Consider the following 288,358-nt stretch of genomic DNA (forward strand, 5'->3'; position numbering starts at 1 on the left):
GATTTTCTGTTGCAATCACCTGAACTGCCTGGAGCCACTGAAGCATTTACCCCTATGAGGGTGACACCTGACCGTGCCTTACTGGTGAGTATTAACCCCTCAGCCTCCATGGAGCTCGCTGCAAGCCCAGCTGACAGTGCTCCACAAACCCTGCTAGCAGCTCATTGTGATGGCACAATGGCCAAGCAGCCCCTAAATAAAAGAAAACAAGTGATTCCCACTCCGGAGGGTGCCAGTGAAAAACTAAGAAGAAAGAAGTTCCGTGTGACTTAATCTGAGGGACGAATAAATCACTGGACAAACTGTTCTGAAGAATCAGCCTGGTGGACATTTCTTTTGCAGAGGGTACCTGAACTGAACAAGCTTTAAACAAGCTGGCTCGAGCCTGATACCAAAGCAGCTGCACTGTCACTGTAAACTCTGAGATCCACCTCAAAAATGGAATCAAACAAGCTGTGAGGCAATTCTAGTGAAAACCAGCACAGGTCTCTCCACAGAGTGACAGCCATGCTGGGGCCTCTTGGGGCACCAGCCCCCAGTCCTGTATGCAGCACCCGGAGGCACTGGCTCAGTTTCACTGTAATTTCACCAAACATGACAAAGATTTGTTAAGGAGGGAAGGAAGAACGTCCCCTTGGTTGGAATTGGCTTTCAACAGCTATAGCTCCTCTCACTCCTCCTTTATGTCAGTGTTTGGCTCTTGGTGTGTCTGACCTGTACAGAGGAGAGCAGCAGCTGCTGCTGAACTGTCTTTCAGGTTTGACTACAAACAAGTGAATTGCACCATGATGAACTGACTGCAGCTGATGGCAATCTGTCACTTATTTTCTCCTTCAAGTGGGGAGAAACTGTCTTGTTGCTATTTAAATACCTGTTCCTCCCTGACTTGAACAATGTTTTAGGTAGACAGTCTTCATACACCTGCCAGGTCAGCATTTGCAATGTGAAGCAGCTGAACTAGCTGAGAGCTTCTTCCTTAGTGAGAATAATCACCCAGGAGCTGAGAAGTGGTGCCCACAGCTGGGAGGCTAGTTAGGCAGCAAAAACTGTCTCTGACCTCCCTCTCTTGCATTGTAATTTCTTTTATCACCTTTAGAGTCTGGGTAGTCCATTTATGTGGAAGGGAAACTAACAGCTGTCAAAGTGTAATGATATATGTTAGTACCAACAACTTGTGAAAGCATTTGTTCTGTGCAACTGGCAGAGATTTTTTATTTGCAGTTTCTTTCATAACATGGAAAGCCACTCAAAATATTATTTCAGTTCTAGCCTTGCACCCTTCCAGTAACAGCTGCATATTTGCTGCATATTTATTTTATTAAAGCAACTTTTCTTTCATGCTTATCCCCCAGCTAGAAATGGTTTTTAATCAGTTTGGAAATAAAGTGGTTAAACAGTAAGATTCAGAGGCTTTTGCCCCAAGATGAGCTACTGTGGTTCCCCCCTTGACTTGTCCCAGAGGCAAAGACTGCTGCAGTGAAAACCATGAAGTTAACTGAACAAAACCCAAAACCAAACAACCCCTTGCACTATAGATTTGTATGTACTGCAACAAGGCCACAGCTCTCTCTGGAATAAGGACTTTTGAAAAGCTTGAAAAATATGACACTGTGATATACACCCTTCAGCCTTGTGTCTGGGTTGTTGCACCATTTTAAGTCAAGTCCCAGCTATTGTCCTGCCCCCAGCTGCCAGCCCCTTCCTCTGGGGCTAAATAAAACTGAACTGACTTTCCAACTGCAGGCAAGAACCCTGAACTCATCTAGAGAGGATTTCACTTAAACCAGTTGTTTCACACAGTATGCTGAAATAAACAATTCACTAGGAGAAAATAATACAGGATCAGGAGGGAAGTAATTTGAAGGATAAGCCACAGGGGACAGCATATCTGTAATCTGCTTAGTCAGAATGAGAATCCAACTGTGGATTAACTTCTGGACTGAAATTGCACCTTTTGTTAATTCAGGCCTAATGCAAAAGGTAACATAAAAGAGCTGAAGAGTTTGGGAAGCTCCAGCTACTTCAAGCATGTCTGAGACACTCTTGATCTCCTCATAAGATCTCCTCCTAATATGTGGGAAGTTTTATAGTAGCTGTAAGCTGGTACCACAGCCCAGGTGCTGAGCTACTCACAAAAAGCAGGTGCTGAAAGGAGGAGGCACGTTCGGCTGAGCTGCCAAAAGCCAGATCTTATAAAGGTTAAAGCTAACGCTTCATCCAGCAACAGGTGTCCAGAGCACGCTGCCAGCAGGAGATCTGCTTCCTTTCTGTACAGTGTGTTTGCAGTGATCATGGAGGCAGTGATACCAATTCCAGACACTAATATTCTGCTGCTGTAAAGGAAAGCATCTCATAGAGGTTAACAAAACAAGGACATTATGGTTAAAACTCGTGTTGGATGATGATGGATGTAAGTTCCCATCATCTCTGTTCATCACAACTATAGGCACAGACAAAGATTACATGGTGCACTGGTTTGGGATTCATTCTTTATAAGGTAACAAAACCAGTCAGGACAGTTCAAGTTATGGTGATTAGCTATGCAAAACAGTGGGGAGCAGGCAGACAGACTAAAAAGCTGTGCACCTGCATTCTTCATATGCACACCTGATATTAGTCACTGACAGTGGGGACAGTTGTTCTGAGAAGACGGTCAGAAGGGTAGAAATGCTTAGCCAGCTAATTTAGGATCAGAAAAAGCAAGTGAATGCCCAAACCATTGCATCAACCCAAGCAATTTGCAGGAATTCTCAGCTCCCCTAATTTAGTAACAGTTTGGTCACATGTGAGAGTCTGAAATAATATTGTAACTCCTTGTGTAAGTATTTAATATCATCCTCCTGGGCTTAATGAGACATGAATCTGGGGGCTTATTTGACCATTAAAGCAGCTTTAGAGAGAGGAAGCTCTGTGGTCAACAGGACAAGAAAGTTTTGTTTAGGATGCTCCAGCTTCTTCATGCATCTTGGTAAGTTATTTCAAGCAAGAGCCAGTTCACTGCAAGTAACTGATGCAATGGCATGAATTACCACAGCAATAATGTCATATTTTGTATCTTACTGCACTAAAGACTTACATTCCAAGGGTTCTGTTACTGGAGGTTAACTTGAACAGGATTTTGTTATTCTCTGAAAAAACAATAGGTACAGATTTTCCTGACCAAAAACATCACTGTAAGAATTATAGTTCCAGAAACAGGGAGTCAGACAGTTTTGCTATATATTTTATTTAGTATAACATAATCCATCAAATATCACATATACCAATAACCATCTAAAAATCTCACCCCATTTGCCTTCAAAGAAATCCCTCTAGCCTATCTGCTTTCCAATGCATCGCCCCCTTTCTTTCTAGCCAACTTGATACAAATCCATCTGACAACCTACCCAGGTTACAAAAGTACAGGTGAACACTATATAGAAGACTGACAATTACTACAGAATTAACCAGTCAAAAGAAATTTGTTCACTCAGTGCAGAGAACTGCAACACCACGCTCATAGAAGCTGCGAGGATCTTCCTTGGTGGCTATTTCAAAGTCAACAGTGAAAATCAGATCAGCACGAGTAAAGTTCAGATAAACTGGTAAAGTAACCTGGGAAAAAACATGAACATAGAAGAGTTGTGTAAGACAGCTGAAGTGTGCAAGATGTTTCTGTAACACTATAACAAGATGGGAATTGCTGGTGGTAACTCAGTGCTCTGGTAACTCAGTGCTCAAAATACAAGGGAAAAACCCAAGACCTGATAAACTCACGATGCCTTTATAGGTATCAATTCACATTTTGATGTGAATAGCATCTGTGGTGTTGGATGCCTCTCCTCCTTATCAATAGATACAAAGGAAAGACCCAGTCAACACTAGGTCTGTTTGCTGCTAGCCTGGAACTTAGATGCCAGCTGACACTGAGAGTAATTAGAAAAGAACAGTTTGATTTGTGGTGCCCAGTACAAGTATCCATAAAGCTTCAGGAAAAAAAAATTGCTAGGTATAGCTAAACATTTTTAACAATACTTACAACATTTGCCTTTTTATCAGCATTTGTCTGCTTGATCCAGCGAAGCTGTGTAATGGGCAGAACAGTTGAAATAGCATTTGAAAGTGACAGCTTGTTGTTGCTGCACGTGGCTCCCTGAAGCTTCAGGCCTGTAAATTGAAATACAGTTTAGAGTTCTAAGAGTTTTTACACATCCAAAGACCACCTCCTTGTGTATCATTTAAGGGCTAAGTCCACTACATAAGAAGTATTTTGTCCTGCAAAATGAAGAGGTTGTAGGTGATATACTTATGCAATACCACTTAAATATATACTGACAAGACCTGAGCCTTGAGATTTATTAGCACTGTAAGTACTTCCCTAATAACTAATATCAAACTAATCTTTAAACAACTTCAGAAAGTGCGTATTAACATATCCTATTAACACAGGATCTTTTTCATTTGACATAGGCCATTTAATACCAGAAGCTTCTGAAAACACTTTAGGTCAAGGTCCCCTTCTTTCCGATGAGTTTACCTGTGACTCCAAAGCTGCAGGCATCCAGGACTGCGTTCTGGGTAGTTGTAACGTTGACCTCAAGACAGAGTTCTTCAAGGGACCAGCTGTTTGCTTGGGCAACATATTGTCTTGTAGCAGTAATATATGCCTCTGGTACAAACAGGCCACCGAGGCACACGTGGATGTTCTATTTGGGGGAGGGAGGGAATTGGAAACAAAAATATTTCAGCTGCAGTATTAATTAATGACTAATAAATACCACTTCAGCAATCTATTTACATTAAAATGTTCCTGCTGCTACTGGAACTGTGTAACTGCTGAGATGCCTTTTGCTCTAAGGCTTTGTTTTCTACAACACTAAGGCTCAGTTAGTGCATTTAGTCTGCTGAGCCTCACCATGCTGAGAGCAGGAGAGGCTCAACAGTATTTACAGGCCCATTTCAGAGATCATTGACTCAAGTTCACTGTCTGAGGAGCTATTTAAAAGTCCTGACGTGAGGACTCCTTGAAGGTGTTATACAGCTCCACCACCAACCCCCAGAAGTCAGCACAAGGTACCTTCAGTTCTTTTGCTCCACCAGATGCAGCTGCCTGGGAAATGTTCTGCAGCTGTTTAATGCGCTCACTGAAGTCGGACACCCACTGGATAACAGTCATGCCAGCTGGCACTGTGTAATGAGACCAGCTACGAGGCAAAATACCTACAAAAATGTGATTAGAATTAAGTTTTGTTCCTATGCAGGTTGAAATTACATGTTATATTGACACTTCATGTTTTCTCCCAATAACCATTTAAGACCTGGATGGGGATATCAATCTCTACCTTAAAAGGCCCCTCAGTAAGTGAAAGCACTTTCAAAGACTACAAGGCAAATGGCATGCAGGTGTACTCTGTATTTAAAATGCCATCCAACTTCAGACACCCTTCATGAACAGCAAGTGCAGTTACACACAGCTGTGTACTGCAGGGCCTGATCTCCAAGTCTGCATAAAGATTTGGGTTCTTTAGAAAAAACTGAACAGGTCAAGTATCTGTATTTTAGGAAACGCTTTTGTACAAAGCAGACGGCAAATCTTCATGCATTATTACAAGTAGGATGTCTGTTAAAATTCCTCATTTATATAAAATCCTGATACAGAAATTCAGAGAACTTGAATAATTTCTAGGAGCACTATTACTCGCTATATGGTATAAGTAACTTTGTTCTGTCACAGTTCAGACATTGAGAGAATTTATGAAGATTTCAGCTTAGAAATTAAGCTGCTAATATAAACCATACAAAAAAAGGACTAATATTAGATACCTCAACTTGAGATCTCAAACCAAAACAACTGGAATGTTACGCTTGACACAAAAGTATTGTTTGTGTCAAACTGTAAAGCCTATCCAAATTTTTCTGCCATTTTTTGGGTTTTTAAAAGCTGCTGACCACAAAAGCAAGAGGCAGAGAGAGCTGTGGGAGGTGGTGATTTGAAGGACCATACCTTTCACCAGTTCATTTATAAGTGTGCGCAAGTAGTTGGTTTGTTTCTTCTTTCCTTCACACACTTGAACCACATCTGCAAGGTCCTGACGAACATCCTGGAGCAGCTTAGCTCCCATTTTCACCTCTCTCTCAAAGAATCGGAACAAAGGATCCTGATGGTCAAAACGTTGAAAGTTAAGTTGCAGATCAAAGTTCTTGCTGGAAAACTGCCACAAAAACCAACCCCCAAATCCTGGGTGGGCTGAGCAGTGACACAGTGACTACAAGCATTAAACGTGGAAGATGCAGCATGTGGTGCACAAAGTGAGTGTAGAAACTGCTTTACAACCAACAATCTCCTCTCCCTTAGAGAAGAAAGCAAGCAGAATTAATAGCTGAACAATTAATGCAGACTGCCTGCTGCAGCTCCTTCCAATCACCTCTGGATTCTTTTTAATCAGCAACAAAAGGCTCTTGCCTACTATCCCACAGTAAGTCCGTGGAAACAGACAATCATGGGCACATTAACTAGGGAGCTTATTTTCAAGCTAGAGTTTAGGATACCACTATACAGATCTCAAACGTTTCCAGCCCATACAGTGTCTGTTCTGAGTTAGCAGAAGCTGCTGTCCCATCTCCCCTCACTGACCATCACTACATTTCAGCAGCAGTTCATGTGCACTGGCTGTAAAGACACTGTCACAAGCATCAGTCAGTGTGCCACAAGCACTTGTTTCTTGCTACCTGATCAGAGAAGCTTCAGAAGTAGTACCCTTACAGTTTGCCATTGCATTTGTTCAAATAATACTCAAAAGACATAAACCAGGTTTTAGGAGCATATCAAGGAACCCAGGGGAGCATTACACAGGTATAGCATTGGAATCAGCACCAATAGAGGTTCCATTGACCCCTGAACAGTTGAACTGGTACTTGCACTTCACCATGTCCCTGAATCTGTCTTTACCTATGCCCACATCAGATAAAATTTAGTTCTTACTTTAATGTTTTCCACAGTCCTCTTCAGATGGTTTAGAGTCTGTGGGATAAGGTGGAGCCAGTTAGAGGCTGTGGTGTGTAGTGTTCTCATCCAGGCTGGGCGCCCATCTGATGTAGAATCAGTTCTTGTCTTCTTCTCTGTTTCTGCATAGGCTAGATCATCCTCATCCTCTAGCATCTGCATTTTCAGCATTTTACTGATCATATCTATGCCTAAAATAGGAAATATGCTGTTAGTCAGAGAAGCAGTGGCATCAACATGAAAACATCCTACTACCTGCAAGAACAAGGACTTTTCTTTATCCCTAGTCTAGACCTAAGATTCAGAACTGCCCAGCTGTAGGTGGCTCCAGAGCTGACAATAAAGCCTCCCAGAATTAAGATGGAAGCCTGCCATCTGGAAGGCTAAATGTAACTGTTTTTTTGATGCAAAAGCTTCTGGTCAGTTTTTGGACTACTCAAGTGTCTTACCCTGCAGAAGTTAAACCAACCATGTTGAGGGAAGAGGGGAAAGCTATCGACTCTTCAGCAAAATTTGTGTTTGTCTTCTACTTTTTAGTTACAATGGTTGCCTGGCAATCCATGAAAGACATCATTAAAGTTCTGGTTTTTACCTTGTGTGGTGAGAAGAACTTTCTCTGCGTTATTTGGCAGGCCCAGCCATGATGGTGTTTGTGTATCTGGCAGCATCTCAACCCACTGGACAAACTCCTCACGCCTGCAAATGAAGAGTATTTAGTATTCATTAGAATGTTTCCTCGATTACAATGCCAAGGTAATTCTTTGCCTGAGACAGAGGTTTACACAGCATTGAAATACAGGTAAGGTGTTTCGTTTTTTGCTTTTCTTTGTGTGCAAGTTTTTAATTAAAAAAAAAAATAAGAAAAGTTGTACAGAGAGATCAGGACAAGGAAAAATTGATACCTGATCCCATCTGGCATCTGAATATCTTTGTGTCCATCAACTTTGCAAGCCAGTTTGAATTCACTATCAAAACTCAGAGTAGTGAACAGACGCTCCAAGAATGTGTTCAACAAACGCTGATCAAATTCATTATCGATGCGGCCTCCATAGATAGACTGTGCCATCAGTGTCTTCAATGCAGACCAGGGGATTTTGTCAGGTGAAATGTTTTGACGACCCTGTAATTAGCAGGAAACAATAGTTTTCACATCTTCTCTGACTGAGGAATCGAATTCAAGACCTAAATTACACTGCCATCTGGTTATTTGTGCCTACTCATTGAACTTCCTAAATGTTTCCGGAACAGACTGTTTAACTGAAAATCTACTCTGTTACCCATACCCAAGGACACAACATTACTTGCCTTCGCTGTATCATCCAACCATGTATCCACTGTGTCACAGGCAGATCTCAGGTCAGACTCTCCAAACTCGTACTTCTTGGACCAACCCAAGGGAGCGTAGCGCAGGCGCTCTTGGATAATGGCATGGAACCAGGCCAGGAGGAAATACAAACGAGCACGCTCATTTGGAGACTAGGAAGTGAAGAGAAAAAAACCCCAAAAACTGTTACTCAAGTGAACTGATAAAAATCAAAATCTGCTAAAAGGCTAGAAAGTATCAGATTTAATGCTGGATTGCTACCAAAACCTTATACATTCTACCAACAGAAGAACCAACTACTAGTTTGCTTCTGTGAGGAGAGAACAACATCCAAGGTACATCTTAGAAGCTGAGGTTTTATCATCCAAGGTCATAGTTCTACGAACACATTCTTCCACTTAGTTTCATCGACACAAACCGCAACCTTACCTTGCACATCCTAGAAACTGGAATGCTGCTGAAGGTCCTCAGCATGTTTGCCTTCACACCAGGAGGAGGTTCAAACACAAAGATTCGCCCAGCACGTAACAAATTCACTGGTACCTAGAAAAGATCAATAAGCTCAAACCCACCTGTTTTAGCCTTCACTAAATTAAATCTTTCTAACAGCACTATTTGCATTAACTTCAAAACCTTGTTGTGAGCACACAAACTCTTGCCTTTCTTTTGGGGGGGTAGAGGAAGCAGCAAAAGGGAGGGTATGATGTTTTCAGCTACAATTAAGTTATCAAAAACCAAAGCTAGTAACTCCCCTGACAGGCATGTATTTTTCTTTACCTTACTGCAGAAAGGTAGTAATGAGAAATCTTTCCCTGGGTAGCACTCTTGGCTCTGAAAGCTAGTTACTCCCTCAGAGGATCAAATTTTAAATCAATGTTACCTTTGGATTAATCTCCATGGTAAGGAAGAGTCTGAAGCAAGCATGGGGTTGTAGAGAATGTAGCTTCTTTTCTAGCTGCATGAGCCAGCCAGGAGCCAGGTGAACATTCTTCAGCATTACCCATCTGTGAATTTTTGAAACAGGAAAAGTGCTTTTTAGTGTACAGCTTACAGATCCTTGCTGTAATCACCACAAGTTACAGAACAAGATATCAATGCTACAGATTTTCCTACCTCTTTTAAACCTGTTTTCTACATAGAATCAGTTATTATGTACTGTAAATAGGTTAACTTTCTTGTTTTCCAGATACAACTTACTTCTCTTGAGAATATTTAAATAGAAGTTGTGAAAAGTTGTGCTTGTTGCTACAAATTTCAATTCAAAAGATGGTCTCATTATTTTTACTCAGGGTTTTATCTATTTAGCCAGTATATTACTTTCCCCTGTTTACCTTTCTACTAGGCAGCTTCCTAGCTGAAAATGAAACAGAACTTACCTTCCAGATTTCACTGCAGTGTTTATTGCTTTATCTGCTTGGTTAAACCCTTCAGCAGAACCTAAAAGACAGAAGGGTTGCTAAAGCTCTTACTGCTAACAATTTCATTTATACTCAGATGATGAAATCAGGTATGTTCTTACCAATAGCAATAGAAGTTATCTGCGTGTTCTGCTCAGCTGCAAGGTCTTCAACGTGACCACTGGCATCATAACCAGGCACTGAACACATCAGCACAGGGGTATTTGGTTTCACCTGTGGTCCAAGAAGTTTAAAAGGATAAGGATCAGTCACTAGATAAATATGGGAATGCAGTAAGCTCAGTGTTTCTTCCCTCTGCCCAGCTAAAGACATTATATTACTCTTACTTTTACATTAACAAATAAAAAACCAATCCACTCCTCATACCATAGGGAAAAGGGTAAGTAAAGAAATGTTTTGTTGGACAGATTTAGTCACTATGGAACTCATGCAAGGTGGCACTAAGCCCTGCCTCAGGATTTTAGCCTTTCAAAAACAAGCAGGTTACCTCTGTATCTACGATTTGTGTCAGATCTAAAGGCTGCTCCATAATGGACATGAAAGACTCTCCAAGATTTGTTGAAACAAAGGTATGTGCCATGGCCAGCAAACGATCTGGACGGAAGGCCTGGATCAGAAGCAAGCGATGAATGGCCTGTCCAATAGGAGCTGGAACAAGGAGACAGGATTAGATGGACAGGTAAGAAAACCATTCTCAACACTCTCTTCTCTTCAATTCTCCATTCAATTTTTCTCCATTTTGTTTTGAAGACTATATATTTAGAAAGTTAATTATCCCCCTGAAAGATCTGTTGCAACTTTTTAACAGAATGCTTACATTCCATCTTCAACTTCAGTCAGAAGAAACTCACCAGCTTCAGCTGGCTTGTCTTCTGCAACAAACACTTTAACTGCCTGCTCGATTGCTCACGTTCTGAGCCCTCCACAAGTCCCCCTGGACAAGATGCATTTGGATTCTACTGAGATGCTACTTGTTTACAAAATCTACAGGCTAGAATTATTGCCATGAGTGATTTAAATTTCTAGGGACAAGAGATCCCTTCACTCATACAATCATCTGCTGTTAAGGTAGACTTATATAGTACTATACACTTGTGTAGCATGCATAGGGTAGATAACCTAGAGTTCCTTCAGTTAATGGTCAAGCAGCTTCACAGTAGCTAGTTAGTACAAGCTTAGAATCCTAATTTAAAAAGCTGCCTACAGGAATTAGCCCACAATGATAGACAGCAAACACTTCCTAAAGTTACCTTTCAGTCTGGGGAGGAACCAAAGGGTAACAGTTATCCTGAAGTTCTACCTCTTAATAAATTAGTGCTAACAACTAATGTAGCAAGAGCTAAGACTTCACTTTAATATATAACTGCAGGAGGTCCTAGTAGACCAGCCCTGTCCTCAGAAAAACTTTGTCCTGGAGGTTTTTAGAGTCCTGAGCTGCCTCCAGCTTTGCAATGACTAAGGTTAATCCAAACTATTATGTAATCTAATGAGATTGTAGAATTATGTTTCCTCAGTGGAAGACCACACAAATAAACCTCCCAAAAAACCCCAAACCTCGGAACAACCCACCCCCACCAGACTTCAAGTTCTTACACAATCCCAACTTTATGATTTTCTTAACCATTAAGATCCAAAATTAAATTCTACTTTAGAACTGCTTTTAAAACCATAGTAACTCTGCTCAGATCAGTACAGTACGACTGGTGTGGACAACAGTGCAACTTCACTTACTTGCAGGTTTTTCCTCAGTCCAAAGGTATGGCACAGTCTGCTCGGGGGAACTGCTATCCAGCCAGATACAGAATTGCTGTATTGAAAAAAATGCAAAAAACCTGAAGTGAAGTTTCGAGGCATCAGAAGCCTGCTGCAAGGTGCAGGTCCTGTTCATGGTGCAACACAGATGTTCAGTGTCAGCCTTGGTATCTAGAATTTAATGTACTGCAAAAGTGTTCAGCTACATATGAACTTTTAGTAGGAAACAAAGATTGCCAGGGTAGGGTTCAACTTGTGCAAACTCCACTGTCTTTTGATTTGCAAAAAGATCTTTAAAATTCCCCATTTAACGGTCCTATCTTATGATCCATCTAAAATTTAGATCATAATAAAAATTTTTATTGAGTACCAGAAGCATTTGAGTTTCCATTAATGAAATTGAGTCAATCATAAAACTTAGCCCCAAATATTGGGGTTTCCTTGAGCAAGACTGCAATAAGTTCTTGACTCAATTCAACGAATTTCTCCAAGTTCTGTTGGTTTTTAAAACAAAAATCCACATGTAGAACTCAAATTACACTTTATTATGCTTTCTTTAGATGTGCCAAATCATTTCCCTGACATACCCTATTGCTGCACTGCCTCCAGCCCCACAATTCTACAGACCTCTAATAAGCCTAAGCCCAAGCTGTCCGTTATTTTACTCCAGCCTGAAGAGTTTGAGAAAACTACACATAGTAAAGAGAATTCGACTGCAAATATAAAAACTAGGCAGGGCAAACCAAGTAGGTACCCTTTAAGATATGGACATAATTTGGAACATGACAGTTTCACAGTCAGAACAAAGATGTATTCTTTAGAACACTTCAGTCATGAGAATAAGCACAGTGTTCAGCAGCTGAGCACTATCCAAATTCATGTCCAAAAGCCCACCATAATGCAGTTATGTATGGCTGGGGCTGCTCCCCTCTCTTGCACAATTATCACAGATTAGTGATGCAGGAAAAGACATACATCATCACACTTCCTGCTACCATGGGAACCAAAGCTGGTCAACCATAAAGCCAGATGAATGGTGAAGCCATTTCCAAGTCCATGTGAACAGTGGTGTTTACAGCAAGTTTCAGAGCTGGATTACTAAGGAAATAAGAATATTCATTTTCACTACAACTACAACTAGTTATTGGTAAAGCTGCCCCATTCCCATCCTAGGAGAGCTTACTTGTGAGCACGAAGCTTCTCAAGCAGAGACCTAAAAAGCTTCACAAGGTAGTTCAGTGCAGAAACAAGCCCTAGCCAACACTTACCTCATCAGCTTGAACTTTGGAAACAAGGTCCTTAAATGCAGGAAGGCAGCTCAACCTCATCATTGCTTCTGTTTGCTCTACAGTCAAACCATTGATTTTGGGGAGAGATGCAGTGTTTAGTACAATCTCCTTCCCTCTCAGGAAGTGCTGGAATTCTGCATCATATGTAGGCTCCCTAATGTTAAGGGAAAAGAAGACTTCAGCCAGATGCCTTCAAGACAGCCCTCCCTTTGTCAACTAAAGTGAAATGAGAATATAAATGTTTACCCAATAGTGCCTTTCAGTTTGATCCGGGCCAACAACATGGCAAATGTTATGTGATCCTGATGCAGCATGCCACGTGCCACTCTGTTGAATGCCACCTACCAACAAAACAGGGAAGTTAGTACAGAGGCCACGACCTCTTGACCCTTCAAATATGATTAAAGAATTACATTTATTAGTTAAAAAACTGAACCTGGAAGAGATCCTTTGTGATGATTGAGAGACGATGAGTATGGTCTGTAATTCCCTTCAGATTTGGGTTCTCATACAAGACATTGTGATAGATGTCCAAGAAAAACTGGAGGGAGTATTGGTACAGGAAATGTATCTGAAAGACAAAAGAGTTCAGTTTTTCTCTCTTGAGTCCTGCTGTTTGACTGTCATTGGCATATGCCAAACAAACTGCAATATGGCAGCTGGGCTGGAATCAGGCAGCGCCTATTTAGCTTTAAACAGTAAATACATGAAGCTTCTGGCAGGAAGAACAACTCATCCTACCTGTTTCAGCGACTCCATAGTAAAGTAGATACTGCTGCATGCTGTAGAAAGAGGCAGGTACTGCTGAGAAACTGTCTCCACTTCTTGCATGACAATATCAGTCTCTTCCACTTTTCTGGTGACCTCTGCTGCTTCCTTCTTCAGGTTCTCAAGAGTAGTGATGATGGTGTCATCATCCAGGATCCGTCCCTTCACTTCATTAAGTGCTTGCAGTAGGGATTTTTCCAACTGACGCAAGCGCAGCTGAAACTCACCTTAATTAGAAGAAAAACCAGGTCACATTGCATAGATATGTTAGTTTTTAACAATGTGAATTGTGTGTACTTTGCCTTTGGACATCCTGAGAAGCCAGAGGATGCAGACATTTTACTGTGTACTTCTACAGCTACAGTAAAACCACTGTATTCTTTTAGAACAGGAGGAGTTCACAGTAAACATACCCTGAAGCTTGAGGAGGTCAGAGCGTTTTTCATCAACATCTGGTCTTTCAGCTTTCAGGACTTCATTCAGACACTGGCTCTGTAAGCTGCTGCGAGTTACTGTGAAGTTCACAAATGTAACACGAGAGCAGAGGTCTGGTGGGAATTCAACCTGTCACAGGAAACATGAAAAACTTTCTCAGCTTTCTGAGACACCTTTTCTACAAACAGGACAGCTTTTATTTTACTTACTGTTGGATCTCTGGTGGAGAGGAAGATGACGAAGGATGGTGACAAATCAATATCTTGGTCTCCCAGAGTAATGAGAACTCTGCCTCCAGTTCTTCGGACTTCCCGATTCAGAACAGGATTCAGAACTGGATCGTAGCTCTCCACGTCCTAAAAGCAGAAATGTGTTAAGAGATTCCGTTGCTTGGAAGTGTCTCAAGCAAAAACTCCCAATCCAACTGGGGCTTAAAGGTCTGGTAACCAATCAATTGGCAGTTGGTTAGGAATACAGACGACATTCAGAAGGTATTTCCACTTTAGATTTGTAGTTGAGCTACACAAGCACAAAGTTTGGGCTGGTTACCATGCATAGCCTCAGAAGGATAGTATTACTGATGGCTGTAATTGTGTTAGCCCTAATGTATTACAAGCCCTATCCTAAGCAACACAAGCAACAGTTACTGATCTGTGAACTAGCCCCATTTTCCCATTTCCATACAAAGAAGCAAAAAACAACCCTATCTCAAGTGAAAGTCAACTATACCTGCAGTTACCTATTTTCTGTATTACTGAAACTGAAACCCTGATACTCAGAGTAATTTAATTCTAGATATCTAGCCATATTATTTGCTATTATCTATTACTAGAGATAGCATATGGAAACAAAGGCTGCAAGTCATTTTACAGAGTGGAAGTAAAGAAAGATAATTTCAAAATAAAAGCATTTGATCTTGAAATGGTGGAAAAGGAAATACCTTCCTTTGATTTTGTAGCTCACCAATGTTCTTCTCAGGACTAACACCTCACATACTACTATTTTACTTGGTAAATTATAGTTGAAAATAAAGTTGCTCACATGTCACTAAAAGAAGAAATGCAAACTTTTCCAGAAAACAGGGCAGAATTCAAGAATTTATAGTTTCTACATGACCACGTAACTAACCTGAACTAGAAGTGGGTTACCAAATCTCAAGGCACTTTCCAAGTTCTTCCTGAAAGCGTCATCCAAGAAACTAGTACGAGTTATCTTACGGTCTTTATATTCATTCATGATAAACTCTGTAGCTTGCCCAGAGGGATCGATGATCAATGGATACCTTAAGTTAGTAATAAAACACTTTCATTATTCAGGCTTTAACTGCAGACAATGTCTAAGCAGCTTTATGAATTCATGCTGCATTTTAAGTCTCAACTTTAAAACCTTGTTTACTAAAGGAATAATTTGGGACAGGTTCAATGACTTCAGAGTTTTGAAAGTTAAGTCTGTTATTTGGGCAACAAAAAAGCTTCAGTTGAAGCCCATTTACTTCAACAGCTAAGCATAAGAAAAAAAGGCGAGCAAAGGTGAATGAAAGTTTTTATGTTTACACATGATTGAGAAGCTTTTAAAAACATTAGAGGTTCCCACAACAGTGAAAACAGTGCTGTGAAAGAGTTACTGTGATGGAGAAGGTGCAAACTCTGCCTGTTGCGAGAATATTGTTGAAGAACTCTACATCTTAGCACGAAATACCTATTAAACCGCTTGAGCATGATGGCATTCTCCGTGCACAGGTCATCTGCAGGCAGAGAACTTGCTTGCCAGCGAAGCCGCTCATCGGCGTTGGAAAGGTACTCTGTCCTTGCAATGTCCGTACGGAACTGCAAGAAGGAAACACGGTTAATATTTAACTAGAGATTCTCCAACTAGCTGGTGAAGACATTTTAAGTAAATGCAGCTCTATGAGGTGTTCTTTTCCAGCAGCTCCATTCTTTACCCAGCAATGATAAAGCTCCTTTAGCTGCTGCAGTAAATCGATTTATGGTTAACTTATCATGACTGCATCTTTACCTGGATATTTGCTTGCTGCAAATGGTGAGACCACGTAGTGAACAGATTCTGACGCATCTGCTGATCAAAGTAGCCAGCATAGGCAATAAAAGCTCCTGAAAGTAAACAGTCCCCTGCAATAGTGGACATCTGGTTCTTGAAGGTTTCACTCGTCTTCTCCCATCTTTCACGTTCAGCAGAAAGACTCTTCAGAAGAGCTGTGCTACGGTTCACCTAGAAGTAAGTGGTGAAGTAGACTCTTTAGATGATGAACTGCCATAAGTCTCTTAGAACACTTAAATATTGGCTCAAGACCCAAGTCAAATTTAAAAGCTCAGAGTGAGATTAAATTTGTGCAGAATCACTTCAGTTAATTTATTATGTTGATTTTAACTGTTGCCTTGATTAACTTAGAAGTGCTAAGTACTAGCATAGTAGTGACATACTAATGACTAGATCAAGTAGATAGAAAAATTCACTCCCCTAGAAGTCCAGTTAAGACAGTGTAATCACACTATATCCATGCCTATTTCCAAAGGCTTTCTATGTATTTTAAACCTTATTTGAACTGTCTTGTTAATCAAGTAGTAACATGTGTTGATTATTTCTAATTCCAGCCAAGTTTCAGTAGCTTAAGAAGCCTCATGACATCCAGAGATAAAACAGTTCAAATACACTGCACAGGAGAAGCAACTGAAGTCCACTAAAAAGGGCTGTCAGAGATTAAAAAATAAAAAATTACTGATATATAAATGTCTTACTTTAGCTTCTACAGCAGCCAAGTCTGCCTTAATGGCTTGAGCCTCCGAAATCAGTACTGCATATTCCTCTTTGTAACGGGCAATACTGGCCTCAAGATCACGAATCATCTGCTCCACTTCATTTGCTTTCTGTTGGTTATCTTTGGCATCATCCTCCAGCTTCTGCAGTTCATTGCGTAGAGGTTCCACTCTTTTCAACATATCAGCATAGTTCAGCTGCAAACAATAAATAAACCACACTCTGTAAAATGACATGTGCTAACAAGAACCACAGAATTCAGATATATACTATCAACTGAGTCTTTTCAAGTTTATGTACTGATCTCTGTAAGAATTAACTACTTAAAAGAAACTTAATATCACTTATCAATCCCTAGGACTTCAGTTTAAACCCCACACAGACATATAAGCACCTGCTTTTTTCAAGATCCTTCTCCTGCTCTGTAGATTTACACAAAGCCATCCAAAAGGTTCAGACCACATTAAGAAGTGCACAGCACTGTTCTACATAAATACTCAACTGGGTGTCCATGCCAGTACTGTGCTAATCTGCCTTTCTAAGCAATGAAATGAGTATAGCTAAGCCACAGAACAAGTTGGTTAGAGCATGGTGTTAATAACACCAGGGTTGTGGGTTCAATCTCCACACTGGCCGTTCACATAAGAGTTGGATTCGATGATCCTTGAGGGTCCCTTCCAACCCAGAACATTCACTATGTCTGGGAAGTGTATCATACAATGTCTGTGTGATCTTGTAGGAAAATTAGGACAGGGCCTATTGGCAAGATTCAAGCTAAATACATCCTCTCCACATCATGCCATTCCAAGCAGGCACAGTTTTAATGAGCCAAGCGTTTTGCTGTATGGAACACCAACAGGCAAGTAAAACCATTCTTGGATATCTCAGTAGAGAGGCATCTTTGCCAAAACCTATTCCTTTAGGAAACTAGTCAAATATTTGGAAGTCTGCCTAAAAGATCCTGGCAGAGCTGCCTGTGAGCAGGCTCCACTTTGAGGCAAGACAAATGCAGTCGCTATTAAGAGGATTGCATTGCATTTTCCAGCGGGGAGCTGTATTGTCCTGTAGAATGATAACAGAAAGCATCTACTACTGTTCACTGTAACCTAAAGTTTTTCAGTGCAGAAGCTGTATCACAACTGGCCAGATCTCTGGCACAGCACTATAGATCCTATCAGCATTCATCTGAAGCATCTACCCATTTCTTTGAAGCAAAACAGCTTGCAAGACTTCACTGAATAAAGACAAATCCAGCACCTTTAGACATTGCTATATGCCTTCAGGCTCACTCTTTTCACCTTGCCTTTGCTTTCTCAAACCAACTTTACCTGTGCAATTGCCCATTTCACCATAGGTCCACAAGCCAGTGATGCTCTGTTTACAATTTCATAATTGTAACTTGGATTTGACAGGTAGTTTTTCTTCATCCTCTCCCGGATGGCATCACTGCAAGGGAAAAGTTTTTACAGATAGCATGAATACACTGTATGTCAGCACACAGGCATTCAGCATCCCTTTATCTGGCCTGCCCTCCACAGCTGACAATGAATACTTCCTGGGAGCTTTGCTGTCTGGTAGCTGAAATGTTTTAATTAGTTCAACATGTTGTTTCAGAAATGACAGCTTATGGGTGATATAAGGCATTTAGCAATATTTTTAAGATTAGTCACTCACAGATTGCTTAACTCCACTTCCAAAAAACTTGGGAGTTGGAAGGGAATTCAGATATCTAGTTTGATATTCCGCTCATGTTCAGAGCCAGCTAGGAAACGGACCTCCTTAGCAACCCGGTCTGCTATTGCTGCAAAACCACTTTCAACTGACTATGTGGCTTTGGAGACCAACACATTGCTTTGCAACCGTGCCTTGAAGTTACTCGACAGCAGCTCTTTTGTTCCAGTCTGCCCATTGCCCCTTGGCTTCAGAAGTCTGTCTCCTGTACCACCTGCACGTTCACCACATGCAGGAATATGCTGGTGCCAAAAGAATTCAAGTGCTACCAAAGCAATTACACAGAGGCAAGTCCAGTTAAGACCCTCTGTTCTTTGTAAATAATTTCTTCACACAACTAACTCACACTTGCACTTTACCTGATTTCCTCAGCAGAGAAGTTAACAATGGTTGGAATGAAGTTCTCCCTCATGATGATGGAACGTATTTGTTTCCAGTCAGTGGTACTTTCACCTAACAGTAGGCAGATGGATTCCAGTGCTAACTTAACTGCTGCAGGTGGATTAGCCATGGAACGGACCTCAACCAGGTGCTGCTTCTTGATTGACTTCACAGCTACCCAGTGCCAGAAAGATGAAGAATGTTGATTGGGAAGAAAACAAACAGTTAATAAAATCCATTAAGGTATCCTGGATTTGTAAAAATGCTTCAAGATTCTCAAAAAGAATATGAGGTTATTAGAGAAAAAGATACTACTGGATAACATTCAAACTACTATCACAAGATACACTTCCATAAATCTCAACTTGCCAAATGGCCACAGGCAACTTATTCTGCTGCCCAAAAACCATTCACTCAAACCAGTGATTTGTCTACCCAGTTTAATGAACATTGTCTGTGCAGCAGCAAGGCATCAGTGGTCTTTCTAGAACTGATCTGCCAGAAACTAAGCCACAAGACATAAAGGAGCATCAAGTATCAGATCAGAAATATACACAGCACAAAAAAAGCACAGCTCAAAGACTGTGAATTTAAAGGAAGGGATTTATTCAACACTGTTCAGCCCCTTGATAAGAGCCTACACTTTTGTTAGACAAGACCAACCCAGATTACAAAAAAACACATTCCCTAGACCAGTTATACCCAAGCCCACAGTGTGATTTCTCAAGGTGCTAACATACCATTCTGAGCTTCAATGACAGCAGGCTCCACCTTGTCAAGATCTTCTTTCACGCTCATCTGCTTGTCTGCAATGACTTCCTGCTGCTTGTGCAGCTGTTCCTGAATCTCTTGGCTCATAACCTAGAAGGAAATTTTACAGACAAAATACTGCTTTTTAGAAGTTGAACTTCTTCCAGTACTTGCTCTGCAAGCTCTGTTTTGCAAATAAAGTAGTTGCTATGCACAGAGACTTAATAAATTTTTACCTTCTTCTTCTCAGCTTCCTGTTGATCTTTCACCATCTTTTTCAACTTGTCATTGGCTGCTGCATTTTTCACTTCCAGTTCCTGACTCTTTATTCTTAGGTCACGCCGCAATTCTTCCACCTGAGATGGATTGCAAGATGGAAGAGAGAATTTGTATCAAGCATTGAGATCTGTTTTATCACTCCAGTCTTACAGAGGGCAAAGTTTTAAAGATATGTACCTGATCAACTGTTTCCTTGATTTTTCTAAGACCAACATTCAAATGCATTTGCTGTTCCTCCAGTTCACTTCGCTTCTCATTGAACAAGTTGGCATAATGGTTGATGAAGTCTAAATAGTGGCGTGGTGTGATTGCCATGGTTCTGCCTCCTCGTTTTGCCAGCCGAGCATTAGCCTTCAGGGAACAAAAAGTTGTGGAGTATGCATTGGGCACTGGTTTTAAATTTATCTGGATGCCAAAGATCACACTTTCTAGGACACTGGTGCATGATGCTGTGATCTAGAGAGAAGTTAGGCAGTGTAATAATAACATACCTGATGAAGAGTCTGATGAACAAACACACAACTGTTAACAATGGCCTCCCTGTGTGATGGTGGCTGTGGCAGCTTATCATACACAACTGGCATGTAATCGGGCACAACGTAATTTGGTTTCTCAAGATCCATTTTGCTTGTGAACTCTTTGCCAACTTGGTACAGTGCCTCAGTTGACCAGTCTCCAAACCAGTTCAAGACACATCTGAAATGAAATACAAAGCGTATGTGGAGACTTCCCCAAAAGTACTGTTTCAGCAGTACTTGTACAACATGTTGGAATATGCAGCAATTACCTGTTGAAGAGAGCAGGAGAGGTAGCTGCCCTGTCCTTCAGGCCCTCAGAAGATGGGTTCATAGTGAACACAACATGGAGATTGCGAATAACTTGGCTGGTGAACCATTTGTAGAGTTCCTCATGTGAATCTAACATTAAACCTTCTTTCTGTGCTCCTTCTTTACACTGAGTCATGAGGGTGGCATATTCATCTCCTTCGAAGAGACCAGGAACCTAATTCAAAAGATAGTTTTGTTATAGCCTGTGGTTGTAGAAAGGTACTTAAAATATTTACTTAAAATCTTCTTACCTCTCCATTGGCTAGGAGAGTGTTCATTCTTTCCAGGAATCCAGAATCCAATACATTTGACTCATCCATGATAAAAGCTATTTTTTCATTTTTACAGCCAGAACGTCTCAATACTGTCCTAAGGTCTTCATCAAAATCTTCGCCTGTGTATTTTCTGTGAACCTGGTAAGATTTAACATTGGTCATTAACATTTTGGTTTAGCTTTTAATGGGCTTTTTGGAGGTCAATATTTAAGGGTGAGTTTTGACTAACAGGTTTTCAGAAGTTAAACTAGAACACCAACCTTAATTTGGTAGACACTCAAACCGTTCATCCAGGCAACAAATCTTGAGAGGGTTGTTTTCCCTGCTCCACTGACTCCAATAAGCAGCAAGTGGCCCTGTGGCTGACGGAAAATTCTGAAAAACAACATAACCAAGTGTGATTGCTGTTAAAAACTTATCAAAGCTTTGCCTAGAACACCTAAACTTAGTACCAAAACTGACACACCTTTCCAAATAGGATCCTGCTATCTGGAGGCTGGCAGTTTATTTTCTATAGACAACGTTGAGATCATGCTCCATTCTTACTCCGTACTCAGGTTACTCTGTTTTAGAGTATCTCTAAACACTGCTTACATAAGCAGCAATGCAAGTCTGAACTTACCGGTCAATTCTTAACACATGATCCAAGACTTCATTGAACAGAACAAGCGGCACATCAAGTTCTTCTTCATAAAAGACTTTAAGCCTAGCTTTCACGTAGTCTCTTAATTCTTCTTGATCCACTGGAATATAATCCTAGAAGAACCAGTCAATACAGTATGGAAATGAAGATTAAGGGACTTTGCTTAGGGATAAATTTATGAGTACAAAAAAGTAGAACTGCTAGAATACTTAAAGCAGCATTCCTCTACAAAAACTTAAGAACACCATACTCCTTTAACTCAAACAAACATAGTCCACAGCCTAGAGTGCCACAGGTAGCTGCATGGGGTGTAAACACTGTATCTACTGAACCTACCATCGGCTGAACCTGTGCTGCCAGTTACCAAAGAGATTGGGAAGTACCACTACAGACTTACTCCCTTCCCCAGTTTATATTAAACAGCCTTTCCTAGTCCCTTCCTATTGGTCAGAGATGGGTAGCAAGCTAGGTGGATTTTTGCCTTGACCCAGCAGGATTTGTATAGCTTGCCCAGCTGGAACACTTCAGATTGCAAGAAACGGTTCACCATAAAATTTGTAATATCAGTATTGCTTAAGGGTCACCTTCTTATCCAAGAGGTTCCATAAGCAATAATTGTCAGTAACTAACTGCTAGTGTTACACTGTTCTTGAGAAATATTATTTAATACTGCCTTCACATACTGTGGTAGCTCTTAGCATCTCAGGCATCCCTGGCATAATACCTATTAAATTTGTAGTAGAGTTCACTTCAGATAATCACAGCAAAATTTTCTTGAAGATCAATTTAACAAAATTATGGTCACCAATTCTAATTTAATTATAGTCATAAGAGCTGCATCACTCACTTACATCCAACTCTTTTAATTTTGGGTTTTAATTCTTAAAAATTTTCACTTGCCTTTGACAGCCAGTTGCTGTACAAGATAGGTCTGCTCATAGCCTTTTCTTTGTCAATGTTGGGGAAGTGTTTCAGGGCAACCATATCAATGTTCTCATCAGTCCAGCGCCTCTCCTCATCTTCAACAAGTCTGGACAAAGAAGTAAGTCAGTGAGTACAAATCCTCTATAATGGAAGGATATAATCACATCACATGTCAGCACTATCATTAAAGTATACTTCTACTTTGCAGATACTCTTCCCAAGAGAGTCAAGCAAGAGTGAAGGGTAATATTCTCATTTTCTAATGAAAGTTGGCAAGGAGTGGGGAAAATTAATTTTCAACTTGTTTTTGGTTTTGCCTCCCCATCTCCTGTTTATTTTACCTGTCTTGGAAGAGTCGTAAGGCTTCATGGGCCCAAATCCTGATAAGGCCTTCGACTGGTAAGGTCTCCAGTGGTCTTAATGCTTCGAATATACCTCTCACCCATCGAGTCATTTCACGAGGTGAGTAGATGTAGTGTGGCTGTGTGTCTTGAGTGAATCTCTCCTAAAAATTTAAATTTAATTAGTTACTTTACCTCAAAGTTGCACTGTATTTTTTACAGGCCCTGGCATTGCAAGATATTACTTTGCTAGCGTAATTCAGCTGTTTTTGCCAGAACTCAAGTAATTACTTGGGCTCATTTACACATACTGTCCATATGAAAGGTGAACAAGGCATGTTAAAAGGTGAACATTCAGCATAAAAGGAAAACTTCTAATGGGAGCTTGGGGTTGTATTTAACAAGTTACCTGAGACATTGTGTAGAATTCTACCATAGCAGCAGTGAGAGGTTCTGCATACGTGCGAAGTGATGGGATCAGCCTTAGCATTGCACGATTGAACGTTCCATAAATCTGAGTAAGCGAAGCTGGTCCAGGATAGTCCACATAAACCACAGGAACATGTCGTAGAAATCTGAAAAATTAGCATAATACACAGTACAGAAAATTACATTCTGTACTCTCTTCATTATCTTTTGCCAAAATTAAATTAACCGCTTGATTCAAGATCATCAGCAGTAACTGCAGTTGGTTTGATTGCTCCTTAATGACTTCAACCAGAACACATTCTGAAGTATCCAGAGTGTTCAGACAGGTGATTCAACAGCCTAACAGTGAGTCCACTGTCTGGCTGTCATGGTAACAACCAACTAGCAGCTAGTGCGAAAGCAAGGAACACCATTTCAGCACAGTTGCTGTTAAACAAGTGTATTAAGAACAGATTACACAGTCAAAGCTTCAGTTCTGACTATTCTGTTGCTATATAGGGTTTACTAGACACATTACCTGTGTGAGAGAGGCTTTCTTCCAGGATCAGTAGGTGGATTACATGCACCAACAAACTGAATTCTCTCCAGTTTCACCCATGTCTGGTCAGATGTACGATAGAATCCTCCATGTTCCACCATCTGGAAAAAGACCAAAAAATCAAATCAAATCAGTGGAATATTGTCGTTCCCTAAGTGTCACTGCTGTGATACAGTTGATTACAAAGAAAAACAAACCTGTCTAATGAAGGATATGACTCTCTGTGTGCCATATTTATCCATATCTGGCAAATTGATTTCATCACAGAACAGCACCAGCCACTTTCCTAACTGCACAGGAGCCAGCACCACTCCATTAGGGGTACGTCTGTACTCACAGTAGTGATCAAAAGTTTTCAAGAGCAGTTCTGGAGTGGTAGCACTAGAAAAGTTGAGTCCAACCACCTTAGAAAGAGAACAGTGAAAAAAAAAGTAGTTAAAATACACTAATACCTGAAAGAGAGCATATTAAAAATCCTGAAAACAGGTATATTTGGGTTTCCATGATGAAAGTACATATACCATCCATATTACAGGTTATTGCCTGTACACTGCAGGTTTTCCATTTATTATGCAGTAATGCTTCCTGTGCAATCCTGTGCTTTGAACATCACAGCCTCATGTAACTGCTACTCCACCTAAACACACTGAAGGATGAGAGTTATTCTTAAACACTACCACAGATTTTTAAGTACCTGATTGTAGGAATGCTCCTGTATTACTGAAGAGGCAAAGGAAGAAAGCAGTTCTTAGATTAAGAGAAATGAATTGATATTCCCAACATAACTTTTATTTTTTGCTATTTCATACACACAACTGACTGAGGTGGAGCTATCACTGAATTCTGGCTAGCAAACAACTTCCATGCTGAACCAAGACTGCTTTAATCTTTAAGAAGATTAGAGACTTGTTACTACCCTGTAATTCACACACACACACGAACACACACACAGTCCCTTGTGTACCTCCATGTCAGGCAGAGCTCTGAGAGCACTGAAGAGGGTCATGGTCTTTCCAGAACCTGGTGGGCCACAGAGCACCAAAGGTTTGTGTTCTGCCAGCCAAGTGTACAGCAACGCTTCATGGCGAACTGTATCTAGGGTTGGTACCACAACATCAGGAGCTGCAACCTTGTGAGTTTCAACTTCAATCTGAGGAACCTTGGATTGCCATGGCACCCATTCACCTGTAATGGACACCTAGGAGCACAAAAATGTGATTAGACAATTTACAGTAGGAATCTAGCTCAACCTCAGTCAAAACATTTTTTTCTAAATGACAGGATGGTCTGTGGCATCCAATTTTACGTGTTTATTTAAACAAGCAGCTTGTTTGCTGAACTGTGAAACTGTGAAGTTTAAGATAGCCCAGCAGACTATTTTCCAGTTTCATCTCCAAAATCTAAAGGAAGCTTTTAGGAATATGAGAGAGCAACACTTCTACCACAAGAAAGGCTTACCTCATAGTCAATTATGGGTATGTTGGGTGCAGTTGGCAGTGGCACAGTGGTGATTCTCCTAATGTATTCTCCCAGCTCTGCTCTCATTTTCAAACGGCTGTCTCCAGAAAGGGACCAGAGTATCGCATAGACCAGGTACCTCTGTAAGAAGCAGCAAGAGCAACTATTGGCTTTAGAGCAACGGAACAAAACTTAATGAATAACTCAAATCTGGCCAAACACAGCAGCCACTAAACAGCAGACTGCATTTACCTGGATGTAGCGTTCCAGCTGATCTATCTGCATGGGGAAGTCTGGGTGGTTGGCATTGTACTGGGCGACGTTGCGGCACGCTTGGTGCAACATGGAGAACAGAGACCCCAGACAGCGCAGGCGGGTGAGATCCATGATGTGCTCCAACTTGAACGCATGTTCCAGTGCTTTGGTTACCAGGCCATTGGATGTGAAATAGGGCTGCATTATTGTTGCAGCATCTCTCTGAATCTGTTGGGGGAGACAAACACTGTTCAAGGAATTTGCTTCTCATTTGATTACCAGGCAGCAGGAAATGATTTTGTTTAAGGTTTGAAATGCTTCATATTTTAATATTCTTTTTAAAAAAAGGAAAAAAAAATGTAAAGAGGAAGTCAGTTTTTCTATGACAGGTTGTCCTAAATTCTCAGCACACTGTACTACCTGTAATACGAGTGTTTTTACTACTGTATCCCATAATGTAATCGAAGTTATACCTGTAACATTGGGGATGCTGCTTCTTCTCCTTCATCTTCTTTGCCCTTTCGCCTTCGCTGGGCTTCCTCCTCACCTTCATCCAGAGGAATGCTTCTTAGTCTGGCCAGGAAGTTGTTGAATATCATGTCTGTACTGAGAACATCCTCACTGAACCAGACCATACCACACCTTGACACGGTAGCCAAAGTGGCATATTTCAGATCCTGTACCTCAAACATGATACGCACCTGAAAAACACAAATTTAAAACAAGAGTTTGAAGTAAACCCAACCAACCAACAGCAAAATAAAACAAAACCCCTTTCCCTCAAAAAACAGAGACCTTTCAAAATGAGCTAATTTGCATTTAGACTGAGTCATCAACAGCAGCATTCTATTATGCTGTGCTAAGTTCATCGTTATTGAGTGTTACCAGGGACTTATATAATGCACAAAGTTTATCTTACAACCCAAAGGGTCAGAGTAAGCATAATGTGAAATGCTTGTTCCCAAAAAAACCTCCTAACTCCAGCAAACCACAACCCGAGCTCCGTATTATTCTGCTTGTGATGAGAAAGAGGGACAGCACTAGTACATATTAAACTAAAGCAACAAACTTATGGCCAGCACATAAACATGGTGTAAACAAAGTTACATTACATTTGGTGGGAGGCTGAGACGTTCACCATTTGGCAGAGTCAGAAGTTTGTTGTCATCCAAAACAGAGTTCAAGTTCTCAACCCACTCGGGGTCTACATCACCATCGAAGATAATCCACTGACGCTTTTGTAGTTCACCTCTCACGTTGTCTATGATCCTGTATTAAAGGAAATATTTATTGCAGTAGAGAATTAAGACTCAGTAAGGCCAAATCATTCTTGGCACAAATGCACTGGCCAGTTTCCATTTATGCTATTACAGACTCACTTTCTCAGGACATGTGTAAACAAGCCATCTGTCCATTCTCTGGTGTTTGGATCCAAAGTACCATAGAGGTGATCTTTGCTGATTGCTTTTGGATCTATAATGTGAGCAACACCTTCCACACCCTCCAGACGTTCAAGGGCCTTCAGAAGTACTCTCCAAGCCATGCTCTTTCCACTTCCAGAGGGACCGACCATCATCAACCCATGATTTATCTGTGTAATCTGATACAGCTGAAGAACCTGTGGCAGAAAAAATGAGGTATCAATGAAGTCTTAACTTCAGTAGCCAATATAAGCTTCTGGGTATTGCTCACTTAAGACAAGTAGAATGTTTCCCACTTTTCATAATTAAAAAAAAAAAGCTTAGTCTTATACATAAATTTCAATTCCATATTTTGAGTTTTAGATTTTACCTTTTCAACCCACATGCCACCGACTTCTTCTCCATCACCATAGGTAAGGTACATTTCCTGACACACTTTCTTAAGCTCCTCTCGCAAGGCTGTCATCTCTCCACGATGATACTGTACTCCAGGGAATACATCAGAAAGGAGACTGAACAGCAATGGAATGTCTTCTGCAACCAGTTTTGGTACCATAGTTTCACATACACTTTGGATCAGGATCTGCAGAGAGAGTCACATTTCATTTAAGATTTTTTATTAAGTTCACTTTACCAAACGTGTTTGACAAGAATACTTCATAAATACTTTACTGATAAAGCAACAGTCCAGGGCAGTCTTAGTAAAAACAACCATTTGATGGGGTTCCAGCTTTGGAACTACACAATGACTTCCTATTGATTTTCAGTTTATACAACTCTGGTCTCTAATGTCTCTTTACTATGCTTTTGTTATTAACTGCTGAGGAACTGAGCACCAATAAGTGTTATTATGGATGCACCACCTCATGAACAAGTTTTTCACTCTGATTCAGTTAAACATATCCTAAGATATGTTTAATTTGGTGCTTCCAAGCTATCAAATCACCACCTTTAGTAACTAACAATGCTCTGCTTGCACAGTTTAACACTAAATGGTAAACACTGTAGGGTTACTTTTGTTTAGTGTGCATCCTCTATCACACTAAGAAGTAAAGATTTTGCACACACATTACCTCTTGCTCTGGTAAGTTCTCAGCGATTTCTCCCTCATCCACAACTTCACCACGCTCTTCTTTCTCCCGCTTTATCTTCTGAATCCTCTCCCTCTTCACATTACCTGCACTAACCAGCACACTCTTCAGTGCTCTCAAGCCAAAGTCATAGTGACTCTGGGAGGACAGCTGTTCATCACAAAGCCTAAGAAGTAAGAGAGACAAAATACAATTTGATTGTCAATAGGAACCAACATAACACTCAGTAAATGTCATTGTTTATTTGAAACGATTACTTGAAATGATTGCTGCACAATGTGCTTAGTGAGTTGCAAAGAATATTACAACTTTGAACAAATAAGCTCTATTGTTATTGACTGGAGCCAAACTTGTTACTCACTTGAAGAACGGTACTATCTTATTGGCAAGCACTTCAGCTGTACGGAAACCTTGGGAGTACAACATGACCTGGGCAATCAACTGACGGTCTGGCTTTGTCATTGCCAAGCTACGGAACAACTTCTTCAAATTGTCAGGCAGATTAGATCTGCCTGCATAGCCAGGATTCATGGTGATGAAGATAGCCATGTCAGGGCTCACTTTGACTTGTTTGTTCAGCAGCTCACAGGTAATTGGTGTTGCAGCTGAAAAGAGAGTGCATTTAGTTACACCTGAGTCAGTGATCAATCACCTTCAGAACAGAAGTCATACTTGATTCTCTTTTAGTTTCCTACAGTAATGGACAGCAGGTTCTCTAGTACTGCAACTCAAATAATATAAATTTCTACCAGCTGAAAGTTACTTCAGGTATTTAAGTTTCTACAGAAAGTGGCTTCATCATTTTTTGCATTAGTTGCAAAAAGTGTAACTGAGCAATGAAATAGCATGAAGGATGTTAGAGACTATTAGGAATAAAGAATTACATACTCTTGTCGTAGTTGGGGTTGGAATGCTCTCGCAAGGCTTCCTGGATGCACTGAACTTGCTGTGAGACCGCGGAGAGCATTCGCTCCTCCAGCCTGTTGAACTCATCAAAGCAGCCCCAGGCGCCCACTTGGCAAAGTCCCACAAAGATACGTCCCATTGCCTGCACAGAGAGGGGAAAATCCACTCCAACTGCATGATCCTTCTTGTGTGTGCACAGGTAAAGGGGAGCAGAGAAGAGCACTTTATACAATGGAGGAAGGTGATTTCTGCCCTTATACAAAGGCAGGAAGGAGTTGCATTTATACGTAGGTTTCTACGTCTGTAGTATTGTAAGAGTTATGAAAGGGTTTTAACTGACTTTCAGGTATTCACTACTTCATGGAACCATAGAAGGTGACCAGTGTCCTATTTCTGAACACACTGTACTGCAGTGTGTTTAGGAACAGGCAAGATAATTCCACTGCATAATGTTTTCTTTGCTGATTATTATCACTATTATCAGGTGCAGTTCTAGTCCTTTATCACAAGGATACTAGAATTACAAAACATTTATTGAATGGCCAGAGTATGATAATTCCACATAAAGAACAACCTTTAAGGCAGGATTCTGTAATAGGCAACATGATAGAGTATGATGGAGGTCTAGAAGCTACTGGTTTACGATGAATAGGAATCAATTATTCACCGTCTTCTCCACTACAAGAACTAAGGAATCATTAAAAATAGACAAAAAGAAGGAGCTCTTTCATAAAATGCATGGTGATGCAGTGGAACAATTTGGTAGAGTATCTTACAGAAGTAAGTGTGCAACTGGAATTAAGAGGATAAACAGTACGTGGAGAAATTCAGTGAACATTTCTACTGGGACCTCATGATCCTCATAACTCTCAAGAGGGAGGAAGAGGACTGGGGGCAAGGAAGGAGTATCACCCATTACCTGTGATGCCAAATGCTGACTAAATGGAACCCTGGTCTGGTCAAAATACAGCTTTACACAAAAACACCACACATGGCAAGCTGGCAAAGTTCATAAATTACAGTGATTCCTTGTCTACGGTTTATATTCGTTTTTATATATATGCCTAACCAAGATTTTTATTTTGAGACATTTGTAGTTTACAAAGGCATTCCATCTCAATTTGAAGATGTCATTAATATTCAAATATCTGGATTAATTGTCTTTGTTTTGAAGAACTCTTCACATGCTGAGGTAAGCACCACAGCTGTGTTGCAAAGGGTAACTTAGCAATAGTACAGCTACTTCAGCAGTTTCACACTCTCATCTGTTCCCCACTAAACCAGTACTATTAATACAAACTAAACAGCTGAAGCTACTTTCCTAAAGCCAGTCTTAAGTCCCTGCCCTGTACTTCCCTCTTCCTTTCCCTCCACGTGCTGTTAAAGAACTACCTGTTCAAAAAAACCGGAACCTCTCCCCTAGCAATAGTCTGTCCCACTTTGGTTTTAGGCATTTTTTGTTATAGAAGTTCTGTATGAGCCACAGATACCAGCTCAGTTAACTCTTACAGACATCCATCTTGAAAATAAACACTGCTGGTTGCTTCAGAGTTCTGAAGAGACTCCTACTGCTTGTTAGCAAAGACTACACTTATTTATCCAACAGCTTACCTGGAAGTCAAATGTTTCATCGCAGTTGAAAACCAACACGAAGCGGCCCAGCTGATGTCCAAGAGCCTTCACAGATTCTGTTTTGCCAGTACCAGCAGGTCCTATTTTTGAAATGGGATAGACATGTTTTAATGTGTATCACCTGAGGTACCACTGCCAACGTGCGCAATCTGTGTGAGGGTTCTGATGGTGCCTGTCAAGAGGGTTCAAACGAAACCCTTGAGCTTACCAGAAAAACCCTTTCTGCTCCCACAACTTCTCTTGTCTAATGAGCTCCTGTTTTCCCAACAAAGAGCCTTGAGACTTTATTTTTCTGTCTGAACAACAGACCAAGTAGAATAAACTTTTCGTTATTGGACTTTTAAACCAAAATACCAGTAACTACCAACTGAGATCGTGGCCCTTACCCCTTTGCATCCCTTATTGTTATCCCTACTTATCCTTCTGTGTCCCTGGTCTATGCATAATTGCTTTTAATCCAATTTTTCTTTATGAGCTCTATCTATGCAGTAGGTAATAGAGTGAACCTTGCCATTGAATTTGTTGTGCTTTCACAAATTTATATTAAACTCGCCTTTGCTGAAACCCTGCTGATGATTCTTTAAATGACCTAAACCACTCATTCACATACATATCAGAGAAGATAATCAGGTATTAAAGAAGATAAGAATTCATATACTTGTCTCACTAACTTACCAAATGGTGATCCTCCAAGTCTTGCCTCCAGGGCTTGTGTCATTGTCAGGTAGCAGCGGTCAGTAAGAGGAGTCTGTACCAGCTTATCCTGAACACCAAGGTACTCAAAGCCATAGTTGAATTTGGCATTTGCCATCTGAATGGAGAGCTGTTGCAACACATCTGTCTGCTTTGGGTCAAAGTAGAACCGCATTTGGCTGAGCCACTCAAAGGATTTGGAGTTGTCGATCTTGCTTTTGATCAGTGATCTTGTAACATCTCTCTGGTGCACCAACTCAGTGATCTACGGAATGAAGAAATCAACTTAGACCACAGCAATACAAGCCATTGCTAATAAAGCCAGGAATCCTAAAGCTTCTCAGATTAGCACAGTTAATTGCCATCACTTAGAAATCATGACATAAAACCAGTTTCTGATTTAAAATCTGTTGCCACAAAGACAAAACTAACAATGCTTCCTGCTGTCATTAAGGATTTTCAGCAAAGCTTTCTGGTTCTGTGAGTCTGTTAATCCATTACACTACTGAACTTGGTATTTCACTTGCCAGAAACTATGAAGACAGGTACTCCTAAAACAGACCAGGTATGTCCCTGTAAAAATCTACAGAAATAACCCAGAATGATTTTAACTTCCCCCTCTCCTCCAGTCCTTATCCACACAAAAAAGCATTTCATAATTACAATAATAAGTAGCTTAATGACATATTTCACATTTGAATGAAGAAATCAGTAGCTTGCATATCTGGAAGAGCTGGTTTTAAGATCAATTCAGTGAGCTAGTCTATAATACGCTATCATGCATTAAATTGAAAGAGTGAAAAACCACCACCACCTACAGGATCACAACCTGATGTAATTGCTTAAAAAGTAAGGAACTTTTTCTAGAGCAATAAAGAAGTCTTAGACTGATCAATATTTTCATTAAACTTTTAAAAATCCTCATGTGCAAACCCAGAAGAGGAAAGGAGGTTTTTATTTACCAGGTGCTCCAGTTTCCTTCTGCGAAGAGGTGGCTGTTCCATCAGCACAGAGTCTGCCAGGACATTGAGTGTGACCTCAACATTGGCCAGCACAGACTGGAGAGGACTGTTGTCTCCACCTCCACCATTGAGGGCTGACTCCACGTTCTCAGACCATGCAATCTGGGCTGACAGGACAACAAGCTGAGCCTGTGGAACAAAAATCCTCATCAGATTGTTTTCCTCACTGAAGTAACCAAGCTGCAGTGTATGTAGGCGTTCCACGTTAATACCTGGTATTTGTCAATCCAAGAGATGTAGACTGCTGGATCAATTGAAGTTGCTTTTCCAAAGATTTCTACTTCAGTTACAGATTCTGCAAGCAATTTAGCAAGGGTCACTCTCATTTCTTTTTCAACAAGAGTAAGCCACTCATTGATCTTGGGATGTTCTGTGATGGAGACTGGTGTTTTGAACAACACCTGCAAGAATTAAAGATTTAAGTCAGCCCACATTCACTTATTTTCAGAAGTTTATTTCAAAAGAAACACTGCAGCTATACCTCCTCTCCTTCACGTGAGGATATCCCAAGAACCACAGAATTATCTTCATTGAGGATAATGCTAGCGACTCCTGCAAACATTTTCTTGAAGTGTTTCTGCAGCTTAGCAACATTTTTGCTGTTTCCAATGATTTCAAGCAAGTCTTCATCACCAACAAAATAAAACCTAATAATCACAGAAAATGAGATCTATATTAGAACTCCAACTATCGCTTTTAATTTATGATTTATGCTTCATAGATGGCCACTATACAGGAGTAACTGGCAACCATTTCCCTAACACTGCAAGAGTGCATGAATCATAAATTTGTTAAAAGTTATAACTCAGTGCTACCATTAAGTCTCAGTTCATGTGGTCTGTACCATACACAAGTGTATACGTGCTCCATACTGTGGATCATTTTCTTTACCCTGAAATACCCAAAGTAGAGCTTGGAATTGAATTAAGTCTGTTAGGCAGGGGGAACTCCCACTCAGTACCTCCCTAACCCTTACTCTCTCATGTTAAGTGACAAACTACTTGAGGACTATAGCAAAGTCAAAACCTGTCCTTCAATCAAATGGCAGAAGAACCTTTAAGTTTACAGAAATCAGTGGTTCCTTAGGCAGCATGTGAATTCTGCAAGTAAGGGAAGTTTCAGTCCCACTTCCTTAGAAGTGGCTATAACTGAAATGTGTTGTTTCTACACAGAATTAAATGGTCGTAACACCACAGATATGCAATACACAAAAATTGGCAGAAGCTTTACAGAGCACTACACCAATTCCTACACACAAACGCCATATTACTTCAGAAGACAACTAGAGTCAGCTTCTTACCGAGGGAAAGAGGACCTCTCCCTTTCCAGGTATTCTCCCAGTGCCTTCTGTATCTTGCCAAGCAAGTCTGCCAGTCTCTCTAATGATCTCTGAACACCTTGAATGTTAAGAACATCCATCACAAGTGGAGATTTGGACACCTTTTTCATGAGTGCCAAAAATTCGGTGCTGATGCTGCAAGTAAAATACCATAGTATGTTAGTGCAAACTCAGTAAACACAGGCCTGTGGAACACTGAAGTTACTTGTCTCTAAATGACCACTCTGTCTCTAACTGTTGCAGTTGCTCTAGGTAACACACCAGGCTAAATTCCCAAAATAGCTCTTTATCTACCTCAAGTCGACAACAACAAAATCTATCCTCTTTCAACATTCAATCTACTAATTCCACTGCAGAAAATCTTCTCCATTTCCTGAAGAGATGCATAAATCTGATTCTTTGATCAGACTGGAAGTGTGTGGAATGAATAAGTATAATCAGAGCAAGGTTAAACAGAGGAAGTAAATAATGTTTCAAGGGTGAGACTAAAGGCTGCAGCAACAGAAATAAGCCTTCTCGCAGCCACAATGCCAGAAAAATCCTTGAAATAGCTGGCAGGAACTAGCAAGGAAAACCACCTGAATCCCAATCATCTAAACCCCCATCTTCTAGAAACTGTACATCAGCCTGTTTACTATAAACATTTTTCTGTCATAGTTGCACTTCTTTGCTTGATGAACTCACATCTACAGCAGGGATGTAATCCAGCTGGACCAGGTAAGAATACAGTCAGTATTCTAACTTAGAAGGTGTTACACTGAGTCATGAAGTTTCAGGCCTGGCCACATGGTGCTCCAAGGGAGGCAAGAAAAGAACAAAGCAATTAAAAAGTTACCTCTGGAACCGCTGGGTCTCCACAGGCAGCAAGTGCTTGATGTCTGCACTGCCAGTAAAGATACCCTCCAGGTACACCCATCGCCTCTGGACATCTATCCAGACATCAAAGAGAGCCATGATGCGGTTCAGCTTATCTTCCCAGCTAAGGGCATCTTCCTCAAACACCTGAAGTTTAAACACTGTATTAATATTCATTTTAATATTATCATGCCTCTGACTGCTAATAATTATTAGTGGAAACAGTTGTTTGAGAGTTCCAAAGTATGCAAATGAAATTAACTGTCAGCTTACATGGTGAATATAGTCCCTGCTGACAAATATATGAACTAAACAAGAGGGTAAGGTAGAATTAAATTAAGATTCTTTAGCTTTTTTCTCCATTTTACCTTGTAGTACGGTGACAGCTTCATAGCAGACACGCTGTTAATGTGCTCCTTTACTTTGTTAAAAAGGTCATCCCATCCACGAATCAAACGACATTTGTTCTGGTAATTGACCAAGTCCAGTTCGTAAGTGTTCCACACTTCTCTTATCTGAAGAAAAGGATGTTTAAGATATGACATCAATCATTTCTGCTTCAACATAGTTACAAAGTAGAAATGCATCACAATAACCAGATTTTACTTTTTTTACCCAAAGATTCTGGGTTTATGCTCAAGCTTTGAGAGCACTGAGAATATGATGCAGTTAGGTAAAACTTGAACAAGGTCACTATCAAGAGCTGCTTTCTCCAAATAATGTGAGTTCCATCAGAGGAAACTTACACAGCTTTAAACTGTTCCCCAGTTCCATGGAGTCTTGGCACTTGTATCAACAGCTTAGAGTAACGTTTACCACACAAGTGTCAGCCACCCAACAGCAACCCTTTGTTTTGCTATTGCAGGAATGCATGCAAGAGTTGATACTAGCCTGTTTCAAGAACTCTTCCAAAGCCATCTCTCCCTGAGCCACAAGCAGAACATCTTTGACAATTGCTTCATTTCTCTGTAAATCCACATCCCAGATCTGACCCAGGGTCAATTCCGAGACAACCCAGTTAACGTGAAGCCTTTTCATCAGCTGTTTCCAGTGACGGTCCTTAAGTGCCTCGGATTTCAGTTCGATAACTAACATGTTTATCTACAGGAGACAAGAAAGCGAATTACATCTTTGAACTTGAGTACAGAACACATGCATTTTAGAAATGAGTACAAACTCACCTTCATGTAGCCCTTCAGAAGTCTCTGAACATACTCATAGGAGGCATACTGTCGCAAGCGGGCGGGGAAGTTTTTCAGTTGGTTCAGCAGACCATCTAAGTTTTGTCGGAGCTGTCAACAACATAAAAGCAATGAAATCTTCTCTACAAGTGCTGTGCACAAAACTGTACACGTTGTCTATGTACTACTTTTTACAGACAACTCTTGCCAATGAGATATTGTCAACAGTATGGCTCTTTTAAGTGTTGTACATATTTGCCTAAGGTGTGGTTTCTTGATATCCGGGAATGTAATTTTTTTGGTCTGATTAAGATTTATGACAGTCTTGTCATGGGCAGCTTATGGTTTAGTGATCTTTACCTCCTGAGCACTGAACTAAAACCAATGCTGTTCACCCAACCATATAATGGAGTTTCCCTAACGAGGTCCAACAGCATAGTTTTTTCTCTGTACATGCAGTCCAATCTCAATCTCAAAACTACTGGAACTGCATAAATCCTCTGCTATATCAGATGTGACAAATCCTGTGAGTATTTTTCAGCTTAGCATAAAGAAGAAACATGCTCACAAGATACTGAAAAAGGTACCCGAACGCTGAAAATGTGACAATTAAGCATGTCTATCTCAAGAGGTCTAATTCCTAATTTGCATACACTTGTTGCAGTTATACTGTCTACGTATATAGAAGTGAAGTACCTTGCGAGGCTGTACTGAAACCCAGGGCTGTTCTTTCATTTGATCAATCTGCTCCCAAACCTTTGAGAGTTCAGACCAGACACCTTTGAGATCCTGCAACTCTTCAAGGGCTACCTGTAGTAAAGAATGTATAAAAAATCAGCAGTTATTCCTAATTTCTTTAACACCATTACCATGAGGGAGTTAAACAGAATTCTTTTAACATGTCTTAAACCTTCAGACAGCTTGCCAGCTCAACAGAACTGCAATAGCAATTGACCAAGATGAGATTTTTGCATCTCAGGTCACATAATTGTTTCAAAAGAATAAGACAGACATAGAAGAGATCGCAATCTCTTAAGGCTAGAATTGAACCAGTGTGGAGATGGTGTCCTGATACCTGTACAGCACAGGTTACAAGTCCCTCTTTTAAGGGAGAGAATGACGGAACTGAAAGATTTTCACCCACAACTGATAAGAAGTTGTATGAGCAGGTTGTACCTGGACACGCTCTTCACTGCCACTGAGCAGTCCTGTATCTGTTAGTTCCAGAGCTTCCTTGGCCTTCGCACACTTCTCACGATCATCCTTCAGCCTGCCGAACTTTCCTTCGTAAATGGTAAGAGCCTGAAGAGCCTCTTCTGGACGCAGATTTCCCTAAAGTTTGCATGGGATACATTAATCCAATAATTCTACAATCAAGTTGCATGCAAGTTAAAAGTAAGGACTAAATACTAAATGTTGTTTTGTCTCATTATTTCTCCATGTCCGATTTTCTGACAATAAGGCAACATACTAGTCCAGAATGAGTCCCATTCCAATTTTACGTGCAGTTTTTGGTTTTACTAAAAAAGCACTTTAGGGAAAAAAAAAAGAAAGCAAAAAGCAGCTTGCTTCTGAATCCTTCTACATGCAGAGCTCTAACATATCCCTTGTTTCAGATAAAGCTCTGATAGTTATTAAGTCATCTTCCTTTCTCACTTAACAGAGGCCTATGCTTTAAGGGTAAATTTCCCTCTGCAGCCAAACCCAGAAATCAGCACATTCACAAGTTATTACAGACCCCTCAAAAAGACTTCTACCATCATCTAAAATGAAAAACTGCAAAAAAAGAGCATAAAAATAAACTCCGTACTTCTGAATGCAGAAAATCTACCGCATATACTGAATATTATCCAGCAGTACTTACTGTTACAGGCTTTGTTTTCTCCCAGTCTGTCAGCAAGTCAGTTGTTCGGCTCTCCACTGCACGATCCTCCTGCACTATTTTCATCTGCAGATTTGCTACTTGTTGTTGAATGGCAGAATCCTTTCTGCGCATAATGTCATTAAAGGCACCCCATTCTCCTTCGATGTTGTCGATGTACAGCCAAGAGGAAGGAAACTGGAACCTTTGTTTCTCAAGCAAGCGCTGGCCATTGCGATAAAGCTGCAAGAGACAGTGGTTGTAAGTTAAAATGACAAAACTAACTTTAAACACAAGGCTAAATACAACACATTTTAATAAATGCTCACTACAGAGCTCACAGGGTTTTTCAGAATATCAAGCTCAAGTCTGTTTTTAAGAGAACTTGAATATCATGAAGCTGCCTCTTAAGAGCTAAGCCTGACACTTCCACAAGTAAGAATCATAAGCAAAACAGCATACCTCAACTTGCTTTTCAAACTGCTTGATTTTACGTTTCAAGGACTGCACGTATGTGATGAATGTCACTGCATCTGAAGTGCTAGCAGTGTCCACAGAATGCTGCTCCAGCTCTTGACGGGACTGTAAAGGGCACAAATCAGTGTTTTAGCATTCTAGAACAGTTGATCTAAAAGTGGAAAACTAGAATAAGGACTTATCTTACCTTAGAAATTTGTGAATGGAACTCAGTCATATTCTGACCAAGCATCTGGCCAAATTTGCTGAGCACTTCCTTGTGCCAGGAGTCATACTTCAAGTTCACCTTTGATTGTACCTATAAGTAAATAATGTTATAAAATTGTAACTTGTTAGCCTTGCTATTTTTTGTTATATGCCCATTCTGAAATTGAATGCATTTATCATAAACAATAATTACAATTTCTTACCTTGCCATAGTCAATGACAACAGGTCCAAATTCCTTTCTGGTTTCTGCATTGTCAAATGTTCCTCTTGCCTTTCTTATCTGAACTAGAAGGGCTTGCCACTTATTCAGGTCTTCTCCAAGACGGTTGTATATGTTTTCAGCCTGCATATCCCACAGACACTGGTACTGCAGCCAAACCTAATTGAGGTATTTCACAATGTTCAGAATCTTTACAGTACATTCCAAAAGATATGTTTCCCCCCAATCCCCAGGGAAAATTGAAAGTCCATGCTCATTTTAGGTGTAGCATTACATGGTGTCAGCCTCCTACCTTGACATACTGCTCCACTTCAGTCACAATTCCCATGACAGCTGAGTATGACTCCTCCAGAGCTGCAGGGCCATCAGGCATCCTTGTCAATGCATTACGATAGAATTTCTCTTCCTCAGACAGCTCATAATGCACTCCAACCTAAAAACCACAATTACACTTGTGATACACATCCCTTCCCTTGATTAACAAATCAAGGACAATTAACTGCAAAGTGAAGGTAATTGCTCAGACTTAGATATAGCTCCATTACACTTACCTGATACCTCTGACTTTGAATTCTTGGTAGCGACAGGATTACCATCTTCCAAGAAAACATTTCTTGGTAAAGTTTGTATCTACACTCTTCAATCGGTGGATTCAAGTATATCACCTGGTTGGTTATTCTTAGTTCATGTACAATGTTCTGCAGAAACAGTAAAAGCAATCAGTTTTACTGGCAGATACTACTACATGCAGATAACAATTCTGGACTTCAAGCAGCACTTCTGAGAAATCAACGTGCAAGTATTCCTCCAAAAACAGATGCAGAATACATACCTCCCACACAAACCTCAGAAATAATTCCTGCAATTAACTGACAATAAGAAAAAAATCCAAACAAACAAACAAAAACTAACAAAAAACTCCAGAAAAACCCAAAACAACACAAAAAAGCTTACTTTGATCTTGGGTTCACCACCAGGCTTATGGCTCACTTGAGGAGCGTCTGTATCCATGTCAACTTCTGCTTTGTCATCTGCTTGTCCAAGAAGAACTTGGGTCCAGGCTCTCAGTCCAGCTTGCAAACGAACACCCAGAATTCTTTCAATCTAAAGAAAATAAGACACATTGTAGGAAAAATCTGCATATTCACTGCAGGAATATACCCATTATCAATATATTCTGACACCTATGGCACCTCAAAGAACCAAGTGCTCCTTGACTAAGTCATTCCAATACCTGAGGGGGCCACAGACAGCCTGCAGAGGGACTTGTAGTAATAAGATGGGGGTAATGGCTTTAAATTGGAAGAGAATAGGTTTAGATTAGATATTAGGAAGAATCTCTCCTCTAAAGATATACTACTCCTTGATCTCAAACCTACCTCCATATCCAGCTTATTGACCCAAATTGGCAAATTTGAGTATGAATGAAGATTTAAGTCATCAACAGCTTTCTGAACTCTGTTCAAGATTTCGGAGAAAGTCTTGTGATCATACATGCATGTTTCCAATGATCTCACTTCCAGGTCTATCTTCTCCTCAATAATGAGCAGATCATCCACCTAAAATGGTTTAGGAAAAACAGGATGTTTAGTTTGACAGGTTAGATTGAGACAACAATAATTACGCAGTAATGGTTTATCACTTATCTTTATTTTGATCAATCACATACTTAACCCAAGAGCTACAGAAGTGGTCCTCAGCTATCCAATTTGACTTTTGGATAACCACACATTTATCCTTGAAGCATATGTATAAATGTAAAAATTGTGCAGAATTTGAAAGATAAAACAAACCTTTTCCTGGAAACTGAAGACAGTCTCTGCTAACCGCTGTACATAAGGATCAAGTTTGTATGATTCCCACACGAGTGCAATTCCTTCTGCAATCAAAGCCTGCACCTCTTTCTTCAAGCCAGCAACCAGCAGAGAGATGGTATTACGCTCTTCTACCTTCTCACACGTTCGCTCATACGTGCGGACACTTTCAATGAGAGAAATAGCAAAGGGATAGAGCTGGTTTGCTTGGTGAGCTTTGTTGACAATTGCCAGTGGGACACGGAAACCAAGCCACTTCAGGTTTCGGACTTCTTTTGAAAGTGTAATTATTTCTGGGAGGAAGTTGACTTTCAGTTTCAGGACGTTTCCAGTTCGACCTCGAACGCGAGTGCTTTCAATGGTGAAAATGCGACCAGACACACCAAGATTGCGCTGCTGAACTTTTCTTGCCCAGTCATCAAAGATCTCCTGAGTGTTGAGCTTCATGCGAAAGCTATCTCCGTCCTGCTTTAGCTTCTGACCTTCTACATGGTTCTCCCAGCCTTTACCAAGGACATCCTCGACACGCTTCATGTAAGCAGTGAGCTGCCTGTCAATCTGTTTCGCCCAAATTATAGACCCAGACACAGGAGGTAAGTCACGGACGTGACTCATTTTACAGGCTTGGCTCTGGGGGTATTGTACTTTAAATTTGTCGTGAAGAGACTCGATATCATCTTTGACACGCTGGATCAGTTGTGTTTGATATTCACGGATGGCACCGCGGATGTGAGGTCTGACAAACAGGGCGTTGAACCGAGAGAAGATCCTGAACATTTCGTTGGCATTCTTTGCTGTACCAAGCTGATCTCTCAAACGGGCAGTTATTCTTGTTTCAACTCTGTCAATCCTTTCATCATAGCGCTTCATTGCTGCCTCCCAGGCTTCTGTACCTTCTTTGGAAACATCTAATCCATCCACTTCCTTAACATTCTCATAAGCAAGATTGACTTCTTCAATCGCATTAGCATCTGCAGCATCAAAAAGGACTTCTGCTACTTTCATGTCCTGTGGTTCAGGTACCTCTCCTTGATTTTGCTGGGCAACAGCAGTTACCTGCATTAGAATCACAGTTTAATGAGTTGCATGCTTCAAAATTTGCCTAAAAATGGCTAAACACAGCCTGTTCTAAAAACCCTTGCAAGCCCCCCTACAAATTAGTAAGAAATCCTTAACAAACTTTCAGTCATGTTTCAGATTTACGTGCCAGTAGGAATGGGGCAACACAGTTACTTCACAAACTTCCACTACTATGCAGCATAATCTCATTTTCCACTGTGGTTTAGCCAAGCTCAAGGATTTATATGTCTAGACTTGCTGTGTTTATTAACATGAGGATGGTCATGTATTATGCAATGTAAGTCAGAATTAAAGCTAAGCCAATTAGCAGGGGTTTGAAACTAAAGTGGTTTTGGAAGCAGACATTAAAACTGAAGGTTACATTAGTTTTGTGTTGGTAACTTCTCTAAGTAACAGTAACAGTCTTGAAAGAGCCACACAGATTTCTGGTCAATAACAACTAATAAATTACCTGAGGTCGCAGGACCCTCACAATAACTGCCCTCAGCTGCTCGTGCTGACGCCTGAATTTCCTCATTTGATCAAGACGACTCTGGAGTTTCCTATGAGCAGGATTGATCCGCCACACCATCTTCAGGTTCTCTTCCCTTTTTCTTTTCACAATGTCTCTGAGCAGAACTTGCAGCTTCTCATATTCATCATCCCAGGTTTGGAATACTTCAAAGCATGCAACCATTACCTGAAAAAAGTTTTAGAATAGGAACTTCAACTCCCAAATGAAATGCTTCCAGAAAGTCACTGATCAATGCAAAAATACAGTGACCAGTATCACAAAACCATGAACATACCTTTTCAAATTCTTCATAGGCAACATGCATGAGTTTTCTGGTTCCCAACACTTTAAGTAGCTGTGAACTCAGATCTCTTGAAATGGCCTCCACCAAACGCAATGCTCTCTGGATTGGATATTTTGTGTTTCTGATTTTTCTCAAATGAGTAAATATTGCAACAAGGGCCTGTCTTATTTTGTCCAGCTCAGTAGCAGACAGCAAATCATTCAGTGGGAAGTCTTTCATCAGTGGATTATAGTCATTCACGGTTTCCAGTGCCTGTTTTAGACCTAAATGGAAGAGATTTTGAATATAACTTTTCATTTCTTTAACCAAATTTGTATCTCTAAGCAGACCAAGGTTCCTCTACCAGCATTGTTCTTTGTACCACAATGCTCAAATTTTGTAACAGCTTAAGCTCCCTAGGACATTTGTGAAAAACGTTACTGAGCAGGTATTTTACCTGTGTCTGTATCGAAGCTGACAGTTGCATGAAAACGTTTGCCATGTTTTAGAATATCTAGAGTCAGAAGAACTTCTGGGCTTTCACGTTTTTCCTGAATGCGGTACAGAGCCCGTTCCAAATTTAACCAGAAGCTTATCTCCTGTAACGCAGTGCCTGATGCAGGATCTCGATCTAATTTGGTCACCTTCAAAGTAAAAGAGAGAAAGAGAAGGGAGGGAGAAAAGCATTCAATTTATATGCTTCAACTGTAAAAACTTACTAAATATAATTGAAACACGTAACATCTGCTAGGTTTTAATAACCCAACCTCAGACAGTTCTGGCACTCATTCAGTGAAAAGTGTAGGAACTGCACGCAACACATGAGAAAGTTTAATTCCAGAGGTCCCAAAGGTCAGTTTTAGGACCCTCATGTAATATCTTCAGCATGGCCTAAAAACGTCACCTGCCTGCTCTCCTGATCAGTGTCTGTATTCTGGTTAATGACAAGTGAGACAGGCAAATGTTTTAAGCTCTCATGTAAAAAACCCAACACTGTTCTAAGACCAACATGTGTTTACAGAGGTAAAAAATCCAGAGTAGGACATTAGATGCTGTTTTTGAGTAACAGCAGTTCTTTTGAAGAGTAACAGGCAGGAGTATGAGATTACAAGATAGGGCTGGAGCAACTATTGAGAAGTCGCTGTGGATGCACCACAGGAAATAACAAAACAAGTCAACAAGACTTGTTTCTCTCAATCTGCTGTAAAGGTTTTAAGAATAGTTACAAAACTCACAAGATTACTGCCAGTTACTTAAGTCTACTACAATACATATAAAACAGTCATGCTCTCAGCTACTCATAGAACAATTTAGACTACACTCCAAATTTAAACTAAGTTTAGCCTAATTCTAGACTAGACTTAGCCTAATTTAGAATAATGTCTCTGGTGACTCAGAAAACTGCTCTCAGATCTTCAGAGTATCCTGCATGAAGCAGCACTTTACAAGTTAAACTGTGAAGAAGATACATGGTACTACACAGATTAGCACTTAGTTGTTTTTCTAGGTTCTTTTGGTTTGTTTTGGTTTTTTACCTTTTGTATTTCTCTAATCCAGCGGTTGACTCCAGACTGTAACTGATTGAGGAACAACGGATCCTCAGCCTTCTCACCAAAGTCTGTAACCTTGGGTTTTTCTCCACGTTCATAACACTGCTTGGCAACATTAGTAATGGTTGCATGAATTGGCAGACTGATCTCTGGAATCTCAATATTCTGCTGCAAATGCAAGAGGCCCATTTCAAGCTCTGCAATCTTTTTCTCAACTGAAGGAGCCATCTTATCTCCGTCCCTGAAAAAGCATAGATGTCTCTGTGTCAGAAGCTGAAACAAAAACCTTCCACGACACATTCAGGCCATCTGAACTGCTCTCCAAGAGTCAGCAACAGCATCATGTGCAACTGTGTGCTTAAACAATTTAACATGACTCACCTTGAGGAGTTACAACTGTTTCGGTTTGTTTTTTTTTTTTGCATTAAACACTTACTTAAAACCATTAGCACAGAAATGCAGTATTTATACTGAATTACCTGTCTGCTTTTCCAGATTCTCGGATATAGGACTTGAAAAAGGGAGCAACAGCATTGCTAATAAAAGAGTGTAGTGTTTCATACGGAGAGTCTTCACTGAGAGTGAGCACTCTGAGCTGGGAAGACACTGGTTTGTCAGCATCGATCACTGGTGTACGTTTAATGAACGCCAGGCTGCAGAGCAGAGAAGAGAGTTACCAACTAATCGTTTGGAGCTTAAATGACAGTTAGAATAGCTTTGATCTGACTGCAAGTTTAGGAGTCAAATGCTAATCTGTATTATCACACCTCATAATCTTTCTTCTAAGAGTCGAATACAAGTCTTCCAAATAAATACATCTTTGTACTTCGGCAATCAGCCAAACTGAGCTGTCAATAAGGACTCTGAAGTAAGGGCACACCAAAGAGGCACACATTTTACAGAGCTTCAGAGCCCAACATATATCAAGACAAGTGACAAATATTTAAGAGTCAGACGTAACTGAAGATTATTGAACCCAAGTTGTATCTGTTACATTTGTATGTATGCCAAATAAATAAAACTTTGTTCTTTAACTGCAGAGTTAGAAGTCCTAAGTCCATTCCTTTCAGCCTCATGACACATCCTTATTTTATCAGAGCCTCCACTCTGAAAAGCTATTGCCCCACTTGAATAAAAACACTGCCTGAAAGCACTAGATAATCTGCTTGTGCAGGTTTTGCATTAATAGGGTAGAAATCTTAAATCTATTTTACTAATTCACCTGTTTGACTTTATTCCATAATGAATGTCAGTGCTGATACTGTAGGAAATGAACTCTTTTTCTTCTTCTCCTTCATCTCCCACATCCTCTGCAAAAAAATATACTGTGTAAGAAATACTTCATTTCTAATGCATCTGCCACTCCCTCTCAAACATCTTCTGCTATTAGCAGACAATTTTCTGATCTTTAATTTCCACACCAACTTAATTAACTAAATTAGGTCAAACGTAGCTTTGCAATATCTCTCAGAGTTAGAATGGGTTCATTGTTTTTCAACAAACTCCATTAACTTTTTTAGATTGCTATAAAAAACCAAAAAACCATTACAACAAGTGAATTATAACTTGCATTCTGAGAGAGAAATCTGCAATACAGAATGTGCATTTACTTGCAGAGATACGCTGCCAGGATAACTACATTTCAGTGAGAACATTAAACAGCTGCTTTCTTCTTTCAAAGGTGGCTTTGTATTTTCAGACTTTTCCTTTGAAAATGATTTGGAAATTAAATCTCTGAACAAAAAAAACCACCTCCTGACAGAACAAAGGGCCAAGCCATGGGAAGTACTCAGGCATTACCACAGCCAATGCATCACAGATGATGTAATTGCTGGGGATGCAGGCAGTCGTGCTGCAATGCAGTGATTTCGGTGCAGAAGGTTACTCCCTGTTGGGGGACACTCTGGACACATGGCAGTACACTCTCATCCTGATTTCTTTCATCCCCTCTTAGGAGATACAGCCTCAGGGTGTCACAGTTGTGATCCCAAGGACCAGAAGCCTGGTCAGAGAACAACACTGCACTAGACACCACGGGAACCCCTATGAAAGCTATTGGCAGGCTGGGTAGCTGGTGATAGGAGAGAGCTTTTTTCATTACTCAGAAACATGGCTTCTGTTTCATCGTCATCAATAATTTACTTCTTGCTATGTAATCCACGGACAAGCTTCAATAATAACATTGCTTTTAATAGTGCCAGAAAAAAGATCTCCATATGCTGGTGGAGGTTGCAGATCTGTTAAGTATGAAGACTGGCTGCCAATCAGAAAATCCACTCTGCCCAAATAACTGCTATTAAACCAGAAGACATGGATAAAATGCCTTCTGCATATTGTAAATTAGTATTTAGCTTCTGAAATATGCAATGAATGTCTCAATTTCTTTTTAACTATACATGTGTATATATATATATATATATATATATATATATAAAACAATATGTATGCCACAAGCCTGGAGCTAACTGATCACCACTGTCTTTTATTTATCCTTCCAATCTGAACTAAGCATAACTGACTTCATGAGCCAGGCATAGGACAAATGCAGAAATCATCTGCATAGCCTATTAATATTCAATGGGTTTTCTTTAAATCTTATTGAACACTGTATCATGAATTCATAAAGACAGGTGTTCTTTTGTTCCCTTCTAGAAAATTAACCCTGCTGAAAAAGAAGTCTCAAACTTTGGCAGGGGAAGCAGAAGGATAATCAGTGGAAACAGACATAAGATAAACAAAGACAGGATATTTTTAAGCAACATCTTACGTTTATAGTGAATAGACAGCAAAGAGAAGAACCTTATTCGTGCTTCCCTCAGTGAGCAGCAACTGCAGAGCATACATCCATTATGTTAAACTGTGGTTGTTGATATGTTAAATAATGCAGTATGAAGTATGACTATATTAAGATTTGATATATATCTGCAAGAATGGAACCACCAGCACACTAGGATAGAGATCCAGAAGCCTAATATTAAAATTTTGCAAGCTCACGCTGGCAGGCAGGTATACATTTACAGGCTGCAGGGGCATGTTTAATAGTAAGAGTCTGCATTATTGACGAAGCCTAGTGTGTTCTGTCATTGTTCATTAGGTTGAGTTCTGTGACAGTAAGAGCCTATTTAGCAACAGATTTGTTGACAATAAAGTGGTTTCCTAAATAAACGGTAACAGCAGCATGTAAATAACAAAGATACTCGAGTCAGAGCCTCAGTTTAGCTGCAGAATTTAATGCAGCACTTGATGCGGTTCTGAGCACAAGCAGCACGGCTACCAGGCTGTGGTGACTAAACAAAGGCACTGCAAGGTCCACATCTTCGTTCGTCAGTTTCCGGGGTCTCGCTAGTTAACCACGACACCACGCTTTTTACAAGCCTATTCAGCTTTGGGGTATTTATCTTCCTTTTATCCGAGGTTTTGGCGCTTTTGCTCGTCTCAGCGCGGCTACCTGCCTCGCCCAGATGGAGGCCGCTTCCACGGCAGCTTACAGCACCCACAGCTGACTGACAAAGCATTTTCGGTGCCTCTCCAAGCAGGGGCGGCCGCAGCCGCAGCACGCCGGGATCTGCGCCCACAGCCCCGTCGAGCACCCGCCGGGCCCCGGGAACAAAGGCGGCAGGGGAGGCCGGGCTGGGCGGCGGCGGTGGCAGCGGGGACCCGCCCGCCGCTTGGGCTCTGCTGCCGCCGCCCTCTCCGGACCCCGATCCCGCGCCGTGCCCACCCTCTCCCAATCCCGACCCCGATCCCGCGCCGTGCCCGCCTTTTCCCTTTCCCTGTCCCGCGGTGCCCGGCCGGGCCGCGCTGAGGCGGAGCGGCACCGAAGCGGCGGGCGCGCCCCTCCCACCCGCGGCAGGGCGGCGGCTCCGGGCGGCCGCGGCCATTTTGCCACGGCGGCGACCGCGCTGCCGCCTCACCTTTGAGCGTGGAGCGCTCCACCAGCACCGTGTGGACCTGCGGGTCGGAGAGGAACTTGCGCATATGCTCCAGGGCGCCCTTCTCCTCCAGCGCCGCCTCCAGCGCCGCCGGCGCCTCGCCGCCATCCTCCAGCAGCAGCGGCACCAGCTTGCGCAGGTGCTTCTGCAGCACCGACACGTCGGCCACGTTCTGCACCGCCGAGCCCGACACCTCCATGCCGCCTTCCTCGCCGCCGGGGCCGCCGCCCCCGCCGCCGCCAGAGTCGGACATGCCGAAGCAGAGGATACGGGCCGGCGCCGCGCTCCGCCCGCCCCGCCGCGCCCCGGCTGAGCCCGCCCGCCGCTGCGAGCCCCGCCCGGCCGCGCCGCGGGGGAGCCTGGGACGGGCGGCCCGCCCCGCCCCGCCCGCCTCCCTCCCTCAGGCTCCGAGCGGCTCCCCCGCCTCCCCGCTGCTTTCCGCCAGCTCCTCCCGCCTTCCCGCGGCCTCCCTATTCTATTTATAGAATGACAGAATGGTTTGGAGTGGAAGGAATTTTAAAGATCGTCCAGTTCCATCCCCCCTGCCGTGGGCAGGGACACCTTCTGCTAGACCAGGTTGCTCCAAGCCCGACCTGGCCTTGAACACTGCTAGGGCTGGGGCATCCGCAGCTTCTCTGGGCAACCTGTTCCAGTGCTTCACCACCCTCATAGCAAAAAGCTTCCTCCTGATATGTCATCAAAACCTACTCTCTTTTGGTTTGAGCATCCCCCCCTTGTCCTGTCATTACATGTGCTTGTGAAAAGTCCCTCTCCACCTTTCTTGTAGGCTCCCTTCAGGTACTGGAGGGTTCCCTTCGGGAAACCCTTCTTCAAGGGTTTTATCTGAGTGATTTATTCTGGAAGGAGCGTGCGGGATCTGAGCGGGAAGGGGAAAATTCTTCCCCCACACACATCCAGGCCTTAGTGCCCTGGCAGCACCGCCCGGGCGAGGCATGTTCTGCTGCCGCCGCCCCAGGACCTGGAAGGCAAAGCAGTCCCGGGGCTCATTTGGCCAAATGAAAAATGTTTATTTCACGTGAAAATTAACCCAGAAGCCTTAAGGACAGATGGCACAAGTGACATTTTCCCATGAAGAAAGCAGCAGGCCAACTGTAAGGCTTCTTTAGTGAAGAGCCGCCCCCCTCTTGTACCACGGCAGGTGGTGGTGGGTGAGGGGGGGGGTCGGCTTTATATAACCCAGCCCAGCCAGCCCTGCAATTACCCTTTAATGAATCCAGAACCCAAACGATTAATCCCAGTCTTTTGGGAGACTGTTTCACAAACGCAAAGGACACACAGGGACCAAAAGCACATCACTGAGAAAGGGGATTTTAATTAAAAATTAAAGAGTATAATTTTAAAAAATTCTTAAAGGTCTTATACAGCTGACACATCCCAGTGTCTTTGACTGATTGACGTATTAGATTAGTTTAGCTCACTGCCACCGAGAGGGACGATCCCGTTTCTCTGCGCTTCAACCAGTCCCCTTCTCCCCCAGTCCTGGCTGGCATTTGAATGCAAACTGGGAGAGGGGGCCATGAAGTTCTGAAGCAATTCCACTGACTTCCCAAAAGTACACTAGGGATGGTGGGTGACCTACAGACTGAAACTCCAGTTTTTGCTCATATGGATGTCGAAAAGGTAATGTTGCCCCCAAAAGAGAAAAACCATCCACAAAAAAGTGCCTCTGAACCCTACATGCATCTCCTTGGAGAGATAAATAGGGAAATGCGGACACCCTCAGGCCCAGGATCTGTTCAGATGTACTGCACAAGAAGGAAGCTGGGGTGAAATATCATGCCTGGCAAAGAAAGTCCTGATTTGTAAGCCACTACACAATTGTAACTCAGCAAAAGTGTCTAGGTCCGGCTACAATACTAGGAATCCTGAAAGCTCAGCCACATACCCTGGCTCCTCCATTTCTACTACGGGAAAAAGCATGCCATGCTCAAATAGGCTCCTACAGGGTTTATGAGTCCAGTTGAACTTTGACAAAGCACTGATTTAACTAATGGAAACACCAAACCTTCTTGGTTGGGAAAAAAAAAAAAAAAAAGGCATCTGTTCAGCAAGTAAGTAAGTTTCAACCACAAGCACCAAAAGAGGTGATTGGTTTTTGATGAATCAAAACCATTTAAACACCTTCCCCTCCACTAGAAAGGTAGAATTTATTTTTGATGAAGACAAATAGCTGTAGGTACTAATCTGAATATTCTATTTACAGAATAGTTACTGAGACAGTGTTTAATAAAACACTTGTCTATTGCTATTCTCTAAAGTCTAGCTTGTTCACACCTGATCATCCTTCTATATGAAGGTTAGGTTTTAGGATTGCTTTTCACATGAAAAAAAGAGCCAACTTTTCTAGGCTGTCTGAATTCCAAAGCTATCCCATCTCTGGTCATGCCTGACTACTTTCCCATGGGGGAGAATAAGCTGCTTCTTATATCCACATAGTAAGTGCCAGCACAGGCCAAGCACCCAAAAACACAGGCTAAATTAACATTGTGGCCTTCAGGACGTTCATTAAAATGGTGTTGATAATATTCTTGAGCAACTTTGATGCATCTGAAGAGTAACTTGGCATCTCCTTGGAGGTGAGCTCAAGTGACGGTTCCAAGTATTGGCATCCTTGTCCTTTTAGAGAAATCATCACCTGCTACACCAAAACCTCACAAGCTTTGTAGCTTACAAAGGAAGATACAATATTTCATTGATGTTGCCAGGGAAAAATACAAATAAGGAAAGGTAGAAAGTAAGGAGAAGAAAGTATGATAGGGATAGGAAATCACAATTCAGGTAAATATTTATATACATTGCTGCCAAACTGCAGAGAAAGTAGGGTCAAAAAAAAATCTCCCAACAAATCCTATCTTATAGTAGGTTTGAAAAATAGAAATGTGTCGTGTGACAAGACTTTATGGCATAAAGAACAAGTCTTGAATTCTGATATCTAAATGTTAGGCTACTTGCAACTAAAAGCTAGTGTAGGTATTGTATTCCTTTAATCACTTCACCCTTATCTACTGTGCCAAAGGGAATGGGAGGAAGATATCAACTAAGGAAAGGGAAATTGAAGCAGAGACAAGACAAACTAGATTTTTGCACAAGTTCTCTTGTGCAGTTAAAGCCTATGGAGAGAAAAGGCTTCAGCTTGCTCAATCAGGGTGAAAAATCAGGTGCCTTGATCTTCCTCTAGTTAATTACAGATGTCCTTTCCTTGGATACACAAAGGACCTGGCCCTTCTCACAGGTATGAGAAGCCACTGAAATCAGTCATCCAAAGGGCAAGACCGACAGTATGACACATAGCCCCATAATTTAACTAAAGAGAAGTATTTCAGAGAATCAGAATGAGAACTATGACTTCTCAAGGCAGACAAGATTTGCTCCTGGCAAATGCCACATGACATATGTAGAAAGAAAAACTTTTTTCACACTTCATAAAAAAAAACCAACAAAACTTCAGGGGAAAAAAAAAGGTTTTTTCCCTATACTTAATAATAACTTAGTAGCATTTGAGACCAAAAACAAAGGAAAAAACCCAAACAAGTAAACATTGGAGCAAATCATTTGCTTTCCCATCTCTAATCCTCTTGCATCTTTAATTCTACAGCAAGGGTAACAGAAAAATTACTACGGCAAACTCTTCATGCAAGCATGAACCCTGTCAGTGCACTTTTCACAAAAATACCTAAAATAGCTTGAGGCAATTATGTGAGGCAATGCCCTTCTCCCCTTTGTAGTTAACCAGTGGAAGCCTTCTCCCCTCACCACCACAGCTCATGAACCCTCACATTGTGTGTGTACAGCCCTCACTGGTGTGGCAGTGAGTGCAGTTCCCTCGTGCCTGGGCCCAGGGAAAGCCAGCTACAGTCGTGCTGCTCCTCAATTGCAAGGGGAGGGACAATGCATTACCTTCTTTAGCTCCATGGTAAATCCTCCCTTGGGAATTTCGTCATACAAAATGTTTAACTACATCAAAGCTTTATTTCATAAGGTAAAGACAGCTCGAGCCAAGTCTCCTCATAGAAAAGAAACTAATCCAGGGAGACAGTGATATGGTAATTAGAATGGTATTTCTTAATTAGCTATACACAGTCAGTCTCCACATTCACTGCACACAGCAAGGACAAGATTAGAGGGCCAGAAATGCTCCACTTTCAGGTGGATGGCCCATAATGGGATCCAGAACATTGGGATAAACTGGAATCACAGCCATCTCCTGTAAGTACATTTGGGAGGTGCATAAAGCAAACCTGACAAACCTCTAAACACAAGCAATGTGTGCTACACCAGCACCTTCCTTTCCAATTCTACAAAGCCAACCCATGAAAGCAATGCCAAAAAAGGCTGTTGGTCAAAACCCCCAAGCTTAATTCCCTTAGAGAGAATGGATTAAAGGTCACTTCCTGAACATGCTTGCAACTCAGTAAGGTAATTTATACGGGAAAAATGTCATCACTGTCAGTAGTTTAAAAACATTGCATTTTGAGAGATATTTGACCCTAATTTCCTAAAGTGAATGACTGGATCCTCAGTTGTTTCAATATCTAGTTTTTCGTTCATGATGTGATGAGCTCAAGCACAAAGCTGTTTCTTTCAGTACGCAAAGATCTAATTTGTAACTCAAATCTTACATTTATAATTCAAGTCAGCAGTCAGCTGCTGACCCCAGGTTCACCCATCCTCCCAACTTCTCCTCCAACCCTCCCCTTATTGAATGTCAGCTTTACAAGAGTTACTTTCTCAGTTCTTTTGAAGACTTTTATGGATTGCAGAGGGAAGACAACTCCTACTGCGGACTTAAGTTTTTCCCTACATCTTTGCCACCTGACCACCCATCACCTACCAGAATATAATCCCTGTTTTTTGGGCTACTTTGCTTGAAGCCTTTCAACATAGAAGTGCTGCAGGGGAAAATACTGTGGTATGAACAGTGCATTTTCCATAATTGTAAACTGGAGTTCTAGCAAATTCCTTTCAGTACTGATTGGTGCTCTACAAGTGAAGTCTGAATATCCACTATTCCTGAGTTGTTTTTTTTTGTTTGTTTGGTTTTTTTTTTGTAATGGCCTTTCCATATTTCTTTTGCTTTTTTGACATTCATGAAATTATTTTCATCTGTACAGCTGATTGTGCAAACAATGATAATCTGAACCCACCCCCAAACGCCTTGTGTTAAATTTAGTTCCATGATGAGCAAGTAAAATTCACATGTTCTTTATTTGTCCATATAATACACCTTTTTTTTTTTTTTTAAGTTTTAAAATTGGATAAAAGCATATTAAATGGCAGGTGTATGAAGTTCTTCAGAAACAATGCCAGAACAAAAAATTGAATTACAAAATGTTAAAAAATATGTAGGTACATTTGAACTTAACATTCCACTAATGCATAATGTTACAGATATTGTCTAATGAAAAATAATTGTGCCACTTACCTATTTTTGCTGTTTCTAGGAACTTTTTATTCTGTACATAGGACGATTCTGTACAAAATATGAAGTCTACATTTTTATTACTTATTACCATAAAACAAGGTACAATGTATGTACAATATTAAAATGAAGCCATACTAAAGCCACACTAAAAAGACACTTGTAATATTACTTTTGACATTCCTGATGTACAGGTGTAATTTTGGAAAATGGGGGAAGGTGTCAGACAGAACTTTATGAAGAACAACAGTCACCAAAATTCTACTTCAATTTTTCTTTTTATTTTGGATGTATTAGTTTTAGAATTGTTTAGTAAAGGATTATAAGAAGTATATAAATATTGATAATAAACATGCTAAACCATTAGTGGTGATAGATTTTGGAATATTGCCTAAGCAAATGTTCAGTGGCCCAAAACTTCAAAATATGTCTTTATAGAGATCTTCAAGCCTTAAAAAATACCACAATATTTCCCTTTTTGGTGAGTGTTTATCTTCAATAAAGAACAAAAATAAAATCTAGACAGTGAAAGATGTTCCTATACGTTGAGCATCACACAATCAATCAAACATTGATATACAGCTTTTTTTTTATCCCCCCCTTGGGTAACATAGGAATAATTCCTTTCAGCGACCTCTTGCACAAACATACTGGACACCCAAAATCAAAGGTAACTGATAATCTACCAGCTAAAGATGGAAGTTCAAACAATGGTATATCAAAATACGTAGACGTTGCTTTACACAATTAAAAAAGCACCCTTTTTCCCTCAAAAGGAGAAGGCATCTTTAAACTGCTTTCATATAGTTTATCCTAATGGTAAAGCATATTCTTTTCAAGTTTTACAGGAAATGTTTTCAGACACAGTGGACATTCCACTTAAAAGATTGGGTTGGTCTTGAAATTTAGTTGTTGTAAGCCAATATTTACCACTCACAATTTTCTTCCAATAGACAACGTAACAAATATTGGAAATTGAATGTTAAATGCAACCAACAAACAGCAGGCACTACATCTGCACAAGGTTACTATGAATGTCTGCTTTGCGCAATTCTTTTTTATGGATGCAGGAGATGTTATACTTCCTTAAAAAGTAGAACAAAACTGTTTTTAAAGAAGCCACGTTTTTTATCTCTTTATGCATCAAGACATTAAACATTAAGTTATATCATGTTACTGCCAGAGACAAAAGAAACTAATCACCCATTCAGAATAGCAGAACACATTTCAAACAGCTTTTAAGCAGGATAAGTAAGTCAAAATACTGGCCACCCTGAGAGAAATCAAATATTGAAGACAAAGCACTATATTTTTAAAGAGATTTTCCTCCCGTGCTTTTCCATCTACAACAAAAAGCTCATTACATGCAAGTAATCTTGTGGAATATATAGCAGCATTTGAAGATCATCAGCAACTCAGATGCATTTTCAGTTCACTTGTGAGGTGTATTTGCAGCACATGTGCTCTTTACAACAACAACAAAAAATATTTTCACGGTAAAATATTATGGTCACTATCTCCTCAGCTCTTAGACTCATCTAGAAAGAAGTACAATGGAATTCAAGAGTCTGTTCTCCTTTTTTTTTAAATAATAAGCTTATGATCTTGTGTTACCTGAAAGGTTATGTTCACCTTTCAGATAAAAACTGATGCAACTGAAATCACACATAATATCTGCCACAGAATATTGAACTCCTAGAGCCCAAGAAAAATGCTGAGTATTAAAAGCTCAGATAAGGGAGAAAACAGCGAAAGAGTTATTTTATTGACTTGAAAAAACTTAAAATGAAATTTCATATTCAGTCTATTCCCAGTCATAGTAAACAAATTTTCATTTTAGGAAAAAAATCTTCTACCAGTTCATACTTGGAATACTGGTGCCATATTATACACTAAAGACTGGAAGATATGGCTTTAAATCTACATAAAGTATTAGGATGTGGTATATATAGATATATATATATCTTTATCCTAAGTAAAAGAGAAGTGAATTTACAGAATTCTTAGAAAGGAATGATGACTGAGGATTGTCAAGAATGTTACCACTTTGTAAGCCATGTTTTAGAATATGAAAGAATAATTAGGTATTTTCAAAACTGCTGGTATATTACAGGACAGCAATAATGTGGAAACAACTGTAAAGCTGAGAAATCCTAGAAAAAGTTTAATACTTATATTTGAAATAAGTTTATTTTTGAAAAACACATTTATCATTAGTACCAACCATTGGTCATTCACTTATTTAGACGGAAAGAGTTTATAGAATGCTTTTCTCAAATACGACTACAAAACTGCAAGTTATCAGCCAGTTGGTACTATGACAACACCTCCAGGAAATTGTGTCCACTTGATTATAGTCAACCCAATATTCTGCAAATGGAACTGGGTAATTTACCATTGTTTGAACTACTAATCTTGAGCTGCATACTCTATTAAGTTATTGCCTACAGAACTGGGTTGAAGAAAGCTTTGACTTTGTGTAACTGATTGGTATGGCACAAAAAAGTAAGTTCTACTGTAGAACTGAGTCCAGAAAAAAAACTTTTCCTCCAAAATAATATTTCACTGTAATAGTTTAATGCCCATCATGTGATATTAATTCATCAGCTCTGCAATGTGATTCCAAGGCTTTCATGGTATAGATATCCTGAGGCAGTTCTGACTTGCGTCGCACAAGAGGACGATCTTTTTTCTGATCTTTCTGTGCCTGAAATGAAAATAGAACAAAGTTGGCCAAACATATGAATTACTAAACAATTACTTAAGAATATTTCTTGCATGTAAGTATGTTGACTTAAGGGAAAAGAAATAGAAAACATATGGGAAGAAGTTTTTACTTTCTCCTCTTTACCCTACCAGCTATGCAGTTTCAAGTATTAAAATAATTTTTTTGCTCAGAGGAAAAATTAGAAACAACTAAGACATTCTAAATTATTAACAATCACAACATTACTACCACTTTATCAATTTTACCAATGCTCTTCAAAACCACAGTATTCCTATCAAAGTATCTTTAAACTATGTAATGGTGCCTTTATGTAGTTCCCATGTCTCTATCACCTCCCCTAATTTGCCTGTTTATTCACGTTCTTCTACAAAAGAAGTCCTTACAAAAAACCTGACTGGCTTTTACTTAGCCATTGATTTACTAGCATGCTCAAAAATGGTCAAATTTCATTGTGGCAAACATTATTCACTAAAAATGCTCACACAGTCTGGTACAGAAAAAAACTCCTGATCTACTTTCCCAGTCTCCATCACCTCTTCAGTACAGACATTCTGCTACATCGCTGACCTCTGGCATAAACCAATTCTATAGATTTTAACAATTTCTCCTTTTTGAAGTTTAATTTAAGAAACAAACGAAGCTGTCCTTTTGACTTGCCTTTTTACCCTGACAGCTGTAGTAGCTCCTTTTAACATTAACTTCTGATGGCAAGTGATATCCAATGGTCCATCAAATGTCCTCTCAAAGACTGATGCAGGAATGCTACCTAGCTTGCTTTCAGAGATACTCTAATCCTTATATCAATTCTTCTCCTACCTGGTGACCCGAACTCATCCATCCTCTTGCAAGCTTGTACTTCTTACAGCTTTCTAGAAGTTTTTCTAATAGTAAGGATTACTGTTTGAAAACATTCTGTTATCTTCACTAGGACAGGATTTTCGCCTTTGAAAAACTCGCTTATAACCCTTTAATCATCTCACTCCTTGCACACTTTCTGAGCAAGGAAAGGCAAAATAATTTTGCTTGTACCTTTCTCCTCGTACCTAGCACTGGTTCTGGGCTCTGGAGCGAGTGAAAAGAGGCCCCTCTCCCCATCACATGGGCCTGGCTAAGCTATCCAAGGTCTGAAGCAAGGCAGAGGTTTAGAAACTTTAATAAGCCCAGTGCTCCTCACTGACTAGCTCTAATGAGCATTCCCATTCAGAAGAATGCTACCTCATCCTTTGCCTTGGATAGAGACGTAATTCAGCCACCAAGATTAACATGTAATGCGCTGGAATCCACAGCACAAAGAAATGTTTGAAAAACAACAATCATTGAGCATGTCTTCGAGGCATTTCAGCATTTCTTTTAATTTAGACCTTCATCCAAAATGCCATAGTACAAGTAATAAATAAAATATAATCTTGCAGGATGACACCAGAATTTTAAGAAAGTAACGCAAGAGGTAAGGCTGACAACAGATCTTTATAAAATGTCTTATTGGATACATTGGTTCAAATTAACAGACTTTATCTCCAATCTCAACTCTTCTTTCCAGCTCCATTTCTCTGGTCTTAAACTTTGTTGGACTTATATATATTCATAGTACTATACAGTACATATTTCTACCAGAAATCTTAGTGATACTGCAACACTTCCTGTCACCTCTCCATTTTCCATGAGCTCCAAGTTGAAATATCATCTAGTTTGAATGTTGGTATTTGAGTTCCACTTAACTTAATAAATTAAAAATATCTGAAGATTAGTGAGTATTAGCTAAAGACAAATAGGATGGAAATGACCTTGAGAGTCCTTGCTCTGTAGTTGGTAACAGAACCTGACAGATGGTGGACTGAGGAAGAAGACCCATGAGTGGGCAAGACAAATGCACACTTCACATATCTTTTCAAAACACGGGAGCTTTAGCCACTAAGAAGGCTCTGAGCAACAAACAAAAAAATGTACAAAATACAGTGAGATTCTAATGACAAGCTTTTCTTATGAAAAAACAAAGCTGTTTTACAGAGAGGAGACTAGAACACAATATGGTAGATTTTAGTTATAGTTCTAGCTATCCTCAAGGCATAATTATTGTTCCCATCATGACACAAAAAGCTATTCCTAAGAGAAAAAAACCCCAAAGTTTCTGCAGAAGAAATGTCAAAAGAAACTATTATGTAGATCCACTAGATTAGAAACATAACATTGTATTCCTGGCTGCTACAGTATCACTTGAAAGCTGCAGCTCTGATAAAGTGTATTTCTCCAGGATAAATGGTTACAAGGCTGAAAATACAACAGAAGTCTGTCTGTGATTAACAGTCACTTAAAAAAATCAATTAATAAATTAAAGCACTTTGCTATCTTCACAAGGCTTTACCTGACAAGCCTCTTCTTTCACTGTCTTTTTCAGCGTCTGCAAATCTTCAATTAAAGGCCCATCTGTTTCCATTGCAACAGGACTGTTCAGCAAACTCGTGTCACTATATGTCGGGTACTAATAAAATGCAAAGTGTTAAAATAATCATTCTTAGTAGTAATACCTAAAATACTCAGAATGCATTTGAGCATTTGAATGATATGATGAGTTATTTGAGATCAGCTTCGATATCTTACGCTTCCAGGCACAAGTAATACATTTTAGAATGGAACTCCAATACTTTCATTTGGCAGAAACAGCCTGCTGAAAAACACAGTGAGCATAAAACCCCCACGTTTTGATTATCTGAGATTGAATTTTAAAATACTCAGATTTTGCCAGTAACGTCTACTTTGGCAATTAGTTATGTGAAACCTTATTTATACACTGTCTAGGGATTTGTGAACAGTGTAGCAACCCAAACACAGTAATTTTACTTTAGGGTGCAATTTTGTGTTGGAAGAGATAATACACTGTCAGAAAATCAAATATAGTTAATATACATTTATATAATTTCAAAACAAAATATTAAACTTTTCTGTTTTCAGAAAGGTAAAAGTCATAAAAGTATTTTGAGAATTAAAAAGAAATCTTGTAAAAACTCCTACAGTCCAGCAATCTCAATATTTTATATTTTAATTCCGACGAGGTGTATATGATCTTGAATTCAAAACTCATTTATGCATGCAGACCTTTTCATCAATTTTTCCTCATAAACATTTTAGTATCTGTGTATACTAATAATTTAATGCATGGATTTAATGATTATAGTTATTCTAAAATCTTAAAATGTATTCTTGTGTCATGCAGAGTCAGGAGTAGCTCTGAAGAACAAGAATTATCATTAGACAAACTAAAAAGTTAAAAAAAATTCCAGGAAGAAAAGAAACCCTTAAAATCCATTATCTAGAGTGCTAAAAGCGTTTATATCCTTACGTCAATTCGGTGGAGCACTCAGTATTAAAATTAATTAATTGCTTCTAATTATTAGCTCTCATCAAGTATACTATGCAGAACATACTGTATTATGGTTGTGTTAAGCCGTTTCAGAAAATACACATTTACATAAAGTTACTTGCTAAGAAAAGTAAATATGCACGTAGAATTTTTTTTTTATTACAACTCAATCCCCCTTATTTAGCCAAATATGCAACAGTTCATTGTTTGTGATAGTAAATGACCATGTATATCAAGTACTCTTCAAGCAAGGTTTTTGTATGGCTTATCTCATTAGATAAATGCTTTGTAAAAGTCAATTATTGCTTTTATATGAATAGCCCTTTTTGATTAATTGACCTGTTGTCAACTTTTTAAAAAATTTTAACAGATTTTATTTAAGCAGTTTAGTAACTGTTCCCTGAGAAATGCCACAAGAAGAAAAAATCATGCATGAATTTCCTCCTCCTTAGACAAAAAGATTACCTCATGTTTTCTGTTTTAAAATAGCACTGAGACCAGACAATGTCCCACTTCTGTTTACAGAGTACAGTTTCTCCCTCTTTCACCACTTTAAACTCAGCTAGATGCTGTTGGAAATACACAGTACACTAAGGTTCTTGCTGCAGTATAGTAAAATTCTGGCTGTAAAGTAATTTAAATGTTTGGAGTTTTTTTATTCACAGCAGCAAACCCTATGATTGAGATAAAGGAAAACTGGCAGCCTTCTCCAAGCAAATTAAGGGGGTGGGGAACCCAGGCCAAACATTCCCTTCTCCCATAATCTCAAAACATAATGAATAGTCTAAAGGACCTTTGTTTATCAGAATTTGATTCACATCAAGTAATGCCTGACAGGATGTTTTCCTTTAGGAAGAACCTGAGGTGCAGGTTCCCCAGCAGACCGGCCCAGTGCAGGTATGAGAACAAATGCAGCACACAAGGACGTACAATATTGCTTTAATCCATTTGACACAAAGGAAAACTGACCAGTCATAACTCACAGTTTGCAGAAAGATCACTTTTGTAATATATGGTTTGCAAAACAGCTTTTCAAGAGAGACCAATTATGGCATCTCTATATTTTTCCATAATTTTGCACAATAACTTTTCAAACCGCAATACAGTATATGTCCTATTATAAGAAAGGGAAAAAGTACTTCGTATCATACTTTTAAGAAAACTTTTTTTTTTTAAATAATTACTTGCACAAGAGAAAGGTTACAAATTTTAAAAGTACTTTTATTGTATATCTTTCATAATACAATTAGTGAAATTGCTTTATTTCCATGATCAGTCAGACCTGTTTCCCCCACTAATATTTAACAAAACTAAAGTATTTAAACATGAACATGTTAATCTTTTCTAAATACCTGGGGATTTGATTTGGCTAGATTTTCTATTTTAACCCATGCTTCTTCCCGTTCCTTCAATTTTAGCTTCTCTCTGGAAAAAAAAAAAATCACATAGGAGAAAAAGAATTCAACAGAATATTATTCAGCTATGCCCATTTCAGTCTACTGCCCAAAACATCACTGTTGACACACATTGATGTAATTTGCATCATATCAATTAAATCAACATTAAAAAGGAAAAAAATCTCATAGTTTCTCCAGAAAGCAACAAACTGGCTGATAGTAGTTTATTTTTAATAAGTGTGTATCACTAAAAGAGTTAAAATTAAAACAGAAAGAAGTCTTGATCTATGTCAAAAGCATCTTTGTGTTTTAACTTTATAATACTTGAATTCTATATTGAAACATAAGAAGTCAATAACTTTCCACAAAAAGAGGGAGGCTTCAGATGATAGTTTAAAGGAAAAGGCCCAGGGACATTTTGAATTGAACTCTAACAGTGAAGTACCCAAAAACCATGCTCATTCTAGGGAGTTGCAAGCCAAGAGGGATGAGCCAGAATGCCTTTTTTTTTAAATCAAAGTAGGAAAGGTTTGTTTCCTTGTGCCTAACGTAATTTGAAATTTTAAAATCTAGGGTTTTTTTGACTGCCTTTCTTACAAATAAATACCTTATTGCAGAGACCAGAATGATCACCTGCCTTTGAAAGCTAGTAGAATTTAAAAAAACTTTGAACTTAGAGGGCTTCGAATCATAGAGCTCTCAGGCTTCAATTCATAGAGCAGATGATCCAAATGTTAAGAGAAAAAAAAACGGAAGAGCAGCTGCATCCAAGCATATACACAATTTGTCTCCAGCTCTCAAGTTAATTCAAGCTGGGAGGGAAGAACTCTTTAACCATCCCTTTTTAAGTTCTTGTGTGGTAGGAGATTTTTTTTTTTTCATTTGTTTTGTTTTGCTACCATGTCACTCAGTACTCTCCTTGCTTTAGTTCATACTCAAAATACCACCCAAAAAACTCCTAAAAAACAAAGAGGAAAAGAGTGATTTCTCATTTAAAAGGGATTCCACTTACTTGCTATGTGGGAGAAGGTAATTACAGACTTTTTAAAAGAGTCAATGTTCACAGTTTTGTCATCTATAAACACACACACTTTAAAAATTTGCTACGCTACAAGCTCATTTCTACTTGAAATGTAATAAGGAACTTCAAAACTTGAACAAATCAATCTACATTAAGAATCTGTACCACTTCCAGTATATCAGTTTAAAATAGGTGTACAATTTGAACCACTACTTGAAAGAGTCCCTGTTTACTTTTAAATTAAAAATAAAATTTAAATCCAGATATTTTCAGGACCCACTTTCTAACTTATGCTCCCAGTTCCTGAAATGAGACCCAAACCACTAACACTTTTGACTTCTCAGTCTCACTTGAGCAGGATTCTTCTGCCAGATAAAGTCTGAACCCTGTACTACAACACAGTAACAACTTGATTCCAGGTAATAATTATAAGAACATGAAGATATGCTCACACACAATACAATGCTGAAAAATACTGGAAAAGTATTTTGGGACCGAGTGACAACATGAAAGAAAATAACACCAGGTAAATAAAGCATGCTAAAATAAACACAGGATAAGAACTGAACTGTTTAACAGATTTTCTACACTGGGCTCCACGATTACCAGTGTCCCTCTCAAACATTTCATTTTTAGGAAGATGGTGACGCCAGCAGTATTAGGTCTAAGCCCACATGAGGTACCCTATTGTTAAAAAGATTTACAGTTCACATACAATGAGAAGTTTCATCAAACCAACTTTGAGACTGCTGTACTGGAATTATTTGGGCAACTTCCCAGTAATGACACCGTTGTTTTTCAGAGCTAAAGCACTCTAAACAAATTACTCAAGAACAGACAGACACACTGACATGAAAACTTACTTCAGTTTTTCTGCTTTAAATTGCTGTGTGCAGTCATCGAACAGTTTTTGGTTCATCTCCATGAAGAGTTTCAGAGCATTGTATATCAAGCCATGTATTGTCCTATAAGTAAAACTTCTGGTTGAAACTCAGAGTACTTTAAACTTTGAAATCTACTTTTTCTGGTCAACAGTAGCCAATACCCTACATAACTGGAAAATTACATCATTTCAGAAAAAGTGGAAACAAAGTTAATTAGTGGAAGTTTCAGTTAACCCACAAAAGGCCTAACACAAGTACTAAAATTATCAACTTCGAATGCAGCTTTCTTACACTACAGTACTACTCATCACTTACACTTTGATGTTTGAACTTAACTTTTAATACTAAGTGCATCAATACAGGACTAGTTTTGAAATTTAGTAGCTAATCAAGATAGATTTATTATAGACAATGCAAGATGACATTAAAGGTCTTGATTTACTGGCAACCAACAAATTCAAGAAAAAAGAGTTAGTGATTAAAAGGAGTGTAGAAAAGACACCATTTTTTTCATTTTGAAAACTGCCACACAGCAACAGCATCCACTTCAACACAATTATCAGGACTCTTTAGAAAATGTTAGAAAAGTAAAGTGGAAAACACAAAAAAAAGTGCACAAAACCAATCTGCCTTATGCAGCATTTTTACAGAGCAATTTACAGTTCTGGTCTGTAGTGCATTGCTGCTCAAAAGTAATCAGTTAAACGATTACTTTGTATCATGCAAGAAGAAAGAGCGCAGCTGTACTGGGTGGCATGACTTCTGCTCAGACTAAATGAATGCATGACCTTGAAGGCCAGAAGAAACAACCAATAGCAACTCACATCTACTATGCATAATTGCATCACTGAATTGGAATTTTATTAATGAGTACTTTATTTGTCAGTGCTTACACCCAGCAACAGTAAGCAATCACTTTAACATCGCTTTAGCTTCCATTTCTTTCCCAGTGTTTAGTGGCAGATTGATTACTCATTCTTGGCCAGCCCACCAGCAGTCCTCAAATCACGGCCAGAGTCAGCCTGGGATACTGTCACCATCCCAGCAGTTGCACAATAGCTCAAACAAAGAGGCACTTCACAATGGAACAGCTGCAGAAGGGAGCTGACCAGGACTGTTTTCATGTGCAAGTACTACGTTATTGTGGGGAAAAAAAGCGAAACTAGTCAATGGAGAAAGAAGGAAAAAAATTCCAACAATAAACAGAAAAGAAAAGGAAAGGAAAAAATGATCTGATCTACAAGATATTTCACCAGAATGCAGAAAAATGCAAATCAGAAATCAAAGTTAGCCTTTAGAAGTATCTGAGCTACAGATGAATGCCAAATATGTTTCACATTTATAGAAAAACATCATGAATTAGATGCACTAAAACACTGTTTCTTGTTCAACGAAAAAAGGAAAAACTTCTTCCTCAATTCTTAATATTTTCTAAAGATTGACAACAGTAGTCTCTTTATCCAGCAACTTCAATGTCATAGAACAAACAGCTCAACACATTGTTAAACTGGCAACCCACAGACCTGAACTCTTAAGCCTAGGACTAAACATAAGTGAAGTAGCAGAAATTTGTACAAGTGTTTCTTACTTATTCCAATGCGTCTTTGAATTCCGGTACAGGGATGGAAACATGATGGGTAAAATCTTTGCTGCATTATCACTAATTAAACTCATAATATATTCATTATTCCAGTAGTATAATGCTCGCTCTGCCACCTAAGATGACACGAAAAAAGAAACACTTCTTTAATCTCTTGTAGAGAAATAACTAAAACATTTGGCAAATATAAGGAAAGTTGCAACTCAGACTTGGATTTTTTTAGTGCAAATGGGAGTCATGGAGCTGATGGAAAGAGATGGAGAAATTGCTTTTTCCTTGATAGGGAAGCAATTGAAACTATAACCCGTGAATTCTGAAATTCAAGCAAAGAAGTACTTTCCAAAAGAACGAGTATTTGTAGAACTCCACTACAAGCTATGAAATGCAAACATTATGTACTGAAAGGGTTCAGATACTTTTGAAAACATTGAGATTTTAAGGTTTTTTATATTAAGCGCAACACTGAAGTAAATCACCCAACACAAATGCACATACTGCACTCTTGAAAGGTAAACCTAACATCTGGATCCCTAAAACTTGACACAGAATTGAAGACTTCTTTGCAACAAATAAAACTCATTTTGGTGAACAACACCACATTCCAACTCTGCTTTACAAAAATCCTCATATTACTGTCCATTCAGTAAGTACAGACCTGAAAGTGTGGACTGGACACACATTTGGCTAGCTGTCTGAAGAGAGGCTCCATAACTTTTACAAATTCAGATGGTTCAATAACATCTAAAATTTCTTCTAGTTCATTTAAAAACATGACTTCTTTTGGACTGTGAGTCTTTGGCCAGTATTTCAGCAGTGCCATTACAACCTGTACAGACAAAGAGAACATAATTTCATGATAATTTGACTTTACCTCACATTGAATTGGATCTCATTAATAACTCTGATATTTTAAGCAGAACACTCAGAATTTCTTGTCCCACATAACATCAAAACATTTGCTACTATACTATGGGGAAAATTATCTGCCATTTAAGTGGTAGCAGCTTTAAATCTCTATCTGTACCTTCTTAGAGGTGCACTCCAAAGCTCACAAAATTAACTTCTATCATTATAAGAAAATATTTAATAAAAATACCTAAGTTGACGGGTGAGCAAATACTCTAGGCATGTTGCTCTTAAACACTGACTTTTATTTGACTATTTCAGTATAATTAAAGTCTAAACTTCCTTCATGATTAATAAATTTACCCAGCTTGCTTCCCTAGCTTACCATGAACACTCAAAATATATAATATCCTATGATTTTTAAATATACGACCTACAAGCAATATTTAATATCATCATTGACAAAACAACTCTGAGAAATCAGTGCACCTTTCACGTATATATTATTTCATCACAAAAGCAGACACTATGTCCTCAATGAAGCCTTGGGCAAGGGGAAGCAAAGCATTTAAATTTGAAATGACCAGAATCTTTGAAGGGGAACTTAGTACTCCACTTTCGTACTTCAGTGATACATGTGTTAAGTTTTTAAAGAACGTTGTAATCATGTACTAATTTGAGATCAAAAAAAGGAAACAGAGTTGGATGCCTATGAGTTCAGATTTCTGCTAGGAAATACGTAACATCCCAGCTGATGTCTGGAAGAAAGCTAAGAATTCAAGATCTCATATAGTACAAATGACAGAATGTCTGGGATTTGATATCTTAATAAATATTAAAAGCTTCAACTAGAAGAGAACTCTTGCTCAGCTGCATACCTCATTTATTTCAAGAAATTCAGTTTCCATTTTACAACGGAAATGGTCATAATCTAGTAACGTGCACTTTTGTCAGTAGTCATTTTTTTACTGATTTACTGATTAAACAGATTACCTTTTACCTACTTGATATTGGGTGTAAGGAGGCAAACCACTATATACTATCAAGGGCAGTTAAAATTATTCACCCACACAATTACTTGCAGCCAGCTCAAAGTTCAGTTTTGTCTACAGTCCAAAGCTGTAGCCACGAACACGATCTGACTCAAAAGCCTTGCATCAGCAGGTAGCTCTGTGTGCCAGAAACCTGTGCTCCATTGTAACATCTGTCTCTCAGCAGAGCACAGTTCAGGCAAGCTAATTTCTGACTAAACTGCTTCTGGATCCATCATCTCATATCTGGTCAGCCAGAACAAAATAAGCAGAGCTCTGGTCTGTTTGTAGGAGATATCCTATTAATGTTTTGATTCATTTCGGACATTCTGTTGGGAAAACTGAATTTGACAGATCAAAATGATTAAATATTTGACTCTAATATAAAAAATTACATATCAATATTTTGTTCCCCAAACCTCCTTAAACAGTCTAGAAATGGAAGGGATATTAATAGTTCAAAATGTATTAAAATAGCAAGATGAACTTACTGGTTCTGTAAGTGTGCTGTCCTTTTCTAAAAATTGAACTACACAGTATGCCAGCTACAGTAAAAGAAAAAGAGTTTATTAATACACATTTTGAAATCATTAGCATAAGTCAAGAATACTTCTGAATGCTTCAAATAAAAACACGAGTTTCTTCTGTAATTTAAAAAAAAAATTTATTTGGCAGACAACTTAAACAGAAGGCGAAATATACTTTTTCTATCTTCCCCAACCTTCCCAATTCTGCCCTCCTCTTTTTCTGTGTTATAATATAGACACACATGACTTCATGTTTTCTTTTTAGACCTAGCACTCGGCATTTCATCACACTCCATCTTTTCAAACACAGGATTTAAAAACCACAATCTTGTCCTCTAGAGTGCCTTCCACCTGCTAACATTTTGGTGTCCCATGTTGATTTAGTATTTTGTATTTCATCATCTAAGATAGATAACAGTGCCTTGAACATCAGGTCAGCAGAAAAGCTGGCAATCACAGATATCTGCACTAGTTGAGATTGTAAGAAAGGTCTCACTGTACACACCTCAACAGGGTATGTCCATGGCATTAGAAAAAAAGAGAAAAAAATTAAAAATATCTTTTAAAATGGGAGCCTCTCTAGCCTACTGTTTCAACAGGAACTTGCCCAGCAGGCAAGATCCAAAGCAAATGCTTATAAGCATCTCTAATTGCTAGAGAATTGTAATTATAAAAATTGCATACCCATTTGAAGAAAGGGTATTTAAAACTTGGGAGTACTCAAACTACATAGAAAATACTGAACTTTCAAATTAAAAAAACAGAAATTGTGTAACAATCAGGGTGAAAATTTCAGCATACCACAATAATACTGCATTTTCTCTCACACTGTATGGATTTCCCACTCCACTAGAAATACTGAATGGAACTAAACTCATCATAGAAAAGATACAGCTGTTTTAAAAGCACAATACTACTCAGATGCCCCCTTTTTTCTGTGTACTTCTAAAAAGATCTATTTAATTAAATAATGATGTCCTAGTAAATTCCCAATTCCTTTCAAAACATCAACAGTTGTAACAAATTGAATTCAGCTAAATTGCTTCATGTCATTTAGAACAGAACATTTATAGATGACATTCATTAAAACTGTACTTTTCTGCAATTTTTCATGTGTAAACATTACAGACAATATCAAGAACTCTCACATTAACCAACTACTACATGTGCTTCATCTATAAACACTACAGTGCTTTTAAAAATGTATTTATTATATACACACAAGTATTCTTTTATAGGTTAAATAAATTTCCAAGACCAGTTAACAGGGAAGTGCTGGAGCTCAGAACAGAACCCACACCAGAGTGACTCGAGTCCCCCAGATTCTCCAGACAAGTTGAACAAAACACTAGCACGGAAAGCACCAAACAAAACTTACCTGTGGATGGTAGACACTGAGTGATTTCACTTTGTGCAATGGTAACAAAACCTTCAATAGGAAAATTTTGTGCTCTTCTTTTAATGGTAAGGCAAATCCATTAATTATGCTGCCAGGGAAAGAAGTTTAAAAATAAAGATCAGTAATTACACTAAGTCTGCACTACTGTGCAGGATATACCAAAATTCTTGGGTTTAGCACTTGTTTTCCAAAGTTTACAAATGAATAGAATAGTCAAAGCAATCTCTATCCATCCCTTAACCAAGTCTTTCACAGCTCTCCAAGTCTTCCAAGCAGCTGTACCTACACTTCAGACTCCACCCCTCACTGTGAACTACTCACTATTCTCAAAGCTTTGAATACAAGTTCCTCCCATCTTCTTCATGGTATTGCTCAAAACCGGGTCAATGGCACCTTCACCTAAAACCACAGTACTAGAACAGTGTTTTGTGTCCACTCCCTTTGCTAACATTAACATCAGTTAAACATCTAGAATACTATTGCTCATTTACTATTTTAAATCCTATTTTACTCATTCCAAGGCTTTTCTCTTCACTAATAAGGAGAGAATGCACTTAGGCTGAAGAAACCAGCCAACCTTTTCTTAAAAACAACATATTAAGAAATTCAAAGTTATGTATATTTCAATCTCAGAAATCAGACGGTACCCCAGAATTAAAGCTTACTAAACAACACTTGCTCACCCTTGCTGTGCTTGCTTAAAGTAACTTTCACTAGTAATGACTGCACAGCTATTTAGACGACATAAGGTTACTTCTTCTGAAGTCTCTCAGTGCAAAATATCAAAAACCCATTTTAACGCCAACATTTCTATGGTGTTCTTGGTACAACTTTCACATAGTTGAGAAATAAAAATTAATTAAAAAAAAAGTTTCTCCAAGATATTTTAAGGATAGTTAACTACAGAGAGGAGCAGAATTTAGGGTAAATTTGGCCTCGAGTATGAAAGAATTCTGCATTCATCTTGAAAGATGATTATCAGAAAAAACATAACCACATTAGTAGTTCCCACTGGAAGCATTAATTTGTTCAGTATTATACAGCACTCAGTAAAGGAAGAGAATGTACTTCAGCATAAAATTCAATTCCTCTCTGCTTCTGCCAAGTCAAACCCCAGAAATCCAACTAAAAACTGTTACTCCTAAGAAGCTCTATGTCAACAACACGTTGTGTGAAACTCCTTTATGGATTGGAAGAATAACCAACACACAACAGTTGCGGCTCAGAAGCCTTATTTAGTTACTAGAAATTTAGATTTGGAAGAATGAGGGAAAAAACCCCAAACCAATAACTTAACTTTCAAAATCATAACACTTAAAGCTAGCCTAATAAAACGAAGAACGAAAAAGCTGGTGACTTAAAAGTAAGAGTTTTGAAGATTTAGCTCCATATTTGAGTAGCTTTCCAGAGTCTTCAGTATGTCTTGATGAGTATGACTTGATTATAAGTAATGATGGATATGTAAGCCCTTTAATCATTCAACATTTCATTTAAAATTAAAGAACTATTCTGGGGAGACATAGAGACCTAGAAAATTTTAAAACAGTTTTCCAATTTCAACAGCATTCCAGGCTGCATTAGGAACAGCATTGCCAGTAAGTTGAGGGAGGTGATCCTTTATCTCTGCTCAGCCCTGGTGAGACATCTGCAGTGCTGGGTCCAGCTCTGGGCTACCCAGGAGAGTAGAAATGGACATACTGGAGGGAGTCCAGTAAAGGGCAGTGAAGGGACTGGAGCATCTGACACGCACAGAAAGGCTGAAAAAGCTGTTTAGCCCCAAGAGAAGGCAGAGGAGGATCTCACCCATGTGTACAAATACATGAAGAGATGGTGTAAAGAGTCAGACTCTTCTCAGGGGTACTCAGCAAAAGAGGCAAAGGGTACAAATTGAAACACAGAATATTTCATTCAAACAAAAGAAAAAAACCTTTTTATTATGAGTGGGGTCAAACAAGGGAAACCATTGCCTAGAAAAGCTGTGGGGTCTCTGTCCCTGGAGATACACAAAGCCTGACCAGACACAACACCAAGCACCCTGCTCTTGACAACCTGTTACCTTTATGTGCAAAGATATGGAAATACCATAAAGTAAATCTAACTAAGCTTTTAAAGGGTATTAATGTATAAAAAAATGCCAAAAGCCTGCACATGGATTACAGAAACCAGTTAACAGAAAACCCATTAGTTTCAGTGAGGCTATCACCTTTAAGTTGAAAAATATTTAGGTTAACAACAAGAGGTTCCTTAAGTTTCATAACCTTTGCTTCCTTTTTTTACCCACTGCGTATTCAGTGATGTTGAAGAATTTTTAATAAATTTCAACTCACTACATTTTTATCTGTAGTCGCTTTACAACTAATAGTAATTACAAGGAACCTAAGCAGAAAATAAGATCTAAAAAACAACACTTAAAAAATTGTCACGTCCCAAAATATTGCCACAAGGTTCAAGTTTTTTCTGTGTTTCTATCTTACTCAAAAATGACTCTCTTTGTTACAGCTTTTACACATGAAACAAAGCCATTTTAAACCTTTTCTCAAATCAATATCTAATCCTCAACTTGATTTTTGAAGTCTGGTCTTAAAACCAAATGAGTTTAATTAAACAAAATCCACAACTTACCTTCCCAGTATTTCCAGTAATTCTGCTATGCCATTGTGATGTTCTGTTTCATAAATAAACCTAAATAAATGAAAAGGTTTACTGGGTTACTGCTGAAGTGAGATACAAAAACACCAAGATCCCCATCTAACATTACAAGTAGCCTTGACCTCCCATGTTCTAATCACTCAACAAAAAGAAAAAAGATACACACACAGAGCAGAAAAGAAACTTTTTGGAAACAGAAATCACGAGCACACAAAGCTGCTTTCAACCTTCACACTTGCTTGCTCTTTTCCCCCACATTTAACAAAGCAGCACATACTTGAGTTTTTCCCAAAACTTGTATTTTATGCCATTTTGATAATGCAAAACTAAACACAACAAATGACGTTTTAAATATTAAAATAACACAAGAGCATCTGGCACAATTAAATGCCAAGACTCAACCTTCTACAGCCAATGCATGCACAGCGTGAGGTGTTCAGTTACTACTTCTGGATCTGAAAAGCTCTTTGGCATTACAGATCTCTGTGGATACAAAAGGCTCTGTAATAAACAGAAGAAGTCAAATTTTCCTGAATTTTGACAGAGCACTATTCACTAGGCAATCACCTTCCCACTCTTCTTCCCAATCACCTGAGTGTAAATTTGGTGAGAAAGTTCTATGCATGTCTTCAGGTAGTTTGCAAAGAGTTATAAAAATTTACACTTGGGAGAAAATAATTCCACTAATTTGAAAGTAATTTTTCATTTACAAATTTTGTCATAGGCTGACATATGAACAGCTACTTTTAATCCAGAATTTCTAAAGTGACTATTTTTAATCTTTAAAGATCCTTCCCATACAATTCAGGACAACAATTCCAAGCAAAACGAAAGACAATGATACATAAAGCTTTGAACTGAATAAATAGGAACATAAAGGTTTAATAATTTAAAAAAAAATGTATTTTACTTTCGGAAAAAAAAATGATTAAAGCACTATTGGGACAGAATTCACGCAATTCCAGTCAGGAACTAAAAGACAAATGAAGACCACACATATCTTAGGTAAGTATAGTAATAAACTGACGACTTGCAGGTAAAAGTATAAGAAAAGGAAATATTTTGAAAAATTCTACACAAGCAGGGGAGATCAGCTCCCTCTACAGCTGGCACTGCTGGGTGCCATTCGGGAGATGGCACCAAGGAAGAGGCAGCATTTTGCTATTTTCTTAAAGGGGTACCACCATAAATTCATTTTGGGATGAAGTTGTAGAGAATAAGGGAAGCATGATGGAAGGAGTGTAAGACTGATATACAGCATAGTTATTTGCAGCAAAGAGAAGCAAGTGAAAACCAAATGAACCAAAATGAAAAAAATTAAAACAGGTACCATAATCTTGCATTCACCCTGGACATAACAGCAGTAAGAATGCACTTCTAAAGATCTTTGATAATACAGTGGATTAATTTTTTATCTTCATATTTTTTTTGTCTCTGGGATAATTCTACAGCTCATTCTACAGCAATTAAACCAATATTTCATGACAATGAAACAGTATATCTCAATTCCGAGGAAAGAAAAGGCAATAAATATGTTCCTTCAAGCAAATTACACATCTCTTAGTAATTTGATTTCAGCTCAATTTCTGCATTATGAAGAACTACACCTTATTAAGGCACTACTGTAATACAAATGCTACAAGCCAATATGAAAAAAAAAAAGCCTCACACAAAGATACCAAGCCACCCAGTAAATAAATAATAAACTAACTCAAATTTCAGCTGCCAAATTAATACCATGTGAAAGACTACCCGAATTTAAACCTCCCAGACTGGTATTAATTATTGTTAGATGTAGCAATACTGTGTATAAACTTACTAAGAAGTTTTAAAATTGCTAGCAGTGTCTTAGAGTGTTTTAACTGCCTACCTGATCCCATGCACTGTAATACAGAGATGCTGACATACCTATAAAATATATTATTAATTTGTTTCCGGATGTAAGCTCTTAGGCCTAGAAATTTCCCATATATTCTGTGAAGAGTTGTTTTAAGAAAATCTCTTTCACGAGGATCTTCACTGTCGAAGAGCTCTAAAAGCTGCAAAGAGGGAAAAAGAGATGCACTTTAACTGAATCTAATGCATTGTAAAAATAATTTAGAGCTTGAAGTTAAAAATTCTTTTTTTTACCTCACCTGTAATACAAACTTCTGATCAATATATTTCTTAGCTATATTAGGTTGAAAATCTGGAGATTCTAAAAACCTTAAGAAAAATTCATAAACAAGCTGGAAAAAATAAACAACAAAAAGACAGTATTAGTCTTTTAAAAAAGAAACCATTTTATAAGCATCACATTGCTAAAATTACTAACTAGTTGCTCAGAACTGCACAATGTTTTTAATTATGTTTATCTATGCATCACACAGTAAAATCTTTGCTCTTGCTCTCCTGACAAATTACAAGAACTTGAGGCCCTTAAACTGCCTGATCTCCATCACTAGATTTTACTCAAATGACATACAGTAATCTAATATTTATCATGCCCAGAAGTACATGTTTTAAAAATTCTCTGTTCTTCTCTGTTTGTCACGGTACCTCTGAAAGCTCAAGCTGTGCTGGAGCCAGATCAAAGCAGTCATGGTGACAAATGGAAGCTCATTTAAAATCTCAGCACTTACATCTCTACCACAAGAAACAATGAGCCTTTAACCTATCATATGAGTGTATTTTTTAAAAAAGATTATCAGTTTAAATTCAATAAACATATTTTGCAAATTGCACAATAAAGTATTTCAGATAAACACATGACCTAAAGAATTTTGAATAAATAAACAATGACTTTAATCTCAGAGTTCTCTTAGACTATGATGTCTTAGTCTCCAAGAAATACCTGTAGATGAGGCCATGCAGCTTCTAAGGTTGGTTCATCTTCCTCTGGATCAAATTCTGCTCCCGTTGGATTGGAAGATGGTGGTAATGTTCGAAACATATTAACTGCAAACTGAAATTACATGTGTCTTTAAGAACTTTGAAACAAGTGAACGATTAAAAAAAATACTTCACAGGGGGTTTTGACTAAGAATTCTTTACGTGAACTATTTTAATTAACATTTGCAAAAATACAAGCTATATAACACAGCATTCTAAACAGTGAGGAGTATTCATTCTCCTTTTAAACACTTCTAACTTAAAGAACACTTTTCCATGCCTTTAAAGCACAAAGTTACTGTCAGGATGTGTTTTGAGGATATTGCTCTGATGTCTCTACACAAGACATGGTTTAAAAGCCCAAGTAAATGGGTTTATATAAAATGTTTATACAAACATTTCGACACATACACACCTTATAAGGCCTTGCAGCAACTAGCAAAAGTAGAAGTCAGAAGCAGAGGTGGAAACCAAAGATTACTGACAACTATTCTTCTCTCTAAAATATTACTGGTTTTATTTTACACAGTGGCTGTACACACATTGAAATACTACAAAAACAAATTCCTCCCCCCCCCCCCAGTGGTATTTCTCTTAAACCATGTCCATATACCTGACATCACAGGAGCACTGAAGGGGGAGAAATACACATCCTAATCCTTACACCTTTCACTTTTTTCTGAATCCTCAACACCCTGAAAAACATTTAGCATCCTCATGGAAGTGGAGCAGTCTATAAAGATGAATTGCTTTTCAAGTTGTTGATATACACACATATTTTTGTGTTTCCCAGTGCTTGTCTAGATGTACATTTGTACTATGGATGAACCAAAGCAGTATCCTTCACAAACCGCTTAGACATGAGGAGAGTTTCCAAGTCCATAACAAAGAAAAAAAGAAACCCATTCCCTGTCACATGGAATGAAAACTTTTTTAAGAGGTCCTGTTTTTGACAGGACCAATCACCCCATCACTAAATGCACTTTTTTTTGTTTGTGTTTTTTTTGTTTGTTTGTTTTAGATAAAAATATATAATCACAAATAATCCCCCCAAAAATCTTACATCACTTTTAGGAATAAATTTAATGCACATTCTCAAGAGTAACCTTACCTAGAGTGGTGGAATGGTTTTAAAAGGTCTATTTTCACCTGGAAGGACAGCCAACAAAACCAGCTGGCTTCATTGTGGATAAGAATGGAACAACTTGCTAGTGTTGCAAACAGTTGTTCTCACACCCTGAGGGGTTAATTAAAACTTTCCTGTGTGTGCAAGTTGGGGGTTAGTGTGCAAGTTGTGTGGTTTCTGCGCACTGCAGTAAGAAAACCTGAGAAAGCCTTTATCTGTACAGGCTGGCAGTACCGAGAAGAAATGAATTCCTCAATCCCACTTGCAATCCAGAGTGTTCAGTAAAGGCACAGTCATTGGTACGACACAACCAAATTGCTGAGTGAGTAGAAAAACGTCATCTATTTAGCAACACAAGTGTGCCCAACAGAGACTTCCTTGTTCTGTGTTGTTGCTTACTCATCACCCATGCAGGCCCAAGTAGTCTAAACTTGGTTTTGTAGGGAATAGAAAAAAAATAAAGATCAATTCAAATTAGTATATGGTCTCAAACAGCCTCTGCTTCAAAGTGATTCTTTAATGCCTCAGTCTCTCAGCAGCTTGAGCACATTGCACCAGACGGAGAAGGCTGCCAAAATAAATCCACAGGGGTGGGCTGTCCTGACTCTTTGCAGCAACTGAGCATATTAGGCCCAATAAAGAAATTCTCTTCCAAGTCTCTTTCTTCTTACAGCACTGAAGTAAATTCTGTTTTCAAATACACAGATCATTTTGTGTTTATGAAAATACTAAGATATTTTAAAATAAATTTTGGTAAACACTTGCTCACAGTGAGAATGGTGACTACACCAAATAGAGAGCTATATCCTGCACAGAACTGATCTATTAAATCAGCTGCAGCTGGCTGCACTGAGCTTCAGCATAAGGTATATATATAGGCTCCATCCTAAATATACATCACAAGTACTGGGAAGAGTTAACCTACACATTATTATTGATATGCTATTGCTGTGACAGACTGGAGGTGTCTTTTTGCAAGCATTTAGAGAGGAAATATAAGATTTTCAAGTCTGGCAAACTAAGAGACAACAGGGCAGAGAAGCTGATTTGTCAAGAAAATGAAAATTCTTTGTAGAAGGCTACATCACCAAGAGCAGCAGAAACATTTACAGAGCCTTTGCAAGAAAATCAGTTCTTGGCTCAGCAAACATGCCAGTAAAGGGCATCTCCAGGACCAGCTAGAAAGATCCCTCCATTGGCACTTGCACAGAACTGAATGCCTCATTCAAGGATGAAGTAAATAAATGTTATTTTGCATCAGTTGAAAGGTTCTTATGCCTTCAACAAGTACAGCTCAATTTAAGGAAAAAAACCTAAACCCCACAAGTTTGAGTTTACTTATGATGTAGCTATTCAGGATGCAAGGTCTATTCCAACATCACATTTAAAACCTATTATTTATTCTACAGTTTCAGTCTTTATGAATGTTCAAATTCTCTCACAGATAATAACCACATGTGTGATATGTTTTTATTGAGGCTTTGGTGGTGTTTTTCTTTTTCTTGGTTGGTTGTTGTTTTTTTTTAAAAATAGCATCAAAGCTTTCGTGCTGATCATTTGAAGATTATTAGTAAGCTCCGAAGGATTAAGCTGTCTCAGTTTAAAGATGCTTCTTTGCAGAAGAATGCATTCCACCCATCTTTGGTGGGATTCTGGGAAAAGCAACAGAATGCCATATTTCCCTCTTCACATTCTAACTTATTAACACCTCCATTCCCAGTTTAAAATAAAGCTGTAAACTACCTATTAACTGGTAGGGCCAAGGATCATAAGCATGCGTTATCCTGTCAATCTCACATCTGACAGATGGCAGAGCAGACAGTGGGAGGCAGTATCAAACTGCATCAGCTAAATCTGCAAGGTGTACATTATACTCCCATGAAGGGAAAGTCATCCTGATGTTCTGTTTTTCTTCATAATATTCCTTCATTCCAACAGCTGAGATGTAGGCTTGATACACACAAAGACTGGTATATCAGAGTAATTACTATTTCAGAGAATTAAAAGTAAAGCTGACGTATCTTCATGTTCCCCTTTTAAAAAGCATGGACGTGAAGCAACTAACCACAAACACAGTGAAGATCTACAATCATCAGTGGTCTTCCAGGAAAACAAACCCAGGAAGTCTAGACTCAATATATAAAACTTGAATGTGTTGAAAGTAAATGGTAGAATAATCAGAATTTTTTAGATAAGGAAGTCCCAGGTTCTCACTACAAAGCAGAAAATCTGGGACATGTAAGGTGTTAGCAACAAAGTTTTGCACATTTTAGTTTCGAGAATAGCAAATAGAAATACTTAAAACCCACAGAGTATTTTTTTCCATGAACAGTGGAACCAATGAAGTCTGATTCGATCTGTTTTGCATTTTATATCCTTGACCAGCAGAATACAAAACTGCTCAAATCAAGCTGCAGCATCTCTCAGTAAAGGCACAAACCCAAAACTCTCTTGTCTACTAAGCCACTGAAATTTAGCAACATTTACAATAAATTAGTATCAGTGACTCCTTTACCTTTCTGTCAAATGGCTAATCTTTTTTTAACTTCTCAGTCTTTTGATCAAACAGACAAGACACAAGCTGCAAAGCCCAATTTCCTCTAAGGCCAATTTCCCACAGAAGTATAAATAAACATAGTGTAACTTAAAAACATGCCCCTCCCCAGTTCCCCTCCTATCCACAAAATCCCACAAGCCACCCCAAATTTATGAAGCTTGAGTCTTTATGAAAACTGGGCTAGTGAGCTAAAATTCTCTCTGTGCTGTTAGCACTGACAACATTTGACTTCAAAGGACATAACTTAGGAGGATGGGAGAACACAGAAAAAGGAAAAGCAAACAACCTGCATTTTTACCACTTTAGAGGTATTTGCTGTAATGGTAGTCAAGCACCCTATTTTTCTGGTGGCCCATTTCATAAAATATTAGAGAACATTTTCAAGCAAGCAAGCATCAGACATATCATTATACATTTTCTCCTGCTTTCTGCTGAGCAGCCTGATGTGAACAGCTCAGAACAAATGAACTGAAAGTCTGTGCCTTCTGTACTCATGTGACTGAAGCCAACCCAACAGCTAAACAGAGCAACAAGTAGCACACCTCTATTCACAGCAACATCTGTTATTCTAGACCAAAGATAACAGTAAGAGACACAAAACACCACGCCTGCAACCCCTCTCAAAAAAGAAATAAATCAAGTTCCCATGGGTATAACTGAGCAGGTAGTTTTAATAATGCATGAAAAGCTGCAGTGAAAACCACTTCAGTTGCTGAATAAAATTAGATCTGTTCCTACATGTAGTATCAAATTAAAAATGCAGCATTAGTCTATGTGCTTCATAAAAATCATCCACAGGTATCTCATCTTCATCATTACTAAGGAAATTATTATGGGAGCTTAGAAATAAGCTCATATTTAGAAATAAGTCATATTTATACTCTGTTGATCTACTTCTTTCTCAGAACACTAAAACCCTGAACATCTCCACATCCAGTGCTGCCCCAGCCTCCTCTCAGCTCCTCAATACCCTCTGGCTGGCTAGCTAGGGAAGTGAATATTAGTATTAATGTTCACTTTCACAGTTCCTCTTAAAACGATCCAGGTACTGCCCATCCTGCCCTGAGGTGGAACCAGCATTAATTTGAGTCTGTATTCTACACAGAAAGTAGAACTGTCACCAAGTCCTACAAATCTAATATCCTAATATTCTGACAAACTAGTGCACAACAGAATACTCTCATAAAGCCCTGTTTTCTTCAAAAGTCAACTTAAAAAGTATATATTCCTTTCCAAAAAAGGATTTTTAAGGGATGCTTTTCATTAAAAAAAATCAGACATTTGTCTACATGTCTTAGTTTTGAGAGGAGGTATCTACTTATACCTGAGAAATGGAACTTGTTATATAAGCAGTTAATGAAAACATTTCCTTTCTCATCACATCTTTGCTTAGAAATATAAAAAGAACTTGAAGGACATGTCAGCTGGCTCTTTGAGGGAGAAAGGAAAAACACTCTTGAATCCACTCTGCAGAGTAACACTAAATCCATCTTAGAAATTAATTTCCTGTAACTTTTGAAAAGGAGGCTTAGGCTTAACATTAAATTATTAACTAAGCCAGTAAATGAATATATAACTTAAAGACAAGACTTTACTGGTGGGTGGAAGGACATGACATAAGCACAAGGAATTACAAAGAATAAAAGAGAATCAGATTATAAAGACAAGATCTCTTGTCAGAGCGAAAGAACATTTGAAGCTTTGGGAAAGGAAACATATTATTAAACAGGTAACTGGTGAAATTCATTGCCCTAAGTGACTGGCCTACATAATATGTTAACAAAACCAAACAGAACTTAGACACACACGTATATATATAATGTACATATACATACAGACACAAACAAGTAACCTCCAAATTGTGAAGACTGGCAGAATGGTACAGCAAAGTTCCAATTTCCACGCCAACTACCAACTCCACAAGCTTCCCAAACTTATGAGAACCATTCTCAATTCTGAGTATTTCTTAATCACTCATGATTTTACTAAAAACGATATTCCTTCTTAATTCAGTAGTAGTAGCAGCAGCACATAACTTTTCAATGTCTCTTGGGAAAGTTTTCAAGCACACAAGGAAATTAGATTTATTTTTCCTTAAAATCCACACAGTCAACACAAATGTATGGCCAGAACTTAGCAAACATACACCTCGATCTACACATACATGCCTGAAAGAAAGGTAATGATAATATTACTTCAGGAAGAATACAGTTGCTTCATTAGATGATCAAACAAAAACAATACTTGAATTTAACCTCAAAATACCAGTCCAGATGCCTTCACTGACAGCATCTCTCACAGTATTGTTTAAGTCCCATGCAAGCAGAACCCCATACCCTTTAGAGCCTTGCACATAGAAAGCATTTTAAATTCACTGAAAGAACAGATGCTGTGCTACCAGCCAAACCCTGGCAGTTATGGGAGCAGCCAAATTCTGCTGCAAGATTTCTTAAACCGACCAAAGTGCAGACTTATTACCATTAGTTGCATCTGAAAGCAAAGAAAGTATATATTGTCCTCAGCCAAATATACTCTGGCCATAACTGTTTGATGGAAGATAACTGCCTGCATTTCATCACTTGTGCCTGCATTAAGACTTCCTGCTCAGAGCAAACACTGATGTCTGACATCGGTATTCAAGAACTCATCATGAACTCCATTTAACCCAAATGAAGTCTCAGCAAGCTTAATTCTCTTTCATATCTCTCCTTTCATCAGTGTCAAGTATTCCAAAACAAGCAATCAATTAGAAAAAACCCAGAGACATAAATAAGCTATCAAAACATGGGAAAAGCCATGATCCCACATCTCCTCATTAACCATCTTCAATGCTTTGGGTGCTGGCATCCAGAGTTATGCATATGCCTCATATACTCAGAAGTTCTCATGAAAATAACTTCTGTATCAGCAAACACTTATGGTTGATTTAGATAACAATCTTCAGAATAAGCAACATCTTTCATGCTATAAATCCTTGGAATCTTTGAAGAAGCTTCAAAGTCTCCAATCTGCAGGAGGACCTCTAAATTTGTTGAAGTTCATATTTATGTTACAGGAGCATTGTTTTCTCAACCCCTGAAAATTCACCCTAAGCTATAAAGTCTCAGGAAAACCCATCATGTTACACAGGACAAAGAGTTTCTTGTAGGCTTATTAGTCAGAAATTTCAAAAGATACTTTCTGTTCTCAGGGTACTGCAGACAACAGCTACACACCTCAATCCAGCTGCTGCTGCAGGCAACTGGTGTCTCATCAGCACAACAAGAGCTGAAAGACTCTGCTGTAGTTTTGTGGCCTCCTCTGGGGTGAACTTACACACGATAGAAAAATAAACTAGGTCTGGCTGGCTAGGATTTGGACAGTGAGAAGGGAGAAACAACGCAGGTCTGAATGGTTCACGCAGCTCGTTCCAGCAGGTTCCTCATCTGCTGTACTGTGTATTTAATAAAGTCTGACTCATTTTCATCTCTGAACACAGAATAAAATCAATCTCTGAATAGGATTACATAAGAGTAAGTGTCAAGCTTGCACAGGTGATCTTATTCCAAATCTTATAATTTTTTTCAAATTTTCAGTTTTACAATCCACATTTTCTTTTAACAACTAGATATATTTAACTTCCCTCCCCATTTTTATTAACATCTATTTCAAAACAGATTTGTGGGGAAGAAAAGCAACATATATTTTTTTTAAATATAAGATTTAATTTTTACAAACCTAAACCATAAGCTAATTCTGCTTCATACATGTGTCTAATTTCTATCTTACAAAGAGAGGAATCAACACTGGTGATGGGATGTCAAAGCCCTGTTATTATTTTGCAGATGTGCAAACACAGTCGATCTTTTTTTAAGATTTCAGTAAAATTAATTGAGATAAATTGATACAGCTGAAGAAACAACCTTGCATTATAAAATAAGTTCTCATTGTTAAATCACTTACCATATGTACTACTTCAGGGTAAATAGGTTCTGTAATCACATTGCGATTGTGTGTGATATATTCTACCATTTCACTTAAAGCTGCTCGTTTTACTTCCTTCCACTTTAGGTCACTTAGTGGATCAGAAACAAAGTCAAAAAGTACACAACATTGTCGTAACTTCTGGATAAAGAGCTTTTCTTGATCTGCAGGAGGAACATCTGAAAAGTAAAAATAATTGGTTATAAATTATACTGTAGTGGATTTCACTCTACTCCCCATTTTTACTTCCTGAAACACAGGTATAGCACTGTTTAAGAATACAAGCAAACCTTCTAAATGTTTGCACAACTTTCAGGAATATAATGGTCTAGACCACGAACCCCAGTGAAACACACTGTACATGACACGCTGATTTAACAAAATTGCAGCAGTGATGCATAGTTGCCCTTGCCAGAAATAGATACTGCATGGAAAAAATACACACTTGAAAAAAATGCCAGCATGTGCTTTGTTTTTCACTTAAGTAATCCCATGAGCTGATGGTGACTGATGTATGTGAAATTACAGATTATACACAGCAAATACTTTTAGGATCAGAACCTAAATTTTCAATATTCAGGAAAAACTGTTATAACTGGTCTGTGGTAAAGAAAGCAGTACCATATTTTGATAGCAGCAAAAATTCATGCCCAGTTACCATGGCCACTTGACTACAGCACTGAGACATGAAATGTGAACACAACACAGAAAATCTGCCTAAATTTACACCACAAAACATTTTATGTTTCTGCATAATGACTTTTTCATTGTTAGATATGAACCACCAAGACAGTAATAGCATGTTATGAAAGAGTAGGACTGGATTGACTTCGTAAATAGTTCTGCAGTTTACTCCCACTTCTTCCAGTTGATGACTCTTCTTTTTCCTTAGAGTATCATAAAATGCTAAAATTTTCTTACAGAAGCAGTAAGAGCTACCATCAAGTATTTCAAGTGGTATTACTGAATACAAGCACACACAATCTCACATATGTATGTACAATCTAATAAACTCAATGTGCAACATATCTACAGTCCAATTGCTTAGTTAAATATGAGTTGCTCTCCTTCTAAGTGCCTGACAAACTTCTCCTTATGATAACAAAACCTGGAATAGCTCCTCTCTCTCCAAGAGGAGTTGCTTCCAAAAGTATTTTTGTTATAATAAACCTGGAGGACGTACTTGGTTTAAAACAGCTGGCTATTTTTTTTAAAGTTACACACACTGAATTGCTCTGAAGAATAATTCCACTAAAAAAACCCCATACAGTAATAGCCCTGGAGAATGTACAGAATAAAAATGTAACATACATGAAAGAAACCACAACCAGTTACAGACTTCAGTGTCAGTAAGACACCTGGACAGTGCAGACGTCAAGAAGTAGAAAGCAGGTGCTAAATGACAGATGTCCCTAAACAGAGGGAAAATTTTCTGACAAATAACCCAAAATTCCTGTCTAGTGTTGTGAACAGAGCCACACGAATTTTGTATCTGAGTGCACATGCTTTTGTTTATTTGGATTAAAAATACAGTAATGAATAATTTCTCCTGAGAAAACAACAACAAAAAGTATTTAATCAAGCAGTTTGCATACTGAAAGCCAGTCAAATTTATGATCTGAATGTAAAAAGTCTCAGACATACAAAGTGGTTGGAGTGGTAAACTTTTCCCAACTAACTGTAAAATGGAAAGTGGTTCAACCTGAAGCATAACAACAGTTACACAAAGGGATACCTGTGCTATGAATGTACACTCCACAAAATCCAAAGCCTAAATACAGACTATAATTATACAAGTAATGGACATACAATTAGAGTGATTTACAGTACACTAACCTTAAAGGAGAGGAAGCGTTAAAGACGTAATTACCGCTAATCAGGAAAGTTAGACTGACAACCACGAGGATCAAGAAACACCCTCAACAAGGCAAGAGACCTCCCTTGCCATTTATTCTGAAGTCATTGCATCTCAGTCATCCTCATTATTCCATTTGAGAGATCTTTATACAGACTGAGAACCTTACATATTTCTAAGGAACTGTGTTTTGTTTACTTGGATGAGATACATCCTCCTCCTCTGGGAGTGTTAATACACAGTTTCCAAGTGTCCAGACCTCACATCTCTGCGGCTGCTTGTCTGGAGTACTTGCCATGAAACCAGGATCATCCTCCCTTGTAAGGTTTGAAATGCTGATTGCATTTCAGCATGACAGGAGATGGGAGGTGGTTAAGAAGTTGAATTGAGTAGACCATAATTTTTGTGCAGAGCATGTATGCACAACTGCAGAGCAACTCTGGGACACCCTGACAGGCCATTTATCCTCAGTCATGTGCCAGGGACTATCTGGTTATGTTCTTTCAGCTAATTGCATTGTGATTTCCAAATCACCTTCCATTTCAATTAAGCAAAAAAAGCCTCACTTCCAATTGCTTAAGTTAACATATTTGAAGAGAATGCCATCAGGTAAAAAATTTCCATACTTGTACAACTCTGGTGCCCCATTCCCCAGTGACTATGGGAAGGTCACAGTTATGCAGAAGCGACTCCTTAAAATTACACCAGAACTGACATTTGGAGCTATTCACTGAGCAATGTTTAAAAAAACCCAAACCCTACCAAATCAAACACCCCCAACCAAATCAAAACCCCATATATTCCACTCCCTCCCCACAATTGCTAGCCACTATTTACATAATGTTCACAGAACTTGTTTCTAAACAGTAGCATGAGAATAAGACTTTTTATTCACTCCAAACACTTATCCCTTATCACTACTCACACTTCAAATGAGGACCATTTCTGGTCTACTGGAACAGAAGCACAGTTCTTCAGAATCACAAGAGAGCTCAGTCTCACATTTGGACTGAATGTCCAGCAATTCCTGACACAGATCTACACAAATATTATTATGGCATATTTTGTGCCTAAACTTGCATCATTTATCCCACTGTCCTTTTTCTAGGATAGAAACACATACTGGAAAAAGTACCAAAGGAAGGAAGGTGTTACAACAGCAAGGTAAGTCTCTGGACTGAGGGATCAGCCTTTTGTCTTGTTTGGGTTTTTCAGAGACTTTTTCCTTGCAATCCCAGTATAATTGTTAGATCAAGTTGCACAGTGTACAGAGATGCAAGCTCTACCCCTTCTGTTTTAACACAGTATTGATACAGAAATAGCTATTCAGTTTACAATTTTCAACATCATCTTAGACTGTGGTCTTGCCATGAACTTGTCTGTATACTGATGAGTATAAAACAAGTTACTTTCCAACATATCATTGACACCAGCTGTACTTTTATATCAGACTAACTAGACCAGTGTCTCTGAAAGGCAGCACTTTCAGTCCATACTGCTGCTTGAAACAGTCAGGCAAAGATCAGGTACTCAGCTACCAACTGCCTTAGCAGAACACAAATGATTGGCTGGAAAAGCTTTTAATTAAACACTTAACTTTGTATGGAAACAGATTCCTTGGAAGCTTCATGTATGCCTTCAGCCATTCTTACTATGAGTTAAAGGTAAATGAGCTCACTGCAAACAGAATTCACCCACGTAACTGTCCCCATCCTCACTTGCTTCTCAGCCAGGATGTGCCATCATTTTGCACCATAATTTTGTTTCCATCATTTTGTTGGAGTTACCAGCAAACCACAGCTCCCTGAGAAGGCACCACCTTTTTGCAAATCATGATTTTCCATCTTCATATTAAAACAAATTATGCCTGGTTTAAGAAAACTAGAAAAAGTAAAAATCAACCAGAAGAGACTGAAGTTCAGGCTTTAAGTGCCTGAACCCATGTTCAGTATTCCACAACACATGAACATTTGTGCACTGTGGGACTGCAGAGAACTTACTGTTCTCTGGATAACATTTTTGATGTTCCTTCAAATCTAAAAATTAGATTTTTAGTTTTGTGTTGTAATTGTGACATCACTGGGCACTGGTGATTGGTCTCTCCGCCTTTTTCATTGAAGTCCATTTTTCTCTGACAACAGCGTAACTTCACAGTTGCTGAATGGAGGTCAAAAGGCAAAGCAGAACAAGTAGGTGAACCAGAGATGTCACACAAGACAGCTGCTTTCTGGTACAGATTGGAACTGAAATAAAGCTAGAAATTTCAAGTTTTAGGTCATGTCCTCACACAAAGAACAGCTAATATAATTTCTACCAAATCCCACAAGTTTTGGTCAGTAAACCTCACTATGTTACACCACTTTGAAGGCAGAAAACAAAGAGACTTGGTTGATAATTTGCAGAAAATACACATAGAAGAGAAAATTCATCTCAGCTGAGTGAACACTTTTTTGCTCACACATAAAGGCTTGGCAGAGGCATCAGTTTTTCTTGGCTGACAGGTCCCCATTTCCTTGAAAGAAAATGGGCTCTTTTTTTTCTTTAAAACTATCAGATGCCCACAGCTACCAATGAGATTATGGGCACACACAGTAAATAAAGCTCCTCTCATTCTGAATGGGCAGCTAGATTTTTTAACACAGAAACACACACAGAAGTTTAAGTCAAGGAATACACAAGCAGCCACAAAAAGGAGAAGGAGTGTGTGCAAAAACAAGGTCATAGAAGAAGAGACTAAAAATCACATGCTAAAAGTAACTGCCTTAAGACTCTGGTGTAGAGCAAGAGTCCAAGCACGTCAGCAGATGACTCTTGCTTGCAAGTAGACAATATATATTGTGAAAAAAACCTAATGAAGGACTAAAATTTTTAATGATACAGAAAAACAACTTTTAACTGTCTACTATGGTGCTACCCAGAATGTATCTCTAAATATATTGGTAACAGGTCCCTTCTGCTGGTCAAAAGTATTAGTGCATTTCAAATTTCATGTTCATTGGCAAAAAAATTGGCACTACACAGTTGTACTTCAACAAGGGGAATCCAATATCCTGCAATGATTTCTTAAGACATTCCAGTTGACAGTACCATGGCAGCATTTTTTCAAACAACAGAGCTCAGTATCTTGAGTAAGAGAAATTGAAATTGCCAGACATGAAGGCAGAGGAACTGTGAAGTACAGAAAAAAGAATATTATCTGTCAAAACACAGATTTACCAGAATTAGCATTTTTTTCCAGAACCAGTGCTCAAGTCCTTAAAAATGAAAAGAAATCAGAAAAAAACTAGAAAAATACTACAAAAGCTGTTCTAACATTTGATAAAATTCCATTTAAAATATTCTAATTCCACGCATGAAATACTATTCTGGAATAATTTTCACTGCATTTCTATTACTTGACAAAGTCTTTACAGTTTTCACTGATTTTGCTGAAACCTCGATGACAATAATTAATACTAATTAGAGATGACATTCTCCCAGTTAACAGTATTCTATTCTAACATGTGATATTGGAAATAAGTGGGTGGCACGTGAAAGAAAACTTCTAATTCATGCGTGGAAAAGTTTAATTAAAGCTATTATTTCTAGCAGCACATAAAAATAAACTCAAGGAATACAAGAAAGTACTATAATTATATACAATACATTTTATACTATAACTAGCAACCCTAGCAGTGGGAGTCTGGCTGCAGATAAATCAATGCAGGCAAGATGTTGTAGGGATACATTGGGCTAGTGAATACACAGAACATACTGCTGTTTATATTGTTTTATTTGGAACATTCTTGACCCTGAAGAAGCATTCCTTTGCCAAAAGAAATGCTTGAAACAAGAGAAATGACCACAGCAACCAAAGCCACAGGAACACTCATGGAAAAAGAGTCCCTGTGTTAGTCTCAAGAGAGCATCATATATAAACATTTTAGTGGTAGAGAGGAGGAACAGACTTCCACTCTTTAGCTCACTACTGAAGATAAAGGGAGGCACATGTCAGTGAAGTATCATAAAAGAATGCAGGCTTACTCTAAAAGAATTGAGCTGTAAGTTTAAGTCCTTCTCCAATTGCCATGTACGATACCTGTACACATTCCTACAGAGTAGTTATCAATGTCTTTTTTTTTTAAACACTTAGCACATTTCACATCAGAAACAGGCACTGAAGATTAGATAGACTTTCCTTCTGATCTACAACAAGCTCACGATTCCCAAACAACTCCTAATCAGTAATTAAAAATATCTTACAAGCACTTAGAGCTTCCATAAGGATTACAAGAAAACACTCACTATTCCAACCAGCTATTATCATAGTAAAGCTCTTTTGTTCAAGGCCATAAGAAGGGTAGGTGGATGCAGGAGGGAAGTTCACAGCCTCAAGCAGTACTTGGTCATCCAACTGAAACTTCCAAAGTGTGACCCTCGCCTGCATCAGCTACTTTTGTGCAGCCCATGATGATCCAGGCACTCAGGAGAGCGGGGATGAGAACCAGCTGTAATCACAGGCTAATGTCCAGGCCTTTGCATTCAGGGAACTGAGCTGCTGCTGCTGCCAGAAATACCCTTTGGGTGTTCTTCAGATAACAGAAATTTCTAATTGAAAAAACCCCTCTGCTTTTCATTTTTCCACATCTGGAAAAAATTGCACTGTTCCCAACTGCTGCTGCTTCATACTTGGTAACACACCTGAAAGACTGACACCCAAAATATGATAACTACTTCCCTAAATACTGATAGAAATTAAGGTTTTAAAACTAATCCTTATGATGTGTCCAAATCTGGGGTCTCCAACACAGGAAGGACATGAACCTGCTGAAGTGAGCCCAGAGGAGAGTGATGAAGATGCTTAGAGAGCTGGAACATCTCATTTATCAAGACAGGATGAGAGAGCAGGGGTTGTTCTGGATAAAACAAGAACCTGGGGAGACCTTACAGCACCTTTTAGCACCCAAAGGTGTTCCAAGAGAGCTGGAGAAGAACTTCTTACAAAAGCCTGTAGGGATAAGACAAGGGGTAAGGGCCTTAAACTGAGAGAGGTCAGATTTAGATTAGATATTAGGAAGAAATTCTTTACTGTGAGGGTGGTGAGGCACCGGTACAGGTTGCCAGAAAAGTTATGAATGCCCATCCCTGGAAGTGTTCAAGGCCAGGTTGGATGGGGCTTTGAGGAACCTGATCTGGTGGAAGATGTCCCTGCCCATGGCAGGAGGTTTGGAACTGGATGATATTTAAGGTTCCTTCCAACCCAACCCATTCCATGATACGACTGTATGATACAGAAGTGGGGAGGAGGGAGGCAAGAGCAACATGTTCGAATTCATCAAGGTACACAGCATTTAACATTGCTGGTTTCCACATAAAGAAATCTCTTGGCTAAATTTTCATTCAAAAGAGCGGCTTTTCATTGGATTATGTGAATTTTAAAGTAACATTTTTTCCATGTAAGGGCTGTTAGAATCAAATGAGTCACTGTCAGACTAATTAAACAGCAACTAAAAAAAAAAGAAAAGAAAAAAAAAAAGACATCCCTGCAAGAAACCCACTTGGTTCAGAGAGCTTGAAAGGAATGAAAAGCATGTGTTTTGTCAGTCCTGGAGTGGAGCTCAAAACAGGTGCTTTACAACACTAATCCCCTCTGAAAGCTCCAGTCCTTGGGGAATCCAGTGCTGGTGGCAGCTATCTCCTAACTACAAGATTACACTGTGGTTTTGAGGATAGAGGAACTAAGTAATGACATTTAACTGTCAAAGATTTAAGATGGGGGATTTTAAGGACTGACTGATAATGAAATAGGAAAAAAGCCTGCTGTCATTTTAAACTATTTGGCATAATTTTAACATATTAAATGACCTGAGGCACTTAAATTACTGCCAGTAACTTTTTTCCAGGTGTATATCATAAGTCTAATGATGATAAAAGCAGATCAGCAGAGAACAATATGCACATCAAATTACCTAATGATTTTTCAAAAGTGGACCAACACCATGCTGCACCCAGCTCTTGCTTTACAAAGAACTTTATCGGAAGTCAACTGTTTTCTTAGAAGCCATAAGAAATTAAAGAAGACCCTTAAGAATATATTTGTAATCATATTTAGGACAAATAAGGATTTTTAGACTATATCAAAACGCTTAAAAATAGAAAGTGAAGAGGAAAAGTGATAACTGTATAAATACTTCAATGCATAAAGAGGAAAACAGAAATGCTTATACAGGAAATGACATGTGAAACAAGCCGAAATGGGCTCGAGCTAATGAAATGGAAGTTCCACCTGAAAATTAGGGAGAAAAATGACAGGGAGGATAATCAAATAGACAGTGGAAGAAAAAAAAGTGTCTTAACAAGGGAAAGAGAAATCAAACCCATAAGGAATTCTCAGTAGAACTTTTTAGCACATATACAGTTAATATGACAGCACAACTAGTTTTTAAACACAAAACGCTAAGAGAAAAATCCTCAACTTCCTAGCCATTAGAGTGTACTTCAATCCATTCTCACAGCATAAAAACACAGTTATGCAACATCTTCAACTGGATTTGAAAACTTTAAAATTGTTTTTAAATATATACAACAGTCTCTCTGAAAAAATGAAGCACTACAGTGGTGAGGCAAGACTTGAATTTTGTTCTGTAGCATAACTGAAGGGCATGGTGTAACTCAGAAGATTTGCATTAAGTAAACTGAAGAAAAACATGCACTGTTGAACAAATTCTGCCACTTTGGGCACATGGATGAAACAAGTATCAGCTAATCGAGCCTAAACATCTGCTATAAACACACCCAAACTCCACACACCACCCCCGAGTCAGATACTGCTCTCAAGTCTGAGTAACTTATCAATGGTACCTGTCACACATCCATGATGAATATAACTCAAAGAACAATCAACTGCCAAAACATAAAATAACTCAGTTCCCTCTCCAGAGTCTACCAGACTGCTTCCTCCTCTCCTCACTCCCTGGACATGTGTTAAACCAGGGGATTGCTTTCTGCATGATAAACTAGGTGAATTCAATGATGACACTTAGAATAATCACTAACAGATATCACAAGTTGGGTCATGTGTTGGCTTAGAAATAGATGACACAATAAATTACAAAGCATGAAGAAAAGCCACTCTGCTGGTTCTCTACAGTCAAACTCAAGTGTTTCATACCTCAATGCAACCTAAAGCAAATGCCCAGTCCCCAGGTAGTTATGAGCCTGGGTTAGGAGCACTTTCCTGCTTCTCTGAAGCTAACACTGTTTTTGAGATTAAAAAAAACTTCCCTAGCCCTTCCTTGATGACAACCCCGAATCTGCTTTCTAAGTTCTCCACTCTTTTCAATATTGGAAACAGGACAGGGAACAGTTCTTTTGAAATGTCTATTCATAGGAAGAGCTCAAACAGGTCACACTGAGCTGAGATGCAAACTAAGGTCCTGAATGGCTGATGAACATTTAAAATCACCCCAACTCACAAAACAACATTAAAAATTCCAGCAGTCATTACAAGATATGCAAAAGTATCACTGGAAACTGCCAGGACTTTTGTGGTTTTCTGAAGAACAATTTGTTAATGGACTTAATAGATTCCAAGTTACATCTCCTGTGTGGGGATTTCTTTGTGTGTATTTTGGATTTTTTGGGGGGGATGGGGTAGGTTTGCTGGGGAGGCTTGGTGGGTTTTTTTCTTGGTTGCTTGGTTTTCCTTTGTTTGGTTTTTTTTGTATTCCCTGAAAAAAACCCTATCTTCCAATTCAGTGCATCATTTTCCTCATTCTTTTGGCATAAGCAACCCGTCCTTAGTCCCGTATGCCTGTGAAATTTAAGTACCTTGTGTCAGGTGATACAGGTAAAAGAAAAGGTCAAGCACAATAGTGACAATGTTTTGGAAAGAAGAAAAAGAAATATATTTAGAACTAGGTCAGTAACTTGCTTAGCAGCCAATGCTGGCCATGTCAAATGCAACCGCAATTACCAGCAGTTCCCTGTTAAGAAGTAAAGTTACTTTTCAGCAAGGAAAGTTTTGATTCAAATACAGTGGAAAGCCAATCATGCCCATTTTAAAATGTACTAAATGTACTGATGATTTTAAGAAGATTAAAGATACAATATACCTGTTCTCTTCGTCAGGAATTAAGTGCATAATAATTTCTCATTCAATCCAAAAAAACATTCCTGCATAATCCAACGTTATTTTCCTAATATCATATTTGTCTGAAAACACACACATTTCCTTCAAACAAATGTCTCCAGTCTCTGGTCAAACTAATCTCCAGTCTCACAACAGAATTCTAGTAAGAACAGAAAATGCACCTATTACCAACAGTGTCCCTAACAGAGTATATTCCTTAACGGCCAGAAAAACTGACATTCTGCTGACAATTTTCACCAAATTTCCACCCCCCTCACACAGCAGAAAGAGAAACTTGCAGTATGTAACACATTTAAATTGGACCTTCCAATAAATCTGTAAATTTACAGGGCACAAACAAGTTGCTTGGCTGTATTAACTATGAATCCAAGACTGATCCACCACTGCATGTCCAGAAGTCCTGGACATGTTTAGACATCTCACTCCCAGTACAATTTCCCAAAACATTCATTATTTTATTTACATTGTTCCTTTTTAAATGAAGATTTAGATGTGCAATGAAAGCAATTTATTTTAATTTCTTCTATTAAAAAAAAAAAAAAAAAGCTTTAGGGTGCTTTATTCCTTAAGCTACATTAATGATTACTGAGTTTCCAAATACGGAGTGAGAAAAGTTACGCAGTGAAGTATATAGTCAAAATTTTATTTCTGAGATGATGTATTTATTTAAATTCAAAGGTCAAAAAAATCTTAATTTCCTACTGGGACAAGAACAACTCAAAAGTTTTTATAGTATGCAAATAACTTTAACAGACAGTCCTCAAAAAATCCCTGTGCATCAATTTTTGGGTTTTAAGACACTTTATATAGAAGATTAGACGTAACAGCAGCAAGAGGTATAAAAATATTTGGGGAATAAGTTAGAAGAAAGAAAGAGAGAAAGTGTTATAACAGTTACAGTTTGTTTGGAAAAAAATTTTTAAGAAAATTTATACCCAAAGGACAGAAAACTTTTCTTCCCCCCAGCTTTGATAATTTTGTTCAAGTCATCTTTCTGAGACGACTTGAATGAAGGCAGGATATTTTTGGAACACCACTGACATAGTTATGTGTTCACTTTAAATATAAAAGCAATAGCAGAATTTGGTTCTAGAGGCTGTGTGAAGCCACACAGCTTGCAGCTTTAATCCAAAATGCAAATTGAAAACCTTCCATAAAAATTCTCAAAATGAAAAAAAAACTAGTAGACCACTACTAGAAAACAACTAGAAAAGTCCCATGTGAACAGTTTTTTAATTCAGCTTTACACTTAAAATTTCACGTATAATTTTTATTTTGTGTACCTTACAAAGAAAATATTTACTTCATAAAGTTCAGATTGTTATCAGTGGCAATTATGAAACTTGACACAAAGCTGTCACTTCCACGACTGATAAGAACCCAGAGTCAGGCCCCACCTCTAAGTTTAACTGCATATGAAAAACAAAACTTAATTGCAAGCTACAGCAGAAATGGTACCACGTGATTTGTATGTGAATTAGGTGGAATTGATTGAAATATATGTGGATGTGGCTTTAAAACACCCCACACTCAATGTGCCATTTATGTCAGTTTTATCACAGACACAGTGGTGCAGGGAGAGGATGAGCACCAGCTCCCTTAATTATTAAAAGCTTTGAGCAAAAATGGAAAAAAAAATTTTCCTTGGAAACAGATGATACTGAAGTTTAACCTTAAAATGTATTTCATAGCAAAAATCACAAACCATTATGAGTAAAAATTGGAGGACACGTGCATTTATGCCAGTACAATTCTGCTTGCTTGAAAGGGTATGCAAGTTACCCCATGAGTCAGTAAATGCAATGTAAAAATTCCAACTGACTACCTTCCTATAATTTCATGGAATTTTCAGCTCAACAAAAAGTCCCCTCTGGAGACATTTTACAGGCAAACCCTTAGATATTTTACATGCAGTATGAACACTTAACATCCTCATTGTTTCCAGCAGCAGAACCTCTACCTACACTATATATAGAGGCAAGGAGTCTATACAAAGGTAAAAGCAATCCAACAAAGTCAAGAGTGCCAGAGAACAAAGAGTAAAGGCAGTAACAAGGTAAAAGACATCCCCTGACACAAAGTGATGCACGGTAAGTGGAGAGTTAATAAGCACGTCACCATATTAAACACAGCAGGAGAGAGAGATAACTAAGCAACCTCCTTTAAATCTGCTCTTGGTCAAGTACTAAAAACACTCTCCATGAGCTTCTTGGGTAGATACATTAAAAACCCATCAGTCAACGTCTGAATGTCCTTCAAAAAAATCTAGCAAAACTGTGTAAGAAGTAATACAATAACTGAGTCATTCGTACCAGTAACAGTCCTTTGACAGCTCAGGTGATGAGCTAATACTAACTGATGAAACATTTCACAATTTTACACGTATGAGGGGCCTGGGCTCATTAAGAATAGAACTGCTGCTTGTCCTCGAGGAAGATGGTCTTGATTCTCCTTTTTGAGGCAATGTTTATCTAAAGGAACAGCGGATGGGTTTCAAAGCTGACAATTCAGTGTACAAGTCATTAAGGAGCATCAAAGAGCAGCAGTGGCTGAGAACTTTCCACGAGATATCAGAAACTTTCAGCAAGACGGGTGACTGTGAGCTCCAGGAGTGAGGCTGAGTGCCAATGAAGTCCAGGTGGCTTGGTAGGAAGGTAACATTCCAAACACAGGGTTGACACCCGTTCTCACCTCTTCAAGTTACCAAATTATAATTGGCTCATAGGGGAGAAAAGGGAAGAACAAGCATTTTAATCTCCTTTAAATCTCAGCTGCAGTTTATCCATTAGATCCAGAACCAACAACAACTAGGACCCAGTAGCAGTACAAAGGTTGCATGCTGGCAATGGGAAATCCCATTTATTGGATTGGCAGGGGTGAAAAATGTTTTAAAAGTCTTCTGCACGGGCATATTTCCATAAAGGCATAAAGAAGCCTTAAATTTTAAAATTTAAATTCACTCAAACAGAATTAACACGATTTATCACTGCAATGGAAGCACCTCTGAAGAAAATTAAGATGACTATTCTATGTATCTTTCTTCCCAGGAAGACTTTGCTCACTTCTCACAACAAAGAGAGACTGTTTACTAAATTTAAATGCGCTAAAAAAATAAAGGAAATTAATATTTAAATGAACATATACACTCAGACCAGTTAAGTTTATTATCCTTAAAATAACCTACTTACGCAGAAAGTGCAAGACACATGTGAAGGTGAAGATTACAGTTATGTAGAAAACACAGAAGGAATAAACCAGATTCATTTTCCACTGCAGAACACAGTAACAGCAAAAAAACAGTAGCGTGAAAAGTCACTTTGAGATTTTTAGGTATGCTTTTATAATCAGCATAGGCCAGTTTCAGACTATAATAAAATATTAATACACCAAAAAAGGCAAACTGAGCATGTAAAAAGGAAATTATGCTTGAAAGGTATCAAGTTCTTGGAAAGTATTAGAAAGTTGGTGACAGTTATCCTGGGATTTTTATACTTTTAACATTGTGTTTTCAGAATGCAGGAAGACTACTAGAAACATGTTGTAAGGATCTGTGTTAGAAATTACGCTGTTCAACATTTTCATAAACACCACAGAAGATGAATAGCAAGGTCACACCGTTTGTTGAAAGCTGTATTCATTGTCAGCTTAAAGCTTGTTAAAAAGAGCTGCAGAAATATCCCACAGAACTGAACCGAAGTAATTCAATTTATTAGAAAGAACTTTCCAAAAGCTGATAAATGTAGAGAAATGTGGGTGAAACAGTGGTGTACTTTTATGAATTCTAGCTTATTCAGAATAGTTATGGTTGTTCTGAAAAACACATACCTGCTACATTTTTTTACTGCTGAGCTCCTAACAAAAGATTCAGAAATGAACAAAACATCCTTTTAGTGTGCCAATATTTTTAATGCTGCATGTGGTTCAAGTCACCCACCTTTATCAGTTTGCTGAAACATGGTAAAAATAATTTAAAATCATTTAAAATCATTTAAAACACCGTTAACACCAAAAATTGAGAGTTAACAGAGGTAAAAGTAGTAGGCACACTGACACCAAACATATTAAAAAGTCTGCCTTAGTAAGTGAAGAGAAAAGAAGGGGAAGAAACCTGTTTACAATAATAATATTGCTGTTTGATTTTTTTTTTTAAATACACTAAAATCGACACTGTAATATTTTTAAGTGACAGCAAGCTGAGTCATTTTTTTGGACTCATATGCACCAAAGAGTGACAGATTTATAGAATCATTTTCACCAGAAGGGACTGTCATTTCTGCTACTCTAAAACCCCCCTCAAAGCAGGGTGAGCTACATAAACCTGGCTGCTCATAGCATTGTCCAGTCAAAGTATTTCCAACCACAGAGATTTCACAGCCCCTTTTGGAATCGTGTTCCAGTGTTGAAACACTTCTATAGTGAAAATTTTTCCTCCTTGTGTACAACTGCAATCTCTGGTGCTGCCACTCAGAGTGGTTCCCTCTCATTCAATCCCTGTGGATCTCTGAGGAGAGCCTGGCTCTGTGCTGTATCCTCTCCAAACAGTTAGTGGAAATGAGATCTCCCACTAACCTTCCCTTCTTCAGCCAAACAAACCCAGTGCCACACACTGGGTTCTTTCTAAAATGAAAGTGCTGAGCTTTTCTCCTTTAAGAAATAAATTGCCCAATAAAACAACGATTTTACACAACCTTCGAGGAGGACGCAAATTTCTATCTAAATACGCAGATACTCGCATCACAATAACATTACTACAGATCTTTTTAGCCCTGAAGAAGAGAACTATGTAAAGATGGAACCTGAACTACCTTCCACGATCTTTTACTCAAGATGAATATGTACAAGGAGTACACAGAAAGAATGGACTAAGTTCATATCATCTTTGAAAAAAAAAAGTCAAGGCATCTTCCACAAAATCTAAAGTAACTTCAATAACAACAAATTGAATCTGTCAAAAAACATTTGCTGCCCTAGAAGATAGAGGAGAAGGATGGACAATGAGAGATTTGAAACAGGTTACAGCCTACAGGAAGCATCAGTCTGAGTTAATATAATATCAGGGTGTTCTCATCCTTCTTCCCACACAACTTTCAGTATGTCTTGCAAAACAACTTGAAAATAATTTTTGAAAAGCATGAACAGACATTACCAGTCCCAGACTGTCAGCAACTAATCCATTAAAGTAACTTTTATATGCTGCTAACTCTGCCAGGTCACAGCAGAGTTTTGTTCAAATGTGTGTCTTGAGTTCATGAAAATACTGGCATCTGGGCTACTTCTATGCACTGACAAAACAACATTAAGAGATTTTTCTTATCAACATTGAACTGTATTCCTAATGAAAAATGTCAGCCCCTACATGAATATTCATATTCTGCCTAACAGAACGAAATACAGAATAACAATACGAAATTATTTTCTACTTGTAACTGCATTCTGTACAAACAGTTAAGGCTTTGAGCAGGCCAGCTCTGAACTGGTAAGTAAATATGAACTGGTAACTCCTAAGTCTAGTTTAGTCTTTGTCCTAATCCATGCCGCTTTTATGACTGCTTTCTTTGCTTGAAGTGCTGAGATGGAAATCAAAAGGTCTTGATTCCTTCCCCCAAGCTTCATCTCATTTATGCGGATCATCCTGTCAGGACCTTGAGTGCACTTCTATCACCCTAGGGCTTTAGCTGCCAGAAGGGCTTCCTAAGGAGGAAAATGTATCCATCCAGGTCTGCTTTCTTCCTTGTTGTAAAAATGTTAAAATTCCTGATACCTAATAACCCTCTGTGCTGTCCTAATGCCATTTTCATAGCTGGTAGCCTCTCGATGCACAAAGATCCTAAAGGAGCTCTTCATGCAGATATCCCATGACAAGTTCCTTTAGCTACACCATTTGTTTCTCAAGCTCAAGTCCCTACCCATGATCACAAATCACAGTAGTTATTCCAAGGCCGTAACAACAGCTCAAAGTGAAACTGTAATCTTCCTGGAAGCTTTGGATCATTCCAGTACAACTAAGTTTTCAGTTCATGATGATAATCAGTGACAAGCAACTCAGCCAACCATTATGCACTATCTCTGCACTCCAGAAAGATCAATACAGCAGTAGCATAACTCAGATATCCAGGAAAGTCTGTTGCAGTTGGAATGACCAAAGGCTCACTACCCAGAAGGCAAAACACTCTCAGCCAGTGCTTTCAGCACAAGCAAATAATGTACAGCAATGGTGCCACACAGCTTGTGTTCAGCATGGGTGAGTCTCTCTTGACGCTTGTTTTTTTTCCAACGATGGGTCCAAAGTCACCTTCAGCAGATCTGAACAGCTGCCAACAGTCTACGGTTGTGACAAAGGGCACAGTCTCAGAGTACCTGAATGAAGAAGTGAGAGCAGGTGTGCTGACAGCCATTGGGACAGCCCACAGTCTAGTCAGGTTGCTGAACAAGCGCAGGGTGAAGCGGCACAGCAAACTGGGAACCAACACATTGGGATCCAGATCAGTGAGGCACGTGGCTGGACAACCACACTGCTGCAACCTCGCTGAGGCAACAACCAAGGCCAAGAAGGGCCTGAGCTTAAAGACATCTGAACCAAAGGGGAACCTTGGCAAGACTTCTCACAGCTCTTTCCACAGCAGCCCAAATCAGGATTACATGGCTCCATACCATACCCAAAATCAACTTGAGCTCCAGCAGCCAAATAAACTGCTGGAAGATGGGGTATTTGGGCCCTGACACCTCCTATCCTACAAATACCTGCTGTTCCTTCTTTTGGTGATGGTGCAGATAACCAGTGTCACCAACAGCAGTCAGTAAAAGTCTGACACACTTATTTCCTATTCACAGGAATTTAACATTATTTTTAAAAAACACCTGCATCTGTTTTTCCTACTTATTTCAGCAAAGGTGTAAGCAACCCAGCCAACAAAGCTGTCTACAGCTCAGGATGGCCAGGAGAAAGGTTCTGATCTGGCATGGGACAGGAGTTTGCTGAATATTTCCTTTATATTTTGCAAACATCACATAGTCCATATGATCCAGGTACAGAGAATGCTTTAGAATTAACTTTAAAAGCAAGATTGCAATTTTTATTTGCAAAGAAGTACTGACAAGCCCCAAGGCTTGACATATTTTTTAAAAGTAAGATTAAGGTCAAATATGGTAACTACACCATCTCAAAACTTTAGTTTAAAGATTGTATGAAATTGGTGATAAAGAAATACCTTTTCTATTTCAACAAACTAGATCTACCAGAAACACCTGAGGGGGCTTGTGCCCCTACCACTGATCCTTGACCTTGAAGTTTTAGCTCTTACAGTTGCCAAGAGGAGCACTTCTACCAGAAATGTAATCCCATAATGCAACAGATGATGCAAAAGGACAACTGTAGAAGAAGAATGTGTTGGGACGACTGGTAATAATGTGTCATTAGGGTTCAGAATTACCAGTTAATTTTTACTGCCATTAATTTTGTATGTATTGTTCTGACAGGTTTCATTTTGGAAGCATCACTACTGGTAGCATCACTACAGCTGATGAGATAAGGTACACACAAAAAACCTAAAGCAACTTCTGTATACATGTGTGTATGGAAGAGAAGATTTTCTTCTCCCAGTGTCAAGAAACTCCTCTGGGTTATAATTCCTGAGACTCATCTTATTTCCTACCATCTGAAAAATGAAAAACAGTCTCCCAATTCTTTAATTGCTTACAAGAAAGTCTACTCTCATAACCCACTAAAAAAAATGAAACCAAACAGAAAAAAACCCACAACACCCCAAAAAACACCCCAAACCACAAAACCCTTTAACCTCTACTTCAGTACTGTATTATCAAGAGCACCAAAAATGTAGGTCTTAGGAAAGTAAATTTCAGAACAGTTTCTTAAAATCCATTGTTTCCACAGTTACGTATTTCATTGGAGCAGCAACAGGGATAAGAAGTTCAGTGACAAGAACCTCGTTATCATATTGAGACAAAGGATTATTAAGGTCAATCATTACAACACTTCATCATTCTGATTCCAACCTTGGTTTGTTTTCCTGACTTGCACCTTTAAAAGATGGTGCTTTTCCCCTTCCAAAAGGCAGTATCTATTTGAGAATTAAGGTGATTTGTGCAGGGTGAAAAGCAACGGCCTGTCCACAGGTCAAGCAGTTGCATTTATATACCCTTGACAACAAGCACAGTCCTTACTGCAAATCAAGAGAATTTTATTGCATTTTCCTTCCAATCACAGACCAAAATTAGAGTCTTCTAGAATTCACCCAGTCCCACTTCAGACAGAGAAGGATATAGCTCTTTTAAAAGGAAAAGCAAAATTTTTTAATGCACAAAGATCAGTGCTACTACTTAAAGGAGCAGACTTCTGAACAGTTGGGGTTTTATAAACTTTCAAAGCAAAATTTTTTCAGTGTATGGAACATTAACGAAAAAAAAATTCTTTCCAGTACTAACATTTAGGCTACACCAGTGAAAGCTGAGAAGCAGAGGTAATTGAGAACGGTATCAGCTGTGTTTCCTGAATATAAATGCCATTGTTCAAGGTGTGCTGATACCAGCTAATACATGTTCTGCTTCCATAAAGTTCTAAAGCAAAACCATCTTAAGGAAGACATTAAAAAAAAAAAAAAAAGGCAGCTAAAAAATACAGCAAAAAACACCCAACACAATGCAAAATCTTGGTAAGCAAAAAAATTCAGAAAAAGGGATAGACAATATTATACAGAAATGTCATACCAACATGTATTTTCCCAACAGATTATATAAAATGTAGAATTGTAATGCACTAATTCTATAAACCCAAAAGAACATATTCTATGAAGAAACCGAACATTCAGAACTGCACAACACAATAGGCACATAAGAGGTTCCTTGTTAAAGCCAAAATGCATCTCTTCTGGGAAATGCCTTCTGAATACATAAAGGATATTTTCACGATAAATGTCACATCTCTTTCCCCCTTCCTCCCCGACAACACTTCCAATTCTTTTACAAGCTGCAGGCCACTTTAAAGGGACTCTATCTGCACGATTCACAAACAAAAAAAGGCTTTGCAGCACACCAAAGGTTTGCCCTTATTCTACAGAAACGGTATAGGGATAACTTGGCTTTTCCCTCCCCCACTCAGTACCTTTCTAGGGTAGTGACTTCACATCCTTTGACATCAGCACAGCTTGAAAGGGGGATGGGAGAGTTACGGCAGAAAGCAGTAAAACCTGCTTTTAACTATGTAAGCAATGCCTCCCCGAATTCTTAAACCTTCCCCAAACACGTTTAATACAAAAGGGGCTTTGCTCTCCGCCGGTTTTACTGCGGCTGTAACAAACCGAGAGGGATCGGGCTACAAAGGACTTCCTGCTCCCCTTCTCCGAGCTCCACAATAGCCATTTATTCGCTCGTCAGAGGGTCGCGAATCACTCTCACCCGCACAATAACTCACCTCTAATATGCAAAAGGGCCACGGGCTGGAACGGCCCATTGGAATTGGCTGCGTCAACCACCATCCTGCTGCCAGCTCTGTTACATGTCAACATCTAGGCTCCAGCAGGCACGGCACCGTATTCCTTAAGGCAAGAAACCAGCCTCCATTTTAGTTTAAAAAAAGACAGAAACTGAAGCGCTCTGCAGCTGGAGGGAACTGGCTGGGGAGTGATGTCAGCGGGCGGGAGGAGCCCCATTGGCCGACGGCAGCAACTTCAAATGACACCGAGGAGGCCGCGAATGAGCGGCGGGCGGTGCGGGGCTCCCCCCGCACCCCGCGCCGCTGCCGCTCCCGCACCGGCCGGGCAGGGGCGGAGCGGCTGCGGAGATGGCGGGGCCGCTGCCTTTGGTTGGGGGGCTTTATTTATTTATTTATTTCAACCAGGATGATCTCATTGCTGCTGTTACACCCCCCGCCCCCTCGATGATATTCAGTAGCACCTGCTAGAAAGAGCGCATGCCTTTTCTTTTTCTTCCCCCCCCTCCTCTCTTTCGCGAACCTTTCCTTCAGTGAGGTTGCCCAGGATTACTAAACCGGAGTTCAATTTAACGGCGAAAAACCACAGCAGCATCTACAAGTTTACCTTTCAAGGGCCATAATAAAAGGCAGGTCACAGTCAGATACAGGTCTTTCAATTGTTATTATTGATGATTTAGAAATACAAAACATCATAAGCATTCCATAAACTGTTTTATCACCGGCTGCTACTATGTACATTATTCATAAAAATATGTCCATATTACAAGCAGGAGATGAAAACCTCATGTTTCATGATTAATATTTCTTTCAATCTAGAAATGGATCTGAATATTTCTTTTAATCCAGAAATGGACCTCAATGTAAAATTGAGCCAACATATTTCTTTCAGTCTAAAAATGGATCTACCTCAAGATTATGCTGTTAAACTTGGATATTGCAAAACACTAGTTTTCCTTTCTAGAAAGGTCAGTAATTATAAGTAACTCTTTAAATTGTTATTAAAAACTAAAGTCTTGGAGGACTAAGAACCACTATATAAGCTATATAAACAGTTTTGCTTCATAATCCCAGAAATCAAAAAAAAAAAGCATAACAATTCCTGAACTTGTTAGTTCAATTATTCAAGATATTTGGAATTAAACTGTAAGGAACCTTTTCCTCATCCTATGAGACTCGCACATTTATTTTTACAGTGAGCTATCTGAAGGACCATTTTGTCTCCTAGGTACTGCACCCCTGGGAGTGATGTGCAGAGAAACCGGCACTGTTACACTTGTACCATCCCCAAATCTGTGCTTCTCCCTAAATACTGTATGGGACATACTGGTTTTAATAAGTATTTAGATTACTTGATCTATCACACTGTCCTAACTCATATCTGCTCAAAAAAAAAAAAAAAAGGAGTACATCAGAAAATAAGAGACTTTTCAATTAGGTAATTTGCTGATGAAAATTTGAAATAAAAACAAATTATGAGGTGTGTGCATACCTGGTTAGAAAAATTATATTGCACTACAATAATACACTGTCAAAGGTGAGTTAGAGCTGTTCTGAATATTATTCAACTGGATGAAGGGAAAAGATTAACTGGGATATAAAAAAGAGGAATATCACCCATAAGACATTTTAAGAAATCAATTGGATTTACTGACTGCTGACAAGGCCCGATTTGAAGTAGTACCTCCTGGATAAAGTAGTACCCTCCAAATGAGAAAGCACAAAGACAACAAATATTGAAAATATTACTTAGTTAAAAAACCCTCAGCTTCTCTGTTTGATGTGGTGTGGGTTGTTTGTTTGTTGTCTGTTTGTTTTCTAATAGAAAGGACTTGACTGAGAATATTCAAGTATTTTAAAGAGTAATTATGGAGGTGGAAGGAAATAGTTTTTCTACATTCACTACAAACAGTAAATGCATCCTCCATCAAGGAAGATCAGGTTAGAAATTAAAGGAAATCCTCTCATAGTAAGCATACTGAAACAAAAGACTGCATACTTTCTAATAATTTAAAAAATGGCCAAACATAATGAGTGGCATAAATGTAGTGGATCCTGCTATTGAGAACACCAAAATGGACTACATGAATTTCAGATGCCTTTTTAAACGTTACCCTAAGACTACAGAGATTCAAATCCTTTATCCTTCCAGTCTAGGCAAAACCAGGGAAGATGTATTCTCAAAAATGTCAGGGTTTTTATCTGTATATCCCCTGGGTATACCTTAGAATTACAGAATCAAGGTTGGAAGAGACCTTGAAGATTATCAAGTAGAACCGTCAATGTGGAGCTTTGGTCTTATAAAACAAAAAGCTACCATAGTCTTTAAAAACCTCTAGATTTCAAAACAAAAACAAGAGTGACCTTAAACAAGGTTTCCTACAAGGTTTTGATAAATGAAGGAGAAAACTGAACAACTCAAGTAATTTTTTGAAATATTTTCACATGCAGAATCTTGTGGCAAATTCTGTATCTTTTCCCCATCTTAAACTACAATTAGATTGTTCCACAGTGATAAACTGCAGTGTGAAGTGGCAAAAATTAGGTTTAAAATTCCAGTTTATCTGGTAACCATATCTTTAAGAGCAGCTGTTCTATCACTCCTCCTCTCTACTTTAATGGTCAGCTGCTGCTTGTGTATCTCTCTCGAACTCCCTGCAGAGATTAAATGGCCATGAAGACTGCTGGTCCAACGGGACACAACAACAGAGCAAAAAGGGAATATTACTTTAATTACAGTGCTATTTGCCATTTTATACAAAAGCATGGCTTTCAAAGTTGGAGGTTCATTAGAAAATTTTAGGTAATGGTTTAAGAGTCAACCCCCCTCCAGTGTTCTTCACTAGAGAGAGTAAATGTGACATTTATGGTGCCAGCAGTCGGATTGGCAGAACACCAAGTCACATTCAATAAGTTTTCTTTAGCAAGAGCCACATACCCTGTTCTCATTTCTTCCTCTTTGAAGGACTGTGTTAGATCTGAGGCCAGTACTTAGTAAACCACCAAGAAACTGGTTACAAGAGCCATAATTCAGTGTATTTCTGGTGTAATTCTGACAGGACACTAGTGGAGCTGAAGTATTTTTATCTTTATAAGACCTTCTGCTTGTTAACAACATCTGCAATCTTCTCACCAGTCCTACAGATTGAGAGGTACATTCTGCTCACGAGGTTTGTATACCTTCCCTTTGTTTCAGCCTTAAAATATCTGATTTGCCACCAAAGGAATATATTTACTTAAGTTGAATTATTTTGAGCAACTTCATTTGGGAAAAAATTGGAAAGAAAATTGAGTTAGGAACTGACATACTAATGGGAAGGAAAAGAATAGCACAGTGCAAATGGAACAGAGCTAGTGAATATCAGTGGGAGGAAGAAGAGCTTACTTTAATGAATTTATGAAGACACTTGTGTTGCAAGAGAATGAAAAACTGTATTAACTTCAGCTATCCATTTTTTAGAATTAAATGAATGAAAAAACACTGATGGTATAGTGAAACTAGCTATTACAGGTTTCCTCTCAACTCTGCTCCTTGCTTCCGACTTTCTGATGATGGGAACAAAGGAAACTTCCTATAAAGTTCTCAGGATGTAATTTAATGTGTTATATTTATAGAATTATAGAATTGTTTGGGTTGGAAAGGACCTTAAAGATCATCCAGTTAGAATCCAGTACTACAGCTGGTGAATACTCTTTACACTTGAAGGGTATGTAGCACTTTTAAAAAAACAAACACTCCATTTGGGTTGTGATTTCAAAAACAACCACACCCTCCCTTTCCATCCCCTTACAACACACACAACGAATTCACCTGCCCAAAGGTTGCCTTTATTTGTATTCTAAACCAGCTGCTATTCTAACTGATAGTGACAGAATCAACAACATAAGATCATTAAAATTGCATGAACTTCTACTTAACATTAAGACACCTTGGTTGGTTACCTTTCAGACTGCATGAGGAGTATCCATGTTCTGATTGAGAGAGGAGGGGAGGGTATTTAGTCTGAGTTCTAAGTTTACTAAAGGTATAACTACACAATTGTTATTCCTCAGCAACCTAAGGCAGGCCTGTTGCAGACTGCTTCAGGCCCCTTCCTGCATTCCTCTCATTATATTTGAAAATATTGTGTTCTCATTTGCTTCAGTTGCCACCAGACCCACGGCTGAGTTGGTGTAGCCCACTAGGCCAACAGAAAGCCACTTTATTGTCAGGTTAGTTTTCTGCTAACACAGACTGTGTTCCATGCAGTCTAAGCTGAGCTAAACCTGTATGAGCTACTGCTGCAATCCCATCTCTTCTGAGGCACAGGCGCACAACCGCCTGGAATTGCTGCACGAGGGCTTGTGCAGCTGCATGGTCGAGCCAGATTAAGAATCCTGAGTGGAGTTAAAATGAGAAGAAAAAGAGTGAGTTTGAGAAGTGCTGATTCCATTATCTGGCCCACCAGACAGCAACCCAAAAAAGGGATAAGAATAAACATGACTCGTTTTTTCTGGTAGAAGCGATGTAGTTTACTTCCCCCCCTCCAAGTACAGCCAACACAAAACTTTCTATTCTCATAAATGATGACAGGTTGTAGAAAATAAGGGTCTCCTCACAACCCTGAACAAAAAGAGAATAACTTTGTTTTAGAGGAGAAAAGGTACTAGATACTACACATTCTGGAGGAAAAACTATAGAAATAAAAAGGATACTGGGCTTGTTCTATGGGGTTCTGACTCAATTCCAAAGGACAGCCAAGAGGAAATTGTTCAACAAAACAGAGGCAGTGAACACAACATTAATACCAAACTATCAAAAGAAAACAGAAGGAAAAAATCCTTACCTGGATAAATGAAAGGAGTATGAACTATCATGCAGCTTCCTTAAAGAATTCTCAGGACTGAAGCATGGCAAAAGACTATTCTACATTCCATGCTGAAAAACTCCTTCTAGTATAGCAAAAAATGGTTAAAAGTGGAATTAACAAACATCTGCCAGCGACTGGATTTGTCACTATCTGGATTTCCCAATATTTGCATGGTCACTGTAGCACATAGGCTCAACAGTGCCAAGTTTTCCTTCAGCCAATCTTGTATACTCAAAAGGTTTTGTAAGTGGGGGGCAGGGAGAGAAATCAGTAGATATTGGTTGAGTACACAAAGCTGTACAACACACAAAAAATTATTACCTTAAAAGAAATGTATTTTAAAAATAGCATCTGGTACAAAAATACAGTTCCCAGGGCAGATTGCAGAAGCTCATTTTAAGTACTGGCACACTATTTTAATCAAGCCCTGTGAAAACTCCACCAAAATACCACCAAACTCATTCCTGTCTGTGACCTTATTGCATAGATCACACATGGCACTTTCAAGAAATTAAGCATAAAAAACTGCATTTAGGAGTAGAAATCTGAGAGTTTGAGAGCATGCTAGTTATTCAACAAACACTGATTTACATTTACATATATAAATATTGCATTCAGTGTTTGATCTGTAGAGGTTTTAAGAAGAGAGAAGTTCAGTGCAGCAGCAAAAATGTGTAGGTTTGACTATAAGGAGATCTGTGCAATGGAACAAAATATTCACTTAGTAAACGAGGGCATAATAAAAGACATTTAATTTAAGAGAGAGTTAAACTGAATTCAGAGACAGGTTAGAATCTAGAAAATAAGGCAATGCCACATTTTAAATCCTGTTTTTATGGATTTTATCCAAGCTTCAGTGGAAACAAGTTTGGTAGGAAATGCTGCCAGTGACAGATGTAGCGCATTCTTCCAACACTTTCAGCTGCTGACTAATGAGTAGGTGTTTGATAGGGCAGTTGAAATGAAAAATGGCTCATTAATCCAAGCCTATGATTTCATGTAAAACTAGCTAAGGGGAAAAAATTCACACACTCAAGCAAAGTATTTTTCTCTACAACCTTTTTTCGGTAGTTCTTCATTCACCAGCTATCATGCTTCTTATCTTTAAAATGGTATGTAGCGATTGGGACTGGATAATTTCTAACTATTTTAATATTATTTTATAGTCATTAATATTAAAATATTTACTAATTTAGGAGATCATATTTTTCTGTATAAACACTAAACAATTCCCAGGTTTTGCTTTTAGAAACATATATGCTTACTGCACACGTTTTCAATAATTATTCTAAAACATTTAAAAGAAAAATAAATACAGGAATGTGTGTTTATGCAACACTGATAATGCTTTTAAGATCAAAGATCAAGGACAAAGTTGCTAAAGTAACAGGACAAAGAGCCTCCACAGTTCCTCCACATGATCCAACACATACACCTAATCATGCTGATGTAGGAAAGAACAAGCTTCTGCAGTATTTTCCACTATGGACTTTTTGTTTTAATAAACTAAATACTGGGCTGCCGAAAAGCCTTTAAAAGCTTGAACAGAGTCAGGATCAGAAGGACAGCACTTAGAAAACTGAATTAGTCCAGTGTAGCTCACTAGGGAGAAGAGAATAATCTGTTTCACAAAGCTGCATTCGTTGATGTTTTGCATGAGAATGAATTTGTTTTGCCTCAGTGTTTTGCCTTTTAAGTGCCTTATGAATTAGGGCAAATGATCTTTTATAGTAGCATTATCTTGTTTAATCTACCATCTTGCTTTGCATAAAATACTTTCATCTAAACAGTGCTGCTACCACCTTGCAGCTGGACACAATTCCTTAATTGCCACGCAGGCCCTCAAGAAGCATGATTAATCTGAAAAGGCCAAAGTACTGCAACTCTGTTCTCTACATAAATTACAAGTGGCAGGAGTAGGTTTCTGCAATGAAAGTGATATTAAACATTGAGATCTCCGTTTCCAACAGCTTAGAAGAAAAATGCTCCTCAAAACCCCAAAGCAGTCCATTAGCACTATGATTCCCATAAATTTGATTACATTGCACATGTCCACTCAGTCTCTTTTGAATCATGAAAACAGATGCTTGTTTTAAATGAACAGGTAACACACTCTGCTTAAGTTTGAACATATTCCAAGAAGAGTTTGTGGAAATTATCAACATATATGGCTGAATTTCTCTGCAGCACAGAGAACAATACTTGATCTGCTTTTTCCTTTACTTGATATCAGTTTTGCTTACTTATCTGTACTCTGCAACTGAGAAACACACACAATCTTACATTTCTGACATCTTGAGAAATTCTTACTTTTTCCTCCTTTCTCATGGTTTCAACAGTTTTAGCAATCAAAATTCGTTTCAACTGTTACTTTTTTTTTAGGTATCAGACTCAAACTAGAATCACCTCTTCTGCAACTTTGATTCATCAGACTTTAATACTGTCCAGATAATAAAAACAGAGCTATCTCCTAGACAGCCATTTATGGCTTAAAAACATTAGGAAAGCTTTAATAATGCTTGCCTCCCTATCAGAGGCCTGTATCACAGGCAGACAAGTTGAGACACCACCCTGATGTTCTTTTACACAGAACAGAGTCAGAATTTGGCACAGCTCTGAAGTCTCTGCCTGAAAAAGAAAAAAAAAAAATGGAGCCACGCTTTCTGCATGAAATGTGCTCAGAAAAATGACTTGTCATGTTCAGTATTTCTTCCCCCCTTTCTTTTGTTGGTTTTTTTGATTGTTGTTTTTTGTTTTCTAATAGATAGGACTGATAGTACTTTTAATGTTGAAACCACGCTAAGGCAGAAACCGGCGTCTCCACCAGAAGATCAAAACCAGGACTGATCAACATGCACGGCAAGATCTTCAACAACAAAATACCAGAATCTGTTTAATCATATCACATGCAGTTATTCTACATTAAGAAAACAATTTATACTTCTCAGCACTAAAAGCCAGTATGTATGTACAAAGCTGTCAATGTAACTAATTTCTTCCTGCCTCGATATTTACATTTATATGAGTATTGTATCCATGTTTTTGAGAACAAAAATCCAACTCCAGGAGGTAAACAGTAATTTTTAAAATAAATTCAGAACTGTATTAGAAAATAAAAGCTGAACTGCAATCACCAGCTTTAAGATTATATCAAACAACTTTCACTTTTATCTGAAAAAAAAACAATCCCAAACAAAAAACCCAAAAAAACCCCAAACCCATGAACTAAATCACGACACTGGCATCCCAAGAGTCCTCTACATGGTTATAAAAGGATTTTACCCAGCTTTAAAAAAGTATATGCAGAAATGCCACAAAAAAGCATATTTTTGAATCATGCTCAAATTTACATATGCATGACTAACATATGTTCACTGGGAAAGTTTGCAACAGTTGAGAATATTAAGTATCAAATTCATTATTCTAAGCCTGACAGAGAAGGTTCTTTTAATGACTATTACTTGTAGGTTAAAGTTAGATTTGTGACACAACCGAACAAAACATTTTATCCCAGTCAGAATGTTTTAATGTTGCATTTAAGAATTCTCATTGCAACATTTTCTTACATACTGTAAAGATTGAGACCACATCCTTAAAAAAAACTCGCCACTCTGGACAAGTTCTCTGTTTTACAGTTTACTACATTTACTGTTTAGTAAAATTAGCACATTCTTGCAAAATAACATGTACAAATACAGGTACATTCACCTATTTGCACAGTTAAAAATCTCTTGGAGCACATAAACTAAATGCAGATAATGGGTAAGGGCGTATCTTAGAAATACAAAATTAGCAAAATTGTACCATGGGGAAAAATTGTCTGCCAAACTGCAATGGAAGTATTAGTAAAATGATAATTTTTTATGAATATAAATTCTCATTTTTAATAAAATGTACTTTTTTTAAGCATTAAACCTAAATTTTATTTTCTGTACTAATATTCCTGAATAGAACTGAAACACACTAACATTTAGGTTGCTACTTAACCAGTTATGAAATGTTCCTTTTTGATCTTGGTCAATTACTCAGCAAGTCCATCACAGCAGCAGCCTAAGTCCTGCAGATGTGCAGATGCTGAAATTCACTCTCTACTCTCTTGTAGTAGGGGACAATTACATTTTCAATAAAATCAGAGTGGAAAAATAGAATTTTATTTTTTAAGTAAAAAACCCAAAACAAAACAAAACAAAAAACACACCAAGAACTGTTACAAAAAATGTTCCAGGGAAAATTCAGAAAACATTAAGTTGGTCTCCTAAAGGTTTAGATAGTAAACTAAGCTTATAGAATTTACAAATGTTTACGTGGTAAAGTTTTCTTAATATGCAAGTAAGAGAAGGAAAAAAAGATATCTGAAAGTAAATGCAATTACTTCATAAAAAACTAAAGAAAAAAAGAACTCAAACCAAACCTAAAAAAAAAAAGAAAGAAAAAAGAAAAAACCCATACCCTTTCTTTCCCCCAGCATTAAATCCAGGCCATTTTTTTGTTTAGAATTTTTAGACACTTGATCAGTATGATTGTCTGGATACTAACTCCATGAGACCTGAAGGGAAAATGTATTATTGCAGCTGTCAAGGGCACAAGCAAAGAGGATGCAATTCGTAACACAACACACTCACATGGCAGGATGAGCAGCACACACCCCTCAGATTCAACCTCTAGAGCTTTTTCCAGTATATGATCTATTTGGGTTCATAGAGGTAACCTAGAATCAAGCACTGAAATGAAGATGACCCATCAACTTCACCAGAAATAAACTGCAGCACACAACAAACTAAATCATGGAACACCGTGGAATTGTTTGCTAACTTACAACGAAAAAGTTATCCATATGTAAAAATGAACCCAAGTTTCTTGCATAAAGCTGACATGAGAGCAGTTGCAATGAGCACGAACTCCTTCAGTGTGTCAGTGGTCAGGTACATATGAGCTTGGATATGGTATTTTTCAAATATATTTGTAAAATATTAATACTGAACACCTATGCCGCTTACCTCATACAGAACATATTTTTAAATTTTTAAACCATTTTAATCTATCCTAAATTACAAACTGCCTTCTTAAGAAACCAAAACTGAAGAAACTGATAAGTTTCTGAAGGCCAAAGCACCCTTTGCTATTTATATTTGACAAAACCAAGGCATTAATCTGAAAGCTTTCAGATCACCATCAAATAAAAGACACCTTTAAGTCCAATAAGTAATTTTTCCCACTAAACAACTTGAGCAAAAATCAACCTTCTGTAACTGAAGTACCCGTATTATGAATGTTACCTAACAAAGGAAGTGGCTAAGCAGAACTCAACATAGCACAAGCTTATTGGTACAGAATTTATCTTTATTGGTGAAAACAGGTAAGACCTTTTCAAGGAGACACTTCTCCAGAAATAATTCTGGATTATGTGTGGGCAGACAAGCTACCTGTTCTGCCCAAACTAAATCAGATTGCATTGCACTGTGCTGCAGGGAACTTCACTAGGTTGTAGCTTCGCTAAAATATAGATCTTGATGTTCTACAAACAAATTGCATCAGAGACTTCTCTTTTCTATGTTCAGATCTATTCTTAGAGCTCCCTAATTCATAATCTATTTCCTTTTCTTTGTGCATTATCTAAGCTATCCTGCTCCTCCATTTCCTGAATAATCTGAGGGTGCACAATGTTAATTGTAAATTGCTCCAATGAACACAAATCAAACCACACTAATACCAGACACCAGGGCAAATATGCTGGTATTTCCGCAGGCTTATCATCAGCACTTTTGTGCAACGCCCAAGAGAAAGTTTGCAGCATGCCTGAAGACCAAAAAAAGTATTTCCTAAATACAAAATCTTGATGAAAACCCACTTTGGCAGCTCCCCCTTTCCCTTCTCACTATTTCAAGTGATCTGCTGCCTATGGCAAAAAAGAAAGGTGGTTATCTCAGCAATGCTGCAGGTCATTTAGAACTTACCAGTGAAAAGCTTTCACATATCTAATATGGACCTTAAAGTATGCAAAGACAGTACCATTCTATTGTTGTGCTTAAAAATACAATCTCAGGTAAAGTACATCACCCCACACAGTAGTCAACGCAACATTTCTATGGAAATGCACATCTCCTGGTCTACTACAGACAAAAGAAAGATTACCCAGGTACTGTAGCTGTAGAAATACAGCCACCTGTTACAAATAACAGGAGCTGGAAAGCTGGTTAAACACAGCTAACCTGAAGGAACACTGTGTTCTTCCCAACACTTCACGGAAGTGAAACTCGCCTTAATAATCTCAGCCCTTTAAATTAAAGCCTGTCAGTCCAATTTAACTCCTGTCCAGACACAGGCATCAAACAACACACTTAAAGCTGTCCAAAAAGAAAGTTTCTGAGGTTCACTTTACCCACTAAATGCACATCAAGACAAGTATCTTTGCACACATTAGAGGAACAGCTTCACTGGCCAAAAGTATTCTCAGCAATAATAGTTTGGAATTACGTCAGGATTAAGCACGTACAGTGAGCAGAGCAATTATACAGACACCTGCTATGATCCATGGGACTGGATATAGCTTACTAATAAAGCTATTATTACCTTTACTAATAAAAGGTAGCAATTACTACCCACCACTAGATCAGCAATTGCACCAGTGTTCCATAACAAACTGTGGCCCTTGACAGGCTGGGGATGTACATACAGCACCAGGCATCCACCAGTCTTGAGAAGCTCCAGATCTTTCATTTCACCTGAGAGTGGGGGGAGTGACTGCAGACTGAAATGCAAATACAATGCACATGTACAACAACACTCCTACCATTTCTTCACATCTAAGTACACTGTGTCAAAAATTCTGGAATGCTCTCAGAAAATACCTTAGACAGTTTTTAAGACTGCCCAAGCAGGTATTTCTCTGCCCTTCATTGGCCTTCTAGTTTAAACTGCAACACAGCCAAGGTGGAAACAGATCTAAAACTTCACCTCACCCACTGTAAGATGGATTCCTTCCCTCCTCTCTCATCTGCACTCATTTTTCCCATTTCCAGCTCATTGTCCACTCTGCTTCTAATGGCATGCTCAGTTCTGGTCTCCCTGAGCTGCAGTTCCAGGCGTGACCAGAAACATTGTATTTAAAATAGGACAAAGTAACGAATATTTTCCTTTGTGGCTGAGTCTTTGAACAAAAGATTACTCCAGTCAAGGTGGCTGTATGCATAACTTCTCATAAAAATCACCACTTTAATTCAGTGTCATTTGCTCATGACAGTCATGCCTGCGATGTCACAGCTTGTGCGTGAACCCACTATGTCAGTTCAAAAGACAGAACATATTATTCATAAGCTGTGGTGCTAAATATTCTTATTAACAAACTTAATAAATAGATTGAAATGGACTAATTAAGAAGCAGTTGAGTCTTGAAAAACTTTTAACAGCATCTTGTATATAGGATGTCATACTGGCATGATGGACAGTATTTCAGATTCTTTTTGTAAAGGCAATATCTGTGTGAAGAGAAGAATCTTGCAAACTAATTGGATCTGTATGAAAAGCAGTACAATTTAGATGGGCTGAGAAGCTGAGTTTATTTTCAAGAAACAGTAATGCATTATAATAAGAAAACAATGACTGGAGGAAAGAAGTTTTGTCCCAAGTATTTTCACATTGCCTACACCAGTACTACTCAACATTTCAGTGATCAATCAGGCTTTCACTACCAACTTTGAACACTGGAAAGCAGTACATGCTGCACTTCAAAACAGCTTTTTTTTTTTCTCTCAAATAAACCTTCAGAGCAAATCAGTAGCTCATAACCAATAGATCAGAACATCTCACCCCACCTGGAAAACTACCCCAACACTACTACAAGCTACCATAGCACACTACGCAAACATGTATCTACACAACAGGTAGCTAAAATAAAGATAAAAGCTGTTGAAGAGAAGACACACCAATTACCATCATCTTTTCATCACAGATGGCAGTAAATAGAATTCTAAGGGATCAGAAAGCTTTAAAATCGACAAAGGAAAAATTTACATTCACCAAAAAGATGCCATTCTGCCCCCATGCTCTAGAGAACCAGACCCACAGTCATAGACCCATAGTCACAGAACCAGGTCTTCTCATAATGCCAAGAGAAATTTCAGCACAAACAAAGCAGAGTTTGAGCATGTTGCACTGAGGACAGATGCCTAATATTTTGCTTAGAGTGCCCAAATATTCTGCTTTTACATGAGATGAGTGAATATGCTGTCACACAGACATTGGTTATAATGATTGCCAAGAAAGCAAACACTGGAAGTCCTCAAATATGAATCAAAACAAAACAAAAAACAACCCCAGTGCAAGTATGTGCCATGTGCATAGGTGCATACTCAATATATTATGTATGCTGTCCAGATATAAGAATAAAGCTGAAATGCTCCTCAGTCTCACGCACAAGTTTCCCCACAAGAGTAATTCTAGTTTAGAAAGACATACCTTTTAAAGCTGGCAGTTTCTGAAGCTCCCTGTTATTGCTAACATTAAACCTTGAAGAACTCTGCCGCTTTTCCTTCTTCACTACTGTCTGTGGTGCTGGTACTTTGATTTTAGATAGTTGTGCTGGGGGAGGAGTGCTATTTGATTTTTTGTTTGACACCTGTTTAAAAAGAAATTAAAGCAGTTAATTGCAGCTGAACTTGGAAAGAAAATCTTATAAAAAGCGATTTTTGTTACAGCAATGACTGAAGCAAAATAAGCTCTTATTCATCATCCTCTGAATGTACAGTCATCTATTCTTCTGCTTATCTTTTCAGTGTCCATTTCTGTACCACAGCCCTCACACAGATGGGAACAGATCACCTTGGCACATGGACTAGCCCCTTTATTTGAAGTTACCAGCCAACTGAAAAGAAAATTTCAAATAATGTAGTTCTTCCTTAGCTAATCTCACCTTTTTGCCTCTGAGAACTCCAGGTCTCCAAGGTATCCAACTTCAGCTTCAAAGGGATCACAGGAACTTGTCTATTTACAGCAGCTGAACCTTTCACTGCCTATTTGTCCTGTGCCTTGCTGCCAGAGTCCCAGGCTTGGCTGGGGCATTCAGGCTTTGATATAAAAGTTATAAGGAGTGAGTCTTACTATTGCAGTAGCTTCAACAGCTTCTAAAACATATATGAAGATGTGTAGCAGTTTACTGCCTACTCAGAGCAAGTTGCTTTTACTGTAATAATCCTTATCAGACTGTCACTGTTCCTCTGTATGAAGTTTACAACATAAAACCAGAAAAATGGTTCCCACTCTAGGTTTCCAGTTTGGTGTTATTTCCCAGACTACACTTGACAGTGCTCTCTCTCAAGCTGAATAAAATGCATCATTAACAAAAGCCTGTCAGAACTTGTGATGCTGCCTTTCTCATTCCTTTTTTTTTTTTTGAAGGAGGAAAAGCAGGTTTAAAGAACGCAATAGTTAACTTTTAAAATATGAATAATGTCATGGCATTCTTTACAAGAATGATAAAACATCTAGGAGTGATCTACTCTAAAAATATAGAAACAGCTGATCAGGACATCTTACTGCAATATTGCAATTCATTCTGCAGGCCCTGAATTTGCTGTAGAAGTCTTTAAAGTTTGCAAGTTAGAAGCACACAGAGCTTAAAATATACCTTGGCTTTTTTTTTTTTTTTTCCTCACAGGAAAAACCATATTCTCAGAAAGTGCCCACAAGATATGAAATAGGGAAAAAAATCATGTGGGAATGGAATTCATGATGGAAATCAAGTTGTGATGCTGGTACTTTAGCAGCTTGAATTGATTTAATTAGCATTTTGTTAAGTATAATAGGTATAAAAGCAGTGCTTCCCTCCTCCTCGAAATAACATCAATGGCATTTGCATAGGGCTATTGCTAAAATAAGAGAAACCAATTTTCTTCAGGTTCTAGAAAGTATTTCCAGAAAAGCTTATTCATCAACAATTTGCATAGTCTTGGAGTGTACACATTCAGTGCACATTGAAGTGTTCCCATACATAAATTTATCTACCTTTAGAGTCTCCAAGACAGTAATCTTATTCAGATTTTGTCCTAGTAGCATAACTGGGAAATGATGTATGTTTCAAGAATAGATTAACAATTGTATTATGTTGTAATATACACACGGTACTTAAGATACCAAAGCAACTGAAAGTAACATTTAGTTTTCACTAAACAGATTTAAGATGCCCATTTTGAAAATTTAATATCATAAAACCCCCTTACAGCCTTATATAACAAATAAGGGGAGACAATACACTGAAGTCTCAGTTACCAAAACCACTCTAGAACTTGTTTCAATAAAAATGGCAGACATCAGCAAGTTAAAAGCATTTCTGTACAAGTAATACCTATTACATCACATTTTTCAGACTATTTCAGTTTTTAATCCCAAACACTAAATACTTAAAAGTGGTTTTGCTGAAATACAAGTGATCTGCAAGGTAATTTTTATCCATTAACTGAAATTTAAAAAAAAAAAAAAAGCATTACAAATAAAAATATTAATAGACTAAGCAGAAAGAAAATCAGCACTAAGAATTAGGAAGCAATGACTTTCCATGTAATGAAAAATCAATGCTATTAAGATTCATTATAAAAACTATTACTGCACAGGATTCTGGACTTTCAATATTGTGCTTGAGCCTAATGGTGTTTCTCTGTGGTTACCTTCCACTGCCACCCGCATTTTGTTCATTACTTGGAACGGGAAAAGCCACTTCCTGTTTCCTCTATTCCCAAACAAATTCTCAGTTTCAGACTAACAGGTGCTCACATGTGCCTGCACACACGCAGACACTACAGTATCCTAAGGCAGCACATACCTCAGGAAAGCAAGTATTCTAAATTGCAGATAAATTCTAAAATTAGCCCAAGTGGTTATTTAAGAGGATGGGTACCATTTCTAGTACGAAATGTTGAACAAAAGCATTTTTTGTTGCTATGACAACCTCCCATCTAGAAATGATGACTCCAGAGTAATTCTAGCCCTGAATCACTAGCCATTTATCCAACAGATTTCCTCCTCCTTTCCATCGTCAAGCATGACCATCCCTGCTTTTCAACCGTGCTCCAGTCAGCCAGCACATACCAGAAGGCTGCCAAAACAGTTTCTAAGTCATTGTTACTTCAATGCCACACAGCTGTACCCCATGACCTCTGCAAGTGGCACTATGGTGCTACCACAGGAGATCCGGCCTCCAGAGCTTGCCCTTGGATAGAAGGGTAACTGGAGAAAATGAGTTAAGTCAACTTAAGCCACACAGCTCAGCAATTTTAACCAGACCTCTAAAAAAAGCCCAACAAGTTTATACTAACAATTCTGTGTATTCATCTGCTAAAGATTTCAAGGTAACACACTTCTCATGAAAGGTACAGTGTTTGTTAGTTCAGATCAAAGATCCAAGCTCAGCTTCCTCCTCCCAGTAACAAACCAAACTACTTCAGAAACCACAACTCCTAACAATAAGTAATGGATGTTCTGCTGCATCAGGGAACAATTCAATGTATTTGACACCACAACAGTCAAACTACAGATACGTTTTTATCAATTCTCTTCCTGTGACTAGAATGGGAAATACCTATTCTTCTCCTTGTTCTGGCAAAGGCTCCCTCCTACCCAAACGTTTGTATACTGACAGATACATTCAATTCCAAAAGTGCTGATAAACCTCTAAAAATGTGTTCAGACTACTCTGAAAAATGTCAGATTGAGAATGTGTTTCTTCAGATCATGATTAAAACACAACCCTCAGTTTTTTTCATCAATTTATTTTTAAAAATTAGAGCTTTACATACTTAATTGAACATTAAGACAATCAGTAATAGTGTGATTCCAACTTTTAAATTCTGTTTTTAACAATCAAAAGTATATGGTTTATGTTCATCAGTGCCTTTGACTAAGCTTAAAAATAATCCAAGAGAGTGAAGGACAAGGAGAGGAAAAGGTTTCCTGCCAGTCTCAACAGTTTGAGGATGCCCTTGCATCCTTTGAGTCATCCTGTATCAGGCATGGTGTGGTACATTTTTTGTCTCAACTTTTTTGAGCGAAGTTGGATCCTTCACCCCCCTGACAGGTACCCGGTTAAGGACAGGTCAGAGTACAATGCTAAGTTTGCAACCAGGGGAAGAAAAGGCCAAGTACATCTAAAGTTACAGCCAATTTTTGGTTTTAAATTAAACTGATCATCATCAAGCATCCCATGGTGCAACTTTTACTTTTGGGTGATTAGCTAAGACATAAGTGACCATACTGGGACCTGTAAGGAGGGTCCACCCCACATCCCATGTATGTCAATAGGTCAGAAGACTCTATCCTTCCCTTTCTGACAGTCCCCCAAAAATGGTATTCAAGCTACCTTGACAAACAAGAGCAACCAGAGGAACTCTGTCTGACCTTACCTTTCCAACCACACTTGCTAATAACTCTATAATGATGCAGCAAGCTTGCATATTGCTTTCTAAGATAAACTGGTCAGAGCAGGGTGAGGATTTGAAGAGGACGGTAAAATCACTTGGATTCCTGTGTCATTAAAAGATTTAAAAGACTGCATGGCTTATTAGTGACAACATAAGCACAAGGCAAGAGAGATTCTGTGCCTGAAGAAGACGTGGTGCTAGGCAGCACCCTGTATGGTGTTTCTCCACACAGGTCAAACACTAATCCGCAAATTTCTTTCCTCTAATGAGTATCACGCTGAATTCAAGTTTATATCAGGGTGGTATTACCATGCCACAATGGCTGTAGCAAGCCAAATACCAGCAAAAACCTTGAGAAAAAAACTCTGGACTATGAAATCTGGACAGTTGAACCTTGCACTAACACATGATTAGGATTCCCTGTGAAATGTAAGTACACAGAGCAAAAAGCACAGAACACTGTAAAAGAATCACCAGTCTGAATCTGAATGAGGAGGAAAAATGCTTATTTTAATGCAGATTTAATCCCTACCTTCTTTTCCTTTTGGTATAGTAAGTAGCCTCCATGGACTTATTTTTCATTAAGATAAACAGAGGTCTGATCTATAGCACCCAGAAGAGCACGTTTCTTGCCAAGGCAGACTCAGAATGCTATGAAAGCATTCTGGATTACATCTAACACATACTTACAATGAAACTGAAATACAGTTTACTGAAACTAAACAGAGATTATGAGAAAACATGAAAGGGACATTAACAACTTGATTTTCAGAACTGTATGAGGGCCCAGTATGTAATCAAAATAATTTGGCTAACAGGTTGAGGTCTAATACATAATCAATGTAATTAGGCTGAGAAGCTGAATTTAATTTAGTCTCTTAAGAAGAGAACTGAAATCAAAGATCAAGGAGTCAAAATGGGTGGAGAGAAGTTAAAGAACCTTCCATGCAGTATTTTTCCCACTGCAGTAACTTCAAAGTAGTAGGATAACCTCTGAACACTTCAGGAATCTTGAACACTACCATGGAGCTCTCTTCTTTGCAGATCTTCATTTACTGTTTTGGGGGTGGGAACAAGGACAGATCATATCTGGCATATGACCCAGCTGCCATCACCCTGGTACCCATATCCACAGCATACCTGCAGGAGGTGAGCTGGTGATGGTAGATGAGCAGCTGGGACCAAGGCAAGTTGTTCAAGGCAGACACTACCAGGAGAGCACTATTTTTCACCTGATTTCAATGCTGTGTTGTTAACAGCAGCAGTTCAACATGCCTTCCAAGAGGCTAACATCAGAAAAAACTCTAGTTATCAATGGTATTAAAGGTAAGGCCTGACAGAGCTATCCAGGTAATTTGCAGCACTTCTAGTTCATTCAAGGGTCCAATCACTAGTAGGGAGTTTGTTATGGAGTGATAAGCCATGATCTTTAGCACCAGTATTTTCAATCTACACTCAGTGCAAACTATACAGAGCTTGATACAGAGTCAGCTGGACACACAAAAAGGAGCACTGATCCCATAAACAACACAGTTAAAAACAGCAGGGAAATGACATGCTTGTTGGGTACCATTTTGGACAGCAAATGTTTCTGAGGTTCTTTGCTGAAGATTCTTGCTAGTATGCCATTATTGTTCACTAGTTTTACCACCACAAGACTGTTTGGAGAGACAGTTTAGGGAGGAGTCTCTGGAGATGCAGCTTATGGTGCTGAAGGCTTTGGCTGGTTTCACAGAGATGTTTAGATGTTTATTGGGTTTTGTTTGTTGTTTTTCCTCAACAAAATCATCTGCCAGAACTATACCTGGATTGTCTGCTGGAATGCTCTTTGCAGCTGACCTTCTAGCAAATATGCTTACTAATGTTAAAGACTGTCTCAGTAGTTGACATACACTGGATAGTCCTATGGTAGTCTCAGCATAAATTACCATGTTTTTACTATATCAAGAATTGCATCCTAAAGCTTTGAGGATCCATGTTGTTATAATGATAAGCAAAAAGATTAACCTTTCAATAGGGTGATGATGACAAAGTTGATATATTTTAGCACACTGTAATCAGCACTCGTTGATTTATGTTGTAGTACTTGTTTAGCAACTGTGATTTTGCATTTACATATAGCAATGCTACTGCTGGCTATTCCTGATGTCTAACAACAGAGTCCCATTAGTGTTTTGTCTGAGACAGCATGGAGTATGCTGAAGTGCAGCAATGACTGGGACATGCCCTATAGGAAGTGAAGGCCACCCAGCCCTTTTCACTGTGGAGGGGCGCCCACAGCAAACTTTACAGTCACAAACCACTTCAGAAGATTGATCTACAGCTGCTGAAACTCTTCTGCCTTTCTTGCTGCTGTTTATTTTTCATAACACAAAGCACTGCTTGTATTTCCTGTTAGCTGCTTATACACAGGGCTCCAATTTTATCTTCTAAAGAATTGTATCATCACAGCTTTGTGTAACAGACTTGACTTGCAACACACCAAACCAATCTGATGTCTCAGCTCAGTGTACTGCATCCTTGACATAAACACACTTTTACATTCATAATTAAATATCAGTAGCATAAGGCTTGTTTTCCATTTGTTTCTTGTAAACTTAATTTTATTTAAACTAGTTTACTCCAGGACCAAACCAATATTTGAGTCCTTTCAGTCAGAGATCAGATCTGCAGCCTGAGGTTGCAGAGCACTGGCAAAGATGAGAGGCTCAGGCTGTAAGAGGATTCACTCTGCTTTGCGTTTGCTGAAACACCACCATCAGTGAGCATCTGGTACTTCACAAACACAGACAGCAATGCAACACTTGTTTCCTAATGTATCTTCTATAATGAAACTTCAAAGTACCAAATGGCCTTAGGAAAAAAAAATTGTTACCTGCAACCACCAGATAACTAATTAATGTGATTTTAACCAGATAATGTCCTACATATCAAAACCTTCACATAAGGTTTAAATTACTTTAGTTCTTCATTTTCATTTGTAACTTCTCCCTGATCAGCCTGAGACACCCTTTTACTTTCAAAAAAACCCAAAAAACCAAAACAACAAAGAAACCTCAAGCCAACAAAAACTATCTTTGTACTTCTTTATATATATATATACACACACACATATATATAAAAGGCTCACACATTTGAAGGAAAACACACACTCACTCTTTCGCTTTAGTCACCAACTCCTGTACCCTACTGTAAATGTTAATTATATAAAGCTACTGATAAGCTAAGGCTACTGCACTTGTGGCTTTACCACTGATGTCTATTCTTGTGCTCCCTGGTCCATTCATAGCAGCTTCTCTCACTTCACACACTTATACTGAAATATTTTTTCCCTTTGCCTCCTGCCCACCAATTTGGTATTTGTATTAGATGCTATTTGAGAGAGTTTCAGCCCACGACAAGTAACCAGATCCAGTGGAAGGTGTCCCTGCCCATGGCAGGAGAGTTGGAACTGGATGATCTTTACCATCCCTTCCAACTCAGACCATTCTGATTCTATGAATAATAACCTTAACCACTTCTACAGAACTGTTACACCAAATCATTTTATCTTTGGCTCATATAATGCTTTTATTTTACATATCACTGCAGAAGCTTACTTGTCAGTATTTCAGACTGCTAAATTAAGCAGTGATGAGGAAGTACAGAAAACTCACTATAAAGGTGTAGCAAATGATAACATTTGGCAGTCATCTTTTAGTCCTTTAAAATGTATATTCTGGAATAATCCAGGACTTTTTTCCCTAGGTTGTTATTTTTTAAATTTTTTTTAATGGCTCTGAAAGCCTGTTGAGGGGGAACAATACACAAACAAAAATAACCAAAAGCTCTTATCCCATTTCTAGAATTATTCTGGTTTCAAATGAAATTGGGGAGGAGGGAGGAAATACAAGATATGATGTTTTTAAAGTCTGAACATATGGGTGGATTCAGCAGTTACCTGGTTATTCTTACTATTTGTATTCTCTTTAGGATAACTACATTAATAATTCTGTATTACACTAACGTACATCTGAGTCCTCTCTAAGGAGTGGTAGGCCTTTACTCTTACAAAAAAACTTAAGGCAAATAATTTGAAACAAAGGATGAAAAGGATGCTTTCGGTTTACAAAATGCTGATATCTATTTTTAAAAGTCACTTTGCTGCTTTTGACTAGAACAGCCTTTGCCTTCATTGCTGTGCTTCCACTCAGGAAGGATTCAGAGCGTTTGAAAGCACGATTAGAAAGCAGAGGATAGCAAGTACTAAAACAAACCACACAGTCCTCACACCTCATGTTACACAAGTAGTTGTCAGCCTTGCGTAAGAAGTAGAAGGGTATAGGATCCTGTTTTCAGAAGCATCTCATTTTAAGTAACAAAATACTTGAGTGCAGCAGCGTTTGGTACATTTTAATATTTCCATTAGTTTTAAAAGCATAGTATTAAAGTTACATAACAAGCCCTGCTAAGGTACCCTCCTCCATTAGTCAGTATTTAGGTGCGTTTGCTTTGAACACAGAAGGAAATTTCAGTTCCCAACACCAAAAAGGCAAGATGCTAATAAAAATTGGAAACAGAAAATTGCAGGAGTTAAAGACAAACAAGAAGTTGCATAGACACTTTAAGAGTAACACATAGTGCATCTTTCTAGTCAGCAAATAGCACCTCACTTAGTACTAAGGGTGTATTCACTTGCTACATTTAAGTATTTTTTAATGGTTATATCAACCCATTAAAATAATCTCTCTAGGAAAGAAAATCAGAACCGCAAGCAGTGACCAAAAATTAGTTTTCAAATTAATTTCTTCAAGAAGTTGGCACACCAGTTGAAAACCAAACAAACCCACTCCAAAACCCACAGACTTTATTTCCCATCAGCCATGCAACTGATATAAGAGACAATCCATCCCAACTTTATATGGAGTTCTGGTTTCAAGTCCCGTTTTGCTAATGTTAAAAGTGAAATCTCCAAACTATATACCTAGAAAGCTTCACAAAACAGAAGGTCTAGCACTGTCCATTTATAATCCTTCTGTGGTTCAAATTTGAGGGGACTAGTTGTTCAAAATTTCAATTTTATTTCGTAATGTGAGTAACTTTTCTTCCAAATGAAAGACCACCAATTTTCAAATCAGCTTTATTGACTGCATGGGACTGACTCACAACAGCACTGGCTATTCTCCCTGTCAGTCCAGCTGGGGCATTCTACTGAACACACACTGAAGAAACAGCCAGGGTTCAGCCAGGACTGGTAAGTGATGATGATTACGCCAAGCACAACACAATGATTTGGTCCACTGAAAACCTGGTGGTTTGGGGGTGCTTTATTACAGGCTATCAGCCATTCCTAATCTAGACAGCTATATAACTCAAACTGAGAGTGCATAGGGAGTACTATGAAAACCCTTAATACACTGTTTTAAGCTATAAATAAATTTATATTTAACTTCAGGCATTAATTAAAAGATATACATCCAGTCTATGCTAAATGTATCTCTCAGTAAGGACACCAGCTTTTCTGAGGAATAAGTACACCTCAAAGACGCTGAATGCAATGTATCCAAAAATGCAGTGCCACTGAGTGACAGAGAATACCCAACTGGTGGGAGGCTGACACACCTGAAGGGCAGGATGCCATCCAGAGGGATCTGGACAAGCTTGACAAGAATCTCATGAGGTTTAGGAAGACCAAGTGTTGCACCTGGGTCGGGGCAACTCCAGTTGTCAACTCAGACTGGGGGATGAACAGATTGAGAGCAGCCCTGCCAAGGAGGACAAGGGGGTGCTGATGGGTGAGAGGTTGATGTGAGCTGGCAATGTGTGCTGGCAGTCCAGAAAGACTATCGTGTCCTGGGCTGAATCAAAACCAGTGCAGGTCAAGGGAGAGGATTCTGACCCTCTGCTCTGCTCTGGGGAGACTCCACCTGGAGTGCTGCATCCAACTCTGGAGTCATGCCATGAAGGACATGAACCTGTTGGAGTGAGGCTAGAGGAGGCCTCCAAGATTATGAGAGGGATGGAACACCTCTCCTATGAGGAAAGGATGAGAGAATTGGATTTGTTCAGCCTGGAGAAGAGAAGATTTTGGGGTGACCTAATTGCAGCCTTCCAGTACCTGAAGGGAGCCTACAGGAAAGGTATACTGAAACTTTTTACAAGAGCATGTAGTGACCGGACAAGGGGGAATGGTTTGAAACTGAGAGTAGGTTTAGATCGAATATCTGGAAGTTCTTGACTGCAAGGGTGGTGAGACATTGGAATGGGTTGTCCAGAGAATTTGTGGATGCCCATCCCTGGCAGTGTTCAAGGCAAGGCTGGATGGGGCTTTGAGCAACCTGGTCCAGCAGAAGCTGTCCCTGCCCACAGCAGGGGCATTGGAACTAGATGATCTTTAAGCTCCCTTCCAACCCAAACCATTCTATGATTCAATGACTGAACAACAGTAATTGAAAAGAGTTAAATGATGGATGCTTTATACAAATGATAATAAATATGTAACTACGACAAGAAAGTATTTCCAGAAATTATCTAGGAGTAGTCCCAATATAAAACAACCCCAAAACTTTTGGAAAGGGATTCTCCCCTCTCCAATCCCCAAACCTCAAGCTCCTCTGCTGCGGTCCCTAATGAGCTGCCTAATTAGTACTTACTTGTGCCAAGACTTTGAAGTATAACCTAAAAAATTCTGAAGTAGAAAAATCTAGCCACAAGCTGGACACTGTATAACAGTCTCCATGCAACATCTTGAAGATCAGATACATTTGTTTCTCAGGGTAAATAGCACCACAATGCAAAACACAAACAGTAAACATGAGAAAAATAATCAATAGAATATAGAAAATATTGAGTCAACTTTCTAAATAGCTTGCTGATGATGATCACAGAATTTTGTTAATACAAAAATGCTGAATTTATTGCTTTTGTCTATTTGTTGTTTTCCTTTAAATATTAGGATACTTCTACATATGATCTCTGCTAAGAAACCCAAGCAAAACCACTGGCACTGTTTCCCTATTCCTTTTGCAGTTTCTTATTTTTAAGGAAAATAACAATCGTAAGTGGTCATGGAATCAGGAATCAGTAAAAGTAGTAGCAAGAATACTGACAGTCTTTCCCCACCATGTGCTGTCTGATACAGGAAAGTTGATGATGGAAGACTGAATAGCCACCTCTCAAAGTTCTTTCAGAAAGATGAAAACCCTTACTTCTGATGAAGTATTTTGAAGATGGCTTATTAAAGAGAGATTTCTGTAATTTTTTGGTAATTCTACTATCAAAAACGTTGAATAGCCTAAGAAATTAATTTTTAAATAAAAAGGGCTTCAAAAAGCAGGGAAGAAAAACTTCTGAAAACAAAGCCTGACAAAATTGCTGCACTGGAAGTTATTAACAATGTTTAGTATATCTGCTGAAAAGTGATGGCTGTGAGACAGTGGCAAGACAGAATTTTTTAAAAATTGGTTTCAATAGCAATTACAGTCCAACATGAGCAACACATGCTGTCGATACATGAAGCTATTTCTTGCAAAGCAAGAAAAAAGGCCAATGCAGTTTGTATTTTATTACATTTTGATTTGTCTGTATTACAAAAACCACAACAAAATACCTTTAAAGTAGAAAGAAGCAACCAGAGCAGCACATGGAAACAATGAGAATACAGTAACACACATATGCTCCTCAAAACCACATTAGCCTTCCGTTTGCTGCTCTGCACGGCAGAAGAACAAGTCATGATTTCTGTTCTCATTTGCTGCAATTTACCCAGCTGGTACTGTCTTAAACAACAAAAATACTCTTTCCCTTCTACAGACTACTCAGAAGCTAAATTAATACGATTTTAAATTTAGAAGTTTTATGCCTTCTAAAGCCAGTCCAGCCAGACCTAGAAGATGCCATCACTCCCAGTCACCTACTGTTGTCCAGTATGAAAGGTTACCAGCTACTTCTGGCCCTTCCATCCCCCAGGTGACTCTCAGCAGTGAATCAGTTGTCCAAGTGCTCCTGGACCGTTTCAGTGACTGGTGAAAAGTGCAAGATTTAGCACACACCTTCCCACAGAACTAAGAGTATATAGGGTTCAAATTTTAACTTCCTTCCCCTGTGGCAGTATTTGAAAACCACTGCTAAAGTAGTGCCTTTGAATTATTATAAGTGTTAGGTTTTGCTAGAGATAGAAAAAAGTGATGTTTCTCAACAATCATTAACTATTACCAAGCTGCCTCTTTCTAAAGAAATTAGACAATTTCTTAACTCAAAAGTAGACCTCCACACTCCTGTGACAAAACAGAACTCCACACCAAAGCTTATCAATGAGGCAAGTGCATTTCTGGCGTTTCTGTCACAAAAAGAACAGAAGATGGAAACAGAGAAGGACAGTCTAAGTGACAGAGGTCCTCCTATCTAGGGGATATGAAGCAGGGTTTGGAGAGGGGGGAGGAAGTATCTAAGTATAACAATATAAGAAACAAGTCAATTACATCATTAATAATATGAAACCAATTTTTACACAATACCCAGTTAAGCAACCTTCTAAGCCACATACTGGCTTAAAGAAAAGTATACCAGAATGGAAAACCACACATTTACTGCTTCTGAATCTCTCCCCTTGAGCATCAACTGCTGTCTACACAGCAAATGAGAGGAGAGGTCCATATTACTTCACACGTTGCAAGGCCTTTTCAGTATTACATCAAGTAACCAAGGCACAGCCAATGCAAGAACCCTCAGTTTAAGTCATTTTCACCCTCTTTCAGCATAAGCATTCTGACCTGGCACACCAGGAGTCATTTCAATCCCTTTTCAAACTTGCTCTACAGCTTCAATCAACTGAAATCTCATTTCTCTGACTGCAAGACAGGAAAAACACGTGTTCACTTTTGTAAATATTAAGATCTGTTGTACTTTTTTATCTATAGAAGTTCAAGGCATCATGAATTTCGTGAAGTGCTATAAAAGCGTCTATAAATAAAGTATTTGTGGGATGCTGCTGCTTGTGTTGTCCCTGTTCTTTGAACAGCAGACGGTTTCTAGTCTTTACAATCTGCCATTTGCATTAAATTCATTTGCATCAAATGCATATGCATCAAATGCATTTTGAGAAACAAAAAGCTGAAACGAATCAGCATAATTCCAAACCTACTCATAGTCTAGAAGAGGATTTCTAAAAAGCCATGTTAAAACATATGTGCAAGGAAACATGAAGAAACCCTTCTTTAAAGAAAAAAGAAACCTAAAAATGTATTAGAGTGTGCTCCAGATTATGTCTGTATTTACTAATCTTCACTATGTTAGCAAATAGCCTCCTTTCTGCTCATATAAGCTCTGGCTAACATACATCATGATTACAGCCAGCCACGTTAGAATGCAAAGTCTACATTATTATTTGTGTGCAATTACTCTATTAATTAAGTTAATGAGTCGAGCACTGAGGTGTTCAAAATTATATGGAGACTAATGCCCACTGGGAATTACAAACATACGACATGTGCCAGTCACATTCCCAGTTCCTTTCCCATTCTGCCCCTATTCACATATGATTAAGTATCACAGACAAGTAAACTGTACCGGTCATTGGGAATTCTACCCAGAAGGACAAAAGAAACACTGCATGAATACTGAAATATATTCTCCTATTGAGACTCATCTCTCTCAAATTTTAAGTCTAAAAAATAAAAAGCCAGATCTGCAAACACAGAAAGAAATGTCAAACAAACCCACATATACACTTTCAGCTAACATTTAAAGTTCTTGGTTTATTAACTATGGGAGCTTATATTCTATCCTGGAGTACCAAGAGGGAATAAAAAAAAAAAAAAAACCAACAAAAAAATCAGTCTTGGTCTAGCAACTTCTCATTCAGAAGCTTGAGAAAATAAGTAGTCAACAAATGTCCAGCAAAGACGCTGATAATGATGATCCTTACAACTGCACAGGAATTAAAATTATGGCCAAGAAGTGACACTGTTTTTAACATCACAGCAATATACTATAAATGCAGAACATACGACAATAAAGTACATCTATTTACACCATTATAAACATCTACATGGATATATTTCCCATTTCATTCTACGAGCTTCCCTAGTAGGTAAGATCCCTTCTGGTACCGAGGTTCCCTCCATCAAAACTCAACCACTCTTACCTGAATTTGCCAAAATACTTTTACTTGATGACTTTATTAATTTATGACAGTAGCATGAATCTTTCTGCTCAACACACAAACTGGAACTCACTGAAGTGCATCAGAAAGCATATAATAAATATTCCCACCCACCTATCCCTAACAGTCATTTCTGAGCAGGAAAAACAGTAAAGCTGGATGAGTATTTTGTTCTCCAACATTATCTGTCAGCATCAAGACATGTGGTTTAGAGGCTGAAATACATAAGCTTTTCAGTACAACATTTTACATTTAAGCTAGTATGAATATTTTAAAGAAAATTTCAGGAAAACCACCTGAACACTAGATTCTAAATGCAGCAGAACTACTGATTCTGAGTTTCTGAATTAATGTGGGAAAGGGAGTGAATAATGATTTAATCGACCCCTTTCAAGTTGCTGTGCCTTGCTGGTGGGCAAAACAGAGAGCAATGCAGACGGAAAAAAAATCAGCATCTACAACACAATAATCAGTCAAAAATGGAACACTCCATCGTATACCTATAAAAAGAAACCACATAACAAAACAGCTGGCAGCCTTTGATTAAGCCAAAGGTCTCCTGACAATATAACAGGTTACTGACACTTAACTGACACGCCAACATTGACAGTTTGAGAGAAGGGACCTCTGGGAATTACAGAGAATGATAAAAACTACAGTGAACAACTGGAAGACAAGCCCAAACCTTTACTGTAACACTAGAAAATAAGACAGATGCACATCCCATGACCAAAAAAGGAAACAGACGAGTATTAAAGATTGTAGCAAGCAAATATTTATTTACTCTAAATAAAACTGACTTCCTTAAAAGCTTCTTCTTTTATCTTGTCAAATACCAGGGCAGTTGTTCACAGTCACTTTCCCTCAAAACCACCTATCATGTCAAAATTATGACGATCTAGAAAAACTTAAAGCACTCTTTAAAAGTCATGACAAATTAGTGTGAAAAAATGCTACATATTTTAATAATATTTACCTCATGGTCTTGGTTATCTTGTCCATCTTTGCCACTTTTTCCACTCTTGACTGATTTTGTAGGTTCCTTAAAAAAAAAAAAGTTTGCAGTCTCAGTTTTTCTAAAAAGAAGATCTAGACAGATTTTCAAGTCAAGAAATCAGGTCTTTTAGACACTCACTAAAAGTAATAAAATTGACAGAAAGAAAACTATACTGTTTTATTGGAAGACCTTAATACCGAACTATCAATCCCTACAAGGCTGCCTTAAACATTTTTTTTCTGTAGAAAGGCTTTGGAATTTTATTTATGCCTCAAAATTCACCCGTAAAGACAAGCTTTCCACAGGTGAGCAGGTAGAGACAAAGAATGCAAGTGATTTGAACCATGTCTGTGAACTTGCTCTCTTCAGTTTACAGCTTCAGAAATATTTATATTTAATTTAGCTTTGAAATCAGTATGAGTATAGTACACATTTTACACTTCATTATTTTGTCTATTCTAGGAACTAGAAAGTATCGTATTAGAAGGGAGCCCACAACTCACTTTTCTCTCTCACAGCATCCTACTTAACTCGCATCCTTCACCTTCAGCATACTTTTGACATACGTTACTCTCAGAAAAGTGAAAGAAAGTTTCAACGTTTTTAACGTCAAAGGTGCCAAGAATATTGGGAAAAAAAATTAAAGCGAACAAACCCCCACAAACCACAACACCCAACTTCCCTACGTCTAATTTTAAAGCGATGTTGACAAACTAAAAGACAAACAGGATCCAGCAAACGGGAGCGGTCGAGAGGGCCGGCAGCTGGATGAGGCAGACAGCACACTTCGCTGTCTCTGACTTGCACTCACATGGCTAATTGCCTCTCACACAAAACAGAGTGCGATCCAGCTAACTTCCTGCTGGATTTACAAGTTTTCTGCCATCATTACTCGTGCAAGCCCCTTTCGTGGCCGCCAGACAAATCCCACCCGGGTGCGGCGGCGGAGCCTGAGGCGAAGTGGGGCCAAAGATCCTCTCCTATTGTCAGGAAAAGGAGCTGAAAGACTCCCGAGAGGCGATTAGCGCTCCTGGGATACTTATGGAGATCCCCCAAGCACAACTCCCACCGCAGCCTGAGCTACGCAGCAGCCAAACTTCCCGTGATGGGGCGCGGGAGAGCAGCTGTGGGGAAAGACCCCCCACACAGCCCTGCCTGGAAAATACCCCTTCCCGCTCCCCAACACCCCCGGGCCGAGCCCAGCGAGACCTCCTCTCCCCGCTCAGCCTCCGTCAGCCGCGGCCGAGCAGGACACGCTTCCCATCCCCTCCCTCCCGCACTCCCCCGCACGCCGAAACCGCGGCCGCCCCCACCGAGGCGACACCGGGACCCGCATCGGCACCCCCGGCCTAGGCCCCGCCGGGAGCTGCCCCTTCCCCAGCGCCCAGCTCTGGGAGGAAGGCGGGGGCCGGCACACAGCTGTGAAGGAGGAGGGTATCCCTCGCCCGGCTCTGCCCCGCACCGGGGAGCGGGCGCCGCGCTCCGCTCGCCGCTGCCGCCCCCCGCCCCAGGCCCCTCCTCCTCCTCCTCCTCCTCCTCCTCCTCCCCGCGGGGCCTGCGCCCCACTGCCTCCCCACGGGGCTCGCCAACCCCCCAAACCCCTCCTCCCCGCCGCGACCCCCGGCCCGACTCACTTTCTCCTTCTTGTTTTTATTCGGCATGTCCGCGGAGGCGCAGCCCCCGCCGGCCCCGCTCGGCCCGCGCCGCGCCCGCGCCGCGCCCGCCCCGCGCTGCCGCCGCCGCCGCCGCCGCTCCCCCGCTCCGCGCCGGCCTCACCCCCCCTTCCTCCCCCGCCCGCGGGGACCGGACCGCGCCCGCCCATTGGCTGCGCGCGTCACGTGGGCCGCGCCTCGCGCCGCGTCATCCGCGCGGGCGGGGCTGAGGGCGCCCCCGCCCTCCCCCCTCCTCCCCGGAGCTCGGAGGGTCCGGGGCGCTCCCGGCGGGGTCGGGACGATGCCGGCGTGTCTGTTCGGGCCCCGGCCACGCCTCAGGGCGGCCCCGCGGGCTGAGTGGGGACAGTGGGGCGGGCTGAGGTGTCCTCAGTGCCCCGAGCCTCCGGCAGGCTCTTGCTCAGCCCGTGGGAAGCGGGGAATCGCTGCACGCCCCCCGCCCTGAGCCGCTCTGGGTAGTGAGAGACTCCGAGTGCCTGTCACTGGAGAGCGGGAATGTTAAGGAAAAAAAACACGAAAAAATCCTAACATAGGGCATACCCGACGCACGTTGGCCCTCTGGTAGAAACCCAGTGTGCCCGTCATCAGTTTGAGGACTTCAGAGCACGCTTGCAGTGTGCGGTGCGTGAGGAAAAGGTGAGCTCTGCGAAGTTGCAGCCTGGCTTCCTAACAGCATCTTTATCCCTTGTTAGCTTTTTAAAGCTTGAGTGCGGGTGTGTGTGTGTTTTCACGGTGCCCGCCTGTACCAGCGATAATTTTTTAAATTATCAATGAACAAATCGCTTTTTAATCTCTCAAAGGCAGAATGCAGAAAAGATCAGAACGATCTTGGACAAAAGAAATGTGTAGATACTTCATCTGGAAAATCTACAAATTGTATTTCTCACACTGCCAGATTAAGCCCCAAATTACTGTTAGCTGAGGAAAAAGTGCAGAGGACATTAATACTCATAATAATGCCAGGACATAAAGCATTTAAAATTTAGGTTGGACATACTTGCTAAATTCTAATTGTGCTGCACTGCTAAAGGACAGAAAAATTACAGCTTAATAAATACAGCATAAAAGTGAAATTGATCTCCTTCCTTACCCAACCTGTAAGTATCAAAGCCAGTATGAGCAAACAGCTATACTCTCCTTTTTGGGAACTGGGATTTCTAATAACCACTTGTGTCTGATGGGATGATATCTAACATCAGCTTGTATCCATTATATTTGAACACTGCTTTTGCTGTGGCAAAAAGGACAAAGAAACTTTCCCTTTCCCAGGCACTGCAAAGAAGTCTACTCACTATGGAGAGCTGCTTCCTCTTACTTCAGTCCCCTTCCTTTCCTGATTCTTAAGTGCTGGAAAACAAATCATGTCTGCCTCTTATCCTTTCCTTAATCTTCTCTGGTTTGAGGGTTTACAAATGCAGTGCAGTTATCACTATTGTGCCTCTGTTCATAGCCAGTCATGAATGAGTTACTACTAATAAATGAGGTTTCTGACCGACAGAATAAATGGATTTTGGGCATACTAAATGAGAGTAAAGGAAAGAAATCTACCTCCATCTGTAGTCTGGAGTTTGATCAGTGTGTGAAAGGGTTTGTACAGCTAAGAATAAACTCAAGAGCTTCCAGTTTTTTGTTAGGTTTCAGTTTTGTAGAAGCTTAAACTACTCTTAATTCCCAGCTGTTGTGCTTCTATCTCTCTCCTCTGCACTGATGCTGGTACTGTGCAGCTCCTTAAACCTGTTCACAGAATTGATCAGGTTGAAAACTGTCCTCCCAAGGCAGTGTGTCGGTTTGGTTTTGGTTTGGTTTGGTTTTGCTTTTTTTTTTCCTTTTTTTTTTTTTTTGCCTTGAACTGGCACACCACCACCTGCTTCTGTAAACACTAGCATTGGCTGAAGGAAGGGGGTGGAAATATGCGGCGGGGGCGGGATGTGACCTCAACAGCCTAGATTTAGATCAGTTTAAGCAGCTTAATGAGATTCTCATTGGCTCTTGGCCTCCTTTGTGCTTGCTAGTGCTCATAGTTTTTCCAAATAATGGAAAAACTCTGTCAGTATCGATGTTACCCAAGTGCTTCTGAATTGCAGCAGCTAAAATTGTCTGTCCTTATGTTGCAGTTACCTGAGAAACCTTGAATCAATCTGTTGGACTGAATACAGGTTCAAAAGATGGTGCTGACTCAGTTAACATTTAGGAGGTTTTCTTTGTGACCACAGATGTAGAAACTCTTGTGAAAACTTGACTCCCCCTCACTGCACTTGCTGCAGAGTCTAATTCACCAGTAACAGAAAGCAATTGTATTTTTCAAGGCCTGCTGTATTAGATGAAATAGTGGGTGGAGGAGGTTTACAAGAAAAATAGTTCCATCTGCATGCTCCAGGGTCTTCATAAAACATGAGAATAAGACAAATGACTTACACAATGAAATCTTATTTTTACTACAGTGGTACATCACTGTGGGCCTTATTATTCTGCTACAGAGTAGGATTAACTATGTAAATAAAGTGATGTAATATGAGTGTGAATATGACTATATTAATATTTGCATTAACTTCTGAACATTTCATGCAAACGAGGTGTTTTCGAAAATGAGAACAGATGCAGACCTCTCTCTGTAATTAAAATGTCAAAAACGAATGCATGTAGGATAGTTTCCAATTTGTGTTTTTTGCTGTACTGATTAAATTGTCTAAACTTGCAAAAGTTAAATCACCAAATAATGTCAAATATTGTGTAAAACACCTGGATAATATTTAATAGCTTGAAACTGGGCCAAGTGTCCAGGATGCCAATATTTACACAGTTAGTCCTTTCCAGCAGTATTGGATATTTTGCTTTGTTTTGTTTGCTTTTTCGTTTATTTTTGTTGTCACACTCTGACCTGAGTTTATTGAACAGATCACTGTCACTGTGATGGATGACATCTTCCATCCCCAGTTGTATGACTTTACTGCTTCCCATGCACTGTCTCTAGTTTAATTGGGTGTTATTCCAGTTCAGCTTGTTAAAATGGCAGAAAACTAACTGAGCAGTGAGACAGGAGACAATGAGACCTTTTGCTAGGAAGCCGTTAATTTGGCTCAGCTGAAACTGTGCAACTGCACTTGTGGACAAGGTTTGAGAAGCCAATGAACTGTCATCATTATACATAGTTGTCAAACATTGTCAGGCTGTTTCTCCAAACATCTCTTCATTGACTGAAGCAGATCTCTTCCTTTCTGGGGCTCTGTGTCAGATGTAGAGGGAATTGAAAATGGAAGCACCACTGCCAGTAAGGAGGCTGGAATAGATGGGTTGAAATTTAAACCAATTTTTTTCATGCTTGTGCTGACCAAACTACTACTTAAGGTAACTTTCCTGTCAGGAGCAAGTGAAACTGCCAGATTATGTCTGAAGGAACTAACTGAGAGAATAAACTACTTCATCAGCACCTGCAATAGACTCTGCTTCCATGCAACCTAGCATCAAAAGCTGCAAAACCAGTATGTTCAAGTTCCAAAGGAAGCTTAAACATCTTTCAGGAACTTTCTCCACTAGCATAGATTCATTCTACTTACCCTGAATTACATTAAATAATTATGTTAAATAATTCTTGTGCTGTTGTCAATCTAAATTGTAAGGCTCTAATTCTCAACTCTTTTAAAATCCATTAGTGTTGGATATCCTGCTGTCACAATCTGTAGTGTTGTAAAGGTTGCAAAACAATTTATTCAAAGCTGTGTAAAAGTCAGACTCTTTTGAGGTAATGAGTAATGGGTCAAATTTGGAGCTTCATGCATGTAAACAGCATGATATTTTAGCTCTGTGTGTGACCACATGGTTACAAATGGCAATTATTGGCATCACTTAACACAGAACTAGAGATGCACATTCAGAACCATAATTAATCATATGTATGTGTAGTAGTGTCAGTATTGGATACCCTCTAGCTGTAATACTGATGCTACTGATACTACAATTTGGACTGGTAAAAATTTTGAAAAATATTTAATTATGCTATCTAAATCTCAAATTTAAGAATTTTCAGTGACCATGGAATTATTACATTGAAATACAGATTCCTTTGAGTTTTGTCTGTTCTTAATCCATTTCACTCTCTTCCTTGCCTCTTAGGTTTAAAAAAATTGATAAGATTTCATTTGAATGTAGTGAACAATATTATCAATTATTTAGGCAATGATAGCGTTATAAAGAAGGTTTGCTAGGAGATTTTTTACTTTAAAAAGAAAAAATCATGACTCTCTTTCCTTCAGATAAGTAGTGAAACTCATGTTACACACCCTTTTCACTAAGATCTCTGAGGCTTTCTGGCAAAACCAGAAGTCACCTTGCTTATCTTCTATTGGGGAGCAGCAAGAGCTGTCTCATGAGAGAGAAAGAGCTTGAAAAAGAACATGGTTACAGCAAAGACAAGGTCCTCTCTGTCCAGAGTACCATCCCAGTAGGGTCAGCATGGTGATAGTCACCAGTCTGAGACAAGGCAAGGTCAAAAGTCAGCAGTCCATCCAAGAAATCCACTAAGGAAAAACAGGAGACCAAAATGGAGACAAGACTTCCTATAACACAGATCTGAGCTTCAAGGAGACAAGCCCAGAGAGAGGACTATTATAACATAGGTTTAAAGTTCATCCAGGAGACCAGGGCCAGAGAGAATGGTGTACCTGCAATGTACACCTGAGGTCCACTTAGGAAAGTCAGTCAGTAAGTCGTGCTGTAAAGAGACAGGGCTGGATGGAGACACAGCTCTGACAGAGTGGGCCAGGTTTAGGTGCACAAGCCAGAGCTTAAATAGAGCTCCTGGACCACTTGGAAATGCTACCACATATGGCTGATGACTGACCTGCTATTATATGCCAGTAACCATTGTCCGTATTAATTAACACGTGGATTCTGGATTTCTGTTTGGGCCAATTTAATTATAAAATGAATGTGAAAAAACATAAATAATGAGGATGGAAAACTCATGCAGAATGTTACTAAGGCATTGTGCTGGTTTTAGCTGGGATAGAGTTACATTTCTTAACAGTAGCTTCTAAGGGTCTAGCTGTGCTTTGGATTTGGGATGAAAACACTGTTAATAACATAAGAATGGTTTTGTTGTGGCTGAGCAGTGATTACACAGCCTCAAGGCCTTTTCTGTTCCTCACACTGTCTCACCAATGAAGAGGCTGGAGGTGCACAAGAGGTTGAGAGGGGACACAGCTGGGACAGCTGACCCCTGCTGACCCAAGGGATATTCCATGCTTTATGTTATCTTGCTCAGCAATAAAGCTGGATGGAAGGATGGGGAGGTTGACTGGGGCTGCCATTGCCTGGGGACTGGCTGGGCATCATTTGGCTGGTGGTGAGCAGTTGTTTGGGGTTTTTTGCATATTTATTTTTTATTTTCTCTCTTCTTTTTTAATTATTAAACAGTCTTTTTCTCAACCTATGAAATTTCATACTTTTAAACTTCTGAATCTCATCCCCATCCCACTGGGGGTAAGTGAGTGAGTGGCTGTGTGGTGCTTAGCTGCCTACAGGGGTTAAACTACATGGCAGGCACCACTACTGAGATTCAGTAATACTCTGGACAAATAATATATAACAAAAATATCTAATATTATCTAATGACAGTTAAAACATTTTTATCTGCTTGTGGCCACAGTTTGCACGGTGGTTATTAAGTATTAAAATGACCTACATGTGGGAATTCGGATGATGATCAAAGTAAAAGACAGGCTATTAAGCCGGATGAACCATTTGTCTTATCCAGAAAGCCAATTCCTATGAGAGAAGTGCCTGCATTTGTGTGCTGGTACCCAAATTCCATAGAGATGCAAATTACAAAAATAGTAACATTAAAATACTTTGTACAAATCGCTTGGTGTTCTTCTGTCTCAGTGAAGCAAATAAAAGGATCATAACAGCAAGACTTTGCTGCATGTCATGGAGTTGAATCTTTCCATGAGAACAAACTGAGAGAGGTGCAACTCTGTTGGTAACATGTATGAATTGGGATATCTGCTGTCACATTTTCGTTATTTGTGTGGGTTTATTTTTTGCATTTGTAATGAGTTAAGAGATACTTGAAAATATGATATAATAATCTGTTTAACATTTATTGTCTGTGCCTAGCATTTAGAGGGTAGAAAGGACATGTTTATTTTTGACAGTTCTTCTCTTTTTCATATCCATATTGAGTATTTTTATGATGTATTTTGTGCAATTTTTAGTAGTCTTTGTTTATTCTGGGTTTTGCTGCATTAAGTACAATGGTTCCCATGCATGTACTAGGATTCCTTCTTCCCACATGATATCAAAGGGAAGATTAATTTTGTATCAGATGAGTGAGACTAGTAACATAAAGGTGACTGCAGCTAAGACTCCTACATTTTCGTTTTTATCATACTTAAGTTGATATTTATAGAATGAACTAAGAGATCCAATTAATTGTACCTCCTGTTGATGCCGTGCAAGATTTTCTCTTTCAACACTTCATTCTCTTTTCTGCCTTTTTTAGGATTTGTCATAGCTAATATAGCTGTGTATTTTTATCTCAGTGTGGGAACAGTTGAAAGACACACTCAGAAGGCACACTCAGGACTTAACCCTGCAAGTACCACGGGTTTGTGGATGCATGAGGGTCTGCTTCTATGTATGCTCAGAAGTGTCCATCTTCTCAGCTGATGAATACTCTGCATTTCTGATTTTCAGGAGCAATCCGTGCTTCCTTGTCAGAATGCGACGAGCAGCTTCCATCAACAGAGCTTTTGGCTTGCTCCCCCTAGGGCAGGCTGCCTGCTGCTACACCGTGCAGGTTTTGCAAGGATCTTGTAGCTTCTGCAGGCCTTTCCACAGCCTTTCTGCGTGCACAGCACAAATATCACTCCTCTGCTGCTCTCACATCCTGTGATCAGGCCCTTTCTTACTGTGTACTTTGAGATGGGTGAAGCTTGTTTTTGAATATTGTTGCCTGGGACTACACTGAAACCTCTCAGCATCAAGTTGTGCTACCACGTCTTTTTAGGTAGCCAGGGTCCCCCATTCAATAGCTGTGATTAGAGTCCTCTGCCACACCAACTCCCTTCTGGCACTTTAAAGTCTTTGTTTTCATATGAGAACAATTTTGAAAGGTTCTTTAATAACAAATCTCTATTTTGTTTGCCCAAGATAAAAGCAGAAGTGCTTGTGGCACACCACTTAACTGCTACTGTAACGTGTTATCAGAGAGACGTGTTATGGGGTCATACCAGGCAAAAGGCTTGCAAGGATGATGTTGGAGGATTGGATCAAGTGCAGAGAGACTTTGTACTCAATCCATTTCCTAGAGCTATCTAGCTACTGAATGGCTTCTAGATTTTGCCTAAGAGAACACCTTGTTATTTTGCTTCAGAGGGTATTCCAGGAATAATCAAGCATGTGCACAGAGTGAATGCTAATAAAGAGAACTTTGGAACCAAACAGGCAATGATTCAACCTGATAGTACAGGTATAGTCAAAATCTCCTTATGTACTGTGTTGAAAGCTTTCGTCTGTAATTCAGCTGTAGATTCTACTGGATGGCAAAACTCCTAGGTTACAGAATCACAGAATAGGTCAGGCTGGAAGGGATCTCAGTGGGTTGCCTGGTCCAACCTCCCTGCTCATACAGGGTCATCCCAGAGCACGTGGCACAGTATTGCATCCAGATGCTTCTTGGATATCTCCAGTGAAGGAGACTCCACACCCTCTCTGGTCAATCTGTTCCAGTGCTCAGTCACTGCCCAGTAAAGAAGTTCTTCCTCATGTTCTGATGGAACTTCCTGTGCATCAGTTTCTGCCCATTGCCTCTTGTCCTATCACTGAAAAGAGCCCAGCCCATCCTCCTGACACCTTCCCTTTGAATACTTGTACATATTGATGAAGTGCCCTCTCATTTCCGTCTTCTTAAGACTGAACAGGTCCAGCTCTCTCAGCCTTTCCTTGTGAGAGAGATGCTCCAGTCCCTAAATGATTTGTAGCTTTCTGCTGGACTCACTCCAGGAGCTCCACATCCCTGTTGCACTGAGGAGTTCATCATTCTAAATTCAGTGTTTCGCTATCAGAGTTATAAGAATTTGTCCACTTTGGCAAACCAGAATATTTTTGCTTAGTCACATTTTAGAAGGTGTCAGCTCCATTTTTACTGAAGGTTTAAAAAAATCTGATTCTCTGAAAATATTTGGATGGAGCAATTAAACATTGGCAAAGTTTATAAGCATTTCAAACTAGAACCTTACAAAAGGAGGTGTTAGGCCAATGTAACTGCAGATTTCTCTTCCATCTGTATTTATATCATGGTGTGTTCTGTCTGTCTGGTATGCCTGTACAGATTTTGCCCTAGACTTAAAATTGTTTGCATCTTGTGTTCAGTATTTATTGTAGAAATTCTGCATAGGTGTGAGTTGTGTTTACATTTTATAATTTCTAGGTATGCTAGAATGTCTTTTGAACACCAGGCAGGTGAATAAAAGTACTGACAGAAAATAATATGTGCGAACAATTACTAAGATGTGAAAAAACAAGGCCTTTGACACAGATTTTTTACCTGCATGCATTCCATAGAAGCATAACACATAATCTTTATACATGATGCATTCCCTTCACAGAGGTTCATGGGTGTTTTAACTTAATGCTGTTTTGTTGCTGTCCACAGTTTTTTGCTGTCTGTGAAAATGGCATGTATTGATGTCAGCAGAGCTGATTAATCACAACTGTTCTTACAGAGTTTAATTTCACAGAGCAGCTCCTGTCTCCAGCATGCTGTGTGTATCTGCTCTTGTTTTTATTGCAGTCCTACGTGTTTCTTTTCAACTTTATCAGAAGACTCTCAGTTCATACATCTGTTGGCTGTTTAGAGAAGAGTCCCTATACATGTGACATTGATTCAAGAATAAATTGTGAGAGCTGTTTTTCCCTTCCTTTCACTGGGCCTACCAAGGTAGTTCTATGGGCAGCCTATTGTCTATATTGTGTTTTCTAATTTATAGACTAAATGCCCAGATTTCTTTATGGACTCCTTTATTTTTGTTTCAGAGAAAGAATCAAACAACAGTCATTTGAAAGTTACCTGCTTTTCAAAATAAATTAAAATAAAAAATCCCTATTATTAGTGTATGAAAGAAGCAGATTGGCAAGTGCCTGTTCATAATTCCCATAGTACTTTACCTTTAAATCTTCTTTCTGATATGTAAAGAGGATAATGGTAGTAAGGTAAACAAAATGTGTTCAGAAAGAAGATAAGGTATGTAAGATACATAAAGAAAGGTTTCTTTACATACATTTATATAGAAATCCTACTCCTCACCCCAAGTTAATTAGTTTTTCTCTGACTAGTAAGTTGGATTTGAATTTTAGTTCTGCTAAATATGTGAAGGCATTTTAGTATTTATCTAAAATGTCAGAAACTAGATGAACTAATAGCTAATCTTTTAGGATTTTTTTTAAATTTACCTGTATTGTGGAACCAACCAGAGATTTTAATTCAAGGCTGAAGTATTATAGCACTGTATATGAAATACTAGTAAGGAAATGTCTTTTTCACAGTAAAATCTGGTTTTGCTATGTACTTCCCAAACAATATGCTTCATATAGGATTATTCAATGAAATGCTAAATTAGCTATGTGCATAAGTTGTGGGCTTGAAGCCAGAGTGAGAGGAGAATGATCAAAAGCTGAGCAATTAAAAAGTAAAATTTACTAGGTATGCATTACTTAAGAGATGGAAAGGCTTGCTAGGCACTCAGATGAGAGTGTTCAAGCTTTGACTGTGCATTTCCAGGCTGCTCAGCTGTGTATGGGTCAGTGTAATTTGGCCTGAAGAGATGAAGTTCATCACTTGATGCTGACCCTTGCATTCCTCTGTATGCTGTTCACTGTATCCAGCTGGTCCAACAGGCTCATGTAGGCCTGAGCAAACCTTGAATACACATGGTACAGATATATTCGGGAGCCTCTTAGTCAACTTTTGATTGTTCTGTAAACATTACAGAGACATGGTAAGTTCAGATGCTTTGTGTTTAAAAGATCTTTTTATGGTCTAACTTTAATTACTACTGGTTAACACTGATGGCTAATAAGGATGTCTTAGAAAAAGCCTGAGGGAACACTCTATGAGCTCAGCAAAGGACTGGGGATTGAATGATCTAGATTCTATTCTTAATGTGACCATTGATTTACAGTGTGATTTTGGCAAGTTGATCTCTGTGTTTCTGTTTCTATTTCACATCTTTTATCTGTCTTGTCTATCTTCACTGCAATTTGTCTCTACAGTGCCTAGAATAAAGAAGGCGGCAATCTGGACTACCATTCTGTGATAGTAACTGTGATAATAAGTAACTTTTAATACAAACTGAATATCAATCAGTCTATTGAAGTATGATTGTAATGGATTTGTGTAGATATACAGAGAACCAGATTTAAGTTATGTGTTCAACCATCTTTAACCTAAAGGATTTAATCCTCTCAGAGAGCTGTCTTTAGCATCTGTCTTCATGGTCTGCTCTGAGCTGAGAGAAGATAAAACTTGAAGATAATGTCCATGGATGTCAAGGAGGTAACACAGTTGTATCTTTAAAAATTTTGACTCGACATATGACCTACTGCTAGATGTCTGCAGCACTTCTATGTGTAAATTCTCTTTCATGCCTGGTACATCTTCAAAAATATTCCTGTTAAAAAAGCTTTCATATGATACTGACTTTATGTTTGAAATTGGCTTATTAATTATGTCTGAGGTGGCTATTGCTAGGCTTATTCCAAATATACCCTACTGGAAATTTTCCTTCCACGGGGGGAGTTCTTCTGCATTATGACTTATTTTGCTATCAGATTCCAGATGATGTAGGCAGCCGTTGGGTCTGGTTTGAAATACTCCTAATTTTGATTGGATTCAGTGAAAACATAAGTGTGGCTGGTGTGTTGGGTAAACATAAACAAAGCCTACAATAAATTCAAAGCTTATGGTGAGTTTTGTTGAGGAAAGCAGCTGCCAGGCTTCCTGCAAAAGGGAGTTACAATCAGTTGATTTTTATCAATTTACTAATTCTTTTTGGACAGTACAGATGTTTTGCATGCATACTGTATTTTTATATCCATATTAAAAATTCTTGTGCCTTGTGCATGTAAAAGAAGATTACATCGTGTCCTTCATACCAAGGTTTATGAAAACACTAGTCTGTCTCATTACACTAACTTTTTTTCCATTCATCTCAGGTTGATTTTCTTCTATTTGTTTCTTTGTTTGTTTGTTTATGTGTTTAAAAGTTAATTTAGTCATTGAAAAAACACCTGATGGACCCTAATGGAAAGTGACCACTGAGTCCATTGTCCCACTTGCACCTGGGTTTCAAATTTGTTTCGAAGGGCTGAACCTTTAGACCTAAAAGGATAATCCAGTCTCCTGGCCTACTCAGCCCTGAGTTTGAAAACAACGTGCCAGCTTTGTTAACCAGATTGCACAAGAAAAGCTAGACTGAAACTGGTTATTACATTTTGGCTATTGAATACCTGTCAAACAGTAACTGTCATGATCCACATGAGGCAGACTTGAAGCAGATACTTTGAGATGAAAAGCTGTGTATCCCATTACCAGTCACTTGAGCTGTTCAGTGTCCATCTGCTGATTGGAGAAGAAAACATCATTAATAATGTATTTAGGGATTGTGATCTAGCTTTTATGGTGCTCTTAGTTCTTCCAGCATGAGCTATCTCAGCATTATTTATCTTCTGAGCTCTAGCATCTCCTTAGCAGCCATGGCAAGTTTCATGATATTTTCTGTTTTAGGGGATAAAAAGAATTAAAGCATATGGTCTAACAACACAATTGATCCATGAGTGTGAGGTTGCTTAGTGTTTTCATAAGAATCTATGCTACATTAGTAAGTTTTATTACTGCTTCAAAATATTTTTCCAAAAGAGGGAGTCTCAGCAAAGAAGAATAACTTGTATAGTAATTTATTATAACTCAAACAACTAATTTAGTACTAAATAATATAAATGATTTGATGCTATGAAATGAGTAATGTAATGTTTTGGACTTATGAACCTGAATGCTCACATAGACTGGTGCAGTTCTGTCAGTGGAAATGTCAATGCTAGTAAAATAGCCAGAAATATCTAGAGAATTTGTTTGTTTTGAACAGTGTTTTAACATTTTTAATTAACAGTTTCACCAGTCACATTACAATTATTGCATTAGAACTCAAGCCATTCAAACACATAATTTACAGTCTTATCATTTGGGGAGTTGTTTTGATTTTATATTGTGGAACAATATCATATGATAAATTGTCAGATGAAAGACTGCAGCCCAGACAAGATGGTATTAGCTGTTAAGCTCTTAATGTCTCCGAAAGTCTTGCTTTTTTTTGAAATAATGATTTCTTTTTCCTTAGAAAGGGTGGTTTGTGTTCACTGGAAAAATAATTATGTGCCTGGAAGAAAATGGCATGCAGGTTTCATCCTTGATCCAAGACACTTGCAAAATAAAAGTTCCTCTTTGTCTATAATTTTTTTAAAAATATTTGTTTTAATATCAAGTAGCATGAACTGGCCAAAACCACCAAAAGCTTGGCTGTTTATCTCTACAGATCTCTGTAGTTTTCATGCCTTTGTGGCTCAAAGCTTGTATTACTGCAGTACAGAGGGACTGAGGAGCTATAGCTATGGCAACCAGTGCCTGGTAGGTAACTCACAGCATAAATTACAGGATCTCTAAGGGTTTGCTGCAGATTGATCTGGTCTGGCTGCTCATTTTGGCTTTGACCTTCAGGACAAGGACCAGCATCAAGGCCTTTTCTGTTCCCAATATTCACCCTTCTGTAAGAAACTCTGAAGAGGTTATATAGATAAACAGGTACAGATGGGTCCTAGACTGGTTTAGGTGGGGATTTTTTTGCAGTTGTATTTATTGTAATTCTTCAAGTGAGACAAATTGTGTCTCATTTTTGCTAGTATCAGTATTTGCTACATCTACTGTAGCACTCTTGCCACCTCACCTAGCTCATTCAGCAGGGTATTTTTCACAACCCTGATTGATTCTGAATTCAAACTCAACCTCAGACATAGCTTTTATATAAAAAAATGAGGTAGGGATTAAGGTGGGATATGAAGCATTCTTGTTGCTATTATTTAGGTTATGCAGAGCATATCTGAATTAGGAAAGCCAGTTGAAACCCTGACAATAAAAATCCAGGTCCTCCATAGTCACTGGCAATTGGAGAACATGTTTCATAGCAGTATAACAAAAGCCAAGAGACTGAAAGGTGAAATACAGGAGAAAATAATTTCTTAATATCTCTGCAATTTGCTGATTAAATTTTAAGAAGAATTAGACTGATGTCCTGGGTAATGTGTGAGTGGTCATGGTCCAGAACCTGAAGTTCAGTTTCAGGTCTCCTTTCCCCGCCTCAAATCAATTAATGCTGGTTAAAATGTTTCACAGATCAGAGTATCTCTGTTGACAATGTATTTAGACTTCTTTTTCTGAAAGCTGTTGGCCATTTCTGTAAAGATCATCTGCCAGCAGTTATCTTTTCACAGTTGCTTAATCATGTGCATTTAAAAACAAAACTGAATGTGCCTGAACACTTATACCTTCAGCCAAGCGTCTTGTTGGTGTAGATATAATAATATTATGTAATAATAATAACAATGACTTAACTGAACAACCCAGGACACATGTTCTGACATTATATGCAATTAAAGAGCTGTAAATGTTTCAAGGAAAATGAAATTAATTTGTAAGAAAATGAGAACTACAACTTAAAACAAGTTTCAGCAGTCATAGACAAACCCCCAAACCTTTATCTGAATGAAGCAGTTCATGCTATAGAAGGTCTTATAGATTTAGTGGATTTCTTTAGAATGCAGAATAGAGAATTTTATTGCTTAAATATCATCTGCAAACAGTAAAGTGTAATGCTGGAATATTAACACACATTAATACAAAAGCCTACTAAAATGGGAGTAAAATATGTTTACGAAAACAACCACAGTAAGGTGATTTCATCTGTACAAATGTAAGGCATAAAGAAGCAGTTCGCAGAAAAAATCCCTGCAAAATATTTTTGGAGTTTGCTGGGTTCAAAATTAATCATATTCAGTTCACTTTAAATAAAGATGACCTAATAAAATTTAATAAAGTTATAACCCTAACTGAATTTAAATAACTCTGTTTGGAATACTAATGTTTCTGTGGTGGGGTGACAAAGCTGAAGAATTTGGGGTTCTTTTGTATTTAGTAACTACTGGTTCCTTTTTCTAGTGACTGGTTTCAGTACTGTAAACAAACTTTCGGAGATTGGTAGTAGAGTTCCCAAAGTTGGGAGTTGCCTGATGTTATTGATGAACTGACAGCTAAGAAAAGAGAAGAGAATTATTTACATGGTGATTTTTGCTCAAGATCATAGAGAAACTGTGCTCCCTGTGTGTGTTTATAACTGAAAAACCCCATCAATAATGGGGACAGATTTTTTCGTAATTATTAATAGCTAGTATGTACCTAGTTCAGATCCCTTTTCTTAAAAATGTCATATTACTATTACTGATAAAGTGAATGGACCAGTCAGGTGCAATGCCATTTTCCCACTTAGCATAGATTTTTAGTAAGATTGCAAATGAGTAGAGATTTTTGTCTTGGAGCTGTTTAGGATTGTACAAGAATTATATATAGGAAAGGTGGAATAGATGTGAGGAGATAATCTGTGATTGCCTATTGCTCTTGTCTGTTTTTTTTCTCCTTAATAATGTATGACAAGCACATTTAAATTTACTGAAAAACCTTTGGTAAAGAAGGTTTTACAGCCTTCTTAGTGGGTCTGTTCCTTAATTATCATAATAATTGTTTTAATTCTTCTCAATGTACTATTTAATTAATATTTCCAGTGCTTCTTCTAGTCCATATATTGAGCAGTAGATGATCATCTTTTTATAATTTCCTTTCACGTATAAAGAGAATTAACACTTTCAGATTCTTCACCTCTCTCATAAGTCTCATTTTCTAACCCACATTTACTGTTAGTTTTCTTCTCTAAGTGCTAACAATTGCTAAACCTGTTGACTTTTTAAATTAAAGCAATCCAAAATAACTCAGTAAATACACACCTTAATTTAAGTATTTTCATGTTAGTAATGTAAGCACATAATAAATATTAAGGAAAAACTCTCTGGTTCTGAAGAATGTGGTGTTCAGTATGTCAAATAAGGTCATAAGGTCATCCTAAGTCTAAATGAGTTCACTGTGTTCCACTGGAGATTTTCATCTGAAAACAAGTTTGTAAAATATATTCTGGCCCTCTCAATAGAATAATAATGTCCACATCATCAGCAGACTAAAGTTGGATTTTTATTTTTTTTTGCCCTGAAATTAGAATTTGTATTTTGAGCGTGGAGATACTTAGAGTTGTACTGCATGAGCTGGAGCTGTGGGGGATGACTGGGACAGTTTCTCCTCCTTTCCTTTCTTGTTCCTGATGACAGCAATTTATTGTGGCTTTTTATTTGACACAGTGTACTCTTCAGACTTGTACAGGGTTTTTTCCCACATTCATTTTGCACATTTTAATTGAAGTCTGCAGCTTATTTATCTCTGCTTTGCTGAAGTGAGGGTATAAGTAATGTAATACAGGGCAGAGTTTCTTATTCCTTGTTGTTACCATAAGTGGGTATTCCTGAGCTTGGTCTGATCTGGTTTCTAGTCCTCAGTAGGCTGTCAGTCAATTTTCAAGTCTAATACCTGTTCCTCTCTCAAATATCCAGTACCATCAGAATAAAATTCAGTTATCTGCTGTATGTCAGACCCCTGCACAAGCGCTGTCTTCTTCCAGGAGATTCCCAGGTAGCACACTCTGGCCTGAGATACATTAATTCCACTTGAAAACAAATAGCATATTAAAGATTGTTAGTAAAGATAAACTAATAAGCAATTATGCCATGTGATTTTGCTAATTTTTGTTCAAAAAAACAGGCTTCAGGGGTTTGTCACAAAAAAAAAAAATCTTTATTGAAACACAGTATTTTTTCCTAGCTTTAGAAAATAAGCAACTTGAACGTTGCAGTAATTTCATGTACTTAATGTGTGTGCATAGTAATATGACAACACTATCCTCTAGTGGCGGTATGTGTTAACACAACACTCAATCTACGTCAGTGGGAACTGGCTTATGTGTGTTGAAAAGATGGTGTGTTGGCCTCGTTATTATTTATAAACTCAGAGTTTTGATTTAGATAACGAGGAATAATTAACAAAATGCTGCATGCAGTGCACACATGCTTCAACCACCGGCACTACACCTGTGACTATCAGAGTATATATGCATGATTTCTTATGGTTTTCCAGACTATTGGACTTACAGAGTTCTAATCTGCTGTGGTTACTTTTTATGGTTGTATGGTCTTTAACATGGTTGGACCACTAGCTGGTTTTTAGTCTTCTCTTGAACTTTGGTATTAAAATCTAACTCTCATAGTGAGAGTGTCTCTAGACATTGTTATCCTCAAGCATATAAAATATCCTTAATTTCTTTTTTTTTTTCAGTTTGAAATTTCAAAAATTCAGTGTAAGGAAAAATTGGTGTAGGAAAATAAACTCCAAGATTTCAATGCATTAGGTTTTTTTAGACTTATCCACTAAAAGGGCTGGTCTAGACTTAAAGTGTATTTGCTTACTGTGAAGATAGATGTTACAAAAAATTAAATTATTTCTCACTCATCCTTTAAAAATGTTCCTGCTCTGGAAGTTTGGAAATTTGTCTGTGCTAATCCTATATAATATTTTTTTTGTGTATGGTGGCTGTTGTTTTGGTTTTTGGGGGTTTTGTTTGTTTGGTTGGTTTTTTGTGTTTGCGTGTTTGGTTTTGTTTTCTTTTCTTTTTAATATTCTGATGCATTTGGAGAAATTTTATCTAAATATTCCATCATGTATTTTGGGAATAAAGAGGTTTTAATACTTCCCATTCATGTGTGCCTCACATAAATCCAAGGCAAAGTGAAAGAAGGAAACAGAGAAGACCCAGTTGAAGACACAGCCTTAGCTTATGGTGTGGAGTGGTTACTGCAAGTGAGGAGCAGAACAGAGAAGAATGAACATGTTGATATTTCCATTGCTCTGATTTCATTTTCACAGACAATTCAACATACAGCCAGCTCACTTGTGTATCGTACTTGGACCTCATACTTGTCTTAACAATGCTTTCATTTTTCTTCTGGGAAAAAATAATAATACTGTGTTTATGTAATAAGAAGTGCAATAAAAACAAATCATTATGATTTTCAGTTTCACATGTTCATAATTACAAGAATCTTGTCTTAAATACAAATATAGGAATATAAGAATTATTGTGAAACATTTGAAAACATTATATTTGGCTATGAAGCACTACAGTTTTAAGCTTTATTGTTTAGGATTCTAGCCCAGTGTTTTTCTGAGTGTTTTGTTGAACTGTAGACTAGACGTTAGAAGAACTCTGTGATAAACACAGACTTTCTTATCTAATACCATATTTTCAAGTGGGCCTTGACTGCTAGCTCTGCAGAACTGAATTTGCAGGGCAGACAACACAGGAAAAGTAGCCCAACCTCCCTGGATAACAGCCTTCTCTGTTGACCTACGGTTCATTTTGTCTGCCCGTTTAAAATCAGGCTGCTTGCTCATTTACACAAAAAAGAGTCCGATAATGGCAGAGTGTTGTCTTCTATTAGAAATCAGTAAAGAAACACAGGAAATAAAATCATCAGATGTATTTCTTACGGGTCACTGAAGAGCTACAATGTCATGTGCAGGTGATAGTTACATACCAATGATGCAGAGAATGTGAACTTGCAGTCTAGCACAGTTGTACTCTGTTTCCACTAATAACCACACGAACCACCCCGTTACTGTATCACAACGTGCTGTATGTGGTACTTAGCATGTTAGATCTTCCATAGGGTGAATGTGTCACTTTACAAATGGCTTCACTGAATTCAGTTCACTAGGGCAGGTGTTCTTCAATGAATAGAGATATACAGTCTTGCCCTGAATAAGGCAGCAAACAGAGTCTTGTGGCTAAGAAATTGTGTAGGCAAAATGTCTCTCTTTTTCTGGTGTTTGACTGAAAATGTAAGAAAGGAAAATTCAGCATGTAACAAAGGACAGGATAAACAAATACACTGAAGGGATTGACTTTGATTTGCTGAGGCTGCTTTTTCTCTATGATTTCAATTACATCAGTGAGAAGTATGACTTCTCTTTCTCTCCACTGACACTATCCCATACATCTGGAAGCAATCAGTCTTAAAAAGGGGCTTTGAGATCTTAAATTAGTGAAAGCAGACCAACTGTATGTGGCAGAGCTATGACAACAAATCTGAAAATCTGTCTTCACTGATTTCAGTTACTGTCATTTACATCTGATGCAAAACTTTGTAAGTATCAACTTGTTCTTACGTGTATTTCTGCCCAAGCTAAATATCTGGAAAGTATTAAGGATTACTTTTTAATATAAATTGAATGGACAGATCATATAGGCATGTGCTGAGAATTTATTTGAACTGAATAGGCTACATAAGAGCTTTAAAAAATTTAAACACTAAAGTACAGTGAAGTGTAGCTGTAAAGTAATCTTTATACTGTAGAACTACAGAGAGCAGAATCCTCTGCTCTCAGTTAGGCTCTTCATCAACTGATTAATTTTTATAGAATAAAAGAGCCTTGTGATTTCCCACAATATGAAGTCAGAAAAAAGTGTATTTACTATGAAAAGCTATTTTATAACTAAATACTTCATATGATGATATATTTTTCATATAAATTAATTTCCTATAATTTTTGAAAATTAAAGTGTTTTCAATGTATACCTTTGTGCAATTCGTGAGGAAAAAATACCACATAATTTTTTCACCTTGCATTCTTTCAAATGAATGTCTTGAGATATGGTATAAGCCAGAATGTGGCTTGTGAAAGGCATAACTCCTCTTTTGAGTCAACATAGATGGAGGTTACAGGCAGGTATATGCTGATGAAGAGATTTCAAACCTTGTATGAGAAGAAGAGAAGTTGACTGGTGATACTGACAAATAAAGCATGTCCCTACTTCTCATTTTTAAATGATATTTCATATTGTCACTAGTATGAAATGACAAAACTACTAGTTTGTTACCAAGTAAAACAGAAGGCCAGAATATGGACACTGAAATAAACAATTAGTAGTCCTATTTGTCATACTGGGACTACGTAAGACAATAAGTGAAAAAGGAAAATCATTGTGAAAAAGGAAAATTATTCATAATCTGGCTCTGGGAGCCATTATGACACCATTTCCAAGTGCATGCTTTTTTACTGGCTCTCTCTGAAATGCAAGTTGCTGCCTACGGGAGTGACTGAAGGACATGGTACTAAAGTCATCGGGTTTGGGATGGGAGATCATGTTTTTATATTTGAATAAGTTAACAAATCAAACAGATGCAAAAAAAAAAAAAATTCTGAATTAAGCAAGACTTCTAAATGTTTTGGTCAAAATATTGTGTTTTGTTACACTTTGTGCTGCAAGACAGGAGTCACACAGCTTTTTCTGTATTTCAGCAGGTCTCTCCTGGGAAACAGTGCTACAAAAATTGCTGGTAACAGACTGTAACAGGACAAAGTGCTTTAAGAATAATAAGCATTTTACCTAAATCAAATAGTGCTGTAGTGTTGTTATAATAATATAAAATTATATTAATTCTTAAATTTTTCTGAGTAATTATGTCAGTTCCTGTTCTCTTCAGGACAGAATACCTATTATTCATTGACATTATCTTTAAAAATGAATCATTAAATTTTACATTCTTCTTTGTAGTTTGAGAATACGAACTTGTGGATAGAGGAATTAGCAACGTTAATCAAATGTATTTTTAGAAACATTTAACTAAATACTAACCTTATATGTTGTGTGGTTTTTTTACTTATTTAATTAGCTGATAAAACAAACCATTGATACTAATATTTTTTACAAGATTGAAAAAAATCCCACAGGATTCTACATTCTAACCATTCTTTCATTAAATGTCTGTTATTTATAATATCACTTTTTAAACTAGGTTACTACTTAAAAGAATAACTTAAATGGATACTATAAGAGATGTCATGCATCAAGTTAGTTACTGATCACATTTCTTTTGAGCAATGAAGAACATGACTCCATAATGTTATTTTGTGTCTTAATCATAACTCCCTTCAGTTTCTTTGTTACCTTCCAAACTGCTTTGCGTGCCTGGACCCACCTACTGTGAAATTATTTTACCCTTAAGAGTGTCTCAGATTATTTTCTTGCCAAATAAATGTTTTCAGCACCTTACATTCTGTTCTTTAAAAGTATCAGAGAGAGTGAGCTACTAAGCCAAATTCCCCTCAGGATTTGAGAATGTGACTCTGTAATCTTGTGTAAAGAGGCATTAACAATATTAGTCACAGTACTCTGCTTTTTCCATATTCCTGACCAGTCCCTCATGTGGTTGTCTTTGCACAACCAGAACTCTCATTGCCATTAACAGATTTGTCAAATCATTCTAAAAAAAGTGTTGAGATTTGAGATTCGTAGAACAGTGCTCCCATTGCTTACAGAGACAGCACTTTTTGTTATTTACTAATGCATGTAAGAGTTGCACAGAAAACTTTGGAATTGTGAATCAAGGCTATTTTATAGTAGGGAAAGCCTGGGTGGGGACCAAGGGTAGGAGTTTAGTTGTCTGTGCTTCACTGCTGTAAATAACCAATAGTATTTGTAAGCACCGCCTGTGTAAGAATTATGTGATAAAACTGTTGATTGAAGATTCACAATATGTGATGATGATGGTCTGGTTTCTGTGGCAAAGGACCAGCAGGGAGAACCTTAGAACTTTCAGATTCTGAATTAACCTTTGCATCAGATCTTGCAGCATTACAAATAAAGGACCACTCAAACTCCTCACCTTGGTTATGATCCACGTGAGGCAGCCCACCCTCTGGAACTGTTTCACTCATGTTCTGTGCTTGCTTCCCAGTTCACTGAATCATAGAATGGTTTGGTTTGAAAGGGACCCTAAAGATCATCTACTTGCTAACTTACATTGTAGGAATTGGTTATACTGGATACCAGCCAGCTGGGAATGATTTTTGGGACCAGAGAATTCTATCTAGAGAGGTAGGAAGTCTTTTTTGTTTATGTTCAAGCAGTGTCATGGAAAACAGACTGAATCACAAAATGTGCCCCCAAAGATGTCTTAGAGTAGCCGACTAATTAAAGGAGATGTTTAATAAATTGTCTGTTCCATTGAGTTTTATCAGCAGAAGAAAAGCACCTGAATGAAGAGCCCAAATTGTGGTTCTTACTGTGCTTTCTTTAACCTATTCCTGGTTTTGTTGTCTTTGTGAATTTTCAGTACATACAACCAGTCTGCAAATGAAGAATCAGGTGCTTTTTAGAGTATTAGTTACAACTTAAACGTTTCTTGAATGGTGATGCTTTAACTTCCCTTAATATTTATTTAATTGCTTAAATTTTTTTTTACTTTCTTTTGGCCAGTTTAATATAATTTGAAGATTATGTAAATGCAAGGGTTGGATTTTTTACCTCAATTACCTCTTTGTTGCTTGAATTCATTACTGATTTCAGTGAAAAAGGAAAATTAATTTCATATCACAAGAATAATTCTGAAAATTGAGTAGTATAAAGAATGAGGGAGATGATTAATTAAAGAATAGCTGCTATTAAAATTTAATGACCTAATAACCTTATGTATTTTGGATATGTGTGCCTGTAACTTATGTAACATGATGGGATTTTTTCCAGGTTGAAGTAGTTCTATTTTTATTTTCTTGTAATTGCTTTAGATTATTTTTTTGTGTGTGCTTGAGTGTGAATACAGCCTTTTGTTTGGGAACTGATTATGTTTAAATGCTCCAAAACTAGTGACAGATATGTGACTCAATAATTTTTTTACGTGGTATAAATTAAAAAGTATGTTTGTATCAGGGTGAATCAACTGCATGTTTTGAGATCAGCAGTAGTCCAACAATATCAAAGTTGAGAAGAGAGTGGTCAGCACTTTTTAGATTTCCTATCACTGATTCACTGGAAGGAATGAGCTGTGGAGTAGGTTAAAATGCAGTTCCTGCATGGGATAAGAATAACTTCTTGATTAAAAAGAACTGTTAGACCATTCAGGTTTACTGTTTGCCTTCAAAGGCTTTGGTGATTCCAAAACTCTCTAATTAGCATTGTTAATATATGTCTTTTAATTCCTTTAAAACAGGTTGTAGAATTTTATTTCTTAAAATATACTTAAAAATAGAAAATAATTGTAGTATAAAAGACAGGGAAAGTAGTGCTTATACAGGATATTGCAACCCATATTTTTATTTTAGTTAATTTTCTAGACTTTATTTAATACAATATACCAGAATATTGTAATGTCATCCAAAATCTGTAATGTATGATTTGGTGTGCACACCATAACTTTTTATGACAAACATATACAGGAATCATCTAGTATATCTTAATAATACAAAAATACATTTAAGGAATTAATAAGCCAAGTGTTTATGCAATTAAATGCACTATGATCTCTAAAAATAAAGTTCAAAACATTTGAATTCATATTTGAAAGCTTGCTAAAATGTAATTCCTTAACATTGCTGTAGGCTCACAACCAACCAATTTGATGACGACTATCTTCCAAAATGTTCAAGTCCCTTTTATATTGGTATCTAAACATGCATTTAGGAAGGTAGCCTTTGGGCACTAGTGGCTGATTTGCCATAAATTTTAGTAGCCCTTTGATGATCCAAGTCCAGAAGACTCATGAATTTTCTAAGAACTCACCACTACTAATTTTGTAGAACTGCTGTGCAGAATCTGCTGAATTCTACTACGGTGTCTGTGGGCTCCTGGATATAGATGTGCATCCAAAGTGACTGTCAGAACAAGCTCTAGGAGCACATCATTCCTCTTTCCCATCGACCTAATGCTGTTGTTTGTGTTGAATGGGAACCTAAAGATACAGGCAGAAAGTTTTCAGTTTAAACAGTTTTCCAGTCTGAACAAAATTAGAATAGCTGGATGACAAGTGTAAACTCTAATCCCCATTTTAGGGTCATGAGCCATGAGAATTCAGTCCTAATATCTTTAAAAATAAATAGGAGATCTCCTTACAGACTTACAATAGAACAATATCTGAGGGGAAAATGATGACTGTATTTACTGAAGAATCTTCCAACCTTGCAAATTTTAGTAAGAATTTTATTGTCTTGTTTTTCAGAATTATCTTAGTGTCTAAGATTGATGGTATAGAGTGTAGGGACTGCACTTAATAACTTGGGGATAGAGACCGTGTAGAACTTCCAGGAAAGATGGCAGTAGGCATCAATGGCTTTTGGACTGTATATTTTGTTGCAGAGGAACATTATTAGTAGAACTGGTAAAAAGAGAACGGAGCAAGCACAAGGGGGCAAATAAGGATAAAAGGCCACATCCTGCAAAGTGCTGAGCATGTTTTGAAGTGCTGCCCTTCAGTCCTGTTGACTCCTGCATGCAAGGAGAGTGGATTGAAAGAACGTGTGTATGTGCATGTGTGTGGAACCAAAGAACCTTATTTGAACCTGTCTTTGGGCTGTAGCCAAGTACTTTAAGTCAAGACGACAGTCAGATGCTTGGGCTATGGAGTTACTTAAAGCAAAAGAAAAAAAGGAGTATAGCTGCTTTGGTTTTGATCTTGCTCATGTGATAAAAGTTCCAATAGCTTTCGATCCTACTGGCAGGTCCAAAGACCTTCTCTCATTATATTTATATAAATGTTAATAACTATTTCAGTATTATTAATGATGGCAAGATTTGAACTCATTAAAGGTGGGAAATTTGTGGGATTAATTTGCTCCAGCTTTTATTTGCCAAGAGAGCATTTTCCCAGCATTATTCTTTCTCCATATATATTAACTTTGTAATTGTGGATCAAAGCCTACTCAGCTTTGGATGTATTAAGTGAATCTTACTGAAATAGAAACTCAGAAAGGCATTTTCTGCCAAAAAATGTTAGTGGAGAAGTCACGATTGAGTTCAGCTTATTAAATCTGTTTACTCAGTGTGCCTAAGTCTTTTTGGAATTTAAAAGAAAAAATAAAACATGGGTATGCTTGGGCAGTGGGAGTACAAGTAATTCTACAAGTAGTACAATTTTAAAGAAATAGTCCTGGGATATACATTTGAGAAACATCAACAATACAGAACAATAAACAAGACTTCATAAATATATTGCCTGGAATAATACATTGCCCTGTGAGATGAAAATTGTTCAGAAATTGTGAAAAATCAGAACTTCAAAGGCTTGTACTTTATGTTCATCTGAATATGAGAAATCCATCTGGTACTATATCCCATCTCTGAAAATTGCTGATACATTTGTACTTTCAAAGGTGTAAAAATGTACAGGAAACTGCTGTGGCTCATTTTCCCGAACTGTAATTGCTAATCTGATTAAACTTTTAGTATCTCTTTCCATAAAAATAAATACAAATAATCATAATAATTGTAAGCATCTGCCCTATTTTTATTATTGCCATATGAATATTTACATACAAGTTCTTGACCTCATTTACTTCATGTAATTCAAACTATCAGATCAGTCACACGAAATGAGTCTAAAGGTCCATCTGGCTTAATATTGCTTCTCACCCACTATGGGAGAATTTTATTGGTGAACCTTACTATTTGCAGAGCAAAAAAACCGGATTATTTTTCTCTCTTAGCCTCTTTAATTGCATTAATAACCTTAGTCATCTCAACATTAATATTAGTCATCCTTTGCTTTCAATCTTCTGGATTTTTTTTAAAGTGAAGCATCTTGGTGTGTTTTGTTTTTCTTTTCACACAAACATAGAATCATTAAGGTTGGAAAAGACCACAAAGGTCATCGTGTCCAACCATTAACCCAACGCTGCCAGGCCCACCATTAAACCAGGTCCCTAAGCACTGCACCTACATGGTTTTTTGTACACTTTTAGGGGTGGTGACTCCACCACTGCCCTGAGCAGTCTGTTCCAATGCTTGATCACCCTTTCCATGAAGAAATTTTTCCTGATATCCGATGTAAACGTCCGCTGGCACAACTTGAGGCCTTGTTTCCTCTTGTTCTATCACTTGCTGGGAGAAGACACCAACCCCGACCTGGCTCCAACTTCCTTTCAGGTAATTGATTGATAAGGTGCCTCTTTTTGAGCCTCCTTTTCTCCAGGCTAAACACCTTCAGCTCCCTCAGTTGGTCCTCATCAGACTTGTGCTGCAGACCCTTCACCAGCTCCGTTGTCATTCTCTGGACACGTTCCAGCACCTCAATGTCTTTCTTGTAGTAAGGAGGCCAGAACTGAGCACAGGGTTCAAGGTGTGGCCTCCCCAGTGCCCAGTACAAGGGGATGATCACTTCCCTGGTCCTACTGGCCACACTATTGCTGATCCAAGCCAGGATGCCATTGGCCTTCTTGGTCTCCTGGGCACACTGCTGGCTCATGTTCAGCTGCTGTCGATCAGCACCCCCAGGTCCTTTGCTGGGCAGCCTTCCAGCCACTCTTCCCCAAGCCTGTCGTGCTGCCTGGGGTTGTTGTGACCCAGGGTCAAGACCCAGCACTTGGTCTTGTTGAACCTCATACAAATTTGCCTCAGCCCATTAATTCAGTCTGTCCAGCCTGTCTGCAGAGCCTTCCTACCCTCCAGCAGATCGACACTCTTAACCAGCTTGATGTCATCTGCAGACTGAGGGTGCCCTCGATCCCCTTGTCCAGATCGCTGATCAAGATGTTAGACAGGACTGGCCCCAACGCTGAGCTCTGGGGAACAGCACTGGTGACTGCACATCGGCTGGGTGCAGCTCCATTCACCACCACTCTGGGTCTGACCAAACAGCCAGTTAATTACTGGTGAACAGTGCAACCATCTGAGCGTTGAGCAGCCATGTGAAGCTGTTCCATACTTTTATTTGTCTTTGATACCCTTTCTATAGTTTGATAGACATGACAGTATTTTAGAAGTTTTTTTTTCTTTTTTCTTTTTTTTTTCCTGAGGTGCAATGTCAAAACTGCATACTTTGTAGATGCTGGGAACATGGTAGGTTTATAGTGTTTCAGTGTTATTTCTATCTCTTTCCTAGTAGTTTGTATGGTTTGCCTTTTTGAATCCTGTTGCATATTGTACTGTTATTTGCAAAAAATCATGCATAATAACTTCAAGACCACCTCTCATTATAATATTAAGAGATCATATTTTACATAATACATAAGATTTCACCTTATGTATTATGCTACCTTTATTGATTTTACACATCCACGATCCATTTTAAGAACATTAGAATGATCATACTAGGTTAGACTAAAGGTTACCCTGGGCCAGTTTCCTATCTTCACCACTGGCTAAAATAAATGCTGTTAAAAAAAAAAAAGTTAGAACAGGGCAATCATGTATTGTTACTTTGTCAGAATGTTCTCCCCAGATCCAGCAGTTTGCAGTTCAGGAAATTCCAAAGTCAGAGATACTGTCTTTGTAGTTAATGAATTTTACTTCCTATGCTCAGTACAGGAAGTACTCCTGCCGAATTCTCCTGCAAATGCTAGCAGTAAGTTTTAGATTTGACTGTCCTGACTGATTTTTGTCACCAATAATGCTTCCTCCTATTCTGTCCGTGTACTGTTAGACTTAATTGAAGTGATAAAGCCAATTAGTGTTCATCAGACTTTTAAGTTTGTGTAGAACCTCATTTAATTGATCATTCCACTCTCTTTTTCTCAGGTCAAATGTAGTTTATGTTTTTTCTTAAATCTCAGACTGTTTAATTTCCTACTTTGGCTTGTTTGGCTACTATTTTTTTTTCACACAGGGTAGAAAACACTAATTTGAGGAAGAAATTAATGCAATTTGAGGCATCCTTTGACTGGTTAAGCCAAAGCATACTGCTGATGAAGCTGGAGAAATAAATGGGTATTCCAAATGCATTCTGTACCAGCTGCAACAGTTTAAATAATTTTTTTTGGTGGAGTTATGATACGAGTAGAGATACAAGTGGAAAGAACTGATAAGTTTTTGATTTAAAATCTTTCTGCTTAACCCTTTATTATGTTCACACGGTATTACAAAGTAGTTTTGCAAAAAGTAGGTTGCAAAAAATACTGTACAATTGGTCTTTGACTAATGATCTGCCTGAAAATCTGACAGCCTCTTGTCTAGTGTTACATGTAAAATCAGATCCTGCATTTTTGAAATTAATGAGTTTCTGCTTTGACCTTGTTTTTAAGGAGCAAGACTTTTGACACCAATGCATAGCTGGACATATTGAAAGATAAAAAGTTATCTGGGGTGTTTTTTTGTGTGATCGAGTACAGAGGTAAAAACCATAGCACTATTTACACTTTCAGTGTTATTTAAGTGCTGAATTCCTAACATGCATTGGTGTTGCACAGTTTTAAGGGTGATATTGTGTGCAACAAGAATGTGTGTCATTATTCCTTTGAACAACTTCATATTTTAGGCATGGTATGTTGATTGTGGTGTAAGGAAAGAACAGACGTGCAGTTTACCTTGTGGGAAGAGGATTCTCCTGGTATTTCACTATTATTGGATAATGTCTTTGATGAGGAAGAGTCCCCAATTTTCTGTTATCCCCTCTAAATCTGGCACCTGCCCTAAATCTGTATTTATTTGAAGAAACAGACCCCCAAAATGCCTTTCATATTTAGCCCTGCTGTTTCCATTTACTGCCTGATCAACCCCTTTAGAGACTCTTTCTTCAAAGGTTATTGTTGCTGGGGAAAAATGTGAAGTCCTAGATATGCCCTCTGATCTTAAACAATATCTGTCCTCGAACCACAAGTTCTTGAAAGGGGTCCATATTAGGTATTATAATGGGTTTGCTACAGCACAGGCACTCGAGATCCAAAACTTTGTCTTTGCAATATTAGTAGAAGTGTGCTGTTGGTCCTGTTGGTCCTTTCCAAAGTATGCTGAGTAACAATACTCAATATATGGCATACAAGGAAGTTCTCTTGTTGAAAGGGAAGCTTTGCAGATCTTCTGTAATTAATATGTTGCCTTTTGCCTCTTCTGCATTGAGAACTTAACCCAAAACCTCATTTCAGTTTTGAAGAACACGCAAATGTTATGTCCCATGACCAAGCCTGGGATACCTTGGCTTTCTCAAATAGGGCCGTGTTTCTCAGGGGCTGTTGCTTTGGTGGTTGTTCAAGATGCAAATACTGTGCAAAAGACAGCTGGACTCTGAAGTTTTCTTCTCATGAGTTAAGAACGCTTTTGTATTTTTATCTTCTCTCTGATTACTAAAAGAAGATCTTATGCCAAGGAGCCTAAATTCTCTGTGTCCCTACCCAGTGGTATATATGTGTTTTACTCCCAAGCTGTCTGCTTCTTGAGCTGGCTTATGTGGATCAACCTCCCCTCTCATCAGTCCAAGTGGGCTTGCTTATTTCTCAACATTGTTACAGTGTTGGCTGTTCAACTATTTGGCTTAGTTTTCTAGACACAGATTCAAATGACTTCTTCTCTGTGTTCTTTTGTCCTAATACTTTCTTTTCTCTTTATAATGAAGGCCAGATGGTCTCTCAGCCATGACATCACTCCAGACTGTTCTTGATATGGCAGACATAGTTTCCCATTCTATTGTGTTACCTGTTCAACGGTGGTGATTTACACACTTATAGAGCACTGGCTGCTTTAGGACATACAATACTTGTTGAGAATCTGTTGTCTAATCATTCCTTCATTTTCATTTCAGGAATTAAACTCCACTCTAAAATCGAAAGGATTCTTAGACCAGTTCCATTTGCCAGGAGTCTTCTGTTGCAAAGGGAATAATGTTTTACTAATAACTAATATTAGATGGTCTGTGCCTCCATAGGCTTTGAAGATTATAAGCCTTGGCCATGCCTTATTCATTTTAGGTCCTTGATTTATGTATCCTCCCAGACAAGGAACTTGCAATAGATACAGGATCCCCCTATTTTCTACACTGTGTACTCAGATTTTGGGTGGAGAATCTGGATACTAAAAGAGATTATTGAAATAACTGGAGAGCTAGGCATGCTGGCTTGGGCATGTCCAGCAATCAAAGTACTTGAGAGAGGAAGTCAACCAGTATTTCAGAATGAATAAACTGCTTTTATGAGAATTAATTAATTACTGAAAGGGGTAGATGGTAGTGCCTAATGGCACACATCTATATGACGGCATTACTGTTAACCCTCAGAAAACAGTTCTTCAGGGCTCATGATCTTCTTGTCTTTTAAACACCAGTGTAATTCCTGAATAATGTCTCTGGTCTGGGCAGTGCTAAGATGCTAAGACACAAATGTAAGTTCCCCATCCAAACCTCCACAACTTCTTTGCATAGCCACTGACTGCATTTTAATTTCACCATAATCTCAGGTTTTATGCAAACTTTGAAGTAAATTTAAAGTTCTGATATTTTCTGGAGATCTAAATGTTTTAAGGGTAATTTTTGCAGGCAATCCTTGTTTACAGAATGCTGCAACTGTGGTCTTGATCCAGAGTATTTAGCTAAGATTTAGTAAGGTGTATGGATGAACGTAAGTATGGGTTACAGAAGAAGCTTCTGTACAAAGCTTTCCTAGAATTATTTCCCTGAAGAATTAATGACTCCAAACTGCTTTACTGAATAAATTTTAGTCTGTAAACACACAAAAAGACAATAATTGCATACTTGGGTGCTTTGTATTTTCTTTTACTGAATTACAGAGTAGCAATATCTCTTCATTACTAATCAAGTCAATGAGTTTTAGTGATGAACAATTAATCTCTTCCAGAATATTTGCTAGACCATCATCCATTAAAGATAAACATTGCTGTAAGTGGTAAACAGTGTATACAGTCAAAGGTGATTGTTTAATGACTAGTGTGAAATTCTAAGAGACAATAAAGCCTTCAGAACACATGGAGGCTCAGTTTAAAACTATGGAATGAAAATCATAAGGATTAATTTTGAGAATTAGTCTATGATCATGAGCAGACAGAGCTGGGGATATCAGATTGCTAACAGATAAGTATCTTTACGTTGGAAAAACACATCAGTATCCACCTCAGTATTTTCTGGAAAAAAGTTTTGGCTTTTCTTTATTCACTAAAGACTTTCTAAATACTCTTCTGTTTATCGTTTATATTGTTTAGACTTTTGGTATAAAAATAATCCCAAATTCATTGATACAATTTTGTTTTCAGAGTCTTCTATTTCCCAGGGGAGAAAAAATGTTTTATTTGCTATCTAGCTTCAATTAAAATTTGGCTAGAAGGGGTTTTTTCATTGGAAACATTAGTCTGTTTCCATTCCAACTCCAGGCTAACATCCATGCTTTGGGATAAATAGCAATGAGCCTTCTCACGGTTTCTCAGAAGCTCTTTAAATAAACAATAATTGTGTATGATAGGCAGCAACACCATTACAACCTGTTGATGTCAGACGTTCTTCTTTTTAAGAGGCATTCAGTCTCTGCTTTGTGGATCAATAACTCTTGTCCAGATAATGTTTAACAATTAACTAAAATGTATGCCTATAAGTGGCCTAGTGTGAAATTCTATGAGAAGGAGGTGTGGGAAGTTACAACAGGATTTGTTCAGTGGGTTGGTGAGTCACTAAACAGCGTGAGGATTCTGTCTGGATTGGCATAGCTTAGGAGACACTGGTAGACCTTGAGCTGCAAGTGGGATACGTTGTGGAGCTGCCAAAGGGAAAATGAAGAACGTTCTGTTTAAGTTCTCTGATAGTAAAAGAGTGCTCTGAGTTGGTCCAAGTCCCAAGGAAGGCTAACTGCCTATGGCCCCTGTGGGCTGATCCAACAGATGCTGAAAAATCTCATTTTGTGCCCTCTGACTGTGCCCAATGCCTTGTTAGTGGTGGATAAATGGGATAGAGGGCACTATGCTGGGGTTGCACCATGGGGAAGAAAATTGCTTACTGCATTTTTCTTAGAGAACTGAAGGTGTCACTAAAAATCACGAAGATAAACCCATTCTCTGGAAGCCAGGACACTGTGGAAATCTGGGGAAGTGGTGAAAAAGATGAATCCTTTTCCAGCTGCAGAGTCTGATAAGCCAACATAACAAAAAACAGAGTATTTTATTTTGGTGTTAGATCTGCCTCAGTGGTTTATACATCTATGTCCTTAAAAAGTGCTAATTGTGGCTATAATTGGAGTTAGTAAGTTCTCCAAGTAATCATTATGGTAAGAACAGCCTAAAAGGTTCAATTTCCATCTGTCACGAAATCCATGGCTTGAATAGCAAACATTTTTTTTTCTCAAAATTGGCTTTGTTTCTTGCATTGCACTTGTTTGTCACTGTGTTCAGTATGCAGAAGATAAATAAATGCCACTGTAAAATGTTTTAAAAATTATTTTTAAATGCTTCTTCCGAATAGGTGTAGGATTTCTGATGGTCATCATTTCTGGTTCTTTCTCTAGATTCTCTAGTGATGAATGTTGCTTATTTAAGTGTTTTCTTTCCATAATTCCTTCAGCTTGGCTTTCCTTATAATTTAGTGTCTTATGCTTTTTAGGTCATCTCAGAGGTGACCTAAGTATACCATCTCATGATGGTATACTTAGCGAAAACATATAGAAAATATCTTGATAAGCATGTTTTAATTGATATGATACCAAGCACGGTGGAGAATGTAAGACAGTCTTGCAAAGTTCTCCATTCACTCTGCATCTTTCAGTTTTCTACCTTTCAATTCTGACAGGAAGTAATGTGTTAAGCTTCATCCTTGGCTAGGAGACAAAATGTCTGGGAGTATTTGCAGTCAATGATGTGTCATGGTGTCAAACAGTGTACCAAGAATTTAATAAGACAATTACCCATGGACCGTATTTTTTTATCTAAAACAAGGGGAAGTGATCACTGCTGGCTTTATCACTTTTAAGAATGAACAATCATCTGCTACATTTCTGCCAATAAGAGATATCAAAGAAATCATTAAATGGGGGGGGGGAGGGAAACAGGTAGGAAATAGAGAAAGAGATGAACAAACAGATGATGGCAACAGGCTGATTATGAAAGTCAGTGTATCTCTCCTGCTATACAATGTAGTACACTCTTCTTGGGCCGGGGACTGTTGACTTCTGCCTCTGAATAGCCTTTAAATGGTGTATTATTTTAGAAAAAATATCTTTCAAGCATTGAACTATGGCTGGTTACCTAAACTTTTGATTTCAGGACAAGCATACTTTGCATGCAGTGGTGTGACTGACATATCCCCATCCAGAGTAGGAGGAAACACTGATCATTTATCCATATGTAGAATCAGTGTGAGGTAACGAGGGAGTTGTGTGATGGCCAAAATGGAAAGCGCAATTACTTTTGTCAAGCATCTGTGGCAAATATGAATTAGCATCTCATGAAATGTGTTAAAAATTGTTTTGCCAAATTTATTACTTTGCTGTTTTATATCCCGTTGTACAAGGAGTTAATTCCAGAAGTGTTTCATGGCTCTTGCTGGCTCTTTCTCGTCCATCAATGGTCTTTGGTAGCCTCATCCTGAAAAATGTATCTTTAGTAATCTGGTAATTCATATCCCATAGTTGAGTTCAGCTTCCATGGGAAACAGCACTGATAATGAAAAGTGCACTTTTCCAATTGAATTTCCACTTTTCCAAAGTCCTCTGTACCTTGTTTAACATCTTCAGTACAAGTCTGAAGATCTAATACTTTCTAATTTTTAATATTTTTAAAAAATACTTCATTTTCCCCAATAATTTGTATTCTACTAAAGCCATAAATAAAATATCATGCACATCTGCCTGTCTTTCTCTACCAGAAAAAGCTCTACCCAGAGCTTTCCCACTTTCATATTTCACTTCATCTTTATTGGCTGAAAATCAAACGCCTTCTTGTTTACTTTGGCAGGCATTTGAAGGTTGTGACTGAGCCCCTCCATTTTCTTTCTTTGTTGTATTTACAGTAGTGATCAAAACCATGAAGTTTCCTTTATGTCTTTCTTTTCTGAGAATTCGTGTCAAATAACACTGTGGACATAACCGTTTTCTTGGCATTTACTGCCAAAATTTAATTATCTGATGCCTGTGTCATATTATCACTTATTCATTTCAGTCTCTCCTTATAATAGGGTCATATTGTGCCTGTAACCACATTTTCATTACTTGTCTTTGACACCTTTCTCTTTCAGCTAAACATCTCTTGAAGAGGCATTGGACACAATAGTCAAAAACTCATTGCACCATCACTAACCTTTGCACAGTTTATGTTGTTTTTCAGCTATTTTCCCTGTTCTAGTAGATTCTCAGTTTGATGACTTCCTGTGTAAGTTGTGAGACTCATTTGTTTTCCAAAGATATCATTGGGTTTTACATCACACTTATGCTAACTACAACAGAATTTGTATTTCTCAGATTCAGTATTGGGGTTTTGCAGTTTGTCATAATAATGGAACAGACAGTGAAGATTTTCTGTATCTAATTAATTTCACTATTTAGTTCTTTAAGATTATCACATGTTGAGTTTCTAGTACAGCAAATGGAATATCAAATTTCATATAGGTAGATTTGATTAAAATATTTTTACATGAGAAATATCATTGTCTAAAATTTTTCTAAAAATGAGTTATAACTTATAAGTTGTATATAGCTGTCAATCAATCAAAAAATTCGTGTTTTATTGTGCAGGAATGTTTTTAATTGATTGATAGCTACTCTTTGTTCTGTTCATGTAATAGTGTTTGCAAGCTCTGGGCTGTTTAGGAATTCATAGTGCTACTTGGAATATTGAACAAAACTGTGCTTGCACTCATATTCATATGTTTAATACGCATAAGTACTTGTTACAATATCATATGTGAAAAATATATATGCAGATAATATGTAAAAGTAATTGAGACAAATTAAGGCTTTACAATTAACTCTAAATAGAATGTACCATTGTTTGTAGAAACTCCACCTAGAATTACCTTTTACAAACCTGAATCGGTGGGGAGAGGACTTTTACTGCACGTGCATGAAAAATTTTGCTGGCAACTTTCCCCATCCCCATCCAGCACCACAAGAATGGCTTGTTGCCTTAAGCAAATACAAAGGAACAAGTGAAGGGAGAAGTCACTAAATGCCAGAATGAGGACAACCACAAAACTGAAAAGGAATGAAAAATAAAACATTCACAATTTCATGATAAACTGAAATTCAGATTGAAGTCAAACTAAAGGAAATAATAAAACAGAAAAGAAGACATACAGAGTAACGTATACATGCACACTGAGATATATTGAAAAGAGAAATGATGTAATTAGTGATCAAAACTTGTAGATTTCTGCCATAAACTCCTATCTCTGTGAGACTTTGGCCAACTTCCTATGAGAAGGCAAAGCTTTTAGAAAGCATGGAATTGTCACAGATGAAAAGAGACTTCAGTGTTGGCACACAGATACTCCATTGGCTTCTTAAGTTGTTGATCTAGAAACATTTCTTATTCCAGTAAAAGAATATATGGTAGAATAGCAAGATGTGGATCATCTCCACTTTCTCCTGCAAAACAGAAAACTTCAGGAGACTGAGTTTTTTTGGGAATGTGGGGCCATAGGAGAGGGTTCTTTTCCTTGAGTCTGCCAGGGAGAGAAAGAAGAAAATGGCCATTTAGTCTGAAGTTCAATGCCATTGGTATACTACAGGGTATGGCATGGATGTTTTCTTCATGTTGCGTTTCAGTTATGAAAAACCTTGGTTCTATTCCTGAATGTATTTTTATGTGTGTCTTTAAGTAATCTCAAAGAGATACAGAATTTGTGATCAGCAATGATTCCTGAGTACTTTTGGTAAGTACTAAGCTCGCTTCCTTACCCACATTTTGCTTTGCTAGCTGCCTTAGTTTTTTGTTCTGTTGCTACTAAATTAGTGCCATGTGTCATGCCAGAAATGGCTGCACTTCACTGACATAAGGTGAGCTTTGCATATGAAAGTCCTGTCCTGAGATGTTTTATATGCCTGCAAATCCTATTGACCTTGTGGGAAATTTGGAATCCTGTGTAGGAGAAGACTAGAGGTCAGCAAGTTCATTTTTATAAACTCATTGCCTTGTTTTCCTTTGAGGTTGACTCCTGAACTACCCAGTAACAGAGTTCATTGTCTAGAATTTTCTTTAGCAGTCTTAGCTTATCCCAGAGCCAACATCTGTGTTCTTCCTTTAAATCCTCATTTGAAGGAAACTGGCTCACTTGGCAGACAGAGTTACTGGGACAAATATAACTGGACCTCAATGTAATTCCCTCATGGGCAGATGTAAGTTGACATTTCTGCTGCTGCTTGTTGTTTTGTGAGAGGTTGTCTCTTGCAAGGCCAGGTTGGTTGTTGCTTAGATTATAAAGCTTATGTATGGTGGAAAACGGTAGAAATACATGAAACCTGGAAAATGAAGAGTCCATCATGGTTTTGCATTGTGACTTTCCAATGGTTTGGGAAGTAACCATTTGATTTTGGCATTGTACTCGTGTTCGTGTCAATAAAGAAGATAGCTAAACCTCTAGGGAATTACTGTCTCTTAATCAAGCCCATCATTAAAGTGTGTACACAGAAATGGGCCTAGAGTTCCTGCCAAAACCCCAGAAGCCAGAAAAGAACATCAAGATTTTAAAAAACATTCCTGTAAGACATTTACCAATGTTATGCAAGTCTTAGTCCATCTCTTCCACTGTTGCTTTCTCTTGATTGAGAGCATAACGTTTCCAGTGTTGATTGAGAGCTGTGTTTCCTCTGTGTCAAGAGAAGCTTGTGGAGAAGCAGATAGGACAGATGCCTTTTTTTCACCTTGATGTCATATTCCTCAAGGATTCTTTTGGGTGCCTCTCTGGACTTCTGCAGTCTGCAGAGCCCTGATTAAGCAAGGCTTCTATTTGTTTTTAATAGTCTCAGATTTCACTCCATGACCGCCACAGCAAGTTTGCAGGGCCTGTGAATATTGAGATTTTAAATCTTCATCTGAAATATGTTTATTGCATGTTCATAGACTGAAATGTGTTTATTATTATGTGCATAGAATGGGCATATTTATATAAATATTTAATGTATAAGCTTATATTATTTTCTCTTGTTGCATTTATTTGTTGCTAAGAACCATTCAGTCTAATTTGTGTGTATATTGTAAGAATACATGCAGAGCAAGGCATGGTATTACTGGTGTTAGCACAAACCTAATGAAAGCATCCACTTCAAGGTCTGGATCTGACAGGTGTTTCCTATCACATGGTCATTAGGTTTCAAACAGACTGTGTGTGTATTACATGCTCATACAAATATACTGTCAGCTGTAAGGATGTAACATTGAAAATTGGACCTCAAACCTTATAGTTTCTGGACCTCAAGTCTTATAGTTTCTGTATTTCTAGATTTTCTCCACTTCCCTCGGTAATGTGAACAAAGTTTGAAATTAACTTGTTGTCTTTGAAATGAAATAAATTGCAGAAAACAGTAATTAGGCATGAATCTTCTTTTTAATTCTTGTATGGAATTCGAACCTATAATCAGCAGTGGTGAGGGCAAAAAAGAATAGCTCAGGAGTTAAACTGACCTGAAGTGCATTCCTTCTACTGACTTCTGTATCTTTCTTGAATGAAAAAAAAACAAACAAAGCTCAACAAACAATCCACACAATTGGTGCACAGATGGTACAGAGCAGAACCAGATTCCTCTGCAGAACTGTAAAGCTTTCATCCCGTGCGGTTTCTACACTGATACAGATTTTACCCATCCATCTGAGCTGTTAAGTTTTTGTGCACTGAGTGTGAGACTCATAGATTTGGCTCCAGTATCCACGCACCCCCACAGATAGGGGTGTGTCTTACAGACTTTCCTTGCACAATGCCAGAATCTTTCTCCTGCTCCACGACCTGACACACCAGCTGCAGGTGGTTGGCAGCTCCCCTCATCCCCTGCCTCCCGGTGTGCTGATCTGCCGAGTGGGACAGTCTGTTGGGCTACATGTGCACCAGCTCTTCCCCAGGTGTTGGGCTCCAAGGAACCAGCTTCCTGGCAGGTTTCCTGGCTGCACTACAGGAGCTTTGGCCTTTTCCCCACCATGAGCCCCAACAGGCAAATACATCTCCTGCACGGGACCAGTCCGCAGTTTTCTCTTATTCATTGGAAAAGAAGAAATATGAGAGGACTGAGCCACTTGTAAATGAAGTTATACAAAGCTACAGTCAGTTCTGTTTGCCAAAGCTTGATGATTTGAAAAATTTCTTTGCATATTTCTTCCAGCCTGTATCAAATATTCTGGAAAGTCATCTGTTTCTTCAAACATCTTTTTGGTCCTCTTTTGTATCTGGATAAATATATCTGAGGACTACTGTTTTAGTGGACTTCCACTTTTATATTGATTGTCTTTATTTTTCAGACAACAAAAATAAACGGTTCATTTGTTGTTCCATAACCAATTCCACTGGTGTGCCTTCTTAAATTTTTGCTTGTTTCAGGTCTGGCTCAGCTATATTTCATCAGGCAAAGCTGCCACCAAAGCTTGATGGGAGATTTGTCCAAGTAAAGGCTCTAGGATTTGACATGTATTATTCTACTGTGTCTTTGTGCTGTCACTGTCTTTCATTTGATTTGGAACATAGATAATTATATTCTAGATTTAAAACATCAACCTTTTTTTTTTATATATATAAATAAAATATTTGTTTTACTATCCAATGCCTGGAAACACCTTCAAAGAGGTGATTTTAGTATCTTATAATTTTCTGTACACCATAAATGGTTACTTGGAATGTGCTTCTAGTTGTCTGCCCTAAAAGGAAAAAAATACTGACCAAAAGAATTTAAAGTGCTTAAGAGTTTTAACCACAAAGGATACACAGAGAGGCTAGAATGGCACATGGTGCTGAGCCTGTCAGATTCTTAAAATACCAACAATTTGGTGGTCTATAATCCTGTCACTCTTTTCATGTATCTGAAAAAAAATGCTTAACATCCTCGTTAATTGAAAGTGGTGCTTTCAGGCAAGAGAGTTGATTTTTCCAGTATCAGTGTTATAAAATCATGGAGGATTTAGGATAAGAGCATAGGGTTCTACTTTCTAAAAACCTACTGAAGCTTTATAAAAAGATTTTGCAATGCAATTTACTAAGAAAGGTTCTCTTGTGTATCATCTTATCCACAATTTCTCTTTTCCCATTTTTATTGTTAAAGAACTTTCTTTACAAACTTCATGTTTTAAAATCCATGTGTTCTTTTTACTTCCTACCCATGAGAATTAATCCATTCTTTGTGATTTCGTTCCATTGAACTTTTTATGATGTCACAAAAGATCAGATTCAGAGAAAACCTGAGAACGGATAGAAATTAGTGCTCAGGATTTCACAGGATTGAGCCCACTGAAAGAATTACCATCATGTTGAGGTATGATTTTCTAGCAAAAGCCAATGAGCTTTAAATGTAAAGTCGTCCAAAAATATATGAAGCATAAGGATGAATATTTCAAAATAAAATGTATTCCAACATTTTCTGTGAAGGGTCAGCTATACAATTCCAAAAAAAATAATTATTCTTGTTTTAAAATCTAAGAATAGAAAGATTTAAAACCAGAAATGATGGTACCAAATAGCATATAATCTACAGTGTATGAATCTAAAGACATCCTAGAATGAACTGTAGCTTTGTCATTGTTATCATAATCATCTTACAATTATTTATTCCAATACATTTATTTAGGGATGTCTGCTTGTCTCCACCCTTTTCTTATCTATGTCTTAGAAGCAAAAACTATGTATAGGTGATCTGGACCAATGAAACAGTAAATTGTAAAACCTCATGAATCTTATTTGTTGAGCCACACATGGTTTGTGTTGGAGTGTATGTTTGAGGGAGCTTGTTTGAGGTTTTTTTTACGAGAAATAAAGTTTTCCTCTCCTCAGAAATATCAGTAGTGACAGCAGAGAAGGATCAAGACATTCTGAACTGCAGTAGATGAGTTAGTCAGCCTGCCAGAGCCTTTCAATACAATCAGTTTATTCAGTTCATAGGTTCTTTCACTGAATAAATGGAGAGAGAAGACCAGCAGAAGACCAGATGAAGGGAAACCACCTTTATCATTTTCTGCTATATAGCATGTACATACAGATGTCCTTATCCAGTTGAAGATTGGTATCTTGAGAATTTATAGTGTGTGTGTTGAGTCTGTTTGATCTTGAGAATAAGGTCATACCTTCATTTTACTGGGGTGTGTGTATACTCCTGAAAAATTTTCTCCATCTGACAGCAGCAAGGTGTACAGGGGAATGAAAGTGGGTGTTCTTCCACCAAAGAAGGACAACATCCTTGGGTTAGCACAAGGTATTTGTGTGTAATGGGAAAGGCAAAATCTTAAAAAGCTCCATTGACCTTTATCATAAAATGAGAAGAGGACCAAATCACAAATGTGACAATTGTCTCATGTTGAAGTCTGACTGTGGATTCCTATATGCAAACTTGTATCTGGGAAAAGAGATGAGAAATTAGGGGTTTCACAAATGGGATAATTTGATGTTGTGTTTTTATTTGATGATTGGCACATTTTAAATTCAAAACAAATTTTAAATACAAAACAACCTGCCTGCACTGTGATATGATATTCCATGTGACTTCTGCTCCCTAACTGAATGAAATAGGTTGTTTCCTTCTCTCTTATATTCTGTCTTCATTTCTAGACTAATCAGCTTTTAGAAAAGGGATAGTTTTGTAACAATGTTCATAACCTCTTGTCACGTATCCTATATTACACAAAGTCTCCTAGGTATTCTTTGATTTCCAGGTTTTCCAAACATCTCTCTCCCAGATACTTTTTGAATGATTATTTCCTTCGGCTTGCGTTTTTCCAGAGTGAATCTCATTTTGGGTGATGTCCAAAGCCCATTGAGGTCAGAAGAATGTCTCCTATTGACTTCAGTGGGCTTTGGATTTGTTCCTTTATTTCCTATTTCCAGGAGCCAAATTCTGCACACCTTATTGTTTTAATGAGAATTTTGTATAAGCAAGGCAAGCAGCGTTGGCTTCCACAGCCTGATATTTTCAGACTTCTTTGCAATGCATTTCACCCTTTTCACTAGCATTTGTAATGGTACAATGTGATTTACAAGTGTAAGTGCTATTTATGTATTGCCCGTGGATAGTTAATGGAAATCTTTAGTAATACTGAGTGAACCCTGTTGTCTCCAGTATCACCTCTTTCCAGACTTGGTATATGTTCTTCCATTACCTTTTGTTTCAGTCTTTTAATTGCTTTGCATTTCATAAGGTTTTGTAAGGGTTTGGGAAAATATGAATCATTTGTGGGTAAAGTTTTCAAAGCCGCTGTAATCAGATATGAAGTCCAGTTACAGGTTATATTCTACATCCTCTTGCCCAGATTCAGGAAAGCGCTTTAACATGTGCTCGAGTCTATCCCTGTTAAGAAATGCAAGTAGATTCTTAAACATAATTGTCTAAGTGGGACTTTGATCTCGGTAAAAGTTAAGCAAAAGTTTCCTTCATTCCTGAATAGGGAGATCTTTTCAAATTGTGTCTTTTTATGTATTATCAGTTCTCTAAGATGCAAAATTCCAAACTTTGAAAAAGACTATTTACCACTGCATTATGGTTATCCCTGAAGTGATTGTGCTGTATATTTACCCAGGATTTGTCATTTAAACTTGAAACTGGAGCGATTTTAGGGGGGGGGGCCACCAAGATACTCGTGGGTTGAAGGATTTGCCTCAGGAGGAGAAGCTGAGGCTTGTTCAACATGAAGAAGATTTGGATTTTGGGGGACCTTGGAGGATGGAGCCAGGCTATTCACAGTGCTGCGTGATGGGACGACAAGAGATAATGGACAGATGTTGAAACAAGACAAGGTCAAGCTGGATTTAACGAAGAACTCTTTTACACTGAGGTCAGTCAAGCATCAGAACAGATTGATCAGAGGAGTTGTGCAGTCCTTTAAAGTTTTCAAGACCAAGCTGCATACGAATAAGTTGGTCATATCTCATAGCTGACACTGCTTTCAGCTGGAGGCTGTACTGGATGAACTTCAGGGGTACTTTCCAACATGAATTATTCTGTGATCTTTTGATCCTATTCTTTTTTCTTTTTTTCCTGTTGCTTATGGTTCTAGTATGTTCTTGGTCTCTCTTTGGGTTCATATGTTTTTTTTTTTTCTAATAACATGTATTCAAGTGTTTTTCTGAAAGAAGAAGTGAGAGATACTGAAAGCAAGTGCTAGAATTCCTTGGACTTCCATGGGACAAGTGTAAACTGTATTTCTTCCTTTTGAATTTTCTTATTTCTCAGTACCTTCTCATCTTGGCATACCAATTTAATTGTCAGTGGTTCATAAGTTAGCTATGTAATTCTTTCATGATCTGTGGATTCGTATGTCCTCCTTCTGGTTTATAATTTTTTCTAGCTGTTTGATTAAGTACTTGTTATAAATAAATGTACCAGAAAGATTCTGATGCTCTAGTTGCTCAGGCATATTTTCCTTAGTTTTCCTGTTGAAGACTATTTTTTTCAATTATTCCTTTATTCTTTCATTTTTTTCTCTTTAATTTTTTATCAATTTGAGTAATATTTCACAGAATCACAGATCATCGAATGGTTGGGGTTAGAAGGGACCTCTGGAGGTCATCTGATCCTACCCCCTTCTTCAAGCAGGGCCACTGGGAGAAAGCTGTCCAGATCCAACTCCAGGTGGCTTTTGAATATGTTCATGGATGGAGACTCCAAACCTCCCTGAGAAACCTCTGCTATTGCTCAGTCACCCTCATAGGAAAAAGTGTTTCCTGATGTTCAGATAGAAACTCCCAGGTTTCAGTTGATGCCTCTTGCCTCTTGTCCTGTTCACTGGGCACCACTGAAAAGAGCGTGGCTCCACCTTCCATACACCTTCCCTTCAGGTATTTATGTACACTAAGAACCTTCTTTTCTCTAGGTTATAGAGTCCAGCTCTCTCAGCCTTTCATCATGTGAGGTGCTCAAGTCCCTTAATCATCTTAGTGGCCCTTTGCTGGACCCTCACCAGGGTATCTCTTCTACTTCACTTTGTCCTGGGGAGCCCAGAACTGGACACAGCGCAGCAGGTGTGGCCTTACCAGTGCTGAGTAGAGGAGAAGGATCACATTCCTCGACCTGCTCTCAGCGCTCCTCCTCATGTAGTCTGGGATAACTTTGGCCTTCTCTGCAGCAAGGGCACACTGCTGGCTCATGTTCAACTTGGTTCTTTTCTGCCAGGCTGCTTTCCAGCTGGTCCTCTCCCAGCATTTTTTAGTGCATGGGGTTATTTTAAGACATTTTTATTTCATACATAACAGGAGAGCCTGCAAGGGTAAAGACTGGCAGCTGAAGAAATCTGAAAACAGGTAGTTACTTAATACAATCTATTCATATGCCCAGAGCTTTAGCTAGGCTGTATGTAAAGTTACAGACTGACTGAGCAGGTGAGCCTATCTTTTCAGATCATGGTTCAGTGCAGTTACAACCAAAGACTTTAAAATTTATACAAATTCCTCTATTGCAATTAGGTTATTTTTTCAGTATTTTTCCTCATCTTTGAGTATAAGTTTTAGTTTCAGCCTGGGTGTGTCTGGGGCAGGACATTCTGTTTTGTTTCAGTATCCCCTACTGGCATACAAACCTCTTCTAGGATGTTTCAGGGACTGTGTAATCAACAGGGACATACTTTACCCAGAAATTTAATCTATGAAGAGATACTACTAAACAGATATTGTTTCTACACAAAAGATGTTAAGAATTCCTCTAAGGTAGATTTTGTGGTGTTGTCAACTGATGGCATGCCATGGACAAACAGATTCTGATTTGGTCAGGGAATTAATTTGTTTGTTTCTCAAAAAAAAAAGGAAGATACTTTTTAAAAGAAATTCATCCCAAGTGGGAACAAAAAGACAAATTCTTGAACATCTTCAGGAAAAAAAAAAAGATTCAGTTTATTGCTACTTCAAGTTGTTTGAATTGTAGTGTTTGGCTAAAATAAAGGCATTCAGTTAAACACTTGTAATTTTTTGTAATGTAAAAATTTGAACCTTTCTTTTCCAGAAATGTCTGATTAAAATATATCTACATTTTAGAAGTGTTTTCCACCTTCTCGAGGAAAGCTTAAATTTAATTTAATTCCTTTCAGGAAGAGATTCAATGGAAATGAACCCCTAGTGGAGAGTTACTTAACACATTTTAACACTTTGTGCAATTAATTTAACTAAAATACATCAGTATTCTGTCTGTGAGAAAGAGAATTATGTAGTTGATTGACCTCATACAGTGTTAGGATGATTGGTTTGTATTTATTAAGCAGTGTAATGACAGAAAAGATCAATCCCCAAATGGAATTATAAAAAATACTGTGATGGTCTAAAAAACACCAACTTTCAATGACATTAAAAGGCACTTTCAGGAATGCTCTGAATCACTGATATAAATTAATAGTTAGTTTCATTAAATCATTAAAATCTTTGTAGACTTTGTTGTCCAGAGTTACATCAGGTGGCTGCCAGTGCAAAAATGTGTACCTTCTGTACATACCTGTTTTTCCTAACTCAGAAATAGCTTTTAATTTCATCTGTCTCTTTACCAGCTAGTCTTTGGGACTATGAGATGCTTCTATACTTTGCCTCAAACAACTTTTTTTAGTTTTTAGTTTTTGACTATCCTGAATAATTTCAGGTCATCAGCAAAATGGACAAAGTTTCTGTTTACCCTGTGTTTGAGATCACTCAGGAGAACGCTGAACAGCAGAGATTCCAACAGGGACCTTGTAACACCTTGTGAATAACCTTCTTCCCCTTTGACAATTGACAGTCATTCCTTCTTTCCTCTTCTAACTGTAAAAAAGCTGATAACGCTCAAGAGAACCATTCCTCTTGTGCCATAGTAGCTTCTTTCTTTAAAGGCAAATTTTCCCAAAGCTTTATGGAAATACAAGACTTGCATGAAGTAGAATTGCAACTCTGCAGTTACCAGGTCATCTTGTCCACATGTTCCTTTAGACAAGCCCAGTACATTTTTGGGACATGACTTTCATCTCCAAGTCTGCATTGATTCTTCCCCAGTTAAAATCTCTGTTACAGCTGTAACTCCCATCATATTGCCATGCTAGGGTATGCTTGTTAAAATATGTGGCCTTTGTCTTCTAAATTATTTGAATACTTACCCTTTGATTCCCCCAAGTAGTATTTTGCTTTTTTTTTTTTTTTTCATAAATGATATTGAGGGGATATTTTATGGAAAAAGAAGGTAAGAGTGAACAAAATACCATGTATTTTTCTGACTAAATCATTACCAGTTCTTCATTAAAGAATACTTATAAAGAAAAACAAATTCCAGAAGTTTATTTTATGCAAGAACAAAACCCCCAAACCAAAACAAAAAATCCTTCAAGGTTAAGTTCCTGAATCTGTACTAATTAGTTACTAACCTATAACTAATTAAATATGATTTTCTTTTTGAGCTCTCCAATATTACTTTCTGCGTTTTGATTTTCACATACATATGTAGGCAACTTTTATAGAAAGTGAATTAATCTAGGCTTTGGCTTTTGTTCAGCTATGTCTGGCGTATACATATCTGAGATCTGTAATAGAAGAGACTGTTTTAGAGACATGCACATTCACATCAGTATCACATTTCTAAATTTCACAACAGTCCTCATTTTCAGGCCTTCATACTTTGTATGTGCAAGATTTCCCTATTGTGTCAGTTGGCTTTTCTGCCTGTGAAGCACTGAATAAAGCACTGGTAAATTCAGACAAAAATTGTCCGTGCTGTTGACAGTTTCTGCTGCTGAAAATGTAACAACAAGCAACTCAATTCTGATTTCCAGCTTGCTATAAACTTAGAGAAATGGTGTAACTGCCACCTATTTCTAATTACTTCTGAAAAGCCAGTAAGAAGAAGTATGAAGGGCCACTCAGGAGTGTGATTCACAGTAACTTGGAAGCTTTAGCTATTGATCTATGACTGATGACATTCTCTTCGCTAGGTCTGATGTGTGCTGCCCAGACCACAGGTTGTTTGTAGTGTCTGTTGCATTGTGTCCTGTCTAAGGCACAAAATCACAGTGATGGGGCTTCAGAGAAGGTGAGGATATTCTTTTTCTTTGAAGTAGTAAAAAATAAGGAAACAGAAGGGGCTTAAGGAAGTGCTTTTTTGGTATTGATAGCTTCTGTGAAAACTTGAAACCTCTACAGCTGATCAATGCCATCAGCAGTTACCAGATATCTGAGCCGATCGCTGCTACACTTCTATGACAAATGTTCAAAACTGGATGACTTATTTAAATAGCTTCCTGAATCTATAATGATAATGAGTTGATAGACAATGTGATGTGTACCTCATAGCCATTCACTGAGATTTGTGGATATCGGTTACTGAGGTGTAACAACTTTACTGTGACTAGGGAGACTAAACATGGATTTAAAAGTTTAACATTAGGATAATAACTGTGCTGGTATTTTGACCCTATTTCCTAGAAATTTTTCTTTTTCATCTTAAAAAAGCGCTCACAAAGAGTAAAGCAATTTTTAAACGTCTTGGCTGCTAGTTACAGCATCTTAGAATCACAGAATGGTTTGATTTGGAAGGGACCCTAAAGTTCATCTAGTTCCAAACCCCTCTGCCACTTTCCACTATACCAAGTTGCTCCAAGCCCTATTCAACCTGGCCTCGAACACCTCCAGGGATGGGGCATCCACAGCTTCTCTGGGCAGCCTGTTCCTCTGTTTCACTACCCTCTGGGTAAAGAATATCTTCCTTATATCTAATCTAAATCTCTACTCTATTAGTTAAAAACCATTCCCCCTTGTCTATCCCTGTCTGTGTTAAAAGTTGCTCTCCCTCCTGTTTATAAGACCCCTTTAGGTACTAGATGGCCACAGTGAATTCTCCCTGGAGTCTTCCCTTCTCCAGGCTGAACAACCCTAATTCTCGCAGCCTCCGGACTCCCTCCAACAGGAGTTGTGTTGTTCTTGTGCTGAGGACCCCAGAGCTGGACATGGTGCTCCATGTGGGGTCTCACAAGGGCAAATTAGAGGGGCAGAACCACCTCCCTTGACCTGCTGGCCATGCTGCTTTTGATGCAGCCCAGGAGTTACAGAATCCTCCAAAGGTTTAGTATTGGCACAATAAAAAAATTGGTCAAGGTTTCTTAAAGATACATAGAGTAGAAACAAAATCCTACTAAAATGAAAGGCAAGTTTATTGCTTTGCCACACTTGTGGGTATGAGGCAGTGAGACAGAAAAGCTTTATGTAAGCTGTATGTAAAATGAGCAGTTTCAATATGATTGTCTTTTATTTTATGTAGCCAAATAAATACATCTATTGTGTGTATAAGATCCCTCACCTAACTCTGATTCTTGAGGAGTCTTGATCACTTGTAGCTTCCTGGCTTACTGCATTAATGCTACTATTTAATATGGATTCTTTTCTATTTCACTTAACACTGTTCTCGCCTTTTCTTAAGTAAATCTCACTCATCCTACCTCCATTTCTCAATGATGTGTTTATTTTCACAGTTCTCTCAACCATCTCTTGCACAGGCAAGCTCACTGACCATTTTTCAGTAACTTTTGAGACCCAAGTGTGTACTTTTCTTCACATGATCAGCTGGTAATTTGAAATCTAGGTCTCTTTGTCCTCTTATTTCCTGGCAGCTTTTTCCAGAGCCTGTCATGGGGCAGCCAGTCATCCTCGAGTGCTTCATGCAAGAAGCTGATCTCTACAGAACTCAGATAACTGTTGTCTTTCAGGAATCCTCTTTATTGAATGCCCATTGTGCAGTGTTATGTGCTTACCTTAAGGTATATTTACTCAGTGTGTCACATGAGCATCTGCAGAGCAGATAACAGCAATTTGTGGAACTTCGGTCCTGGGCTGCAAATAACTCTTTCGTAATACAAGCTGCCTCATCCCTCCTGCTCGAGAAAAAGGAGGAAGCATTGAAGCATACAATGAAAATGAACTGATAACTTTACTATAGCTTACTAGTGTTGATTTTTTTCCCTAATTAAAATGGAAAGTTCCTCAAACAGTAGAATAAAGATTTATCTTTTTATTAGCAGGGATAGGATTTATATCTACAGCTCCTAAAGATAACCATCTCCTCTTTTAAAATGCTTGTTTGGAAATCACAGCCAGGAGCAGGCATGAATTGTCCCCTTCCTATATTCACTGTTGCACCAGTGAATTCTGTGCTGCCTCTGACATAGCAGACACATGGCACTGCTGGTATTCAGATATGATGAATTATGGCTCAGAGCTGATGTTTCTCTGTTGGTTTTACAGTAGAGCATATAATTTTTTTAAAAGTATAAACCCTAATGAAACTTTTACATAAAGAAAGCTCTCAAACGGTCATAGGCTTGATGTCCCTCCATCCTTTTTACAGGAAGAAAAATGACTAAAACTTGAAGTCAGACTCTGGCATGCTTGAATACCATATGCCTGCACTATTGAGAGACTGGAGCAGAGTATCTGGAGAAAGATGAGAGAGTGTGGGTGGCAATAGAAAAAACAACCACGACTGTAAGTTAGCAAGATAATATCCTTACTTTCTTCTGTGGGTCTCAAGAGTGATTAAAAAAACATTGGTGTTTTAAAAATATTGCTGAGGACTACAGTGTGACTCATAATGCTTCAGAGAATGGAATTCTTGGAAGTTTCACTGTAATGCCAGATTTTAGAATGGAGGGCAGCAGAGCTGCAGAGAAGTAACATGAGGCTATGTTGACGGGGAAAGAACATCTCTGAGGAAATGCAGGCGAGAGGAAAGAAAGGAAAGAATGGGCCTGGGGAGGTATGACAAGACAATTATTTATACTGAGAACTGTTGCTTGTACTGATGGGAGTGTTTCACTGCTTTTTTGAGGTTTTATTGGGCAGCAGGCCTGCCTACACAATTCTTGGTTATATGCACAGCAGGGAGAGATAAGTAACCATGTTGACCAATCAGACAATGAAAGCAGTTACACACAAGTCCAAAAGCCCAAAGCCCATCCTAGAGCTGACCTGAAAGTTTTGAGTAAAACTTCTTTCTTTTTTTTTTTTTTTTTAAGTTTGGTTTGCAGGTTTTTGTGTGTGTGTGTGTGTGTTTTAGTTTGTTTTTGTTTTTGTTTTGGTTTTGGTTGTTTTTTTTGGTGGGGTTTTATTTGGAGTTTGTGCATATTTCTGGTAAATTCAGCTGTTTTATGAGGGAATGTATTGGCTAAATGTTGGGAAGCTGTCTCAAGTCAGAATAGACTTTCTGGTCAGAATAAAATAAAGAAGAATGATGATCATCTGGAATTAAACAGTAGCCTCACAGTTATGGCATGTACCTGATATTTTGCTTGATACTGTAACACAGTTGGTTTATATCCTGAGTAAGTAGCTTTGCTAGGAAAGTGAGCACTCTTCCTTTCACCATCCCCCACAAGTGCTGATCACTAAAGTTCCAAGAAAATGGTTTGTGTATTTCACAGTGTCCAGGATATGAAATTTCCAGGTTCAGATCCATGGACATGGGCTGGTCTTGTGCTAGAACATCCTCCTTTAAGTGAGTGTCCTAACTATCTGGCAGCTGAGGTAAGATTGATTTCTCTCTATTGCTTACAGGGGGAAAAGATATCGTTTATACTGGAAGCCTCAATGCTGAAATCTATGCTTTTTTATTATTATTTTAAAGAGCATTCTTAGTATCTAGGATTCTCTTATAAACTATAGTTTATGCATATTATTAATTAAAATACGTTGTTTCAGAGTTCTGAAAATGTGTTGATGGCTTAAATGTGGATAATGCTGCTGTCTAGATAGAAACTTTGTAAATCTTTTAAACATTTAATGATTATTCGTCTGATAATTAACATCTGAGAAATGCCATGACTTGATATTTGGTATTTCCTCTCTGAAAAAAAAAAAAGTCATATAATCAGCAGGGGAGCAAATATGACACCATTTGTATAAATGATGGTTATATATCACAGTTAAGCAAATATTCTAAGTGAACAATTAGTTGATACATTCTTGGCTGAAATTTGTTCATGTAATTTGATCGATGAAGTGTGTGGATAAAGAATAAATTAACAGATCATAACCAGTTCCTGAACAATTCATGAACTGGAAAAAAGACTACAGAACAGGGAATGTGAATAACATATATTTTATTTCCCTTTCCTAACAGGAAAATGTAGATTTTTGAGTTGGCCAAATGGAAAATGAAACTTTTTAACACGGGTGGATAAAAAATTCCATCAAAAATTTGTCCAGCTTTCCTGGGCTTATGATCTACCAATTCCTTCATTTCCCAAAGCAGTGAACAGAGAAATATTTGTTTGTTAAGGGGTTAATGCAACTAGTTTTCTCTCATCCAGTAGATTTCATAGTAAGTGCACACAGCCAGGCTGTTAATGGTCTCAGAGTCAGCAGTAAAATCTACAATGCATGATGATAGCAGGTTCTCAAATAAACAGGACTTTGGACAAAATGAAAAAATGCACCAAAAATTGGAGTAAACAACTGCAAGACGATCTGCATCTTCTCAATTTGTGAAGGAGATAAGTTGGAGCTGGGAAACATTTTCTGATATGCCCATTAATGGATGTACAACTCATCCAATCACTCAGGAGCTAATATTGCACTTTTCTGTTCTGTGCATAAAAAATGTCATGCCAAATGACTCTGAGTGGTATCCATAATGATGAATTTACAGCCATCAGTAAGGAGCCTTCTTCGATTGTCTGCATTAAAGCAGCAGATGATTATGATCCCATCCAGTTATGCTTTTCCTTGGCCTTATTATAAAGAGCGGCATACAAGGCAATCATACCCTTGGGTGTCTTTTGACTTGCTCAAAAGTATGGCTTAAGTGTTGATTTCTTTTCCAAAAACCCCAAATTCCATTTTGCAATGATGACACATCCATGCCTAAAAACAAATGATATGGGCATTAGAAAGAATGCCCTGATTGGTCACCTGGTATTAAAAATAGTACTGGGTTTCACACACAGTATTTAGCTAGCCATATCTGTCAACTATCAGTGTTGTGCATGGGAAATAGATAACCATCTCCCTCTTGTCATCATCCCACAGTTTGAGCCCTACCCCATGCATCTGTAATTCAGTGCTGCAGTCTCTCCCAGAGACCCCATAGACTCAGTGGCTTCTGCCCCACTGTCTGGCCCATGAGCCACTGTCTTACTGCATTGAGCAAGAGAAGCTGGACAGATCTAGAAAGGAATTGTGAGTCAACAGGCACATTCAGTAACTCCAAAGATAAAGTAAATTCTGATATGCCTCTTAGTCAGGTCTCTTTTCTAGGGATTAGATTTGTTAACCAGATAAAAGATTCCAGGTGAGTTCACAGTAACACAGAATATGTGGTAAGAGACAAAGGAGTTCATTTCAGCGTCCATCAGTGTCTGCAGGAAGGACTAATATGCATCTCTCTGGTAGGTTCCTATCCAACTTTAGAAAACACAGATGCTTTTCTATGGGACATACCAATTTGTTTCAGTTCTACTGGTAAATCATTACAGAGTTCCTCCAAACCTGCCTTTGTGTTCATGAGAATGCAGTTGAAGACTTAAAGGTTCAGCCAGTAAAAAAAAGAGCAAAACCAAAAGGCAAGATCTACGACATTTCTTCCTTAATCTGCTTTTTTTTTCTTCCTTTCTGTTCCTCCCCATAGATAATTTCTGGAAATTATTTTGGCTGAACGAATACAGTGAAGACATTTCATGGGAATAGGAGAGGTCTTGCAGGTCAGTTTTGGGAAGAAGTTCCAACTTCTTCTGTTGCTTTTGCTTACCAGACCTTTGCTCTAATCAGGTAGATAGAACTATTGGCTCAGATTGATGTTGTAGTAGATTATTTAATATCAGCGATACATCACAACTGAAACACCTACAGGTCTGCATGGACCATAAAAAAGACTAGAGCTCAGCATAATCATTCCAGCAGTGTGCCTTCTAGAGAAAGCAATATACAGTGAAAAGATTCAATGAAATAAAGGGAACAAGGCAAGTGAGTTCCATATTTTTCCCCAGAACTGTTCATTATTCACTGATATACGTGCAGTGGATGTGTTCCACTTTTGACTGAGAAGAAATAGAAATCAACTTGTTAATTTGTTTAAAATTTTGGTATAATTATCACTTTTTGGATTAACTGTTTTATTCTACAAAATGCATAACACCCTGCCTCTCCCTTTTCAGTGTTCCAAAACCACTTTGGGCTAATTTGATCTCTGCCATTGTATGCATGTGTCTGTGTGGCACAGTATGTTCTCTGCGTGCATGTGCTGCAAATCCAGTTGACAGCAGCCTTGTGCCCTATTCTTTTATGATTGTCTGTCATCATAAATGAAAAGTGAACAAATAATTATTTTTTTTCTTGCATTGAATTGTACAACTTTCAGAACTTCTTCACTAAGACCCAGAGTTTATATACCTTTAAATTTTTTTGAAAACATAATAAAGCATAATTTTTTCATAAACATATGTTTTAAAATTTATCCTGAGGTTATTAAATGATTTTTTATTCTTAGAAATTATTTCCACTCTCAGGTCTTTGGCACTAATGATATCTTTGGCTTAATTATGCTTGTGAGGTTATATGAACTCAGAGAAAGCTCTGAAAGGTATTTCAACACAGAAACGTTCAAGATACTTGAAGTGAGGTTCTGTGCTGTGACACCTCATTTAAATTCCACAGTGTGGTACATGATTTGAGGACTTATGCCTGATAACCTGTAGTGATTAAATAACTATACTGAATTTTGTCTACTACAGAGAATGTACATCCTGACTGACTCTTCAAGGCAAGAAAAGCAATACTCACCAAGAAAATATAGATATGACCCTAAAAATCCAGCCTGGCGTGCCTTAGAATTGATGTGAAAGTCCAGTCAAATGCAGACTGCTCAAACATTAGTTGCTTTATAAACCTAAGAGAGTGAGAGGAGAAAGATGGGCAGAAAATATCAAAGGCTTTGCCATGGTTCTTAACCTCATTGCTGGAGATTTCAGTAAAAATTTAAATCTGTTGATAGTTTTTTACAGTGCCCGTTACTCTATAATGGATAATGGAATGCCCTTCTTCCAGGGACCATGTGCCGGTTCATTCTTGAAATCTCCAGTAAGAAATGCAGTTCTTGGATATCTTTATCAGAGATTCAGGGATTGCCTCTGTGTTGGGGTAATTCTGGGCACTGGGGGAGCGACATGCAGGAGGTTGAGATATCTTACCCCATATGGCCATGTACTAAATGTCCTTTTAAGATGAGGGATATTTATTGCTTGAAAGGAAATGGAAGCAAATTCTTCCATAAGCAAAGTCAGGATAGATCTCCTAACTTGCAAAAGAGAGAGGAAAAATCAGACAGGCCTGATCTTCTAAGTTTGATGGGCACAGAAACTCCATGGACCAAACTGAGGGATCCTTACTTTTGAGAGGGTAAACATTATACCCTAAGAAGGATTCTTATACAAAATATATTAGCTGAAGGATTTTAACCTTGTCCTGTATTGCATTTTCACATAGAGACTACTGAATACTGTTTGCTGTTCTAGTTAAAATTTTTTGGCTGTTGATTGTTAGTGCATTTACCACTGTAAACCACTTCCAAAATCCCTGAAGAAGCAGGTGGAAGGCCAAGTAGATGAGAAATACATGAATTAGCCAATTAAATGAAGGTCATAAATGAACCCTTTTTCAAGAGGCATCATCAAACATTTGTTTGAAAAGAGAAATTTGCGAAGAAGGAAGCAGGTGTCAAATTCCTTTCGGCAGCTGGATGCTGAAAAGCAATTAGAATGAAAAGCTACCTGATCTAAAGCTCAAGACACCAGGAGGATGTGCCTTAACAAGTGGAAGAAAATACATATCGATGGGGTTTACAACTCTCATGCTGTAGGGAGGGTGCAGAGCAGTGAGGAAATGTGCTGACATGCCTAAATTCTGGCAGGATGTAGGACACTGGCATTGCCAGTGAGGAGGAACTTGAGAGTGATTTTTAGGCTCTGTATTCAAACAGATGTCTGTCTTCTGCAGCATGCTGTAGGAAAAGAGAGGTTTTGAACCATTAGAAAAGCAAAGGAAGTGCAATAGCCCAGATTTTTATCATAATTACACCCAGGTGGTTCTGAAGTGACTACACCCGTGTCATTGAAGTTACACCAGAGCAAAACTTGTGTGAGAACTGAATCGAGCTCTTTGTTTTCTTGCAGTTGTGTACCAAAAGAGTACTCTAACAGCTCTTAGTAAATAATAAATTAATAATGATATGATGATCTTCCTTATGACTGGAAGAAGTACAGAATAATTAGTGTTAGAGTAAGAATTTGCTTGCAAGATTCTTTGAATGTGTCATTTCTACATTGGTATTGAATATAGGATGCCTTACTGGACTAATTTTAATTTCTGGACCAATTAAAATGTTTATTTCAAACATCAGAAACCTCCAGTGTAGTCAGATAGCATGTGGTGAACAATACAACCCCCAAAACATATAGTTCATAGATAAATGAGTAAGACCTCTGTTTTTTGCATTGTAAAATACCTTTAAATCCCCAGCAGAAAGTAGTAATGAAAACAACTAATGAAGGCAAGTGCTTTTTCTGTCTCCCTGCTGTAAAGCAAATAATATTTTAGTAGTTGGTTTCGTTTGTGTTTCCCCATTTGTGCCTCAGAATACACCAGATTGCAATGTTACATCACATTTTTAATGACTGGAACCATGTCCTGAGATCCCCCTCCGACCACACCACAACTTCCTTTTTTTCTTTTTTTCTTCTCCTGGCTAGAGGACTGTATGTAATTATGATGAGGACATAATTCAATTAATTATTGACAGAACACGTAATCACCACTCAGATCTTTCTCTGATAAATCTCTTCTTGCTCTCTGACTTCTGTTTGTCGTGCACTAGGGAGGTGGAAAGGCACTAAAAATGCGTTTTAAAGATAGGACATTTCTCAATCCTTTGTATCAGCCGGAGAGGCTTCTGCCGCCCTGGGCTCTTTAGATGTACAGCGTATTGTTCTCGTCTGTGCTAAACAAGTATCCCGAGAAAGCTCAGTGGGATGGAGGCTTATGATTCATTTTAAGTGGAGGATATAATAGGAGCAGATAACTTTGATTTGTGCAAAGGAAAAGTGTGATCTCTTTCAGGGATTCCAGGAATTCATAGCAATTTTTTCTTCTGTTGCTGATTAAAGAGAAAGTGATAAATAAGAGCTCTGTGTTCGGTTTAAAGGAGGAATGTAGCTTCAGAAAGCTGACTTATTTAGGGGGGAAAAAAAAAAAAGAAAAGAAAAAAATCCTGACCTCAGATAGCCTTTGACCAAAATCTGCTGGTAGCAGAGAGCAAAGACGAGGTTGTTCCTGTTACTATTAAAGCCCACGTAAGGACAGTGATCGCAAAAGTCCGTATGACCGTAAAATGTCCTGGGGGGCCGGGCTGGGGTGGGAACGTGCCAGGGGTTTGCCCGTAACTTCGGATTACAACTAAAGCGTGCCAAAAGCGGATAAGGGAAAGAGATAACGAGGTGAGAAAGCAAAGAATGGCTTTATTGTAAAATAAGGAAAACTAAGCTGAAGGGAAAAAAAAAGAAAAATAGTAATCGCGCACACAGAGGCTGCCCTTGTAGCCGAGAGGAGACCCGCTGCTCCTCTACCTTTGGTTTTGACGGCACGCCGTGCGTGGGGCCGGGAAAGGCGCTGCGGGGGCAGAGCCGGGGCCACGCTGGGAGCCGGGGGCAGAGGGGCAGAGCGGGGGGATCTGCGGTCCCGCAACGGGGCAGGGCAGGGTTTGTTGGTGCTGGGGAGTCTGATCCCAGGGAAGAGCGCTCTTCGTCCCTCGTGGGGGGCCTGGAGGGAGCCGAAGCTGGTGAGCCCATGCACCAGGCGGGAGGTACTGGCGGTGCTGGCCGGGACCCAGGCACAGACTGTTTTGCCGCGCCTGGGCGGGCGCTGCCCGCGCCGGGAGGAGCGGGGGGATGCCCTGCCGCACCCTGCCCTGCCGCTGAGGCTCCCCTCCGCTCCGGAGGGATCTGTGCTTGGCGCCCAGCGCGCAGCCAGGGGAAGCAAGCCCACCTCAGGGTGGGCTCTCGTCCCACCGCCCCAGCATCAGGCGGAGGAGCCCGAGCCAGGCGGAACTGGTGCAGCCCCGAGGCCAGTGCCGGGCGGGTCCGCCCTTAGGGGCAGCGGGAAGGTGAAAGGGCTGAATAGGTTTTAGAGGCCGTCAGAGCAGGCGCGATGGCCAGGCGGGTGGGGAAGCCCCAAGCGGCCACCTGAGCCTGATCTTTTGACAACTCAGCAGAGCGGCCGGATTTGCAGGGGCGCTGCGCGCTCCCCGCTCCCACCCAGGGCGGGGGCTTCGGGGGCAAAGGGGACAGAGGAGCGTTGTCGGAGCGTCTGATATCTCTGTGACGGACCATCCGGTGCTGCTCGTGTTAGGGGAGACGGCGGGAGCGGTTACGCATGCTGGTCTAAATCGTGAATGTTAAGGGACAGGAACACTGCGGGTCCAGAGGAACATTGTCACGGTCAAAACAGGGGCTATTACGCCCTAACAAAGAGCTTTCCTCAGGTTTAGTTGAGCACTGCGGGCGCGACTCTGTGCGCAGCTGCGGAGAGCGGCGTCCCCGGCTTGCGCTGCCTCCGGGCCGTGCACCCCTCTCCAAAACTTAGGGGCTTAACAGCTCGGGTGCCTCGTCCCGCTGCTATGAAGAACAAGGCGGCGTTCGGAGGCGCCGTGGGAGGTCCTTAAAGACCCGCTGTTTCTGGGCGGCTTTGCACAGCTCCTGCGATGGCTGCGGGATGCTCTCCACGCCCAGTCTCACCTGTCGGGCTCCGAGGGAGCAAAGTCCTTCACCCCGCACTCTTTGGAGCGCAACTACCAGCCCCCGGGGAGGGGGCTGAACCTCGCACTGCCGGGCTGGGCGCTGCCCTCCTGCCCTGGCTCCGCAGCCCCGCCTCGCCGCAGGTGCGATCGCGCTGCCCTCGGCCGGGCTCCGGTCTGGCACCGCCTGCGTGCCCGAGACGGGGCGTCCTGGGCGCGGCGGCTCTGCAGCCCAGGGCGGCTTTCCCCTGCCTGGGTTTTTGGCCCGGACTCGCTTGCACGCCGCCGGTCAGCCCTGCACCTTCGCCCTCCCGGGGGCGGCTCGCCGGGGTCACAGAGGGAGCGCACGGTCCTCCTGGCTGGTCTCCTCCCCCGGGAGCACCGGAGGTTTGGATTTCCCCCTGGGGACACCCACTACTCTCACTATCAGCCGGATCTCGGGCGGTGCGCGCTCCTGCCAACCGCCGAGCGAGGGCTCGCCGCCCCCGAGCCCCCAGCAGCGCATCCTGCAGCTTCGCCTGCCCCTCCTTGGCTGCGAGGAGGGTGTTGCGAGGTAGGCAAAAGGGAAAGCGAACATAGCGGTCTGAAGACAGAGAAAGGCAGTCAAGGTTAGACGTGTATTTACTCAACCTTTATTATTTAAAAAAATTCATAAAAAAAAGGAAGGTGAACGAACGTCTTACAAAACCCCCCCACATAAATAGGACATTCCGTCCAGCTCTGGCTATTGGCAGTTCTAGTATTTGACAACATCAGACGCGATTTCCTGGCATCAGAGAAACCCATTTCAAAATCGGTCATCACAAAGAAATACTAGAAATCCCAGTTAGCACTTGCTAGGCAGCACGGAGCACTTGTACACAACTTTTCAGACACACACCCGCGCACACACGCAGCTGGGAACAGATCCCGTAGGAAGAGAGCCTCCTTAAAAAATAGTAAACGCTTCTCGAAAAAAAAAAAAAAGAAAAAAGAAAAAAAAGGAAAAAGAGAGTTATTTACAAAACGCACATGGAAATACAGTATTGACAGAGCGTGGCTGGCAAATCAACATGATTTGAATAGAGAAAGGACTATGGCACATCTTGCTCGAAAGCTCGCACAGCAGCCTCCTTCGAGTGTCCCCGCGGGAAGACAGCTCCTGCCATCGGCGACGCAGTGCCTTCTCCCTCCCCACGTCTCCTCCCGCCCTCCCTCGCCTCTCCACCCCTGCGCTTCTTGCCAGGTCCTTTTTACACTTGGATGACCACCGTGCTGGGGCTCTGGAGCCGAGTTTTGTACTGGTCTAGCCAGCTCCTCAGCTCCGAGATCTTGTAGCCCTCTGGTCCTCTGCCTCCCTGGTACATCACCTTCTCCTCCTGGATGATGTAGAGCCTCTCGAAGTAGGCACCGTAGGCGGCGCTGGAAGCATTGTCCATGGTGTCCACGGCCAGGGGGCAATCGGGCGCCCCTTCCCTCATCAGCTGAGCTGCCCGCAGCCTGTCCTGGAGGCACTGGTGTTTGGGGATGTTGTAGGCTGCGTCTGAGCTGACCCAGCCGTCGGAGGGGTGTGCTTCTTCGATGTACACCAGCAGGAAGTCGGCAATGTCCACGAAGTGCGCGGCCAGGCGCTGGAAGGACCTCAGGCGGGCCATGAACGGGGGTCAGGTGCAGCTACCGAAGTTGAGGATGAGGGGTCTCTTGCCGCGGGCGAAGTCCAGGATGCGGAGTCTCTTCTGCCCGTCCAGCTGGATCACCTCGGGGTTGGGGGCCACGGAACCCACGTGCGCTGACTTGAAGAAGTCTAGCTTCTGCCCATGCCACACGGCTTTCAGCGACTCCAGCGTGAACATGCGGTTGGAGTCGGACACGCAGACCGGGGGGTCGTCGGGGGGCGGCCCCTCGCTGGCGCTGGCCGCCTCCTCCGCCGTGGGCATCGTCAGCATCTTCTTCCTAATGCACAGAAAATCCAGGAGCCAGAGCATCACGGCGGTGAGCAGGAAGCGAGGGAAGAGGAGGATGCAGGCGGCCGCCTGGGTGAGCAGCTGCAAGGTGTGAACGCCGAGGGAGTGGAGCATCGCAGCGGCTTGTGCTGCAGGGCGCTGGCTGCCGGGGGGCCCCCACGCACCCTGCGTGCCGGGGTCTGTGCAGCACAGCTGAGATCCCGCTTCTCTTTAAGCCCATTTTATAGTCAGGGATTTAAATGAAAAGTGACTCCACCTCCGGCCAGAACCCGCCCCTCTGGAACTTGAGCCTGGGGATTACCTACCCCTCCACTCTAATGACCTAAAAATACACAGACAAAAGGGGAGAGAGCCCCGGCGGGAGCCGCGAGGGACGTGCAACGGAGCAGGGTGCAGGCGATATCAGGCACGGCAGAGAGTCCGAGGCAGGGCACCGCCGGGGTCCCTGGCCGCAGATAGCGGCGGGCGCTCACAGACAGCCCCGCCAAGGACAATGCAACAGGCACAGCCCGCCCCCGGCCCGGCTCCCCCCGGGCTGTGCACGGAGCGCGGGGCCGGGGCGGCAGCGGGGCCGGGGCCGTCCCGGCTGCGCCTGCAGGTGACAGGGACGGGCCGTCCGCACCGCGTCCCTCCCCGCGCCTCCTCCCCTCCCCGCCCCGGCAGCCCGGCCCCCCCGGGCACAGCCCTGGCCCCGCCGCACGCCCCGGCGCCGCGGGGGCACCTGGGGCTCTAGCCCGCCGCCGCCCCGCGCCCGCATCCTCCGGCGGCGGCGGCGGCGGTCCAGGCAGCGGGCGCTGCCCCAGCACGGCCCCGGCCCCGCGGCAGTGCGGTCCCCGCAGCAGTGCGGTCCCCGCGGCAGTGCGGGCCCCGCGGCAGTGCCGGCCCGGTGCGGGCGGGCCGGGCCCGGGGCGGCCCCGGCGGGGGCTCCGGTGGGCGCGGGCGGCGGGCGCTGCCCCGCGCGGAGGAGGGGCGCGCGCGGCGCGCGGCCGCGAGGGGGCGCTGTTGGCCGAGAAGCGGCGGCGGGAGCGGGGCCCGAGCCCGGCCCGGGGTGCCCGCGGCCCTCACGGCCGGCCCGGCCCCGCCGGCCTCCACCTGCTCCCCCCAGGGAACGAGCGTCACTGCGGGCCCCGCGGGGCCGGCACTGCGGGGCGTGCCACGGTGGGTGGTCAGAGCGGTCGGGGGAGAGTAAGGGAGCGCTGCGTCTGCCGTGTCCCCCTGCTCGCCGGGGTCCTGCTGCTCCAGGTGAGCAGCAGGGCAGGCAGGGCGGGCGCTCCTTTACGGCGTCCCGAGAGGAGCCAGCAGTGCTCTTCTACACCTGTCAAGCGATGTATCAACACAAGCTTCTCATGGGAGTAGGTCTGGCAAAGTCCTTAAACAAATGGCTGAAGCGTCACCTGACGGGCACGGCCAGGTGGACCCTGTGTGCTGCCCACAGAGTGGTTATGGTTGGGTGGATTGTGCGACGGTAGCGAAGTGCTCGCAGTATGAAGGGCTGAGCACCGACTGGCCACCTTCAGTCTTCACCTATACAGAGGAATTAATAGCCTGTAGATTCGTTCCTGCTGAACTAGATGGAGACCCGTCCCAGAGGTACAGAACTTGAATCTAGTTTGGTGTCTCTGCTCACAGCCTTACCTCTCCATTGTTTGCAGGGCTCCCAGCTTGCAGCATGCACATCGTTTCCTCACCAGCTTCCTCAGAAAGGGATATTAGTTGTCAAAAATGCTGAACACTGCCCTCTGCTATGCAAATGCAGCTCATGCATCGCTGAGCTGCTGCTACAGCTGCCACTCACGCAGGTGGCCTGCCACACTGACTTTGGGACATGCCACCCAAGCATTCAATGTGCCAGTGGGTCCTGAGTGCCCCATTGCTGCCTGTGGCCAATGTCAGGTCTCTGGCTGCAGATTTCCAAGGACCCTGAGGAACTCCAACTCCCCTGGGTGCAGCCTGTGCTTCTCCAAAAGTGACTGTGCATGTCTGTGCCTCCCGTCTAACATCTGCGAAATGGAAAAATGAATGCTGAGCTTCCTCATGGGAGTCTAGGCAGCTTGCTTCATTTTTATGTAACTTATTACGAGAACTCTGAATAAAAGGCAAAATTAAAATCTCATTTTATTTTTTGCTTTATCTAGTTTCAAATAGGCTGGTTTCAAGCAATCTAATCAGATGCCTGGTTTGCAGTCCTCACAGTGCATTGTCTTTACTTGGTGTCAACAGCAAGTGAAGGTAATTCAGCATTTTAGGATCTGAATGGAAGTGCCCCAGACCTCCTAAAGCCACATTCATACAGCAGCCTGATTAATAACTTTGGCATTCCATGGTGCTCAGTCCAGGGAAAATTACTGAGTAGATATTTGCTATATTGTCAAACTTATTTTGAACTATTCATGTGGGCCTCTCACCACCTCTCTGTGCTGTTATGCAATCTTGAAAACCACAAATTAAAGCCTCTAAACAGACGCAATAACAAATTGTGGTAGTTCTTAAGAAACCCCCAGGAAAAAAAATTGATCTCTCAAAGCGACCTCTTCAAACTATGCTGACAGACAAAAGCCTGAGTAAACAGATGGGTTTGCAACCCTGAATATCAACAAACTTTGCTCTGCTAGATCAGTGAGAGATATTCCAAGGTAAAAAAGCTATTTGGTCTTATATATTGTATTTGTAGATGGATAGGGACTTTGGAAATGACTTTTTCTCCCTTCCCTGGAAACAGCCTTGCTTTATTTTTATAGCTTGATGGAAACCCTTGAGTTGGGGTTTCCTATTCAGCTGTGGATAGAGACAGAACTGAAACATTTTGCTCCACCTTCCTACTGCTACACTTTCCTGCCGTAGGAAAATTCAGGTATAACCTGAGGCCACTTTTTTTCACAGTTTAAGAAACGGTGGCTCTATAAACCATGCACTGATGTGCTCAGTTGAGCTGTAACGCTCAGGTATTAACTCTGTGGGAAAGGGTGGAATTTCTTCTGCAGCCCTTTGGTTCACGGAAGGTTTGAAGTGACGTGTTGCTGCTGTTCTCACTTCTGTGTTGTGCTGGCCAATTTTCAAAATCATGTGTTTTCACTCTGACCCCCCCTCTCTACTTCAAAAGGTTTGTACCTCCCAGTTGGAGCTTGGATTATTTTTAGAACCGTGAAGGTAGTCGATCTTTCTAGGAATCCGTATCACTGATACACGTAGTGTGGGAATTTACCTCTTCCTGAGCACTGAGGATTTCAGAATATATCCTAAAATATGGGATTTACAGTGGCACATCTGGTTATGGGTGGTTTTTACTCTTCTGCATGTGGTCTGTGGTTCAGCAGTCACTAGCTTAAAAATATATGTTTGTGTGTGTGTGTGTGTCCCTGCACAAGTGCACATACATGGTTCATATTATTTCCTTTTTTCTGAGAACTTTATAGTTGTAGTTTTTCTTCATTTGATAAATGTAGTTTGTAACTCTTTTAAAGTTCTTTTCATAAACAGGAGCTACAAAATAAATTCAACAACTTGTAAAAACAAAACCTCAAAAAGCTGAAATTAAAACCATCAGGCCTTCTTTGATGTAGAGGATGTGTTGAAATGGTATATTTACATGTTTATTTTCTATTTTATAATTTCCTGCACAAAGGCACGCAATACTTTCTGACAGGAACCGAAATGTATTTTGGAAGAGTTCCACCTCTCATGTCATCTAAGCTACATGTCGTTAATGTGTTAGAACTTTATGTGAAGGAAATGAAAAAGACTTTCCTGAAATAAGAGCTGGACAATTTCTACTCATGGAAGTGGCTACCCAGTGACTGAAGAGAGGTGCAGTGGTGCAGTGGTAGATTACTCACCTGTCTGGTATCTGTAAGAAGTGGGTAAATGTTATATTGCTGAAATTGGAGTAGAATAAACTCCATTTGCAGTTGTTTGCTTGTAGTGACACCTCTGGAAAAAAGTTACCATAAGCTGGAGTCTGTGCATGGGTCTGGCTGTCTTTGGACCTACCTCTCTCTTAATCTTTCACCACTTTTAGGTGACACCTGTTTTTCTTTTCCTCCCTTCTGCTGCCTTTTTTTAAATTTTTGGTTTTTAAATAATATATATATGACTCAGAAAAAAAACAACAAAACACCAAACCCAAGCACCTAGCCAATGCTTGGAGTAGCTTTGAGTACTGAAACAAAAAAAGTGCTGTGCTGCAGATTGGTCTACCAAATCACTAGCAGAGACATGGACTTTGAATCTCCTACCTGACCCTGGCAGTCTCACCTTCGAATATGATACAAGTCTGTCATATATGACAAAGAGATTCCCTGCACTGAAGCTTTTTAATTTTTTTTCCCTCACTTCTTGCTGACTCTGGGTTGAATTGGGAAAGACCTGTTTAATTTGGAGGGCAGACTCATTCCACAGTCACAGGTCTGTTAGTGCAACACTCAGCTCTCACTCTGGGTAAGTGGAAACCAACATTTTCTTGAGTCTGTGAGTCACCCACCAAGGCTTTGCTGTGTGACCAAGTGTACAGTTCCCCTGATGTGTTAATAGGTTTTTGCACCTGGCTCTACATGGCTGCTCCCCAGAGCCCCTGTTGTGTCAGCAGCCTGTCAGGCTAGGGTAGAAACTAGATAACCAAAGTGATTTTGGTGACTGGGTTTACTTTGGGACCCCTAAAATAGTGTGTAATATAGCAGAATTTCCAGTGCAACTTCACGAATGACAAAAAGTGCAAATTTCCATCCCATTAATCCTTCCTCATTTCTGCTTGCACTGTGTCTTGGGTGATCTTGCAGTGACCTGTGGGGACCTGCTTCAGGGACTAAGGGGGCAGAGACGCTTGGCTTTAGAAAAAAAGAGTTATTTCCTGACAGGTTGGTTCTCTAGACTTGCTAATGACAAAATGAAATGATCACCTGTGATACAGGGGAGGCACTAGAGGAATGGCCAGAGCCTGCAGCCAAGGCAGGGCTAACAGGTCCATCCCGTCAGACTGCCTTAGCAATATTATCAATCTGTCCCTGAGTGGAACTGCATAGCAAGAATGTGTTAAAAGCAGAAATTTCCTGAACAGGCTTCACTGCAAATGTATGTAGTCTTCCCCTTTTGTGTAGTGGAAGAGCATAGGAGATGTACAGGAGATGACAGTGGCAGTCACAGGGTCCTGCTGGGCAATGTAGCTGCAACGGGGTGCACAGCCGGCTTCTGGGGGGAGCCAGCAATGTCAACTTCAGCAGCAGCTGCTAACACACTTCCATCAGTAGGAAATCAGATTATCCATAAACCCCCGTGCCAAGCATATCCCTGCTACCCATCAAGCAAACTGCTCGAAAGCTGCTGTGGCTCAAGAGCTCAGGCTGGACCCCCTGGTAGCACGGTATAATTACAGTCATCTGAATGGTTTGCTCTGCAGCAAAGACAACGGTCTAGTCCAGAAGTGGAACCCCACAGAGTTATACTTAAGTGGCGACTTTATACACAATGAATACAGATGAAGTCCTTGGCAGAAAAGAGGAAATAATTCTCCCATTGTCTTTTTTAGCACTGGTTTCAGGTGTGGTGTAGATGAGAATAAGGAGATGCAATTTCCTTGAATCTAAATCTCCTCTAAGAAGATTGTAACAAAATTCACCACGTGCAGTGTTTTTATAACAGAATATGTTTCAGCATATGACATAAAAATTCAATGCACTGTTTAGAGAGATGAGCACAGCAGGCTGATAAGTCAGGGTAGTTTTTCATCTTTTAAAAGGCAGCATGGCATGGGTATTTTCTCAAAATGTTAAGGGGATACTTTTGAGTTGAAAGACAGGCTCCAGGCTCTGTTAGGGTAAAGGGAACACCACTCCTTTGAGATCCCGTGCCTTGCAGGGGTCTCACTGCTGCCTGGCAGTCTTTGTCACAGGCTGGTTCTCAGAGCCCCAGGGTCTGTGTGGTGAAAGCCGTGAACGATCAGCAGCAAAGCTCCTGGTGCCTTCCTTGCGAGTGTGATTTTGCCCAAGCCCTGTAGCACGATAACAGACAAAAGGAGGTCTGAGGACTCAGGGTCCAATTTGCATCATCTCACTTTCCTTAGCAAGTACAGTAAAACATCAAGAATTAAAAAATAATATCATTTAATAATTCTCAGGTTTTAAGGAGATTGCATGTGCCCTGCCTGAACTGATACACACATTTGGATTTTCAATCTCTAACAGACTCAGAGGGAGGAAAAATAGCATTTAAAAAAACCGATTTTATTCAAGAAAAATCTGTAGGGATCATGTATAGGATAATCTTTTTCAGGGTGACCCTCATTTTCTACAATATAATGGTTTTACCCAGCAGTGGTTTAATGGCTTTGAATAAGCTGTAGAGTGAAGGAACAAACACTTCAGCAAGAATGGAGTAGTTTACCCAGAAAGGCAGGAGTATCAACCTACTTTGAATATAGAATGGAGGTGATTATTCTACTGACCTTTTATCCCCAACACCACTAAAATGTATATTATGAACATGGTGGGGTCTGGTTCTGTGTAAATGATTGCTGTAAGCATGAGTGACCCGTTCGAAGCAAGTGGCATGTCAAGCAGGAGCCTAGAAGAAACCATTGCTGTGCACTGAGGCTCTCATCAAATAACTTTCTTGCTTGAAGCCTTTTCTTTGAACATAAATGTTTGTGAAGTTTTCCAGTGATTTTTTTTTCCTGGCATTCACCCCATGACTCTTATTATTTTTAGCCCTGTAAAATGGCATTATGCAATTGCTGAATTTGTTTCTTTCAGCCCATGATGATTTATAAGACTTAATTTCCAGGATACTCCCCTTGAAGTTACCTTCTCTTTGTGACCTCAGGATTTCTCTTCCCAGACCTTTGGTATTTATTTTTACTATTTCTGTGGTCAAGGTTTGGCAATGTTGTTTTGGATTAATGACAAACATACATAAGAACTGGAAGGAATACATGTCTTAATCTCCTAATTTAATGCGTGGATTGTTTATCAATAATAGAAAGAAGTTTCTGGACAGGTTTAACACATCCTAATAACAGGCCTCTGCAGCCAGATAGAAAGATTTTGATGTATCTGAACTGCATGTAATTCTTCACTTGTTCCAAAATAGATGAAATTTGCTTATTTTATATTGCAATGCACTATTTCTTTCTCAGACTTTGCCCAGAAAGAATTGGAAGTGGAAGTCAGTTATTTTGGACAAGTATGCATTGTTTATATGGAATATTTTAATTGACATAAAATTGTGTAAACCTTCTAGCTCTTCTGCTCTTGGATGAAGAAAAGATCTTTGGCATAACAAGGGCCTGAACTTCTGTTCTATTTTTTATTTTTATGCAGGAAATTGCAAGTAATTTAACTCGCAGATGAAATTACTCAGCATTTTACTCAGTTGTTGAATTTTCCTCGTAAGCAGTATATTTTGCTTTTATCATATACCCAGTAATCTTTTAACTGTCATTTTCTTATTTCTGCTTTCTCTGTATGTTCTTATTTACTTTCATCATTTATTTACTTAGGCTTAATTCCTTCCCTGCACAGCCTACTGTGAATAAAGTGTTCCTTTGAAAACGATTAATTTTCCACTTTGTTTACAGAGTAGTCTTGCAATGTTATATTTGATACTCATTAGAAGGCAAACAGAAATAAAAGGAGAAACATTAGTTATCACTGTGAATCATTTCGAATTCACTGGGATCAGGATCTGACTCAAAATGTTTAGGTTAGCTCAACAGCTCAAGTTGATTCAAAGGGTCTCAATATTTATGCCTAACAGTGTGTCCTCCTATGACTTTTTATTTTTAACTGCTCAACCGTTCTCACTTTCTGTGAATTTTAAAGTTATTCTTAGGCTGAGCAATACAGTCTCTTCACAGGCAAAAACTGTGACAAGCATATCTATGTGGTACAGCTCATCATTTCTGAGGGCCCATCACTTCTACCTGAAGCTCTAGCAGAAAAAAAAACAAAGAAAGATTAAATGGTTACTTTAAGCTTAGATATGGAATTTTGGATTCTACTTCACTCTTTTCAATGTCTGAATTATTTTGGATACCTGGACTAGTCCACGCTCACTTGTGAAACTAAATTTAAGGTCCAAAAATTGCTTCTGAGTATTAACATATGTGCCAATCTATTTCCTGAAATCTAACTATGCTTTTGTTTTGGACATTTTAATAAAATTGGTTTTGTGACAGTAGTAGTCCCTTGCTACAGTGTTATCTGAAACCAAGTTTGAATTTATTAAAACAAGAAAATGCTGCCTTTTAGAAAAGGTATTAATAGACCCTCTTTTAAATGGGAATAATATATTTCTATATACTTACACATGCAAATAAAATAGATGAAAGTGATCTAAGTCCGCTTGTATAAAGTGCAAAGAGCTCTGAAATGCACATTTATTGCAAACAAACCCTGGATTTACTAGGTAATGAGGGGGTTATTTTTTTAAGAACAATTACGTTGTATTTGAAAAACCCCACATTTTCTTTCTTAACTAATTTTAATTAGCATTATGCTCACACTGAGCCAAAAAAAAAAAAAAAAGGAAAACAGCAGAAAAATATAAATTAAAGCATAGTCAGAAGTCTCTGAAGGCTTTTTTACAAATACCTTCTTCAAAGTGGGGTGGTCCTCAGGCAGTTGTAGCTTGTGCCTGTTCCTTGGCCTCTTCTACAGTCGTTGACATTGCACTGCCAGTGAAGCAGCTGTCACTTTTTACCAGTGTAATGCCTGCCAGCAGCTGGCTCAGAAGTGTAGCTTTTAATTAAATTTCTGATTTCAATTGGATTTTGGTTTGCAGCTCACAGCTAACAGGGATTTTTGGGGTGGGGTCTTATGGGGCATCTAGGAGTGTTTCAGATACCTCTGTGTTACAGACATCTGTTCAGAAACATCAAGCATCACCTTAAAATTAGTTGCACATTTCTGCCATTACTTGAGAGAGCTGTTCCAGGATCTTGCTGCTATGATGGATAGAATTATTCATATTTTCAGTTTAAACATATCTATGGCAGATTTACACCATTCGTTCGTGTGCCAATATTGTCTCTTTGTTGAGGCAGTTTTCCTGCCTCCCCTTTCTCTCTGAGTTAAAGAATCACAGAATCATTTAGCTTGGAAAAGACCTTTAGCATCATGGAAGGCAGTCCTACCCTCTTGGGCACCACTCCACTGGGTCTAACAAGCCAAACTCTTGTGAGGTATATGGGGACAGGCAGATTCAGGCTCTCTGCTAACAATGTGAGTGAGCTGGGATGTGAATTGGCCCTCTCCTGTAGGGTGCCTGTAGGGCTATGGCAGTGTAAGGCTAAACCTGAGCCGGTGAGTTCTGCTGGAGACTTCATTAGCCCTGAGCTAATTTAGACCATGTGGATTCTGGGACAGTATGAGGCCAACTGAGGCTTGCATCGGTCTGCACCTGTTTGTTCAGATGTGTTCACAGTCTGTTCTCATGAGATGGATTTTCCATTTATCTGATCCTTCTAGAAGCAATTTTCTGCACCTGTTTCATGTCAAGTCTATTTTCCTGCATCATATAGGAAGAAATTAATTGGAGAACAAGAGATGGCTCCTACCCTCCTTTTCCTTGCATTAGCCTTGTTTGGCACAGCATAGGGTCACTGGTTCAGCACAATCATTCTCATCAGTCTGGTTGACATCTGGAAGTCACAGACAAACACAGATGCAGCTTGACAGCTGAACACCTGGGCAAGGAGCATGGCACATTGGGGACATGCTGGGTGTACCCTACATGTACTATGTTATTTGAGTACTGCTGTACAATATGGCTTGGACATTCCTGAAACCCAAAGGCCAAATGAACAGTTTGTGGACGGTAGTTCTGGAACCTCTCTTGTTGTATCAGCCGACACAACATAGAGTCAACTCATCTTGGTGAGCCCGGTGTGACCGAAGAGCATCAGACGGATTGTGCACTCGCTGGCCATCTGTGTCATTCACGTTTCCCACAGGGTGGATTTCCTGCTCATGTGGTGCATGGCATGGGATTTCCCAGACACAAACATGGGAGCCCAGGCACATGCTCAGGGGGCCGTGTGACAGGGCTGTGGCTGTGGATGTCCCCCATATGGAGCACAGCTGTGTCTGTCCTTGAAAGGAGTGACCTAAATTTTACACAGTATTCTAGTGATGTGTGACCAGCACATCCCTCACTGCTGGAAACACCCAGTGTGTTTTTGAATTGTAGTTGTTTACCACTGCTGCATTTCTTTAGGGGCTCGTGCTAACCCTGAATTTGACTGAACCATCTAGTTTTCTCCTCCACGTGCAGCTGGCAAGTGCCCAGTTTATTGTGATATTTTTTGCTGCCAGCTTCATGAGTCTGAGCTAGGCAGTTCTGGATTTCATCTGTTTGTACTGCTTCAGTCCTTGAAGTGATTTAGTTCTTCCAGTGAAATACCCCAGTCCTGTTCTGTACCCTCACAGATTTCATAAGTTTATTCCCAGTTTTTGCACCCCAGTGTTCTATATCATCTCTGTTGACCATATTCTTGTATTGTAGTTTGATAATCAGCAGGCGGCAGATAACCTTAGCTGATATAAACTGTCACAGCTTTCGCTATGAAAATAGTGCTGGTAGTGTTCCCAGCTAAGGTACTGCCAGAATGTAATTAGAAATGTACCTTTAAAATTTGATCTTTCTTTAGCTACTGGAAACATACTTTAAAAAGAATTGCAAAAGCTTTGCTTAAAAATACAACTGTGCTTATGAAACAGTTACTCTTAGACCAAATTAACACTAAGAGCATAACATAATACTAAAGGTTCTGCAATATTAAAGGTTTAGATTTCCATTGTTAGGAATATTTCCCCTTGTTTACAAATCAGAGAATCATAGAATCATTTAGACTGGAAAAGACCTGCAAGATCTTTGAGTCCAACATTTGACTGATCACCACCATGCAAATTAAACCATAGCACCGAATGCCATGTTCAGTTGTTTCTTGAACACCTCTAGGGCTGGTGACTCCACCACTTTCCTGGGAAGTCCATTTCACTGCTTGATAATGCTTTCGGTGAAGCAATTTTTCCTGATGTCCAACCTGAACCTCCTCTCTTGCACCTTGAGACCATTTCCTCTTGTCCTATTGCTAGCGGCACGGGAGAAGCAGCTGACCCACACCTTGCTACAACCTCCTTTCAGGTAGTTGTTGAAAGCTGTAAGTCTCCTTTTCTCCAGGCTAAACAACCCCAGCTCCCTCATCTGCTCCTCATATGACTTACAGTGACCCCACTGTTGTGACAAAAAATGCATTTCTTTCATGTGTGAGATACCAGAGAGATATTGCAACAATCAGTCCTGACATCCATCCCTTTCAGCAGTGAAGCTGGCCTTTAAAGCAGTTTTGTTCTGTTAGCATAAGAACTGGGCATTATGTTGCTATTTCTATATGCCATAAAGGCTGTCTAGTTCCCATTCCCTTTCTCCAGCTTTATGGCTGTGAAGAAAACTGAAGATTATAACCCAAATGCAGCAGTGCATCTGAAAGCAGTCTAGGTAACGACTCCAAGAGTCGGGCCACATCTCGCATATGTTCAGTACTGATGACTGAAGTGTTGACATTGTCATGGTGACAATTAAGAAGCAAGAAGGGGAGGATCCTAGATCTGGCTGATTTAATGGGAGTATTTTGATGCTAATATCTGCCTCTTGTCAAGAACCACCCAAACTTAGTCCTAGCTGGCTCCGTGGATATGAACCCCTTTTAGTGGGGAACCAAACTGGAAAAGAATGTGTGCTGAGAAAACAGGAAGGGGTCCTGTACTGAGCAGCCCTTTTTTCAGTGAGAAGCAGCAGATCATCGGGGGAATCAGGACAGAAGTTGCTCAACTGGTGGGTGCCACCATCACTTTGGCCGGTTGGTCTTTGACAGAAGATGATGAAATTTGAGCATGTGGCAATAGGAGGCAGTGATGCAGCCACCAGCATTTAATGAATTACTTTTGAAGGTGTTTGGAACTTTTCCTCATTTCTAGGCTATAATCAGTCAGAGAAGGACTTTATGTAACATTTATCCTGCATTCTGTGTGCAAAAATGATTTACTTTATTTGGTGTTTGATGCATTATTTTTTCCATTAGGACATCAAGCCATAATCTGTTAAACACCTTCATGGAAGTTTCCTTAAAACGACCTGCTATGATGAATACTGTTATTGACTGTAGTTGAAAAGGTGCTTATTTTCACAGCTGTGGGAACTATAGAAACTGAAAATATTTTTTTCTGAAAAGTTCTGGAATCAACTTTTTTCTCTTATACAGAGCTTTCTAGTATAAAGTTGCACAAGTATATTTCCTAGCAATGAACATTCTCAAAATAATACAAGATGGTAAATAAGGTGACATTTATATTCAGTACAGTTCTCATTGCCATAAAATTCTGTAACCACAGTCCTCTTGTATGGATATTCAATTTAACAATACATCACCTTTGATTCACAGCTCTGAATAGCTGAAAAATCCTCATGTAGTGCTTGCCCCTGACCGCCAATAACTTGCCATTTGTTTGAATCATATTCGATGAGTAAGCACTTGACTTGTACATGTCAGTGATGTTTGTGTGAGGTTTAATTTAGCACCACGTATTATGTCGCAGCCTTCACTTTCTGGGAAAGGTAATGTGAGGAAACTGTTCTGCTAAGTAAGGACTGCAAAATTCATTACTTACTGCATGTTAATTTGGTGTGCTGTTTTTTAATTCTGGATGGGTTGTTGCCACTTGAGTGCTGAACAATGTAATTTTGGAGTTCAGGCTGGGTGTTTGTGTCCTGGGGTGCATGAGGATGACAGCACCGAAGAGGTTGCTAGCAGCTTTCTGCCACTTCAGATATGTTGTGTGTTGGGGGTAAAGTCATAGAATCATAGAATCATAGAATCATAGAATCATAGAATCATAGAATAGATTGGGTTGGAAAAGACCTCCAAGATCATCAAGTCCAACCCCTTATAAGACAAAGCCTATGCAAATGTGCATAGGCATGTGTGGGTTTGTGGGCATGTGCATTTGAAGTGTGGGTTGCAAATTTTTACTTCCTCCTCTGCTCTAATTGAACTGTGTAAAACTGTCCTACATTTTCCTGTTTTTGTAACTGGCTAGTGTTCTAAACGCCCAAAATACAACTCTTCTCTTTAAAATATGTCTGGTGGGTTTTTTATTTCTTTGTTTGTTTGGTGTGGTTTTTTTTGGTGGGAAAAATTAAGTGGACATAAAAATGTCACAGGAATCTATGAGTAATCTGACGCACAAGGTATAAGTAAGAAAAATTTTCTAGGCCATACTGATAGATAACATACTTTTTTAAAAGACTGTTGGAAGTCCTGGTCCAAGCTGACATGCCTTAATTTTGGTGGTGTTATGAATGATGCACCAGAAACTGGAGAGACGAATGTAAAGCATGTGTATCTCTTTTCATCTGTGTTGCTGTGCTTCATTAAAAGGTTATCAAAATCAGTTATAGCTTAGCAGCATCTCAGTCTCCATCTCTGAGTATTGCACTTCTTGCTGTTTCACATTCCTCCCAGGATTTAATATCATTTCTCCAAAGTGGCACTTCTCCAAACTGTACCACAATAAGCATGGGTAGATGTACATCTACTTGTGGACCACTGGAGACCAGTCTTCACTCAAATGTAACTGCAGGCCTACTCAAAGGCAAATCTAATAATAGCACAGATCCATAGTTGCTGAGTGTCTTATGTGCTTATCCAAAAAGAATTCACTGGGGCTATCAATGCACTTCACTCAATAACCACAAGTTCATAACAAACTTTGACTATTAGTAATACAGTACAATACAAATGAATGTGTTAACAGTGCAGTTGTTGTTTGGAAACAGCAGTATTGCCTATGAGAGAACAGTTTCTATTTTCCTAGTACAATTATCACACATTACTATTCATTTAAATTGAAATAGAGATGAAAAGTCTCTCAGGCTTTGGACTCTGGATGTATAATATGTCTCTTATACATCTATTTTTTTATTTTGACTTCTTCACTGTGTGTTTTCTTCTCTCACTCCATACTCATTAATACCCTTCAAAAAAAGATTGGGTTTTTTGAAATGTAACTTCAAAAGAGAAATGAGATTCTCCCAGCATGCTGAAATCTTGGGTGGTATACAGTGTTGTCACTAGCCATATAATTTAAAATTAACACCACTGACAAATGCTGCTTTAAAGCTTCTATTGAAAAATCATAATATATAAGTGTGGTAAGGCTTTTTCTTTTTTTGCTGATCTGGATTTACATTCATGTAATGTACAGTTAATAACTGGAGAGATCTTGTTACAGATTGATTACTCATCTTCAGTATGCCCCTTGTTTTGTATCCCATTATTCACTTGAAGGGCTTAATTAAATGAATCAGAGTATAAGCACACATTTGCTGCAACAATCACAATTCCCCATAGATAATTTTCTTTGGCTTGTCTTGCTGGGATTTCCAGGAAAGTTCCCAGAAACTGTTTCACAGAATAGAGGGATTTCTCTTTTTAAAATCCTTTTTTGGTGTTACACAAATTTGAGCCCAGAAGAGTTTAATTTTTGAGAAATAACCATGAATACTACATGCATATGTGACTCTATAATAACAAAATCGTCAGAATAAATTGCATTTAAGTTCAGTCTTATTTCATTTTTTTGTGGTTGGCTTTGGAAACATTTGGTAGTTATTTTCCATTGAAATTCACATCCGCTTGGGACAGCAACATGTCTAAGTTCTTCTCCTGTTATTTCTGCTCTGTAACCTTAATTTTAAAACTTGTCTTGATTTTTTTTTTTCTATTTGCTTTGTCGTGTGTACTTATCTTTCAAATGGCAATAAATAATTCTGCATTTGCTATTGGTGGTCTTGGTCTTAGTGTGCATGCATTTGTGTTGAAGGGGTACAGTATATAGCCTAGTAAAAGGCATTGTTCTTTATTTTTAGAAAGAGAGAAGGAGGGATTCTAATTTATATCCATATTGCTGAAATAAAAGTGTGGCCTCTCCATTCAAGAATGTGGCTGTAATTTTTCAAAATTACTGGTAAGGCTTACATGACCCATTTATGGGTGGCTAAACTGGGATATTTTTAACAACAACAACAAAAAATTTAGAGAATAAAGATTAACATTACAGAAATTTTAACAGGACTAGCTGGCCGCAAAGAACCAGCAAAATTCTAAACTGCTGAAGAGCAGTGCAGTTCCCTTGGTTTCTGTTGTTTTTGTTGGGTCAAGATACTTGATTGCTTGATTCTGTATTAGAGATTAAATAATAGTGATTCATGATTCAGTGTACTGACAGTCTGGTGACAGGCATTAAAGAAATGGGGCACATGGAAGGAGTCATAGGGCAGAAGTTGTTTTGTTATTTTAGGCTTTTTTTTTCCCTACTAACATAAAGATTAAATAAAGGCATTCCTACGAGAGCAGGTGAATTCCTCTCAGAGCCGAGAAGACTGACAAGGTACAAGTCAGCCTGAATCCAGAAGCTGTGCCACTGTGTCAGCATTCCACCATTTAGCAGGAAACAGTAGCTCAGGCAAAGTCACCTGTTCATGGTGCTGCACAATGTATCTGCTACTGCTGGGTTGCTTCTTGCCAGCTTGGGTAACCTAAAGGAAAGAGTGGCTCTGACTTCTCACGCATTCACGGACGTGCATCCATTTTTGTGAGTATCAAAGGCTTGTCGTGAGGCTTCCCCAAAGCACTGGAAGCAATCTGATCATCTCTAAGGAGGTTTGCGTCATATCCCAAGAGCTCTAACTGGAATTTGTTGTGGCTAAGTGTTATACCTAGGAGCTCCAGCTGAAATATGGTTTCATATTGCAAATATAAAGTAAGAAGGAGATCCTGCTTCCAAAACTTTAGCCTGAATTGAGAGGAAGCTTAGATGGAAATGATCATCCAGACCAATCTCTTGCCAAAGCAAGATTATATCCTGCAGGCTGTTTTCTAATGTTTGCCAATCTGGCTATAAAAGCACCAAACAACAGGATCCATTACTGGGAAGAGTCTGGGAGACTGTTCCATTGTTTAAAAGATGTCATGCCAGTACATTGTCTTCTGAAGTTAAGTATTTGTTTTTTTTCTTATCTTAATTACATCTTATCCTTGATTATGTTCTGAGATACCAAATTAAAATGTGACATTCTTGAAGCCAATGTAGTTGTTGGGTCTTACAATCTTCGTGTCCTCAGGCTGACCAGTGCAGGGTGTTGGGCACTCTGAGGGAAAGGGCTGTAAAGCTGCATGACCATAATTATTCTATGTGACTGGCGCCAGGACAAATGATGGTTACAAAACTTCTTTTGCCACCTTTCTGTATCTGGCCTCCTCTTTCCTAATAAATCAGTTTCTCTATCCCACCACAGCTTTGCTGTTCTTCAGTCAATGTTTGCCAGCAGTTGTATCTTCTTTAGTAAGTAGGTGTAAGAGTGTAGGGTAAAAGCAAAACAGGACCTATAGAGCAAAATGGTTGGTGCTGAGGGCTTAACATCCACAATCACGGATGCTTCAAGGTTTTGGAATAGTTCTGTCTGGTCCCTCAAACTAGATGCATGTACTGGTTGGAGATCATTATATGCACTTCTGGAATGCATTTTCTGATTTAGTTTTGTCTAAAAGTCTGTGAGTATGAGTTTGTTTTGTTGTATGAACCAGAGTGTAATGAGTAAAGATGAACTTAAATGCTTGTTCAGATACAATCCAGATCTTTTTGAGTATGTATTGTCCAGAGCTGAATGCGATGTTATATATCAACAAGAGAGATTTGAATCAGACATCAGGAAAATGTTTGTAATGATAAGGGCAGCGAAGCACTGTGGAAGTTGAATAAAATCCATGATGAGAGGTTTCTAAGAAAAGACTAAACAAAAAATAATTTGCTAAGAAGAAAGATATTATTATTCCCCCATAGAGAAACAGAAATGGATTTGGTCAGTTTATGACAACCCTTCAAACCAAATTTCCGCTATGATTCTGAAGTGCACCACCATATCTGTACTGGAGTTTACATAGACAGCTCCAAAGGGATTTGTTTTCTTGCTGTGTGACAGTGCAGTCCCTCATGCTGTACTTATTGTTTCTGTCAGAATTGCAGCTCCTTGCATTTCTTCCGCCTGATGAATGCGCAGTGTTGGGAAAGGTTTTGGAGCAAAACATCTGGAGTGCCATCACTTGGCATGTGCAGACAGGCAGGGGACCAGGCCCAACCAGCATGGGTTTATGAAAGGCAGGTTGTGCTTCAGTCAAGCATTGGAAGAGGCTGCCCAGGGAAGTGGTGAAACCACCATTCCTGGGAGTATTTATAAGATATGTAGATTTGGCACCCATGAACATGATTTAGTGGTTGGACTCAATGATCTTGGAGGCCTTTTCCAACCTACACAGCTATTTGATTCTATAATGGGTGCCCCTTTTTCTTATGCATATCAATTTCATTTCTTCCAGTTTTTAAATTTTCTGTCCTTCTTCCTGCTATTCATTATAATTTTTTTCTTTTCCTTGTCTCTTATTTATAACTTCTCCTAGTTTAGCTACATCATGGAGTTTAATTGATGGCAATTTACTCTCCTAGATACCAAAAGTTTTTAATAAAGTTGACTCAAAAATAAATCTACCAAGTAATGTACATTGTAGGTGATAATCTACTATGAGCCAGCTTTCAACACACGTATCTGGTTGTCTTTCAGTTTGCATTCAGATTCAGATGAGAAGTAATAGCAAATGCTTTACTAAACTGATGGCTTATGTTGTTTCCCAACATTCATTTATTACTTGGTCAAGCAGAACATTTTGAATTAACAAAATTGCCACCATTCTCTTTCTATATGTTGTACACTGTTGTGAATTATATTCAGTATTGTATGTATCACTATGCTCAGTGTTGAGAAAGAAGTGTCTGGAAAGAGAACTGCACCCCACAAAATACACATTTCAGAGCCAAAACACAAACAAATCCCACTCCTAAGCCTCAGATCACTCAAAAAGGCACTCATTAAATTTGGGCTTCTATGCCATTGAACTTAAATGGATATTAAGACCTTAAGTCACTGGGTTCCTTTTAAATCCCTCCCTTCTACATAATGATTCGCTGCTTTATACATTTTCTGCTGTAGCTTAGGAAGATTCCAGTGTCCCAAGAGAACTGGCCTTTTAAGTGGGTGGTGCAAGTGTCCAGTTTTGACAGAGGAGTAGTCTGACCTTGCCTCTTGGCTGCTGTTTAATGCAGTCTCTGGGAAAAGGAAAAAGTAGACTTAAACCTGCCCTGCTAAACTAAAGTTTTTTAAAATCCAGGTCACTCATTTCCCAATAATTTATCTTAAAACTGACTCCTGCTCTAAAGATAACAAAGATTTAGACCTCCAAGGCCATTTCATATGTGTGTTTTTGTACTTTCTGATGATATTTTAATTAGAAAAATATATACTTTCTCAGATATTTTCATTTTTCTAGGACAAATAATATTCAGAGATACTTTTGAGTACACAAAATTATCTGTATACCCCTAGCTGTTTCTGATACTGAATTCAGCAATGTTAAAAAAGAACAATAAAGGGAGAATGTTTTGGTACAAACAGCAGTTTTGGAATGAAAACATTTTCAGCTATGAGGCTCCATTTGTTCTGCAGTTAGCAAATACTTCAATTGACAGTGTTGTCAAACCAAGGACATAAAACTGAGAGTGTGATATGTTATCTGCTGCCAATTACGTAAGTTCGTGATGCATAAGTTATTGCAAAAAATAAGGTCATGACTCTTTAACCAACTCCTTTTGAAGTTGTAGTTCTTCATAAAACCTCCCGCATATTTGTATATTTTAGTTGGTTAACTCTTAACTGAATTTATGAAAGTGCGTATGAGAATGATTATGACATTAAAGAAAAAACAGAACCTTGCATGGTCTACAGAAATACCAACTTGTTGATACCAAACACTTAGAGAGAGGTGAATCTGACTAAAACACCGATTTTAGTTCCTAATCAAAGAACTTAATCAAAGTTCCTTATCAAAGAGCTACTTGAAAATAAATATTTTTGACTATCAAATGTAATCATTAAAGTTATTATGGAATGTTATCTAGAGGCTGGGTGAGAGGGTTAGGACTCAACCTCTCCAGTCCATATCTTACGGTGTATATGGTCTGTTATGGTAATGTTACACTAATCACTGAATTTTCCCTCTTGCTTTAATTTAGCTTTCTGTATGACTAAATATGACTAAATGTCATACTTGTCATGTGAAAATAATAGACTTAAATAATAGACTTGTAAATAATAGACTTAAAGCTTTATTTTAAAAATGCCAACAAAGCTGAGAAGAGTGTCAGGAAAAGAAATCGCTCTACTTGGAACTGGAACAGTGAAATCCTTCCTCATGTCCGGGGCAGAGGTTCCAGAAACTTTAAGAATCAAGCTATCATGTTGCTAAAGATACTTAACACTTTCATCCTAATGCAAGAGGTTTGTTAGAGGATCATTTGGCTACAAGATTTTTTTTTTTTTCCCACTTCAGAAAGAAAAGAAGTATGACTTCTAAATATTATTTCTTTCCAAAATTTGGTGGAACCGTAACCTTTGGAGATTGTTTGACAAAACCTCACCTAGAACAGCTAGTAGTCCTTGCTCTTCCTCATTCAGGTCAAGGACTGAAAACCACGTGTTTCACAGTCTACTAAATGACTTTACCACAAGTCTTCCTTTGTCTTTTTATTGAGTTTTTGGGATCCCCTCAGCTACCTCTATTGCTCTGCAGCTTCCTAAGTGCTTACAAATGGTTAGCTATTCACTGGCCTGGGGAAAGACGAATACAAAAGTCCAATGGGCAGTCCAAGTTCAAGCCCTTGTTCCAACTAATGTTTAATTATTTATACAAAATGAAAGAGGTCCAACGGGAGAGAGAGAGGAAACTGTTCTTCAGAAGAACTTGATATTTTGGTGGTTAGAAAGCATGCCTGATACTCAGACAGCCTGTAGAATAGAAACTTGAAATCCAGACTCCTCTGCCACAAGTCAGCACCTTGATCATAGGATGATTATCTTGGAGGACTAGGCATGAGATTCTTTCCCAGGTAAAAGGTTCATAAGGAATTGTAAGTACCTGCAAAAGGTCTGGTCTCAAGAGAATATAATTGCTCAGTGAAAAAATGCGTCACTATAAACTCCAAGGGGGGCATGGCCAGAGTTGTCATGACCTTGTAGGTCCAGAGTGGTTTGTCCACTGTGATGATCCATCAATGTCCTGTGTTTGAAGGAGTGGTCAACAAGCAGTGCTGGAGGGCCTGAGCCTCAGGAAGCCTGCAGAATGCCAAAGCATATGTCTGCATAAGTGCCAGACTTGTAAATCAGATGTTGGTACAAAAGTTTAACAATAGGGGAATGGTCACATACAAACATTGGTTTGGGGATTAGACTTATGAGTCTGGCTGCTTTTAAACACTTCAGCTGACATTGATATGAAACCAGGGCATAAAAACAGGAGCCTGCCATGTGATCTGTTGCCAGTTGCCTTCAAATTATCATGTCAGATGAGGGAAAAAAAAGAGGAAGTGAATGGAGAAATGGGACAGGTCATCTGGACTCTGATAATTAATGTTCCCTAGAAAATAAAAGTTTTGAAACTTTCCTGGAAATGAAGTTTTATGATCTTTTACAATAGTCCACAGGGGGAATGCTGCAATCTACACATATTGACAATTGTGGTATTACCAGACAATTAATTTTTATGAGTAATTTCCAGAGCAACCCTCATCCGTGCAGTCATGCATACAGTGCAACAGGGTGCCATAGAAAAGAGACTCAGCTAAAGGCCAAAGATTATACAGATTTATTAATATTTGCAAAATGATCTTAACAGCAGAAAGCAAATTGAGCAACAGAGCAGGGAAGAAGGAATGGACTTGACCACAAAGTGAGCTTTGTAAGGATGTGATCCAGAGTGTGGTGAACTCTACAGAAAGATTTCTGTTGATTTTTTAAGATCTTGGATGGATCTCAAGGAAAAAGAGATGCACCATCTTATACCTTTCCTGCTCCTTTCTTCATCTGAATGGAAAATACATTCTTGTTCACAACTAGTAGTGAGTCACAACCTTTAGTGACTGAGAAGTAAAGCAAAATGTTGATCATACTTGGGATGTTAGAGCCAAGAATCCCTACCTAAGCAGCCCTAGAAGTGGCTGTCCAAGGACTAAGCAACTGTAAGCTTAGCTAAACTCTAAGCTAAACTAACAGTACCTTCATATTTTTGTTAGAATAGTCTTATCCTGTACTTTGCAAATGCATTCTGCTTTCTAATTTAAAACATGGAGAAAAACAGAGTCGTTGGATTTATAATTTAGTTTCTTTCAAATCCTCCTCAATAAACACTTTACTTGTAAAGGTAATGACCCGTTTAGTTGTCTTCTATTTATGTCTAGTCTAAGTAGTAATAGCTGTTGCTTTTAAACTGCTACTAAATACTTCAGTAGTTTTTAAACCATGCCAAGGAATACTTGCAATAGAAGAACAATGAACAGAGATGACTGGAAATGAAATTATAGAAGTGAATTTGTTTATACATCATTCAGAAGAAAATAATAGTTCTGTCAAAGCCCCTTTTAAGGGCTGCAAGAGAAAATGATATAGTTTGCACTAAGTGAGTCTACATAGATCATGAATTATGACCCCATGTGATACATCTCCAATATCAACTTGGTTATCTATTTTCAAAATTTTTCCTTCTGTGGGAACAAAGGTTTGCTGCCTGATGTAAGTAATGTTCGACAAATTCATCCTGCTGTGACAGCTACTCTTATTTCATCCTGCACACTGAAGAACATAATTTATCTTAACACTAAGCACTGAGCAAGGCTAGCTGTGGGGAAGTAGTACTACTAGGGTTTCCTTTTACTGCTGAACTCAATTGAAATCTGCAGTCAAGACAAGCCTGGTTTCGGTACTCTGTTGGTTATTTTCTTTAACATGGTGTGAAAGACCAAGACTGGTTTATTGCAATGGATGGATAAGTTACCAGCAAGACATGCTGAGCTGAGGAGTTGGTGACAACACAGAAAGAGAAGTTGGCATTACTTCCCATCGCTTTGGAGATACAAGAATAAACTTCCTTATAGACAAAACCAGAATATTGTCAGTGGAGAATGCTCAAGAGAGAGTCCTACTGTTTGGTGAATCACAGCCTTCTCAGTGTCCACCACGTCAGGAGTGAACACTTCCAGGTCCCTGAGCACAAGCCCCTCACCTTGCCCAGGATGAGCAAGACTGGAGTGCCTGCTTCTCATCCTCTTCTCAATTGGTGTGCCAGCTGTGTCAGAAAGTCCAAATTCCATGGTCCAAGAATTTACCCATTCCCTCCACTAGCATTGAAGGTGCTAGCTTTGGTGGTTCACTCTGTGTGGCTTCCTCGAGGATCCTGTGAGGCAGCATCAGTGGAGACAGTTGTCCTTCTCCTGGCCTAAACACTTACACCCCCCCCTTAACAACAGGCATTAGCATAGCCTTCTGTAAGGTGATTCTGACTGAGGGGGCACAGCACCAACACTATCTCAAGCCTTGCAAGAAGAGAACACTATCTCAACATTTTCTCAAGCCTTGCAAGAGCAGAAAATGTGCAGTAGAACTGGATTAAAAGAACAGAAATGAAAAAAGACCTGCAGTTCTCTGCTATTACAGCACTGGACACTGAACAGTATTTCCAGTCTAAAGTCTGACAAATGATAAAGCACAGATAGTGCATTTGGAGTTATCAGTTTGACTTCTGACCCAGACCTCCCTGAGGACACTGGGAATCCCTCTGGGTTGGACAAGCCACAGTAGAGGCTCTTTCCTCAAGGACAGGTAAACACATAGTCATTAACAGTCAGGTTGTAAAGGAGAACTGAGCTTACCCAAAGACTTGTTTTCTCAGGTTAATCCTGCACTATCAGCTTGAGCACATCTGTGAAGATCCCCTGCAGGTCATGCAGTCTGCCCTCTTTGTCTTGCTCTCAGGATTTGTTTTAGTGAGTTTCCTGTCCACAAATAGGTGTGACAGAGCAATACTTGAAAAATTGGCTCTGTTCACAATATTGGTGTCACAGTCGATCTGTTTTGTTTACCAGGAAGCCTCAGTGTTATGACTTGAGGAATGAAGGGGACACAGACTGTATTTGTAGAAAGTATTTTAAAAATTTGGCATGTTGCCACAAATAACATCAAGATGGAAAATCCTGATTCACAAATCAGGATTCAAAGGTGAATATGAGTGTGCTGGGCAGAGACACTTACTTAATCCATGCTGTGGAGCAAAAAGCCCACTACCATCCTAAGCATGGTTAATATGCAGAAGTGATGATAATGGAAAACATGATATAGTTCTATGTGTATGACAAAATTAGTAGATTTTTCTGTGGACCCAGTCCAAACACTACTGGAGCCTCCAGAAAAAAAACCACAAAACCACACAGAAACAAAAGGTGCTTTTCTGTGCTTGCATACCAAGGCAGATGTATATCGGTTTTGCCTTTAAACATGAATCTCAGGCCTTTAAACACGAATCTGTATCCAGACCCATCCAGCACATGACCACACAGTTGATGTGTACATTTCTCCTTTTTCCATTCTCATGAAAAGGTTCATCAAAGCTGTGGAGATGTTTGATATTCCTGGTGAGACGAGGTCAGTGCCCCTCTCTTGGAGCCGAATCATGTGAAGTGGAAGCTGAAAGGGGACAGAGGGCATGGGAGAGAATAGATACTATATTTAGCAGAGAGACATTTGTCAGTAGCCCTGGCACCACAGAAAATCTGTGAGAAGTCTCTACTGGGGACATGATTTGTGAAACAATATGCAGAAGACATGTGGAGACCTGCAAATAGCAGGCTCCCCTATGGCCATGCCATTGACACCTGTTTGCATTTGGATTTTATCATACTTGTGTGCCAGTATGTCAGACTTCATATTTTTTCCCCTTGGTCATTTCGCAGGTAGCACAAATGATGACTTCTCTTGTGTGTTTTACCCTTTACATTTGTTTCTAGTGACCACCTGACAGCCTTCATCGAGGTTCTATTCTTTTCAGAGTGCTATTGATTATACACTTTGTGGGGATCCAGTGTAAAGGGATACCAGATTATACATTCGTGTACAAGCCACCATGAGCTCTAGGTATCTATTTTTATCAACCTGAGCAATTGTTGCTTAGAAAAAGAGACCCCTGCTTCCCCGGCTGTGTGTGGTTGACCTCGGTTAGTCCGAACTCCTTTGACCTCAGTGCAGCTTAAGCGATGTGACAGCCGAGTCAGCCCCTTTAATTCCAGTCTTTGTGAGGCTCATGTGATAATCATGCACTTGCTCTGTCAGAGGAACCGGCAAAGAGTGATTCTGTCTGTACTTGCTCCCTGCAGCAGACCTCTTTCTTGCCTTCTCTCTTCTACCAGATTCCTTTCATTTTGTTGATTCTATTCAGGAACAAAGAGGACTTTGTTGGATTGTCTTTGTGGTTTATTTTCCTGAGCCTTGGAAGATAACAGACTTTTGCCACTGTTTTATTCAACCCTTTATCACATACACAATACCCTGAATGTTTAACGGAGGCTACTGTGTGTTAGCCTAAAACTAACTGATTTTTTTTTTTTTTTCCCCCCAGGTTGGGAGCCAAGGCTGACTTCTGAGTGCCAAGTTAGGAAAAATGGCTGGAGTAAAAACTCAGAGAGGAGTCTGTCCATGCAGCTGCAATAAAGGATTCAGTTAGAGGAGCTGCAGTAATCAGTAAATATAATTTTGGTTTTCATGTTCTCTGGTCTTGCCAGGCCCCACTGTCTACACAGAAATCTGTTTCTTTACAGGTGTAGAACACATCCTCATCAAACAGTCTTTGGGCACATGTTCAAAAAGAGGTAAAAAGGTATTTGCTGGTCACTACAGCTGTTAATAGTTAGCAGCTTTTATCTGAGCCTGTAAAAGTGTTTTCACATGATAAACTGCTACAGTCTGCACAGATGCAGAAAAACAATTCAGAAGGACTCTAATTTATAGATTTTACCATAAAAGTCTTCTCCAAATCTCAGGACAAGTCAGTAGTGTGGGGAAGACTAAAAAGAGCAGCTGACTCTAATCCTTTGCCTTAACCACTGTCCCAACTGCTTTTCACATGGCTTGCCACTCCACCAATTCCCAACACAAAGCTCTTGATGTATTTTCTGTATGTAATGCACCAAAACATCTTTTTTGAACCATGGAAAATGTAGCCACTACTCAAGGCTGCCCTTGAGTGATAGCTCGCTCTATTTTGTCTATTGCCAGAAGGACACAGTGTGGTCCTGGAGAGTCTCTGGACAAGGTAGTAACAGAGTTGCTTCATCAAAGCTCTTCCCATGAGGGATGAGATCTATAATCTTTGTTTTTAGTGGAACAGACTAACATCTCTGAAGGCGTAGTAGGCGTCAAAATACAGTGCTTCTGAGCTCTGTATGCAAAAGGTCAGGCAGTGTTTAATCCTGGGGGTGACCTCATGGACCTCGAGGGAGTTTCATCAAGGATGTACTTAGTCTGTATTTTGCAATAATCTGAAGGAAATAAGCTTGGTATTTCAGAGATAGAACTCACAAGCAGTACTATTCCAGTCACTCAACGTGCTTTGTAAATGGGATTTCTGTGGCTGTTTATTTCTAAAAAAGTCTCATTTTCAAAACTGAAACTTTCAGCCCTTACTTTTGCAAAAATTGCACAGAAACTAGTATGAATACTGCCTAGAGCAGAGTGAAATAAAAGCTGGAGGATCTGGTGCTGTGTTATTTGGCTCGTGCTGCAAAACTTCAGCAAATTTGTCTCTAGCGAGCAAAGTGAACAGTTTTGACAGCTTTTATTATATTGAATTACAGTGACAAATAGGGGCATTGGTTTGTAGAACATTTGAAAGCGTGATAAACACAGTCCTAATGAGAAAGATGTTTCTTTTTATTTGACAGAACACCAGTGGTTTTTTCTCATGCATACAAGTGCACCAACAAAAATAAAAGACCTGGTTATTTGAGGCAAAATTCCTGAAATATTATTCTCTAAGTCTCTAAGCTTTGACTTATTACTTTTTATTCCCAGAAGTATTTGATAATTTTACTGTCAATAAAAATTGTAACAGTGATAAAAGAAAACAAAATTGTTAGTTCAAACATAGAGTACCACAGTGTTTTCTTTTGAATTTAAGGATGAATTTAAAATCAAACATGCTTTTCAACATAAAAAATCTTTTTGTTCAGAGGATAAATGGTGCTTGCAATGAGGGAATTGCTCTTCTATCCTTTATGCAGTTACAGACTTTGGGTTGTTTAACTCCAGTTTCACCCATGGTGCTTTGAAGCCCGAGTGAGCCTAAGTGAACTTTGAGCCGAGTGAGCAACTTGTCATAAGGAAGACAATAATTTTATGTCCACATGCAAATAACAGCTGTCACAGGCTCACTGGAGAGAAATCTGTTTGGAAAGCAGCTAGTGTTATGGGTGCTGCTATAAATAGCAACAATAGCAAGATAATTTTGCTTATTCACCAGTAACGATCACAAGTGAAGTAATTTTGTCACAGCTGTCAGGGATTCAATCACTTCTAACAAAGGTATTTAGTCCAGGATGCTGGCATTTTACATGAGTGTGGATTTTGCTGAAAACTGTTCAGTGCTTCTGTCTGTTGTGTTTCTAAACTTGCATCTATCTCTGTCCAATCTAATACCTTCTTTGGATGTGGGGAGTTGCAGTGAGCCTGTGCAGATTCATTCGGTTTCCACACACATAGACCCATGTATTCCATCACCTGCTTTGCTTTTGATGTGGCATTAAAATGGAACTAGGAGGTTATTGCTGTTCAGACAAGTGTACTCACACATTCGAGCCCTCCCCACAGGTACACCTCTGTATCATGCCCTTCACATGCGCGTGTCCCTGCCAGCACGTGTGTGCCTTTGGTACTGTGAACCTTGACGTTCTTCTAATTTTCTGAGGAATTTTCAGGAGACTTAGCTGAGCCATGCCTCTGCTGGCTGAGCTTTTTCCTTACTTTTTACTTACTTCTCACTTGCCCATTCCTCTCTGTGCTCCCTGCATGCCTGCCTCAAACACTGTGCAGCCTGCTGAGATCAAGCCCATGAGCTGCTCCAGGCAGGGACATTTCTTCCAGTGCCTCCTGACAGTGATGCCTGTTCTCTTCAAGTTCATCAGTCCAGGAATTCACTCTGTGTGTGTGGATGCAGTGGGGTGCGGTACCAGCTGAGAGGGAGCTGCCAAGAAAGCCACAGGAGCAGAATGCATATGGAAATGAAGCAAGATATGACAAATCTGCTGCTAAGGCAGCCTCAGCTCACCCAAACCGTGCTGAGCAGAGGCACAGCTGAAGGAATTTTTCATGTGTTGTCACATCCTCAAAGCTTGTTTTACAGAGAATAGACATGCTTTTTATTATCTTGGAAGCCACCTACTGCACATTTACAATTTTCAAACCAGCCTTACTTGGATTCAGCAGAATTAGGGATAGGGAAATCCTATTAGGTCCCATTATCATTTGAGTTACCAGAGCAGTATTGTTCTGTATGTTAATTTGCCAAGCACTCTGTTCATGTTTAAATAACTCAGTGAAAAAACCATGTAATTATTGTCTGTGCCTCTTAATGCATGTTAATGTGTTGGAATAAAGATTTTTAATATTTCTCCTAGAATTCAAATACCTTCCTGCCTCTTTTTAACCCTTTTCACCATTCTTCCTCATCAGAAAGATCATGTTAATTTTGATGAGGCAATAGAGGGAGGGTGAAACTACACAGACTGCTCATGTCATATGTCCTTTTGCCAGATTGCTTCTAAACTCCCTTTTGAATAAATTGATTCCCTTAAAACAAAATGCAAGAGCAGGGTTGTCTCTAGGAACCTCTTCTGAGGCACAGTGAAGAAGGAAATGCCTGCTTTGACTTCTTGCAGCCAACACAGACTATGCTCAGTGGCTCCTTAAAGTGATGTTTGAGAGAGTACATTTTCTCCCATGAGCTCCACCTCTTGGACAGGCAGGAGAGGTGAGAATAAGCTAGCATGACAGGCAGAGAGGGAGTTTATTTGACTGAGATAGTGTTAGCCTAATATGTCTACTCCCTGTCCAGCAGTCTGGTCTCTTGGCTCACACCCTTGCAGCCCCAGCTCACAGGGGGACACCTTCCACTCTCTCCCTCTGCCAGCCATTCTCATCCAGGCCCACCCTGTAAGCTCTCTGACTCCATGGCCAGGGTTTCTGCATAGTTGTTTATAGCAATGATTGAAAAAAGAGCGAGAGAACATGGAGATAGATACACTTCAAAGAAGGAGATTAGTAGGCAGAAAAGAAGTTAGGGAGCAGTAGCCATAGTGTTGATTTAAGGATCTGGAAACATACAAGTATACTTGGTAGTCTTGGGGCTACCTTCCTGGTCTGGAGAGGGACTGAAGCTCTTGGTGGCTGGAACAGAAGTGGAAAGAAACCTCTGTATGTGTGACATATGCTGTGTGACTGGCAGTGGTGCTGGAAAGAGACACTGCCTCTGAGGGGTGTGTGGGGAGAGGAGAGAAAGACAGACACTGCCAGAATGATTTATTGGTGACCTGGCTTATGGGTGGCTTACTGGTGGCCTGGAACGGGTTATGCAAGAGGCCGCAATGACCTGTCCAGCCTGTCGCCCCAGATTTGTCATGGTGAGGTCAACTAGCCGAACACATGCTCTGCTGAGAGCTCGCAGGCAGCCAGACCCATCCTTGTATTGACACAGTGCCCAAATCTCTGTAGGAGATTGTAAGTAGAGTTTACCCACGTGCCGAAAAGTGTTATGTTGCCAATATTGAGACAGGAAGAGAACCCCAGCTCCCGTGGCACAGAGCAGTGTTTCAAATAGCTGCTCTTTTGCAGGTGTCTGGTGCAGTTGCTGGTTGTCTCTGATCATTCTGTTTAGGGATCAGAAATGGGAAGAGCGGAAATCTCTTTGCTTGAGGTATTTCTGGAAGATGCTAAGGAGTTTCATTAGTTTGTTTTGGATATCTGGAGAGTGCACATTGGGCAAGCACTTTTATCAGCCTTCTGGTATTTTCAGTGGACATATTGCATGAGCAGACCAGCTGGCAAATAGCACAGACCTCTATCACAATCATGCCCATGACCAGTTAATAGCCATCCTTGAACTGGTTGTCAGCAACTGGTGAGAACTTTGAGTGGTACAACTCTCTAAGGCAATTGCAGAGGTTTTCTCTTTCGCTACAGGTTTCTAGAAGGGGAACTGCAGGAAACCCTGAAGCTGCTCTGATGTATACAGAAGTGTTGCCTCCATTGAGGGTGATCCTAGATACAAAGAACAAGCTGTTCCAGGGGGAATGGTCTCTAGACCTCACCTCCAGTGAGCATGAAGAGACTGACACAAAAAGCAGATGGGACACTGTGTCCCATGTTGGTTCCATCAATCTGGGATAGCTGCCCTTATCTTTGGCATCAGTCTTATCTATGCCTTAGAGGTCTATCCAAACAAGTCTGTCCATCTGACACAATGCCTTGACCAAATGGACTGTTATTAAGAAGGCAGATCTTTTGTTAGATGGGAAATAGCAGCAAGGTCTGTTAGGATGAGCACGAACAACTTGTTCACTAGAGGTGAAACAAGTGGGAAGAGTGGTGATGCTGCTGCTGCTGCTGCTGCACTTTGGACAATGGACACCAGAAAGCTTAGAGCATGACCCACCTTTATTGTGCTTGGCAGTGATGTGGAGCAAACAGGAGATGAGCTTGATGCATGGGCCAAACTGGAGCTGTGCATGCAGTAATTCAGAGGTTGAGGCTCACTCTGGTTGCTCTTTGGTGCAAGTAACCCTGTCCAGTGAGACTTGGGCTCTCTACATTACTGACACTCATATCATATCTGTCCTGTTACACTAACAGGAAATGGATTTGGACTTCCTAAGTTCTGGTGTTTCTGTTAGATCCTACTGCAACTCCAACAGTTGAATCTGTTTCTCATATCGTACATTACTGTCCTCTGAGGGATCCCTCTTTCTCTGTATAAGAAATACAAGAAGTAAGCTGTAACAGAACTTATTAAATTATCCAAGAGATGTTGCTCAGGAGAGCATCCCTGGAAGTCATCCCCTTGCTCTTAGGCAAGATCACACTTAACTAGATGTTCCTAGGAGAAATTCCTGTAACTCTTCCCCAACACCTCCAGTGATGCACCATCAACTTTAAAGAGGCTGCAATGCTTCACTCGCCTTGCACTTCATTTATTTTTGTTCTCCTGACCTCAGTGTATCTTTGCTGCAAGTCAAGATTACAATTCCTTGTCCAACTCTCGCTGCATATGGCAAAGCTTTCTTTTGGTAACAGCCTTTCCTTCATATTGGACAACTCTTTGGAGGCCTCTTTCTCTCTATCAAGGCTTCTCTTTTGCAAAGCACTTAATCTTCCTGCTGTGCTCCACTGGCCTCTCTCTGGCTTCCCTGCACTGCTCTTCTGGTGTGAACTTCATGTCCCTGTTGACCTTGTTAGCAATTTAGGTCTAACATTTGATGCTTAACACAAACCTAGGAGTGAAGTGACTTGCTCCAGAGATCCTGGCTGAGTTCTAACATGTGGTTTTCCTGAAGAATAATAACTCCATGGGGATTTGGTGACCCTTTTGTAAGACCTGGGGAAGGGAGTGCTGGCCAAGGCCTGGGGAGTTCTTCTGTGGCATGTTGGCCCTCCCTGCTCCATCTGCTTTCTATTGCGCTTGAAAAGGAAATGAACTGAGCGAAATGATTTCAAAGTGACATTCTCCACTCTGCACTCTAATTCCGTAATTGCCAGCTCCATGCAGTTCCCAGTATTAAAACGTTTAAAATAACAACCTTTGAAAAGAGTCAAAGCTTCGAAAGGGCCATGCACCACCTCTGCTGGAATAGTAAAATGGTGGCAGAATAATTTCCACATGCAGTGGATGGGTGTTTGGTTATTTGGGAGTTGAAAGTTTCTTCCTTTGCCAGGAATTTCTTTTGACTCTTCAAGAGTCAAAATTACTTTTTTCCTTTGGGAACTCTTTTAAACGTTGTATTGACTGATATATCATCTGTGGTTTGTTCTACTGTTGACCACTCAACCTGGCTGGTGAAAATTTTTGAACAGCAAAAGAAGGTTTCAAATTTTTAATGTGGACTACTCTGTGTCTCTGTATAGAGAGAGGAATGAAATAAGTTTTTACTCTCTGCCCTTTGATCTGATTCATTTCCCATGTGCAGTTCTGTAAGTGCCTCTGTAGCAATGATAGCACTGACTTGGTTTAGTCTGACACCCACTAACAGCATCTTCAGTGTTATGTAACATCTGGGACAAGAAAGACAATGCTCAGGCAGCTGGCAGCGGTCAGCCACCAAAGATTTGTTGGCCGGGGTGGTTTGTACATCACAGCTCAGGAACTGCTGGCTGAGAGACTCCAGCACAAGACTAATTGCAATTTTTCCCAATTTTTCCTAAACCATTAGCTGGTTTGTGTTGCATTCATTCTCTAATGCTATCTCCATTTGCTCCATGCACACCTCATATTTTTCCTTTCCCTTGTGTTTTTGGTGAGTTTTTTTTTAATATTTCTTGAAACCTACCTCTGAAACAGTTCCACATTTTTGGCATAATATATCTACCAGCACGATTAACTTTGCTCTATAGTATTGAGTCCACTTCTGGAACTCATCAAGTTATTGTAAAGACTCTTGTATATATTCCATTAAATTAATGTGTATATTGCCATACCTTTAAACAACCCTTCTGTTGGTTTTGACAGAGAGAATTCAGCTTTTCTATTAAAAAAAAACCAAAACAACTAGAATAAAAATAGCAAGCAATCTTTTCAGCAACGAGCAGTCAGAATTTATGTTCTCATTGTGCACGGCTCTGAAGATGTGATGATTCCATTCAGCTGAGCATCAACAAGATCAAAAGACTTTACTGAAGTGTAACTGTCACTTTGATCAGAGAGATGTATTGGAAACTTAATGAAATGAGTGGCTTCTTTTGACAGTCGCTTCTTTTGGCTATTTCTAGTTGTGGTTGTGATACTATGGGAAAATAACTTGACCCTGTTGAGTCCAGACACTGTGGTTGGGTTTTGGGTGAGAGATTAGATCAGGCTTTCCTTTTTTCGCCAGTAAATATAGTTGCCTTGAATTTTGGCTCAATTCAGCTGATTTCTGAAGACAAGGGTTTTTTTCCTTTTTGTCCTGATCACAAGTTATTTCATTCATTCCAGATTTTCCAGCTTTCTCAATAATTCAGAAATGGATGCTGTTTCTTAGTGTTGGGCAGGAGAAATAATCTTATGGCCGTGGCCCCAGCCTGAGACTTGGAAAATTTTGGTAGAATTACATGAAAAAAGCTGTCCATATTTTGTGTGAGGGTTCAATGACCTGAAGTTCAGTTTTGTTGCGCTTCCACTGTGCTTTATGAAATCACTGTGGAGGCTGGAGAAGACTGTAGGATGGAGTTAGTTTGGGAGGTTGACTGCTGGGGTGGAGTCAGGGAATGAGTCAGGAGTGAACAATGCAGGTCATTTCACGGGAAGCTTTTTGACTGACCCTTCCTTTGAATTTTCTCACTCAGATGGTGACTGAACTTGTCTTTGAAATTATTTACCCCCAACCAAATATATATAATTGGGGACAAATCGACCTGCTTTTTTTCAGCTTAGTTCTGAAGTTATCAAGAAAACTCTTGGTTCAGTGTATTCTGAATTTTTTCTTGGACTGTGACCTCAGTTTCTCCAGAAAAAAACAATTTTTCTTCTTTTGCAGTGGGGTTTTAATTTTTTTAAATACCTCCAAAAAATTCTCAAATTCAAAGTTGGGCCATTAATTTCCTTAAGTCTTTTTTTTTTACCCTGTGGTCTAATCCTTAGAGCATTACTGCATGACACACTATCAGATGGTGATGGATCTCAAATTTTTAAAAATTATGAACCATAAATAAGTGCCCTCAGATAAGGCGCTCTTGTTTCTTTTCCTAGCTGCTTTCTACAAACACAAGCTGTAGCCATGTTCAGAGATTAAACTCAGTAGATTTGGGACAAATGAACGTACTGAATTTGGATGCTCAGCTCTGAACTCTATGAGGTTTACAGTATCTATTGCATACTAGATTTGAAGCCTGATGGTAACCAGACCACAGCTTCCCATCGCTGTAATTCTGCTGCTCCAGACACAGGGACCACCTTCAGAGAAGGTGGTGGAAATGTCCTTATACACTTTGGCCCATTCTTAGAAGAGATGGCAGCACTCAGCTTCCATTTCTGTTTTTTTGCCAGAAGTCAGCTGGCAATTTTGCTGGCACTGGCTCTCTGGTAATGCAAAGAGATGTCTGCCCTGTGCAGAAGTTAAGCTGTCTCCAGGTCCTCTGCAGAATGAGCTTTGTGTGGAAATGTCCGTGAGTTTTTTTCCCAAAGTGACACCTCCCAATAATGGTCAGTACCGGGTTTTTCAGAAAAATTAAGCAGCTAACTAAAGATTAACTTGTGGTCTGAAGGCTATGGCCTTTTGAAAGAATATTGTTTTTAAAAAAAACAGAGAGGGAAGACCCAAACAGGAGGAGCTGTTTTGAGTTGTCTTCACTAAAAGGAGCAGTTGATAGCAGAATAGCGTGTTTCTTCAGTGACACCTTGTATCCCTCACAATGAATATATCTAAATTCTAATTTCCTGAACCCTGGAGAGGAGTCAAGCATCTGAAGAGAGTTTCTGTGCTCATGGGTCCAAGACTTCTGCATTCAGAGTGCTGGGCAGACAGTTTGTCTCCACTTTCCTCAGGCGCATGTTGCCAGAGCTTGCCTGGCTGCTTCTGACAGCCAGTATTTCCCGCTGCAGAGCAGGCTGCTACCTCCTCCCTCAGTCTATTAGCGGCCTGGGAAGCCCAGCAGACAGTTTGGACCCTGCCATTCACAAGTCATATGCACTAGCCCCAGGATTTGCTAAACAAAGAGAATATAGATGTTCCTGCGTTCAGGCTGAGCAGCCATCAGCTGTGCTCCCCTGCGCCCTGGGAGCGGGGTGGGGCAGTGTGACTGCCTGGCCTCCACCATCGCAGCCGTGGGGATGAGCCGTGAAGTTTTCCTCCCAATTCCTGGGTTGCTTTATGCCCTGAAGCTTGAAAGTGTAAAGCTTTCCAAAGCACTTGGCTTTATCAAATCCTTGTAATTCTAAGTATTTTTTATGACCCGTGTGAAGGCTTTCACCAATGTAACTTCACGTATTTCTAGAAAAATATTCTTGATTTCTATCCATGTGAGAAGAGGATCATATTCCAGGACTTTTCAGCTTGAGATCATTACATTTTCAATTGGAAGCATCAGCATTTTGTCTATAGACATTTTCAAACCTAAATTATACTGATATTTGAGTTCCACCTATTTATTTCATTGATGTTTCGGTTTCTTGGCCTGTTTTAGGATAGAAATAAAAGTTGAAATAACAGGATTCCCTCCAAATTGGAAATTCTGCCTTTTGAGTAGGCCTTATGCATCATGGGATTCTTCTGTTGCCTTAATTAATGTGTGTGTGTATATACATATATATATACCCATCTCTCTGTAATGAGCACCTTTGGACCCTGAATAAAATTTTATTACAATTAAGTGTTACTTGTAACAGCATTTGGCAATTTACCAACAAACAGAGAAATGTCCAACTTTATTCCAACAGGAATAGTATAGTAACTTCATGGATAAGCTTCATATTGATCAGTTCTCAAAAATAACTTGTAAGGAATGCAATAAATACTTGAGAATAGAAAACTTGTGTATTTACAAGCTAAACACAGTTTGCAGTGAAAAAAGCAAGAGAAGTAAAACCATGATAGCCAGGTCGGTCTCATGTCACTGAGATTCTTCTGTGTGGGAATCTGGCACAAGCAGAGGTGCTATGGCAAAATTAGAATATTTTGAGCTTGCTGAGTATCCCTTTTAAGCTCCCCCAGGCAGCTGTTCAACACTCCCTCTTCTTGCTGCATTCCTTCTCTTCATCTCTGATGGCTGGACCTGTTGCTCTGCTGACCTTCATCTTTTCCAAATCAACTTCACTTTTTTTAAACAAATACCTTTTTTTTTTTTTTTTTTTAAACAAAGACTGACCTATCTATCTTTAAACATTTAGTTCAAACACTTTGTTTCACACTTAAATTTCCCCTCTTTTCTCTCTTTCCCCTTCTATCCCCAGGCTTTTCAAAACTGTGGCACTTGCTTTTAGAAGAAGCCCTTGGAAGGAGGCAGGGTGGGCAAGAGGGCATCTTCATGGTTAGGAATACACAGGGGAAAGTAATTTCACTTTGTCTCTCCCCCTCCAGTTAATACCGGAAGCTTTCTGTTGAGACTTGGTTGCATGATAGCTTAAGTGTTCCTCTTCCCTGGGGGTCAGTGGGGACAACGGGAGTTGAGGGCCTCTGAAAATCCTTCTACTTAGGAAGCCCTGCCTGGAAAGGCTGGACTAGGTCAGGCTTGGCCCCACATGGCTGCAGATGGACTCTGAATTGGGCCTGGTCGCACCTGACATATGCCGACCCAATGGCTCAGCTAGTCTTTGGCTATTTTTGGCTTTTCTTTAGGGAGACAGCTTGACTGCTTAACACAGCGCTTAAATCTCAGGTCATGATCTGCATGTCTTCAGGTCATAGGGGAATTTTGGCTTGCCAAGTGTTAAACCTTCTGTGTTCATAAGCATTAAACCTTAATGTGGTTACTGCTAGCTGCTCTATGTGTTTTGTTTCAATCTGGTGAAGACTATGGCATGTGGCTTAAGGGCACTGCAGACAGTAACTCAAGCTTTGTTTAAGACATGGCAGATAAAAAATTTTCATGCTACTAACACGTTATGGTAATGTGGGACACTTTACACTGTGCAAACATAAAACTTTCTTGTTACAAGGATGAGATATTTGATATTTTCTTGCCAAGGGAAATATTTACCTACTTTTATAATATTGATTTGTACATCATTAAAATAACAGCATATTTTGCTAGATTATGTGTGAACTAGGGTATGGAATCTTCAATTTATTTTAAAAATAAAAACCATATCTACACAATGTGTGAGTGCTGATCTCTTTAGTCACTTCCAAAGCACAGTGCGGCTGAGTAGGGATACCAGCTTGACTTTTCCAGTCACCACAGCACTGACAGCCTGTAGGTGAATGACATCTGGGGAGGACTCACCCTCTTCAGTCTTCCCACCTTCTTATTTCTCTGATGATAGCTTTGGATCAGCATAAAATTCTAGTCACACTGAGCATCTGCTGACCTCAGTTATCTGCTGAAGTCAGCCTCTGCTGACCTCAGTGGTGTCCCTAAGAGCTATCATGTATATGGAGGCTTTCCTGTCCTTAAGACCTGTATGTTAAGGGCCTGTCCCAAACCTCACTGAGTTGATGGCAAGCCTTTAACTGACCTAAATAGGCTTTAAATTGAGTCTTATTGCAGAATTTGCTGTGGAACACTATGAGGATTTTGTGTCCTGGTATGTTTTAAGCAGAAGTGCCTTTCTACTTCTGGACAAAGAGAGTAAAGCTTTATTTATGTGGAATGGGATCAGTTCCTAATGTGGTCCAGAGAAGTACTTGTATGTAAGAGGCCATGACCAACTCTTCTGCAAGCACTAAGAACTGTTTAAAAAGCCACTTGACAGTTTTTAATCTAGTTACAAATATGTGTGCAAATCTTATTTCGAGGTAAGTGGAAAAGAAACAAATACTGAGGTATTAAATTTAATCTCTATCCAGAGTACTGCAATAAACAATGAAGGAAGAAAATACCTAACTACCAAAGAACCGTGCAAACATACAAGGTCTTCTAAGTTCATGTTTTCCTGGACCACAACCAATGCTTGGTTGCACACTATAAATTTGCAGGTGGTATTTCTGTGTGATTTCATTCGGCCTCTAAAGGTACCTCCTCTCTAGATGGAAATGTGTGGAGGTGTTATTTTACTCAGCTATACGGGAAGGTCTTACACATGCACTTGGATGAGGTCTCGCTATAAAAAGCAGTGATTATTTTGCCTTGTATGTATTGGTTGAGCGACAAGACCTATATAACAAGGTACTTTGCTCTTTTTGTTGTTGTGGAGCAATCGCTGGCATGTTATAATGTGTTTTTATAGGAAGCCAAATTCTGATCTCATGTGTAAATTTACAGACTTTATAGAATATAAGAGGCTCAGATGCATGTAAATGAGAGCAGGAATTTACTTCATTTTTTAGAAATTTAAAGCAAAGTACAACCATACAAAAAAAAAAGAGGTGAAAGGCTCCTCAATAGAACCTCAGTCATCGCTGTGTACCAAAGCAGGAACAATTATGCCTGTATTGTTCCTGTCAGCTGTTCATTAAACTTGTACTGGAAGATAATCCAGTATGGGAAAATCCAGATTATATATTCCAATGATTCACAGTTAAGTTTTATTTCTGAATCTTCCCTACTGCCATCTTAACCCAATTCCTTTTTATCCCATCTACCATGCAATATCACATTCCTGATTTTTATATTGCTAGGAATATTTTCCTGTGTTGTCTACCTGGGGGTGTTCACAGATATGTTTTCCAACAGAACAATTGTAATTTAATTAAGGTGCTATGAGGCAACAAGAATAGAAGCTATTACATCTACTAGCAACAGTCATATCTCTGCTTATCAGCGTGATAGCAAAACAATTTAATTAAATGTATTGGCTTAGTCAAGTGGGTTTGCAGTCTGAATTTACCATTCCTGTTAATGGAGCCAAATTTGTTTATTTTTAGGGATTCCAGAAATTCATGTAACCATTTTCCAAGAATGGCTGTTGTCAGCAGACTGATAGTAATGTTGAATCATTTGTGCTGGTTGTGACAAGGATTTCTATTCCTGAAGAGACAGCCACTGAAAGGCAGGAGTATGTACGGTTACAAACCATGATGAGCGTGTGCAGTGCTGATGACGTGAAGAGGACAGAGGGGCTTTTAAAAGAACAGCCAGATAACAGAGAGAAGGGGATTCAAGGTAGGACACCATGGACTTGGCAAAGGAGATGAAAGCTTTGTCCCTGTAAAAGAAGCTTTCTAAAAATGCCTCACTTTGGCTCTGCTCCACTGACATTAGTGAAGTTGGAAGACATTGTAATAGACTAAAGGATCAAAAGCATGAGTGGGAGTTCTCTGCTGTGCCATACTGGTGGAGCTGGAGAAGTGCTCACAACAGTGGGAAATCCTTAGTGAATATCCCTAGTCTAGAAAGGACCCCAAGGAGCTTTTAGGAGTTAAATCTACAAGAAATAAAAAGATGGTGAGGGAGTGTGAGAGATGCAGCACAGACCATTCCTAATAGGAGTAAGACTGCACATAGCTCAAAATACAATATACAGAATATAATTGAAAAAGATGGTTTGAATGAACAACAACCTTTAAATTCTTTAGTGTGTGTTCTCTGAGCTGTAGAATGTTCTGATTGTTAAGGCAATTAGCTTTTAAAAATAGTTATTTTTTTAGATTTTAATTACATGCTGCATTTTGCTTTTGTTATTAGATGAGGTCAGTAAGGTTACTGAAGTAATTATTGCGCTCTGCTTGGCACTGGTTAAAGCATAACTGGAGTAACTGCATTCAGTTCTGTATGAAAAAAACGTGGACAAATTGAAGAATTTAGAGTGGAAGTAAGATGGTAAGAAATCTGGCATTCAGATTAAGAGGAAAGGTTAAGATAACTTGGCACCTTTAGCCTAAAGGCAGAAGTAAAGTGTGGGGAACATAACAACGGGAAACATAAAGGAATGTTATAAAGAGGACAAGGATCAATTATTCTCATTAGTCAACAAAGATGGGACAAATAATAATTGGCTGAAGCAGAAGGGAAGTTTTAGGTTAAATATTAGGCAAAACTGTAGAAGAACTGTTCGGCAATTGGACAAGCTGCCAAGAGCCGTTGGACATTCACTGTCAGAGTTATTCAAGGCCAGACACCCATCTGCAGGAACAGTTATAGAATAATTAGATCAATTCTACCACAGACAGAAGGGTAGGCAAGGGGTCCTTCTGGCCTCAGTGACCAAGACTTTGTTATGGATCTACTGTTTCAGGATTCATGCCCACCCTCTATTTTGTAAACTATGGTGTCTGCCACGGCCTCCACTAAAACTGATGAGGAGAGCAACAGTTTAAAGCTGGTCTTCATAGGGTCAGAAAACATGTGAGACATAAAATTATCCCTCGATCTGTGGCCATGCATCTGTTTTTATGGCTTCTTAGAATGAAACTTCCTCTCCTCTGGGCATCTCTGCTTTGTCTCTTTGAAAATGTGAGCTCTGGGAGAATAAAGTAGTAACCAAAACAGAGCAGAATGGCTTTGGACTTAATCATTGCTATTCACTACTTTATGGCAGCTCTTAGAAGTTGAATTGTAAATAACGTCTGCATTTTATTGACAATATGCTCCTCATCTTCCCTACTACTTATATGGAAGAAACCAATCATACCAAGTGCAGACTCTGCCTTCCTGGTATCAGCAGACCTCTTCCCATGGATCTGTTGAGATGCTGAAAACTAAGCAAACCAGGAGTAACTCTACAAAAATTTGCTCTGCTATACAATGTTTACCAGCTGGATTTGACCCAAGAATTGGCCTGGATGGGTTCTGCTTCCAACTACACGATGAATGTCAAAGCATGGCTCCAAATATTGGTCACTGTTTGCAAGCAAAGCAGATCATTTTTAGAGGTACATAACACTGTTTTCTGTCTGTGTGACGGACAAAAAATGAGACGGCTTACGTGTGCTCTGAGAGGCACTGCAGAGATGATATAAAGGGCAATGAGCTAATTTGTATTGCTAATAGTGATCTTAAAGTGGTAATTACATATGCAATTATAAACCATGAGCCCAGCCTATTTATTTTTTCCCTCTAGTGCTAATGAAAAACAAAGTAGTCTTAGTGTTTTGTGAGATCCCAATGCAGTGCAGGCAAGCATTTGGCTGGCTAACTGGCAGGCAGAGGCAGAGTATGACACTGGTTGTGTTAAAAAAAAAAGAAAAAAAAAAGAAAAAAAGAGTGTCAGTGGCAAGAGTTTTAAATCCCCAGAACAATTGCAAAGTCATACATAATCCTTGTATTTGCTAAGCCTCATAACACTGAGCAACCCCTAGTGTCTGGAATGCCTTGGTCTGCTATACTGTGTCCACTTCTAGCTGATAATGTTATCTCTGAGATACAGGGATATGTCTGCAGTGGAGACTATCTCTCTTTGCTGAATCAAGAGACTAGAAAACAGCCACAGAGCAGGAGATGCCATTGCAATGTGATACATGACCCAAAATGCAAAGTGAACAACCCATTACTGTAACCATGAGATGCCTTCACTAAACTTCACTGCTCTTTTTTCCCTCCCCACTCCCATTTCTCATGGCACAAAGCAAAAGGTGCTGAGATGCTTTGAGAGGGGCTGCATAGGAGGTCTCCCCTGTGACTTGAGAACCGTGGGAAGGCTGAGCAGGGAAAAGTCCTTCCCCTGGGGAACCTGCAACAGGTCTGTGTGCTGGCTGGTTACTTCCAGCCAAGGGGCAGGAAGGGCTGATGGTCCCACAATTTGCTCCCCATCATGGCCCTTATACACCCCGAGGGTCCATCAGGAACCATGGCTGTCTCATATCTAGGCTTTCCTCTCCCTCATTCTGAGGTTGCTCAGATCATCTTCTGAAAAGTGTGTTAAGAGACAACCTGTTTTACACAGGCCTGGTTTTCTGCCCTAGTAGTGTCCAAAGAGACCATTTCATAGCATTAACTCTGTATTTCTTTTCTAAAAGCAGATTGTACTTCTGATGAAAAACTAACATATAACAGCCATTAAAAACAAGCACACAATGGCCTTTGAATTTAGTTATCCTTGGAAAATACTATTGATACATATATGTCTAACAGGTCGTGCATCTAAGAGGGGAGGAAAGAACCTTTTCTTCTGTAACATCTATTAATGAGTCTACGTGCAAAACTTCATCCAATGGTTTTTGGAACTATAAACCCTTCCTTTCTTGGCTTAGTTCTTCAGGCTGTGTTAACATGCTTTTTTTTTTTTTTTTTTGTGCTGCTGTGTCATCCTGGACTAATTCACATGTGAATGTGAGGGGAAGAGTACCTTCACCACCCCTTCAGTGCTGAATTGAAGCAGTCTGGAGGGCCAAGAGGTCAGGAATTTCTACCTATAAAAGTGGCTGATGTAGTAGTATGGAGGGCAATGCAGTCCTAACACTACCAGGACTTAGTAAGTCAAAGCTGCTTGGTGTGGCCATCCCTTTTCTGCTTGTGGGTCTCCATGCCTGCTAGAACCACTTTGTAACCTTGTGCACCCTCAAGACCCAACCCCCTCTCTTTTAATTCTTTGGGGAACCTGGGACATAACAGCATTAAGTCTCTGCCTGCTCTGGCTTCTTCTGTGATGAGGGTGTTTTAAACAAGATTTTTGCCACAAAGTTGAAAGACTAGAGGAAGAAAATCTGACATGACTTAGGGGTAGCGCAAACGAGTCATAGGAAACTCACTCTAGAGATATCTCCAGAGACTAGTCAAGACAAAAGTTACAGCACAAGCATTTGGAAGGGGGCCACTGCAAACAATTTGTCCTCATTCCAGTTGAGCAACTGTAAGCAGGGACATTTTCAACACAGGCCATTTAGGGACAGAAGGAAAGATTGGATGGCACTAAAAGAAACTACACAAATACGTGGTGATAGGATGACTCGGCCACTCGCCACACATACTCTGCTGCTTCCTTGTTCTTTCTCCTGTCATCCCAACATCTGAAAAGATTCCACCCCAGCACAGCAGCACAGCTCAGTGAACAGCATAAATTAATTCCAGGTGACAAAATCACCTTCCTCATTTGGCCTCTGTTTGCAAGAAGGGAGGGAAGGGGTCATATGTGTGACATGAACTGAGGACAACGGGGTGAAAAAGGAGCTGAGGACAATGGAGTGAAAAAGGGTTTTGCAGCAATATATCAAACATAGGGAGAAAAGATGCTTTGCTATGCTGTGGCATATTTTGTTCTCTGTATTTTGGGTTTAAAGGTCTGCAGTCGTCCTGTTTTTTGAGGAAATACTTGGATACCGTTATTCCAATTTCTTTAATCCTTCTCTTCCCCCTAACCTACAAACTGTTCTTGCTCTACTATTTTCCCCAGCATGCCAAGGCACCATACCTTTCTGTGGAAAGTTTCTGATTTTGTATTCATGCTGCATAAATAAGAACAAGACCTCCCTCCAGCACCTTGGCATGAGGTGGGGAGTTGGATGGGAGGACGGTGCGTGATAGAAATATTATGTAAGCAAGGTCCGAATATCTGTAGCTGTGGCTCTAGACAGTCATTATCCACAGATATTTTAAAACTGGTTCTTTTTCTTTTATTCCCTTCTGAGCATCACATCACAATACAGTTTCATTCAGTGAGGAACTGGCATTCAGGGGCTGGATGGCATGGCTGGCCCAGATGGGGTGCCTTTCATCTGTAGGTCACTGCTTTGAATTCTGCCCACAATTTGTTTGGCAACTGAGAGTCCTTCACTTCTGATGGCAGCGCAGCAGCATATGCAAAATTGCTAGGAAGTCTCCGATCCTAGACACCATGTCTGGATCATAAAAGCTACCATAACAATGAGTCTAAATGGCACCCCTCTTGGCAGATGAAGAAGAGGCCAAGCAATAAAAGGGCTATGGAGAATGGGCTACTGTCTCACATCTATAAGCTAAGAGTGAGTACCACTAGTCAGGGAGTGTGAGAAAGTATGAACAGCCCATGAAAGCCCTTTTGGGTGAAGAAAGAGAATTTCAGTCTCCTAGGCTGAAAGGCCAACACCTTTCAATAGCAGAAGAATCGTTTACAAATGTGAGAACAAAACCATTGTTAGTCCTCGTGCCCTTAACAATGCTGCTTCCTGTTGGCATCTTCTGCTTACTAATAACAGAGTCCCACGATTTGTATCTTCGTAGCTCTGCACGAGCACTAACTAATTAATCCTTTCTCACCCCTTTGAGGCAAGTAATTTTTTATTTTTAACGGTCTGTAGTAGAGACGTCTTCTTTAAAACAGTTGCAGATACATTTATAAAGGCTGATTATTATACTGACTACACTGTATATGCTAACCTTAGGATTTCTGTTTTTGATTCAGCTGTTCTAGTTCAGGTAGGCTACACCCAGTTATATGTTTTGTTGAACTGATATCTTAATTAAAATAAATTAATACTAATTCTTGGGAAAAAAAAAACCCAACAACTCAGAGCAGGCCAGAGTTTCAGTATAATGATATGAAACAAACAAACAGCCCCTCCTTTCTGCCCCCCCAAACAAATCAACTCCCCTCCACTGGAATAATCTCTGGCTGTCTGACCTTATTTATTCAGATGCTGACATGAATCATCATCTGAGCAAGTATTCCCTCCTACACCTGCAGTTCTTGGGGTTATAGTTCTCCTTGGTTTTCTGCGGCAATAAGAGCTCAGTGTTACTTGGAGCCGTCTCCATCTGGCAGGCCATGGAGTCCACAAAAGCACAGAGGTCTTTCTGTAAGAATGGAGACAGCCCAGATTGCTTTCTCTTTACACAACATCTCAAGAGGACTCCAGACTTCTTTCTTTTGCAGTTATAGTCAAGTGTGCACTCTCTTTCTCTCCTATCTACTTTTTGTGTGATGACCTCTTCTTGGGGTAAAGAACTGCGTGGGTGAGTTTGGGGGGAGGGGTTGTTCTTCTCTGGAAAGCCAAATTGCAGGATGCAGCACATCTTGAGCTTGGCAGCCTTTCACGCTTCCCCAAGAGGCAGCTGAAGGGCCCAAGCAGGGGTGAGACGTTATCAGCTCACTTCTACCCTGCCAGAGCATATCTTTGCACACAGATAGTGACACACTGCGTGCACCACAGTTGACCTTCACGGACCAAAGGAGATCCTTCACTGGCAGCTAAGGGAATATCTCATGTCATCTGTACGCTGTTACAAGGCTGAGTACTTAACAAACGAGTAGCTCTGCAGCGTTAGCCATAAAGTGCATACAAAAGTGAAGGCAGAAGTTAAACATTATGTTATCTGCCAGTCATTCATTGTTTGGAGAGAATATCCCAAGAGCATGGCTAAGCATTGGTGTCATAAAGATCTATATGTTGCTGTTGAAATGAGGTCATTTGTCACCATCTGGGATTATACCACTAGCATTATACGAGTGTATTCAGCTCCATGTTTCAGCCATATGGAAAAAGTGTAATATAGTGAGAAATTCAATCCTTTAATGGAATCCAGAGCACCCTCCAGAATGTTTTCCTTAGTTTTATTTCTTTGCAATGCAGGCTTAATAACCACTGATGTAGCATTTAAATTGGAAGAGATGCGACATCTAGATAAGCTGGGAGATCTGCTGATACCAACTGCCTTCTGATAGGAAAATCCCTTGCTGTTTCAGTGGAAAAACCCACCAGGCTTACAAGAGCCAGAGGAAGGGTATGGCACAGCTGTGGCATGCATTAACCTCTTTTGACTTTTGTCTCTGTAGACACCCAGAATCCCTTATCACAAAAGAAATATTTGCTAGTAATATTCACTCTGGAAATTGTCTTTGCACTCTTCTCTTTCATGCATTGAACATGCAAAGTTCTAAAAGTATAAAAAAATAGTGACCTGTGACAGAATGCTGATGGTACACAAGAAAATAGGAGTCCTTGTCTCCTTCCCTATCATCTACCCCTCTTTATATACCACATTTCTGTTAGAGTATTCACGTTGATACAACCTCGCTGCTTGTAGGAGACTAGGTTGGTCTGTGCAAATCCATCAGCAGCTGCAAGACACCAAACTGGTCATAATTATGAACTCAAAAGCCAAAATTATTTTTCTGTAGTCTTTCCTGGTGGTGCCAGGACAACTTCCCCAATACTGGACAGAATATTTGAAACTGGATGCTACGTTGTTAAGGATTTGAAGTGATGGCGAAGCTGGGAGGACTTCCTGTAAGCAATTAGCTCCATTGATTGAGAAGCAATGATATCTGGACCAAACTGTGCTGCTGGCTGAGCATCATCAGGATTGTCTGAAGGAATTTGGTATAATTCTGAGCTTGATGTCTCCAAAAAGGCTGTTACTGAGATGTACCTGGAATGGCATTGTAGTCTAATAACAGAGAAATGCAAATGAACCCTGAAAGAAATGGTGGGGTTTTCTGAGGCCAGGAGCAAATAATACATTACTGTCTGGGAAAGGTACAAATAGCTGCAGCTCAGTGCAAAAAAGCTACATTATGGCTATATCTGGCTTAAGTGCTACATAGCTCTGTGGGCTGTTAACAGATGTTGCCAGAGCAACTTGTTATGACAAGCTGTGTTGTATTTCTGAACCCAGTAATGTTACTGGCACCACCTACTCCATCTGCCAGTGAATGGGAGTTACCTTTGGTTGAGATAGGTTCACAGCCCATCCCAAACAAATACCCTTGAAGCTCCCTTTGTGGATCTAGTGAGACTCTGAGCTAAGTTCAGTGTGTGTGACAAATGATAGCCAAGTTTTCCTTGCTGTTGTACAGAGCCATGGAGATGGTCAGGGTATTTTACGAGCTACATTTTTAGAGCTAGGCCAGGTGAGGAGTTGACAGTGAGGAGAGAGTATAGATTGGTAGAAAATGAGGAAAGAGGAGTGGAAAGAGGTGGACAAGCTCTGCAATAAAGTAGTTGTGTGGCAGCCCCATGCCTATGTCTACATTCTAAATCAGACAAAGGAGGCATTTGTAGCCAGGTGGATATCCAAGTTGCAACGCAATTAGATTTGGTTGGGTAGATCCCTTTGTGTCTCATTTTTCTGAGAAATGTTTAAACTCATCACACTGAGTTCCAGGAAATTTTTTAGAAAATTCATGGTGGTTTTTTTTGGGGTGGGTGGGGGTGTGTGTGTGTGTGTGTGTGTGTTAATCAATCCAATTACACTGTTTTAGCCAGGTTATTTTCTCGCAATATCAAAAACCTACAAGGAAGTTCTTTGGGAGGGTATATGATATGGCAGCTATTCAGTCTAGTACAGGATGAGCTTTTCACACAGTGAAACAGATAAACCAGTGGCAGTGATGTAGGGCAATAGCAGTCTACTGAGAAAAAAAATACTTAGCACTCTGTAAATCAGAGGAGTAAAAACCTGTATTGTGTTGCTTAGTTTCTTTTCTTTCCTACTGATGCAGATCACCCTGAAGAAGATTCTCACTTTATTGACCCTTCCTAGTGAGTAGCCAAAAGTGAGGAAAAATGAACAAGACTCCTTCCAATAGACAGCAGTGGCAATGGGTGCAGCTCATGACAGCCATCACTGACCCACATTGATTTGTATGAGTCAAAGTGAAGAGTAATTGTGATGTAGCCCTTCACCTTTTGATTTCTTGACAAAACAATGACACTGAAAAGATAAATAAAGTCATAAACTAAACAAATACTCTAAAACTTTTAGTATCTGATTCTTTTCTCCCAAGCCCAGTCTGCCCAGGAGCAAGGTCGTGAGTTGTACTTTGTCAAAATGAACACTTTACTGGACCTGGAGAGACAAATGCTTTGAGCAAGAGGAAACAAGCACTTCAATCACTTTGCAAAAACTGGACATTTAGCGTCTCTGTGAATTTGATATGCTAAAAATAACTGTGTCACATGGCCTGTGATCAGAAGCTGTGCTGGTCATGGCAGGCCAAAGCCAGCAAGAAATGGCGTGGACCACTACTGCCAAGGGAACAAGCTAATGTAGACCACAACTGGCTTATTCCAAAAAGCAAACAACCTTGAGGATCTGATCTACAAAAGCCCTGAAGTAAATGGGAGTTGTGGTTGCTCGACACTTCCACGGGTCAGGCTGCTCTGTTCTCATTAGCCTTGGTGCTGCTAACTCCTCTAAACCCTGCCATTCCTTTCATGCAGATAAGCTATCGTGCAGGAGTATCCCAGCTCCCTGCAACTTGCCAAGTCCCACAGTCCTTCACCAAATGAAAGCCCCTGAAACACAGCACTGGTATTCACTTTTGGTAGCCTAACATCTGCAGATGCCTAATTTTACTAATCCCGCCTCTGACTAGCTCAGGCAGGCTGGCTGATGCATTTGCAGAAAGATGGAGCTCACATGTGCAAGGTCAGGAAAAAAGCCAAACCCTCAACAGACCTATGAAGTCAAATAAGCAGGTTTCTGGGATATGGACATGTCATGTCTGCCATCTAGTAACTAGTCAGGGCTTGTTCCATGTGGAAAATGAAAAGTAAATAATCCAGTACCACATAAAAGAGGAATAAATTTACTGGGACTTTTGACAAATGAGAGAAAGACTTTCAATGGTATTTTATATGAGGTACTTGGAAAACAATTTAATTAATAATTAAAATAAAAATATGTGAATTCCTAAACTTATTTTTTTTTGGCTGTAAAAATAGTTGTATATGCTAAACTAATAGGCAGGAATACAAGTGATGAAGTGTTACTGCAATAATGGAATTGAAAGCTTTGGGTCTCACCCTCAAATACAATGAGGTTGTTAGCATGAGGTCCCACTGGCATGAGATGTGATCTGGTAAAAGTTTGACCAGTGAAGTGAAAGCCATCGTAAGTTCTGTGCTGTTTTGTTCTTTGATTGATTGGGTGAGGCACAAATTGGCACAAAGAATCACTTTCAGTCTCAATTTACCCATCTGTAAATGAAGACATATATCACAGTGATGTTATCAGACAGACTTAATTATTGTAATGTAATTAAAGCTGCTCAGGTGTAAGGTATTACAGAAAGATACAAAGTTTATTGTTCCTAATCTAAAGTACTATATGAGATTTTCAGCTTTTATAATCTTCTGTATTCGTATTTCATGGATAACTTCAGCTGTGAATAATGTTTTCCTTTATACACACACACATGTTCTAGTTGAAAAATATTCTCTTTGCTTTCTAACAAAGTTTTCTGTAGTGTGGCTTGGCATTCAAGAATAAGACTACGGTTCTGCTGAGCATTGATTTAATTTAAGTCTTCAATTTAGTTAATTTTTCTGAGCCGTGTAAGATGCTGACTTGCAGATAGTTATAAAATTGCTAAAATACTGCTTAAAGATATACCACTGGTGAACAGTTTAACCACGATATAAAAGACCCCTTAACTTTACAAACCCGAGTTGTTCATTATAATGAATGCTAAATTCCTGTACAGGAACCATTCATCTTAATTTTAGCTCTTTTGTACATAAAAGAGGATGCCCACAGCTATAGAAGTGCAAGTGTTTGCAAGGGAAGAATGAGTTAAGGGTCTTCTGCTGAACACACTGCTGGTTTTGAAATACTGTGCCTGTCTTGCTAGAACATGATCCTGGGTTTGTGTAAAAAGATATAAGAGGGCTGCATAGTGATACTTTCAATGTCTCTCCGAGTTCAGAAGGTAGAAACAGTCATTGAATAGGCTAGGGCATGGCTCTGTCAACTGCAGATTCTGGCTCATGGGTCAGTTTTCAGTTCCTGATGTTAGACCAATGGTCCCTAACTTACTGTCAGATGGTGTCCTGGAGGGAATCTTGCATGGTCGGTCACCTGTAGCCTTACTGTGTGTCGTCTGCTACTCACAGGAGGATGCTGTTATGAGGGGCTGTGTGATCCCCCCCTGGACAAGCTGGGAGCTCCTGGTAGCACCCTGCAATTAGGGTCAGGATCTTGGGGGAGCAAAAAAAGGGGGATACAGCAGGGCAGTGCACAGAGCATTTCACTGTGTCATAGTGGGGAATGGGACATGACTAAGAAGGAGTGGAGCTGAATACTGGACTGAAAAATATGCGTTTTCACCAAGGGTTGAATAATCTTATATGAGTAAACTGTGTTAAAGCATTGGAGAAAAACTCATCTGAATGCCCTGCACTAAATATTGGGAATGAAGAGCTGATGGCAGAAGCTGTCAATGCCTCTTTGCTGAGGGCAGCTGTATTTATCAGGGACATAGGAAAAGTGTCAAAAAGAGACCATATCTCCAGCATATTCACTGCAATCCTTGTGTCAGCTCTGTGGCCAGACAAACGGGCTCAGAACAGCCCTGTGCTTCAGCCTGGGTCTGACCGAGGTGAGTTGGTGTCACAGTAAAATTCAAGTGACTTCCTTTGGGGAGGTCCAATCTGCTTGGTTTGTCTCTGATTTCAAAACCTCCAGGTTTTTTTTTCCCTGAGCAAAGCTACCACAGATTGTATGACAGGAGGGCCGCTGCAGTCCCGCCAGGCATGGGCTCTCTGCAAGCACCGCTGGTTGAGGTGGCCCTTGACCCAGATGGACAGTGCTGGGGACAGGTGACACCTTCTTCTCCTTCACTGCTTGGGTGGTCCTTCTCAGGTCTAACTCTCTTCTCACTACTTTTAGTCTTGTGTAATTCAATTATTTTAGTGAGGTTGCCTCCTGATTTTTGTTGGTGAGAGTGAATGGAGTATCAGCCCTTGAGCCTTTTACTGATCAAAGTTTGGTGTTACACTTTTTCTGCAGATCATCATGTGGTGGTTGTGCAACATATAAGAATAATGCTTGGTAAGCCATTAGTACTTCAGTTCAATTTGTTCTAAAATAATCAGCTACATCCCATTTAGTTTCTAAAGCCTCCTCATTGTTGCTGCAAACATCAGACCCATGACCTGCTTTTCACTCTGTGAGAGAAGGATAAGTGAATTTAATGTGAACTCTGTGTTACAAAAAGTCTGCTGCTGTGCTCTTGAAATCAGGTGGTGTCTTATCATTGACTTCAGTGAAAATAGGATCAGATCCCAATTTCAAACACTTAATTTTCCAGTAGAAGAGAGTCAAGCTTAAATTGCTGACCTTCTTTGGCAAATTGTGAATGGGACCTCATTATCTCTATTGGGACGTGACTTTACAGACGATTACATGCTGAAAGTATGCCACTGATAGACTGGCTCTGTCCTGAACTGTGAAGCTTGCTCAGAGAATCAGAGACTGCTGACTTTCAAGACACTTCATTCATTCTCATATCATGAATGGTTTTGTCAATGAATGGGACTACTGACCTTGATGATCTAGTATTGGCATTTCCTGCTAGGTACAATCACACAGTGATGCTGTGACTAATGAGCAATATTCCTGCATTCTTTTAAGATGAAAAGTCATCCACAGTAGCATTTACCAGAATTTCTCTCCTTGTAAGGTATTATTGTGACCTTTCTCATTTCCAAAGAATTTGTTATCTCTAATGAAAACAGTATACAAATTAGGAATCAAAGGAGTTACTCCATAAGTTTTATGTAGAAAATCTTGGTCTGAGTTTCTGAACACACGTTTGCTAAGCTGTTATAAACCAAGAAGTTACAAAATTAAGTTAATTAACTTTATCCTTGTTGCATATTGGAGGTCAAATACAAATATCACAGGAATAGAAAGGATTTGACCACAACAGACCTATTTGCTCCTGCCACGTATTCCTTGAACTCTACTTTTTAGAGGCACTATGGGGCTAAAATCAGTAGTCCATGTGTGCTTCTCAGAGTGTCTAAAACGGGTGCTGCGTAGAAAGTGTGTTGAGAGTACGTAAGAGACTTAATGATTTATGAATTTATTCTTACAAAACATTTCTGAGTCAGATAAATACTGTTATTGCTGTTCTGCACATGGGTAAATTGAGGGACAGAAAGCTTAAGTAGCACGCACGAGATCACCCAACAAGTCTAGAGAAAATAGGCTGGAACCAGAACGTTTCATTTCTATTTTCATATTCTGTAAGTGTTAGATCATCTTTCTCCCATGATTAGCTGCTATTCTGGCACAAACTCAGTACCATTATGATAGAGCTATTTTTCATACAATGGGATGAGTCTGCCATGGCTTTAATTACAAGCATGTGTTCATTCTTTTATGGCATTGTGATTGTTATGCAAGGTGATGTGTAAAACTAATGAACTTTAAATTAGGAGTTTACATTGCAAAGCCTCTGGGGCAGAGAAAGTTTTCTTCCTCCCTGTTCATATAGCCCTCATTAACTTCAAGTGCTAGTTAATGACTGGACCTTAGAACTGGTACACCAATGTAAGACAAGAAGTAATTATCAGATTATTTTTATTCACGATAGAAATTACTTTACATAAATGAAGAGGAAATCCCACCTTCAGGAATTTTCAGAAAAGTGCTTACTGCTGGCTGAAAATACTTCTCACAGAATTCCCAACTGGAATGGGACACATTCTCTTAAACTTGAGTTTAGTGGTAGGGGCATGCTACACATGTCCCAAAACATATGCTCCTAAATTTTGTAAATTTAACCCAACTCTTTTGGAGAACAATGTGATGATTTCAGAAATGAATAAGTGAGGATACATTTATAGCTTCTTTTCAAAGAAAAGAAAGGTAGCCAATCCTTATGACTAATAACTATTATTTGAAGTACAATTTGAGACGCTTGTAAAATTTCAACCAGGGTCTTGGCATGACTTAGTGCCCAAGAAAAGGATATCTATATTGGGAATCAACTGCTCTTACACAATCTTTTTGATGATTTGGAACCACATAAAAACAAGGAGTTGATGATATAATACATTCTTTGGATTTGGAGATGTTCTCCCTATTCCTGCTTTGAATTAAGAGAGTATATTGGTGGTTTAGTTAAATGTCTCTTAGTCAAAATTATACATCTTTCTTTATCATGCAGTTGAAGCCAGATCCAGCTCTTACTGTAAAAAGAAAAATACAGGTGTGAAAAACGTTCAGCTGCTCCAAGAGTGAGATTTCAGATATTGCAGTGGATTTTCAAGCTGTGGTCTGTAGATCACCAAAGACTTGGGGAGTGTCTGCTGCAGGTCTGTGGAAGAGCTGGCTCATCAGATAGGATCCACTGATTTTTCTTCTTGTTTGTTAGTTATTTTTGTTTGTTTATTTGGTTGGGTTTTTTCTTTTTGTCATCAACAGCTTAATGGTGTTACAAAAAGCTAAAAACGCGTTAAATATTTCCCAGCTAGCACTTTCAAATGTTAACAGTTGTACTTGCCTCAGGGCTGTTATTCAGCCACCAAAACCAGAAGGTTTCTGTGTGATCAGAAAGCAGGGGTGAGTCTCAATGACAAAACTTATGAAGATGCTGTCTGTAGTCTGAAACTCTTCAAGGAATCTTTAGCCTATGTTATGCTTTAGAACCTGCCGGTAAATGCAAACATCTGACTTCACTAAGTGACTGAGATATATTTATATAATTGTAAGAGTGCATATAGAGCTCTAATGCATTCTAATGATTTTTTTCTGATCTGATACTGTCAGTATACAAGTTTTTTGAAGGACTTGCTGCTGGTAATATGCTCTACAGTAGCTAATGATCACCAAATAATAAAATAAAGATATGATATATTATTTCATCACTTAATATAACACACAATCTAGATTTTTAATCTGAAAATCTTATAAAGGTTATAAGATAATAAGTGCTAGTTATAGAAGTGTAATTCATACTCTGCATTTGATTAACAACTGTAAAAACAAGATGAGTCAAAAGGTCAGACTATGTGTTGCTACTTTAAAACTCCATTCAGTGTGTGCCTTAGGTGGCAGAGAAATAAACTGGAGCTAAATTTAGCCACCCATACGTGTGGAATTTCTAGATCTGGTGTTCAGGAAAGACTTTGCTCTTGAAGGCGCTATTTTCCCACTAAATCTAGAAGGCAGAAAACTGTTTCACTCATGTATTTTTCTGAGCCGGAGAGCTGGATACAGCAGGGAGAAGCATGGGTTATCAAAATATTTTTTGCTATGGAGTATGCTTATAAATCACAGATTTCACAACACTACTTATGCAGAGTTTATTATGGCAATTGTCTGTCCGTTACAAGTGGGACTACTAAAAGGATTTGTCACAGAAATTCTTGAGGTGAGAATAATCTTTCTCCATTTTTAGACTGATGCAAAAAAAAATTAAAAATTAAAATAAAATACAACTGAATCCTGGGCAAAGAAATACACACAACTTGGGGAGTCCACTCTAGGTGACTTGTCTAAAAGAAGAAATTGATTTCAGCAGCAATAGTAGATCAATCATGAATTGTTGAAACAATTAATTAAAGCCATTACTTGGGAATCAGTAGAAAAGAAACTATCCATTTGCTCAATCCAGCAATTTAAATTTCCCAGGGTGCCATGAATAAACTGTGAAATGTATCTTTAAAATAAAGTTTTTAATTAGAACTGGCAGTTCTGAACCTGCTGTTGGCAGGAGCCAACCTACTAAAAAAGAGCCCGATGCAATAGACTGTAAAGTGTGTTTGCTTGTTGCTTTAGCACTTAACAATTAAAAGAGAAAGAAAAAAAAAAGCAGTATCCATCATTAAAACTTAAAGTTGTGTTTCAGCATCAACATTAGAAGATTTTTTTCCTCTGTGATTGAAGCACTCTGTAATTTTCAACTGTCATTTTCTTTCAATAGGTAAGAATGTGCCAAATAGGTGCCAAATACAGCTGGTTTCCTGAAGAATGAAATTTGTTTTCCAGGAACTCACACAAAAAAAGAAAAAAGTGAAAACAAAGGTAAAAAACACACTTGCTGTAGTAGATTTAGCAATCTAAGTGCCACCCTACAATCCACTGCTGGATTGCTGTTGTGGGTAATCCTTCCTGAGCTGTGATCTGATTCAAGCAGTCAACCAAGCACATGCTGAATTACACTTTGCTTAAATTGTATTGTCTTTACTGGGACTTAAGCATGTGCTTAAAGTTCAACATCTGAATTTTAAAAAGGGATTATGCATGACACCTGCTTGGCAAAAATTACTCAGTTATTTTCAAATATGCCTCACTGCGTGTTCCTGAAAATAAGTGGTGCTAATGATTTTAAAAATCCCATCCTAAGCTGAGTAAAATAGGTGAGTTTGTTGTTTTTGTGAACAGTCATGGGGGAGGGGAAATAAAAGCTTATGTTAAGGGACAAAAGGTTAGATGAATAAAAGGGCAAAGTGTCCCATGCCACCTGCCTCTACCTATTCTTCTGAGAAACATGAGTCTATCTGTGTTTCCCTTTCACCTCTGGTTTAGGGGCCTTGGTGGCTTCTGCATTCCTCTTCTTCTTTCATGTTGCTCTGTCTGTGATGCATTTAGAAAAATCCATTTTTTGTATAATTGATGACCAGTAACCCTTGTCGCTGACCTCACCAGCCATGTGCTCAATGTGAGCATGAGTCATGGTAGCGATGAGGAATCCTTATTCTCTCTAATTTGGCCTCCCCAAGGAAGGAAGGGGGGGTGGAGGTGGGGGAGGAGTGGTGGTGGTGGCGAGGGGACAGAGGAGATTCTGATATTTCCAAACTCACTTGCTGGAAGTGTTGTGTCAGTTATGATAATTTGATGTAGCACATAAATCCTTAGGCTGATTTGCGATTCCCAGCACACCCCTTGTAGTCTAATTGAGAAATTGCTTTTCTGTCAGTTGCATACTGCGGTGGAAACGCAAGAATGCGAGAAACAATAGGAGCAGGTTCATACTGAGTCAAAACAGATAAAGCCAAATAGCTTGTTGGACCGAAGGATGGGAGCAAGCAAGTTGGTTAGAAACCCATTGCTGCCGCTGGTGGCTGTGCAAATGATACACTCACCCAGTGTGGGGGCACAACAGATGCACAGGCAAACCAGCAAGAACGCGACGAATCTCCTCTTTAGGAAAGAGGAAGGATAAGGGCACCAAAATAACACAGTGTGCTCCAGCCTTAGGGTGAGGAGAGCATTCTACAGATGGACCTGGAGGTGAAAAGCAGCTGGGGTAAAACAATCCCATGAGCAGGTTGGGTGCAGAGTGAGTGGTGCACGGAGCGTGCGGGAGGGAGGCAGCGGGGCTGGTTGGGCTGCGCAGGCTGCAGGCAACGCTCTGCATCAGCTCAAGATGGCTGCCCAAGGGAGCACGTGGCAGGCTTCTCTCCTCTGGAGACTTTTGTTTGTTATTCCTTTTCTGGTGATTTCCTCTAATCTGAAGAACAAGATGTCCTTAATGAAAACAGATGTTTTGCTCCCTCGCACATGGAAAAAAAAAAAAAAATCCCCGAAAATAGCATAAACCCAAAGAATGCTGAAACCAGTGATGGGTTTCCATAAACCTCTTCATCAATGCCCTGATCTGGCTGCTGATTTCCCACCAACAAGCTGTGGAAGCTGTTGATGCAAAGGTCCAGGGTGAGACCTGGGTGTAGGAGCGGGTGAGCTGTGTGCCTCTGTAAAGTATAAACACCACACTGAGCTGGCTCACAGCTTTCCTCGTCCATGGTCTCCCACTGAGAGATCCTGGTCAATGGCAGCTTTTGTCATTGGCTTCAGCGTAACTAGGAATGGGTCCCAGTATTTAATTTAAAGCACAGCACACAAAACACCAAAATCATAACATCCCTGCTACATTTATAGAGCTGCATAAGCCACCGATTAACAAATGGATGAGATACTGAACTTTGCTTTACCATCTGTCTTTAATTACATAAAATAACTTGAAGCAATTAACAAGAAAGAAACACTGTGACACAAATAAATAAATCCTATTGGTAGAAACAGATGAGGGAATACTTAGGATATTTGAATATATGTATGAAAACCACTAAAGCTGCATAATCTGCACCCAATAATATGACCAGTATTATCTAACAGATTTACACTGACATTGCCAATTATTTTTGAAAAATAATGATTACCTGTGGAAATGCAGAGAAACAAAAGGAAATCTATGTGTTTGTGACTACAGAAGAAAACATGTGGTCCATCCAACAATCTAAGTTTTGTCTTTCACAGATAAGAGAAATTAATATCAACAGAAAAATATACAAAGCATGAGGTTTCATAACTGTGGACCTACAACCAGTCACGTAAGTCTGCGTGCTTATAAGTGTTTGGGCTCCAGTAGGGATTAGGCTTTTTAACACTTTCCAGGATTTAAGTTCTAAGTCCATTTTTTCAGCATCCAAATACACTTGTTTGCCTTCTCCGTTTAGGCACTTGGGAAAAATGAGTGCTGTACAATAGTTATTGAGTGACTGCCGAGTGGATTAAGAACTGACTAACTGATAGATGTCAAAAAGCAGCTGTCAGCTCCAAATGAAAGCTCTGGAGTCAGTTTGCAGAAATGGGTGTTACGCTTGGCAGGCCACAGAATTGTCCTCAATGGTTGAGGGACAAGTACATCCCTAGTAAAATGATGCTTAGTAAATTAGGGAGGGAATTAACATTAGTGGAATGATAAATAAATTGTGAAGATGGAGCAGCTCAAATTTGGTGAGAAGGACCTCTGCAGACAAGATGAATTTTAAATCATGCAGTGTCTGTATTGATGCAATAGAAATCATATCCCAAGGGCAGTGCTTGAAAAGTCTTTGGTATCATTGTGGGAAAGCAATTGGACACAGGACTCGATCTGATGGTGTGAAAGAGGAATAATGTCCTCTTTGAATAAGTTAGCAGGGACATGCAAGTTGACTGTATGGCTGTGGTGTGTTGCAGTGCAATGGGTGCTAGAAATCTGAGAAAGGATGGGAGAAAAGGTGTAAGAACTGCCTGCAGATTGGAAAGTATGTTTGGTTTCTCTTAACAAAATGAGATGACTGGATTACAGTGTATAATTACCTTCATAACAAGAAAAAAAATGTCTTGCATCAGATTAATGTATTACAAGAATCAGTGGTTGGAAATTTAAGCCAAGTAAATTTAAGCAAGCATTGAGGCTTGGATCTGTAGCAGTAATTGTGATGAACTGCTGAAACAAACTGCCCAAGAAAGTGATTGTGCACATATCAAAACTGAATCCCTTTTCTGGAAAACATGTGTCAGCCAAGCAGAAATTATTGGGCTCAGTGTATGGGAAATGGGGTAATGTCTATGACACAGAAGAGGTTAGACAGGGTAGTTAATGGTCCTTTCTGACCTCAAAAGTCATAAATCAAGGTCAATGTTTTAAATATTTTAGGCCAAATTCTGTTTATTTCATACAGCTAAGTTATCCAACTAATCCCAAGGAAACACTGAGGCAAATAGTAGCAGGAGTGACAAGTGATATGGTCTCGTAAAAGGTAAAACAAATCAAATGTGGGGCCGGGGCTGTGGGCTATGGTCAGGATGCTCCAAGTTGGCACTCAGCAAACAAGGTAGTATGCTCAGTGAGTGAGCTGAGAGACACACAGACTGGGTGGGAATGTAGGTGAGTGCATATACTGAGCAGTGAATATATCACTTGACATGGTTTCAGGTATTCCTGTTGAGAGAAAGAACTTCAGTTGTTTTGGCGGGGAACACTGCTGTGTAGACTGCAATGGGAGAAAGTATGTAAACAAAGAGAAATGATCAATTGTTTAGCTTGTAGAAATGTGTTGTGGGTCATGGCAGGGACTTTTGACAGACACTGTTCTATTTAATATCTCTATGGTAATCTCAAAGTAGAGGTAAACAGCACAATAGTGAAATGTGCTGATGATACTAAACCAGGAAGGAACGCAAACAGAAGACAGCAGACAAATGATATCAAAGGACCAGGAGATATTAGAAAGCTGAGTAAAAAAATCACCCAAACAACTCAAAGGAAGAAAGAAAGAAAGGAAGAAAGAAAGAAAGAAAGAAAAGAAAGAAAGAAAGAAAGAAAGAAAGAAAGAAAGAAAGAAAGAAAGAAAGAAAGAAAGAAAGAAAGAAAGAAAGAAAGAAGAAAAGAAAGAAAGAAAGAAAGAAAGAAAGAAAGAAGAAAAGAAAGAAAGAAGAAAAGAAAGAAAGAAATGACCATCACTATTGCTGATAGAGTTTCAAGGTGTAGGGGAGAGGAGACAAGATGGGAGAGAGTTATGAATTTGTATAGTGATAAAGGCTGTGCACATACAGACATGTCACATGCCCATGTAAAACTCTGTGCAATTACATTCAACTCTGTGTTCAATATAGACAGCCACTGACTGACTGGAAGGAGCTGGAAGAAATCCTGCAACGATTCAAACACTGGAAAAAACACTTGGGGGAGAGAGTCAGGCTCAAACCAAACATCTCATTAAGCATAAACTTAACTTTAGGTGTATGAGCTGTGCTGCAGATTTACAACTCCCTTTACTGCCCTGCTAGGTGGCTTTAACAAAGGAACTACATATCAGGTTAAACAGTGCACATGTTAAAGCACTTCATTAGCCTGGAGCAGAAGGGGTTTGGTTAGACCTGCGAGGAAACGTGACAAAAAGTCATATCTGTGAGCGCTTGGCCACTGAAAGGTGCATATTGGCTGCATTGAAATCATCAGGCAGTCATTTATTTCTGTAAGGCTGGGCTGCTACATCCTTAGGCATGGAACAAAGGTCTGCAAAATCCTAAACCAGCCAACATCATATAACTGAGAGAGAGGAAGACAGTGAAATCATGCCTTTGGAGTGTATTTTTTTTTTAAGGTGAAAATGGGAAGGCTGTCACATGGTCTTTCAAGGGGAGCTCATATTGCTGGGTGTTTTAGGATAGGTTTGAGTAAAGCACCAGAGAATTTATGTCTTTACTTTGGAAGGCTGAGAGTTCTTCCCTGTCCCAAGATTTCCTGATCGTATATGGTTGCCACAAAACCTCCACAATTCAAGGTGGGAGAAACGGTTCCCTTCTGAGCTCTGAAATCACTTCTGTGACTGTTCATAAAAGAGTTCCTGTGAGGCTGAATTCCTGATGCTGATTTTCAAACCAAGGAAAATTAATCTTTAAAGAATAGGGCTGTGAAATGCTGAACTGGGAACTCAGATACGGTGGGAATATCTCTTCTGTGTAACCATTTGTTGTGCTTTTAACTGAGAATTATATAAAACAGCAAGCAGTTTGTTCTCTAAGAATGGCCTTTTTGGGGGAGTTGGTACTCAATTCTTTTTCAAAGTCAGTAGACAAAGACAGATCTCCTTAAACTCTTCATCATTACCACAAATTGAGGTAGTCTCTTTTTGTAAATTTTACTGAGAAATAGTAGGAAAAAACCTGTCTTCTGGAAAAAATTAACAACTCAGTGTTTGCTTAAATAATTATTCTAGCTTATAAATCAGTATGTATCACATGATTTTATAGCTAGTATTAGCAAATCACTGCATAAAAGAACATGTAATATTTAATTTTATCATTCAGAAATTTATTAGTGAAAAAAGTGGTAACTTCACTAGGAATTTAGTCTTAGGAATTTAGTCTTGGGAAATTAGCAGGCACTTTTCTGGGATTGACTACTCAATATCCATAAGAATTTAATAAGAATCCTGCATAGATTATGAAATAAGTAACAGAGAAAGACCAAGTGAGTGACGATTAGGGTGGAACTTCTCTTTACGAATCTTGATCAAACAAATACTTGAAAGTTGTGTTTGTCATCACAAGATCGAAGTCAGGATATGGGGTTAAATTATTCACGTGAGTGAGTACAGATCCTTCTCCTTTTTCTTCTTTCTCATTAACCTTCATAGCCCAGTTTTATATTGTACTGCTCGTTCATTCCCTAGTGCTTTTCTTCTCCCCACAGGATGTCTCCATAAGCTATTTAAGCACCTAACTCACAACCTATTGCTCTCCTCTTACATTTACTTAGTTCTAACATTCAGTATAGTCCCCTTTGGATGTTGAAGTGCTACAGCAGTTAATATTTTATGTGTAGTAGAATACAAAAGCTACCAAAAGAGGGCAACATATGAGCCAACAATAAGAAATACATTCTGACAAGTTTACAGTTGTGTATTTGTGACACTCTCCCCCCCTCTTTTTTTTTTTTTTTTTTTTTGATAGACAAAGAAAGTTTAGCAGATCTGGTCAGTAAACAGAAATTCTATTTTATGAGAAATTCCAGCAATTGGTAAAAAAGTGAAGGTGCTGAATTTTTCAGGGATTAAAAATTCAAAGAAAACATATTTGGCATGGTGGAAGTGTTCCATAAGTGTCAAATCATTCTCACACCAGAAAGCCCAAATTTATAATGACATTAAAATATTCAGTTTAGTAGGAGAAATGTTAAATGTATGGATGCTATATAAAGTTCAAAACAGGATTAAACAAAAACAAGGAACCACTTAAATATTTTCACTTTACGAAAAAAATTATTTATATATAATTTAATGTAAATAATATTTTAATTTGTCTCCACTAAAAATTTTGTCAAAATAAGTGTGCTCTCAAAAAAGCAAGCTGATTAAGATGCAGTTTTATTTCCTTAAAGAATGTTTCCTCTGAACATTGTTTCATTATGTTTTCTCTCCATGAAATGCCTGAGACAATTTCAAAATACCCTTAATAACCCTGCAACAGACTAAGGTAAGCTGGCCACATTCCAGGACTGTCCCCAGTGCTCTGTTTGTGAAGTGAGAGAACGCCAAGTGCCCAAAAGCTGGGAGTGCGAGCTCAGGAGGTACTATACCCTGGACAACACCAAATGTGCACTCGTTGGCAAACAGTTTGTTATAAACAAAGTTGTTTTGGTTTTTTTTTAAAACTATTCAATAGCACTCCAAGGAATTACACAGTCTTGAACACATGCCAGCATGGCAATGGGTACAATGAGCAAATATAATCTACCTCACTTAGGGTAAATATTTGGTTACAAATGTATTGAGAGCCCTTTAATTCTTTGTACACTTCTGTGATGAGAACCAGAGGAAAGGTAGTGGCGATGCAAGGACTGGAGGGTGATTTTTTTTCTTCTCTTATCAGCTCCCCAGATAGGCTAGCTGCCAGTCAAATTAAAAACCTCACTGGAGGAAATGAATGAAGACCTGTAGGTGTAGAAGTCTGCTGTTTATACAGCTGCCTTAAGTTCTGCTAATGATCAACCAGTATCAGCCACATCTTCACAGAGATATGCAAAATTCTGTGACAGTGTCCAGGAGATTAACTTTGAAATTTAGGGCACCCTCAGTTTTTTTTTCTTCCCTCCCCACTTTGTTTTTTATTGTTTTGGTTTGTTTTGTTTTTTTGTTTTGGTTTTGTTTGTGTTTTTGTTTGTTTGAGGGTTTTGTTGTTGTTGTTTTCATTTTGTTTTTTCCTTTTATTTGTCTCATCTCTTTTTTCAAAACAAATTTCTATTTTCTCCTTGCTTCTATTATGGGTTAGAATGCCGGAAAGTATTTGGGAAGGAGAGGGAGGCAGATCTATGAACTGTTTGAAGGGTAATGACATATCTGGAAAGTTTGGAAGGACTCACCCATTTTGAAGACAGGATGTTCTGCTTGCAGGAGCAATACCTTATCTTCCCTCATTTATCCATGTCCTGCTTTTGCATCTGTATTTCTGTGGATTCCAAAAGAAGGAAAGATTTATTCGTACTAGTAAGAAACAAGCAGAGGTTTCTGTCTGGAGGGTTTCTCTACTGTCTGATCTATCACATGAACAACGACTTCACATTGTTCACCTGATAAAGGGCTCCAGAATCACAGGGTATCAGATGAGATGTTCAGAATAGGAATGACAGCTGTGCACACTGTCTGTGTGACTGGATAGAGTGCATTGACTCTAATCACAATGTTTTCAGACAGCTCTTATATTCTGGATATGCAGGAAGATATTTATACTCATCTGCTTGTCCTTCATTTCCTGTACTGCTCATCTATTTTTGATTAATGACCTGATACTCCCTCCCAGGCAATGATGCTACTTTCAGAAGGCAAACAAGGAACAGTTATGGAATATAACACATATATTTTAATGGCACTGAGAGATGTGTTTTATTATCTGACTGTGTTTATTTGTAGGAAAAAAAGGTAACTTGTATCCCTAAATAGCCTTTCCTCATGGGTGTGAGCCTACACATCTGACTGCCATCTTATATCGCCACTTTACCCAGCACCCCAGTGACTGGTGTTTGTTCAGGAAAGAATTGGCCCATGCACACAGGCACACTGATTCTCACAAATGGTTCTGTGTATGCCTTGGCTTCTTGACTTCTGCCAAATTCAAGCCTAAATTCTAGGAAGCAACAATAACACTAACAGGAATCACGTCAGACTTGAAAGGGATTGCTTTAGCTCTGTGAGCACAAAACGGACTTCTTTTTCTTCCTTAGAAATGCTTTTTAAACATGCCTTGGCTTCTCTGAGCCAGCATAGTTTTACCCTGCCAGTCAGGTTACGAAGAGGAATCTGTTACCCCCTTTTGCAGATGTGGTATGTGAGCCTAGTTACATCACATTTAGAGGCAGATGGATCTCTGAAGGAAGCTCCAGTATCCAATTGTGTGCTTTCTACCCCTTGCTATTGATTCTTGTGGTTAGTCTGTTTCTGATTTTATTTTTCTGTGTAGTTTAAGGGCAAGTCTGTGGTTTGCCCCATGTGCCCAAACGAGGGAGCAAGGGTGCAGAAGACTGCCTGAAAATAAGTAAATCAGAAACAGATAGACTAATTAAAAGGACAAATGCCAAGGAACGGAGAACACAGCATCCTCATGATCAGATACGCCCGGCCTGTTGGAGGAGAGATGGATGTTTCACCATGTGATGTAACTGCACCACACTGGAGAAGAGAGCCAGAGCATCGTCTTTCTTGCCTGGCTGAGCAAAACCCTCTCGTGTGGTTTGCCCACACGGCATGTCCCAGCATGTGGAGAAATAGCTTCCCTGAGGTAGGGGTGGGAAGGAGCAAGGCTGGGAAATGAGAGGCTGCTCTTGCCTCCCTAGTGCCTGCCCCAACAGCCAGCAGGGCTAAGCTGACATGAGGAAGGATGTAATCTACTCCTGGTTGTTTCATACTCAAGGCACATTACTTCCTTCCATGGAATAAGAGGATAGTCATGGATGTCATTGTGACTCACAGTCTCCTGGAGCAGCATGGCTCTGTGCCATGCCCATAATCAGATGACCCGGGGGGTGAATTAGGAAGGCTTTTGATGTCATTCTCTGAGCGCTGCACCACAGGAGACAAAGACTTCTTAACGTAACATCAGGCTATCTCTTAAACATAACCATGAAACTAACTTTGACTTGCCAGCAGCTGGTACAGTCAGTGGCCTCCCTACACCGCTCTGGCACTTAGCATAAGAAATGTCATTATGTGGGTGGATTAGGCAGAACCTGTCAAAGTTGTGTGCGTGTTCTTTGGCTGTGTTTCCCTCCCTGGGCTAATAATGCTGAAGAGATGGGGAGTGGGTTGATACATTTTCTGGCATGTGTCATGTAACCCAGTGAAGTGGAGGACACGCCAGTCACAAGACTTTTGTGCTTTACTAAGGTGCAGGCAGCAGTGACATGCTGCAGTGGCTAGTACTCTTAATCCTATGTGTATCCACACCATTAGTGCCTTCATCATGGCTACAGCTTCCCAAAGTTCGACAGACTCAGTATGCATGGAGGAAAAGGTAAGGAAAGGTATCCAGACATATATTGTTTAAGCTCATGTTACCTACAGACCCTGAAGCTCTTTACAAGTTGACAGACATGATCTCCATAAGAATCACTGACTTTGGCACAGATGTGCAGGGGGAAATACTAAGTGACTGTTTTGCAGTGGGCAGAAATGCTCTATACCAGTTCAGCAGAGGACATAAAAAATAGCCATGCCTGATAAGAAGAGTTTTTTAGGACAGAAGATTCTAAAGCAAGACAACCAGAGACTGACGACATTTAGGACAGAGTCACTGTTGCTGGTTCCCTGAGCAAGTGTTAGGGCAGTAGATATGAGAACCAGGGTGAGAGAATTTCCCAAGGTCCAGCACAGTCTCAAGGTAAACTGTCCTCAGGAGAATAAGGAAGAGCAGTGTATTCAGTCTCACAGAGAAGCCTGGTTTTGTACAGCTCTCTGCTTAACACCCTGGGCTGAGGCAATACGGCAGGTGGGTTCCTCTCAAATAACCATCAGAGTAACAGGAGATAGTATGAGCAGGTATGTCCAGTGTGATAGAAATGCCATCTCCTGTCACTGCAAGTATGTTGCAATCTATGTTTGGTTGTTGGGAAAAGATGTATCAGCTTGGGTGTCAGCTGCATACCCCAAAACACATTGGTGATAGGTCTCTATGACTTGTAGAAGACATAGCACCCTGGCAAGAGTAACTGTTTTGTTTTCCTTGTAGTTCACAATCTAAAAAAAAAACCAACAAAAACCCCCCCCAAAAACAAAACCAAAAATGTAGAGCCAGTAGCTTCTGCAAGTTTCAACATCTGAACAACAACTGCTACTCTGTTGTAGCACCTATAGTATCTCAGGTTGAGGACTGTCATCCCCAGATACCATGTTCTCCTGCTGTGTAAAACTGACGAGCAGTAGCTGCATAAGCAGTAAAAATATAGCTTGGCAGGCACAGAGGCAACCTTTGTAGACAGGGGAACTGCACAAGAGCCCCACAGGGTGGGGGCGCCTCCTGCTTCACTTGCTGGTGTTGAGTCACAGTGTGGGTATTAAGGGGGCAAAGGAAACAGCCCCATAGCTGTATCTCCTGCAAACACACATCATTGCCCTGATGTGGGTGATCCCCTGTGTCAGACACAGCTTGTTAGCAGGTAGTCAGTTGGCACCTTGTATGTGGGGCTGAGGAGCTGGACAGGAGCTTGGGGGACTGCAACAGAATGCTTTGAGGGATGTCTAATGCCAATTCTGCCATAGGGGAGGAAGAGACAGAGGATAATGATGAGATGGGATATGACACTGACAATTTATTCTTGCTTGTACTGCATGACACTTGTGTGGAGTTGAGACAACCTGCATCAATGCAATGCCTGTCACAGAATTTGTATTGTCGCTTGACCGGTGTGACTCTGCTCAGATTGCCAGATAACGTCACATCTCCAATTGTGTAACACCCCCATGCTCTCTAGATCCTGGGCCTCTAAACATTATTGAGCTGACTGTTTGTACCCTGCAGAAGGAATTCAAATGTTGTTTATCAGTGAAAATGTTAACTATGTGTCCTTTGTTGGGAGTAAAGCAACCTGATTTCTCATAAGTCCTCATACTGAAAATAGGAACTCACTGGAGAGAAAAAATGTGTGCCAGTGGGATAAAGGAAGAGCTTTCATCTATGTGTGAGTACACAATGTGCAGGGTACAAAACAGTGTTTTGATAGATACCAGTGTTTTGTAATTCAAGGATCTTAAAAAAAATATATATATCCGCTGCTTCCATGATATTTTTCATTTACAAACAAGTAAAAATTAAGTTAAACTCTGTTCATGTATTGCTTTTATTTCTCCCCACCTTGTTTGTTTACCTGTTTTCTTGTATGATACTGTGTATGTTGTTTGGTTGCTTGTTTGCTTTTATTTGAAATAATTTTGCATGCAATTTTCTGAACCCTTGCAGAGAGACTAGTAAATGCCTATGTTTATGCACCTTTGTGCATGTACAAAGAATGATGAATAGTTAATAAAATGCACATTTCTGCAGTCCTTTCATGCTTAATATCCCCAGACAGAAATTGTGAGTATTCAAATAAAATAGAACTGATCCAAAATGTACATATTTAACTTAGATAATAGCAGTCCCCAGATATGTGTCTCCTTCTGCTGTTGAAAATCTGTCAGTTGAACAAAGAGCAGGATATAGTGTGAATCAGGCTGTCCTAAAAGCTTTATGTGATAGACACACTTTATGGAGTTCGTTTCATTTCTCTCACATTTCAAAAGCAGACTCACAGCCTAATTATCCTGAGGAAAAAATTCTACAAATTCATTTTTTTGTAGTCTAGGACTGCAATATTTTTTAAAAGTCAGAATACACCTTAAAAGAACATAATTTGTCTCAAGACTTATAGTTTAGCTGTAGGAAGCTTCTTCTTGATCCATCCATCTGAAAAATTATTCCTGAAAAGCCATTCTGCATATGTGTGCTTTTGCTGTTTTTCAGGAAGAAAAAAATTATAAATGAACTGTAAAACTCATGTTGTTCTGAACTCTTTCTCTCTTTCACCAATGAGTTCATCAAACAAAATTCCACAAGAAACAAATGTTATTATGAGATTAGCAGAATGAACGCCAGAGTTCAGATACTAAACTTTTTTTTTCAAGAACAGTGAGCTTAATGACGTGAAGGAAGTTGTAGTTTAAACATCAAGGTCAATTATTTCGTTAAATATTATTTAAAAGTTACTTGCCTTGAAACAAAACCAGAGCTATCTATTTCCCAAAAATGCAAACAGATTATCCTGCCCTGTTTGTCAGCTTCACTTGATAACTTCTATTTGATCTTCAAATGCAAACAGTTTCTGTTTCAGACTTATATAACAGGCTGCCTCTAAAAAGGAAAAGATCTTAAGGTTGGACTGCTGTTTACTTTCCCTTCTAATCCTGTGAGAAGATTTGCATAAGAAAAGCAAGTAGATTTGAGTCTAGGTTTTGCTGTCTACATCTAAAGCACGAGCATCACTCAGTCCTCTCTATTTATTCAGAAAGAAAACGATTGTTTTTGTAAGTCAGGTGAGTAGGAAATCTTTCAGTAAGTTCAGAAAGGTTCCTCTAAAAGTAACAAGGGCTACTTATCATGACTAAATGGAGCTTAGTTAAATAACAATAATAGTCAAACACTGAGAGTTTAAAACCTAAACCCCTCAGCTGCAGGTCTGTTTCCTCATACCGTATACTTAACTTTAAAACAACATCCAGAACTGGTATTTCCTGGATCTCGCAAAGCAGCCCCTTGTATTTGCAGATAGCCTTCTCTCAGTTCATAACAGCGTAGTTTCACGGGGGACCTCAGTGAGTAGAACAGTGCGGGGTGGTGATGTGAGCTCTGGGTATCAGGACCGAGCAAGTGCCCCCAGCTACAAGAGTGACCCCTGGAGTAAACCAGTTAACTCCTCTGTAGAATGGGAATAGGAACTCATACCTACAAGAGCTCTGTGAAGCAGAATAGTTTAATGTGTGCAATGTACTTGATTTTTTTTTTTTTTTTTTTTTTTTTTTTGGTATGTGTGTATAGAAAGGCAAGTTATTATGTTTTAGGGAGAGGATTAGAAGGGATGTTTTGGATCACGAGGTCAAGTCCCTTGCTGTGGGTGGTAACCACATCTCTGAAGCTGGTTCTCAAACCAGTCAAATTCCATCTTCCAGCTGCTTTGATTCCTTCCTGTCTGAGAAAGGCCCTTCTGGGTCCTCACCACTCTGGTGGGGTGAAGGTGCTTTTCTCTTTCCATCTTGAATCCCTTCCTGGACAGTTTGTACCAATTCTTTCTCTTATAATTATTTTATTTGGGAGAAGGGGAGGGAAACTGTCTCATGATTTTCAAATTCATTTGAATTTTTCTCTGAGCCCCAGACACCTGGTGGAAACACGCCAGCAATGCTGTAGGCTGGTTCGATGTACCAATAAAAATAAAATTAAATTAAAAAAAAAAAAACCAACTCGAGTAAGAAAAGCGCCATTCTTAGAAAGCCTCCAGCGTTCCAGCTAGAGCACAAACAGCTGCTTATTAGGGACTCTTCTCGGGTAAATCAACAGCCCCGGGCCAAAGGGGCCGCAACTCTTGTGGTCTCGCAAAAACCCAGACCCACCCCGGTGGGGGAACACACAGGGGAGGGAGAAAGGAATAAGTAGGGAAAGAGAACCATCCTCAAACCGCGGTTGAAACCTCGCTCGGGGAGGGCCGACGCTCTGCTGGGGCGAACCAGCTCGAAGAACCTCCCGCGGGACGCGGGTCTCTTCCCGGGTTCAGCACCACGCTCCCTGCCCACCCCGGGGGGGGGCCCAGCTCCGCGCCCCCCGCCCGGCCGGCCGGGCTCTGCCTCCTCTCTGTCGGCCCCTCCGGAGTCCTGCCCGAGCCCCCTTGTCCCGCCGGAGCTCAGCCCCACGTCCCCGGGCTCCCGCCGCCGGGAAGAGGCAGCAGGGCTCGGCGGGGAGGCAGATCTCCGTTTTGCCTCTTGGCTCGGGTTTTCCCCTGCCCAGTGAACAAAAGCCTATCCTGGAGCTGCGCTGCCCAGGTCTGGGGGTGATTTTTTCGTTTGTTTGGTTTTGACCTTCCTCCTCAGCTGCCTCCCGCTGTCCCAGCACCGGCAGCTCCGAGGACGGGCAGCGCGCTGCCGCCTGTCCCCGGCCGAGCCTCGGGAGCGAAGGGGCTGAAGGGGCTGAAACGGTGGCGAGCGGAAGGGATTCGGGGACGCTTCGCCAGGGCAGTCGTTCCGTGTCCCTCGGAGACCTATGTCCCTGCTTCCCATGGGTGAAGGCAGTGCGTGTCCCCCGTGGAAATGCGGTGTGGCTGCAGCTCTCCGCCCGCACGCGGGGCACGGGCCGCTGCGGAGGGGCGCGGGCTGGAGCCAGGGCCAGGTGTGCCATCGGGAAGTATCACCTCCAGCCCCGGACCGAAGAGCTTCCAGACCGTGGCTTCACGGCTCGACAGAGGGCCAAATAGCCCATTCCCCTCACCCCCCACCCCTCCCCCCGACAACAACTACAGCCCCCGCAGCCTCCAAGGCCATTAAGGCTGAAGCAACAGCCACCAAAAGCCCCCGAAAAGCCTATGTAGAACCTCTGCGCCCCCAAAGAAAACTGAAAAACAAAGTGGGAGCAAGCCAACAGCCCCACCGAACGAGGCGCCGAAAACGGCGGGGCGAGCCAGCCCAGGCAGCGCCGCCAAGATCGTGGCCGGCCACAGGGATGCCCGAAGCCCATGGTACCACGCTCCCCCTTCACTGCCGACTGCTGGTTTCTAATTCCTACGAATTCAACCAGAGTACCCAAGTGATAACGGGGACGGAATGAGGTCTAACCCCCGAGTCCAGTTGCAGTGAAACCACAAGAAAACAGACGCAGGTGAAGGGCAGAGCCCGCGCCCGCAGCAGTGAGCGAACTTGTGCTGAGGGGCCGGGGCGCCTCGCACAACGACGGGCGGCAACGGGAGAGCCTCTCCCGAGGGCTCCCAGCTCGGATAGAGGAGCCGAGGAACCGGGACTTCTGCCGGGAAGGGGGGGCGGTTGCGGCGGCCGTCGGTGCGGGGCCGGCCGTCGGTGCGCACCTTCGGCCCCCGCGCAGCTCCGCCGGGACCTGCGCGGCTTTTCCATGGGCGACCGCGCCTGGCCGACTCTCATCGAGCAAGAGCCTTTCCGGGAACAGGCTACCAAGAGCAGAAGAAAGAGGAGGGGGGAGGGTCGGTATGAAAGAAAAGACTAAAGAAACAGTGAGATTTTGGGACCAGGACCAAATCCTAACGTGTTACATAAAAGCCACGGGCGGTTCTTATCAGCAAGCCCGGCCTGAAGAGGAACAATCCCCAGGAGCGGCTCCAAAACAACCCTGTTAAAGGAATAATTGTGAAATGCCAACTTCCCACCAGAGTATGAACAGCAGGAGCCGGGCATGTCCTGTCTATAACCGGGCTTCTGACAACCGACAGAGAGGGGAGGGGACGGGGGGGATCCTCTCTTGACAAGATTTATCAAGAAACATTTAACTGGGCTTTAATCATATTAGCAAGAGCCCAATTAGGGCTGAGAGCGAAGCGAGGCGGCCGGCTGGCTGGGGAGAGTAGGAGGAGCAAGCGATGGAGTCACTCGAGGATAAAGTCCTTTCATCAGGCTCCGCTCTCGGCAAGCAGAGGAGTGCGAATAATCATTGCCCTTCACTGGGGGGGACGGGGGAGGGAGAGGGTGGGGAATGTGTGTAAAGGATCATTAAGGCCAGGCAGAAGGGGGTTTTTGTTGTTGTTGTTGTTGTTTTTAATTATTACGGCTATTAAGGTGGTATTTGTGGGCTCCCTCGGGCGCTGCTCCCAGGGACGGAGCGGGGAAGAAGCGAAGGGGTTCAGAGGCACCTGCTGCACCGCAAAGATCTGATCTGCGTGTGCGGATAGAGCTCTCCCTACTGGGGCAAAGAAGGGCTCCGTTCCTTCCATCCTCTCCCCACCCTTACCTCCCCGAGGGAGAATTTCCTTAAAAGCCCTTTCCCCGGGTCTCCTCTCCCTGAAGTCGAGCACTTCTCGGGAGCATCCCACCTCCCAGTGCGGCTCCTCGGGGGGAGAGCGGCGCCCTCTCCCCACCGCCTCCGCTCCACAGGGCGCGGAATGAGGGCGCAGCGCAACCCCTGGCGGATGCCAGTCCGGTAGCTAGGGCTCGTCGAAAGCCCCGGGAGAAGTGCGGCACTGGGAACGCCCAGGTCAGGGGCAGAGGGCAGAAGATGTCCTCCCGGGGTTCAAACTCGCCGTGCTTTCGCGTGGGTAACCTGCCTCGTCCTTATGACCCGCTTGCTCCAGCTATAGGGGATGGGAAGGGCGGACAGCAAAGAAATGAAGAAAAAGTAAAGATGACAGATGGGAGTAAAGGAAAAGGCTGGCGATGAGCCCATGAGCATCCCCCTCCCCGGGTTACTCCACCTCGGGGACACGGCGGTGGGACGGCGGCAGAGGCCGTGACCCTGTCCGCGGCTTTCGAGACATCGCCAGCAGCTGCCGGCAGCTGCCCCGATTTCCTGGCGCTCCCCGCGGCCAGGAACGGGGAGATAGGGCTCTTGGGCAGCGAGGCACCTTTCGCCCAAGAGGAGCCAAGTCTTTGCACCTCGGGGCAGAGGATGCTGTTGTTTTATTTTTTTAACAGGGCAGGGCCAGGGTGGGAGTTGCCGTTCGCACCGACGAGCACCCCTGCTGTCGGGAGCGATCTGCCCCCTGCCTGGCGCCCGGGGACTCTGGCCCCCCCACATCCCTCCTCCTCCTCCTCCCAGCGCCCCGGGCCACCGCAGCCCCATCCTCGGGGACGGGAGGCCCGGGGGGCAGCGCCGCGCCACCGCCCCCTGCCCTTTGCGTGACCGTGCCCCCGCCGCACCTTCGTTGTCCCACTCTTACCTTTCCGACCCGGCCGCCGAGGGGCTGCCCCCCCCCGCTCCCGCCCCCCATCCCCGTCTCCGCCATCCCCGCCGCAGGGGTGTCGCACGCCGCCGCGCCGGCACAGCCTCGGCTCTCGCCTTGCGCGCACTCGGCTGGCGCTGGCAGCCCCGCCGGGTTCATCCGAGGACAGCAGCGGCTCCGCGCCGCGGCTCGTCTGGCTGCCAACGCCGCGGCGAGGCTGACGCTGCCGCGGCCGGGGGTGACTCACGGCGGCCCGCGGCAGCCGCCGGGTAGCGGATCCACCAGTCGAGCGGGAACCGGGCACGTCGCGGCCGCCCCTCGTCCCCTTCCCCAGGCACCACGGGCCACCCTTCGCACACATGCCCCCCATCTCCCCGGCCCCCCCCTCCGCTTCTGCCAAGTGGAATAAACGCCCCGGTTTTCCGGCAAATATTCACCCTTCAGACTCCGAGCGGGAGGCCGCCCCCCTCCCGGCCGGGCCGGCACCCCTGTAGGAGGCGGGCCGGGGTCGGTGCCCGCGGCCGGCAGCGCTCCCGGCGGCGCCCGCCCCCAACGTAAGTGACCGTCGGGCCCGGGAGGGGGTGGCCGTGCCTCTCGCCCCTGCCCGGGGCTGCGCTCCGGGGCCAGGGCTGGTGCGGGCGGGCGGGCCGGCCGGGGCGGGCCGACCCCCAGCCATGGCCCCGAGTGCAGCCCCGGCGCTGTGCCCGGTCTGTGCCCGCGGGAAGAGCCGCCCGCCTGCACCCGGACAAAGGCAAACAACAGCCCGGAGCCTGCTGAACGGCGGGGCGGGGAGCGGACGCGGGGCGTAGACGAGGACAGGAACCCGGAGACCCAAGTGAGGGGCAGCGTCGGTGTCATCACCGTTATGCTCTGCCCTGCTCGGGAAACAGGTTGCAGGGTTTTAGCTGCCTGCCGTTTCCATGGAGTCCTCCTGGCACGTCCCAGCCAGAACGTATGGCCGATGCCTTCACAGGCGAGCCTGCAACAGGTCTCCCACTTCTGCTCAGAGCTCCCAGGTGGAGCCTTTTCAGGTCCTTTACACCACGTAGCTCAACACCAGCAGTACTTTTCAGAAACATGCTTAGTGCATGACATCCCTGTTCTGAAACAGAATTTTGATGTGAAGTTCTGGCAATACACATCTTCCAGTCCACACTGTTGGCTGGATGCACAGTTTTAAAAGCAGTGGCTCCCTAAAATGAAGATATTATTAAAAGGTCCTTTATTAAGAAACTCAGGCCACGAAGTTAATGGTAATTAGTGCTACATTCTCTGCATACAGGCTCAAGTTTTGAATATAGGATGAAGGTCTGACTGGGCCTGTACTTAAAAATACTCTAAATCTACTTGTCAGAAATGTGCTAGAATGATAAGCCATGGATTTAGAGACACGGATTATATTGTCAGTGCTTCAACCTTAAGTTCATTTTTAAGTCCAAATTTCAGTCCTTTGAGAAATGAAAGGAGGAGGAGGAGGAAGAGACTATTATAATTGAAATGCTGACATTGCTAACCGTGGCAGTGTGAATTCACTACTATAATAAGACCTCAGCTAGCAGCCTAATTCCAAAGAGGTGATGTTATCTAGTAATTGGTCTATTTTATTGCTTTTTTTGGCAAAAAATTTAAAAAATAAAAATCTATGAGATGCCAGGATTGAAGCTGGAGAGCTACCTTTGCTATTTAAAATAACAAACCAAAGTTCTTCATGAACATTTCTCACTTCAGTGCAGTTTTACAAAAGCATACTTAAAAAGAGACAGCTAGTGAGAACGCAAGCTTTCAAGATAGGGATTGGAGGACAGAAAGGCCCAAGGGTGTAACATTGTTAAAAGTTTCCAGAGGGGTCCCAAAAGCACAATGTTCACTTTACAAAATAGAAGTTTTCTCCTGGGTAATTGCTGAATGAGTTTGCATTGATTTGCAGCTTCAAATATAAAGGAAAAAAGAGGGAAAGAAAATAAATGAAAAAGACAGATGCCCTGTTAGTGATTTAGAACTATGCCACAACCATTAAGAAAACTGCATCAGATATAAGGAAAATTGGAAATGACTGCTTAAAGTTTTGACTTTATATATTCAGGATTCTCGAGCTCTCATATCTTTCTTTTGATAGTTATTTTTAAGGAGGAAACATTCTGATAATTGTCTTGGCAGCTGGTTCTCAAATTAGAAATAACAGCATAAGTGATTTAACTTGTAAGGTGCATGTGCCAGTGAAACCTTATCTGTGAAATCTTCTATGGAGGGTTAGTCAGTGATGTTAGTGAAGTCAGAATTTCAGCCACTAAGAAGGAAGCATTGTTGAAGAAAATTACAAGGATAGAGACACACCATATTATCCCTCTAATTCAGGTTTAGATTTTGCTGTTGCTCTTGATGGTCTTCTGTGTGTTTAACCTGAACCAAAATTCACTTTGGTCAGTGGGACTTTTTGAGTTGGGACCATGAATTCTTTGAAGGAGCAAGTCTTAAGTTTCTTCTTTTTCCCAGCAGTATCAAGATAAAGATATGTGAAAGTATGTGAAGACAATGAAAGCAATGTAATAAGTATAGCCAAATCATAGCTGCCCATTTTAACAGAGTGCTTGTAAATAATAGAGACTTACAAGAATACTTGGGTGTGTCTGAATCAACTCATTCTGAAAACCCTATGATATGCAGCTGCAGAAACGACACAAATTATGGAAAAACTGCCAACAAACAAAACCTGAAAGAACTCTGAGAGGTTTTATTCAGATTTGTGGAAATTTCTTGAAAATTTGTTTCCTGAGTAACATAAAAGCTCTGTTCTGCGTACCGATATATCATGTGTTGTCCAGTAACTCTTAAAAAGTAGTCTGAAATTACTACAGTGATTACCTTGTTCATCTGATATTCTTAAGGCAACATTAACCTTCTTTTAAGACTTGTAATTTAACAAAGCATTATCATAAGTATTACAACCATTTGTGAATGCAAGTCTGGGCTGTGGAAAATCAGGGGCTGGCATTCACTGTCAGGCTTACATCCAAAAACATATGAGTTAATTTGCACTACATGACCATTGGCACTACAGAGTAGTGAACTGGAAGAGGTATTCTGAGAAATGTGGATGGTTCCAGAGCTGCCCTTAAACATTTTGCTTGAAGCTGGAAAACAGATGTGATATAATGATAGTTGTTTTGGTTTTATTGTAAAAGAAAATACCAGCTTGTGACTGCTGATTGGATGTGAAACAAACTTTATGACTGTATGGATTGGATGTGGCACATCAGCAGTCATACAGGGTGCTAGAGGAAGCATTGCTTATTAATGGCCAGTCTTCGCGAGCGAAGATCCGGGGAAGGTTTTTACACCTTCCAGCCTGCGCATTGGATTTTTTAGGTGAGACACAGTGTGCGCGGAACTGAGCCCACCCTTTAATCCTAAGGTTCATCTGCCGGGGCCAAGCGAGCTTGGACGGTGGCAGCGAGGTCCTTAGGACGTAGGTGGGTTGCCTTTAAGGGCTAACGAGCCCCACCTGCCCGGGAGTGGCCCTGACCGGGAATCGAACCCGGGTCTCCGCGGTGATAGCGCGGCGCCTTTACCCCCTAGACCACCAGGGGCTCCATTGCTTATTAGTTCCGTAACAAGAGTCACTAATTACTGTTTCTCACGTGCAATGAAAAATTATTGCAGGAAATTTATGTATGGATATGCCAGTATGGTAGCCTGGATGCCAGCTGCCACACAGGAAATCCCCAAAAACCACTAATTGAAGGAAATTTTAAGAATTTAATAGGTTAGTCTCCTATGTGGTTTTACTTTATTTTTTTCATAATTATTCACTTCTGGCCACCACAGAGAGATAACATTAGACCAGTATAGACATTTTTGCTGTCTTGGTGCATGAGAACCACTTCTTGGTTCTTGAAGTCCAACCTCCTTCTTTGTCATTACTTGCAGTTACTTAACTTTTTATTTTTTATACAAAAAGTCACTTTTTTAATTGAGAGATTGAGTATGATAGTGCAGAGGTAGGTCTTTGTGTAACAGGAGAAAAGAAGCGAGTGAAAGACGAAAAGGGAAACGAGAGGATGCTTGGAGAGCACAGAAGGGAGTTAGGAAATGTGGGGCTTGCAGTGGAGTGGCTGGTGTTGGGATGGGACAGGAGGAGACTGTACAGACAGCAGTGTTCAGAGTTTGTCATTTGATCAAACTATCCCTTGTTTAACATGCCCTGCATTTCTCAGTGGAGATGCAACCAGGAATTCATGTGCAACAGTGAAAGATTGAGAAAGTAAGGAGAGAATGAAAAAGCAAGAGGCAATGTCCTAATTTTTTTCTTCCACGTTTCTAAAGCCTGCCTAGCCCACACACTGGGTACGGTATGCTTAAAATCTTGGACAAAACTAAGCTGGAAGTAGAAAAAAGTTGGAAAGAAATTCCAGTAATTTTAAAGATGATAAAAAGTATCTGATAACTCTTGCTCCCCCTAAAAAAAACCCCTGAAGGTACTTGATGTCCAGCAAAATCCTCTGCCCTATGGCAAATGCCTGACAACAACAAGCTATGTGTATCTACTCTGAAAGCAGAGTTCAGGGTATATATATGTAACTGCAACTCATATTTTGTCTTTCTGATAATATGTTGACCTAGAACTTTCACGCTGTCATCTTTTTCTACTTTCTTTTTCACTCAATTTTTTTCTTTGCTTTTGGGACAGAAAATCCCTCATGCAGTGTGGTCCAGGTTATACTGAACCATGAATGTCTCATGCAGAGCAGTATCTTATTCCGCTCATGACTTACTCATGTTGCAAAAGCAGGGTGAGTAATGGGTGCTGGAATTTAGCTCCATTCTGCATTTTGCATCTGGAGTTTCTGTAATAGGTTCATGAAGTTCACAGACTACTGTTAATAATTTTTTTACTTTTCTACCTCCCACTCCTGCTTTTTTTTTTTTTTTTTTCATTTTTCCAGAGATTTTCTGTGGTCTCGGAGGACTTTAAAACTTTGCAAAATGGCACAGAACTATATAAAAACGTTCCAAGCATGGTATAAACAGAGTGCATTTGTACTGCAGAAAGACCAGGGTTTGACTGGGCACAATCCCATATAGTTCTAGGACTGTGGGTAATCACTGCATCTTTATCAGCAGCAAGGTTTGCAGTGACTGCAGGTCTTAGGGATGTGGGCATAGAGGAGGAGTAGTGCTTGACTATTCACATTGCAAGTGCAATGCTTTAAGCAGCACCCTGCCACATCATCTTGGATCCACTGGGAGAAAAACTGGTTTTGATATGCCAGTGATGTTCTCAAGTACATGCCATAGGACTCCAAATACAAAGGCAAATTTGAATTTAAGAAGAAGCTATCCGATGCACTAAATTGCTGATGTAGCACTTGCAGTGAGAAATATCCTGGTCCAGATAGATCTTTTGGGAGTACATGCAGGTCATACAAAGAGGGTCTCAAAAGGAGATGCAAACCAAACAAACAAAAGTGTTCAGAATCACAAACAACTCATTATCTGATCTGGAAACAGAACTGAGGGGTTGCCTGTAGCTGCACTTTGTTCAAACTTCAGTTGGGCTTATGATGTAACTTACCATCAGCACACATAGTTCATGTCAGACTCTGGACTGCGGGTTTTCCTACTGATGATTCTGCAGCTTCCCAGGGTTCCTGGGGCTAGTGTGCAAGGGTCTGTTTGCTCAGAGATCTCTATTCAGTGCAAAGAGGCGGTGACAGAAGTTGCTGTTAATTGTTGCCGTATGGGTAAAGGTTGGGGGTTGCTATGCAAGCAAGTCTCCTCTGCTCTGTTCCAGTTCAAAGTTGAGTCATCTAGATGAAATTAGGGAGAAGTGTTAATACATCTAGTATTAGGTCTCAAAAGAATAGAGACAAGGAGAAAGCAAATCATCCAAATGTGTACACAGCAGTGGTAAATCTCTTGGGTCAAGCCCCAAGTTCAGACCCAGAGGGTGCGTGCAGTATAGATGTTCTGAGTCCAGCCTTGAGTCTCACTAAGCAGATCAGTCATTTGTGAAAAAGCGTCTGATGCTTTCCAGGATAAGCTGGCTGTTTAGTTTGTCTTTCTAACTAGTTGATAAAACTCAAACACTATTCTTTTAGAAATTATCTTTGTATTAAAATTGCCTTATTCCTATGTGTTTAAGTCTATATTTGGATGTGAATCGTGGGACCCAATGTCCTATAATATGTACAGTCCAGTTAAATTTTGACATAGGAGCAACTGCATTATTTTTCTATTCATTTTCCTAATCTGTAAACAAGCTTTTGTGCAAGACTATTGGCACTGAAAGTCTGTTTGAAATTGAGTTGTGGAAGTGCAAGAGTTCATAACCCTTCTGTTGCAGCAACCATCAGTGCAATCTGAACACCAAGTGCCTGCAGTAGGAAGTGGTAAGGTCTTAGCTACTCTGGCAGAGCCCTGGGAGAGTGCAGCAGTGTTGCCAGCTACATGACAAAGGACAGAGATAGTGCATACATCATCCTTCTCTCACCTCTGCCAGGAAGAATTAACAAGATACTTTATTGTTCAAACACTTCCAGAGGTTGAGCTTCAAACTCTTTAACCTACGAATGTATTCAGCAGCATCTAGTGAGCTTTGCAGCTCACTAGGTTTCACTTTTGACAGCAATAGAAGAGTTTTCCGTTGTAACCTTTACTTTCTTGTTTATTTAATATGTAAGAATCACTGCTGCTGGCTTAATATGTTAACAGTTATTGGAAGAATGATCTGGTAAATACTTCAGTTCACGTATGGATTATAAAATGTATTTCTTTATATTGTCTGGTCACTCACTTTTATGTTAAGATTTCATTAATATGCTTTTCTTAAATAACAAACAGATCCTGCAAAGCTGGTTAGCCATGTGAGGACCATGTGGTGTAAGCAGTTATAAATACATCAGTAAAAAACATTCCAGAGAATTATAAATCACTATAATGTTCAACCCTAGTGGGTCGATGAATAGTATCTTTATTAACTTATTAACCACTTATTAAAATGATTTGTCTTGTACTTAGACTTAGGTTTATGTTCAGTGTAAATTTTATATAAAGCCTGACTTTGTTTTCTTTTGCCAGATGTATTTATTTCTGAGTCAAAACTCAGACTCTTTTGCAAAAAGGAGAAAAATTGAAGAGGCATAATAATCAGCCTAAACTCATCCAAAGCACTTTAAAAATAGCCAGCCCACCTACTGCACTGGGAGATTTTATAGTGCAGTGTACAGAAGCACAGTGTGGAGTAGCTAAGGAACTGTGCAATATGTAAGCATTTCAAAATGTACTCAAGGCAGAGTCTCTCTAACCAGTACCAGATCTGCTCCTTCTAGGGCATCTGCCTCTCAGACCCCCACTGCCTGTCAGATTGGTGCCCAGGGTGTTTAATTCTGCTTTCCATGAGAAAAGTCCCTGCATGGATTTTTGCTTCCAAAGCAGGGGCTCATCGTGGAGAGATCTGTGGCAGGAGGTGGCTGAAAAGAGCGAGACGGCGTTGCTGCTCAGTCACTGGTGCAGTGGGTGGCGGTGCATTGGCATTGTCACTTGGGCTGTTGCACAGATGGCCTGTGTAAACTTGAGTAAAATTCTAGCAGATAGGTCTGCATAGGGGTGTAGGCACGCAACTGCACTGTGTGGGCCTTGCTAGGCTCCATAAAACCATGCCCAGCTGTCATCTCATTTTCTGAGTGTCTTGGCTCTGCCAGGGAGCATCTTACAAACTGCCTGCATGTTCTGGTAGGGGTCTTGGGGAAGACCTTTCCTGGACGAGTCTTCCCAACAAAATCCTGTACAAAGCTGTTGGACTGTTATAGTTTCCACTGATACAGGGATATTGTTTCTTGATGGATCCTATCATTATCATGGTGACATGTAAATACATGATGTATAGAGACACTAATTAAATTAAATTGTTCTAATTTCAAGAGACCATTTTTGTCTTTTTTCCCCCCTGTTCCCTCTATCAAGCTTCCTCTCTCTTGCTACAAACCCCTGCTTCTCTGTTCCTCTAGCCAGCTTTTATCAGTGTTTTACCTTTAACTGGTACACAGAGTTGGCCATTCTACCTGATTTCCCAATAAAGGGTCTATTGGTGAAAGGGTGTTTGGCGTGTGAACACAATACGTTGCAAAAGATGCTGCAGGAGGAAGGGTAGTAGTATGTATGTGTGTTACCACACTACGGCTTAGGTCAGGTGGTCACATTGCTGTATCTGAGTGGAATCTTGCACCAAAATAAACTTTGAAATTGACTTAAAAAAAAAAAAAAAAGGATTTTCCCATGATAGAACAAATAGAATGTACTATGCAGGGAAATGAGGTAATTCAGTCTCCTGATTTTCAACATCACTGGTGCTTTGAAAAGAGAAGGCTCTGGGGACCTTAGAGCACCCTTTCAGTACCTAAAGTGGCTACAAGAGAGCTGGAAAAGGACTTTTTATGAGGGCATGTAGTGATAGGACAAGGGGCAATGGCTTTAAACTGACAGAGGGCAGGTTTAGCTTAGATATTAGGAAGAAATTCTTCATTATGAGGGTGGTGAGACACTGGAACAGTTGCTCAAGTAAGTTGTAGATACTCCATCCCTGGAAGTGTTCAAGGCCAGGTTGGATGGGGCTCTGAGCAACCTGGTCCAGTGGAAGGTGTCCCTGCCCACAGCAGGGGTTGGAACTGGATGTTCTTGAAGGTTCTTTCCAACCCATTCTTTGATTCTGTGATTTTGAAAGAGTTAACTACCTGCCAGAAACTGCATCCTACTAATGTAAGGCATATTGGCATTTCCTTTGAGTATCTGTTACAGAATTTGATGAAACAGCTTTTGTTTGTTCACACTTTTCTGTCTTAAAATTTGTATATCATCAGTAAATGTTATTTTTTCTGCAACAGCTTGCACTTTCTTCTCTATGAAGACAGAAGTCAAGTCATCCTATTGCTTTGGTTATCATTTTCAGCTCGATGAAAGATGTAAACATGTAGACTTTTACTGCTCCCGACAACAAGGATTGTAACTAGTTTAAAGGCTGAGATTCCTGAATTTACTGTCTGTATAAGTTGATCACTACAGGAATGGAGTATGATATTAGACCCTTAATAAATTTTGTGGCAGTAGAATAAAGGAATTGATAGAGAGAGTCCGAGTTAACACACGGAGTTGCCTTCACTGTTTCCAAAGGGAAGGAAATTCTCTGCTTCTTTACAATGTTTAGCAGACTTTTGGTGCCCTGTGGTAGCAAATATGTTCTCAGGATGAGGGTTGTCTAGACTGCGCTCTCCAGATTATTGTAAGCATTTTATTCAGCTGAGAGCTGGAGTTCCATAACTGGTTGTTGGGATTTGAAAAGACCTCAATGTGCATGGGGAAAGAGGAACCTGCTGTAGATCTTTTGGGTCCTGAGCTGCCAAGCATATAAATATGGATAAGCATGTCCCACTGACAGCAGCAGAATTTCAAATTAAGCTCCTTCAGAAGTTTTTCCAGAGTTGGGATTTTAAGCAGTTTCTGTGTTAAGCTACAGTGTAGCAAGAGTATGTGCTCATACAGTGAGCTTCCCTGAACCAATGCAGAAAATCAGGGAGGTTGTTATGCAATTATTGCTGTATATCTTTCTGCTTGTAAGCCTAAATTCTGCTCTGACTTTTTTTTTTTTTTGGTGTGTTTTTGTTTAAATCTTTGAAAAGATGTCATTCTCTCACTAAATGTGTTTTTCCTCCTAAACACAAGCTGTAAATACATACACAGATAATATTCTGTGATTTTTTGAGTCAGCTGCTTGCAGTTGTTATGCTTTATGCTAGGAAAATTTAGAAAATTATTATCAAACCTCATAAGCTCAGATGTGGAAGCTCCTTGACTGGTCTTTGCCATGGAAATTGCAAGTTTAGACACATAAGTGTATATGTAAAAGAAAAACCCCAGAGGTAACAGACAAGTAGAATTTTGCAGGGTTGTTATAGGCACAGTGACATCTGGTTTTTATTGCAGTTAATGATTCCTAATATTATGTCCCATTTTGTGTTATATAACCATTTATTATTAATCTGCATCTCCTCTTACAAATCAGTTTTCAGTGGTTTTTTTCCCTTCAATCATATACTGAGAGAGTATGTGGGTATACATTTATCCCTACTAAAATAAAACTAAAGGTGTTCTCCTATATTATGAATTTTTAAAGTACTTGGAGATGGATTCTGTGTTCTCCATGAAGTAACTGTTGTCCTAATCATTACCAGGAATTGAACCTGGAATTACCAGAGCTAGAGAATAGCTTGACAATTTGAGCTCAAAAAAGCTTAATCTTCTGGCTGACAGTTGTAGGATAGTCATGCTTTTGTGGCTCTGGCAGAAGTTACTATTTGGAGAGGGAATTATGCTTGTGCAACTCAAAATTGTTAGTGAAATCCAAGGGAATTTGGGGGTTTGCAGGGAATGCAAAACTGGGCTCTTCCAGGAGCTTCCCAGTAAGCATGAAAGAGTTTTTTTTTTTTTGTCTTTTTTTTTGGTGTATGTGTGTTTGTGATGGGTAGTGAGAAATCCTAGCGTCTGACAATGTTCTGGCTAAGTGCACTCTTCAGTTTTCCATTAGTGGTGGCATAGTCCATCAGTGAATCCTTTCAGGAGTAACCATTTGGCATTTCCTAAACCCTTGTCTGTGTATCATGTAAAACTTAGTGTTACCACTCCAAAGAAAGACCTTGAAAAGTTAAATGCCATTGGAATTTAGTAATGTAGGCCACAGTGTAAACTGTGGTTGAGCTGAGGCCTTCTTTAGAGAAAGAACCTGTATTTGATTAAACCCTGCCTCTAGTTAGATAAAAATGAGTTTGAAGTAGATTAATATAAAAACAGTTAAAAGCTTCCTTTTTATTGTCAGTTTTAAAAATTAAACTTGTCAAGAGTTTGGCACAAAGAGCTCAAAGGCAGATCTGATCTAAACTGAGAAAAACAAACTCAAAGGAGCAAAGAACAGTGTGGACCTTCTCATGTTTGGTTGATTTAAATGAGTTTTCTCACTTAAGGCTGTGATCTTTAAGATTCTTCCAACCCAAATGATTCTATGATTCTATGACTTTATGGCCTTCATTTTGTCTCGCCAAGCCATTTTTCTCCAGACTACCTTCCTACATGATTTTTGTCTCATAGCTTTGTCTAACACAGAATTTTCTTCTGTACTGCTTGGCCTATCTTCTTGTGGCCTTCATGAATCTTCTCTGACATTTAATGGTTGTAATTATTATGAGAACATAAACCAAGGGCAAAACTCAAAAGATAGTCTTGAATTCAGTAAAAGACTATCTGAGAGAGAACTGAAATGGAGACAGCAAAGCCTAATAGGTAGAATGATGTCAGACTTTTTGCTGGAATCTCCTTCTGTCTGTAGCTTTGCATGGTGTGTGGCCTCTGTGTCATACAGTTTGTCCTACTTCAGGCACAGCAGCAGTTTGGTGGCAAGGTGGTGCAAATTTCTGGAATTATTACGGACATAAATTCCGTGGTCCCAATGATGAGTGAAAAGTGAGACTCATAGACCATCTCCAACAAACGCTACCAAAGTGTTTATCAAAAAACCATGTTGATTTTACTTAGTGTCACACTGGAAAGTAATTTTAGAACATGACACCCTTTCTTAATGTTTTTTCCCCCATATCCCTTTGTATGTACAACTAGGTCATGTCAGTGACCACAGGTATGAGTCTCCATTCCATTGCATCAGTTTCATGCCAGAGTAACCCCACTGTTCTTCACAGTATAAAAGTTGGATGAAATGTGTTGAAAAATTGATCCCATACATATTCTAATCTCTGAGTGACTTAATATTTAGTGCTAAAACATTTTCAACCTTTAAAAACAACACTTCTATCAGTCATGTTACAGATTTAAAGTCTGCTGTCTCACGACTTGCCAGAACTGCAGCAAATGCTAGGAAGGGAGTATGTCCTTAATCACGGCAAATTGTGGGATATTTGATCTTACATTTGACAGTCCTGTTGGAGGGTTAGCTAGTGCTCTTGTATATTGACCTCAGTGTTGAAAAATGTACCTTTCCGCCCATCTCTATTTTAAGGTAAAATTATGGCATAATTTCTATAGATGTAGGTTATTTGTTCATTTTAAATTGTAACAGTTTGAAATCTGTATTGGACTTGTAATCTTATGTACCAAGAAACAAGTTAATGGAGACCTGAGAAAGTAAACAAGGCAGAAGCCAGATGCAGGACATTTCATGGGTCTGAAGGTTGTTCCATGACTACAGAAGTAAAACTTAAGTCTGTTGTTACAACAGCATACATATTGTAAATGTATGTTTCTGTCATTACATACATACATACACATATACATATTCCCTCTATTTGCAATATGAGGGAAGCATTGTGGTATCTTTAAATTTCTGAAGTTAATGAGCCTGCTCCTGTTAAAATTAGTTGCAAAGCTCCTATTTAGCAGTAGGAACAGTCTCATTATTTTGATGATCATAACCTAACACTTCTGATAACCAGCTTGGGAAACAGAGACAGACTGTAGTCTCAAAGGAAAGATCATTGAGGAGGTATCGGTGTGTAAAAGGGATGTAGGGATCTGTTGGATTTGAGACTTTGTTACATCACAGATTTCCTGTATGGCTTTTAGCCTAGTTAATATTGTTCCCCTTTGAATCTGTAAACTGGGCATAGCATCACATCCAAACATTAAAAGGAGTGATGTGCTCAGATAGGTATCTGTGGCACATTTTATGATTGGGAAAGATTTCTCATAAGACTCAGGCATAAGCTTGAGCTAAAACAGTTAGGTAAATAGTACCAGTAGTTAATTAGTTATTAGTTATTAGTTAATTACATTAGTTAATTAGTAGCTGGCAGAGTAACACCTGTTGCTCCTGCTTTTTTGCGTAAGGGAATCACAGAGTCATAGCATGGCTTGGGAAAGGACCTTAAATAAGGGACTTATGAGCTTTGGTCCTGTGGTGGTCCTAATGGCACTGCTGTATCACAGCAGTCATGGTGCTGCAAGTCAGTTATTGCCTCTTTTCTTATATATATATTCAAATTGCTGCAGATTAATGAGGTGTCAGACCCCTCCAACTTGAGATATTCCATGACTCTATAGGTAAAATGTGGTAAATGTTTATACATTTGAGCTGTGGCATATTTTAGGCAATGAAAGTTGTTTTAGCATGTAACAAAAATGGTTCTGTCAGACCACATTGTCTTGTGCTACTTAAGGGCTGAAGATGTACAAAGATTGGTTGGCTCAGCTGACGTGGAGACTTGTTAAGCCCTCGTAATTTAGTCTGAGCTCATATAAAGGTTGGGATAAGAAATTGCTGTTGTTCCTTGTGGTATCAGCATCTCTGACTATGGGAAAACAAGTCTGGCAATATAAAGGTCTTGAGAAGCTTTATACAGGTTAACAGTACTCCTTCCTCATTTTCTCCCTTCCACTTTTTACTGATTTAAATTGGCCAAGGAACAGAAATTCTGCTTCATAGGAAATCTTGTTTTCTTTAATTTTCACTGTGTTTTTTTTCCTTTTTTTTTTGGTGGGAGGGGTTTTGGTCCAAACTGATCTGGGAAATAAAAAGAAATTTTTCTGCCAACCAGAAATTTTTTGATAGTTTGCTTCTGGAAACATTTTACATGTTCAACAGACATTTTATTTCTGGAATTAATGTGTTCCCTGGTTCCTGCAGCTTCTCAGTTAAAATGGTATTTGACAGGTGACTTTGACTATCAGCTCTGTAGAGTAGTTGTGGAGTTATACACTATCAGTGGTGCTCTGGCAGCTCTGCTCTGTGGACTGACTGGAAGTCTGTTGCAGGGCTTCCAGCTTTCAGTTGGGATTTACTGTTAGGTAAACAGAAACTCTGGAAAATACTGGAATTTCCACATTTTCTCTACCCTTAGTGGGAATTTACTCCTTTTAAGGTCAGGGTTTTCAAGGCTTTCAGCTTAGGTGGGTGAAACCATGGAAGCTTGGTGTTTTCCCTCTTTGGGACACTCCATTGAGCAGATCTGCCTCCTGATTCCTCACTAAACTCACCTTTATTTCAAGTGAGCAATTTCACATCTTGTTCTCCAGCATCAGGGTGGTGTTCTGTGTTGTAGGATGCCAAAAGAAGGGCCTCCTGTCTGAATGTTTCATTCATCTCCTTCAGCTGGAGATGTATCTACCCCACTTTCAGCTGGCTTGCTGGAGTATGGGGAGCAATCCAGCTGTGGAAGCATGGAATTTAGCGTGGGCTAATTCCTGCATGCAGTTTACCCAGCTTCTTTGGGTGTGTCCTGCATGGGCTGCTAGACCACAATGGAAACTACCCACGCTGCTTCAAACAGCTAATGAGGCGACCTCGCACCCACCACACCCAGCGACTGGAAGATTCTGGCCCATCTTGTAGAATAGCACTGTGCAGAGTTACAGCATCTGGCTTTGGCAAGTCTGCAGGCACAGACAGTCTTTGAAACAAAAACAAAACCATGCATCCTCACCACTGTTTATTCCCATATTTACATGACTAAACGCTGCAATGCACACATGTGGGCAAGGGCAGGAAGAATGCGCTCCACCAGGGATTGTGAAGGAACTGTAGTGGCTTAGCACCCTGCAAGATCTGCCGCTCGAGCTGATCCACAGCTTTTTCTAGCCACATCAAGGGTTTCACACATCTCAAGCAGAGCTGGTGCTTGCAATGTGAAAGCTACCTAAAAGGTGTCATATTTGGCCTTCAAAATTGAAGTTTATCAGACATTCTAACAGATTGCAAGCACACTTATCCTTAAATCGCAAATATCCATACATTTCACCGGAGATGCAACTCTTTTCTGAGTCTCCTTCCTACAAGAGTCTTACGTATCTTCTGTAATTGACATGCAGGTACAGGAAAAAATGGATTTCTTGCAGTCTTGCTTGTGTTGTTACAAATATACCTCTCATGCTGAAGAACTGAGCACCTTCAGCTCTTTTATTGGCCTCATTACTCTGGGTCTATGGGTAGCTAGATACGGCAAGAGATAACAAATATTTTAGATGAAAGATGATAGAAGAAAGCAAGAATTGTTTTAAGTCTTTGTTGGCACACCAGGCTGTTTCTGCATTTCAAACGCTTTTGCAGAAAGGCTTATTCTGGCAGTGTGAACACTGAGTGTATCTGATCTTTCATGGTTTAAATGATTTCTGCATGAATGCATTGTGTTCTCCTTGTGCAAGTACCTATGTGGGTGAACAGATCTGAGCCCAAAAAGACTGTTATGGCTTTTCAGTTCATCTTTGAAGATGTCTGCCAACCTTAGACTTTTACAGCAGGAATCTTGCGTAAGACCACATGTGCAAGAAAATCATCCATGCAATATTTAAAAGCCATTGTTTCCTCCATTAGTTAAGAGGAAACACAGACTAATTTCTTACTGAATGTGTTTTTATGGCCTTCTCACAGCTTTGATGATCTTGTGGGAGCATGTAATCATAAATTATTAAAAGGAAATTTAAGCTGCTCAAAGCTAAACACATAAGTTATCTTGTTAAGGAGGAAAATGTATGTGAATGGATCAGTAGAATTAAATCACTGCAAGACATCAGAACCTTCTGTTGTGATTTCATATAGGGAACCTGATAATCTTAGTTGTCTCTGTCATAAAGGAGTAGAAAGATATTTTTACACACTCATTTTATTGCAAAATAAAACACAGTGCTCTAGGCACAAAGTGGAACAAGAGAGTGCGTGTAAACACATATGTACATACTTGTGTATACACACATGCATTCTTTTGGTACACTTCCTTCCAGATGCAGTTGGAGTCCTGGCTGCTGTGAGGGTTTGGCAGCTTTCTTGTGCAGTGTGGGTGTTTATCATTCTACTGTGATTGTTCATGTTGTGATGAGTTTCCTCTTGAGTGCGTTTTTCAGGCACATGTTCCTGTCAACCAAGGTCAATGCTGAGCCAGAGAAGCAGTGCACAGGTGCAGTTAGCCTCTTTCTTTTGGCTGCAGACAGCGACACTTCTCAATTTAACTTTTATGATTAAACCATTGCCCTGATACAACACCAAATAGAATCTTTCTGCATGGATTTCAGAAAAAAAAAAGGCTCTTTACATAAACAAGGGAAAAAATGAGTGATTTTATAAAAACAGACTCTCAAGACTGACCAAGAACCTGTTAAAATGGATGGAAAGGCTCTTTGGATTTTAGCAGGCTCTGCTTCAAGCCCTTAATACACTCTCTGGTGTGTATAATCCCAGGTGGGAGTAGCTCTTTGTTAGGCAGAAGGTGGCTTCTTACTTTACTCTCAGTAGGTACAGTGCTGGTATCAGTGGAGAAAGCTCAGGGTGAAGGGAGAGTTCATGACAAAGAATGATTTTTTCTTCTTGGGCGGTAACAGGCTTCTAAACAAAAAAGGCCTAAGGGGAGAAATGCATGAGGGTCATTACAACTGTCATTTGGCACTTACTAACATGTATTCTTGAAAGAAACTGTTAACACAATTTTGCTAATTCTTGCCAAACAGCAAGGGCAAGCTGGCAATGTTTTGAAGCCAGAGTTGGACTGCAGGCATTATTGCTCCTCTCTAGGATCAGCTGATCAAGAAATATGGGAAACTGAACATGACTAACCCTTCTACCTGCAGAAATCCATGTTTGTCCACTCACCATCATGTACTCTGTTTCTGTCTGACTTCAGAGGCAGTAGCAGAGATTATGGAAAGGTCCATTTGGAACCAAATCTGGCCAGGGGTGCCAGGGACAACAAGAAGGGCTTCTTCAAATACACTGATAGCAAAAGGAAGACTAGGGAAAATGTGGGCACACCACTGAATGGGGGTGGGTGCTGTAGTGACGAAGGATTCAGTCAAAGTGGATTTACTGAACTCCTTCTGTGCTTCAGTCTTTACTGCTGAGGCCAGCCCTCAGGAATCCCAGACTCTGGGGGCAAGAGAGGAAGTCTGGAGAAATGAAAAGTTTCCCTTGGTTGAATGGGATTGGATTAGAGATCATTTAGGCAAACCTGACACCCACAAATCCATGGACCCTTATGGGATGCACTCACGAGTTTTGAGGAAGGTGGCAGATGTTATTGCTAAGCTCCTCTCCATGGTCATGGAGAATAGGAGAGGTTCCTGAGACCGGGCCACTCTCCAAGGCCATGGAGAACAGGACTGGTGCTTGAGGACTGGAGGAAAGCCAATGTCCCTCCACTCTTCAAAATGGCAAGGAGGAGGACCCAGGTCAAGGGAGGTGATCCTGCCTTTCTACTCAGTTCTAGTGAGACTGCATGTGGAGTTCTGTGTCCAGTTCTGGACTCCTCTGTTCAAGAAAGACAAGGAAATCTGGAGCAGGTCCAGCAGAGAGCTACAAAGATGATCCGGAGACTGGAATGTCAATCTTAGGAGGAAAGGCTGTTTAGCTTGGAGAAGAGACGAGGGAATCTTATCAGTGTATACAAATGTCAAGAGGATGTGACCAGACTTTTCAGTGGGGCCCAGTGACAGGACAAGGGGCAATGGGCAATGACTGAAACACAGGAAGTTCTATCTGAATGTGAGGAAAACTTCTTTACTGTGTGGGTGACAGAGCTCTGGAAAAGGCTACCCAGAGAGGTTGTGGAGTTTCCTCCTTCTCTGGAGGTATTCAGAATTTACCTGGACATGATCCTGGGCAACCTACTGTAGGTGAACCTGCTCTAGCAGGAGGAGTTGGACTATATGATCTACAGAGGTCCCTCCCAACACCAGCTGTTCTGTGATTCTGTGTTTTTTGCCCTTCTTTTACAGTAATAATAACCTGTGATGAGGCAATGCTTTAAGATCAAGGATGTTGGTATTAATTGACCTGGAAGGAATTTATTCAGGTGTTTAGACTGTATAGTGGTTTTGACTCCACTCAGGAGCAGATAAAAAGCCAGATTTTCACTAGGAGTGGATAAAAGCCAGATTTCAGCTTTGTTGGGTCAGATTTTTCCCCTTAGAGCAGCACATACTGTCCAGAGTAAAGGAGGAGCTGCTTATTCCTCCCAGAACCTTGTTGTTTCTGTTTGTCCTGTTTTGCCTGGAACGAACAGGGTAGAACTCTCCTCTCACTGGGTCTGAATTGACGAGATCCACGATGTGTGAGAAATTCAAGGCCTGAAAAGGGACACCAGTCCCAGAGGTCTATCATAACTTGGGATTTACTGCGAGTCCAGTACTCCTACTGTGCCATGGCTGCATCAGCCCTTTTACCAGGGCTGGTAGGTAAGCAATGGTAGAGTAGACTGGAGTACAAAATCCACAATAAAATATGAAAGAGGGACAAAGCATTTGTTGTGCTTTAATCCCAGCTGGCAACTGGAGCTGTTGCTAACTTCCCCCTCTCCCTGGTGGGATGGGGAAATTGGGAAAAGGTAAAACCTGCGGGTTGATAAGAACACTATAATAATTGAAAAAATAAGTAAAATATAATAATAATAATGAAAAGGAGAGAGAGTAGAATAAAATGATCCTCATGGGTGCCTTCCAACTCAGAATATTCTGTGATTCTGTAATTCTGCAAAATCTGAGAGAAACAAGTGATGCGGAATACAGTTGCTCATCACCCACTGAACAACACCCAGCCCATCCTGCAGCAGCCATCAGCTTCTCCTGGCCAACTCCCCTAGTTTATATACTGGGCATAGTGTTCTATGGTATGGAATATCCCTTTGTCCAGTTTGCTTCATCTGTCCAAGCCATGCTCCCTCCCAGCTTCTTGTGTAGCTCCTCACTGGCAGGGCACGGGAAACTGAAAAGTCCTTGGCTTCGGGTGAGCACTGCTCAACAGCAACAAAAACACTAGTGTTATCAACATTATTCTCACATTGAATCCAAAACACTGAATCCAAAATTAACTTCATTCCGGGACAGTAGTGGCAGGAGTAATTATAATGTTTCGCTGAAGCTGGACAGAGAAGGGTATATAAAAGGTGGGCTGGAATCTAACTCACTGTGTTTTCCCATCTCTGCCTTCATTCATTTTTGCAGTTTAATTGTGATTCCGTATCACTAGGTTACATGAACCAAATATTGCTTAAATGCTTGGCTTCAGCAAGTTCAATACAAACCACTCCATTCAATACAGTAAGAAACTTCCCTGGAAGCTTATAGAACAGTTTTCTCATTGATCCGAGGCACTTGTTTTGTTGGTACTTTTTAATGTGCTTCTGAATTTATTTGGAGCATTTGACTGTGCCAAGCTCTTCAAAACTGGGGGAAATGTAATTCAGTAACTGTACAGTAAAAAATGTCTTGTATGTACTGTGAATGTTGGCACAGATGGATGCTGGATTAGGTGAACACTGCTGGTCTCACAGTATTTGGGATATTTTTTCTTGCACACACGAAATAAAATCTAATGAACTTATTTACTTGATATCATTCTGGTATAAATCCACTTTCATAAATAATGTTAAACTACTAAAGTGTGCTACTGATATGGCTACATTTTATTACCTGCTTCATGTAAACCATGAATGGCAGAGAGAACCAGTTAAGTGTTTTTAGTTTCAGATGCAGGATGTGTGATGCAATCCACTACAGGGTTTATGCACTTATGCACAGAGCATATTTTTTAGCTACTGTACTTTGAAACCTGTGCCAGACATCTATGCAGCCAGACAGTAAACAAAGAAAACGATACCTTAGGCCAGGAATCTTCAACAGCACTCTGAGGGTTTTCCTCAGAGATTGTAAACGGGAAGTGTAGCATGTGTAAAGTCACAAAGGTCAGTAGGCCAGCCAAGCTCAACACTGTGCCTGTGAGTGCATGTATGGAGTCTGAAGTAAGGGGGAGTTTTGCAACTAATTTCAAAAGAGATAGGACTGCCCCAAGTGTTTTGACAGCAGTTTCTTTCCATTGGTATCAACCAAATTACTGCAGATTTGGTCAAGGATGAACAAGGTGAATTCCATCTGCTGTCAAAGAAGGTTGTGAAACTTTATATGTATTGCCTAATTAAAAAAAATAGTTTGCTCTGGCTGTCAAATACTTCATGAACATTTTGCCTTAATCTATGTAAAAGTGCTTTCTGACTGAACCACATTGAATGCAGATTCCACTTCAAGCTAAAGGATTCTAATTGCAGTGAATACTAACTGCAGACACTTCCAGATCCCAAAATAGGATTTTGTAATTTAAAGTTTTGATATGTGACTTACATGTTTCTGGAAATTCTGTAAAATTGAAAAGATTGAAGTATTTGGTATTTGATATTTTTTCCCCCCTAAAGCCAAATGTAGGGTTAAAAGCTAAGCTTGAAACAATCTGGTCTGGCTGCACAGTTCATTGCAGACTTTAAGGAGGATTGAAGAACTATTTCACATTCTTCAGTTGCAAGTGAATATAACAATGAAATAAAAATAATTCTGCAAATGGAAAATTAAGCATAAAATGTATTCATAGAAAGCAAGGCTGCTGCAGTATGATAATAATTCTGCTGATTTTGGTTTGGTTTTTGAGGTGTGGAGTTTTTTTATTTAGTTTTCAGGTGATTTATTTTTGATCTGCTTCTAATAATGGTTATTATGACATGAGTACAGTAATATAGTGGCTAGTTAATGACAGTCTTCTGCCTCATCAAAATCAATTTGTGATGCCTCCTGAGAAATGTAGTTTCAAATCTTTTCTCCCCATCATAATGATAAATGCTCATGGTGTCAAAAGTTACTTTTTTTGTGTGTCAGTACAATGGATAAATTTGGAGAGTGTTTATAGCTCTTGGCTTCTTTCTTTGGAATATCTGAATACTGGCTCTACTGAAGGAGGAAAACTAATGTTCTTTGGGTGATAGAGTGGAGATGGAGTAGCAGAAGACACTGAATTGCAGAGCAGTTGAATAGGAGGAAAACTACAAAATGGGATTTTTCCCTGTGGATATTTGTGGTCCAGAAGGTTCAATCTCTGAACGTCATCCAGTATCTGAGGACACTGACAGGAAGTCTGATGAAGGATTTGTCCCAGTGATATGATGTCTGGGAAAACAAATATTACCAAGAATTGGTCCTTGTATTTCAGTGGCAGTTATGTAGAAAGAATACTCACACCTGTAACTGACTTATTTTAAGATATTAATCATACTGATATTGCCCTGTCTTCTCTTTTCTCCCTGATATCATTGCCTGAAAAGTAAAGAGAATAATAATCATGGCTCTATCTTCCTACTTCACTGGGTAGGAGTGTGCTATAGTCCAAAGACTTCTGCAGTGCTGTGCAGAGTACAGAGAAACCAAGTTTACAATCTTATCTTGATCTGCCAGCTCTTTCCTAATATAGAAAAGGAAAAGAAGTTTTGCTTTAGAGTTATCCTCTGATATGAACTCTGAACAGAGTTTTGTGTTTGAGTTTCTGCTTTTTCTTCGGGGTTTGTTCAAAGAGTCCACAACACGTCCACAACCTTCAGCAGTAAATAGCTGAATGAGACCTGTTAATCCAAGAATCGGGTTTTGTCAGAAATGTAGAAGTTCATAATAAGCTCAGGACCAGAAAGGTGGTTAACCTTCCCAAGATTTTGACAGCTGCATGGGAGCAACCGACTCTCGTTATATGAAGAAGAGATTTGCACTTCAAGGGTTGCATCTGCTCCCTCCACTGCAAGCTAATGGCCAAAATTATTTTGCCAGGTTGAGAGCAGAGTTAGTCCTAAATCTGCAGCTTTCTTGTACTTCATATAGAATGGGTTATATGGTGGTCATGTGTGTGGGTTGTAGAAGCATGATGAAGGTTCTTTAAACAGAGTATAAATAACAGAAAATTAAGGGCCCACTGACTCTTTACAGGAGGCCTATTTAGCTAATACTAACAAAGCTTTTTTTCCCATTTTAACTGCCATGCATTCAAGTTTGTTTTAGCTGCTTTTGTTATAATTCACTCTGGCTTTTTCTCAGCCGTTTCTCTTTGCTTTTGTGATCTGTTTTCCTTCCATCCAGAGTTTCCTTTTCTACGCTTCTCTCAAGCAGATTCCTTCCATCCACTACAAGAATGGGTAGTCAAATCAATTGTTGATTGAAATCCTGGTTCCCTGGGTGTTTCTCTCTACTGCCTTTAGTAGTGTCAGGATTCAAGATACATTTGTTTTTCTTTCTTGCCATTACACAAATAGTGCTCCCCAGTTGGACTTTGAAGTTCATATTGTATTCATTAATAAGATTTTAAATCTTTTCAAGACAGTCCCTCCTAGCCCTTCTTCACCAGCAGGATGTGTAGCCTATTGCATATGAATTGGTTCCGGGAGTGGGGCCAGGGAGCAAGAGAATGGGGCTGGGCCAGTAGGCAGGAATAACTGCTTCCGTAAGCATAGGAAAAGGGATGTCTGGGTCCTAGCTTGTGAGGGTTGAGGAGGTGAGGAGCTCAGTCATCTGTTCTGAGCATGGGTGCGTCAACTTCTTAAAGAGCTGGCAGCAGTAGCAGCGAGTGGGGTCTGTGAGGACCCTCAAAAGCTCACAACTGGGGAACCAGCTGTGATTTCAAAGGTTGGTTTGACCGAACTGCGATGAACTGTTTCCAACACGGTTTTGGCTACCCACAACCTCTGTTGGCTTAGTCCTGTATTTCTGATGCCAATGCATTGCTTAATGATGTCAGCGGGTGTTTTTGGGTTTGCAAGGAATGCAGGAATGGGATCTCTGAAAAACAGAATCTGTATGTAGAAATGTTCTAAACCAAAAAGATGTTTTGCAGAAACTTGCCTTAAACATTTTAGCAAGAAAGCTGAGCTCCTTCAGGCCCTTTGCTATTGCTTTATGAGTTATTCTTGCAGGTAGCTCACATTCTTCCACACTGCCTTTAGACGCATTTGTGAAAGGCTTCCGAGGGCAAATAATTCAATAAAATCTTTCTGACCAGTGTACACCAATTGCCTGGATACCACCGAAGTTTGCAAGACTTCAGAAGCTTAAGGACTTTTGTGAATTATGCCTTGTCAGATCATCACAGATATTCCAGTGGATCTTTTGCGGAGATGATAACATCTCTCAAGTGTTGAAGATTTTAACTTTACTTGATTTTTGTTCTGGAATTGAACAGTGTGCTGTTGTGCCTACTCGGGCCTTTGCTGGGCTTGTTATTTTCATTCGTTGTTAAAGTGGAATGGAGTCACCACATTTCTTCCAAGGGTATTTCCTGCTAGAGCCAGTAGTATGGATGTCTGCAACATATTTGGGGATTCCTTATTAAGTGTCTGACATGCTTAATAAATTCACCATGTTTATCAGTTATAAGTATAACCAGGTAACTTTAGGATGAAAGCTTCTGAAACACATCAGCTAGTTAGATGTTAGCTTTTGTACTCAAGATGTGCTGGACACCAGAGAGTTCCTTCTGTAGCAGTGTGTTGAACCAATTACTGTGTAGCCTTCAGCCACTGCTGTGTGTTGGTTTTTGTCAGCCTGTGACAACCCCAACTGTGTTGGGATTTTCTTACCTTCTGACAGAAATGTCATTCGCCTTTTCTGACCTTGCCTTGTGGTCACTCATGAGATTTTGAAAGATCTTTTGAAATTACTTGGCTTCTCCCTTGGTACGATAATATTGCAGAGTACTACTTCCTGGATTTTCCTGCTAGAACATAACAGTTTTTACAGTGGTAAAGTTTTAAATAGAGTTTGAAATACTTGGCATCAGGATAGAGGTTTTTGCATGCAATATATTAGTCAGTGTGACTTACTAAACCCCTAAAAAGAGTGGCTTGTGCAAGAAACTGCATATTCCCTAGTAAATCATAGAAGTATAGGAATGGGAGGGAGCTCAGGCGACCAGTCCATCTCTCTGTTTTGTGGCTGAGCCAAGGACTATTTTTGACAGTGATTTGTCTAACTTTTCCATAATGGACTCCTGTGATGAGGATTCCATGACCAGCCTCAGTGAGCTGTTCCAGTATATGGCTGTTTTTGTTAGTTATTTTGTCCTAATAGCTAACAAATCTTCTTTTACCACATGGTAACCGGAACTATTCTTCTAACCTTGCTGAACCTGAAGAACAGTTGATCACTGCCATATTTATAACAGCATCTTGCATATTTGAAGACTTATGTCTTTCCTCAGTCCCTTTTCTAGACTAAACAAACCCAAATCTTTCAGCTTTTCTTCCTAGATCGTATATTCCAACCCAGTGAGTCTGGGTTTTTTTGGTTGCTCTTCTCTGGACTCTTCAGATTGTCTGCATAAATCTTTATGCATATAGTTCAAAACTTGACTGTATTTTTGATTTGAGGCATCACTAATGCCAAAGGTGAACTAGTTACCTCTAATAAAACACCACATTTGCAAGAGAATCATATTCCTAATTTAGTTTGCACCTGGTTTATCAAAGATTTTTCTACAGTTCTGTAGCTAACTTGCTTTTCTCTACTTTATAATTGTGCATTTGATTTTCCTGCAGAAGTGCAGAGCTTGCCTCTTTATTTTATTCCATCAATTTCACAGCCAGTGATTAATTGACAACCCTTTCAACCTGTCCTGTGAAAGTTTTTCTATTCTTCACAGCGAGATGCCCTGCAAATTTAAGTGAACCTTAGTACTCCAACATTCTGCTTCTAGTTGGGCTTCAGTCAATCCTTTCAAAACAAAGAAACAGTAATAGTATTCATCCAGGAATCATATAGTAATGTGTTTTGAAGAACTTTCTTCTACTGGTTTACTAATGAAAGCACTGAGGGAGTATTTTGCAGCTTGTGTCACAGTCTTTCTAAACTTAATATCCTATTTTCTGTTTCTCCCTTAACCTGTGGACTATAAACATGGAACAAAATAGAATGGTCTGAGATGATGTATTTTTCATCTCCATTAGGGAGGTTGGCCAGAATACCACCTGTGTTCCTGTTTCCCCAGCCCTTCCCCAGAGCCAATAGCCACTTCTGGTTGGTCTGCTCTGAGTCACACCTGACAGTTTTATTAGTGCTCATGAACAGCATTGGGCAATGGCTGGATCACTAGCTGAAGCTTGGCACTGTGTCTGTAATATCATGGATTTGGGCTTCTGGCAGGCAGGCAGCTGACACCCTAGGGCACTGCTTTGACAATGGATGTCTCTGTTCATCTCAGAAATAATTGTAACAGAAAAAAATAATCTTGCTGTGATAGTCATCAACAAAGCAGAGAAAAAACAAAGAAGCATAGCAATTTACCTAGTGTCTGCTGTATTCAGTAACAGGTTTCCCAACACTGGAATGGTCCCTCTTTACTTCCCAAATTATTTAAGAGCAATAAACATACTCATCAGCTGACCTGTCCTCCAGCGGCTTTCAGAAAGTTTTTAAAGGGCTGCTTTATTCCCCCCCTTTCATTCCTGGCAAATGCACAAATATCTACCGAACTCACATTACTTAAATAGAAACTAATAGAAGAGAGGTTGAACAAGCAGTTCAGGATCTGATCACAAGTATGCACTAAGCTGCTGGTTCTCCTGGGGTGAAATTCGCCTTGAAGAGAGGCAAAAATTGCACCTTCTTAACTCAGAAAAGGCAAATATCCTTCTTGTATTTCAGTCAATCCAGCTGTAGAGTGAAGTGGAAAGGCAGAAGAGGAATCTCAAGAGTGTTGGCCTTATAGCTTGATAGTTATTTATAGCAAAAGAGAATAATCATAAAATAAGATGAAAATATTTTGGTTTTATACTGTTATCCTAAAGTGAATCACAATCTCTGAACTAATAAATAATGGAGAGAAGTGTTTAAAAAGGAAAAAAGTATTAATGAAAACATGATTTTATTTTTGTCTCTTCTGGTAGAGTGCTGTGCCAGGTGCAGTAGTAAACATACCTCCTTTGAATCACTGGAAATGAAAAACGGGCATATACTTGAGCTTAGGTTGTTCATACAAGTTTATAACTGTTTTGGATCTTTTGAGCATTCGGGAAAATCCAGCCCACAGATTTTTAAACTATGATTCTGGTTACAGAGGCACTACACATTCTTTTTCTGTTTTTAATAAGTCTCTCTCTTTGTGCAACAAATCCTTCTAAAAAATTGTACCAGCAGTGCTAACCAATGGGTAGCAGCTAGAGACTGAGCAGAGAGGAATTGCTTTGGCTGGACAGAGACTAAGGGATCTGTACACCCAAATTTCTATTGTTTTTAATAGGAATTTGGCTTCAAAAATCATAGTTCTCATATGTATTCAGTGTCTAAGAATTGGAGGTCTCTAACCATGCATTCCTATCTTGCTGGATCCACTCCCCCACTGTCTGGTACAGCCACCGGGGAGGCAGGTGTGTCATTGTGCACATCCTCTGCAAGACTCCTCACTTGTCGGGTGCACATTGCTGTTTTTCTGGTCGAGAGCACCTACCATCTGCTGGTTGGAGCTTATAGCTGAAGAAAGGAGGAACCTGTGCCCCACCAGGAGTGCAGAGGTTACTTAATAATCTTAAGAAGGTTTACTATGTTATAATGTGGATTAGTTTTTCCTCCTTCTTTCAGTGGCTTTTCAGAAGATTATGGGAGACTTTATAAAAATGCAGGACACTTTACCCATATTCCATACACTCTGGCATACTGTCATTCTGATTCTCCCATGCGAATAACCAAAGGAAATGGAAAAATAAATTTTAAAAAAGTCCTTTAATAGCAACTGAAATTGAATACCTCATTCCTGTTCCGATGGAAAACCTGAATGAAAACCTGGAAGCTTAAATATATGATAAGGGGATGCTAATTTAATTTCTAAAGACCTTTATGATTTCTGGGAACTCTATGATTTAGGATTATTTACAAGAGGGCCAAGTATTACTGTTACTTTTTTGTAGTCAGTTCATCAATAACTGATGAATGAGGCTTATAAGTAAAGAATGTAACTTGGTAGGGTGGTTGCACGTGAAGGGAATTTTTTGCAATAGTGTTTCCATTTCCTCTACCTGTTAAAGAGATTCTTTAATTTGTACTGAAGAGAACTAGATATACAGGGACAGCATTCATTACTACGTACGCTGATGAAAAAATTGCAAAGCAGTAGATTCCTGAGCAGAATTTCAGTGGTGGTACAGTTAGATAAACACATGTTCACTGTAAGTTTGTTAATGTTGAGGATGACAGAAAAATGAGAAACTCATAAACCTTGATCAAGGCATCAAGACAATGGGACACCATAATTTTGACACAGGAATTTTTATGGATTGCATGAGACTGGCTGTACTCCAGAATTAGTTCCAGACTGAATTAAGATTCCATTCTGTATCTTCCTAATGTTAGAAACCTGAGTAGTGAGTGGTTATTACACTGAACTGTATTACGTGCACTGTTTAAGCACGCTGAGTACTGTACATGATTGTGACTCTATTTTTAAGTACACTTCTCTTTTACGTGTTTTTACTTAGAATGGCTCTGTAGGGTGATGTTGGACTCAACCTGTACACACTGCACGTGGTTCTAGAGGGAAGTCACGTTATCTGCCAGCAGCTTAGTGCATAATTGTGATCAGATCCTGAACTGCTTGTACAAGCCTCTCTTCTATTAGTTTCTGTTTAAGTAATGTGAGTTCGTTAGATCTCCTGACTGAAATGTAAAAACCCTAAGGAATGTTTGATTTAACATCACAAAACAGACCTTTTTCTGATGAAATTGTATGTATTCTTTACACACTTTTTTTTTTTTTTTCTGTAACCACAAGTGAGACAGAAAAGAAAGGGGATGAGAACACATTTGTTAAGGTTTTTGTACTTGGTGCCCTCCTACTGATATTCCTGCCATATTTTCCCTATGCAGTATCCAGAGGGTAAAAAAGAGAATGATTTCTAGAAAATCTGTTTTAGAACATTTACTACAGAGGAAGGAGAGGTAGACTTCTATCCCTTGAGACTAAAAGACATCTAGAAAGTGGAATAGTATTTTTTAAAAAGAAAGAAAATAAAAAGGTATTTATGGATGGATGGTGGGCAGGACAGTGGAAACTTGCTGTGGCATGTTGGTGACTGACATTCTTCTGGAAGATGTAGGTTAAAAGTCTGTCCCCAGAGGAAGAACAGAAAACCAAGGCTAATATTGATGAATGTTGTGATGTTTGGGTTATGGTCTCCAGACTAGTTTGGAAGCGTCTATCTCTGTGTCTGTGTGCAATCTTATACTGCACTTGTCTCTGTGTTTCCTACTGGCTAGTTTAAGCAGCTTCCTGCTTAGTTTGCTGGTGTCTGTGTATCCCATTTCAGTGTGCCTGGAGGCCTCTGATTGATTTATGTGTTGCTGCCAGCTTGAGACAGCTAATGTGGTTATCACCTCTAGCTGTTTACCCCACCCTAAAGTGCTAAATAACTCCAGTGGTTCAGCAGCTGGTTTATGAACAGCTCAAATATCAGTGCAGGGCGGGTGAGGGGGACACTTGGGCACAGTAACCTCATCAACTGTGTGGGGCTGAGCCATCTCTTCTTGTCCATTTGAGCTTGTGTCCCCTTGCATGGCACAGACCAGGTACAAAGTAGAGTTTCTGTGGCCCGGTCCCCTTTTGAATTTAGCTTAGATGCAAAAGAAATATATTTTATAGTGCTGAATGGAGCCTTCTAGTAGTCTTCTCAATTAAATGTCTAAACTCTGAGCATAATGAGGAGCCTTATTTAGCAGATGCTAAATTGGGAAACACTTTGAATGCTAGGGAAGCCCTTTCTGTCTATACCTGGAAGCGGGTATCTCAGGAATGTCACTTGTAAAGGAAAACATCAGAGACTGGGATTCAGTTAGGTAATTATGTCTCTGTTTCTGGTCCAGTTTTTTAGACTCTTATAACTTTAACTGGAGAAATGGACTCTCTTTTAGAGTACAGAGCATCTATGGAAAATGACTCAAGTAGGCCAAGTGAAGTGTGCCTGGAAGAGACCCATTTGCCTGTCATGAGTCTCAGGTGCAGATCCCCAAAGTGAGATGAGATGGTTCTCTGCTGGAACTGAGCTGGGCAGAAGCTTATCTGGCGATTCAGTGGGTCAAAATGTCTGTTTTGATAGTCCTTCCTATCCAGACACAGTTTCTTTGTGTATTCAGGGTTTCACAGCTTGCACCTTTGAGAAAGGCATAATGTTTCTGAGTGCTGGGATTGCTTGCAACAGGATTGGGTTTGCCTTTCTTAAGTGTCTCGGGGGAGGTGGAGGAGGGCAGCTTCTCTGCTGGGGAGGGATGTAGGGTCTGTCCTGAGTGTTTGCACCTGCTGAGCCTCTGCTGTCTCCCTTTGCTTTGACCCATACAATTAGGTATTAGGGGCATTAGGACATGGCCACTGTACTCTGCTCCCTGGATTCCCTTTTCCCCTCCACATTTTTAAGTACTACTCAATATGAAGTGCACTCTGATCTAACTGGGAATCCTAACCTGTTTGTTCATGGCCCATTTTTGCAGCTGCCTCCAGCTCATATAGAAGAAGGCACAGTTCCTCTTAGGCACTCAAAAAAAATTTAATTTCTCCAAGAGCTCAGCTATTCCTCAGTGGCTTTTTTGTGGCATGCATGTAAAGT

General features: G+C 39.9%; 3 protein-coding genes across 4 annotated transcripts; all 3 read right to left on the reverse strand.

The window, feature by feature from the left end:
* Window positions 1-3,210: 3,210 nt before the first annotated feature.
* Window positions 3,211-47,900, reverse strand: DYNC1H1 (dynein cytoplasmic 1 heavy chain 1). The gene is made up of 78 exons (XM_050334880.1): window positions 47,615-47,900; window positions 44,923-45,010; window positions 44,180-44,353; window positions 43,686-43,941; window positions 42,608-42,794; window positions 42,163-42,434; window positions 41,826-42,053; window positions 40,274-41,350; window positions 39,860-40,039; window positions 39,435-39,584; window positions 39,032-39,178; window positions 38,773-38,913; window positions 38,463-38,639; window positions 38,240-38,350; window positions 38,038-38,157; window positions 37,579-37,818; window positions 36,891-37,046; window positions 36,411-36,524; window positions 35,715-35,825; window positions 35,425-35,634; window positions 34,902-35,048; window positions 34,514-34,680; window positions 33,640-33,813; window positions 32,821-32,986; window positions 32,552-32,740; window positions 32,280-32,468; window positions 31,300-31,582; window positions 30,604-30,704; window positions 28,975-29,134; window positions 28,448-28,691; window positions 28,069-28,252; window positions 27,366-27,578; window positions 26,954-27,192; window positions 26,687-26,843; window positions 26,048-26,275; window positions 25,572-25,802; window positions 25,320-25,460; window positions 24,826-25,059; window positions 24,059-24,265; window positions 23,841-23,962; window positions 23,304-23,469; window positions 22,895-23,058; window positions 22,530-22,659; window positions 21,609-21,742; window positions 21,247-21,361; window positions 20,963-21,124; window positions 20,672-20,886; window positions 20,376-20,580; window positions 20,062-20,235; window positions 19,842-19,961; window positions 19,596-19,716; window positions 18,834-19,029; window positions 18,072-18,189; window positions 16,725-16,940; window positions 15,985-16,197; window positions 15,667-15,794; window positions 15,097-15,250; window positions 14,178-14,324; window positions 13,947-14,097; window positions 13,507-13,760; window positions 13,202-13,336; window positions 13,012-13,106; window positions 12,745-12,919; window positions 11,456-11,531; window positions 10,212-10,372; window positions 9,826-9,937; window positions 9,683-9,743; window positions 9,187-9,310; window positions 8,736-8,849; window positions 8,288-8,458; window positions 7,885-8,102; window positions 7,575-7,678; window positions 6,962-7,173; window positions 5,984-6,137; window positions 5,057-5,199; window positions 4,517-4,685; window positions 4,019-4,146; window positions 3,211-3,594 (listed from the first exon to the last, which is right to left on the reverse strand). Exons 1-78 carry the CDS (start codon window positions 47,883-47,885, stop codon window positions 3,466-3,468), a joined length of 13,950 nt encoding a protein of 4,649 aa, XP_050190837.1. The 5' UTR covers window positions 47,886-47,900; the 3' UTR covers window positions 3,211-3,465.
* A 3,702-nt stretch (window positions 47,901-51,602) lies between these two features.
* Window positions 51,603-130,578, reverse strand: PPP2R5C (protein phosphatase 2 regulatory subunit B'gamma). Of its 2 annotated transcripts, XM_050335514.1 has the most exons (16): window positions 130,490-130,578; window positions 128,835-128,900; window positions 113,765-113,924; window positions 81,009-81,208; window positions 73,346-73,456; window positions 72,648-72,740; window positions 72,421-72,551; window positions 70,486-70,545; window positions 67,843-67,951; window positions 66,429-66,482; window positions 64,716-64,886; window positions 64,049-64,176; window positions 62,440-62,541; window positions 60,511-60,583; window positions 58,163-58,279; window positions 51,603-55,779 (listed from the first exon to the last, which is right to left on the reverse strand). In XM_050335514.1, the coding sequence occupies exons 1-16, from the start codon at window positions 130,514-130,516 to the stop codon at window positions 55,648-55,650; spliced, it is 1,734 nt and encodes a 577-aa protein (XP_050191471.1). In that variant the 5' UTR covers window positions 130,517-130,578; the 3' UTR covers window positions 51,603-55,647. The 2 variants fall into 2 exon arrangements, with proteins under 2 accessions (XP_050191471.1, XP_050191472.1); XM_050335515.1 differs by lacking the exons at window positions 128,835-128,900; window positions 130,490-130,578 and adding an exon at window positions 100,443-100,566 and having other exon boundaries at window positions 53,077-55,779; window positions 113,765-113,905.
* A 56,390-nt stretch (window positions 130,579-186,968) lies between these two features.
* On the reverse strand, window positions 186,969-188,731 carry DIO3 (iodothyronine deiodinase 3). Its single transcript, XM_050337267.1, has one exon. It carries the CDS (start codon window positions 188,414-188,416, stop codon window positions 187,592-187,594), a length of 825 nt encoding a protein of 274 aa, XP_050193224.1. The 5' UTR covers window positions 188,417-188,731; the 3' UTR covers window positions 186,969-187,591.
* Between the last annotated feature and the right edge of the window lie 99,627 nt (window positions 188,732-288,358).

This window comes from Myiozetetes cayanensis, unplaced genomic scaffold (assembly GCF_022539395.1).
Source record: "Myiozetetes cayanensis isolate MyiCay16 unplaced genomic scaffold, myiCay2020 scf6-25, whole genome shotgun sequence".
Taxonomy (NCBI): Eukaryota; Metazoa; Chordata; class Aves; order Passeriformes; family Tyrannidae; genus Myiozetetes; species Myiozetetes cayanensis.

Excerpts from the sequence above, each read along its gene's own strand:
- DYNC1H1 (XM_050334880.1), bottom strand. The coding sequence starts at position 47,885 with ATGTCCGACTCTGGCGGCGGCGGGGGCGGCGGCCCCGGCGGCGAGGAA. Across the intron at positions 32,987-33,639 it reads GAGAGGTCCTCTTTCCCTCG|GTTTTATTTTGTTGGTGATG; the intron begins GTAAGAAGCTGA and ends TGTGATTATTAG. Across the intron at positions 24,266-24,825 it reads GAGCTCTGCCTGACATGGAG|GTGGTTGGACTCAACTTTTC; the intron begins GTACACAAGGGA and ends TCTCTTTCTAAG.
- PPP2R5C (XM_050335514.1), bottom strand. The coding sequence starts at position 130,516 with ATGCCGAATAAAAACAAGAAGGAGAAA. Across the intron at positions 113,925-128,834 it reads AAGATAACCAAGACCATGAG|GTGTCAAACAAAAAATCAAA; the intron begins GTAAATATTATT and ends CTTTTTAAACAG. Across the intron at positions 64,887-66,428 it reads ACAGCACACTTACAGAACCA|GTTGTAATGGCACTGCTGAA; the intron begins GTAAGTTCATCT and ends TTGTCTGTACAG.